The sequence below is a fragment of the Lissotriton vulgaris genome, unplaced genomic scaffold (assembly GCF_964263255.1).
Source record: "Lissotriton vulgaris unplaced genomic scaffold, aLisVul1.2 SCAFFOLD_1510, whole genome shotgun sequence".
Taxonomy (NCBI): domain Eukaryota; kingdom Metazoa; phylum Chordata; class Amphibia; order Caudata; family Salamandridae; genus Lissotriton; species Lissotriton vulgaris.
Genome location: NW_028250550.1, coordinates 9,244 through 297,601, shown reverse-complemented (window position 1 = coordinate 297,601; position 288,358 = coordinate 9,244). Strand labels below are relative to the sequence as shown.

General features: G+C 48.2%; 2 protein-coding genes across 7 annotated transcripts; one reads left to right on the top strand and one right to left on the bottom strand.

The window, feature by feature from the left end:
• Nucleotides 1-93,722: 93,722 nt before the first annotated feature.
• Nucleotides 93,723-251,550, bottom strand: KIF22 (kinesin family member 22). Of its 2 annotated transcripts, none has more exons than XM_086950588.1 (14): nt 251,359-251,550; nt 227,756-227,967; nt 196,972-197,099; nt 162,366-162,523; nt 131,581-131,790; nt 130,951-131,181; nt 130,701-130,854; nt 130,367-130,487; nt 128,795-128,963; nt 125,292-125,463; nt 106,531-106,604; nt 98,363-98,560; nt 95,594-95,653; nt 93,723-95,146 (listed from the first exon to the last, which is right to left on the bottom strand). In XM_086950588.1, exons 2-14 carry the CDS (start codon nt 227,956-227,958, stop codon nt 95,117-95,119), a joined length of 1,908 nt encoding a protein of 635 aa, XP_086806714.1. In that variant the 5' UTR covers nt 227,959-227,967; nt 251,359-251,550; the 3' UTR covers nt 93,723-95,116. The 2 variants fall into 2 exon arrangements, with proteins under 2 accessions (XP_086806714.1, XP_086806715.1); XM_086950589.1 differs by lacking the exon at nt 251,359-251,550 and adding an exon at nt 233,003-233,055.
• On the top strand, nt 236,010-261,649 carry PAGR1 (PAXIP1 associated glutamate rich protein 1). Of its 5 annotated transcripts, none has more exons than XM_086950590.1 (5): nt 236,010-236,153; nt 252,080-252,158; nt 253,872-254,351; nt 259,287-259,372; nt 261,102-261,649. In XM_086950590.1, exons 1-5 carry the CDS (start codon nt 236,060-236,062, stop codon nt 261,299-261,301), a joined length of 939 nt encoding a protein of 312 aa, XP_086806716.1. In that variant the 5' UTR covers nt 236,010-236,059; the 3' UTR covers nt 261,302-261,649. The 5 variants fall into 5 exon arrangements, with proteins under 5 accessions (XP_086806716.1, XP_086806718.1, XP_086806720.1 ...); XM_086950592.1 differs by lacking the exon at nt 236,010-236,153 and adding an exon at nt 246,620-246,674; XM_086950594.1 differs by lacking the exon at nt 236,010-236,153 and adding an exon at nt 251,701-251,734.
• The last annotated feature ends 26,709 nt before the right edge of the window (nt 261,650-288,358 follow it).

Sequence of the window (288,358 nt, the reverse complement as noted above, 5' to 3'; positions counted from 1 at the left end):
ATTAACCCGGCCATTACACGCCCTGATGGAGTGCTTGAATGTTAAAGACGTGATTTTTACCGCCAATGGTGTCCAAGGCCTATGAGGCGAGGACTCCAGAGTGGGTATAGCCCAACAAACATCCTCCTCAAGGAGACCTCCATCTGTGAAAACCTGCCAGCGGCTCGAAGTTGCAGTTCAAGTCGCCTTCAATCACAAACTGGGTGCCACTAGGTATAGAACTTATGAATGAGGACAGTTCCTCCACTGTGTTAGACTCCGCGGTGACACTCACTGGTCTAGAGTATACATTAAGCAGTGCGAGCTTAGAACCATTAGGCAATTCCAGGATCACACATTGCACATCATCGGATGTTGTGTCCAGGTGCTTGGCTGTGCAGCCTAGGTGGGAAGCCGCATTTGTAGGGTTCTGAAAGAACGCTTTTAGGATCACTGGGCCATTAAGATGAAAGTCTGTTGGCACCTTAAGATAAATCGGGAACGCAGGATGACTGCCTTTGTGGAATCATAAAAACGATTCTTTAACTTTGGATATTTGCATCTCTTCGACCCTTCTGATGGAGGTGAGCTCCAAACAAGTAACTTTCTATGGAGGATACTTAGCATTTGTATTTTTGTTGTATTCCTAAGCATGTAGTGTTGCAGTGTGCGTGAGGTTAGACACAAGAAATACGTATTCATTAATTGATTTGCATAGGTCCTGCTGTGGATGAACAAGTTACTTACCTTCGGTAACTCTTTTTCTGGTGGATACAGTATCTGCCTGTGGACTCCTCACCTCTCAAATTACCCTTGTGCCAGCATTCCACAGAAACTTTTTTCATAGCTCTCCCACGTCGACGAGGACGTCGCAATAACACAGCTCCGCTCAGAACTCTGTATGACATCATCAGGGCCACAAGAAGACCTAATTGGCGTGCTGACGTCAGTTCCGCCTATTTTTTCCGTGCCTTCAAGGCGAACGGGTGAAACAACAACATTTCACAAATGTATACAATATATGCACCAATATACACAATATATTATTCAAAGGAGAAAAGACACTGGAAATACTAGACATTTCCTAGCAACAAGCTACATATTTCAAAAGTCAATGAAATATCAGTAATATATTAAAAATTGTTTTCGGTATAGGAAGGCAGACAAAGGGGAGGCAGGTGGGTCAGTGAGGAATCCACAGGCAGATACTGTATCCACCAAAAAAAGCGGTACCAAAGGTAAGTAACTTGTTCTTCTGATGGATACATCTGCCTGTGGATTCCTCACCTTTCGAATTGAATCCCTAAGCAGTCCTGCGTTCCCGGAGGAGGGTGTTCGCCTACCTATACCAAGAGATCCTGCAGCACAGAATGTGCTAAATGGTCATCCCTCCTCACCTCAGAATCCAAGCTGTAATGCTTCGGAAAGGTGTGGAGGGAGGCCCAAGTTGCCACCTTGCAGATGTCTACCACAGGGGCACCTCTAGCTAAAGCAGAAGAAGATGATTTAGGTCTAATAGAATGAGCTCTAATACCTTCAGGCAGCTCCTTCTTGCCCAAGGCGTAGCAGATCTTAATGCACAAGATGATCCACCTGGAAAGCGTTTGCTTGTGGACCACTTTGCCCTTCAGTTTTCCCACATAACCAAATAAGAGCTGGTCTTCGAGCCTGAAGTCCCTGGTTCTGTCTAAGTAGAAGCGGACCGCCCTCTTAGGGTCCAGTCGGTGAAGTCTCTCCTCCTCCTTGGAACGGTGGGGGGAGGATAGAAAGTAGGTAAAGTGATTGACTGCCCTAGATGAAAAGGAGTAACCACCTTAGGAAGGAAAGCAGCCCTGGTCCTGAGAACCAACTTATCTGCATAAATGGATGTAAAAGGAGGTGTAGATCTAAGAGACTGAAGCTCACTTACCCTCCTGGCAGAGTTAATAGCAAGCAGAAAAACTGCGTTGAAAGTAAGAAGCCTCAACTGACAACTATGCAGAGGCTCAAAAAATGACCCCATCAGGAAAGTAAGAACCAAATTTAAATCCCACTGAGGCCTAATAATAGATGTGGGAGGAAATCTATTAATGAGGCCCTTAATGAACTTTATGACTTCGGGAGACTTAAACAACAATGGTTGGTCTGGCAAACAACGGAAGGCTGAAAAGTATCCCTTAACTGTCGTCACATCACAATCCTTCGGGGCCAAGGAAAGGGAAAAACTAAGAACATCAGACAAATGAGCCTTCAAAAAATCAATAGAACTCTCTCCACACCACTTAAACCTGCCCATCTACATGAATAGACAGATTTGGTGGAGTGTCTTCTGACTGGTAAAATAGCATTCACCACATCTGATGGGAGAGAGAAAGATCTCAGGTTGCCCAGTTCAATCTCCAGACATGAAGGTGCAGGCTCTGGCAGTGGGGGTGTAGAACTTGCTCCTGCCACTGCGAGAGGAGGTCTGCCTTGAGAGGGAGATGGAGCGGAGGGTGTGATGAGAGGTGAAGGAGGTCTGATTACCACACCCTTCTTGGCCAATCCGGAGCGATCAATAGGACTTGGGTCCGGTCTTGGCAAATCCTCCTCAGAACTCGAGGAATCAAGGGTATGGGAGGAAACATGTAGGAATTGCAAACCCCAGTCCAACTGAAACACTTCCGCCAACTCTCCCCGCTTTGAATACTGAAGACTGCAGAACGATGGGCAATGCACGTTCTCATGAGTTGCAAAAAGGTCCAAACGAGGAAAATCCCACATCCTGAAGATGTGATGGACCACCTCCGGATGAAGCCGCCACTCATGATCGGCCGCAAATTGCCGACAGACTGTCCACACGTACATTCAGCACTCCAGACAGATGATTTGCAATCACACTAATCTGATGGTCCTGCGCCCAGGACCAGAGCCGCAGAGCCTCTCCACAGAGATGAAACGACTCTACTCCTCCCTATTTATGTACCACATTGCGGTATTGTTGTCCATCGGGACCGGAACCGACTGACCACGAAGGGAGGAAAGAAAAGCTGTGAAAGCCAAGCTTACCGCCCGCAATTTCAGAAGATTGGAGGAGAGATTGCGGATCTCCAGATGAGCACCCCACCCTAGAGTGGAGACATCCGTTATCACTTTGACCACTGGAGAAGGAGGTTGAAAGGGCTTCCCTTGAGACAGGTTGCCTGAAACACTCCACCTTAACAGGTCCACTACAGTGTCTCTGGAGATTCTGACCACCTCCCTGAGATCACCATTGTCTTGAAACCACTGCCTGCGGTGGCACCACTGGAGCGCCCTCATATGCTAGCGTGCATGGTTGGCCGACAGAATACAGGAAGCAAACAGACCGAGTAGGCGCAAGACCTTCAGGACTGGAACAGCCGCTCCATCTTGAAAAATTGGGATCATATTCTGGATGTCTAAACTCCTCTGAAGAGGCAGGAAAGCATGACTCACAGTAGTATCCAAGACCATCACTTTGAACCGGTTATGCCGAGAGGCCACCAGGTGAGATTCGGGTACATTTATTGAAAAACCCAAGTCGAGCAACAGCCGAGCTGTTATTTGCAAATGATGCAGCACCATCTCTGGCGACTTTGCTTTGAGTAGCCAGTCGTCCAGATACAGGAATACAGGAATCCCTGAACTTCGGAGAGGAGCTGCAACCACCGCCATCACCTTTGTGAAGACCCGAGGTGCAGAAGTAAGGCCGAATGGGAGGACCGGAAACTGGTAATGCTGAGACCCTACCGTAAAACTGACATCCTTCTGATGCAATTTCAGGATGGGAATGTGAAAGTACGCAACCTGTAAATCGATTGACACCATCCAGTCTTACTGCTGCAGTGCCAGAAGAACCTGAGTTAGGGTCAACAATCCAAATTTCTCCTCTTTGAGGTAAAAATTCAAGATACTGAGGTCTAGGATCCAACCGACCGTTCTTTTTGGAAATCAGGAAATACCGCATCCCTGACTCCTTTCCTGCTCTGGAACTACCTCTATCGCACCTTTCTGTAACAAGAACAAGACCTCTTGCTGCAGAAGCAACAGATGATCCTCCGAACACAAGCCCTGGTTAGGAGGGTAAGGAGGGGGAAACTCCTGAAAAGGAAGGGCGTACCCATTTTCCACAAGACTTAAAACCCAAAGATCTGATGTAACAGATTTCCAATATTGTAAAACATGGTACATCAACCTCCTACGGGTCCAACATGTTCCAAGATGGGGGATCCAGAGCTGCTACCCTGCATATCCACGGGGGGAGTAGGAGGAAGAGAGCAAGCAGTTGGTGAGCAGCCCCTCGCAGGTTTCTTCCCTTTCCTCTGTACGACTTATACTTATATAGGAGGTTCTGCTGCTGTGGCTGTTGCGGACTGCCTCGAAATGGAGCAGTCTTCCCAAATCCTCGAAATCTCCAGTAACCAAAAACCCCTAGGCTGAGACTGTACGCATTATGGATCTAGCAGTTGCTTTGCTATCCTTAAAATGTTGCAGAGCTGATCCTGCCTTTGCCCCCAGAGAGCCTGGAGCCATCAAAGGGAAAATCCAGAAGTGTCATTTGAACGTCCGGTGAAAATCCAGAACCACTTAACCAGGCGTGTCTCCTAGTCACCACTGAAAAGCCCATCAACTTGGCGACTGAGTCCGCTGTATCTAGACTTGACTGGATCACCTGATGAGCCGCTGCTTGTATTATCAGTCAACACCTCCATAAAGTGACCTTGACCATCCTAAGGTAGCTTAGGAACCACCTCCTTGGCTGTGTCCATCAAGGCATGGATATATTTTCCTAACAGGCATGTGGCGTTAGTAGATTTTAATGCCATGCTAGCTGATGAGAACACCTTAGCCGACAGTTCCAGCTTTTTAAAATCCCTATACACCGGGGTAGAGGGGAAGGAACCTGCTGACGGTTTGGAAAAACATGAAGCTTCAACCACCAAGCTTTCTGGGGAAGGATGAGAGGTTAAAAAAATGGATCTCCAGGTGCAGCCTTATAATGTCTTGCTAATGCCCTGGAGACCTCCAAAATCAGCTCCGTCAGAGCTTCATTAAATGGGAGCAAAGGCTCTACCACTGAAGGAGAGTGCAAAAGCTCAGTCAGAATGGTAGACCTGACCTCAGCAGTGTGTCACTGCAGATCCAGAAGGTCAGCAGACTTCCTAATAACCATGTGATATGGAGCCATGTCTTGAGGAGGTAGAGGTTTGGGAGAAGAGAGCTCCCACTCTGGAGAAGTGTCCAATCCACTGGCCTTCTGAAGACCATCAAAGTCACCCACAGACTCAAGAATTTCTCTTTCCTCAGCCTGCTCCTGCAAGTCCTCCTCTTCCAGAAGGCTTTTTGCCTGCCTCCTTGACCGCATCTTTGAAATCGGCGTCCGCCGCGCCAGGGACATTAGAGCCGGCGTTGAAGGAGGTCCCTCAGTAGCTGTCAGCGATGCTGCACGAACTCGGGAAGGCGACGGCCCAGAGCCCGACATCACAGGAGAAACCTGCAGGATCAGCGACGAGAACCTCGGCGTCGGGAGAGGCCATGACGGAGGAATTGGCATGAAAGGTGCATGGGCATAACGCTGGGGAATGCCCAAATTAAAGGAAAGCTTTCCCACTGGTTTATCCCGCGTGCTGGATTGGTTAGCCGCATTGGCAAACATTGCATTTAGAAAATGCGAACGATCCGCACTTGGACCTGGGTAAGGTGGGTATGGATTCGGAGCAGCCTGGTCTCGTTCAGTCCGAGCCCATGAAGCAGGTTCTGGCTGTGCCGCCGGAGACTCCAGAGTTGGAATAGGTGAAGCCGCAGATACAAGAGACGCCACCCACGGTGCCGGCAAATCCCTCTGCACCGGAGAATGTACTGGAGTCGCCTGCTGAGAGGGAGAAGATGAGATGTCATCTTTTTTTTACGCCGCTGGACTGGGGAAGCTGACCTCAAAAGGCTTGCCTTTAGAAGAACGACGCCTGGACCCATGGCGCCACTTCTTTTTTGTACGACCTTAAGGTGTGTGAGAGGTCAGCAACTTAGGCTTTGTCCTCTTGCGGCCTCTTTCTTCCTTCTTCGCCCGGGCCATAAATAGCTTTGCCTCCCTTTCCTTAAAGGCATTCGGATTCATTCTTCAAAAAGACGAACATCCTTCAGCGTCATGATCCGACGACAGACACCAAACACAATCTTCGTGGGGGTCCGTGATGGACATATGTGTTGGACTTGGCCCTTCTGGCAGGTTCACCCCTGAACTTTTTGCTTTTGGTATATGGCCTGGTGATAGTGATTTTTAGATTCTGTGCACTTTCCCTGTGTCCCAGTGGAAAGTGCGTGCGCCCTCTGCGTGCATGTGGTGAGATTGGCCTGCCCTCCCACAGGAATGCATGGGGAATATCTGTGTCCCTGGTAGTTCCTGATGCGTGAGGTGTGCAGGCTCGAGTTTGGTATGTGCGGACTCGTGTGATTAAATGCTGCGCAATGATGTATGGGGCATGATTGTGTCTAGTGTGGAAGTGTCACTTCTAGACATTGCTGTGCGTTTGCAGTAAGGGTGCTGGTGTGTGATTGGCTGGAGCTGGCTGGTGAGCCTGGCTCCATTAGTCTGGATGGGTCTGCCCCGGTGGTGAGTGGAGAGATTAGCATGCTGATGTGAGGGAGTGGTGCACCTGGGACCTGAATAGGGCTGGGCTTTCCCCCACACAACGCTGGCTCTGCCCCCTGTGGTGCGACTGATGTCCCTAGCCAGTGAATAGTGAGAAGGGCTGAGGACATAAAGAGTGCTCCAAAACCAGCTGCGACTGGTTTTCCCCCCACCCTGCACCTAAAGACAAAGGTTTTTTCTAGTATAAGAAGGGGCTGTGTCCCCTTACAAAATGTTCTCTTCCTGGATCCTTTTCCTGAGGGGGGGCTGCTGCTGCTGGGCGCCAGGAGGACCGCCACTGGGGATTGCCTCCCTGCCTAGGAGGACCCTGTGAGCTGGCTCTGGGCCCGGCCCAGCCTTGCCCCTCCCCCACCACCTGAAGGACTTTGTTGCTGACTTTTGGGCCACTAGCGCCTTGGAGCGCTTTATTTGGCCCCTAGCGCTTGAGAGCGCTTTATTTTTCCACTAGCGCTTGGGAGCGCTTCCTGTTTGCCGCCGGTTCCCACCCGGCATTTCCCTCGCTTAATTGCCAAGTTAAGCCCCCTGGCAGGTGCCCACCCCGCCAGGGACCTTGCCGCTATTTTTATCTACACCGGGAGCCTACCCCGGATTGCCCCGAGTAAATCACCGCCGCCGCCCGGCATCTCCAGGAAGTCAGGCAGGCCGGGGGCGGGACAAGCGGGACGACCGGAAGCAGTGCAAAACCAGAAGCGGACGGGAGCCCACCCCGCGCTCCAGTGAGGGAAGGAAAGAGAAGAAGCCCGTAGCCGGCGCCTTCCACGGGGCTCCCAGGAGTGAGGGCGAGCCCTGTGGTGACCGGCATAAAGGAGCCTGAGGCCTGGTTACCCGGAGAAAGGGGCGCGAGGCACATTGCCGTGCCTGCCCCCGCCTCCACACAGAGGAGCGCCGCAGAGACAGAGCCCCGAAGCCGAAGACCGGAGCAGAGCCAGAGGAACCCTGCAAGCCGGTGAGTGGGGCCCGGTGTTGTTTAGGGTAGAGGCAGCGTCCGGCACATAGCCGGTATACCGGTCCCCTCCCACCCTCCAGTCCGAGTTCACAAGAAAGGGGGCAGGGTATTTGTGAATAGAGCGGCCCCGGTTGACAGTGGGCCGCTCCCACGGACTTTGGGGGCATTTATTGTTTTCAGAGCACACGAGGCTCTTCCAGCATCACAGGGGCATTTTTCTTCGAGCCCATGAGGCTCCAACAATCCCCGGTATTCCTGGTGGTAGAGCGGCCCCAGCTGGCAGCGGGCCGCTCCCCCAGTGGTGGCAGCATTGATCAGCGCCCACGAGGCTCCCAGGGGCATAGTTGTTGTGGCCACCAAGCCTGCCAGGCTCACAGGTAGTTCTTGGCCCCATTGATTGTTTGCCCCGCAGAGAGCCAGGAGGCACGCTGGTGCCAGGCTCCCTACTACAGCAGCCAGGCACTTAGTGGGCAGGTGCCACGTTTAGGCTTGTTCTTTGGCTGCCTGTGCAGCCTCACCCTGACATTGGGACCCAGGGCGTCCTAGCCCTAGAGAGGCCAGTTGGCCTGGGGACAGTCACAGGTTGTGGCTTATGTGATTTCTGCGCAATTGTTCTTCCTGCACCTCTGAATGTTTATGCATCACGTGTTTTCCTTCCCTGCACCTCTGAATGTGTTTTGATGCGTCATGTGCCTTGTTCTTACACCGCTGAATGTATATTTATGCATCATGTGTTTTCCTTCCCTACACCTCTGAATGTTGTGATGCATCATGTGTAATGTGTTCTTGCCTATACCCCTAAATGTATGGTGATACTTAGGTGGTTGTTCTTTCTAGTACAGGTGTGCTAGTGAAGCCCAGGTTCCCTGCGTAATATTCTCCTAAGGTGGTTAGGGTTGCGCAGGCGGTACTTACCTGTTCCCAGTGATTACTGGTTGTGTGCTAAAGTGATTATTATTGTATGATCTACAACATGCTATTTCTAAAAGTATTTCTAGTTTTAAAAGTGCTTATTTCTGACAGTGGTCCAGGTGGCCCTGTCTTGTACATATCCCCTGTAAATTCTGCCCGTGCCTGTTGGCACATTGTAAAGTGTGTGTTTTTATCTAATGTGTTTTGGTATAATACAAAGGCTATTTTTATATATAACCTTGTGTGGAGTTTCCTTTGTGGTGGGCCTTGGGTGTTGTTGCTGGGTGCGCGCGCAAACGCTTAACTTACATAGCCTCCACGTTTAGCCTTCCTGCTTGTGTCACGTTACCAAGGGGGTGAGCAGGGGTTATCTTGGCGTGTAACTCCCTTGCCCTGACTTAGAGTGGTGGTCTCTGACTGACTTTGGCGCGAGCCTTGGCCAGCTAGAGATCCCATTTCTAACAATATGACCCCGACATTCCCTACATGATTTGAACCCTGACTTTTTCTGTGTAGCCATCACACTGCTACAACCACAGATAGACTGTAACAATCTTAATCCTACAAAGAAATGGAGAGTCTTAGAAAAACAGCTACGTGTCAACAGTGCGGATCAAAGGGAACTGACGTCAGCACCCCGATGAGGTCTTCTTATGGCTCTGATGACATCCTCGTTGACGTGGGAAAGCTATGAAAAAAGTTTCAGTGGAATGCTGGCGCAAGGGTAATTTGAAAGGTGAGGAATCCACAGGCAGATGTATCCATCAGAAGATCTGGTTATATAGTCTTGGAAAGATCGTTTTTTTTGTTTAATGGTTTCTGGAACCGGAGATGGTAGTCAGTTCTTCATATTGAGCAAACATGGCGTGCAAAAGTTTGTCAGACTATACAGAGAGTGATTTAATCTGCTCATGTCTTTTGGAATGAAGACACAAGGGAGCTTGGAGCTCAACCTAAACGGATGATGGCTATGAAGCTTTTGTGGAAAGAAAAGTGATTCAGTTCTATGCATCGCTCGTGAGATACGACTTTTGCTTTATATGTGATTCATCTGAACAGTGGGACTCAGTGTGAAAGGACTGAAATGGTGTGACCTATCCTCATTAGAAAGTTGAGTAGCTGTCCGTTTTGAATTGTCTGTAGATTTGGCAGTAGAAGTAATTCAGGATATAATCCAGTGCTGGTCAAGCTAGAGTATAATGCGGATAGGGGCTTGGATCTTCCTTGGAAAACATCAAGTGGGACAATTTGATGACAGCCTCTCAACATGTGGAATTGTTTTGCAACTTGATTTACTTGTAGTCCATTATGACAACTTGGTAGTGAACTTGATATAGCAATATGGTGGTGGTCTAATGTCATGCGGTTGAGGGGTGAGGATTTGTCACAGGTCAGAATCTCCATTTCTGAAGAGTTGAGCTCGAGGTGTTTGGCAGACATCCAGCGATGATCTGTTTGTGTGCATTTTCTAATGTCACAGGAGTCAAAATCAGATGAACCTTCAAACTTTACAATTATTTCCTTATCATTAGATTTGTTATATCAGCTGGGATTATAAGATTAAACAATGGCTGATTCATATGGAGCAAAGTAATTCATTTCCATCTGGGACCTCTTTGTCAAAGTTGGGAAGTCTTTGTAGTAATGGTATTACAGGGATTCTGCTCTGGAACAGAACTATGCTTGGGACCATAGAACATCGGCATGTGGGGACTGAGTCACCATACTACCTTAGTATCTATGAGCCAGAGTCAGACTAGCTAGGTTTCCTCACTTGCCGTCCTAACCATTCTAGAGAAACAAGTGAATTGGCACCCCGGTACACAACACCCCATATCCTCTAAGGGATAAAAGATCTTTGAGATTAGTATTGGACCCCATACCTTAGCATACACAGATGGACACTCTAAATCTCAGTAGACACAGTAATACGGTCTCAGAACTCTTGTTCATTTGTTTGTTTGGCTCCTGTGCTCATCCATATGATAAGAAGTGTGTGCACATAAACAGCTGCATTTTGGTGCTATGTCTAGGTGCTAACGTCTGACCAAAAAGAATAACAAGAGACATTGTTGGTTGACATGGTCTATGATGTTCATACCAAATTCCAGGAAAAGAACAGTACACAAAAACATCTGCAGATTCCGTGTGAAAGTACAATTTAGCACAAAAGCCAGCGTGTTTATATAGTAACATGTGTTGGACGTGGCCTTTTTTGGCTAAAGTTCCCTAAACTTTTTGCGTTCCCCATAGACCTTTTTCTGACATGGTGTTGCCAACTTAGATGCTTTGTGCACTTTGCCACTGCTGATCATTGTCAAAGTGCAAGTGCTCCCTGTATAAAGTATAATGGTAATTGGTTGTCCATGATTGGTATATTTGCCTTACTAGTAAAGTCCCTAATAAAATGCACTGTGTGTGCCAGGGCTCGTAATGCAAATGCTACTAGTGGGCCTGCAGCACTACTTGTGCCACCCACACCAGTAGCCTTAAAGAGGGAACTCAGGCCTGCCATTGCAGTGCCTGCAAGCAGTTTGTTAAACTGCCATGTTGTTCTGACAAGTGCACCACCTTGCCAGACCTTACCCTTCCCTTTCTATGCACATCGGACACCCCTATGGTAGGTCCAAGGTACCCCCTGGGTAGGGTGCAGTGCATGTGAAAGGTAGGACATGTACTACGGTGGGCACCATGTCCTGACAGTGAAATAATCTCTATTTCATTTTTCACTGGAATGGGGAGGCTGTGTAATATGTTTCCAGCCTATCTTCCCGAATGCTTAAGATGGAGAGGAAGTTTAATATGCCTGAACTTACAATGTAATACCACATCTTTATATGAAGGTGGTTTTTGCATTATGTGTTTATAAGCCACTCTTTTAGAAGTGGCTGGGTTTTTGTGCTCTAACATTTCTGTGCGTCTCTGCCTGGTTGTGGTTTGACTGTCTGGAGTTGAAAGCGATAGGATTTGGGGAATGTCTTGAGTGTAGGGGGAGGAGTAGCCCCTTGAGGTAAAGAGGCCTGGGTTGCTGCCATAAAACAATTGTCCCATCTCCTACTGAGTGATTGAGAATCCAGACCCCCACCAATCAAAGGAAGATGGTGTCATTGGAAGGGAGGCACCAAGAACTGGTTTGAACAGGGGTCAGTGCCCCCCTGAACATGAAGACTTCAAAGCCATTGAGGGATATAACTATGGGAGCTGAAGCCTCTGAACTTTGGAGAAAGGCTTGATAAAGATTTAACAAGACTGAAGCTACTTTGTGGTCAAGAGGAACCTTTGCCAAGGCAGAAACAACTGAAGAGACTGAAGGAAAGGATTGACCCTTGCTGTCTGTTCTGGTGCTGGCCTGCAGTTTGCTGTTTTAACCAAGGAAAGGCTAAAGGGACTTTGCTGTGTGCTGTGTCCTCCTGCTTGAAAGGACTTTGCTGTGCCCTGAAGTAACTTATCCCCAAGGGCCCGAGGTGAGCTGTCTCCCTGTTGCGGAAACTCAGGAACACAAAAGATTCCAGGAGAGTCTCAGCGACGCTGTGTGCGTGTGCTTTTTCCAGCCTGAGACCCTGTAGCTCCGCTAGTCCGGATCTTGCTTAATTCACATTGCGAATTTTGCACCGACCAGATATTTTGCACATTAAATTTTTTTTTTAAACTTTTAACTTTTTTAATGTTGCTTACTTCGCTTTGAATATTGTGCACAGTTTACTCACTTCCTGCTCCCCCGTGCTGCCACCGAGACCCGCCATCATTAGGCAGTGCGCTCTCTAGCTCTGTGGATGCTGGGGCTATTTCAATGCGCACTGGGCGGACGCGGGCTCCTTAAGGAGTTTTCTGCCTGTTGCTCCACTAGTCCTGATCTTGCTTATTTCACATTGCCAATTTTGCACAGACCTGTGATTTTGAACATTAAATTAAAAAAATAAATTTTTAACTTTTTAAATGTTGCTCACTTCGCTTTGAATATTGTGTACTGTTTGTTGAATCTGATTGCTGCAGTTGAATCACTTCCTGCTCCCCCGTCTGCCACAGAGAGCCGCAATCTTTAGGCAGTGCGCTCTAGCTCAGTGTCTGCCGGGGCTATTTAAATGCACGCTGCGCTGATGCAGGTGCCTTAAGGGGGTTTCTGCCTGTTGCTCCGCTAGTCCTGATCTCGCTTATTACACATTGCCAATTTTGCACAGACCTGTGAATTTGCACATTATACAAAAAAAAAATCTTTTAACTTTTTAAATGTTGCTCACTTCGCTTTGAATATTGTGTACTGTTTGTTGAATCTGATTGCTGCAGTTGACTCACTTCCTGCTCCCCTGTGCTGCCACAAGAGGCGCAATATGTAGGAAGTGCGCTCTCTAGCTCTGTGGCTGCCTGGGCTATTTTAAATGCACGCTGCGTGGACGCGCCAATGGCGCGCCGAGGATGCGCCTAAGGCTAGCCTGTCTGCAGGCGAGCGTGAGCCATGCTACCCGCCGGGTTCCTGGACCAGAGGGCAGATTGTGCTATACCAGGGATGTTCCACGGGCCCTTGATCCCCACACTTGCCTCCACCAAGGTAACTGGGATGTACTTTTTGGCAGTAACAATGTATGCTCGACCTGTGGCTTCAAGCTGGGATTGGGTCTAGCCACTTCCGCCCAAGCCAGCTCCTCTTCTTGCCGGCCAATGAGGGCCCCTCCCATTGTGGCCACCATGATTAATGTTCGCCCCCTTAGGAAACACCACTTGGATGTTTTCGATCTCCTCGATGACAAATCTCTTGATCTTATGTTCATTACTGAGACTTGGCTCGATACTACGTCCGATCCCGTTGTTACCCTTGCCGCACCTGAGGGCTATAAGATCTCTAGAGCTGACCGCCAGGAGGGTGGGTGACTGTGTGGCCATCATCTATAAGAACAAGTGGAACCTTTTCAGGGGGGATGTTACCTCATGGGGAGGCTGTGAGGCCCTTGATTTTAGTAACCGCTTCTCGGCCCACTTCACTCTGGGAGGCTCCCTACTTCACAGGCCTCCTGGCCCGGTGGGTCCTTTTCTTCAGGCCTTCGGTGATGCTGTAATTCCCAGGGCTGTAAGATTCTCCCACTTAATTGTCCTAGGTGATCTTAATATCCATTTCGATCAGGCGGATATCAAGGACTCGTGCAATTTCCTGGATATCTTACATCAGGCCCAACTTGATAAGTGGGTTAGCCGTCCCACACATCAGGCTGGTCATATACTGGACCCAATCTGCACCAACTTTCCCATCTTGTTTAGAAATCTGTACCTAGTTTCATGGTCCGACCACTTTTGAACATATTTCTTGTGGGAAGTGTCTAACGCTGAGCCTTTAACGCAATCATGCTGCAAACCAGCTTTTGGTAAAATTGCCCCACTTGGGTTCAATCAGCCCTGGAAGCTTCTAAGACCTATCCTCTCGGGTGATCTTGAGGACCGACTTGTTGGATTTACCAGCTGGATCACTAATGCAGTAGACACACTAGTCCCATGCCGCTCACCTAGGCTGTCTAGGGAATCTCCCTCTAAACCTTGGTTCAGTCCTGACCTAAAAGCACTCAAACCTGAATGCAAGATTTTTTTTTTTGTTTTAATATTTTATTGAAAAGGAAACAAGAGAAACAGCAGAGTCATCATCTAGTAAGCAGGAAATGCAATACAGAATCAAATACAATGGGCATATACAGAAATAAATCAATTTAAAGATTGTCTCGATCCAGCCTTATCTAATGCCATTTCCACATCGGGGGAGGTACATATCTCGCCTCTATACACATTCCAGTGACCCCACTTTTTATCCCACTTCTTGGGGCATCCTCTGACCTTGAATACAGATTTTTCAGCCAGCATGCATCTGTCCATTTCTGCCACCCAACCCACCAGGAGAGGCCTCTGGGGGGCACCCCATCGCATTGCCACTGCACGCTTCACTAACAGGAAACCCAGGGCCACCCACTGAAGCTCTAGCTCTGTGAGGTCTGTAGCACCCCATTTCTTAAGAATTCCTTCTTTGGGGGAAAGAGGGATGGGCTTTCCCACCGCGTCCGTCATTTTATGAACTGCCCTGTCCCAGAACTGTTGGATAACTGGACATTCCCACAGGACATGGTAAAAGGTGCCAGGGAGGCCACAGCCGCGGAGACACATCTCATCTGGGCGTCTTCCCAATTTGGCCAGGAGGGGGGCAGACATGTATGTTCTATGTAGTATTTTTAATTGGATCAGTCTGAAGCGGTGATTTATCGCCGTTTCCCTAGGGAACATCAGCGCCGCTCTCTAGTCCTCGTCATCTATGTCTCCCACATCCCCCTGCCACTTATCTTGCAGGGCCTGGAAGGAGTCGGGCATATTGTTGCATAATTTACGATAGGTGCACGAGAGGAGCCTATCTTCTAGGGGAGAGGCCTCCGGAAGGGAGGAGAGGTCTGGCACATTGGTGGTGATAGCATGTGTAATTTGAAGGTACCGGAATGCTTCGGATTGGGCAAGATTGTGCTTCTGTTGAAGTTCGGCAAAGGTCAAGAGTTTCCCCCTGTGGAGCAGGACACCTATAGTGGAGATGCCGATCATGTCCCATCTGTCAAATCCCTTAAGGTGACAAAGGGAGCCTAGCTTTTGCGACGCCCAGAGCGGGGTAGCTTGAGTAAAACCCCAGCCCAACCCAGCCTCTTAGTAGCCCGGTGCCAAATGGCAATAGTTTGTGTCATGGGTCCTACATATCGATTTCGGGGGAAATTGCCATATGAGGCGCCCAGGTATCTCTCCCGTCCTGTCTGATAGCGTTCTAAATGAAAGGCCGGGTTAGTAGGTGACCCGTGGATCCAGGAGTTGGTGGCCACCAATTGGGAAGCCCAATAATAGAGGCGCATGTTTGGCAAGGTGATACCCCCATCATACCAACCCTGGGTCAGTTTACTCAAAGCAATTCGAGGCGCTTTACCGTCCCAAAGGAGGAGCCGCAAATCACTGTCCAATGTACAGAAGAAGGAGTCAGCAATTGGGTATGGACAGTTTTGAAGGACATACAAAAAGCGCGGGAGTGGCAACATTTTGAATAGATCTGCTCTGCCAAGGAGGGAGAGGGGCAGGGTACGCCAGTGGGAAATGTCACTGTGGAGCCTCTGAAGTGGGCCCATTAGATTGTGCTCGTAGAAGAGTTTGGGATCTGGAGTAGCAAAAATTCCCAGCTACTTGAAGCCGTCTGTGGCCACCGTAATGGAAAAACCTCTTGAAAGAATGAGAGGAGGGCCATGGAGACAGAACAGGGCGGACTTGGACCAGTTAATTGAAAAGCCAGAATAGTTCCCGAAATTCCGAATGACATGAAAGAGACTGTTAATGGAGGATCTAGGAGAGGAGACATACACAAGAATGTAATCCGCGTATAGGGATATTTTATCAATCGTGTCTTCGTTCCACCGCAACCCCTTAATGGAGGCATCTGTACGGATCCAGTGGGCTAGGGGTTCCAATGTGAGAGCAAATAAGAGGGGGGAGAGGGGGCATCCCTGCCTGGTTCCTCTATGCAATTGGAATTGTCTGGAAGTAGGGGCGTTGACTCGTACCTGGCCTAACAGGTGGGTGTAAAGCAATCGGACCCACTGGATGAAAACCGGGCCGAATCCAAAACGTTTCAAGACCTCAAAGAGGTAGGACCATTCTATGGAATCAAATGCCAGGGTGGCATCGAGGGACAGAATTGCGGCATCCTCCTGTATGAATGGTTGCCTGCCCAGTACGTTATGGAGTCTGCGGAGGTTTAAAGCTGTGTTTCGGCCCGGAAGGAATCCCGACTGATCGTCATGTACTAGGGAGGGGAGGACTGTAAGGAGTCTGGTGGCCAGGAGTTTGGCAGGATCTTGACCTCAGCATTAATGAGAGAAATCGTCATTGTGCCAAAGCCCGCGGTGTACTGCGCGTGAGTCTACCTGCACGCTGCCTGAGGTCCCGACCTGCTTCAGCCTTGCCTGGGGTCCCGACCTGCTTCAGCCTTGCCTGGGGTCCCGAGTGACTTCAGCCGTGCCGACCGGAGTTGCTGCCTGTTTCCAACTGCACCTTCTGTCTCCTCCCCCCGCCGTAGCCCTCGAACACCGGGACTGCCGCAGAGCGGGGGAGTAGAGACTACAGCCCCCAGAAGCCTCCGCGACTGGGCCGGAAGTCGCGTTGAGGCTTAGCGCCCGGAGGCACCGTTAAAGGGGCTGGCCTTGCGGCGGAGCGGGTGTCATTGTGCCAAAGCCCGCGGTGTACTGCGCTTGAGTCTACCTGCACGCTGCCTGGGGTCCCGACCTGCTTCAGCCTTGCCTGGGGTCCCGACCTGCTTCAGCCTTGCCTGGGGTGAAAGTCGCGTTGAGGCTTAGCGCCCGGAGGCACCGTTAAAGGGGCTGGCCTTCCCGCGTCGCGGGACCGTGCTCGGGGCTAAGCCCAGGCAAAGGGCGGGCCCTCTGTGGCCCTCAGAGGCCTGAGGAGTCTGGGCTGGGCCACAAATCCTGGTCGATTCAACTGCGTGCCAAAAGGTAATTACACAACCAACCGAATACAGCTCTCTGTCAATAGCGGATATGGAGCCCAAGCCCCACGCTAAGACTATGGTTAAAAAAACGCCGATTCATACACGTTCGGTTACAAGGAACATTGTTACAGCAAAAACTCCACTACCATCTCTAACTGCAATCGACCGCATGCTACAACAGACAATCGTGGTAGTAGCTAACGCCATTGAAAACACCGAGAGACGTTTATCTTTACCACCCAGTGCTTGCTTAATCTTACAGTCATCACAAACTGAAGAACTCATAGTAAATAACACAAATAACATAAATGTGACATCCTTCTCAAATGATTCCATACTAATGCAATCTTATACAGGTCTCCCTGGGGCTGAGTTAATTCAAGTGGAAGACCATCCCACAGACCCTGCTGTGTTTAAAGATAGGGAAAGTCGACTGTCCTTAACTCCCAACTTGTTAACTAATGATACACCGGTTGGGGCTTTGGGGTCGAGTAATGTGCTTAATGCCAGCGCGGTCTTGATTACCTGCGACATCGAAGATCCCATCCCTATAGCCGACCCACCCAATAACAGATGTGCAGACAGCACGACCGACCATGGCTCTGCCCACCGTAGACCTAGACACACACGCAACAGGAAATTATTGGCCCCAAGTAGGGTGTATGTGAAACAAAGGGGCAGGAGAAAGAAGGCAACATCACCGTTATTAGACCAGGCGAACGGTGGAGAGCCGTCACCACCGCAGCCCAGCTTAATTGCAGGACTAAGGGATAACTCTAACCCTATTATACTTAATGGGGAGTCTCTAATGTGTCACCTTATGGATATCATGAAGCTTCTTATTGCCCCTCTAACTGATAAACTGGAGTTGATCTGCAAAAAAGTGGAAAACTTGGAGAAATTGGGCCTCGCCAAGTTAGAAATCCTCGAACACCTGGGTACACAAGTTATACCAAGTTCTTTGCACGCACCCCACAGGAATGAGGATAATTCGACCGTTAGCAACACAATAAAAATACCGGGTATACCCGCCAGAAATGCGGCCCCTGTGGCAGCCACTCGCAAGCTCGGTAACTTAAATACCAATAGCCCAGATATTGCTACAAGCGGGCCTAACGGGGTCAGAGGAAGTGAGGCAACGGGTCATGCGTCAGTAAACGGGAACCCCCCAGTACGCAGCTATTATAACAATACTATACCCGCTGTGATCAATCTCCCGCCAGAAAGCAGACCATATGTGGCAATTCTTGCCAATGTCCCGAAACTGAAACCCTCTCAATTTGAAAATAACGAGACACTAAAAAACAAAATTCTGTACTGGCTTGCCCACAACTGCGGATTCCCCCTAAGAGGGGCAAGTCAAATCCTCTCAACCCAAAGGGTAGGGTGGGTGGGACCTAGTAAAAAGGAAATAAGTGGGGACTGTGTAATCATAAATTATAAAACCACTGAATGGGCAAGGGACTCTATCTTGAATGCACCGATCCCATCAGATAATGATTATAATACCACCTTGTTCCCCCTGGACTACTTTTACAGGAACCAGGTGGGATTTAAAATTCCTGTGCAGAACTTTAAACACCCCAGAGCAATATATATGTCTCACCCGCCTGTACAGCAGGCACCAGTACAACTAACTGAGCACCCAAGGATTGCTTATGACTATGGCACCCATTATGTACCACAGCAACTACCGAACCTAATTAGAACACCAAACCCCAATTATTTTAATAACCCCAATGTACCTGGGTTAGGAATTAGCGTCTACGACCAATATGCAGTTCCAACAGCTAATAGGTTCGAGATATTTAACTCCCTAGATGAGAATGATTGACTAGGGGGTACTCACGCTGCTAAGTCACCCGATATTGAGGCCCCAGAGTTGATGGACATTGCCTTAGCAAACTCAAACGGCTCAACCCTGACAGATGTAATTATATGCACTGGCGATAACCAATTGGAAACCCCGTTAACACCTTTAACCACAACTATCACTGACCCACCACATGTAACTTTAGAAGAGAACCTAAGGGCCATTACTTGGAACATAGCAGGGATAGCTTCTAAGTTAACTACCCCCATCTGGGATGATTTCATTAAACAGGGCTTCGACATAATCTGTCTGCAAGAAACCTGGCACAGGGATGAAATACATGTTGAAGGATAAACTTCTTTTAGTGTGAAGGCGGTGGCATCCCAGGCTGGCAGAGCCAAGGGAGGACTAGTGACCTTGGTATCCACCGCACTGACAGAGTTTAGTGTTAGCCATCATGTAGTACTTGGAGAGCATGCTTCCGTTTTGGGCATGGCCCATAGTAGATGTAGAGATTTAATAGTAGTAAACTTCTACAATAACATTGTGGGGCCCAAACGGGGAATGATTATTTCTGACATAGAGAGGGCCATTGATGTGACTTTATCAAGAACATCTAAATCAGCCGCAATCCTATGGGTAGGAGATTTTAATATTAAAACATGTAACTATGCTCTTAAGGGGGCCTGTGGCCATAGGGAGGAGTACTCAGGAAGGGACACTAGTGTATATAACCATTTCCCACACAATAACTATGACAGCGCATTAAATAACCTATTAGCCAAATATGACCTGGATCTTTTAGAATGTAATAAGAACAAAAACAATGTTAGGTGTCCAACATTCCATGGGAGAAACAGCCAATCATTTATTGATCACATTATGATATTCTGTTGCGTAGTTTACTCCAATGTGTGGGTAATTGAACAATCAGTAAGCGATCATAATAGTGTAACCATTGAACTATTGGGATGGGGAGCCAAAAGGAATGTTTATAGTCAACCAATCCATGACATCGCGGCTGAAAGACCAAACGGGATGAGGGTGAAATGGATAAAAGTTGACCCAACTCATTTTGTAGCCAATGTGATCTTAAAATGTAGCAGTGAGGTTGAGTATTGTCTGTCTTCTAATACATGCCCGCGAACCTTGTTATCCAACTTTCTAAACATTACAAAAATGATTGAGAAATCCTTGACATACAGAAATCGGAAATCAAGGAAGGTCAAGGCTGTGTGGTTCGATGAACATTGTGCCCAGTCACTAAAAAAGCTAAAAACATCACTAGATGCTATACCAAGAGATGCCAGTAAAATCAGGGAAGAGTGGCACAACTACAAAACTGCACTTTTAACCAGGAAGAAGGAATTGCAGGATGAAGCATGGGTAAAAATAGACTTGGCTGCAGATACAAAAGATCACAAACTTTTTTGGGAGACTGTAAACAGCCCGTTTCTGAAGAACGATAACATTCCAGAACTAACTTCGCACGTCAGTTGCCGGGCCTGGATAGCACATTTTACTGGGATTTTTAACTCTGATTTTACTCCTGATTTTAACTCCGATGTTTTAACCATAAATACTGACGTTGCCACCTGTTTTAAATGGGAGAAAATATTGTTTACTGTGACACTAAGCGAGGTGATTGAGGCAATTGAGAACAGCAAGGGGGGAAAAGCCCCTGGGCCCGATGGGGTCCCCGTGGATCTTTATAAATTTGAGATCACCCTATGGGCCCCCATTTTGAACTGTTATTTTAATGCTGCAATTGAAGACAAGTTACCGACCTCATGGGGACAATCAATCATAGTGCCACTATTTAAAAAGGGTTCCAGGGCAGAAGCACAAAACTATTGCCCAATTTCACTCTTGGACTCGTTGTTAAAGATTTTGAGTCGCGTTCTCCTGGTGAGACTAGAAACCTGGGTAGAAGACAACAACATCCTCTCACCTATCCAGTATGGGTTTCAAAGGGACTTGGCACTATGGAGCAGTGTGTGAACCTGGAACTTATTATCGGCAAGTACACGAAAGCCAAGGAAGGGAATTTGTTTATGTGCTTTGCCGATTTAAGTTCCGCATTTGATCTGGTGGAACACGCGCTGCTCTGGCCAACACTTCTTGCCATGGGTGCACCACCAGAAATCTTTCACCTCCTGGCCAGAATGTATAGTAAACAAAACAAGTGATGGACAGAATGTGGATCAATGTCACACATTCACCCCAGTCCAAAGATCTGGGCCCAAATCCATCGTTTTTTTGCACTCCACACCACCCTGGGTTAGACAATGGCGATATGCAAATCAGCTCTGACCCTGTTGCCCCATGGGAACAGTCCAGTCCGAACTACAAAAGCCATGTCCTTCCCAGAACGGAATCAAGCATCCGAGGACCGGATTCGAGGTAACACCTCTCATCAGCCCGGCTAGCTTGACTCCAGTTGTTTGGAATGCCTGGGACCCACGTCTGAGCATCCCCAGCGCACTTAAAAAAAAAAAAAACGATGGATTTGGGCCCAGATCTTTGGACTGGGTTGAATGTGTGACATTGATCCACATTCTGTCCATCACCTGTTTTGTTTGCAATTGCCGCCATAAGTGCGCTGGGGATGCTCAGACGTGGGTCCCAGGCACTCCACACCACTGGAGTCAAGCTAGCCGGCAAGCAGCTGATGAGGTGTTATCCATCTACAATTCAAGGTGTATGGCCTCTGCCCTGTACGGAGCTGGGATATGGGGTTATAATCCCCAAATTGCCCTGTCCATCCAGCGGGAGGAAAATAAGTACTTAAAACGATTATTATGCCTCCCTGCTGCGGCCTCTAGCGAGATTACACAAAGAGACTTTGGCCTAAACTACGTTACAGATTTGATTGCATTGCGTCCCTTGTCCCTATGGCGATCTATATGGGCCAAGGAAGAAACCAGGTTCACACAGGAAGTAATTGTGGATTGTATTAAACTTGATCGTCACTCTAATATCCCCTGGCTTAAACATATACAATTTTGGTACAAGACCCTCTTTGGTCAGGATATTTTTAAAGATACCTTAACAGAGTCAATTTTAACAAAGCGGGACCTCAAATCCACTTACCTGGACCATGCAAAAGGGATTAGAATGAACAAGTATGCAATGCAAAGTACCTTTAACTTATATATGGAATACAACCTTAGCACAGGTCTATCTTCTTATCTTACATTTGTTAGTATTAATTCCCATCGCTTTGTCCTTGCGCGTCTGAGGCTGGGAATAGTTCACCACCTAGTGGCTTTCCCCACTGCAAAAAAACCTGGGATATGTCCGTGTCCATGTGATGGAAAATCCAAACACAGCGTCTGCCACTTTTTACTATTTTGCAATTTTTATACTGGTTTTAGAAAGTTTTATCTGAAGCAATTGTTTCTAAACTATAATATGTGCAATACAAGAGCCGCGATGCAACTGATGTTTAATTTAGCTTCCCCAGACGTGTGTTATGTGGCCACCTACATTTTAAAATGTATGTCACTAAGGAAATCAATCATAATATGATTTTTATAATATGAATGTACTATTTTGTGTGTAATTTACCGCTTGAGTCAAACTGTTTACATATGTATTTATTTGCTATGCACTTTATATTGCATATTTGCACCTGTCGAAAGTACCATATGTATACGATAGGATTGGTATTTTGCGCTTTACACTAGCGTTTTGCTCAAACTTTTCTTACTATAATAGTTGCTGCTACAATGTTTATAGTGACTGAATAGCCTTTTTGCACTCAAATGAGACATGCTTTGTATAATAATATAACGAAAAATGGGTTTGGTGTATAGATATTGATTTAATTTAAACTGTTTTATCATTTAAAACCTACATAAATGTGAATTTGAAATTGTATTTATGTATGTTGCTATATGGTTGTACTTGTACAAACCGAATAAAGCATTTTGAATTGAAATTGAAATTGAGAGAAATCGGCCTATAAGAGCCACAGTCAGTGGAAGACTTGTTAGGCTTATGGATGACTGCTATCGAGGCCAGGCGCTGGTCTAGTGGGAGACTGCCACGTTCAAGACTTTCCTCAAACATAGCCTTCAGGTGAGGAACCACCTCTCGGGCCATCCCCTTGAGAAACTCAATGGGGACACCATTAGGCCCCATAGCCTTGCCCGAGTTAATAGCAAAGAGGGCGCTCGTAAGCTCCTCAGTTGTAAGGGCAGCGTCCAATTCTTCCCTGTCCGAGTCAGAGATAATGGGTAACCGCATTTCCTCCAGAAGGAGTCGGGATTCGTCAGCTGAGTAGTATGCTCTAGAGGAGTAGACTTCCTCTAGGTGGTCTGCAAATGCTTCCGCTATGTCCAGAGGGTCCGTGATGCGAGAGGCATCAGGGCGAATCAGCAGCAGAACCCATCCAGAGCCTTGTTCGCGGCGTTCGAGCCAGGCCAGCATTCTACCTTCCCTGTCCCCCAGCTCATAGACCCGGTGGCGGGTTTGTAACAATTTCGCTTGAGCCTTTTCAAGGGCCAACATTCTATATTCAGATTGCTTTAGCTGAAGACAGGCAGAGGTCTCCTCGGATGGGGTGGTGTTAAGGCCAGTTTCTAGGCGGAGCAACTCTTACTCAGTCTGGAGCAGTAGCTCGGCCTGTTTGAGTTGATTACCAGATTTAAGGGCTAGCGCCTTCCCTTTAATGACGGCTTTGTACGCTTCCCAGATCGTAACGGCCGACTGGACCGAACCAAGGTTCTCAGCAAAGTAATATTCAGTGTGTTCGAGCAGGCTGTCTCTAATGTCAGGAATTTTCATGAGCCATGGGTTGATAACTATGAGCCCCCTGGTCACCTGTCGATGGTAGGTGAGTTCGGCAGTAAGAGGAGAGTGGTCTGAGATACCTCTGGGAAGACCCTTCGGATTGCGAAAGAGGCCAATGTCCCCCGTGTGGCAAAAAATATAGTCAATGCGGGACATACAATGGTGGGCGTTGGAGTAGTGCGTGAAATATGAGGTGTCGGGTGCAATGTCCGCCAGAGGTCCTCCAAACCCATCGCCTGTGCAAAGTCCAGAAGGTCTGAGCTCTGTTTATGGGAGCCACGTTGGGGGTGTCTATCTATAGTGTCGTCCATAGTCAAGTTGAAGTCTCCACCAATAACCAGCGTACCCTGGGGAAGGTCTAACAACAGCCGCTCTAGAGTCGTCAGGGCGTCTTTACTCCGTGCCGGAGGGATGTAGGCCGAAACAATGTTTAGGTGTCGCCCCTCCCATGTGGTCTCGGCCACCGCGAAGCAGCCCAGAGGATCAGCCCACGTCTTAGTACATGTGAGTGGAAGGGTATTTTTGACAAGGATACCGGTGCCTCGGGAACCAGAGGTGAAACCGGCGTGAACCAACAGTTTGTACCCTCCACGATGGAGCGCTCGACATGTGTTGCCCATCAGGTGTGTCTCTTGGAGGAGCACCAGATCCGGAGCGTGACGTTTGAGGTATTGCAGCGTCACCCCCCCTCTTTATCTTGCTACCAAGGCCATTGATATTCCACGTCATGAGGGTAAGCGCCCTAGTATGGGATTGCGTCATGGTGGATTATATAGTAAAGGACGTGGGGGTAGGATTGTAGCCGGAGGCTGAGCCAGTTGGGAACAAGAAAAAACATCCATAGAGGATAGGGTGGCACTCAAGGCCGGAAAGCAGTGTCGATCCTGCGCATATTCAAGGAGGATTCTGAAAAGTCTATAAACCACAAAAGAAAGCAAAAAAGACCATCGGAGATGGAAAGAAACCAAACCAGAACACCCTAGAACCCCCCTCCCTTCCAAACCAACCTCCCTGCCCCACTGCCCGCGGACTTGAAACTATCCACTCCCCAACTAGGCAGAGTGCCTGTCGCCCTCCCAAACATTAATGGGGTGTGTGGAGAGCCATGGGTACCCTTGCTTAAGGTTAATAGGAGTGTATAGCCTAGTACACCTAGAAACATAATACATCAGCAATAACTTTCACATGGTACAAGAGAGAATGAAACAATCTGGACGAAGCATAGTGATCAGATCAGAAAAAGGATACGTTGAGCCCATGGGCGGGCAATCACCAGTGAACCTCAGGCCGGCCGGGACTAGAGGGTCTCATCACCAGACTGGGCCCGGGATAGTGCCCTGGATTAACAGCAGAAAAAAGGGGAACAGGCAGTTGCAAAAGTCACGTCTATAGTCTACAAGAGGAAGGAGTCTTATGCAACTTAAGTCAATGAGAGTAACAGTGACACTTACATAGCACAACAATACAAAAGGGGTTGAACGGATTCCCGTATTAGAATCACAAAAGAAGTTGCACGGGGAACAGGAATAGGTACAAACCAGTCACAACACGGCTGGATCAGGGTAAATGAGGCCGAGGTAGGCAGCATATAGTAGAGTAATCAGAACCCCCCCGAACCAGGACCAGGCTCCACCACGTTCAGGTTCTTCGCAGGCAGTCGGTCCCCACAAAGTACCAAAATACCTCTTGCGGCACCAGGAGCAAGTCAGTAGGGCAAGGAGGAATTTACTCAGGCAGCATTGCTAGCTGCGACTAGTGCAGGCAGGTACGGGCACCCCTAGGTAAGTTAGAAACGGTCCCCGGCAGCAGGCCCAAAGCCGGGGACTCGCGCAGAGATAGCCTCGAGGGCCAAGGAGGGCTCCGCGATGGGCGCTGCGGTCGTAGATCATGGGGCCCAGTAGAACCGGGCCAGCAGGTAATGGTGAGCGTCCGCCCCTTTAAGCTCCGCTGGGGCCGGGTAGGAGTGTCCACTGGAGCCTGGCTTCACAGCGGCCTCGGAGTGCAACAACGTTAGCAAGCCACAGAAGTTGGGGTGAGCCCAGGCACCCTGCGTCAGTCCGTGGATGTGGAGGGGTGAGCGCCGCCCCTCGTGTCGCAGAACCGGCTCCAGTTCGCTCTGGTTCTGTACAAGCAAGGCGGCCTTACAAAGGGTCCAATTGACAGCTGTAGCACCAGTAGCGGGTCTGGGTGGCAAGATGCAGTCCTCCCGGTCGGCACAATAGGCCACAGTTAGAGCAGGTAGGTCTGGGCGTCTCGGTCATTCCAGAGGCGGTTCCCGAGAGCAGGCCCCAAGCCGGGGGCTCGCGTAGATAGAGCCCCGTGCGCCAGGGGGGGGCTCACTGTCGGTCTCTGCAGCCGTTGTTCGGGGGGCCCAGCAGGACGGGAACAGCCGGAGCCAGCGGGCGCCCGCCCCTTTAAACTACGTTTTGGCCGGAGATGTTTATCCGAGGCAGCTAGGTGGCCACAGCGATCCCGGAGTAAGCCGCGCATCGGCCGATGGTCGCGGCCGCCATGTTGAGGCCGAAGGTGAGTGGGGCCTCAGGAACGAGCAGCGGTGAATGGGGGTCCGGCAGCCAGTGGGGAGCGGACGAGGCCGTCCAGGAGGTCAGTAGAGCATCACCCCCAAACCCAGGGGGAAAAGAGGGCACAGGCACAGGATCATTAGCGGAATTAGCAGCGAGGGCAGAGGAGCCGCCATTCCACTCGGCTGCAAACCACGCCCCCGAATGCAAGATTCTTGAACATGCATGGTGGCGTAGCGAATATTGCCCTGCAGCTAAGTGGAAGCTCAGACTTTAGCAAAAACTCTGGCCAAAAGGCAATTTTATGCAGCCCGTATTGACTCTGCTAAAACAATGTTAAAGAAATTTACACAATTGTTCAGAGCTTTAAGTCTCCATAGGCGCAAGCTACCATGTCTCCATCCTCAGTCTCCTGGTGCGATTCTCTTTCGAACTTCTTAATGGATAAGATCCACACTATTCAGGTGGCTTTTACTTTCTGTGACAATCGGACTGGGGCAATCTGTGTTTCCACCTTCTGCCCCGACCATTCCTTGCATGCGTTTAGGCCTGTGGACCTGCCAAATTCCCTTAAAATTCTTAAGGGTGTAAAGTCTGGCTCGCCCTCGGACCCTTGCCCTGCTAGACTGCTGAATGCAGCAGCAGCAGAGAGTATTAACGCAGAAGTGAACGGCATTATCAACATGTCCCTTCAGGATGCCGGTGTCCCTGAGGCCTGGAAGCAGGCCAACATTTTGGCTCTTTAAAAAAAAGCCATCGCTAGAGCTCCTCAGTCCAAGGAACTACCGTCCCATTTCCCTCTTACCTGGTCAGGCCAAGGTGTGTGAGAAGGTGGTGAATATACAACTCACTGAGTTTGTTGGGAGTGAGGGCCTTCTGCATCCGGCCCAGTCAGGGTTTCGGGATTCCCATAGTACTGAATTAGCCCTGGTTGAGGTCTCGGAGGCCATCCGGGAGTGTTTGGATGCCAGCAGGGGGGCAGCATTCATTTTGCTTGACCTTTCGGCAGCGTTCGACACTGTCCCGCACTCACTGCTCCTTGCGCGACTTGCCAGGATTGGTGTGTCGGGCACAGCCTGTGGCTGGCTCAGGTCCTTCTTGGAAGGACGGGTCCAGCAGATATGGCTTCCACTGTCCTCTCCCTCTCCCCAGTCAGTGACAACAGGAGTCCCCCAGGGGTCCTCCTTAGTCCCCTCTCTAACATTTATGTCACACCTTTGGTATACCTGCCCGAGGGCCTGGGGGCCGAGTTGATGGCTTACGCCGATGACATCCAGCTGCCCTTCACCTGGGACAAAAGAACAAGTTACTTACCTTTGGTAACAATATATCTGTAAGAAACATTAGTTAGCGATAGATTCCTTACCTTAGAATTATCCTCAGGTGTCATACTGGATCCGGAAAGTTTTTTTTTGTCAGCAGTACCCCTGCGCGTCGGTAGGCGTCGTAGTGCGGCTCCGCGTACGCCGTTGGTGTCGTAGTTGCCAAGATGACGTCGCTGGAGCTACTTAGACGCGACCACGCGCACTGTCGTCAGTTCTGTACACGACGTTCCAGGCCAAGTAACACAGAGGCATGAACGATACTGACCACTAGTGCATTGAAACCAGGGCCCTGAAAGGGATGACCTTAACCCTAGAAATCAGTTCGCAGAACGGGGAGGATGGGTGGGGCGGTAAGGAATCTATCACTAACTAATGTCTCGTACAGATATATCGTTATACAAGTAAGTAACTTATGCATCTGAAAGACACGTTAGTGATAGATTCTTTACCTTAGAATAGATACCCCAGCAATACCAACCCCAGTTGTAGATCTGCAAACAAAGATCACACCAGAAAGTCCCGGGTAGCAGAATAACCAAAGAAGCCGTCTCTGCGGAATTGACTGTCAAGGCAATAATGCTTGGTGAAAGTATGCAGCGATGCCCACGTAGCTGCCTGACAGATGTCTTGCAGAGGGACACCACGTTCCAATGCAGTAGTAGCTGCTGTAGCCCTGGTAGAACGGGCGTGAAACCCTACCGGAGGTTCCTTTTTAGCCAGAGAATAACAGGCTTTGATACACAAGACTACCAGAGCTGGTCATCCATCTGGAACGGTTGTGTGCAATTCAGATAGAAAAAGCGCACGTTTTAGGTCCAGACGGTGGAGCCTCTCCCTCTCCTAAAGGGTGCGGAGGCAGAAAGAAAGGTGGCATGGTGATAGTTTGCCCAATGTGGAAGGTAATGACAACCTTTGGCAAGAAGTAAGGACGAGTGCGAAGCACAACCTTGTCCGGATGAACTGACAGAAAAGGAGGCTTACAGGAAAGAGCCAGGAGCTCACTCACGTGCCTAGCAGAGGTGATGGCAACCAGGAAAGCAGCCTTCAAAGTTAACCAACAAAGAGGACAGTTGTGAAGCGGCTCAAAGGGAGCGCACATCAGAAAAATAAGAACCAGATTCAAGTACCACTGCGGCATCACAAACATAATAGGAGGGAAAAGGAGAGTAACACCTTTAAGAAATCTATTCACAGGGGACTTGAAAAGAGAGGACTGATCAGGGAGCCTGAGAAAAGCAGAGATTGCAGAAAGGTAGCCCTTGATAGTGAAAGTCAAAGGGAATTTCCCTGGACTAACTATATGGAGAATAGTTATATATTCTAAATGACACTTTATTATGACACAAACATATTATGCAAAAATAATTTTTTGCCAACAACTAAAATGTAACGTTTATACGTTCTTTATTAAAAAATCTTTCTCCTCATTTGAGAGGGTATTATCCTTAACATAAGGAACCCAAAGACAGATTAAAGAATTTTCAGAAAAAACAGTCTTTTTCTGAAAAACACAGAATATACACCTTTCTCAATACAATAAAAGTTCATTAAACATTTCATCAATATAAAAAATGTATTACAATGTACATAAACAACAGATGTCACAAAATAAAAACACATTACTTGATTAAACAACAGACAAAAAAACCCTCTTTTCAGTGGAACAATAGATATTAGTCCCAAATGATCAGATCCAATAGCCTTATTCTGATATGTATGAGTATTCCAATGTCCAAGATTGGCGTATTTATGGAAACCACTCGGCTTTACTTGGATTCTATGTGCAAAGTTTGTCGACACGTTTCGGTGTTTTAGCCTTGGATGTGGTTACACCTTCCTCAGGACAATAATGTTTGGGGTCATCATCACCACATTTGGTGGAGTCCTTCTCTATAATAGAGCTTGGTTTGGCAGAATCCTTAATCAGGAGAAATATCCTATTGGATCCCAGTTGGGGCTCATCAATCGGTCCTCTCCCCAGTTTTAAAAGTATTTCCTTTATATCCTCCTAGACACTTTTGTAATCTATTTGATCGTTTTATTTAAAATTCTCATAAGGTCACGCTGCTTCCCTCAACGGTTCGTTGTATTGGTGTATATTTTAACACCGGATTCCGTGATCACTGTGTCCGGTGTTTTCACCACGGTGTTACCGTGGGTATACGATTTCAGATTAGTCAACAAGGTTCCTTTGAGCTGGATGTGTTCTTTGAATGTTGCGCCTCAGACAGTCAGATCGGGGGATCCACGCTCATACGGAGTAGCTCGGGATACCAAACTCTTTGAGCTCAGTCTGGAGCCACAAGAATTACTTTGGCCCGGTCGTGCCTGATCTTCTACAGTCTTTGGGTAGAAGTGGTATAGGCGGAAAGTGGTACGATAGACTGCAGCTCAACTTGCGATATAAAGCGTAGCCGAGCAAGTGCCGCCTTGGAAATTTCAATGCGCAGAACAGCTGACATTGCGCGCTCCTTTCAGTGGCGAATAGATCTAACCAAGGCTCTCCCCATTGTCGAATGAGACCTTGCACCACTTCCGAGTGAAGACGCCATTCGTGATTCATCATGTACCGGTGGCTGAGCTAGTCTGCCCTGGCGTTCAAAGAACCTGCCAGGTGTTGAACCATCAAAGAAATGCCTTGACGTTCCAGCCATGTTCAGAGGTGCAGAGCCTCCTGACACAGGGTCCACGACCCCACCCCGTCCTGTTTGTTGCAATACCACATGGCGGTGGTGTTGTCTGTGAACACCTGCACCACCTTCCCCTTGACAGAGGGAAGGAATGCCTTCAGTGCAAAAAGGATCACCCGATGCTCCAGAAGGTTGATATGGAGCCGGGACTCGGCCGGAGTGGATGGTCTCTTGGCTTCTTTGAGAATGTTCATGCAGTCTACTGGGAGGTCTAGGTGTCCATGCTGTATGACCTCAGGAGCCATGCCATTAAGCGAAGTGAAGGAAGGTTGGAATGAAACACCTTCCCCTGGTCCTTGGTCAACAAGTCTGGACGGCAAGGAAGTCGCCGGTGCGGGACTTCCGACAGCTGGAGGAGATCCGGGTACCACCACTGGCGTGGCCACTCCGGCGCTATCAGGATCATCCTGGTGTTGGTCCTGTAGAATTTCTGAATCACTGCCGGTATCAGAGGCAGGGGAGGAAAGGCGTACAGCAATGTCTGCGACCAGCTGATCAAAAGTGCGTTCCCCTGGGGGGCCCTGGATGCGAAGATGGGGCATTTTGTATTTGCGGCGTCTGCGAACAAGTCTATGTCCGGTACGCCCCATAGATGAAAGACCTCCTGTGCGACTTCTTAGTTGAGCACCCAATCGTGAGCTTCTACGAAGTCTCTGCTTAGGCAGTCTGCTTGGACATTTTGGAAACCTGGTAGATGAACTGCCAAGATGGATAGACCTCTTGCCAAGAGCCAGTGCCAGATGGCTTGCGATTTCAGGGATAGTACTCTTGATCTGGTGCCTCCCTGCTTGTTCAGATAGAACATAGTTGTCGTGTTGTCCGTCTGAACTTGGATGTAGTTGGTGCGCAGAGACGGGTAAAGACATTTGAGCGCCAGATGAACGGCTCGAAGCTCGAGGAAGTTGATGTGGTAGCCTCGCTCTACTTCGGACCAGAGGCCTTGAAAATTAAGCTGGTCCATATGAGCACCCCAGCCTTGAAGAGGGGCATTAGTGATCACTGACTGCGATGGAGGAGGGCAATGGAATGGAACTCCCCGGAGAAGGTTGGAGCGTTTCATCCACCGTCTGATTGAGTCTCTGGCACCTTGTGGAAGAGAGACACGGTCCTCCCAGTGACCTGACCTCCGAGACCATTGGTCCTCGAGAGCCTGCTGCAGGGCCTCATGTGAAGGCGTGCATTGGGCACGATGTAGATGCACAAAGCCATCGATCACAGGAGAGAGGACACTTGCCTGGCTGTATGACTGATCGTCCAGTAGAAGATGACACCTCAGGAGCATGGATGACAATCTCTCCTCCGAAGGACACACGCTTGCTTGCACGGAGTCCAGGGAAGCGCCCAGATAATGAATCCGTTGGGAAGGATGGAGTACTGATTTCTTGAATTTGACCTGCAACCCCAATGAGTTCATCAGGTTGAGACAGAACAAACGATGGTCTTGAAGCAGAGCGAGAGTGGAGCTTTTCAGCAGCCAATCGTCTAGATAAGGATAGACTAAGATCTTCCGCCTGCGGAGAAAAGCAGCCACCACCGCCATGCACTTTGAGAATGTCTGTGGCGCGGATTTGAGGCCAAACGGAAGCACTCGATACTGGTAGTGCTGGCGTCCGATCTGAAACCTGAGAAACTTTCGGTGCCTCACTGAGACAGGTATGTGAAAGTAAGCGTCCTGCAGGTCAATGGCACACATCCAGTCCCCCTGATGGAGATGGGGTAAAATCTGATGCAGGGCTACAATGCAGAATTTTTCTTTCCGGATGAATCGGTTTAGTAGTCGTAGGTCTAGAATGGGCCTGTATTCTTTGACTACTACTCTTTTACGGACAAGAAAGTAGCGGGAGTTCACTCCTTGATTCCTCTGCACGGAAGGAACCTCCTCTATAGCCTTCTTCTTGAGGAGGACAGAGGCTTCTTCCAGCAGCAGCTGACTGTGGAAACGGGGAAGGAGGTTTACTTGAGGAGAGATTTGCGGAGGGGGGGGGACTTGAACCTCAGCAAGTAACCGTGCTGGCCAATATTCAGCACCCATATGTCCTTTGTTATGGATCTCCACTCTTCCAGATGATGAGAAACACTCCCTCCCACCGGAGTGGCGAACAGTTGCGGAGGAAGCAACAGCTCAGGGCTTCGGAGGCTGTTTGGAGGCAGACTGCTGCTTGTTATTGTTGCCTCTGCTTCTGCCAGGACACATCTGCTGAAATTGGGGTTTCTGCTGAGTTTGGGAAGACCATTGAGGGGTTTGAACCCTCTGCTGGTAAGGTCGCTTATCCCTCTGACGAAAGCGCTTTTTAAATTCCTTACGCTTCTCCAAACCCACAGCCTTCACAGTGTCCATTTCGCATTTTATTTTGGTCATCTCATCGTCAGCGTGTGAACCAAAGAGAGAAGAACCATTAAAGGGGAGGTTCAAGATTTTCTTTTGAGCATCCGGTTTGAGGCCCGTGAGGCGGAGCCACGCCGAAAGTCGAGAACAGATTCCATGGGAGTAGCCACTGGGCGCGAGGTCAGAGGCGTCTGCTGCTGCACTAATGACCTGGTTGGCTACGAGTCCTCCATCCTGTAGGATCTCAACAGAATCCTGTCGGTCTTCTTTCGGAAGCTTCTCTGTGAAGCGAGTAAGGGAGTCCTAGAGGAACCTATCGTACCTCCCAGGAAGAGTAGAAGCACTGGCCACCTTCATATATGAAGCAGAAGTGCTGCATGCCTTCCTGCCAAAAGAATCCATGAGTTTGCTTTCCTTCTCTGGGGGTACCGAAGATGAGGTAGAGGCCGAATGAGACTTCATGGCAGCCGCCTCGATAACTGAGTCAGCCGGTGGATCCGAGCTGAAGAACAAGGGGTCCTATGCGGGAGCCTTGTACTTCTTGGCAAGTCTTGATGGAACAGAACCTACCACTGCAGGCGTGGGGAAGGTAGCCATCGCCGGTTCAATGAAGCCAGGCACCAGAGGCAGCAGAGGTCTAGGCGCTGTCCGGTGATGAAGAGTATCAAAAATTATAGAGGTAGGGACCACAGGAGTATGCAGAGAGAGGTTCAGCTTCTTTGCTCCCCTGCCCTGCACATCTGTGAAGGTTGCAATGTCATCATTAGGTGAGACTCTTGAAGGCGGAGTAGAGGAGACGGTCGGAGAATAGTCCCGGACTGGAGACCTCGTGGAAGAGGACCAAGTTGGAGATCTAGTGCATCTACTGTGATGCGACCTGTCGCATTTATGGCTTTGCCGACCCCTGGATCTAGACCGATGTCTAGGCGGAGATCTTGGTCTGGGGGAAGGTCTTGGCTTGGCAGGTGTTCTTGGCCATGCAGGAGAGCGTGATCTGGCAGGAGATCTTGGTCTGGGTGAGGGTCGTGGCCTCCGAGGAGGAGACTTAGCTAGTCTGACTGGAGTGCTTGCCCTCGGAGCAGACGGAGAGAAGGTGCGGGAGTAATCCGAGCCCAGACTACTGCGACCGCCCAAAACAGCTCCCTGAGGGCGGTGAGATGACACTGCCTGATCTGTCCGCAGATCTGGGGGACGCTTCTGGAGAGATCTCCGCGATGTTCAACTCAGGAGATGAAGATCTGTCCCCTGATGACCTGGACCCAGGGGACTCCACAATCACCGTGACCTGTTCCCTCGACGGCGAAAGCTTCGACGTCGAAGACGTTTGTGTGACCAATGGCCTCGAACAAGGCCTTGATGTTCTCAACGTCGATCGTCCATGCCTTGGTGATCTCGACTGCGATCTTCGGCGTCAAGTCGGTGACCTCAACGTCTATCTTCCTCGACGTCGAGTAGAAGGCGAACCTCCATGGCGTCCTGTCGACAACGACCTTTTTTGGCATAGTGTCGACAGCACTCCTATTGACGTTGCCTAGGTGTCTACCTCCTCGACGTTGAATGATGTGATCTCGACGACCCTCTCGACGGCGGCACGCCAGCTGGTGGCAATCTGGAAGCCGTCATAACTCTCGACGCTGACCCCCTCGATGGCGTCGGAGAGAATCTCGACGTCGAAGGAAGCCTCGATGCCGACGGAGACTTCGACACGTCAGCAGCCACAGTCGTCGAGCCCGAAGTGTGGCGTCTCGACGTCGACCGGCTTGGCTGCGTGTCCTCTTTGACGTTGGCTTCGACGGAGATCTTCTTCCTTCCTTCCTCTGTCTGGAGGCAGGAGATGCGGAACGACGGCGTTTATGAGCATGCTTGCTTGAAGAAGACTTATTTCAAGGAACAAGGGTCCTAAGGATTTCAATATAGCAATAGAATAATAATATAGACTTCAATCAGTACTATATGTTTTCAGCGCCCAGCCGGGCGTGAGTTTATTTTAAGGAATGATATAAAATCTTGTTGATCCAAGAAGGACCAAAATCAGCAGTGAGATAGGGTACAGTCCTGTACCTATCCCAAAAGGTTAGAAAGAACAGAACAAGGTATAGGATAGAAGAAGGAAGGAGGTTTTTCAGGCAGGAAACAATTTTTGAGCCAGGGGGTGACTTGCAAATACAATAGAAAGTTTTCTCAACAAATTCACCCTACAGTGTAAACAATTACAAGTATACATATTATATCATATGTTACACTGCATAGCGCGTCGACGTTTCGACCCCTAAAGGCTCATGATAAACTGGGACCATCATCAGGACAGTTTTACAATTAATACCTGCATTAAAAATGCAGAAGCCTGTAAAAAAGAGAGGGGGGAAAAAATAGAAACAGGTTTTGAGGCATATGCCTAGAACATGGAATCAAACACACGAGTGAGTATTTCGCCAAGGCAACAGTGAAGGTTATAAAACAGGCCACTCTCACATTTTGACTCGCTGATCTATTGCTAGTGCGGTGGTGATATTTATAAGAATTTTAACAATAGGTAGAAGTGAGACTAACGGCGCAGTGGAATCCAAAAAATTGTGACATTCATGACCGTGTTGCTCAAGTCTAAGTGAAAATAACGGCGCTGTGACTTGAACAAAAATTGCAGACAATAGTGATTTAAGGTGGCGCTGTGTTCGAAAGGATCTGGAAAATTGATTTCACGGTGCGTGTTTTGTGGTGATTGTGCAGTGAGATGGTGAAAATTGTGAGGGGGTTCCGGGGCAAGAAGGTCAGGTATTACCTTTCTAGAATATTTTCGAACCCAGAGTATTCGGGAATTGGCTTGCGACTTTTTAACAGCTATACGTGCCTTGATGCTGTTTGGTAAGGAAGGAGTTGGCGTTAATAAACCAGCCATCAGTGGGAATTGGGGCTTTGTGGGGTGTGGTTAAGTGAGCTTACCTTGCGTTGCTGCATGGGGTCGGGGGTGTTTCTACCGGTCGAGAGAATTCACAGCCGGTGCCAGACACAGGGTGCTACAGGATGAGTAATTCATACTGTAAGCATAACACTCGGTGGTGGGTGTCTAGCAAGTATTAGGGGTGGGGGTGAAGGCTTACCTAGCGTTACTGGAATGTAGACGCATTCATTTCGAGGAGTGTTGATTTCACAAGATGGGAAAAGGTTTCTGCCGGTTCAGTAATCCGGTTGCTGTATGGTAAAAACAATAATTACCATTAGCGCGTCTTATGGGGCGGGGGGGCTGTCGCAATTGGCGGGAATGGCGAGGCTTACCTGGCTACGTGCGAAGTAGCCGTGCAGGAGGGGATTTTTGGTACAGAATACGCCGTGTGGAGGGAGAGGGTGGCTCCCACGAGGGTCCTGGGGAATCATAAATTAAACGGGGGTTAGGGGGAGGCTCCCTTTTAGTCGGGATCCTCTATGGGGCTATCTGACCACAATTTGCTTACCTGGTAGCTGAACCGGACCAACGGCGGGGTGGGGTGAAGCGCAATGGACTTCTACCCCTTTCCTTGCAGCGCGAGTCCGCTGTAATGCAATGACTCGTGGGCTGTGCTTAAGTGCCAGTGGGGGTGGAAATGGAAGATGGACCAATTCCCAGTGGGGCGTATTTCGGCAGACTTCTTGGAGGGGTAAAAGTGCTGAGGTAGACATAGGTGGAAGACGGAATAGTTACAAGTGGCGCGTGTTATGGCAGATGTCTCAGAAGGGTAAAATGGCCGAGGTACTCATTGGTGGTGTAGACTTAGAAGTTGGACAGCGGACACCATCTTTGGTTGTTGCTGGTAGCAGGGTTTGATCATTGCTTAATTTGAGGGCTTATTAAGCGAAAGCGTCGCAATTATTATAAACGAGCCCTATTGATTTAGGTAATTATTGCCAACATTGTGGGTCATCAAATGTTGTGGGTCATCAAATTTAAACAAGATTCATATTGCCAAATTAATAACCGTGAAGGGTTAGTGGTGCCTGGGGTGAGTTATCGTTGTGCGCATGCAGCGAGTGGGAAGTGGCCAGACATGCCCTCCATTCAAACACATTTGGCCTAACAGTATTATAAAAACATTGGTTGGTTCACTGCTTCACATTATTATGGTACGGACATTGTGATGATTGAAAAGCAAACATTCTCGAGTACTGGGATGGTTGGAGCCACATCCGTACAGTCAGAGTAGTGAGGTCCAATCCTCCGTGCGGTTCAATCCATTACGGATAGAGTCTAGCAGTATTATGCATTTGAGCTCCTCCCTATTCAATAGATTGGACATACTTCCTCCTCTTGGTGGGAGTTTCAGTGACTTCAGTACAGTCCAAAGCATATCATCCTCACTGTGATTCAGTGCCTGGAAGTGTTCCACCAGTGGAGCGTTCGGCGTCCGGCATCTGATGCGGCTCCTATGTTGGCATATCCTGGTCTTGATCTTCTGCGATGTCTGTCCAACATAGTTTTTCTTGCAGGGGCATTGAATCAAGTAAATTACGTTGGTTGTATTGCAGTTCGTGAGCGAGTTGCATTTAAAGGTGACATTATTAAATACAAAGCTTTTTCCATCAATTGTCAAATTACACACTGTACATCCACCGCATTTCACGTGTCCGACTACGGGGGACAGACCCCAGGCTGATTCAAGAGTGGAAGAGTTGGTGGGGCTTGGGAGAGCTGCCCGAACCAAATGGTCCTTCAGATTTTTAGTCTTTTTGAATGCAAATAATGGGCGTTCTAGGTTCAGTATCCCTGCATTAATTATTGGCCAGTGTTTTAGAATCATTTTTCTCACGCTGTTAGAGATAGGAGAGAATGTAGTCACGCAGGCTATTTTGTACATTTTTTTCTTTTGGTTAGGGACGAGTAGAGTCTCATGAGGGCGGTACCACGCCCTTTTAAGTGCATTTTTGACAATTTTACGGGGGTAACCCCTATTTTTAAGCTTGTTTGACAGAATGGTACTCTCACGAAAGTAGTCTACCTTTCAAGGCCTTTACTATCAACAAATCAAGGGGACATCCATGGGGGCTATTTTTGCCGCAAATCTGGCCATACTGTTCATGGACGAAATTGAAAGACAGACAATTCTCTTGCCCTCCAACCCCTTCTTCTCCAGTGTTATCATGTGGCGGCGGTACATCGATGACATCTTCATGATATGGAGATTAGGCACCGATGTACTGTCCCACTTCTTACATTGGATGAACAATAACTGTATGGGACTCCAGTTCACCCTCACCTTTGACAAAAATTCCATAAATTTCCTGGATCTGACAATACTTCACCAGGAGGGTGAGTTGTTTACAAAACTTTACAGAAAACCCACAGAGAGAAATACCCTGCTAGAATACTCAAGCAATCACCCAAGGGCCTTGAGGGACTCCCTACCTTTCTCCCAATTCTTGCGAATTAGGCGAAACTGCTCACATAAGGAAGACTACTTTCGTGAGAGTACCATTCTGTCAAACAAGCTTAAAAATAGGGGTTACCCCCGTAAAATTGTCAAAAATGCACTTAAAAGGGCGTGGTAACGCCCTCGTGAGACTCTACTCGTCCCTAACCAAAAGAAAAAAATTGACAAAATAGCCTGCGTGACTACATTCTCTCCTATCTCTACAAGCGTGAGAAAAATGATTCTAAAACACTGGCCAATAATTAATGCAGGGATACTGAACCTAGAACGCCCATTATTTGCATTCAAAAAGACTAAAAATCTGAAGGACCATTTGGTTCGGGCAGCTCTCCCAAGCCCCACCAACTCTTCCACTCTTGAATCAGCTTGGGGTCTGTCCCCCGTAGTCGGACACGTGAAATGCGGTGGATGTACAGTGTGTAATTTGACAATTGATGGAAAAAGCTTTGTATTTAATAATGTCACCTTTAAATGCAACTCGCTCACGAACTGCAATACAACCAACGTAATTTACTTGATTCAATGCCCCTGCAAGAAAAATTATGTTGGACAGACATCGCAGAAGATCAAGACCAGGATATGCCAACATAGGAGCCGCATCAGATGCCGGACGCCGAACGCTCCACTGGTGGAACACTTCCAGGCACTGAATCACAGTGAGGATGATATGCTTTGGACTGTACTGAAGTCACTGAAACTCCCACCAAGAGGAGGAAGTATGTCCAATCTATTGAATAGGGAGGAGCTCAAATGCATAATACTGCTAGACTCTATCCGTAATGGATTGAACCGCACGGAGGATTGGACCTCACTACTCTGACTGTACGGATGTGGCTCCAACCATCCCAGTACTCGAGAATGTTTGCTTTTCAATCATCACAATGTCCGTACCATAATAATGTGAAGCAGTGAACCAACCAATGTTTTTATAACACTGTCAATCCAATGAATGTTTTAATAATACTGTTAGGCCAAATGTGTTTGAATGGAGGGCATGTCTGGCCACTTCCCACTCGCTGCATGCGCACAACGATAACTCACCCCAGGCACCACTAACCCTTCACGGTTATTAATTTGGCAATATGAATCTTGTTTAAATTTGATGACCCACAACATTTGATGACCCACAATGTTGGCAATAATTACCTAAATCAATAGGGCTCGTTTATAATAATTGCGACGCTTTCGCTTAATAAGCCCTCAAATTAAGCAATGATCAAACCCTGCTACCAGCAACAACCAAAGATGGTGTCCGCTGTCCAACTTCTAAGTCTACACCACCAATGAGTACCTCGGCCATTTTACCCTTCTGAGACATCTGCCATAACACGCGCCACTTGTAACTATTCCGTCTTCCACCTATGTCTACCTCGGCACTTTTACCCCTCCAAGATGTCTGCCGAAATACGCCCCACTGGGAATTGGTCCATCTTCCATTTCCACCCCCACTGGCACTTAAGCACAGCCCACGAGTCATTGCATTACAGCGGACTCGCGCTGCAAGGAAAGGGGTAGAAGTCCATTGCGCTTCACCCCACCCCGCCGTTGGTCCGGTTCAGCTACCAGGTAAGCAAATTGTGGTCAGATAGCCCCATGGAGGATCCCGACTAAAAGGGAGCCTCCCCCTAAACCCCGTTTAATTTATGATTCCCCAGGACCCTCGTGGGAGCCACCCTCTCCCTCCACACGGCGTATTCTGTACCAAAAATCCCCTCCTGCACGGCTACTTCGCACGTAGCCAGGTAAGCCTCGCCATTCCCGCCAATTGCGACAGCCCCCCCGCCCCATAAGACGCGCTAATGGTAATTATTGTTTTTACCATACAGCAACCGGATTACTGAACCGGCAGAAACCTTTTCCCATCTTGTGAAATCAACACTCCTCGAAATGAATGCGTCTACATTCCAGTAACGCTAGGTAAGCCTTCACCCCCACCCCTAATACTTGCTAGACACCCACCACCGAGTGTTATGCTTACAGTATGAATTACTCATCCTGTAGCACCCTGTGTCTGGCACCGGCTGTGAATTCTCTCGACCGGTAGAAACACCCCCGACCCCATGCAGCAACGCAAGGTAAGCTCACTTAACCACACCCCACAAAGCCCCAATTCCCACTGATGGCTGGTTTATTAACGCCAACTCCTTCCTTACCAAACAGCATCAAGGCACGCATAGCTGTTAAAAAGTCGCAAGCCAATTCCCGAATACTCTGGGTTCGAAAATATTCTAGAAAGGTAATACCTGACCTTCTTGCCCCGGAACCCCCTCACAATTTTCACCATCTCACTGCACAATCACCACAAAACACGCACCGTGAAATCAATTTTCCAGATCCTTTCGAACACAGCGCCACCTTAAATCACTATTGTCTGCAATTTTTGTTCAAGTCACAGCGCCGTTATTTTCACTTAGACTTGAGCAACACGGTCATGAATGTCACAATTTTTTGGATTCCACTGCGCTGTTAGTCTCACTTCTACCTATTGTTAAAATTCTTATAAATATCACCACCGCACTAGCAATAGATCAGCGAGTCAAAATGTGAGAGTGGCCTGTTTTATAACCTGCACTGTTGCCTTGGCGAAATACTCACTCGTGTGTTTGATTCCATGTTCTAGGCATATGCCTCAAAACCTGTTTCTATTTTTTCCCCCCTCTCTTTTTTACAGGCTTCCGCATTTGTAATGCAGGTATTAATTGTAAAACTGTCCTGATGATGGTCCCAGTTTATCATGAGCCTTTAGGGATCGAAACGTCGACGCGCTATGCAGTGTAACATATGATATAATATGTATACTTGTAATTGTTTACACTGTAGGGTGAATTTGTTGAGAAAACTTTCTATTGTATTTGCAAGTCACCCCCGGCTCAAAAATTGTTTCCTGCCTGAAAAACCTCCTTCCTTCTTCTATCGAACAAGTTACTTACCTTCGGTAACGATATATCTGTAAGAAACATTAGTTAGTGTTAGATTCCTTACCTTAGAATATCCCCAGGCGTCAGTCTGGATCCGGAAACTTTTGCGTAGCAGTACCCCTGCGCGTCGGTAGGCGTCGTCTGCAGGCGTCCCCTGCGGCTCCGCGTCCGTCGTCGGCGTCGTGCGCCGTGATGACGTCGCTGGAGCATATAGACGCCGCCTCCGCGCGCTGACGTCAGTTCTTTGTACACAGCTTTTCCGCGCCAGGAGACGCAGAGCCATGAGAGAACCAACACTGGTGCCATGTAAAAACTAGGGCCCTGAAAGGGATGTCCTTAACCCTAGGTAGCAGTTCGCAGACCGGGGAGGATGGGTGGGTTCGGTAAGGAATCTAACACTAACTAATGTTTCTTACAGATATATCGTTACCGAAGGTAAGTAACTTGTTCATCTGAAAGAAACACGTTAGTGTTAGATTCCTTACCTTAGAATACATACCCCAGCAATACCAACCCCGGTGGTGGGTCTGCGAACCAATACAATACTACACCAGAAAGTCCTGGAGGACAGAACGGCCAAAGAAGCCATCCCTCCGGACTTGACCGTCCAGGCAGTAGTGCCTCGCAAATGTGTGCAGCGAGGCCCACGTAGCCGCTTGGCAAATGTCCTGCAAGGGGACTCCCCGGCCCAGGGCAGTGGTAGCCGCCGTGGCCCAAGTGGAGTGGGCCCTCAGCCCAACAGGAGGCTCCTTCCGAGCCAAAGAGTAGCACGCTTTGATGCAGAGAACGACCCATCGAGAGATGGTCCGTTTACAGACCGCCCGTCCCTTCTTCGCACCCACGTAGCCAACAAACAGTTGGTCATCCACCCGGAACTGGCGTGTGCGATCCATGTAAAATGAAAGCGCACGTTTTGGGTCCAGACGATGGAGCCGCTCTTCATCCTTTGAAGGATGCGGAGGCGGGAAGAAGGAAGGGAGGGTGATGGACTGCCCGATGTGAAAGGCCGAAACAACCTTGGGCAGGAAAGAAGGTCTAGTCCTCAGAACCACCTTGTCAGGATGAATGGACAGGAAAGGAGGTTGGACAGAAAGAGCCTGGAGCTCACTCACTCTCCTGGCAGAGGTGATGGCAACCAGGAAAGCCGTCTTTAAAGTCAGGAGACGGAGAGGGCAAGAATGAAGGGGCTCAAAGGGAGCACACATCAGAAAAGTTAGAACCAGGTTCAAATCCCACTGAGGCATCACAAACGGAACAGGAGGAAACATGTGAGTGATGCCTTTCAAGAATCGAGTTACAATCGGGGATTTGAACAAAGAAGGCTGATCAGGAAGCCTCAAAAAGGCTGAAAGGGCAGAAAGGTAGCCCTTGATAGTGCCCAGAGCAGAGCCCTGCTGGGCAAGAGAAAGAAGAAACAGAAGAACCTCCGAAAGAGGGGCAGAAAGAGGATCCACAGCCTTTGCTGTGCACCATGCCACAAATCTGTTCCACCGACAGGCGTATACCGACTTAGTGGAGGGACGCCTGGCTGCCAGAATAACATCACAGACTTCAGGAGGCAAGTCAAATGGCCTCAACTGCCGCCGCTCAATCTCCAAGCATGGAGGTGGAGACTGGACAGGTTCGGGTGGAGGACCTGCTGCTGCGACAGAAGGTCCTCCTGAAGGGGCAGGCGGATCGGGGGACCGACTGACATGCTGAGTAGCTCGGGATACCAGTATCTTCGAGCCCAGTCCGGAGCCACAAGGATAACTTGGGCCCGGTCGCGCCTGATCTTCTTCAGCACTCTGGGCAGAAGTGGTATAGGCGGAAAGGCATATAACAGACCGCAACTCCACTCGCGCCGAAAGGCGTCGCCGTGCGAGTGCCGTCTTGGAAACTCCAACGCGCAGAACTGATGACATTGCGCGTTCTCTTCGGTGGCGAATAGATCTAACCAAGGCTCTCCCCATTGCAGAAAGATGCCTTGCGCCACGTCCGAGTTCAGACGCCATTCGTGATCCATCGAGCACCGACGGCTGAGTTCGTCCGCCCTGGCGTTCAGAGAACCTGCCAGGTGTTGAACCGTCAGAGTCACGCCCTGACGTTCCAGCCATTGCCAGAGGCGCAGATCCTCCTGGCAAAGGGTCCACGACCCCACACCGCCCTGTTTGTTGCAGTACCACATGGCGGTGGTGTTGTCGGTGAACACCTGCACTACACTCCCGTTGACAAAGGGGAGGAATGCCTTCAGTGCCAGACGAATCGCCCGCAGCTCCAACAGGTTGATATGGAGCCGGGACTCCGCCGGAGACCAGATGCCTCTGATCTCTGCCTCTCCCAAGTGGCCACCCCAGCCCTGGAGGGACGCGTCCGTCACGACAACGTGCTCCGGTTGGGGAAGGGAGAGGGACTTGCCCTTGACCCAATCGCGGTCCGTAAGCCACCACTGCAGTTGTCTCGCAGTGCCCTCCGAGATCAAGACGTGGTCGGACAAGTTGCCCTGATGCTGGGCCCACTGAAACTTCAGGTCCCACTGCAGAGCCCGCATCCGCCACCGGGCGTGATGCACCAGAAGGATGCAGGAAGCCATCAGTCCCAGCAGCCGCAACGTCAACCTGACCGAAACCCGGGATAGCGGCTGAAAGATGGGAATCAAAGCCTGAATATCCCGAACCCGCCGTTCCGGAGGATAAACCCGGAACTGCGCCGAGTCCAGAACCGCTCCGATGAAAAGGAGCTTTTGAGAGGGACACAGGTGTGATTTCGGCACATTGATGGAGAACCCCAGGTCGTGCAAGAGGTCTGCCGTCATCTGAAGGTGGTGGACGACTGTCTGGGGCGAGCCCGCCTTCAACAACCAGTCGTCTAGGTAGGGGAAGACTGAAACCCCCAACCTGCGCAGATGGGCTGCGACCACCGCCATCACCTTTGTGAACACCCGTGGGGCGCTGGTAAGGCCGAAGGGAAGCACGATAAACTGAAAATGCTCCTGGCCTACCGTGAACCGCAGGTAACGCAGGTGGGCCGGCAGGACGGGGATGTGAAAATAGGCGTCCTGCAAGTCCAACGCTACCATCCAGTCTTGAGGGTCTAGAGCAGCCAAGACCTGAGCTAACGTCAACATCTTGAACTTCTCCTTCCGGAGGAAGCCGTTGACGTTCCTTAGATCCAAGATAGGACATAGGCCCCCCTTGTCCTTCTTGGGCACCAGAAAGTAGTGGGAACAACAACCACGCCCTACTTCTGGCCCAGGAACGCGCTCGATGGCCCCCTTGGCCAAGAGGGCCGTAACTTCCTCCTGCAGAAGTGTCAAGTGGTCCCCCGACACACGGTGGTTCTGCGGTGGCATGGCTGGAGGAGAGGTCTCGAAGGGGAGGGAGTAGCCCCTTCGGACGATTTGCAGCACCCACCTGTCCGAAGTGATCGTGCGCCAGTGAGCGTGGTGATGGCGAACCCTGCCACCCACTGGCGTCACATGGGGCCGAAAGCACGGACTAGGAGAATTTTGGGGTAGATGCTGCGGGGGAAGGTGTGGTCTGACCCCGCCGTTGTCCCCGACCGCCACCACAGCGGTTTCCACGGCCGCCACCGCGTTGAAAGGATTGTTGCGGCGCGTGGCTGGCAGCACGTGTGGGGGCGCCCCTTCCTTGGCCACGAAAGGGACGAAACGAACCCGTTTGCTGACGCTGGGTCGAGAGACCCAAGGACTTGGCCGTGACCCTGGAGTCCTTGAAGCGTTCCAGCGCGTGGTCCGCCTTGTCACCGAAGAGGTGACAGCCATCGAACGGCATGTCCATCAAGGTATTCTGGACATCTGCCGAAAAATTGGCGGATCTCAGCCAGGCGTGGCGACGAATCGCCACCGTCGTTGACATAGCTCTGCCCAGCGAGTCGGTCGTATCAAGACCACACCGTATCGAATATTTCGCTGCATCTCGGCCCTCAGCCACAGCCTGACCGAGTTTTGCCCGCACCTCCATGGGGCATTCTGGCAGCAGTTCCGCGACCGTATCCCACACAGAGTGGGTGTAGCGGCCCAAGAGGCAAGCGGTGTTGCAAGACCGCAGGCCCAAACTAATGGACGAGAAGACCTTCTTGCCAAATTGGTCATACCTCTTGGATTCCCGGTCGGGCGGGGCCGACGGGAATGCGGACTGGGAGGTCGAGGCCTGGATCACCAGACTCTCAGGAGTGGGGTGGGTAGACAGGAACTTGGGGTCGTCCGGACAAGGACGGTGGCGCTTGGCCACGTTCCGATCAACAGGCGGACCTGAAGCAGGCCTGGACCAAGTGCCCAACAGAACGTCTGACAAGGCTTCATTAAACGGCAGCAGTGGCTCCTGTGGGCATGACTGCGGTTTGAAGACCTCGGTGAGGATGTTAGGCCTCACGGCCGCGACGGGGAGCTCAAGGTGTAAGGCCTTGGCAGCCCTCAACAGCACCACAGAATATGCAGCTCCCTCCACCGATGCCACGGAAGGAGGAGAGATCAAACCAGGGTTAGGAGAGTCGTCCAGACCACTGGCATCCCCCAAGTCACCTGTCCAGTCCGGGTCATACTGGCACTCGCGTGACAGAGGGTCCTCGGACCCCTCCCAACCTTCACCGAACTCTTCATCTTCTCCGTACTCGGAGTCAACGATGTAGACCGGCTCCTCGGGGTTCAAGGGCCCCATCGGCGCCAGAACCGGCGTCGAGCGACGCCCGTCCGGCTCCGCGTCGGTGAAGGTAAGGGGGCGGCGCCGCCCGGAGCCGGAACCCCGCTGCCGGCCGGAGCCGGCACCGGAGAACCGGCGCCGCGCGGGGACGGCGCCGAGGGTAACCCCGAAGGTAACGGCGCCGGAGAGGCCGGAAGGCCAGCCGGCGTCGAACCCGAAGGCCCTAGCGGCGCCGGGGTCGGAGCCGTCGGTGGCGCCGGGGCCGGAGCCGTCGGCGGCGCCGAGGCAGGGACACCCGAACCGCCAGGGCCCCCAGACGGTAGCACTGGGCCCGAAGGCACCGTAGGCCCCGTCTGAGAACCGAGCACCCTCATGGCCATGAGGAACGCCTCGATCTCCTCAGGCGTCGCGCCGTGCCCAGGGACCGGAGGGTATGAGGCAGGCCGCGCCGGCGACTCTCGCGGAGCCGCGGGGTTGGGGTCACCCGAGCCCCCAGCCGCATCGCGCAAGCGTCGGGGGGAGTCGGGGGTACGATGACGACGCCCCGACTTCTTGTGCTTCCTACCTGACGAGCCTGACGAGTGGTGTCGACTTCCGGAACGCTCGGCACGGCTCCGCGACCGCTCCCTCGAACGCTCTCTCGACCTCCGGCCGGACCGGGACCGCTCCCGACGTGGGGCCGACACCCGGAGCTCCAGTAGCTTGCGGGACCGCTCCCGCCTAGCCCTGTTGGTGAGGGCCCGGCAGTCGACGCAGGAGTCCACGTCGTGGTCGGGGCCCAGACACCGGAGACAGAGGCGGTGATGGTCTGTGACCGACATCGTGCGCTCACAGTCATCACAGTGCTTGAACCCAGGCATCCTATCAGGCACAAAAAGAGAAATAACTATCGAAAAACTTGGTCAAAAGACCGGAGTACTGCTCTTCAGATCTGCGTCCACTGGCGCGGAAAAAAGAAGAACTGACGTCAGCGCGCGGAGGCGGCGTCTATATGCTCCAGCGACGTCATCACGGCGCACGACGCCGACGACGGACGCGGAGCCGCAGGGGACGCCTGCAGACGACGCCTACCGACGCGCAGGGGTACTGCTACGCAAAAGATTCCGGATCCAGACTGACGCCTGGGGATATTCTAAGGTAAGGAATCTAACACTAACGTGTTTCTTTCAGATCTATACCTTGTTCTGTTCATTCTAACCTTTTGGGATAGGTACAGGACTGTACCCTATCTCACTGCTGATTTTGGTCCTTCTTGGATCAACAAGATTTTATATCATTCCTTAAAATAAACTCACGCCCGGCTGGGCGCTGAAAACATATAGTACTGATTGAAGTCTATATTATTATTCTATTGCTATATTGAAATCCTTAGGACCCTTGTTCCTTGAAATAAGTTACGTAACCCACGGTCCGAAGGCCTTTATTGGGTTCCCTTGTCTTCAAAAATGCTTGAAGAAGACGTCCTGGGGCCTCCATGGCCACCCACCTGATGACTTTAGTCTTTCTCCAACATGGCATGAAGTCTAATGCGTTCTCTGTCGCGAAGAGTCTGCCTAGAGAACTTCTGACAGTGATGGCACTGGTCAGGGTCGTGTGCAGATGGAAGGCACACGATGCACACCGTGTGGGTCAGCCAGAGCCATCTTCTTGTCACAAGAAGGACACTTCCAGAATAAAGCAGGCATTGACGGAACATTTTTTGTGGAACACAACAAAAAACAAAGCAGAAGCCTTAAAATCCCAGAAGATGTCGAATTTTCTGAGAAAATTCACTCAAAAGAACAATTTCAGTCAAAAACTGAAAAGCTCAAGCTCCAGGATCCTCACAGAAGGTGCCGGAAAAAAGAACTGACCCAACTGCCACCTGTGGTGCATCATGGGAGCAGGGGGTCGCCTCCAGGTCTTAAAGGCACGGTACCCCATCTCTAATGCCTTAAAGGCAAGGTGTCTGTTTTCTTTGTTTCTTTATACTCTACTGCAGCCTACTGGCAAATGCCTGCAATTACAGGTTTTTCCTATGGCAATAAAGCAATGTTGTATGCAAATGTTTACTGTTCTTTCTCTCTTCCTCAGGGGTTGGGAGAGTGCTATTGTGTGTATGCTAATTCATGTAATTTTGCGGCAGATTTGCCAGTTGGGAAATGTGTTGGGATGCAAATATATGTTTTCACATATATATAACATATTTATATGTATTTTCTATATGCTCCGGGATCCTGCACACGGGCGGGGATTATTCATAGATTAGGACTATTGATGAGTATCCCCGGGATGAAAAACTGGCTAGCCAGAATGGCAGCTCTAACCATAATCCGCCAGCAGCATGAATGACATTGAAGCGTCCGAGCTCAGCACAACAGCAGGAAGGAGAGGAATGGCCGGATCTACCATTACAAGGGCTGCGCACACAACCCCCAGAAGCAATAGCAACATACAAAAACGCCATGGAAAACAAGCACTCCCCAGCAGAGCATATCTATATAACAGCTACCACTACCCCACATAGGATACGGTAAGTCCCAAACACGGGAATCCCCTTTGGAAGAACCTCTGAGGAGAAAGCAAAAGCACCACGGGAAAAAAACAACCCAGTGGAAGGCTTGACATCAGCCCAAGAAAACAGAAGGCCTAATCCCAGGGCCAAGTCTGTGTAACAAGTCCAGCAAACACACACACACAGGCAACATGGGCCATCCAGCAGCCAACAATGCCAAAGTCCCAGCAAGGAGGACTCAATGGCCAGCAAGTACCACCTACAGCAAGGGCATCCAAAAGGCCCAAACCCAGCTCAGTTCAGCAGTCACTGAGGAGGGGAAGGAGGATGAGAATAAGGCAGAGGAGGAGAATAAGGCAGAGGAGGAGAATAAGGCGGAGGAGGAGAATAAGGTGCAGGAGGAGGAGGAGGCAGAGGCAGAGGCGGAGGAGGAGGAGGAGGAGGAGAATAAGGAGGAGGAGGAGGAGGAGGAGGAGAATAAGGAGGAGGAGGAGGAGGAGAAGAAGGTGGAGGAGGAGAAGAAGGTGGAGGAGGAGGACAGAGTCCCCCCAAGAACCTCTGGATGGCAGAGTCAGCCTAGGCATGGAACAACAGGCTGCCATCAAACGGAAGATCAATGAGTCGCTCTCGAATATTCTCAGGGAACACGCCGTCCCGAAGCCAAGCATTGCGACGGAGGGCGACTGAGGAAGCCATAGTCCGGCCCAACACCTCCGAAATGTCTGGAGCGGAGAATAAACGCCGCTAGTTCCCAGACATCCAAAGCATGATGCCGTAAACCCGCCTGAACCCAGAGACTCAGCCAAGTCCCACAGACAAGAGGAGGCCCACGCCAAAACACAAGGTGTTAAGGGCCTGGTCGAGGCGAACATGTTGCGCCCCCAAGAGTCCAGCCAGTGGGCCTCCCGGGTCAGTTGAGTCAACCGTGGAGGCAGGGAGGGAAAACCAGTCCTCAAGAGTGGACTGGCAGCAGAGGGATGGAAGGAGAGGCACGCCGGGTTACGTGGCGCCGGAAGGTGACAGTGCAGAAGGTGTTGAGGCACCGGATCTTCCGAGGCAGGACGCTTCGAAGCTCCCTCCAGAGAAGAAAGGAGTGAGCCCTCAAAGGGGAGTAAGATCTCCCTCCCACCAGAGCCCTGGTGGAGAACCTCCAAGAGATGGTCTGCCAGAAAATGAGTGATCGGGTCTCCCATGTACAAAATGCCCACAGCTGTGGACACCGCGTGCGCGAAGGCCGCACACGCCTCTGTAGGGCCCTGCGGAGAAGAAATCAGCTCCTTCGTGGGTGACGGCTGTGGTATAAGACGGCCGCCCCCGAAGCCAAGCGGGACGGTCAAGAGCCAGACCTGAAAGCCAGAAGGTACCGAAGAATGGGGTACCTGCCGCTACTCCGACGAGCACCTCAGAAAGGGCAGGGAGCCACCCTTCGACGCAGGTGAAAAAGACACCACGGGCGGCCAGTCTCCGGGGACAAGGACACCAAAATGCAGCCAGCCTCTGGAGAAGAGAGAGTGTCCGAAGACGAATCCGCTGCACAACCTCTGTGTGGAGCCCGCACCCTGAGATAGGACGCCAGCACCATCTGGCGCCGAAGGAGAGACCGGATAGGGCTTCTCCAAGTCACACCGCATCAGGGACCGGAGTGGGGCTGGAGGCGAAGTGGCCAAAGGGCAGCCGCCTGCGTGGAGGGTCGAAAGGGGTCAGTGGAGTGACCCGAAGTCCTCTGCCAGACTCGGCCCAGAATGTAGCAGAGGCGGTCCGGCAACCCATGTGGAGGTGCCAAAGACGACTCAACCTCCCACTCGCCCTTCGACGATGCAGCCGCCTGTAGGGAAGAACAAGAAAGTTCCAGAGGGAACGAGGAGTCCCCACCCCACCTTGGCGCAGGACGAGGAGAGGCCACCGGCCCTTGTGGCGCTGCCCGAAGCAGACACCGGTGCCTGGACGGCGTCAGCTCAGCCTTGGACGAGGCCTTCGCCTTCCCAGAGGGCCGAGCAGGGCTTGGGGATGCGACCGATCCCCGGCGACCTCCCGTGACACCACAGGGACTCCCGCTGGAGTTTGCGGCGAGGCAGAGGTGCGAAGGAGGAACCCCCAGAGGGGCCGCATCCCAACAGCACCACATCCTCCAAACCTGGATCCGAACCAGTCGGCGGCGCCGCAGAGGGCCCGTGCGAATTGAGGGATCCGGTGCCCCATGAAGGGGAAGGAGGAGGAGACACCAGCGAGGCCCGCAAAGCCGTCGCGTATGTCTCCATCTGGACTCTCAATGCCCCCTCACTGGGAAACGGTGGATAGGAGGAAGACGCGCAGAGCCACATCACCCATGGAGCGCCCACGCCCCCGGAAGGCCGAAGACCAGCCCCTGGGGATAAACTGCAACACTTATCCACCAGGGAGCAACGCTCTTGCAACATAGGATAAGGACAAGGACGACGACCACAGCCGTATCTGAAGCAGTCTGCCGAAGCTGATCAAGGGGAAGAGGTCAACCTGGAGAGACGTGCCGATAGAAATTTCATGCGGCGCTCCCGCCACGACTTCAACTGTTAACACGTCTCACAATCAGTGGTGCCGGGATCCTCCCCCAAACACCACATACAAATGAGAGGAGGGTCCGTCGCCAACATAAGACGCCCACACGACGTGCAAGTTTTGAAGACCAAGGCATTCGCACACTGTTCCACCAGGGGGCCCCAAACAGCCCCGCAGTAAGACCCGATCCGCTTTGCACGTGGAAAAGGCAAAAACTGACGTGGGCACGACGGGGCAGAGCTTATGTGACGTCACATGCGTGGCCGATGCCTGGGCGAAGTCACGTGATGTCGCCCCGGTGCGCAGGGATGCTGTGGCAAAAAGTTTCCGGATCCAGTCTCACGCCTGGGGATAATTGTACATGAAGGAATCTGCGGCTAGTAATCTCTATCAGATCCACCTCTATCGCACCTTTTTGCAACAGGGTAACAACCTCCTTCTGAAGGCGAAGCAAATGATCCTTCGTGCAAAACCCCTGACAAGTGGGTAAGGAGGACGGAATTCCCTGAAGGGAAGGGCATTCCCATTTTCTACAAGATCGAGAACCCAAAGGTCTGAGGACATGTGACCTGAAACAAAGTAGCAGTAGACAGATAAAGTCCCAGAAAATCTGTTAGCTTTGCAGTGTGGAAAAAAATGTACTGACGCCATCACGCCGACTTGGTCTTCTTATGGCCCCGGTGACGTCAATCGGAGTTGCGTGCGGAGGCATGACGCTGTGGCGACCTAGTCAGCGCAGAGAGCTACGAAAAATTTCCGGAATGCTGGCGCGGGGGGATGTTCATAAAGGTGAGGAATCCACAACCAGATGTATCCATCAGAAATGCTCCTGCCCTACCATGAATCGCAGATAAAGCCGGTGGGCCGGCGATATGAAAATAGGCGATCTGCAGGTCCAACGTTACCAACCAGTCTTGGGTCGAGAGTAGACAAGACATGACCAAGTGCAAGCATCTTGAACTTCTTACGGAGGAAGCCATTGACATTCCGAAGGTCCAAGATAGGACGCAGGCCTCTGTTCTTCTTTTGAACCAAGAAGTAGTGGGAGTTACAACCACGACCTACTTCTGGTGTCGGAATACGCTTGATGGCCCCTTTGGCCAAGAGGGCCGTAACTTCTTGCTGGAGAAGTGTCAAGAGATTCCCCTGCCATGCAGTGGTACTGTGGTGGCATGGCTGGAAGGGTAGATTCTAAGGCAAGGGGGTAGCCACTGCGGACCAGTTGCAGACCCACCTGTCCTATGTGATAAGGGCCAGTGGTGGAGGTGATGGTGAATTCTGCCACCAACTGGCGTCTGGTGGGCCTGAAACAGGACTAGGAAGGTTTGGAGGCACCGGCTGCAGGGGGGGTGGTGTACTGACCCGCACACTGGCCCCATGACCCCCCTCTGCAGGTCCCACATCCACGCTGAGACTGGTGCTGCACAGGCCTGTGGCTTTGAAACGAACGTGCTTGGGCACCCCTTACTTAGCCACGAAAGGAGCAAAAATCAGAAGCGGAAGGAGTGCATGTGACCGAAAGGCCCAAGGACCTGGACCTAGCCCGCGAGTCCTTAAAACATTCCAACACGCAGTCTGCCGAACAGGCGAGTGCCATCAAAGGGCATGTCCATCAATGTGTTCTGGACATCTCCAGAAAAGCCAGTCCTCAGCCAGGCGTGACAGCATAACGCCATGGTCGTTGAAATCGCCCTGCCCAGCGGGTCAGCAGTGTCAAGACCACAACGAATGGTGAACTTGGCTGCGTCTCTACCCTCAGCAATAGCTTGGGAAAGAATTGTCCGAGCCTCCACCGGACACTGAGGCAGCACTTGCGCAACTGTATCCCACACAGAATGGGAGTAACAGCCCAAGAGACATGCAGTGTTCACAGACCGCAGGCCTGAACTGGCGGAAGAGAAAATCTTCCCAAATTGCTCCAGTTTCTTGGATTCCCTGTCCGGAGGTGCGGAAGGGAATGGGCTTGGGGACGCAGAGGCTTGGACAACCAAGCTCTTGGGGGTGGAGTGTTGGGAGATGAAAGCGGGGTCACCCGGGCGATGGCATCGGGCCACGTTCTTGTCTACAGGAGCCACCGGTGTTGGGCCTGGACCAGGTGTCCAAAAGAACATCAAAGTGCGTCGCTAAAGAGCAGCAGCCGCTCCATAGTAGCAGAAGCTGGCCGAAGCACCTCTGTCAGGAGATTAGTCCTGACGGCCACAGTAGGGCGTTTGAGGTGGAGAGCCTCGGCTGCCCTACGCAACACCATAGAATATGATCCGCCCTCCTCCGTAGCCACGGTAGAAGGAGATAGTGCGCCAGGTTCTGGAGCATAGTCCTCGTCACCCGCATCCTCATCCCAGTCCTGGTCTAACTCGCATTGGACTGCTCCCAGTCCTCCCCGTCCTCCATAGCCTGTGGAACATACGGAGGTGGGTGGACCAAGGGAAAGAAATTCCCAAACTGCGTTGGTCGACACTCTTCCGGCACCTGTCCCGCATCAGGGAGGGAGCCAGGGACGGTGTAGGCCGGGTTTGCGGTCGACGTCGGCGACGTCTATACCGGTGGAGGTCGCACAGGGCCAACCAGCATGGACGGGGATCCAGGCCTGGATCCACAGGGTCCCTCGGTGTCGACGCCGGAGTAATCTACGACGACTGGGTCGGCGATGTTGAAGAACGAGGACCCCCAGACGGGCCCGAAGTCGCACCGACAGGCCAGAGAATCCAAAGACAGTGCCATGGCTGACATGAACACCTGCAGCTGGGCCGGAGTCGCCGTTGGACCCGGAAAGGGCGGGTAGGCTATCAGCAACTACGTAGGCTCCACCGGAGCCGCAGGGGCGGCGCCACCTGCCCCCTTAGCCGCGACGCTTCAACTTTTTACCCTTCGCCTTAGCCGACTCAGAGTGCGAAGATTTCGAGTGATGGGGATGCCTCCGCGCCCGGTCGCCCGACCTCCCTCTGGATAGAGACCGTGAACGGCACGGAACCGACTTTCGGGCCTCCAGCCACTTTCTTGACCACTCCCGCAAAGTTTTCAGAGCCATGGCACGGCAGTGGGGGCACGACTCGAGTCGTGGTCACGCCCCAGGCAGTAGAGACACTCATGGTGCAGGTCAGTCACCGACATTGTGTGGGGGCAGGCCGCGCAACACTGAAAACCGGTCATCCCATTGCACCTGTAGATTGATATATTACTTGAAAACAGACAAAAGTCCCAAAAAAAACCCCGCAAAAAATGACTGGGGGTCCCACTCTCTCTGGATCTGTGCTTGCTGGCTTGGAAAAAGAAAGAACGGACATCAGCGCGCGTGGGCGTGTCTAAGTAGCTCCAGCGATGTCATCTCAGTGACTACTACGCCAGTGACGTACGCGGATCCGTACGACAATGCCTACCGACGCGCAGGGGTACTGCGGACGAAAAACCTTTCCGGAACCAGTCTGACTAGGGAAAGTCTAAGATAAGGACTCTATAACGAACGTGTAACTTTCAGATGCGTCCATCACAACTGTGTGCTCCGGATGGGGAAGGGCGAGGGATCTGCCATTGACCCAATCGCAATTCGTGAGCCACCACTGCAATGGTCGTGCAGTGCCCTCTGAGATCTGGGCGTGATCAGACAGGATGCCCTGATGCTGTGCCCACCAGAAATTCAGATCCCACTGCAGAGCCCGCTTATGCAATCTGGCATGATCCACTAGAAGGATGCAGGAGGCCATCAGCCCTAGGAGCCTGAGGGTCATCCTGACCAAAACCCGGGATTGAGGCTGAAAGATCAGAATCATAGCCTGAATATCACGGACCCGCTGCTCGGGAGGATAAACCCGAAACCGCGCCGAGTCCAGAACTGCTCCGATGAAGAGAAGATTGCGGCTTCGGCACATTGATGGAGAACCCCAGCAAATGCAGGAGGTCGGCCATAATCTGGAGGTGAGAGCCCACCTTCAACAACCAGTCGAGATAGGGAGAAGACTGGAACCCCTAATCTGCGCAGATGAACTGCGACCACCGCCATCACCTTCGTGAACATCAGAGGGGCGCTGGTAAGGCCGAAGGGGAGCACAGTAAACTGTAAGTGCTCATGGCCTACCGTGAACTGCAGTTAACGCCGGTGGGCCGGCACGGCGGGGATGTGGAAATATGCATCCTGCAAGTCCAATGCTACCATTCAGTCTCCAGGGTCGAGGGCAGACAAGACCTGAGCTATCGTCAACATCTTGAACTTCTCCTTCCGGAGGAAGCCGTTGACGTTCCGCAGGTCCAAGATAGGGCCTAGGCCCCCTTTGCCCTTCTTGCGTACCAGTAAGTAGTGGGAGTAGCAACCACGTCCTACTTCTGGCCCAGGAACGCGCTCGATGGCCCCCTTTACCAAGAGGGCTGTAACTTCCTCCTACAGAAGCCGCAAATGATCCCCCGATACGCGGTGGTGTTGCGGTGGCATGGCTTGAGGAGTCGTCTCGAAGGGGAGGGAGTAGCCCCTTCGGACAATATGCAGCACCCACCCGTCCGAAGTGACAGTGCACCAGTGAGAGTGGTGATGGCGAACCCGGCCCCCCCACTGGCATCACATGGGCCGAAAAGCACAGACTAGGAGGGTTTAGAGGCGGATGCTGCGGGGGAGGGTGTGGACTGGCCTCACCGTTGTCCCCGACCGCCTCCACAGCGATTTCCATGGCCGCCACCGCCCTGGATGTTAGTCTGCGGCGTGTGGCTGGCGGCACGTGTGGGGGCGCCCCTTCCTTGGCCACGAAAGGAGCGAAAGGCACATTGCTGGCTCAGGGCCGAGAGGCCCAAGGACTTGGCCGTAGCCCCGGAGTCCTTAAAGCGCTCAAGCGTGTGGTCTGCCTTGCCGCCAAAAATGCGACGGCCATCAAACGGCATGTCCATCAGTGTGTTTTGGAAAACGGCCGAAATGTTGGCGGACCTCAACCAGGCGTGGCGTCTAATTGCCACCATTGTTGCCATTGCTCTACCTAGTGAGTCGGTGGTATCCAGCCCACACCGGATAGAATATTTGGCTGCATCCCGGCCCTCCACAAGGGCTTGGCCGAGTTTGGCCCCTACCTCCAACGGACACTCTGGCAGCACTTCCGTGACCGTATCCCACAGAGAGTGGGTGTAGCGGCCCAAGAGGCATGCGGTGTTGGAAGACGGCAGTCCCAGACTAAGGGAGGAGAAGACCTTTTTACCGTACTGCTCGTATCTCTTGGATTCCCTGTCCGGCGGAGCCGACGGGAATGCGGTCTGGGAAGTGGATGCCTGGATGACCAGGCTCTCGGGGGTGGGGTGGGTGGACAGGAAAACTGGGTCGCCCGGGGTCGGGCGGTGGCGTCTGGCCATGTTCCTATCTACGGGCGAACCCGTAGCGGGCCTGGACCAAGTGCCCAAAAGAACGTCGGTCAAGGCCTCATTAAACGGCAGCAGTGGCTCTGTGGGGCATGACTGCGGTTTAAGGACCTCAGTGATGAGGTTAGTCCTCACGGCCGTGAAGGGGAGTCAAGGCCTTGGCAGCCATCATCAACACCACACTGTAGGTTGCCCCCTCCTCCGAAGTCAGAGGTGTCCAGACCACTGGCATCCCCAAGTCCACCTGTCCAGTCCTCTTTGAGACTGACACTCCCTGGTCAGAGGGTCCTCAGACCGCTCCCAATGCTCCTCGTCACCCATCCCCTGATAGTCAGGGTCATCAAACGATGAGGCTGGTTCATAGAAGGTAAACCACCCAAGCGGCGCCCAGCAGCGCCGTTCCGACGCCGGAACCGGAGCGAGGGAGGCATCGGGGACGGCGCCGCCTGAGGACGGCGCCGGAGGGGACACCTGACAGACCGACGCCGGGGGGGGGGGTCGTAAGGTCCACCGGTGACGACCCGGATCCCGAAGCGGGTCCAGTGGAGTCCCGCGGCGTCGTGTGGCGGTTTTCCGCCGTTCCAGGCGCCACAACACACATACGGGAATACTCACTTCCGGCCGGAAGTGGTGTCCCGGTCTAGTCCTCCTGCCAATGCTTTCACTTCCGGGGACTACGCATAAAGGAGTGAAGCACCTCCGGCTCGGTGCTTCTGATTCCAGATTTGTGCACTGAGCCCAGCAGACGGCATCGGATTGTTCTGCCCTTCTTGATTCCTGGATGTTCCACGGCACGACGAGTCACTGTAACGCTTTCCCCAAGCCTGCAAGCATTGCGTGACTTTTTTTCTGGCCGCTTGTTTCTCAACAGCGTGTGTTGCGCTGGCCTGTGCTTCCCCGAGCCCCCAGAGCTCAGACTACCTTGCGGGGTTTTCATTGCCGCTTGCACCGGTTGCTGAGCGCTAAGAGCGCTGTGTTCTGTTTTCCATTGGGACCAGGATTAACCCTTTCCCTGGCAGTCGCGCAGAAGCGCTGCTGTTTCTCTTTCCTTGAGTTGCCCTTTATATGGCACTGGTGCAGGAGCACTGCTGCATTCTCTGTTAGTAAGCGCAGGAGCGCTGTGACAGTCATTGCGTGTTTTTTCCCTTGCTTTTGGCAGTTGCGCAGGAGCGCTATTACAAGTGACCTGACGCGAGAAGCGTAGGAACACTGCTGAACTATTGCATGTGCCGCAGGAGCATTGCTCATACATGTACTGAGCCGCGCTATAGCGCTTACCCTGGAGTCTTAGTATTGGTCACTTACGCGCAGGAGCGCCTTCTTTTGTTTATTTGTACTTGGTGGTTCTTGCGCAGGAGCGCTTTCTTTCATTTCTACTCAAAGGCACCTGGACGCTACGTGCTGACCGTATCCTTGGTTCGGCACGAGTGTGTCTTAGTAAGTACCGGAGCCAGGGGCTCCTTCCTGCATGTGTGTTGTGGGGTGTTCTGCTGCAGGAATAGTACCACGTCCTAACCTGGTCTTCTCTTATTTTCTCAGCTGTGCCAAGTCCCTATCCTACGTCCCATCCACCAAGGCCACTCCTTTTGCTTAATTGGCCCCCATCCCTGGATCCATCAAATCCGTGACGGGTGTTATTCCCCGCGGAGGTTGTTTGGGAACAGGGGCGGGGGTCCCGGTCGTCTCTGCAGAATCGCTTCACAAGCCCAGGTGAGTCTTGTGGGGCGCCTGACATGTCGGGACCGTGGAGCTCTGCGGCGCCGGGCCCGAAGCTCTCTTCGGCATTGGGGCCGAAGCTCTCTACGGCGTCGGGGCCGAAGCCCCCGACCCGCTAGGGGCCCCAGACGGGTCCGAAGGCGCCGTGGAACCTGTCGGGGGAAGAGCGGTTCCTCATGGCCATGAGGAAGCGCTCGATCTCCCCCGGCATCGCGTCCTGCCCAGGGACCGGAGGGTGTGGAGCAGGCCCGACGCCCGCGACTCCGGAGGAGCCGCGTGGGCGTTGTCACCCGAACCCCCCCGCCGCGTTGCGCGAGCATCCGGGGGAGTCAGAAGAGCGATGACGCCTCTTCGACTTCTTGTGTTTCTTACCTGACGACGAATTCCGGTGAGGATCCGTGACCGACATTGTGCGGTCGCAATCCTCGCAGTGCTTAAACCCAGGCATCCCTATGGCACCGATCGGAGTTGTTCGACTTCGAAAAGAAGATCAAAAAGACCCAAAAAGTTAGTCAAAAAGTGACTAGAAGTACTGCTTTTTCCAGATCTGCGCTTGCTGGCGCGGAAAAAAGAAGAACTGACGTCAGCACGCGGAGGCAGCGTCTAAGTACTCCGACGACGTCATCACGGCGCCCACGACGGACGCTGAGCCACAGACGCCTACCGACGCACAAGGGTACTGCAACGCAAAAATTTCCGGATCCAGTCTGACGCCTGGGGATATTCTAAGGTAAGGAATCTATCACCAACGTGTCTCTTTCAGATATAAATCTATGCAAGATCCATTTTTGAAAAAGGCTGAAATTTTAACAACTTTTGCTGTGGGAATGATTTGTTCGAGCATTAACCAGGGTACCCAAAATGCCACTCAGTCACTGGAACATCTGGCAGGTCTTTGTCAACATCAGAGTGTCCAATGGAGGTAATGTTGCTACTGCAGGTGTGGGCTGAGGTGTAGGCCATGGGGCACTTCAGCAGGTCCTTTGGGAGGAAATGTATATTTAAATCCTGTGTCCCAATAGCATCAGGACCCTGTTGAACTTATTACTTTCAGTAAAACTCTTTCTGGTGGATATTCTAACTGCAGATTTCCAACCTTTGAATGTATTTGCAGTGTCACTAGAGACTTGAACCTGACAATCTCCACCTCTTTCTGATGGTCTCTAGCTGGTCATCTCCTGATGGGAAACGGAGAAGAGTCTGCCACTATTCAGGTTGCAGTGGGGCAGGACTTGTGTAGTCGTCTCTAATGCAAGGGTGACATCTGCCCCTTGATGCTAGACCCACTGAGACTTGAGATCCCACTGCAGAGCAGGCAGACAACACTTGGCAAAGTGGATGAGCATGATGCAAGAGGCCAACAAGTCTCATAGCGGAGTTCTCAGAGATCCAGGACAGAGGCTGAAACATCGGAATCGTAGCCCAAATGTCCTGGGCTCGCTGTGGCGGAAAAGCCCTTAACTGCAGTGTCCAACTATGTTCCCTCTGAGCAGTCGCAAAGCTCCTCACATTACAGCGGTTAAAATCCCGGAGCGCGCATACATTTCTAATATAATTATGCCTTTACATTACAGAGTAAATGTTGGTTTTCCTTTTTAAGGGTGGGTTAAATCAATCCCACCTCCCCTTAAACACTAGGGCAGGGCTAAAGAGAAGGAATCAGTAACACGCATTGAAAATGGCGATTCTAATCATCCACTTTAGACCACATTTGGATTTAAAACCATGCTTTTCTCATTTCCTGTGATAAACAAGAATGCGTTACTTACCTGTAACTGCAGTTATCCAGTATTGGTGTCTTTCATGGATTCACATGCCTGAATCATTCCCAGTCGTCGGAATGGGAGTCCCAGGTATATAAACAAAGTCATGTCCTATAGACATATAGAGAAATAGGCTTATAGGCCTCACATTAGTAACATATCCCTGTCCTGTTGTAAAAAGGACCAAACTCTAGAAAAGAGCCAATCAGCAGCCACCTCCCTCTAGAACCCTCCTGGAAGGAGCCTCAGTCCCTCAGATTTTTGTACGCACAAAGCTAAGTAGGCGTATCACAGAGAGTTAGGTGAGCCCTTCCAGGGGAGGCAGGAGGGTTGCATGTGAATGTATGAAAAACACCAATACTGGATAACTGCAGTTACAGGTACGTAATGCATTTCTTATCCAGTATTATGGGTGTCTTTCGTAGATTCACATGCCTGAATCAGAGTAGCCAGCAATGCATAAAGCACATTTCAAATGGTACAGTATATGCAAATCATTAGATATAAACATATCAAGCGACTAACAGGAGCATATAATTGTAAACAATAAATACCATCACATTACACAACAGAAATGTGCGTACATGAAAAGGATGGAGGGATGAAAGAAGGCTCACCTCTAGTGAAATAGATGACAAAGCACTGCTTGTCCCACCGCAGCATCCTTCATAAGCTCTGTGTCCAGGTAGTAATGCCTAGTGAAGGTATGTGGCGACTTCCATGTTGCCGCTCTGCCAATGTCAATGACAGGCACACCTGCGAAAAGTGCCATGGATGTGGACATCGCCCTAGTAGAATGAGCTTGTACTTTAGAGTGCAGAGGATGTCCTGCTTGTTCATGACAAAAAGAAATAGCTGCCGAGATCCAGCGGGAAATGCGCTGTTTAGTGAGCAGAAGACCTTTTCTGGGCGTGCTGTAAGCGACAAATAGCTGATTTGACTTTCTGAAAGCCTTTGTCCTGTCGATATAGAATTTTAAGCACCGCTTGAGATCCAATGAATGCAACGACCTTTCCGCTGCAGTAATGGGATTTTGGAAAGAAGGAACGCAAAACCACAGGCTCATTTAGATGGAAATCCGATGGGACTTTCGGAATAAACTTCGGATTTGTCCGTAAAATCACTGTCTTGTTTAAATTGCAGAAAAGGATCTTGAACCGAGAAAGCTTGCAGCTCACTCACCCGCCTCGCAGATGTGAGCGCAAGTAGGAGAGCTGTCTTCCAAGATAGATATTTCAGGTCAGTCCTGTGCACTGGTTCAAAGGGATGCTTCATGAGCTGATTAAGGACTGTATTAAGGTGCCAGGCAGGATGCAACATTTTCACCGGAGGGAAAGTCCTGTATAATCCTTTTAAAAATTGCTTGATCAGTCTGTGAGACCAGAGAGAAGGACCCGCTGAAGATCTCTTGTAATAGGATATTGCAGCCAAGTGGACTCTGATGGAGGAGTGAGCAAGACCGGACGTTGCCAAGTGGAGAAGATAAGGTAAAACTTGCTCCTGATATGAAGAGAAAGGGTGTATTCCTCGATTTTTACACCAGACGCAAAACCTCTTCCATTTCAAAGAGTATATTTTATTGGTGCTATCTGCTCGTGCTAGGATGGCTCTACAATCAGGTGGAATATTCAAATTCTGAAGCTCTCTGAACTCAGGAGCCAGGCGGCTAACCTGAGAGATGCCAGATTCGGATGTTGGACTGGTTTGTTGTTCATTGTGAGCAGAGATGGACACTGTTTCAGGTGGATCGGTGGCTCCAGAGATAAGCGGTGGAGTTCCGTGAACCAATGTTGCCGTGGCCAAGTCGGGGCTATTAAAATGAGTACAGGACTCCGCTTTCAGTTTCCTGAGGACTCTGGGAAGCATCGGGAATGGCAGAAAGGCGTACGCAAAGACGTTGCACCATGCAATCGAAAATGCATTCCCTAGAGACCCTGACTGGGGATGCCAACTTGCAAAGTGTGGGCATTTGGCGTTGGATCTTGTGGCGAACAGGTCGATCTGTGGAGACCCATCGCGAGAAGATTTGGTTGAGGATCTCCTGATCCAGTTCCCACTCGCGCAATGTTGTCGTTTGTCTGCTCAATGAGTCTGCGAGTACATTGTCCATGCCTGGGACGTACTCCGTCTGAAGAGATATCTTGTTTGTGATTAGCCAGTTCCAGATTCTCTGCGACTCGCGAGAGAGCGTTAGTGAACGTGTCCCTCCCTCTTTGTTGAGGTAGTGCATCGTCATGGTGTTGCCTGTCCGGACAAGCACAAGGGAATTCTTGATTCTTGGAAGAAAAGCCTGAAGGGCCAGGAAGACTGCCCGCAGTTCGAGGAGATTGATATGAAGTCCTCTCTCCAAGGGAGACCACTTTCCGCTTATCCGCAGTTCTTGCAGAAAAGCTCCCCAACTGTCCAAGGAGGCATCTGTTGTGATAATATGAGGAGTATCAGGAAGTAGGAATGTCAAGCCTTGAGAAAGGCTTCGAGATGACATCCACCATTGCAGGGCTTTGACCATCTGGGGAGTTACTTTTAGGTTGTCGTCGAAAGACCCTGTGCATTGGATCCACTGCTTTGAGAGTGCTTCCTGTAGAGGTCACATCCGAAGACAACAGTGAGGATGCAGGAGGATACACGATGACATCATCCCCAGGAGGGACTTGAAAAGGCAGACCGTCAAGGCCTTCTTTGATGCCACTAGAACACCTAGTGCCATAAGCTTTTTCTTCCTGGGATAGGAAAGTTTTCTTTGAACGCGTGTCCAGGGTTGCACCTAAGAAATTGATGCACTGAGAAGGTTGCAGTACTGATTTTTCTTGATTGAGTGTGAGACCCAAACAGTTGAAGAGCCTTAAACAGGCGTTGAAACCTGGACGCGTCTTCTGAGGATGGAGCCTTGATCAGCCAGTCATCCAGATATGGAAAATCTTGGTGATGGAGCTGCCTGAGGTATGCCGCCACTGGGGGAAAGACATTTCGTGAAGATGCGAGGTGCAGACTTGAGCCCGAAGGGCAGGACGCGAAATTGAAAGTGTCTGCCTGCTACTGCAAGTCTTAAGAATTTTTTGTGATTCTTGTGAATCGGGATATGGAAGTAAGCGTCCTGAAGGTCTAGGGACGTCATAAATTCTTCCTCTTCCAGTAACTGTAGGACTTCCTGGATCGTCACCATGCAAAACGACTGCTTCTTCAGGAATTTGTTGAGGGCCCAGAGGTCTAAAATTGGTCTCCACTTCTTCTCTTTTTTCTTTTGAAAACAGATTTTATTTGATAGATTGCACACATAGCACAGCACCCCGCATTCCGGAGTAGGCTGCCAATCTTAAAGCATCAATGAAGTAGCAATCATTGCATCATTTTGTGTCAAGCAATAATATCAAACTTAATGTCAACTTCCACCCCCCTCCCTCACCCCCCCAGATCTCCCCCCGGTCACACGCCGTCTCCCCTACTTTACATATCAGTGCTTGGTACAGAATTTACATGCACCGTCCATCGTGGCTCTTTATACAATCTCCATAGTAGCCTCTCACTCCACCGGAGGCTCCAGCCACAGGCCCCTATAAGCGGCCCACCTCTTCCATATCCTATAGTGCTTACGCGGGCAGCCCCGGGCCACAAAGATCGGCTGCTCCAGCCCCATACAAAAATCTAACCCCTTGTTCCATAATTCTCTTTTTTCTGAATTAAAAAGAAGCGGGAATAAAATCCCTTTCCCCATTGAGATGGGGGTACCTTCTCTATTGCTCCTTTCTGGAGCATAATAGAGATTTCTTGCAGAAGCAGCCGTAGATTTTTGTAACGCATTGGGCGGGGAGGAGTTTGGGGAGGGATTTGCATGTATTCCATAGAATGGCCGAATTGCACTAATTGAAGGACCAAACGGTCCTTGGTAATCTTTTTCCAATTTTTCAGGAAGTGGGTAATCTTTCCTCCAATTTTTAATGAGTGAAATGAAGTCTGGACTGGCTGAATAAACATGTCATTGTCTAAGTCCGTTGTTTTTTCGTTGTCCTTTACCCTGAAAGGACGACTTGGCATAAGAAGATTGCGGATTCTGTTGTTGGCGCTGTTGATATTGGGGTCGACTCTGGCCTGACGAGAATGAGGACCTGTATTGGCAATGTCCTCTATAGGAAGACTGTCCTCTTCCTCTATTTCCACGAAAGGACTGGTTCTTGTACTGGAGAAGGCCCAAAGCTCTCGCAGAGTGTGTCTTAATATTCTGTAATGCTTCAACAATTTTGGATCCGAATAGTAACTGGCCATCATACGGCATGTCGTATATCTTCGTTTGTACCTCAGGGCGGAACGAAGATGCTTTCAGCCACCCCTGGCGTCTCAAGACTGCTGCTCCCGCCAACTGGCGGAACCCTGTCGTAGCGATATCCATCGCACAGTCTATAATTTTTGATGCTGATGTTTCACCCTCTAGCAGAATCTTCTTCACCTCTCCTTGGATGTATCTGGTAACTGACAGATAAGGGGCTATATCTGCCCATAATTGCCTATTATAGCGTCCCAAGAGCGCTAAAGCATTTGCAGCCTTCACTGTCAACGCAGACATTGAGGAAAACCTTTTCCCAATGTTGTCTAATCTTCTTTCCTCCTTATCAGGAGGAGCCGATAAAGGGGCGTAAAGGATTCCTGGAGTTTTTCTGGGCCGCCTGTGTTACCACCGAATCCGGTTTGGGAAGTCCCGTCAAACAGGCCGGTGCAGTATCAGGTGCTCTATAGTTCTTGTCCAACCGAGGAATCACTGGAGATACAGAGGCGGGGTTTTGCATGATCTTAACCCCCTGGGTCCATAGATAATCGATCATAGGTATTGAACTAACTGCTTTTTTGATAGGTTCTTTGAAGTCACACAAGAAGCAGTCTTGTTCTTGAGAGACCATCGCGATCTTAAAACGTTAAGCAGTCCTCTCAACCACATTATGGAACCCTCCAATGTCGCCTGGTGGTGAATCTGCGGGCGCAGGCACTGGAGATGCGGGAAAGGGAATGACGTAGTCATCGTGCACAGATTGAATATCCTGCAGTTCACCCTCTTCTTGCTGGTCTTCCTCTTCTCCTTCATCAGAAGTTGGAGGATGTGGTACATCAACTCTCTCTGGTTGAATATTTAAGGGCAGAGGCCGTGGTCTTGGAGACTGAGTTACTGTGGCAGGCGGAGGAGCCGGAGACTCTGGAAACCTCTGTTTATAATCCTGAATGAGGTATCGCAAATCCGTAACTAAGGATGCTGGAAGACAAACCATAGGAGTAGGTGGCTGATATACCTCCTGATCGTCGTCCTCATCTGAACTCTGACACTTCACGTTGAGCTCCGAAGGACTTGTCGCCATTTGGAACATGTCACCCTCGTCTGAGTCTTCCTCCTGGAGGAGACATGCTGGAGGAATTGGTTGGACCCAGCTCGGTGATGTCTGGTGTCAGCTCCCTTTTTGTGATTTTAAGGCGTATGCATGTTGCCTGTAGGCCAGAATCCATCAGTCGACGAGTCAGTAGACGGTATGATAGTCGACGGTGGAGCGTCAACAGTTGACATAGCCGGCGGAGTCATCGTCATCAACGGCAAAGATATTCCTGTCATCGAATAGGTCTTTGTCGACGGTTCCTTCGTCGACGATGCTTTCGTTGACGATATTGGCTTTGTCGTCAAAGTTGTCGCCGATGCAGTAGTCGGCGAGGTCAGCGTCGACGGGGTCTTGGACATAGCCATCAAGAAGACACAGTCTATCGTCGACGACAAAGCTTTACCTGCCGTCAACGATGGGGTAGTAGTCGTCGACGATGATAATAATGACGACAATGACGTCGACGTAGAAACTGTCGTCGGCGTAGAAACATAAGCTGCTGCAGACAGTTTTCTTTGACGAAGATGTCGTCGTCGAAACCGGCTTCTTGAAGGTGTGAACTTCCTTCACAGAAGTTGTCTTAGCCAGAACCTCTGAAGACTTTTTTGAGGTCTTCTTTTGAGGAGGAGCCATAGGGCTAGGGGAAGCCACCTTTGGTCTATTAGGAGATAATTTTGAAGAGACTGAAGAACCTTCTCTCTCCTCAGAGGAATCAAGGTGGTCTCTGTCCTTCAGCCTCTGGAGCCAAATTAAGAGGCGCCCTTCACGGTCCTTGAGGGTTTTAGTGGAAAAGGTACGATATACCTTGCAGTCCTTAGCAAAATGATCCGGATACATGCAATACAGGCAGTCTTTATGCTGGTCATCAATATGTAGCCTTTTCTTTCCACAAGAAGCACAGGATCTAAAAAGACCCTTTTTTGGTGTGTCAGCCATACTCTCAAGTAGTCACTGAAGAAACAGGAAAAAAATATCCCAAAACACTGGAAAGCAGTTGTCAAGAAACAAACCTGAGCAGAGCTCAAAGGAGACTCCCTTAGCACAACATGCGGTAGAAAATCCGAGGGACTGAAGCTCCTTCCAGGAGTGCTCTAGAGGACGGTGGCAGCTGATTGGCTCTTTTCTAGAGTTTGGTCCTTTTTACAAAAGGACCGGGATATGTTACTAATGTGAGGCCTATAGGCTTATTTCTCTATAGGTCTATAGGACATTAATTTGTTTATATACCGTGGACTCCCATTCCGGCGACGGGGAATGATTCAGTCATGTGAATCTATGAAAGACACCCATAATACTGGATAAAGTGCTCATTCCAGGGCTCTTAAAAACTCAAAGTAAAAATATATTTGCGGTTATTGGGAGGTGTAATGCAGGGGAAATGATTTTCTTCTTTTTAGCACTAGTATTTTTTAGGAGGCAGATAGAGCATGATTGCAAGTATGTAAGTTAGTGTGTCTGGGGGAGAGCCTTAATTAGCAATAAACTTTTCCATTCCAGTCACAGCACCTGTCTACTGCGACTCAGAGCCAGCCCTTGCTCGGGGACCGCCTTAGACAAAAACAAATTTGGCACACTCACTGCTGGTAAATAAAATTAGACAAATGCGAGAGCAGGGAGTCTGCTTTTGTGTTAGTATGTAAAGGAGAGTGCTGCTGTTTGCATAATCTTACCGCAGCTGCTCCATCCCCTCTCTGAAGATTGGCGCCATGCCCACCTAGACGATGCCAAAAGCCAGCCCTGGCGGGGTTGCCCTGCTTTGGTTGTGTGCAGCAACGCTGCAGGACCCAACTAGAACAGGGAGAATTCTAAATTACGCCTATGTAGATTTGGGAACTTTGGGTTACATGAAGTTCCTACAATTACACCACAAGGCGTAATTACCAGACAGCATAAAATATACAGTTTTACAGTGAAAGGGTAGCGTAAAATGAAAGATTTGTATCTCACGTAAGTATGCGTAATTTTGCTGACGTCACATTATTATGCAAAAGCAAATCATGGGAATTTCACGCACCACTAGACCCAGCCACCCCAGAGGTCAAGTATGTTGCATAAGTGAGCTACAAAGTCAGTGAAGATGCAGAATTGACGCACTGAAGGAGAGGAATTTAAGAATATGGGGTTGTGCACAGAGGAAGAGCAGGAAGGGCCTGAAGGAGGTGAGGTGCAGTAAGGACAGAAGGGCAAAAAACATGCATTTTGCTAGGTTTACGCTGGGTGTAGTAATTCCTCTGCACTTCTGGGCCTTTTTTGGATAAGTAAAATATATTGGTTGCCTCTCTGGGATAGTTTAATGTACCAAAAAAATAACGCCCCCTTACACTTTCCTTACAGACCTCTGGAACTGGTGTTCAGCCTAGAAACAAAACAGGCTGCAGGCTGAAGTATAAATACATAAGCGCCCCTACTGTCTTTCGTGTCACTAATATTGTTGAGAGTATTGTTCCTTTATAAAGGAAACATTTCTTAAAGGCAATACGAGCATCAAACATTTGGTACGTACATGCTACATACAATGCTTTTGAAAAACCATAAGCGTGGTATGTAGTGCTAAATATTTTTTTTTTAATGTACTGTAGGAACCCGTGATATGTTGAATAACGTGGAGATGGTGAAAGAATGGAGGGGAGGAGAAAAGAGGCCAGCACTGCTTCTCTTTTCCTTTGAACCAAAGAATTATTCAGTCCTTACTAAATCAGACCTCTTGCTATTCTCTGCCTAGGACATTGCTTTTAGTTTTGATTCATTCTTTTTCTCTGTCCCTCCCTAGGGATGGTCTTCAATATGCTCTCTTTATATAGGGGCTGGAATGGCATTTGTGAGTCACGCACAAGTTACTACTTGTGTAACGATAGATCTGTAAGAGACATTAGTTAGTGATAGATTCCTTACCTTAGAATATCCCCAGGCGTCAGACTGGATCCGGAAATTTTTGCGTAGCAATACCCCTGCGCGTCAGTAGGCGTCGTCCGCGGCTCCGCGTCAGTCGTCGGCGTCGTTAGCGCCGGAATTACGTCATAGGAGTACTGAGACGCCGCCCATGCGCGCTAACGCCAGTTCTGATACACAGCTTTTCCGTGCCAGATACGCAGAGCCATGATAGAACCAACACTGGTGCCATAGATATTGGTTCGCAGAACGGGGAGGATGGGTGGGTCGGTAAGGAATCTCACTAACTAATGTCTCTTACAGATATATCGTTACACAAGTAATAACTTGTGCATCTGAAAGAGACACGTTAGTGATAGATTCCTTACCTTAGAATAGATACCCCAGCAATTCCAACCCCGGTGGTGGGTCTGCGAACCAATAATCACACCAGAAAGTCCTGGAGGACGGAACGGCCAAAGAAGCCATTCCTCAGGACTAGGCTGTCCAGACAGTAGTGTCTTGCAAACGTGTGCAGCGAGGCCCACGTAGCTGCCTGGCAAATGTCCTGCAAGGGCACTCCTCTGCCCAGGGCAGTTGTAGTCGCCGTGGCCCGAGTAGAATGAGCCCGCAATACAGCAGGGGGCTCCTTTTTGGCCATGGAGTAACATGCCTGGATACACAAGATGATCCACAGCAAGATGGTCCTCTTGTGCACCGCCTTTCCCTTCTTAGAGCCCACATAACCAACAAAGAGTTGGTCATCCACCCGGAACTGGCGTGTGTGATCCAGATAGTAAGAGCGCACGTTTTGGGTCCAGATGGTGGAGCCTCTTCCTCTTTCGAGGGATGCGGAGGCGGAAAGAAGGTGGGCAAGGTAATGGACTGCCCGATGTGGAAGGCCGTGACAACCTTGGGCAGGAAAGAGGGTCTCGTCCGCAACACAACCTTGTCCAGATGGACAGAGAGGAAAGGAGGTGTAGAAGAAAGAGCCTGGAGCTCACTCACCCTCCTGGCAGAGGTGATGGCCACCAGTAAAGCAGTCTTCAAAGTAAGAAGACGGAGTGGACAGTTATGGAGCGGCTCAAAGGGAGCACACATTAGGTAAGTACAAGATTCAAGTCCCACTGGGGCATCACGAAGGGAACAGGAGGGAACATGTGTGTGATGCCCTTCAAAAACCTATTCACAATGGGGGACTTGAATAAGGAAGGCTGATCAGGTAGCTGTAAGAAGGCGGAAAGGTACCCCTAGAGAGTGCCCAGAGCAGAGCCACTCGCGACGAAAAGCGTCTCCGAGCGAGTGCCGCCTTGGAAATTCCAACTTGCAGAACTGATGACATTGCGAGTTCTCTTCTGTGGCGAATAGATCTAACCAAGGCTCTCCTCATTGCTGAAGAGGCCTTGCGCCACGTCCGAGTTCAGACGCCATTCGCGATCCATCATGCACCGACGGCTGAGTTCGTCCGCCCTGGCATTCAGAGAGCCTGCCAGGTGTTGAACCACCAGGGTCATGCCCTGATGTTCCAGCCACTGCCAGAGGCGCAGAGCCTCCTGGCATAGGGTCCACGACCCCACCCCGCCCGGTTTGTTGCAGTACTACATGGCGGTGGTCTTGTCCGTGAACACCTGCACTACACTCCCCCGGACAGAGGGGAGGAATGCCTTCATTGCTAGACTGATCGCCCGCAGCTCCAAAAGGTTGATATGGAGCCGGGACTCCGCCGGAGACCAGAGGCCTCTGATCTCCACCTCTCCCATGTGGCCTCCCCAGCCCTGGAGGGAAGAGTCCGTCACAACCACGTGCTCCAGGTGGGGTAGGGAGAGGGATCTGCCACTGACCCAATCGCGGTCGGTGAGCCACCACTGCAGCTGTCTTGCAGTGCCCTCCGAGATCAAGACATTGTCGGACAAGTTGCCCTGATGCTGGGCCCACTGAAACTTCAGGTCCCACTGCAGAGCCCGCATCCACCACCGGGCGTGATGCACCAGAAGGATGCAGGAGGCCATCAGCCCCAGAAACCGCAGCGCCAACCTGACCGAGACCCGGGATAAAGGCTGAAAGATCGGAATCAGAGCCTGAATATCCCAAACCCGCTGTTCGGGTGGATAAACCCAAAACTGCGCCGAGTCTAGAACCGCTCCGATGAAGAGGAGCTTCTGAGAGGGACACAGGTGCGACTTCGGCACATTAATGGAGAACCCCAGCAAGTGCAGGAGGTCGGCCGTAGTCTGGAGGTGGCTGACGTCTGTCTGGGGCGAGCCCGCCTTCAACAACCAGTCGTCGAGGTAGGAGAAGACTAACACCCCTAACCTGCGCAGATGAGCTGCGACCACCGCCATCACCTTCGTAACACCCGTGGGACGCTGTTAAGGCCAAATGGGAGCACAGTAAACAGAGTGCTCGTGGCCTACTGTGAACCGCAGGTAACGCCGGTGGGCCGGCAGGACGGGGATGTGAAAATAAGCATCCTGCAAGTCCAACGCTACCAGCCAGTCTCCAGGGCAGCTAGGACCTGAGCCAAAGTCAGCATCTTGAACTTTTCCTTTCGGAGGAAGCCGTTGACGTTCCGTAGGTCCAAGATAGGGCGTAGGCCCCCTTTGTCCTTCGTGGGTACCAGAAAGTAGTGGGAGTAACAACCACACCCTACTTCTGGCCCAGGAACGCGCTCCATGGCCCCCTTGGCCAAGAGGGCATTGACCTCTTGCAGAAGTTGCAAGTGATCCCCCGACATGCGGTGGAATTGCAGTGGTATGGCTGGATGGGTCGCCTCGAAGAGGATGGAGTAGCCCCTTCGGACGATCTGCAGCACCCACCTGTCCGACGTGACAGTGCGCAGGTGGGGGAGGTGATGGCGAACCCTGCCTCCCACTGGCGTCACTTGGGCCTGAAAACTCGGACTAGGAAGGTTTTGAGGCAGGTGCTGCGGAGGCCGCCACCGCGCTGTTGAACATTCTGCGGTGCGTGGCTGGCAGCACGTGTGGGGGCGCCCCTTCCTTGGGCACGAAAGAAGTGAAAGGCACCCGATTGCTGGCGTGTGGCCGAGAGGCCCAAGGACTTGGCCGTAGCCCTGGAGTCCTTAAAACACTCAAGCGCATGGTCTGCCTTGTCGCCAAAGAGGCGACGGCCATCGAACGGCATGTCCAGAAGTGTGGCCTGGACATCGGCCGAAAAGTTGGCGGACCTCAACCAGGCGTGGCGTCGAACCGCCACTGTCGTTGCCATCGCCCTGCCCAGTGAGTCCGTGGTATCCAACCCACACCGGGTTGAATATCGCGCTGCGTCTCGGCCCTCCACCAGGGTTTGGGCGAGTTTAGCCCGCACCTCCTCCGGACATTGTGGCAGCACGTCCGCGACCGCGTCCCACAGGGTGTGGGTGCAGCGGCCCAAGAGACAGGCAGTATTGACAGACCGCTGCCCTAAGCTCAGGGACGAGAACATTTTCTTCCCGACCTGTTCATATCTCTTGGATTCCCTATCGGGCGGAGCCGACGGGAATGCGGTCTGGGAAGTGGAGGCCTGGATAACCAGGCTCTCGGGGGTGGGATGGGTGGACAAAAAGCAAGGGTCGCCCTGGGCCGGGCGGTAGCGTCTGGCCACGTTCCTATCCACAGGCGGACCTGTGGCGGGCTTGGACCAAGTGCCCACAAGAACGTCACACAAGGCCTCATTGAACGGCAGCAGAGGCTCGCTGGAGCTTGACTGCGGTTTGAGGACCTCAGTGAGGAGGTTAGTCCTCACGGCCGCGACGGGGAGCTCAAAGTTTAAGGCCTTGGCTGCCCTTCGTCAACACTACACTGTAAGTAGACCCCTCCTCCGAAGCCACGGTCGGAGGGGAGACAAATCCAGTGTCTGGCGAAGTGTCAATACCACTGGCCTCCCCAAGCTCATATGTCCAGTCCTGTTGAGACCGGCACTCCAGTGCCAGAGGGTCCTCAGACCCCTCCCAATCTCCCTCGTCACCCATCTCCTGTAAAACAGGATTAACAGACGGGGCCTCCTCATGGAAATAAAAATCTCCAAAGGCCGTCGGAAGAGGCGCCCAGCGGCGCCGTTCCGGCGCCAGAGTCGGACCGAAGGGAACAATGGGGACGGCGTTCACAGTGGGCACCGGGGGCGACACCCATGGGGCTGAAGAGGTCGACCGGCGATGACCCAGATCCGGAAGCGGATCTGGTGAGGTCCAGCGGCGCCGGGACCGAAGTCGCCGGCGGCGTCTGGGCCGAAGCACCCGATGGCGTCTGGGCCGAAGCACCCGACCCGCTAGGGCCTCCAGCCGGGACCGGAGGCGCCACGGAACCAGACTGAGGAGGGAGGGACCTCATGGCCATGAGGTATTGCTCGATCTCCTCCGGCGTCACGCCGTGCCCAGGGACCCGAAGGTGTGGGGCATGCGGCGACGCTTGCGACTCCCTCGGAGCCGCGTGGGCGGTGTCGCCCGAACACCCGGCCGCATCGTGCGAGCGTCGGGGTGGGTCGGAGGAACGTTGACGTTCTCCCGACCTCTCATGCCTCTTACCTGAGGACTTGGATCCTGACGACCGATGCCCACTCCCGGATCTGCGATGACTCCGACCCCGCGACTGGTCCCTCGACCTCCTGTGGGACCGGGATCAGGACCTTGAACGGCGCGGGGCAGACTGCCGTAGCTCGAGTCGCTTGTGGGATAGCTCCCGCCTAGCTTTAGACGTCAGAGCCCGGGAGTCGGAGCAGTTGCGGTCGTCGTGGTCGAGGCCTAAACACTTCAGGCACCGGCGATGGGGGTCCGTAACCGACATTAGTCGGTCACACTTCGAACAGGGTTTGAACCCGGGCATCCCTACTGGCACCGATAGAGTCGAAGACGTGAGGAAAGAAATGACCAAAAAGATCAAAAAGTTCAGTTAAAAAATGACTACGGGTAGAGCTTCTCCGGATCTGCGCTAGCTGGTGCGGAAAAAAGAACCGACGTCAGCGCGCATGGGCGGCGTCTAAGTACTACAACAACGTCATTCCGGCGCTAACAACGGACGCGGAGCTGCAGACGCCTACCGACGCGCAGGGGTATTGCTACGCAAAAATTTCCAGATCCAGTCTGACGCCTGGGGATATTCTAAGGTAAGGAATCTATCACCAACGTGTCTCGTTCAGATAAGTTTATTTTATCATTGGGAATGCCCTTTATAGTGGATAAGCAATCTTGCCATAGACTACTCTCCTTTTAAGGACTGGCCAGAATAGATCTGAAAGCCTTTGCAGCAGTTGTCCTGCAACTAGGCAGGAGGCACCGTGCAGCACTGCACCATCCCAGAAGTGGTAGCTGAGCTGCATAAGAGCTCCACACCTGGGTGGCTGGTGTCAGTTTTGCTTTCCCTTTTCTTGACTTCAGGTACACAGCATAGATCAATTCTTGGCAATAGTGTACTACTCCATGACATGGGGCCTTTTTAGATATTAAGGAGCCATTAGGCAGAACGAGGAAGTAGAAAGACAGTGAGGACTCTGCAGATAAAGTATCGACCAGAAAGCACTACCAGAGGGAAGCAACTTGTTCTTCTAATGGATACATTTAACAAATAGTTTCTTACCTGTCGGTGCAGTTTTGCAGCTTGAAGATCTTTCTGGATTCACTATGCTGTGCATTATTCCGCTGTCTAGTGGTTGGGTCCGGAATCGTAGTCTTTTCTTTTTTTTTCCGTAGCACAGGTGGGCATAGACGTCCCACCTTTTGGTGTACTTCCTGTGACGTCAGCACGCTTCCTGCGGAAGCTCCCACCTTTGGGCACCATCTTCGGATTATTTTTTTCTTGTTTTTGTGTTCTGTTTGAGAATCCTTTGGCAATGTTTTCTATTTCTTCCTCCAGTAAGTGATTTTTCCGCTTTGTCCTTTTAAGGTGTCTCTTTCGATATTGACCTTGTATTACCACCTTGTTCTCCTGCCTCTTCTCTCTGGCGGAGGTGGGTGGGTTCGCTAGTGAATCCAGAAAGATCTTCAAGCTGCAAAACTACACCAACAGAAAACTATTCGTTTTGCAGCGTGAATCTTTCTGGATTCACTATGCTGTGCATAGACTTTGTAGCGGTTTGTTTGGTTTGTGGCGGCTGGGTGGAAGATGAGCGTTGGTTGTTGAATATATGTTGAAGCACCTTCTGTCCTACTTGTGCTTCCTTGTTCATTTGTATATCCACACAGTAGTGCTTAGTGAACATGTGCACAGAAGCCCATGTTGCCGCCAGCCATATGTCTTGAATGGGTGTGTTAGCCAGAAAGGTATTGTTGCCCCTTTCTTCCTGGTAGAGTGGGCTTGTGCCCCTTCTGCTAGTTCTTGGCCTGCCTGTTTGTGGCAGAATTGTATAGTTTGTGCGATCCATCGTGCAATCGTTCCCTTTGTTACTGGTCTACCCAGGAAACTGCTTGTGAAGGACACAAAGAACTGCTTGGTTTTCCTGTGCTCTTTAGTTCTATGTAGTGCATTACTGCTCTCCTAGCGTCCAGGGTGTGCAGTGCCCTCTCTGCGCTTGTGGAGGGTTTCGAAAGAAGCTTGGTATTTGTACTGTTTGGTTCATGTGGAACCTTGACCCCACCTTTGGCATAAAGTGTGGTTCTGTTCTCATTACCACCCTGTCATTGTGTATTTGAATGTAGGGTTCCTGTAGTGTTAGTTCTTGTAGTTCACTTACCCTAAGTGAGGTGATTGCCACCAGAAAGGCGGTCTTCATTGTCAGCATTTGTAGGGAGGCCTTATAGATGGGTTCAAAGAGCGCTTTCATGAGTTCTGTTAGGACTAAATTTAGGTTCCATGCCAGTAGCGGCATCCTCTTAGGTGGTGCAATCCTTTTTGCCCCTTCCAGGAATCTCTTTACTATCTATGTGTAAAGAAGCTCTTTCCTGTCTCCTCTTGTGTAGGCTACTGTCGCTGCTAGGTGTACTCTTACCGAGGATGAATTTAGTTTTGCTTTCCGCAGGTGCGTGAGATCTCAGCACCGTTGATTCCCTTGTCATCTTCTTGTGTAGCTTCTTCTTGCTGCACCATTGTGTGAACCTCTTCCATTTTGCCACATAGCACCTTTGTGTGCTAGGTCTCCTTGCCTCCCGTAGCACCCGCAGGGTGCTCTCGGGTAACCTTAGGTGTGCAAACTGTCTTCAGGAGCCATGCCGCTAGGCTAAGGCTCTCTGGCTCTGGGTGTAGTACTTCCCCGTTTTGCATGGAGACTAAGTCTTTCCTTTTCCCGAACCTGTGGGGTGGTCCCTGTGCCATTTCCATTATGTAAATGTAAATGTTTTTGGATTTGTAATGCGCCTATCACCCAGGGGTCTCTAAGCGCTGAACGAATACCGCTGTGGAACCCTTCCTGGCCTGTTCCTGTGAAGTGTCCACTCCTGGGCACCCCCAAGGTGAAGCCAGGCATCCTAGCGTTGTTAGGGCCGGTGTGGAGATTAAGCAAGCTATTGCCCAGAGATGCAGAGTGGGACCCATGATTAGAGTAGGCACCTAAGTGAGAATTATCCGGTCCGAGGACATTGAGCCCAAGACCCTGCTGTGACGGGGATTGAACCCTGGTCCGGACCAGCCCTCTGCCTCAGGGTCTGCCGCTCTAATCGGTGAGCCACACTTCTCCACTCCACTGTCTGTGAGTACCGGGTCTGCCTGGCCCACTAGGGTGCCACCAGGATCAGTGTCATGTTGCTGGTTCTGCACTTGTTGAATACTCTGTATCAGCGGTATTGGGGGAAAAGCACATGCAAAGGTCTTCGACCAGCTTATCTATAGGGCATTCCCCTGTGATCGCTACTCTGGTTGCCTGGATGTGAAGTGTTGGCATTTTGCATTCTGGTGTGTTGCAAATAGGTCTATTGTCGGTGTTCCTCACCTCCCGAATAGCCTTTGCGTTTCTTGTGCATTGAGCTCCCACTCGTGGGATGCTGACGTCTGTCTGCTCAGCCAGTCTGCTTAGACATTGTCCTTCCCTGGTAGGTGTATGGATAGCAGGTCTATTTTGAGTGGGATGGCCCATCTCCATATTTCCTGCGCTAGGTTGGACAGTGCAACTGATTGTGTTCCTCCCTGTTTGTTGATGTAGAACATAGTTTTTGTGTTGTCTGTTTGTATCACTCTTTGGTTGTACAGTGGTTTCTGGAAAGACTTCAGGGCAAGGAAAACGGTCTTCAGTTCCAGGTAGTTGATGTGTCTGACCGCAGCTGCTGGAGTCCGCAGACCCCTCACTTTGAGTTTGTTCATGTGTGCTCTCCCATCCCTTCAGGGATGAGTCTGTGGTGATGGTCACTGTTGGGTTTGGTGGTGTTAAGGGCTTCCCCCTCGTTATGTTCTCCCTGTTCCACCACGTAATCTCTTCTTGCACTGCGTGCATTACAATCACTAGATCTTCCCAATTTCCTGTATCCTGTGACCATTGATGTTGAAGCCATTCCTGGAATGGTCTCATGTGGAGCCGTATATTGGGACCAGGTGTATGCAGGACGCCATCATCCCCATGATCTTGCTCGCTGTCCTCACTGTCAGAGCTCGCCCCTTCTGGTAGCGGTGGGTCTCCTTCAGCAGGGCCAGGTTTCTCTGGTCGCTGGGGAAAACCTTGCACTGTATGGTGTTGATCAGTGCCCCCAGGAAGATCTTCACTTGCTCTGCTTCCATTGAGGATTTTCCCCAGTGTATGGAGAATCCCAGGTCTGTGTGTCTGACCCGCTGTGCGTGTTCCTTGCATGTCCTGTGTGAACTTGCTTTTATTAGCCAGTCGTCAAGGTAAGGGTATACACTAATCCCTTCCCTGCGCAGGTACACTGCCACCGCTGCGAGACATTTGGTGAATACCCTTGGTGCAGACTTTAGTCCGAAGGCTAGGGCTGTGAACTGGTAGTGTTCTTTGTTGATGGTGAACCTTAGTAGGTGTTTGTGCTGCCTGTCCATGGGAATGTGCAGGTAGGCATCTTTGAGGTCTATGGTGGACATGAAGTCCCAGTCCCTTATCTGAGAAATGACCTCTTGGAAGGATGTCATTTTGAACTTGTCTTTATGTATTTGTTTAGGAACCTTAGATCCAGGATGGGTCTTAGCGTTTCGGCCACCTTTGGAACTAGGAAATAGTTAGAGTACACTCCCTTGTTCCTTTCTCTGAATGGAACTGGTTCGATGGCCTCCTTTCGGAGTTCTTGTGATTACTCTAGGAGTAGCGCTAGTTCTTTTCCTGAATACGCCTTCCTTTTTGGTTTTCTGTTTGGTGGTTTCTTTTCCAGTTCTATGCAGTATCCGAACTGTATGATGTGGAGTATCCATTTGTCTTTAGTTATCTTCTTCCACTCCTGGAAGAAGTGTCTTAGCCTGCCTCCTACTGGTGTTACATGTTCATCGATGTTTGGTCCGTGTAACTCCTGGTCGTGTGGGTGGGCACACTTGGCGTGATGGAGTCACTTTGAGGTGGGTTGTTGGCCCCCTCTTGTCTGCCCTCGTCCATTCGCCCTCCTGCAAAAGGACTGGCCCAGAGGCTGGTACTGCCAGGTTTGCTTTTGCTGCCCTTGCTGGGATTGGTTGTCGCTCTGGTGCGCCTGCTGGAATGTCTGGTGTGACATTCCTGGCTGATTTCCTCCCCTTCCGTTTGGTCTCCGTGTCGGGGTACCCCTTCTCATCCCTCTGAATTGTAAGGCCCCCATGGACCTTGCAGTTTCATTTTCTTTCTTGAGCTGGGTGAGTTTCTCATCCACTGGTGCCCCGAACAGTGTCTCTCCATTGAAGGGAGTGCTTAGAATGTTGTTCTGCACTTCCAGCTTGAAGCCTGAGATCCTAAGCCAGGCCTGCCTTCTTTCTGCGATTCCTATCATCATAAGCCTGCTGGATGTGTTCGTCCCATCCAAGGCAGTTTTCAGGCAAGCATTTGCTACATTTTTCCCCTCTTTCACCAGGTGTGATGCACTTTGCTCAAGCACCTCCCAGAGGAATACCAGCAGTTGCCCCATCTCGTCCCAATGTTGGTACTGGTGTCTGTTCAGTAGGGCGTTGGAGTTCGCCATGCGCCAGTGTACTGCTGCATTTCTCTCCATCTTTCTCCCAGTCAGGTCCATTCTCCTACTTTCTTTGTCTGGTGGTGGGCCCGATGTTGGCCCTCTTTCTGGTTGTTGCCGCAATAATGGAGTCCGCCGTGACGAATCCCTGGATGTAGGGAGGATCCTGAGAGGAGTGTTTGTATTTTTTCTCCGTCCCAGGTGTGACAGACCTGCAGGTTGCTGGATCTTTGAACGCCTCCCTCCCTTGGTCCATGACACTCTGAAGCATGGGGAGGAACTGACTGAGTGGGGAGCAGGGTCTCTAAAAGGAAACATGCCTTCGGTGTTTCCTCCTCCAATTTGACTCCATAGGCCGCTGCAGTGTTCATGATGACCATGTAATAGGCCCCTATGTCATCTGGTGGCGAAGTCCTCGAAGGATAAGTCTCCACTGGCTCTTCCGGAGTCGATGTCCTGCCATTCCAGGTCTTGTGTCAGAGGATGCCGAGCTGAAAGTCGTTCGCTGGTCATAGTCTCCTTCCTCATAGTATAGGCCCTCTTCCTCGAGGTGTTCCCGGGGCTCAGGAGTTTCCGGCGGCCCTTCGGCGTCAAACGCCTCTCCTATTTCGACGATAGTCTTCGGCGTTTGACGGAATCGTGAACCTTTTCATTTTCTCGTCGAAGTCTATCTTCCTTTGCAGGATGTTCTCCATTTCGGCATCGAGCCTTCTTTGTCCTCTCCATCTCGGCGGCATGCTCGGCGTTGAGCGTTTCGGCCTATCTAGTAGACGTCGATGCGACCTTCGGGTCCTTCTTCGAAGTCGAGCAGTCCTTTTCGGGGACGTGCTTAGACGACCTTGGCTTTTCGCCAGCCTTCGCCGCCTGAGAGTCGTTTTCGAAGGATCCGCTGGGCTGTCTGTTCCTGGGTGCAGCTGCGGCCGTCGAGGTTTTCGGCGCCAGTGTTAACCTCTGTTTTTCAAGAGTCCTGATCGGGCTTGCAAGAGTCTGTTGGGGGTTTTGGGGTTGACGTCTCTCCTACCTCTTTAGAGGTCTTCTTATCGGTCTCTACGACCATGTAGTCATCTGGTCCCTCAGCGATGTTGTCCTCTTAGTCGATGGAGGCCCAGGTCCCGAAGCGACAGAGGTTGGCCCTTGCCTTGCATAGTGTAGTTGGCTCTCCTCTGTCTCTCTCTAACCCAGAGTGTCTTCGGGGTGAAGGCGGAGCAGGTGTTGCAATCCTTGCTCTCGTGGTCGAACGGTAAGCAGAGGTTGCAGACCGGGTGCTGGTCCTTCTGCACGTATTTGTGATGGCAGTCACAGCAGAATTTAAAGGGTGTTTTGTCCATTCCTGCGCTCAGGGGGCCTCCTGTGGGCCCATTCTCAGTTGGACGTCGAAGATCGCGAAGTTATCCTCCTTTGTCGTCGTCGTCCCGGCTTGGTGATCTTGCTCCTTGGTATCCTTGCCAATCTTTTCTGTGAAAATGTCGCCCTTTTCTTCTTCTTTCCTCCAAAAACTCTGGAGCCTCTCGGTGACGATCCAGACCCAACGGCGGAAAAAAGAATCTGAAGATGGCGCCCAAAGGTGGGAGCTTCCGCAGGAAGCGTGCCGACGTCAGAGGAAGTATACCAAAAGGTGAGAGACGCCCACCTGGGCTACAAAAAAATAAATAAAAATAAAACAGACTACGATTCCGGACCCAACCACTAGACCGCGGAATAATGCACAGCATAGTGAATCCAGAAAGATTCATGCTGCAAAACTGCAGACTCAAACATTTTTGAATGGATACCCAGTTGATTAGAAACGACATCCAGATGTTAGCCACCTTTTGGAGCAGGTGCAAAATTGACTGGTGAGCCTGCTTCCAGCAGCAAGTAGAGCTACCCGACCTTTGAAAACAGACAGTAACTGCCACAATCACTTGTGAACACCTCAGGGGACAGCACTAAACTCGAAGGGAGTACAGCCAACTGAAAGCGTTGTTCTCCCAACTTGAACCACAGGTAACGCCGGAGGAAGTGCAGGACAGGTATATAAAAAGACACGTCCTTAAAGTCCAAGGACAAAAATCTGATTTACAGCAGACAAACTTGGAGCCAGAGTGAGAATCTTAAATTTGTCCTTCAGTAGCAATGCATTTACCAGGAGAATGTCCAGAAGGGGCAGAGGCCCCTCTCTCATCCTTTTGTTTTAGGACAAGGCAATTGTAATATTACTTTCATAGTCTGGTAACTGCAGAAAGGCACGTTTGGAGAGTATGTGATCCTCTACGGTTTGCTCGGGCGTGGGAGGTAGAGCAAACCTTTAAACTATCTGAAAGACCCATTTGTCTGATGTAATGATCTTGACCGAGGGAGGAAATGTTGGATCTTTCCCCCTACCTGCCTGGCAAATAAAGGAGAAACTAAAATAACTTTGTAGTTGCTGCAGCAAGGGGGGAGGGGTAGGAGAACTGTAGTCCTGGCTCCCTGCAAGTTATTTGCCAGTTCGGTGACCCCAGCAAATCCAGTTGCTGCACCACTAGTTGGCAATGTGTGCCACTGTCTACAGGCCAGCACCTTTGGGTAACTTCTGAAAGTACAAAACTAGTGGAGAAAATGTTTTTGCTGGTGTTCATTCATAAGGATCGTGTAATTGATTGATTGTCTTTAAATCTCTAGAGCAGAGTGCTTTCCGCCCCCCAAAAAGGGTCTGGACCCTTCAAATGGCATGTTCGTTAAGGACATCTGTACATTAACAGAAAATCCAAAAGACAATCATCAATGCGTGCCTCAAGACCATGCTGGTATGAGCAGCCATGCCTATATAATCTGTGTTAGCTAGGCCTGCACAAACCTTTGTTTGCTCCATCCCTTCCTTTGTGCCAAAGATACTATGATCTTCTGGACCGCTAGCAAGATCTAGCTAGCCATGTCCCAGAGAGCATGTGTGTATTTGCCCATCAAGAAGAACCGTGGGGCCAAATTCTCATGTGACAACATTCTTTTACTGAATGAGTCCAATTTATATTCCCCGTCTGGAGGATTGGTCAGAAAAGTTAACCTCAACTTTGATAGTAAAAGCCTTTACAGCAAAACGGGGTCACTGTCCGAAAAGTCAAACTGGAGGGCACGATTAGGGTATTGGCCATGTAGCCACTTAAGTGTCAGTAGGATGCTGATTCAAATATCATGGATTAGAAGCCTTAGTAGACCCTGGCTGTAGAATCAGAGGACATTTATCTTAGTTTGGGGAGGGGAAATGGAACCTTTGGACTACCTCACACCTTCGCTTTACAACTAGAGGGGGAGGGGGGTGACCGTAAGCTCATTACAAGGCGGCTGTAGCACCCACTCATTTTAATTGATTGGTAGCGCTTCACAATGGTTTTTAACTACTTACTCTTAATTGAGGGGGGGAGATTGCTTTTGGGGGACTTTTTCTTTTTGTTTGACTTCTGCTGCTTGTGGCATAGCGTAGCCGGTCCCCCACGATCTCCTAGTGACTGATTGTGTGAAGGGACGCGGCTCCTCCCCCTGCCTCCGTCATTTCCGCTGACGGCACAGCATTTAAATCAAGATAGATGCCCGGCCACTCAGCGGACGAGCCAACAGCAAGCCCATCTGCACCAGTCAGCGCCCCGGAGGCGGCAGGGAACTCTGCCGGCTTGAACCCACCTTCAAATAAGGTACTTGCATACGATAGGGAGACTCTTTGAGATGGGCTCCTTTTCCCAGTGTAAAAAAAGCTAACAGAGACTAGCTTTTTCTTAACGGGGTGCAAACACTGTAGCTGGGGTGACAGACACCCTAAACACAATGCCCGTGCACAATATACAAAGAGAGGAAGTGCCTTGCGGGAGTCCTCTTGTATAGACCCTCAGGTCAGGCAGGGGTGTTTTTTAAGTCCATTTGCGATGCAATTTTTCCTGTGGCCTCCAGATTTAAACACTTCCTCGTCTTAGGGGACTTTAACATACATGGATCAACAGGACACCTTGGAGACGTTGTCTGTGCTGGAATCCCTGGGTGCGCTCAGTATCATCCCATGCGCGCTTGTCCCCACGCAGGAGAAAGGTCATACCTTTGATCGGGTATTTGCAAATTGCTTAATTCAGACAGAGCCTCCTCTACCCCTACTCAGTCAGATCACTATCTGATCAGTTTTAGGCTATCTAAACTGACCAAGCACTCATTGGCTCAGGTTAAGCAGCCATCTTCCACCTCCAAACCTTTTTATGAGATCACCCCGGATGCTCTTAAATACGAAGTAGACCTACATCCGCCTATTCTCACTGGTGACACAGCTGGATGCTGAGGCTCTTGTAAAGTGGATTGCAGAAGGCACTTTGACCCTTGCTCCTCTTACCCCGTGCCCCACTAGAATAATTTGACATTCAGGTTCCTGGTTTAACAATACCTTACATCAGTGCAGAAAGGACTGCAAATGCCAGGAAAAAGCTTGGAAGGATTTTAAGGCGGAAAATAAAAGGAACTATAAAGAGGCTTTAAGAGACTATCACAAAAAGATACAGGTAGCTAAGAGTAGCTTATTCGATCCAAAAATGTATTCTGCGGGAAACAAAAGCAAAGAAATTTTTGACATTGTCAAAAGCTGCTCTTCACCTAGGGCTGCGACCAGGCTCTCCCCCCAGTACAGAGACAGCATTACTGGAGGTATCTAAATCCATCGGAGACACTTTGGACGCAGGCGACAAAGCGGTCCTGGTCCTCTTAGACGTTTCTGCGGCTTTTGACACCGTGCCCCACGGCCCCCTTCTTCAGAGGTTGAGTCAGTGTGGGTTTGAGGGCACAGTGTTGAAGTGGTTTGCCTACTTGTTAGAGGGTAAAAATCAGGAATCTGGTCACCTTTTTTGGCCAGTATGCTACCTTTGAGCGTGGGTGTGCCACAGGGCTCTATCCTGAGCCCTGTACTTTTCAATCTGTACATGGGGCCCCCCTAGCTACCATGGCGGAAGAGAATGAGGTTACAATAATATCGTATGCCGATGACTCAAATGCTGTTCACCTGCAGGAAGGGAGTAGTTCAACGGGGAGAAGAACAAGTGCCTGAAAGAAACTTTTGCCTGGTTCAAACAGAACCATCTGAAATGTAACAGACAAGTCTGAAATCATTTTCTTCAGCTCCCCCCATTGGACTCATGGAAACAATGGTGGCCCAAAGACATGTCTCCTCCCAAGTCTGCAGTCAGGACTGTAAATAACCTGGGAGTAAAAATGGATTATGCTCTTTCTATAGTATCTCAGGTTCAGTCGGCAGCCGGTACCTGTTTCTGTCTCCCGAAGATGCTCTGGAGGTTTTTATCTCTACTACAGACAGCGCATAGAAAAATGGTTATTAAGGCCCTTATCTCTAGATTGGACTATGCCAACGTCTTCAACCTGGGCCTCCCGGAGTTCTTACTCAATAGATTGCAGGTAGTGCAGAACACGGCAGCTAGGGCTGTTCTGAGTCTTGGGCCCAGAGATCGGACCTCCCGTCATCTTAAGAATTTGCACTTGTTACCGGTCCGCAGCAGAATTCGCTTCAAAGCTCTGGACCTGGCTTTCAAGGACCTGCATGGTATGGGAGCAAAGTTTGCAATTGAAACCAAAGAACCAACTTCAATAACAACAACATTCGTTCCCAAACTCTAACCAATTGCAAAACCACCAATGTGGTGTATCTCCTACTTTGCCCATGCAACAAGGGTTACGTGGGTGAAACAGCAAGGATGATGTCCACACGTCTATCAGAGCATAGATCAGCTATCCGCACAGGTAAAGAACTAGCCCCCCTAGTTAAACATTACCAGGAGGCCAAACACAATCCCAATGATATTCGTTGGTTCATCCTAGAAAAAAATCCATAAAACGTCTGGTACACTCAGCACACAGGTGCGTAAATGTCGCGAAGTGTATTGGATTTTTACCTTGGACACGTATACAAAAGGCATGAACAACGAAATACCGTGGGACCAAGTACTGAAATACAACCATGGTTAAAAATAGGCTCCTACATTTCTCTAGTCCGGACACTCTCTTGACTTTCAACCCCACCCAGACACTTTGTGCCACTGTTTATCATTGTCTAATACAAAATCTCTCTCCATCCCGCACTAATTTGGACAATCTGATGAGAACTACATTAGTCATTGAGCAACGACGAGTCCATCTCTCCCTTCCAATATGTCTGCCAACTTTCAGTTTTGGTACAGAACAGTATCGTGCATAGTCCATCTTCGACTATCATGCCAAAGTAAGCGCGCAAGCGCATGGCCACACACAGTGACCCTCTCGGTTTAAATACACCCGGCGCCACTTAGCCCTTCTTTATCCCGGGCTCCATTGATACTTATATCAAATGAACCATCGAACCACGAAGGATTCATTTCACCCTTCCAATATGTCCGCCAGTTTTCAGCACTGTTGCAGGACGTTACCATGCATAGTTAGTTTTCCACCTCTATGCCAAATCAAATGCACACACGCATTGGCTCCTCACAGTGACCCCTCTAGTTCAAATACATCCGGCGCCATTTATCCCATTCCATCTCTGGCTTGACTTATACAGACGCCGGCAGGACCCCCACATTGGAAGGTGATCGAGAGACAACCATCAGGTAAGCATCTATCCGCATAGAACGACGCTCCATTTATCAGCGTCCATGCACGCCTCTTAAGACACAGCCTAACAATAACCTTTGGCTTTGTGTCTCCCCTCTAGCCATTTAGAGTGTCTCCGAACCGCTATTTAAATGACGGCACCCGTCGGCTAACGCCCAGAAGCCTACAGACCCCCATTGTATATACAATGGACGTAAACTAAAGGTAACGAGTTGTAAATGAATACCCGTCTTCTAGCAGCAAAACATAATGACATGCTGGAACAACCTCTCTAAAATCTAACTTTGTTTATGCCCCCTTCGACGCTTAGACTATTAGTGCGACTAAAACCGTCCAAAGATCCCCGCCTAGAGAACTATTGAATTTAATTAGCAGGTATTTATTTGGCTCTTAATATCATGACTATTGGCAGCTGCATCAGACCACCATCACTAACCGCTTACCATGAATGTCCTCTGATATACAGGTTATCTGCACATCATCTCCTGGACACCAGCAGTACGTAGCCTCTTAACCATATAGGAGTAACCCTACAGGTAATAATCCTGCCTTGTTCCACCAATTAGTTCCCATGACACTAGTAATACCTATATAATCTCTGCGTTTGTCACTCCCATTTCACAGCTTAATATTCGAAGCTCACTCCTAAATAACAGGACACCTGGAAATAGAAAAACAGAAACAAACTAGTAAAATACATTAAAGGTACCCATCCACTTTGTAACCTGCTTGTTTACTCTCTGAATCTTTACATCTTGGGCTACCCATATTTACGCACTCAATATTTTGTCATCATTCAGCGCCCACATCTCCAAGACAGACAACCCTCCATCTTAGATTACTCCTTTTCCCTTCCTGTGAGAATCAACACCATCTATACGTCCAGGTACAACTATGGCTTCCCACATGCCCCCGAACTCATCTGTTCTTTTCCCCCCTGCACCCCATTTCTAACTTTTTTCTTATATCCTTTATCATCCTTGACACCCCTTCATAGCTTTATTCCCCCCTTTTACCTTATTTCTAACTCTTCTCCTATATTCTATATCATCTCTTATACCTCTTCAATCCTTCACGAGCCCTTCCCCTCTTATTTTAACCTGTACGACATCAGTACCTTCTGTCTTCATGCAGTCAGCATTTATATCTCAGAGTGTTGTATAGACTATTACCCTATATGCCCTTCCCCATTCCTCTTCCCTTACCCTCCACCATGCTGCGTAGCAAATGTTACATGTAAAGTAAAGTTTTTTTGCAATCCATCAAATGTATTAGCCTAAAATGGGTAACAAACTGTATATAACTGTAAATATTAGGACAGGTTCAAGCACCTTTAGGACACTAATGTCATGTTTTGTACCACTGTATAAATGTATCACAACAATCCTCTCTGTTTTTTAACATGTATATATTTAGGACATTTCACGGACATTGACAAGCACTGCTATTGTTTATATCTTTCTATATGCATAGGTCCACTTGGATACCCACATGGCTCCCTGATGAAGGCCCTCAGCCGAAACGCGCGTAGATGACATACTTAGCCATGTTTCTATGTACAAATGTGCTAAAACAAGCTTCCGCACAGATCAAGTCAAAATCATTTATCTTGAAATATGTATAGGATACAATAATATGTGTATATATATGTAGATAAAAAGTCACATGTATAACGGAGGCATGCACAAAATAATTATTTGTAATTAAGTAACAATGCTTTTTATCATAATGAAGATTGAATAAAATAAAAGCCATAATTTTGTACCATGCATTTTGTTCACTCATAGTTTTTGCTGTCACTAGTCCGTCTTTGTCCTCTGTCTAAATACTAGTTCCTAATTACTTTTCTTCCAAATATTATACCCATCCCGAATTAGGAACTCTAGTCGGGGATACCCCTTCCTCCTTACATATATGGGAGCAAAGTACATCTGCAGAAGAGTCTTTTTACGTACCTGGCAGGTCTTAGATCTGCCGATCAACATCTTATGGTCACCCCTAAGTATCTCAGAGCCCACAAAGGAGGTCGCTCCTTTCAAGTGCAAGTGGCTGGACTTTGGAATAAGCTGCCTCTTCCTCTTATGGAAGGTCACTAACCTGCTCGCCTTCAGGAAACTGAAAACCTGGTTGTTCCAACAAACAATATAACCGTCTTTGGTTTTTTCTTCTCTTTTTTCTCCCTCTGCATTGTTTTTTTTGTCTTAGCACCGGGATACTCTTGAGTAGCTGTTTGCTCTCTAAATCTATTTTCACACAACATAAGAGTCTGACTTGGTCTTTTTAGGTTTGTATCTGTACTTTAACTTCCTGTAACCTCTCTAGAGTACTGAGATTCAAAACTTAGCCTCCGAGTGCATAAGGGAGGGCATACTTACCGCACGAGTTCGAATTGCAGCTGAAACCTAGGCACCATAGAAAAACCACCTTCAAGTCAGTGACTAACCCCCGTTTCCTTCAGTCAAGAGACAGTTTGAATCCTGTAGTTTTGGAAATTACATTTCCCTAGCAAACTGAAGAAATGTTTAAGGGCCATCGGAAGCCCTACGACAGTTGGTAGTGGATATCTAGAAAAAAAAAGAGAAAAAAAAAAGAATAAAAAAACCAACACACCAGCAGTTATAGGTGGTTGCTGCTCCGCCCTACTCAATTCTGGGGCAGTGAGAAGCCTTACAACACCATCTGCTGGTGCCTGGAGATATTCAAAAGAGGAGTCTGGAGTTAAAACTATCCATCATAATTTTGCGATATATCACAGACTAAATATTAAAGTTTTGCTGGGATAACCTTCGAGGAGATTCACAGCATTTCATTATAGTGAACTTTGCACACCCCTTGGATATCAGAGTTCTGGGACTCTGTTCAGAATTATTCTGGCTATTATGACTAACCAAGCGGACGATGCAGAAAATAGAAGCAGCAGCAAATTAGAAAGAGGTCGTAAGTTGAGGACACAGGAGAAACAAACGGCAATAGCAGTAAAAAGGAGCAATAAATTGAACACAAAACAGTTTCCCTGTAAAGGGACAAAGCACAAATGTTCTAATAATTGAAATAAAATGAGCACTACTCTCCCAAATAGGACTGCACTACCAGAGCACAAACAATTCAGACCTGCTTGCTGGTTCCAAAATTAGGGGTAGACATTTCTCATGGGGGCCACCAACCATGCAAACAGCACTCGAGGCAAAGAGTCCATGACACCGGGATAACATATTACAAAACAGTGGGCCTGCTTCACAAAGGTAAACACTTATGAAAGTTTAGGTTTGTTTTAGAGTTCACAAACTCAGATTTAATAGTAAGTTTACAACTGTGGGGCCTCCGCATTCGGAGTGGAGAACTGCGCACATACAAAGGTAGGACATGCCCATTTTTTGTTTGCTGCGTTCTCTGCCCTGAATGCAGTCTCAAGAGACCTAAACTTACCATTAAATCAGAGTTTGTCGATTTCACAAAAGTAAACTGACTTTTTTTTGCATGTTCCCCTATTTTGAATCAGGCCCAACACCCGATATTTTGATTTTAAGACTAGTTATAAAGACTACGTCGCAATCTCCTATTGTTCAGCTGTATGATTATGCGGTAGGAGTATGACCTGCTAAATTCAACTTTGAGTCTCTAATTAGAGAAAGAATTAGGCTATGTTGTGTGCGCTACTGATGGAATCAATGGTCTTCCAGTTTGGATTAGGATTTGAAAAGTTTAAAATTCAACAAAACTGGAGGAGGAGCTACGAGAGCATCCGGGATGGTCGCGTGAGTACAGGGCTCCCGGGACCCCCGCCGCTCTTCGCAAAATATCCTGACGCTACCCCGATTTTTCCGATGGATTACTGCAGATGAACCCTAGCTGATACCTTTGCTCTTCCAAGAATTTGATTTGGACTTTGGGAACCGCATTTACGTTTATTTGAACTTTTGAGGCCCACCTAGCGGTGAAGCCGGGGGCTTGGCAAGCTGGCACGCCGGGAACAAGTTGAACAACAAAGGCTAAGGGGTCTTCCCCCAGTAGCCCTGCATCAACTTTCAGTTTTGCTTTTGGGTCCTGGCACTATCAGAACGCAAGACTGTTCCGTGTTGTCGGAGGCCCTCTGCCTCATCAACGTGTGCCTTCGGAGCTCAACGCTTCTGTATCGAACTGCGTGGTCACCTTGGCCATGCGAGCCTACTTTTGTAGACTTGGTGACTTGCCTGCGAGCGGCCATTTTCACCAGGTCTCACGGGCCCCTCCGGGGCGCATCTTCCGGTATGGCCATCAGTGTCGACAATGAGAAGTGGCAAACCAAAGTGCCTATTCGCAGGGGACCGGTTCAAACCAATATCATGGATCGTTATACCCAATCTAAAGGATCCCCCGGTGGCGCCAGCCGCACTCCGGATGATGCCAATGAAGACCCGGCTATGCCTACTAAACTGTCTCTTCAAGACGTCATGAGCGCCATTGCCAATATGAAGGCTACCATCGGCCAGCAATATGAACCTCTGGCTCATAAAATCGACACGGTTGCCATCGATGTCACCTTGATTAGAGCCGATCTTTCCAAAACAAGAAAGTGAAATTGTTGAATTTGAAGACTTCTAGCCTTACGGCCGATGTGTTGGAACTACAATCGGAACTCTGCAACCTCAAATCATCCAACGACCTCATGTCGCATCGACTGGAGGATTTTGAAAATAGGGCAAGACGCAACATCCGCGTCATTGGTGTCCCTGAAAATCCTTAGACGGATCTCCTGGTGGAAGACCTCATTTTAAATCACCTTGCTCCTACAGGACTGAGCAAATTCTTTGCCGTGGAACGTGCCCACCGTTTGCCTGGTGGAAAGCTGCGGCAGAGTGCCCCTCCGAGGCCTATCATTGCCAAGCTCTTCCATTTCAGAGACCGGGATGCTATCCTGCAGGCCTCGAGGGTGAGCAGCCCGGAAAAATTTGAAAACACTACAGTAAGCTGCTGCTTAGAGTTAGAAAGACCCGTCCTGACTTTGCTGTTTGTGGATTTTTGGTGGAATTTCTGGTTGAAGTACTGGACAGTGTAGCCTGTTTATAGGCTGCATTATCGGTCTTTAAATTCTCTCTAGTGTCTGTGCAGTTCTGCATTTTTTCGACACCTTGAGATTATTTTTGATTGCTCCGGGGTCCACGCACATGGGCGGGACTAGTCACTAGATTTTGACTATACACAGAGATCCCCGAATACTTGACTTTTCACAGCTGGGTTCGATTATTCTAACTTTGTTGTATTTCATTGTAGTATACCAGAGGGTGGTGGGGGAAGCAATTCTCTTTCCTCCTCCTGGGTTCTTTTTGTAGATTAGTGTACAGGTAGAGCGACAGGCACACTGCAAGTTGGGGTGGCTTTTTAGTCGTATGCAGGGGTGCAGGGTGGGGGGGGGGGGGGGGGGGGGAGTGTTTGGGAGTTTGTTATTTTTTCTCAAGGCAACGTATTGTTCTTTAGTATGACCAGACTATTGTGCTCCTTGTGGGGTGGGTTCCACATTTCTTGCTGGGATGGGGTAGTGGGTTGAGGCTAATATCTTGGAATGTCAACGGGTTGGGTGATGGCATAAAACTGGGAGTGGTGCTACAATTCTTGCGTCGCCTGTCCCCCGATGTCATTCTTCTACAGGAAACACATCTGGTGGGGAATGCGTGTCACGCGATGAACAGGTGGGGGTACTGTCTCGTTGCACATTCCGGGTTCACCACTGGTTCTAGGGGTGTTGGCATTCTTGTTCGGTCCTCTCTCCCCTTTGAGATAGATGACGTAATACTAGACGACAGAGGGCGCTACGCCGCCCTCACTGGTAGATGGGAGGGTAGGACTGTTTCGTTGCTCACTATATGTTCCAACGGGTCTACAGACCTCCACTTTCTCGGATATTGGGCGAGTGGTGCTGGGACTCCCTGATGATACCCAGATTATGGGTGGGGACTTTAACTGTTGTTTCTGGCAATGTAGATCGCCACCACCCCAGAGACCTTGCCAAGTCTCAATCATGGCTGAGTGGGTTTTTGGAGACTTTTGGTCTAGTGGACTGCTGGAGATTGATGCATCCAGAGCAGATACAATACACTTTCCATTCTGGGGCCCATGGAAGTCTTTCCAGACTTGATTACATTCTTATGCCGGCGGCGCAGTCCCCTTCTGTTCGGGAGATCAGACATCTTGTCCGGGGCATTTCAGACCATTCCCCATTGTGGCTCTGTATGGATACGAGTGTGGTGCGGGACAAATCGCCCCCATAAACCCCTGGTATTTACGTAACCCTAAGACCCGTGCTGGTTTGGTGAAATCCCTGGATCAATACTTTCTTGAAAACGAGGGGTCGGTGTCCTCATCTGTGTCACTATGGGAGGCCTTCAAGACGGTCATACGTGGGCAGGCTATATCTTTAATTGCCGATGACAAAAAAAAAACAAGAATCAAGATATTGTTCGTCTTGAGACAGAAATAGTCGAGCTTGAGAGTGACTTGGAATCAGGCGTTACTCTGCTAAGCTTCACGCCCTTTGTCTGAAACAACTGGACTACAAATCCCTGGTTACAGATGCTGCCAAAATAATGCACAGGGAGCAGCAGGGCAGGTTGTATGATGTTGGGGACAAAGCGGGTAAATTGATTGCGTGGCTTGAGAAGAAAGAAAGGGCGAATCGTGTGGTCCCCGTGATTCAGAAACTGGATGGAGTGTGTGTGTGTGACAGAGTGAGATTGTGGAGTGTTTTGTGGACTATTTTCGTACAGTGTATTCTCCGGTCTCTGATAGAGAGGAGGAAGACTCATTTGTTGCTACGAGATATTGCACTGCCGAGCCTATCACAGGCTGACCGAGATCTAATGGATGCTCCACTGTCGGCTGATGAGATTGCAATCGCCATTCGCTCAGTGCGCTCTGGCAAGGCCATGGGCCCCAATTGTCTGCCCATCGAATTATACAAATTGCACCCTGATAAAGTCGCACCGTATCTCCGAGATATGTTCCTGGAGTCGCAGGACCTTGGCTCCCTCCCTTGTCATCAGCGATTAGCTAAGATTGTGGTTATTCCTAAGGAGGGGAAGCCTCGGGATCACTGCGCTTCATACAGGCCCATCTCACTGTTGGACGCCGAACCTAAAATCCTAGCTAAAGTGTTGGCTAACCGGCTGATCACTGATTGGTGACCTGATCCATCCAGATCAATCTGGTTTTATCCCGCATCGTAACACCGCACTCAATTTGTGGCGTTTGCATGTCGTCCTCGCGAGGGAGGAGTCTATTCATGAGCCAGCCATTTTGGCTTCCTTGGACGCCACGATGGCCTTTGATACTAAAGAATGGCCGTATCTCTGGACCGCCCTCGTGAAATTTGGTTTCAGTTCAGAGTTTATCGGGTGGGTGAAACTTCTGTACGAGGAACCGCTAGCTCAGGTGGTCGTTAATGGCCGAGTGTCTGATTCTATTACTCTTGGGAGGGGTACGAGACAGGGCTGCCCGTTGTCCCCCCTACTTTTTGCGCTGGCCTTGGAGCCTCTGCCTGCTTGGCTCCGATGGGAGCCTTCGATAAAGGGCATCCAGTGGACCCCAGGGTTTGAAGATCGGATCTCGCTCTACGCTGACGATATCCTGTGATACCTTACCTCTCCCCGGAAATCGCTTAATGTTTTGTTCAATGTTCTCACTTCTTTTGGCAAGAACTCAGGTCTAGTCATTAACTGGACTAAATCCTGTGTCTATGTAATCTCTGGTGGTCTCACCCCTTTGCCTCGTAGATTTCCCATTCAGGTCTCGCAGACAGGATTCAAATATTTGGGGATCTTTATATCATTAGACCCCGCCGTTCGATATGAACGCAATTTGCTTCCCCCTCTCCAGAGGCTGAAACTCTAAGTCGTTCGTTGGCGATTAGCATTGTCGCCGCTTGGTCGCGCTGCACTTTTTAAAATAGATGTCCCTGCCACGTTTTTTGTACGCGCTCCAGAAGTCATTCGACATTATCCCTGCAGACTATTTCCGGGAGGTGGAGAGCTTGTAGAGGCGGCTTGTTTGGGACGGGCGTGCGAGAATTGCCCTCGCTAAGCTAACCCTCCTCTGGTATGACGGGGGCATGGCGCTCCCAGACATCAGGGGGTATTACTGGGCATCTCAATTGAGCGCGATTAACCACGCAACGTATGCACCTAGTCCAAATCCTGCAATTGAGATGGATAAGCATCAGTTGCCAGTTGGGAATTATAACAGGGCACTCTACTCTAAGGTGGCAGGGAGAAATGTAACAGGTCCCACTAAGATTGCTGTACGAGTTTGGTGTGATGCGAATGCAGCCCTGGGTTGGAAGGATCGATTGACACGCGCGACTCCTTTGTATGCGACTAGGATGCCTCTGGACAACGAAAGGTTTTGAGAAATGGGATATGATTGGTATTAGCAGGGTGGGCGACCTCTGGGCCAAGGGTGAAGTTAAGACTTTTGAAATGTTGCAGAAGGAGTAGGATTGGAGTGATAGGGAGTTTTTTTTTGTTGGTACGCACAGGTTCGTCATGCCTTGACCTCGGTCTTCAATGCCGGTGTCAATATCCCAGAGTCCTCCCCGCTTGAAGATAGTGTGCTTGATGGCACGATTTCATTAATATACAAGAAATTGATCAATAATCGGGAAGACCTTCTTGTACGCCTCAGAGAAGTCTGGACTGGGGATGGGCTGGAACTGGATGATTAAGACTGGCAGTCTGCATTATCTTCACCTAAGGAGGTGGCTATTCCCGCCCGTCTCCGCCTCGTATAACTTAAAATTCTCCTTCGTGTGTATGTCAACGGTCCTCGTTTGGTTTCTATGGGCTACTCTGCCGATGGGCTATGTAAGCGTGGTTGTGGAGTGATTGGTACCTTCCTCCATATAATTTGGGAGTGCCCGGAGGTGGCTGCATTTTGGAATCGTGTGCATGCAGTGATGGAGTGCGTCACCGGAGTCGCGCTGTTGCCCGAGGCCCGGCGATGTCTGTTGAATGTGTGGGAACCGAATGATTATAGTGTTGCTCAGACCCGGTGGGCAACCCTTGGGAACATGATTGCCAAGAGAGACATTGCACAGTTGTGGGGTTCCCGGCGGCCGCCCACTGTCGGTATGGAAGGAAAATATGGATTGGTGCATGTTTAGAGAAAAGACTATTTGGCTAGGGGCAGACCTGGGGCGTGGACTAAAGTTTGGAGCCAATGGAACACCTATCGAGGAAACATATGTACACCCCCCTTTGATGACAATCTGGACATCTCCCTCTCCCCCTGATCCGACATTCCATGTCTCGTTTAAATTTTGTTTCGATCCCTGGCTTCCCCGCTGGCCCCCCTTCATTAACTAGTAGCTCACACAAATTTGTATTTGGAGGTCCCTCCCGTACGAGCACAATTCCGTATACAATGTCTTCATGCCTTGAGACTTGTTCTTTTTTTATTTCATTTCTTTTGTAAAAAAAAAAAATAATATTCTACCACGACTATTCTGTGTTGCTACGGATCTCATAGTGAATCGCTGCCGGGCCTCAGGGATGTCGGCGAAAGGGCTGTGGTATATAATGATTTCATCTACTTTGACTAGCGGCCGGCCCCTGTGGTTGTAGGCCCTTGTGTGTAACTTTATTTCAATGCACAATAAAGTTTTAAAAAAAATAATAATTTCAATAAAACTAGCGATTTTCAGCAAATAAAACCAATTACTAGAGCTGGGTAAAAAATGTGGTTTATTAAATAGCAAAGAGCAACCACAAATACACATTGCTGTAAAAGATTACACAAAAACTGTACACCACTCATACAATAAATGTAAAATCTGAGAATACCTAGACCCCCCCCCAACAATAACTACAAATGTCACAAACTGTCAGGGTGATTATTCTCAGTTGCTCCAATTTCTAAGAAGTGCACTCAATACTAAGGGCCAAAGAGTTAGAACATCTGGAAGGATCAACATAAAAAATTAAATGAACTGAGCATGTTCAAGCATGCGCAGGGGATTTCATAATCGAAGACAACCCTGTCTGAAATTTTCAACAACTTGGGTTCCGATCAGCATAGATAGTTCAGTGGAAATGTACGGATGATCCATGACACCCAAGAAATGTAATCAACGCTCAACAGCCTGAGCGTTATAAAATACTATACAGAAGATATTTACAAAAACAGATATAACCATGTCATGCTGTGTCAAACATTGTCTGGGAAAACGGTAGTACATTCTTATGGTCCAGGGCTAGCTTTGGATGGAAGAAATTTGATGACCATCTGGGTGGGTTAAATAAAATATGGGCAACAATATATTGGTCAAGGCGGCACCTTGATTTTCTAAAGTTAATTTTAGGAGTATTCCAGAACTGCTTTGAACAGCGAAGATCACGGTTTCCTACTTGCAACTGTCTAGTGATATACTGAAAAAGACCAACATTAAAACAAACAAATAAAAATTGAGCATACACATGCAAATTTCATTTGGGATGTAACTTATGGGAGCCTGCATTTGCATAATGTGTATATGTCCGAAATTTAAAACGATTGAAAATTAACTAAGAAACAACTAAAACGAATTAAAACAACGATCTGGTACACAAATACTAATATGTATCCAGCTCTCCTGCCTACACAAAACTTGACTTGGCTGTGCAAGCTAAGATTTTAGTGAATATTAGCAGTGGCTTGTAGAAATTCCAGGGCTACAGACATGAGTCAAAGTAACAGGGAGATGGCACAGACCGCCAGTTAGGCTTTGTGCATCTGAAGAAATAAAACGAGGGCTAGTGCAAATTGGTTAAAAAAGACAAAACACAAACTGACAACCCAAGTTCGCCTGCGAATGCCTGTCGTTGCTATGCTGCACACAGATGCGACTGCTAAAAGCGGACTGTCCCAAAACGGAGCTAGTTGGGCTGAGTGCACACTTCACCAGGCTTCTCGTTTCCACATCCTGCAGAAAATGCTAAGAGCAGTTGTAGCACAGGTTGAAGTCAGCCAAGGGAAGTGAAGAGGAACACTCCTTCCTGACAAACAGCAGTCAACACGTTTTGGAAACTGTACAAAATGGTGTTGCAAACGACTTCATGTATTTACAGGGGCAGCAGCGGCGGTCAGCATTCAAGGCTGCTGAGAACGTTAGCCTGCCAAAAGAAAGAAAAAATATTACATTAAAAAAAAAGCTCACAGTTCACGATTAAAAAAAAAAGCATTTACTGTTTGAATCTATTAATAACAGATTACAAAGGAATGTTGGCGGGTGAGAAGCTTAGTAATATACTGACCTAAAACCAGATTCCGGCACAAACTACATATAAGGCGTTCCTACAATCAAGCAAAATGGGCTTCACGTGACGTGTCTGCACAAGTTTGAGTGAGGCGTGGGAATGCCACTCCTCATAAACCACGGCATCTACTGCACAAACACAGAGGCCTTGTGTAATGGACAGGCCAGGACATCTTTAGGTCTAACTGCAGACAGCTTTAGCATTCTACTAGAGCTAGTGTTCTAATACGAAAAAAAAAATACAAAAGGGGATCTTTGAATCAGCCCCCCAGCAGTTTTGTTTTGAGCACGCAGTACACTTCACCTTCAAGAAAGACGACACCATCTTGGCGGATATTCCTTCAACTTTCTGGAGGTCGTCCACCTATAAAAGAAAAGCAAGTATGCGGCTGTAGTACATGGGAGTCATCACAAACGCCAAACCTCAAGATAAAACTGCAGCAAAATAAAAACGAACCGCAGGAGCAGCCAAGTAAATAAATGGTTCTTGTAACTATGCTAATAATTACTTGTTTTGCCTCACTTTCGCCCCCCCCCCCCCCCAGAATACATCAAACCAGCTGTGCAGCAGGCCATTATTTTATTTTCACCTGTAGCCCACCCAGCCGGAACGTACCTTTTCCATTGCTGAACACAAAGCCAAAAATAATGCAATCGAAATGGACTGAGGTTTAGCTTTGAGTTTAATGTCAAGTGAACACAAAAAAACAGGAAGTATTTTTCCCATAGAGAAACGCCCGCACATTAACTAAACTGAACTGCAGTATAGCACTTATTCAGCGTGCTAAATATGGATATCCACTGTGCAACCATATACGGGTGCTATATTCGCCCCCCAACACCTACTACCTCAAGGTGTTAAATTAAATTCAGAAAATTAGGGCTCTCTAGTCTAATGGATAATTGAAACAACTCAAACCCACCGCGTGCTGGGAGTTTTTTTTTTTACATCTTTCTATATACAAATAGAGGATTGTTGAACAACAAGATGGACCTATCTGGATCTTTGTTCTCGGATTAGTGTTATTGAGTTGTTTCAATTATCCATTAGAGGGTTACCTATACCCTGAGAAGTGAGGATTATAATGAAGACTGAATAGGGACTAAATGGTGTGCTCCAAAAAGCCCCAATTTTCTGTAATCAATGTCAAGTGAACAATATAATCACTGCTGTATCAGGCCAGAGTGATCCAGTCAAATTGCGTATGGCTTCGAGAAGCGATCTCACTGCCTGCAGAATGCCCGTGGGGCAGGTAGCCCACACTGCGGCTCTTCATGTGTCAGGACACGCATGTGCCGGGCCACTGACTGGGAGAGTCTGCACTATGCAGGGCGGCAGACGAGGCGGGGTTCAACTTCTTCAGATCGGCCAGAATCCATGCCTGTAAGAGGTCATTAGGAGGTCACCTTCAGAAGAGTCGTGGTTCTTTACTAGCACTGGACACCAGAAAACCAACTCTGCTGTGGTGTGTGGACACAAACAACAAGCATTTGCAATGCAATAGGTCTAGCATTAGGAAAGTTTGAGCTATTGGTATTGTAAGTGACATATTTTTTTATATGTGTTGGTTTTGAAAATTACAAAATAAATAGCTTTGTCATTTACAATTCCAAAAGTTATAACTTTCGCAAATGTGACACCTATAGCATTTGTAATGCAATATGTGTTGCATTTACGTGACTTAGATGTATTGATATTACAAACAATGGCTTTTATTTTATTTTAAATAATTAATACTTAAATAAAAGTTATTGTAATTTATAATGGCAATAGCTTAAACTTTTGTAAATAACTTTCGTGAAGATTATTTTCAGTGTATTTTATTGTGACGAAAATCCAAGAACAGAAGTGAATTAACATCTTTTTGTGACATTTGTAATAAAGCTTGAAACATTGAGATAATATATTTAAACCAGTTGATGCCGTGTGGGCGCCCCCGAGGGGCGATATATAGTGCAACTATGTGGCACTGAGTGGTATTTGGAGTGTATGTTGAGTGCAGTGTAAAGATGTAGCATATAATTATGTGGCACTGTGTGGTATTTGGAGTGTATGTTGCATTGAGTGCAGTGTAATTGTGTGGCGTGTAATTATGTGGCACTGAGTGGTATTGTGTGGAGTGTGTTGCATTGGGTGCAGTGCAATTATGTGGCGTGTAATTATGTGGCACTGAGTGGTATTTGGAGTGGTGGTGGTGGAAATCCTGCAGGAGTCTGCCAGCAGGCTGTGCAAAAATCAGCAGCGCCTCTAGGCATTTGTTGCAATGCACGGACTTCACACAGAATTTGGCATCACGGTATAGTACACAATAAAACATTTCTTAGCACATAAATAAGGAGCTCAAAAGAGCTCTTTCAGCATCTCTGGCAAGTGTGAATGAACACCACTATATACCTCTAAGAAACGAGACCAGAACGGGTAGGAATGCGTACAGTGTAGTTTCTGTAAGACTTTCTGAAAGTGACCCTAATCAGGACATAACTAAACCTTTCATGTCTATTTTACAACATCTAGATATCAAAAGACTGATCCAATGATGAAAGCGGAGGTGACACCAAAGTAGCAGGAAGGAACAATACAATTTATGGGCGCATTACCTCTGCTGATTAATCGGGTGTGATCTTGGGCATGACAGCCCTCAGCGAGCAAAGCTAGAAATGTCATTCGAATACTAAACTTCAGGGGCAGCTCATCTTGTGCCGATAAAACACATTCAGACATTACTGACCCCCTGAAATACTAGTTCTAAACAATGGAAATCTGAGGTAGTATTTCATGAGAGGCGATGCCACACCAGTGATAGATCACACATTACATAAATGACATCATTCTGGGCGGAATAGCTGCATACGCTCAGAACCAGCGATTAGACAATGGGGGAAATTGGTAATCAGGCCTGTTGGAAGTAACAGAATGTATTATTCTCCCAACACTAAAATCGGTAAATGACATCCAAGGGTGTTAAGGAGAACAGAAAAGAGGCAGCTGGAAGGAAGAAGACGATTACACTAGCTCAGACATGCACACGTTTGCTGTAGAGGATTTCCTACTGAGAGATCCCTTTGCTGTTACCTTCAAGAAAGGCCCGTTGATCTGTCTCCAGCCAATGATGAGCTTGGCCTTCTTGTCACCAATCTTCTGCAAAGATTTCAGTTCTTTCAGGTTACCACCGTTCAGCACGTTCAGAATGTTCTTGCGGGCCTGCTCCATGGTGTCCTCATTGACATTCAGTCCCCAGTCAGCTTCATTCTCCACCCCTTCGCAGGCCACCTTCAACAATAAATAATACAACCTTTCGGCAAACTAATTCCTATCGACACCTTTGCTAGCAAACCACCACAAGGGCAACAAAAGATCCACAAATGCCCACTCAATAGAAAATACCACATTTATACATTTCGGGGCTTCACAGCAACACTGGTAGAGTCCAGATGTAAACAAAAAGGTGGAGTTGGGCAGTTCATAAACAAGGGCCCATTTAAGTGGGGTACTTAATCAGGGATCCCGAGAAAAACCCACCCACTAGCGCCCGATCTATTTTTATTCAAATATGCCTTATAATAATATGCAGGCTGGAGCACCGCGGCACAGTATAGATCAGTCTCTAGGCAGTATACAGCCTGGGTTCGTTCCATAGCCGCCCCAAACACATCACCCACCTGCCACTCAAATAAGATACTTCAAACTTCTATTCTACAGCATGGTTATCCTTCCTAGATGCACATGTGGTTAAAGTTTGCGCTAGAGTACTTCTTCACAAAAAGTAAGCTTTAAATCATTGTTTTGGTAAGCTTTGACAAGTTAGTAGGAATACCTAGCCATAGTACATTTGCCCCCTGTTCATGAAAGTCAGTCCGCACCTTTTTTATTTTTTGTCCAAGACAGGGAGGATTATAGTGGGACTCTGAACTTCTCGTGTAGCATCAATACAACCAAAGGAGCTTGAAAGGACAATGGCAGGAGTGAGAAGCCTTCCATCTGCCAGTTCACCAGCTTCCACAGAAGAGGTGAGGTACATGGCCTCACAAGCAAAGAAAGCACAACAGAGGCATAAGTGAAGCTGCAGTTGCAAGGATTATAGGCAGGCATCCGTATACTCCGGAGTTTCAGAAGATGGATAAACCGCATTAACCCCTTAAGTGCTGCGTCAGGGCGTTGGCCGACGGCAGCACTACCTCCCCAGTGCTGCGCACGACCATTGGACGTCCATTCAGCACTAGTTCCAATGGACAGCGCAGCACTGGGGAGGGATGTTTACGAGCATCTATGAGGTTAAGAGCCGAACCTACAGATAGGGTACCGGAACTGGTCAGCAAAAGGACCAAATTATCTAGCACAGTTGACTAAATTATGAGCCATGGAAAGACGTTGCCTCATTAGGTGTCAATTCTCTACTGTAGGTCTTCAACACACTCATTCAAAATAACCCAGCTATAAAACGTTTACTAGACATGCTTGAAAATATTTCACCAATAAATACGAATTGTACATTGAATTGAACCTCAGAAACACAATTTCCTGATCATCCCTTTAAACATTGAATAGAATCGTGACCCACACTACTAGTGGGACCGTTTTTATTATAGGATAGCCCATGCTTAAGGCAGAAAGTGGACCAAAAGCACAGAACAGTCTTAGCAAGATTAAAACGTATAGTTTACCAGTCTGTGTATTCTTGGAGCTTGAAGACTTTCCGGATTCACTATGCTGTGCATTATCAAGCCATCTAGTGGTTGGGTCCTTAATCTTAGTATATATTTTTTTCGTGGCCCAGGTGAGCGTCGACATCCCACCATTTGGTGTCCGTGACGTAGACGCACTTATGGCGGAAGCTCCCACCTTTGGTCGCCATCTTCAGATTTTTTTCCTAGTCTTGGGTTATCTTCCTTTGTTGATCCATTTAGTTATGATTGCAATTTAATCCTCCTTTCCTCCGGTGTCATCTTTCTGGCGGAGTAGGGTAGGATCGCTAGTGAATCCAGAAAGTCATCAAGCTGCAAAACAACACTGACAGGTAAGAAACTAAGTTTTGCAGTGTGAATCTTTCTGGATGCACTAGGCTGTGCATAGACTTAGTAGCGGTTTGTCCTTATTGAGGTGGTTGGGTGGAAGAGGAGCACTGGTTACTGAAAATGTGTTCTAAGACCTGCTGTCCCACTTGCGCTTACTTATTCATCTGAATATCCACACAGTAGTGCTTAGTGAATGTGTGCACTGAAGACCATGTTGCATCTTGGCAAATGTCTTGAATAGGTGTGTTTGCTAGAAACACAATTGTTGCTCTTTTCTTCCTAGTAGAGTGAGCCTGAGCTGCTTCTTGTAACTCTTGTACTGCCCGCTTGTGGCAGAGTTGAATTGCTTGTGCAATCCACCGTGCAATGGTGTTTTTGGTGACTGGCCGTCCCAAAAAAACTGCTGGCAAAGGATACAAAGAACTGTTGTTTTCCTGCACTCTTTTGTCCTTTCTATAAAGTGCATGATAGCCCTTCTGGCGTCCAGTGTGTGCAGCGCCCTTTGTGCTTGTAGTCGGTTTTTGGAAAAAGCTGGGCTTTGGTTAGTGTGGAATCGAGACACCACCTTTGGCATGAAGTGTGGGTCCGTTCTCATTACATTCCGGTCGCTGTGTATTTGTAGGTAGGGTTCTTGGAGTTAGCGCTGCAAATCACTTACTCTTCGTACCGAAGTGGCAGCCACTAAGAAGGCGGTCTTAAGTGTGGGCATGTGCAGTGTTGCCTTGTGAATAGGTTCAAACGGCGCCTTCATCAATTGAGTCCGCACCACATTGAGGTTCCATGTTGGTGCTGGCATCCTTTTTGGGGTGTGATTCTTTTAGCTCCTTCCAGAAATCTCTTCACAACTTGGGAGGTGAAGACACTCTTCCCGGTTTCTCCCCTCAGTTAAGCAACTATTGCCGCTAAGTGCACCCATAGGGATGTGTAGCTTAGTTTGCTTTGTAGCAGGTACGTTAAGTATTTTAGTACTGTGGATTCCCTTGTGATCTTCCGTTGTAGTTTCTCCTTGATGCAACATTGGGAGAATCATATCCCTTTTGCTAAGTAGCACATCCTTGTTGTCGTTCTCCTTGCTTCTGAGACCTGCCATGGTACTTGCTGGTAGTTTGAGGTGTGCAAATGCTAGGTCTTCGGGAGCCATGCTGCTAGGCTGAGGCTCTCTGGCTCTGGGTGCAGAACCTTTCCGTTCTGCATTGTTAACAGGTCTTTTTGGGAACCTGTATGCTGGTTCCTGTGCCATTTCTACTATCTGTGAGAAACAGGACTGCCTGGCCCACTGAGGTGCTATCAGAATTAGTGTCATGCTGCTGATCCTGCATTTGTTGAGTACCCTGTGCATCAGTGGTATCGGGGAAAAGCATATGCAAAGTCTTTGACCAACTCATCCATAGTTCATTCACTTGTGACTGGTGGTCTGGTTGTCTGGTTGCGAAGTGTTGGCATTTTGCATTCTGGTGTGTTGCAAATATGTCTATTTGAAGTGTCCCCCACCTTTGGAATATTTTCTCTATTTCCGGTTGGTTGATTTCCCATTTGTGGGATGTGGACGTCTGTCTGCCGAGTCGGTCTGCTTCCACATTGTCCTTTCCTGATCGGTGTATTGCTAGTAGGTCTATACGCAGTAGAATGGCCCATGTCCAGATCTCCTGTGCTAGTGCTACTGAGTGTTTCCCCTTGCATGTTGATGTAGAACATGGTTGTGGTGTTGTCTGTTTGGATCAACACCCTGTTCCCGTACAGCTTCTTCTGAAATGCTTTCAAGGCTAGGAACACTGTCTTTAGCTCTAGGTAGTTGGTGTGTTTTACAGAGTGTGTCCATAACCCCCTCACTTTGAGTTGGTTCATGTGAGCTCCCCACCACAGGTGGGAGGCATCTGTTGTGATGGTCACCGTTGGGAGTTGGTGGTGTGAATGCTTCCCCTGTGCTAGGTTCTCTTTGTTTCACCACACTATTTCCTGCTGCACTGCGTGTGACTAGATCTTCCCAACTCCCAGTTTGTGACCATTGGTGTTGGAGCCATTCTTGGATTGGTCTCATGGAGGCGAATATTTGGAACTAGGTGAATGCATGACACCATCATTCCCATGAGTTTGCTCACAGTCCTCACTGTCAGAACTTGCCCCTTGTGGTAGCGAAGTGTCTCCTTCAGTAGTGCCTGTGTTCTCCTTGTGCTGGGGAACACCTTTTCCTGTAAGGTGTTGATCTCTGCCCAATGGAATATCTTCACTTGTTCTGGTTCGGTCGAGGATTTACTCCAATGTATTGAAAACCCTAGTTGCATTAGTGTAAGAGTAACCTGCTGAATGTGTTTGGCTGGTAAAGGTAAACTCATACAGCAAATGCAGTCGTCTATGTACGGGTATACGTGTACCCCCTGCCTCCGTAGGTGTGCTGCTACTGCTGCTATGCATTTTGTGAAAACCCTTGGTGCGGACTTTAGGCCGAATGCTAGGGCTGAACTGGTAGTGTGTTTCCTGGATTACAAATCTTAGTTCGCATTTGTGTCGCGTTCATGGGGATGTGTAGGTAAGAGTCCTTTAGGTCTATAGTTGCTATGTAATCCCCTTCCTTTATATGGGGTGTTACTTCTTGCAGAGATGTCATCTTGAACTTTGGAGTCTTCACGAATTTGTTTAAGAACCGTAGGTCCAGAATAGGTCTTAACATTTAGTTTACCTTTGGTAGGAGGAAGTAGTTTGAGTAGACCCCCTTTCTTTCTTCGTTTTATAGCTCCGTCTCGATTGCCTCCTTTAGGAGCTCCTGTGCCTCTAGCAGCAAGAGCGATAGTTCTGCTGGAGTGTGCCTTGTAGTATGGGTTCCTGTTTGGAGGTGGCTTTTCCTGTTCTATGCAGTAGTCTTGTTGTATGAGGTTTAGTATCCATTTGTCGGTTGTGACCTTCCACTCCTGAAAGAAGTGTCAGATTCTGCCTCCTGCAGGTTATGTGCTCGTGGAACTCTGTGTTGTGGTACTAATAGTTTGTCCTTTTCCTTGTATTGCTGCCTCCTTAGAGGTGTAGTGTGGGTAGGCGTTCTTACAGCGGAGTCACTTGGAGGTGGGTTGCTGACCTCTTGTCTGACCTCGTCCATTCGAGCGCCCTCGAAGGGTTTGGCCCCCAGTGGCTGGTACTGCCAGTTTTGCTGTTGCTGTCCCAGTTGCTTTGTCTGGTTGCTTCCTTGGTAACCCTGTTGGAAGGCTTAATGCGATGTTCCCGGTTGGCTATTTACTCTGCCTGTTGGTCTCCTTGAAGATGCCCCTTCTCATTCCCCTGAACTGCAGCGCTCCCATGGACCTTGCTGCTTCATTGTCCATTTTTAGCTGTGCAAGTTTGTCAACTGGAGTGCCGAACAGTTCTCCGTTGAAGGGCGTGTTCAGGATGTTATTTTTGACTTCTGGCTTGAACCCAGAGATACTTAGCCAGGCATGCCTTCGCTCCGTAATCCCAATCATCATCTGCCTACTGGATGTTTCCGCTGCGTCCAGGGCCGATTTCAGGCATGTGTTGGCCATGCTCCTGCCTTCTTCCACGAGGTGTGCCCTCTGTTGGTACTGCTCCGGGAGGTGTTTGAGCAGTTGGCCGACTTCCTCCCAATGCTGGTAGGCATGTCTGTTAATCAAGGCATTTGAGATGGTGATGCGCCATTGAATCGCCGTACTCTTCTCCATCTTCCTTCCTGTGAGGTCCGTCCTCCTGTTCTTGTCTGGAGGTGGTCCGGAGTTAGTGGGCACGTTGGCCCTCTTCCTATCTGTTGATGCAATTATAGAGTCAGCAGGTACTGATCCCTGAATATATGCTGGGTCTTGCGAGGAATGTTTATATTTCTTCTCTGTCCTTGGTGTCACTGACTTACATATAGCTGGCTCCCTGAAGGCCTCCCTTCCCTGGTCCAGCACACTTATGAGCATGGCTAGAAATTGGCTCTTGGTCTATGTAGGCAGTAGATTTTCCAGGAGAAAAACTTTAGGCTTTTCCTCCAGTTTCACTCCATATGTGGCTGCAGAGTTCTTTAGGACCATATTGTATATGCCAAGGTCGTACGGCGGCAAAGGCCTCAACGGATAGGACTACACCCTCTTCCGGGTTTTCGGCGTTGAGAACCTGCCACTCAAGGTCTTGCACCTCCAAGGATGTTGAGTTCTGGTAGGTCTGTTGATCCCCTCCGTCTTCTGCCACGAAGTAATCTGGGACCTCTTCCTCCTGTTCTTCGGCAGGTTCTGGCGTACACTGAATCCCCTATCCCCTCTTCGAAATCTGCTTCAGCTGCAGGCCTTGAAGGAATGGTGTACTGGCTCATCCAGTCGTCTAAATCCTTCTGTCGCTGGAGGATTTTTGCCGTTTCGGCCTTGAGCCTGCTCTTTCTCCAGCTCGCCCGTATGTTCAGCGTCGAGCGCTCGGACGCTTCACTGTCTGCCTCAAAGTCACCTTTAACTCTTTCCCTTTGCGTCTAGCGGTCCTTTTCTAGACTCCGCTTAGACGACCTAGGTGTCTTCAGAGTTTGCCGGCTTAGAGTCCCTATCGAAGGATCCGCTGGACTGTTTGTCCATGGGTGCAGCTGCAGGCGTGGAGTTGACATGGCAGCACCCCTTTCGAGGACTTTGTATCACTCTTTGAAGCGTCAGTCAAGGTTCTTTCCACCTTCACCGACTTCTTATCGGTCTCAACGACCGCGCAGTCTTCTGGTCCCTGTGCAATGTTGTCCTCTTCCCCCATTGGAGAGGCCCAAGTCTCGGAGCGATGGGGGTGATCCTTGCCCCTGCAGCATGTAGTTCGCCATTCGCTGTCTCACCTGAAATCTGACGGAGGGTCTTTAGCGTGAACGCTGTGCAGGCGTTGCAGTCTTCGCATCGCTGGTCGAGCGGCAAGCAGAGGTTGCAAACTAGGTGCTGGTCCTTCTGTGCATACTTGTGGTGGTAATTGTTGCGGAATTTGAATGGAGTCTTGTCCACGTCTGTGCTCAGGGAGCCCCCTCTGTGCGCATCTCAGTTGGACGCCGAAGTTCTTGGTTTTTTTCTCTGTTCTTAATCGTCCTTGTTGTCTGGCCTGCAGTCGTGCTGAATTCTCCAATTTTCGCTGGTTTTCGTTGATTACTTCTTCAAAAGTTTCTGGAACTCTTCCGTGACGATCCATACCCAACGGCGAAAAAAAAAAAAAAAACAGATTCTGAAGATGGTGACCAAAGGTGGGAGCTTCTGCCAGAAGCACGTCGACGTCACGAAGGACACCAAATTGTGGGATGTCGACACCCACCTGGGCCACGAAAAAAATAACTAAGACCCAACCACTAAATGCTGGAATAATGCACAGGATAGTGAATGCAGAAAGATTCACGCTGCAAAACCTGCTGTTTATTACAGGTAATACTTGAACTGCAAAAACCACAGTTGATGGACAGAATGCAGAACAATGTTATACATTCAGCTCAGTACAGAGATCTGGGCCTAAACCCATCGGTTCTTTGCACTCCACACCACCCCAGTTCAGACATGGCCATATGCAAATCAGTCTGACCCTGTGCCTCATGGTAACAGTCCAGCCCGAACTGCCAAGCCATGCCTTATCCTGGACCAGAAACAAGCTTCCGTCCAGGGAAGGCATGGCTTGGCAGTTCGGGCTGGACAGTTCCCATGAGGCACAGGGTCAGACTGATTTGCATATGGCCATGTCTGAACTGGGGTGGTGTGGAGTGCAGAAAAAACGATGGATTTAGGCCCAGATCTCTGTACTGGGGTGAATGTATGACATTGTTCTACATTCTGTCCATCACCTGTGGTTTTTGCATTTGTCATCCCGAGTGGGATGGGTATGCTCAGACGTGAGTCCCATGCACTCCACACCCCTGGATTTAAGCAAGCCGGGCTGAAGACGGCTGGAATGCCAGAAACCGGTCCCCAGAAGCTTGTTTCCGGTCCAGGTTAAGGCATGGCTTGGCAGTTCGGGCTGGACTGTTCCCATGAGGCACAGGGTCAGATGGATTTGCATATGGCCATGTCTGAACTGGGGTGGTGTGGTGTGCAAAAAACCCGATGGATTTAGGCCCTGATCTCTGTACTGGGGCGAATGTATGACATTATTCTGCATTCTGTCCATCTACTGTGGTTTTTGCAATACTTGAACTGCAACAAAGCTACCAACCAGAAACACTACTCACTGAAAACTAGAAGTTACATGATTGAGATGTATTGGATCCATATAAGGCTCACCGAATGCATTCACTATATAACTACCTACCGTTCTTTTCGGCCGCTCCTTTTTAATGATAGCAAATTCACTCAGGGGGCTTTCCAATGTGTTTTGGTTTTGAACTGAAAATAAAAAGATCAACTTAAGTAATCAGCTGAGTGACAAAGGAAACAGGAGAGTGGACTAAACGTGATCAATTGTTTCACTGCACAAGCCTACAATTGGTTTGACAACCCCATTTGGTCACCCCTTACTAGAAAAAAAAACCTCTGTAATCTCGATAAGAAAATGTTTTAACTTAAGAAAAAAGTTGTTTATAAAAGGTACTCTTAAAAGCTAATGTATGCACTAGGGTTTCAGCCGGCATACTAGGATGCTGTTAGAATAAGGGCAAGGGTATTTGGCTAACAGAACCTTCAGAACAAGCATTGGAATTCTTCTGAACTGCTCCTCCCCCTAAAAAAAAAAAAGACTGAATCGAAAGCCTGACAAACAATGGACTCAAAGTTTCATTTCAGGACCAGGTAAAGTTAAATATGCATAGTCAATTAAAACCAGTGCAAAACATGTTACAAAGGATCTTAAAATATCATACTTTAATAATGTTAAAAATAAACATGCGATTAAAAAGGTACAGTGTGGCTGACCAAGCACCTTTTTTCAAAGATGGAACAGTGGGTTCCCTTGCTTCCTTCTGTCAGTCTGCCTTGTTAGCCTGTGTCTGTTGATCCCTGGTTTAGGCGGCCTTGAAATGCTTTGCTCGACCATCGCGAGAAATTTGACATATCAGCAGTTCAATTAAGTATTTGCAGGAATCAGGCAGGCGAGCACCGCTTGCCTTCTGGTACTAATCCTTTTTGCTTAAACTGATCCTTAAGGAGCAGTTGGCGGGCTTGCTGTAGTTCATCACATAGACCGGTGACATGGAGAATGTCGCCCTTCTTCGAGTTGCAGAGCGGGCAGGCCTTGTTGCCCTCTGTCATGAGCCATGGTGGGAGGTGCTCTGTACTTGGCAGAATCCCTAATCTATATTTCAGGAACCTCATTTTTGTGGCTTTTGGGTAACCCTGACTAAAGTATGTTTGTGGTGTCAAAGATTTGTACGAGTTGAGGGTCATCCATGCATGAGATCTTTTGGAGAAAACAGCCTTGTCCTCTAGTAAGGAAAGTAATTTGACAATTTTCCAAACTAGTTTAAAAAGTATTATGCCCAAGTTGCATGTCCCAAAGCGCAGAGTTCAGTTGTGCTCAGCGCTGCCTGCAAGTAAATTCTTGCCCGAGATGCGTCCCTGCCTTGTATGTCCTGCCATAGCAAAGAGTTTAATGTGTCTGTAGTGGCGGTTCTTAGTTTGTGGCAGCAAATGTATGCTCCGTGCCTGGCTAGATTTTTTTTGCAGGCCGAACTCCAGTCTTATTTGAGCCGGCGAAGTGTGGAGTGGGAGCGAAAACGTTCTGTAAGTTTTGACCTGTATGTTGTCCAGGCATTTAGAGTCTCTTACCCGCAAGGCCTTGCTGCCATAGGTGATCTAGGGGAGTAGCTTTGCCTGAATTACTTTCCGATAGTGGGTCAGGGTCAGTCCCATCAGCTGGGTGGCTAAGTTTTTCAACGTCACTGCTATCAGTGCTCCTCTCCTTGTTTCCTGCTTCTGCTGCACAAAAGAGCCTTCTCTGTCAAAAGTAACTCCCAAGTATTTATACTCGCAAGCTGGCTCAATTTTTAAACCACCAAGAAACCAAGTCTTCTGTTTTTTGTTGTGGTTGATTGACATCGTACGAGTCTTGCTCAGGTTTATTTTTAAGGTGTTTTCCGTTGCATAATTGAGCATTTCCGTCAGAAGCTGCTGGAGTCCAATATAGGTGTGGCCGAGTAGTACAACATTATCAGCGTACAGAAGGTTACTCAGTTTTCTCTCCCATCCTCGGGAAGTGGGAATTGCAGGTATCAAGTAGTCTTGGTAAATCCGCCATAAAGAGAATGAACAATATTGGAGCAAGCACGCACCCTTGTTTAAGTCCTTTGGTGGGATGAACTTTTGAGGACAGATGGGTGCTGCTTCCTAGTTTCACCTGTAGCCAGGTGTCAGTGTGAAGAAGCTTCAACATGTTTAGAGTCGACTGATATGCCCCATTGCGCCAATTTCCCCCATAGTCTGCCTTTCTCGATGTTATCGAATGCAGCGGGATTTTTTTGTTTTTTGCTGCATCAATAATTAATGAAATGGCGAGGATATTAGTTGCTGTACCAGTTTTTTTCCGAAAGCCGGTCTGGTTCAGTGGTGTGATCAGATTTGATTCAGCCTAAAGTGCGATCTCCTCTAAGATGGTGCAAGCGAAGTATTTCGACTCGTTGTCAAGGAGGGCTACTAAGCGATAGTTGTTTGGGTCCATCTGGTCTCCTTTTTTGTAAATAGGGACGATCGTCGACCCCATCCAGGATTCTGGAATTCTGTTTAAAAGCCTAACTTCCGTGAATAGAGTTTGCATGATGTTCGCCCACTCTGTTTTTTACTTTAAAAAGGGCTGGTGGGATACAGTTTGGTCCTGGAGCACCTTCTTTCCCTGCCTTTGGTTATCTGCTTTTTGATTAAGGCTATCTGCTGAGTTCTAGAGTGGTCTTGGTTGTTGGTGAATGAGCCTTGATTGACCTGACCCGATATCGCAGACATGTACGTTACACAATCTGACTGTGCTCTTGTTGATCCGGTTTTCCTTTCCTGCGTGCTATAAATGGTCATTGAAGTGACTGGAGAGGTAATTAATCCAAGTCTCTTCCATGATGCGAGATCCACTTTGTGCTGTGGGCGCATGATCCTATTCACTGATTGTCAGAAGCGGGCACTGTTAATTTTGGTGTCGTATAGTAAATTTTCCCAAACCTAGTTTAAAGTCTTTTTTAATATTCCATTTTGTTCGATTGAGCACAGCCCTTTGGCGTTTCAGCTCTGCTCGTAGGTAGATGTTATGAGGGGCTAATCTCAGCTTCAGTAATGTCAGGTTTACGGATCTTTAGTGTCTTTAGTTGTGCTCGCGGTTCGTTCTTTAGGATGTTTTTGCTGCTCTCTTTAGGAGGATTGACTTTTGGGGCAACCTTGGTTGCCAGTTTTTAGCAGTATTCCCGTGTAGTGCTCCCAGTAGATAGTTTACCCGACAGCAGTTGATTTTTGGATGTTGTATAGTTGAAGTGCAGCTTCAGCCAGAATGGTCGCATTAGCTGGTGTGCATTTGATCCTTTTTTGGTTCATGGAGTAAGTCGATCCAAGCGTTGTATCTGGCCTGAACGCGTTTGAGTCTTTGATATTATGTGGCATTCCTGGAAGCGATTATCACTTTCACCCTTGTGCCCCATTCTAAACCCCAAGATGTATGGGAATAACGCAAGACTAGCAAAAGTATAGTCCGAATAAAGCTTGCTGTGGTCGAATAGAAAGTTTCTACTGGAGGAGAGTCAAATCTTCCGTTAACTGCCCGAAGGTTTTGGTGTTCTAGGTCGTACAGAAAACGGTTGTTTTGGTGTTTTCTCCTGTTTGGTGGGGCACTTTGCGTTGGTATAGTATAGATTCCGTTTAGAGCCAGTGCCTCTTCTCCTGCTGACGAGCCAAGTAGATCTTGATTTAGGTCCCTTGTCAGAAGGAAGAGTGGCTTTTCCAACTGGGTGACAAACAGCCAAATGATTGGAGATTTTAGAGGAGTCTTGCTTTGATTTTGGGATGGACGTATGCGTTAATTATGCATACTGCTTCTTTATTCCCAAGGGCTAATTTTATCTTTACTGCTAATGTTGTGGATGAAGATTAATCCATAAGGATTGCAGAATATCTTGATGTAGTTGAAACGTAGGTAGCCAGGCCTCCTGAGTGGTGGCCAAATGTGCTTGTCCTTGCTGCTGCTGTGGCAAAGCAAGTATAGCCCGTGATATGCTGTGGAGGTATAAGCCAGGTTTCTTGCAGCGTTATTATGTCAGAGTAATATAATGCTGGAAGTCTGGATCGTCCATTTTTAAGTTTAGGCCATTAATGTTCCAGGAGCAGATGCCTATAGTTGATGCACTGCCCCTGCTGCCTTCTGTTTTGTTGATAGCGTCAGGCCTCTTCAGGGCGTATAAAGATGGTTCGTGACAGTATTTCCCTTGTAGGAGCTTTGTTTTGCTCCGATACCGCCATTGAGCTTGCTTCAGACCGGCCCCGGAGGCTGCATATGCTTCCTTTTGGTGAGCTTCCTCGTGTGGTCCCAATTATACTGAAAGTGCGAGTCTGATGTTTCTTTAGCACTGGGCTCAAGCTGCTCGTGGATGGTGCTAAGTGAGGGCCTGCTGCCACCGTTGGACGTGCTGCTAGTCGCTGCCAGGGGCTACTCTTGCTTCTTTTAGGTGAGCTTCCCAGTGCGTCCCTAAGGACGCTAAAGGTGTGGACCTGGTGTATCTCTGGCGCCAGACTTGTCCTGCTCAAAAATGGCGAAGGATAGGCTGGGTCTTTGTAGGGGGACCAGCTTGATTCCCCAGTTTTTAAATAGCTCTACTTCCACTAAAATCAAATCTGCGACATTGCTAGAGGTCCAAGTTGTCTTGGTTGCCTCCGGGCTTTGTGAGTTAGCAGCGGGTAAGAAATCTACAGAGACTAGGTCCTTTGTGTGCATTCCATTAGTCTGAGAACATTGCTGCGATTTAGCAGGTCCTGCTGCCCTTTTGACATATTCAGGGTAGAAAACCAGGATCTCTGTCGGCTGTTTAATGCTTCCTTCTCTCTGCGGTTTGGTTGGTGAGTGGTATGCTTTAGCTGTTGGTCCATAGTCTAGTTGTACATCATGCGTTACCAGGTAATTACTTTCCCCAGATGTTGTGGCGGGATGCGTTATTGATTTGGTTGAAGAAATTTGCTTTAGTTTTGCAACCGTGTAGAGTGGCCATTTTACCTGTGAGTGCACTGTTTGGTTCGGAATGGAATGAGCAGTCTTAATTGCTGTGACCCTGGTTGGATCTTCGTGGTTTGAGCTTAGCATTGGACCAGTAATTCTTTTTCGGTCCCCTTCATGGGGGTTTGTCGTGGATGATTGCTTACTTTCAACTGGTGTTAGTGCCTCTTGGTTGATCATCTCGTCAGGTGCTTGCACTAGGGAAGTAGACTCCTTGATTGAGGGTGCTGGTTTTCCCGCTTGTCCTAGAGTGTCGCACTCTTGTTTGATCTTGTTGCTACTGATTTGTATAGGCTGTTGGATCTTCATGGCCTCTTTTTTGTGTGCATCATTTTGTTTTGTTTGGTCTCTTGTTGGAGAGTCTTGGGTCTCTTTCCCATCTTGATCCAGCGAACTGCTGTTTAGTATTTGCTGTTGATTAAAACTGTTTGAAGCATGGTTTGCCCGATCTGTTGGGCATGCATTGGTTATGTTAACCGAACGTTTTTCCTTTGTACCAGTGAAAATAAAGTATTTTGTTGTGCGTTTGTGGTTTTTGATTGCGCCCTTTCCTTTTTTGTCGTCTACGTTTTGCATAGAGTTTTTGTGGGATCCCCAGTCCAGTCTGATCTCCCCATTTTCAGAAGCAAGGTGGTCGTTTGGCCTTATACCGGATGTTTCCCTCCTAGATGCTCCCTCTTTGATTTTGTTGGAGCCCAGATCTTTTATTGCGTTGTGTGTAAGTTCCTTATGTCGCCTATGAGGCCAGTTAGCATTGAGGGCAATGTAGCTAGTTTGTCCACTACCTGGCTGCAATTGCAGCTAAGGTAGGCATTTGTTTGTGCTCTCGTTATCAAATTGTTCAAGTTGCCCAGCTTATCATCAATACAGGTTGTGAAAACTGCCAGTGTGTTAAGGAGGGTTAGTTGTAACTCAATTTTTTCCGATTGATATTGTAAGGCTTTGACAGCTAGCTGGATTGTATTTAGCAATGAATTCCAGGTACGGGTGTTTTGTTCTTTCCCGAGCTCTCTCGTTTAAACTGTTAATATTGTTAGCGTTGTTGGCTGCCAGGGGTGGGCAAAGGTGGAGGTGCTCTTTGTGATCTGGATTATAACTTGCAAGAATATCTTCCCATTCAAGTGTGTTAAGATAAGACACTGTTGCCATGCCATCAGCTTTCCGACTAGGGTCCTGAGAACCTGCTCCCAGCCTTCCAGAGTTGGTCAGTACGTCAGCTAGGCCATAGAAGTCCAGATCTGTGAGTGGTTGAGCATTTCCAGACGTTGGGTTTACAGACTTGATCGTGTGCTGTGGCTGTGGCTCGTGGATTGTATACTCTGCATGGGACTGAAGTGATTCCTTAGAAAATACTGCAGCTTCTGTGTTTGGATCGGCCCCAGGTGCCCTTTCAATTTGCCAATTACCTTGTTGGACGCCTGAATATGATGCTAAAAAAGTTCTCATTGTCTGAAAGTTCGGCCTGTGAAAACCTCTGTATGTTACTCAGACTACATGTATCCTGTCCTACCAGGTGGGCAGGAGGTGATTGCGGATTAGAGATAGAATCATGGGGCTTTCCACTTACAGATGGGGTCCTCTGAATTGGTTTTAATGTTCCTGTGCTTCTAGATCCCGCCTTGATGCAGTTGTGCCATGGGTTTTTCTGGGGAAGAAGGGCTTGTGGTCATTGTTAACATTGGTGGTGGCGAGTCTGATGGTCGCAGTGACAACGGTAACAGTGGTGTTTGCAAGCCATGCAGGTGTTCGTTGCTCGAGAAGATGGCTGAACCCACGTCCTTTAAAAAGTTGAACTTTGTGTATATCTTTGGTGGATGATGCTTGTTCGTAGCTTGCGGTTTTATTGCTGCAGTCTCATGAGCAGAGGCCGGTTCCTGTTGTGATTATGTTCGGCTCTGTGCCGGGGGGTGCGCTTGGGTTTGTTTTTGTTTTATTTCCCTTTTTATTTCCCGTTGTTGCCTTCAATTTCGGCTCCAAAGACCCTCTGGTCCTGCCTGACCTCATGAGTTTGCTCTAAATCGCTGCCTAAGGATGCTTCCGGATATACTCCTTTCTAGGACAGGACTCCGGGTTCAAGAGCTCAGGGGTTCAAGAGCTCAGGGGTTCAAGAGCTCAGGGGTTCAAGAGCACAGCTCTGTGATTCGCTGTTAGTTCTGTTCTGCCGCCTGTAAACCTGTAGACCAGTAAACCAGCAACAAGCAGAAAGCTTATGAACCAGCAGGCGGAAAAGCTGGTTTCCCTCTTCCTCCCGCTGGTAGTGCTCAACGGTTCAGTTCAGGAATCTTTATTCGAATTCCATGAATTCATAAAAGTACATACAAAAGCAATAATATATTACATAATACATGCATACAAATTTATCAGATAAAACATTTCCAATTATTAAATGGAATGGTCAAGGTTTGTCCATTTTTCGAGCACGCACCGAAGTCCTCAGGAAAGTGCTAGTGCGACAAATGATTTCCTCATTGTCCAGGGAGAGCAATAATTGATAAGATTGCCCCATGGTGATTGGTCTGTATTTTTTAAAAAAAGAATTAAAACCATTTTATATATTTTAAATAATATTTACAAATAAAAAGAAAGTGCAGATCAGTTTGTGCACTTACTCCATCACAAGGGCATTTTATGTTATCACCCATTGACAGATAACCTAGAGGAACATTCAACAAAAATCTTCAAGACCAAGACCTCAATCGAAACAATAGACTTTGTTCCCAGTTTGTCATTGGCAGCATGAGGTATAACAGCAGTATGTGACTGAGTGTTTTCCTGCCCATATAAATAAGGACCGTGGTTTTCTTGGATTCTTCCCTGGCCCTGTCCATATCATAAAGTGAGTAGAGTGCTTTCTTCAAGTCACTCGTGTGCAGATCTGGATGTACTCTGATACAGAAAAATATCACCTTTGTCGATACTGCACAAACTTTTATACACCCCCCGAAAGCCATGGTATGTCCATCCCTCTTTCACATCCAAGACAGTCTTTTATAATTTTTTGGGTCAGGGTGGCTGAATCATTCCTCCAGACTGAGTGCCAAAATAGCGCAGGGCGAGCCCTGATAAGATCACAAATAAAAGGCTAACAAAGTTCTGTGGGAAATCTATTTGTAGGCAGAGATCGGTGTTCCCAGCAGCTTTCTGCAAAACCGGTTTTCCTCCTGCTGGATACACCTGGTCTCTGCCGCACCCCATATTTCTGCCCCATAAATAGCGACGGAACACAGTGCAATTTAAAAATCCTTAAAATAGCTTCAGTGGCACCTATTTTCCTTGGTCGGGGGAGGCTCAAAATAGAGTTAAGGACCTTTGAGGATTTGCTCGTGGAGTGGGCAACATGCCCAGTCCACGAGCCAGTCGCAGCAAAGATCATCCCCAAGTACGGGAAATTCTGGGTGGAGAGAAGTCGGTTACTCCCTACGTGTATAGAATTAAGATGGCGTTTCCCAGGGCCACAAGACAAATGATTTTATGTAACTTACACATAGGTCCAACTCATCCATATAGTCCATGGGCTTGGATGCCACTAAATTAAAGCAATGGAAGCCTTCAACATTTAAATCATGTGTTGCCCATGTTCCCTGCAACATAATTATATCCCGAGAGGATATTATACGCAGCCAATCAGTATCACCTAGTCTAGATTCTAAACCAGCAACATTCCAGCTCAGGATTCTCAGGTCTGGATTACTTTTGCATCTAACCTTATTGTAGGATGATTGTACTCTGATAATTCTATCTATTTCTACAGAAGGATTTAATGCCTGTATCCCTTGGCCAATAGGGACACACATTCTAAGATTAGTTGTACAAGCTATTCCCTGTTCCTGTGCTTGGCCACAAAAGTTCTTCTTTATTTAATATATCCTCAGCTATATTTGTGGATCTCATGCTCCCTCACGATCTTGTCAATCCCTTTTAAAGGTCAATCAACCCCCTCCATTCCACAGAGTGAAGAGAAGCGGTTAGAGGTGGCAATGTTAAATATGGGAACCGCCACACTCCGGGTATTTGGATATTCTGATCGCATGGGATTTCCTACTAGGGCCTTTGGATAAAAATAACAGATATCTGTGGATATACCTCCCTCATAGCCCTCAGGGTACCAATCTCTAATATGGTTAGTCACCCTATGATCCCTGAAGTTTATGATGACAATATCCCCATGTACATCCTTTGGCCTTCGGCCCACCCAGCCTAACCTTCTAACATGTAAGATTTCGCCATCCAAGTTTGGGGGTAATGGCCTGTTCACTCTTAGCCAATGCATAACCTTATTTTTGAGGGTTTGATGACTCAAATTTCCTCATTAACAACTCTGGTACCCCAGTAAGAAGGACGACGTAAGGTTCTGCCTCTGGTGGGAGATCTATGTGCTGAGCAGGTCCGTTAAGCTTTGCGTCCGTGTGGGAGCTCCTCTCAATGTTAGTGTTCTTGGCCTATCTTTTTTACTTGCGCACTGCCTCTTACTTTCCTAGGCTTATTAAATTCAGGAATGGTTTTTGAAATGTGTGTGGCCATAATATTATCAAGGTCAGAAGGTAACAGCTTTGTACTATTTACCGGGTTAGTTGGTTTAGATTCCGTCACCGGAACAGAAGGGATCAGGGGATGCCTATTTGTTGACAGCTCTTTAAGTAAGTTTGTATTGGCTGTCCCAGTATCTTGAATAGACCAGAGTTGCTCCGCCATTCTCTTTACCCTCCCCTCTCAACAAGAGGCAATAGAGATTTAATTAGTTGCTCTATATTCTTCATTAGATCTTGATAAAAGGGTATAGTCGAGTATTCATGGACGGTTTTACATTCAGCTGGGCCTTTAAGATTAGTGGGGCTCGTGGCAACTTTAGAGGTTTTTGGTCGGCTTCCCTTTTGCTTATTTCCACCCAGCTTTCTTTTTATGGAAGTACCTGGTCCCTATGATTTTGTTGCATTAATCCTCTTGTTAGTAGGCTTACTAGGTGTCACTAATGGTTGTTCCTCAGAGGAAGACTCAGTAATTCAATGCTGATATCTGTGACATCGGGTTTCCCCAGGTCTCACTGCTCATTCAGGTAGGTCTTGTAGCTGTGGGGGGTGGTGGTGGTGGGGGGGGGAATACCTTTATTACTTGTTTGTTCTATGCTAATACCATCATGCAATGGGGTAGTTACTAACTGGATAGCCCCCAGAGAAGAGCGTTTGTTTTGCCATTCAGAGGATATACGCCGCTCAGTGTATACAATTTCACTTTCTAACACTGAGGCGGCCCTCGTGATGACATTATCCAATGTGCCTCTGACAGAACCTCCCACCAGCGATTTCCGGCCTAAACTTCTAGTACTCAGTTTCTACAACATAAATGAAGCTGCAACTAAATAAACAAGTGAAATCAGCAAGTCAAACTTTATAATAATGCATATAGCATAGTTCTTACATGTGTCCAGGATAGTTCGAGCCAAGGGAGGTGGCCCGGCCCAGCCTTGGCCAGCCCCGGACAGTCACAGACGGCCCGCCTTTTGCCAGGGCTTAGCCCGGCGCAGTCCCGCGCGCTCCCGCGACGCGGGGATTGCACCATGATTTATGTGCCTCCTGGCAAGCTTCCCCCGTAGGCAGCTTCCACCCGCAAAGGCAGCTGGAGATGGTAGTTTTCTGTGCCCTGCGTTCTCCCCCACACAGCGGCCGCACCGATGGTGTGGAAATGCGGCAGAGGGGGGTGCGCGGGACCAGCGGCACAGGACAGCGGGACCGGCTACAACAACGGGCCCAATAACAGAGCGGCCCCAGGAAAGCAGGTGAGGATCTCAATATTCGCAAAGGTTTGCACAGTAGGAAGGTGGAATCTGACTATATGGTTACCCCACCTTTTTCCCTGGTGTTTTGCGGCTTAGTTGGCCTGGGACCCTGCTATTCAGGGCCCCAGACTATCTGCTCTCTCTATAAAATGGACTCCATGTACTTTAGGTACATATCAAATTGGTTACTGGGTCACCCGTGAGCCCCTGTATAGTGTACCATAGCTACCCAGGGCATAGGTGTAACCTCAGCCTACCAGGGGCTGCAGCATGTATTGTGCCACCCCTGGTTTAGCTTCCAAACCGACACCACAGGTCTGTTCACGCAGCCTGGGTAAGGTGGTGTAATCACCCCTTACTTAGATATAGTATACCTATATCTGCCTTTACATATAGACACATATAAACCTATAAGCCACTCCTATGGTAGGCCTCGACAATCCTGGAGGCAGAGTGCTTGGTTTTATGTGAGAGGGTGCCCTAGCATGAGCTGAGCCCCTCTGCAGCTTTCGGAACCATCTCCTTATAGCTGTTGTATGATATAGCCATACCATATACTCTTAAGCGCATTATAATCCTCACGGTTAATGCTAACTTTGGTTTGGCTTAATCAAAACATGTTGTGTAAGGTGTTAAACACTTTGGAATACTACCCCCCCGCCAATTCTGGCGGCGGGGGTAGCATTCCACCCTTCTAGAGGGAAAAGACATGTAGCTTACTGCTTTACCCGGGTAAAGTTAAATAGCCTCAGCATCACAAAATGGATGCTACTGCCACAGACACGAGTCTGACCTATTGCTGGGGGAAACTCCAGCAAGGGCGGCCTGGACAAAGTTTCCAGTCCACGGAGGTGACAACACCTCCCCAGACAGGGGTTGTGTGTATTGGGGCAGGAAGGGCTGTATTCAGTGAATGCATTTAGACACTGCCTCAGGCACACAAGGTGCTCCATGCATAGCCCGGTTCAAACCAGTTGCTGGGGCACTCCAGCCCTGGCACGAAACTGGACAAAGGGAAAGGGGTGTATCCACCCCCTTCTCAGGTCCACCCATAGGAGGGACCTAGTCGGGTAATCCAGCCCCCATCCTTGGTATAAGTATAGGAGCTGTGTCCCCAGGACTTCAGATTATCCTAGAACGAAACTTTGATACAGAACTCTTGGACCTTCGACATTTTATTCTGACTAGAAGACTGAAGACATCTCCCTTGTGGTCAAGGAGTGACCACCCTGTGCAAACAGGCACCACCAGCAACTTTGCTGGTCTGCATTTTCAAGGCTCCCGCCTGATCCCGAAGAATCTGCGACACAGGAACTGGACTTTGACTTCTGACTCCGACCCACATCCACAGCAAAGCTGAGACTCGTGAAGGACACGACAGACGTGGGACCGGACACCCTGGACATCCTGCAATTTGCGAACTGCTCGACTCCAAAGGTTCCCTCGCAGTTGTGCATTGGGGTACGAGAAGCCCCAGCCCCGAGCACCATTTGCACCAAAGCTCAGCCCTCCACGAGTGCTGCCAGCTCTTGCATTTCAGCTAGACGTGTCTTCCCGGTTCCTTGCCCGTTGGCTAGTGAGCCCCCTGAATACCTTTTCTTGAAGGTGTGTTGCTCTCTGTTGGTATTGCTCAGGGAGGTGTTTGAGCAGTTGCCCCATCTTGTCCCAATGTTGGTAGTGGTGTCTGTTCAGTAGGGCGTTTGAGTTCGCCATGCGCCAGTGTACTGCTGCATTTCTCTCTATCTTCCTTCCAGTGAGGTCTATCCTCTTACTCTGTCAGGTGGTGGGCCTGAGTTTGTGGGAACATTGGCCCTTTTTCTGCAATGATTGAGTCAGCTGTGATGGATCCCTGGATGTAGGAAGGATCCTTAGAGGAGTGTTTGTATTTTTTCTCTGTCCTGGGTGTGACAGACCTGCAGCTTGCTGGTTCTTTAAATGGCTCTCTCCCCTGGTCCAGGACACTTGGTAGCATGGGGAGGAATGGGCTCCTGGTTTGAGTGGGGAGCAGGGTCTCTAGGAGGAAGCAGACTGGTTTTTCTTCCTCCAGTTTCACTCCATAAGCTGTTGCCGCGTTCCTAATGACCAGGTTGCAGATCCCAATGTCATCTGGCGGCAAAGGCCTCAAAGGTTACGTCTCCACGGCCTCTTCCGGCGTAGAGGTCCTACCAATCCAGACCCTGCGCCACCGAGGATGCAGAGCCCATACTTGTGCGCTGGTCTTTTCCTTCCTAGAAATAGTATAGGCCCTCTTCCTCTTGGTGTTCCTGGGTCTCGGGAGTTTGGCAGCTCTTCGGCATCGAACTCCTCCTCGTCCTAGACGATAGTCGTTGTCGGCTTAGACGGGATGGTAAACTTCTTCATCCGCTCGTCGAATTCTCTTTTCCTTTGCAGGATGTTATCCATTTCAGCCTCGAGCCTTCGCTTTTTCCTTTCCATCTCGGTGGCCTGTTCGGCGGAGTGTTTCGGACGATCTCTTCAACATAGATTTAGGAGAAGCCTTCGGGTCCTTTTCCTTCAGCGTCGTGTGCTCCTTTTCAGGGGCGTGCTTAGACGACCTAGGTTTTTCGTGTGTTTTCACTGCTTGGAAGTCCTTTTCGAAGGATCTACTGGGCTGTTTGTCCCTGGATGCAGCTGCGGCCGTCAACATTTTTGGCGCCAGTGCTCCTTTAATTGACTTAGACTGTTTTTCTAGAGTCTGACTCATGCTTTCGAGAGTCTGTCGGGGCTTTAGGTCTCAACGTCTCTCCTACCTCTTTTGTAGTTTTCTTATCGGCCTCTACGACCGCGAAGTCATCTGGTCCTTCGGCGATTTTGTCCTCTTAGTCACTGAAGAGGCCGAAGCGACGGAGGCTGGCCTTTTCCTTGCATGCTGTGGTTGGCTATCCTCTGCCTCTCTCCAATCCAGAGACTTCGGTGTGAAAACAGAGCAGGCGTTGCAATCCTTGCTTTCGTGGTCGGTCGGCAGGCAGAGGTTGCAAACCGGGTGCTGGTCCTTTTGCGCGTACTTGTGGGGGCAATTGCTGCAGAATTTGAACGGGGTCTTGTCCATTCCGGCGCTCAGGAGGCCTCCTGTGTGCGCATTCTCCGTTGGACGTTGAAGTATTCGAAGTTCTCCTCCTTTGTCATCCCGGCGGTCTTGTTCCTGTATGTATTCTTCAAACTATCAGTAGATTTCAGCTTTTCTTTTTCTCCAAAAACTCTGGAACCTCACGGTCATGATCCAGACCCCAGGGCGGAAAAAAAAATCTAAATAGTGAGCCCAAAGGTTGGAGCTTACGCAGGAAGCGTACCAACGGCACAGGAAGTACACCAGAAGGTGGGATGTCAACACCCACCTGGGCTACCAAAAAAAAAAATCAAAGACTGCGATTCCGGACCCAACCACTAGACCACGTAATAATGACCAGCATAGTGAATCCAGAAAGTTTCACGCTGCAAAAATAGGCTCGTTAGTCCTTCCTTGTCTTAATTTGTAACCTCCCATGGAGACTGTCCCTTTTACTTTGGTTGTTACACAGTACGTGTTATTTAGTCTGTAAACACTATTTTCTTTATTGACTTTCAAGACGTGCTTTGCTTACATTCAGTGCGCCATGCAATCTCTTTTCAAGCAGCTGGAACAATGGTGGGCACCTTTCCAATGCCATAGGTCTTGCATTAAAGTGTGAGACCGTATTGCATTGCAAATATTTTTATGTTGCTTATGCAAAACCCTTTTTTGGTGCCTTGTGTCACTGCTTCGACCCAAATCTAACTTCTGAGCTTCTTCCCAGCGCCCTTATGTATTAAGGTCTTACACCAGCTCTGAGCATTATGAATGGGTATGCTACAGGAAATTACATTTTACTCTCCAGCAGGAAGGTGCCCTAGTTTGTAGGACTGCCTTCAGGCAATTTTGCGATGCGCTGCTCGTAAAACTGGGGACTTACCTATGAACTGGGCCCCAGCATCTTTGTCCCTATTTAGGACATTACACTGTTGGTTTGATGTAAGGGGGGCCCTCTTCATCGGCCGCCCTTACCAAACACATGCAAGTCCCGACATCCACCCTTGTGAAAGTTCCTCTCCGAGTGCCTGCAGTAAAAACGTGTTGTATTTCAGCGGTGACAGATGCAGTGGCTGCCATGCTGGGGTTAAATTTGCGCTCTGTCATCACGTCCCTGAATGTCTACAGATATTCTAGAAAGATTTGGGCTTCTATTTCTGGTGACAGGAGAGCTCCTGCAGTGTCTAATTGGTCCACTTCAAAGCCCAGAAACTTTTCCTGAAACATGCCTTCAAAAGAAGAACGCTTCTTCAATCCTGCTCAGAGAGCGCTCAAAAGATCGAGATTTGTCTGAACCACATCACTTTATCAAATATGGGTTTAAAAACAAGAGCCTAAATATCTCCTTCTCAATCATGGTTTCCAGCTGTGACTCCCAAAGGGACCACATGCATCAGCATGTGTTGTGGCCCATGTGCTCTCAGTTATCGGTTTGTTATATGTGCATGAGCAATGCTTTTAGGTCGCTCCTGGGCACCGCATGCGCTACGAGACACTATTGAGGTACAGCATAGAAGCTCTCCCCATTTCACTGCCATCTTTTCAATTAGCTCCTGTTACTGTCCTTGCAAAATCGTTGCTTTTCATTTGAATAGCTTAATAGTTCCTCCTTGTCTTTATTTGTAACCTCCCATAACGACTGGACGTTTTACTGTTACATGGTGTGCTTTAGAAGCTGGTGAGCACTATTTTCTTTAATTATCTTCCTGTACTCCACCCACGACATCACAGCACACTTTAAGCTATCTGTTTATTTAAATTACAGAGCGGTTCGCTTTATCTATGGTGGGCGAGCTGAATATAATTTACGGCGTGGTCCTCTTTCACTTTAGCGGCCACGCCAATTAAATGATTTACAACACGTGCCATTTTTACATTAGCAACCACACTTAGCAGCGCGGGTCGCTTTCACTTTAGTGGCCGTGCTATAGATACTTTCCAAAATAACGACTTTTCTATACATGTTGGGTGAAAGCGCCTCACACGCGCTTTCACTCGTGTTGGCCGCGCCCCTTTTAGATGCTGCTCACTGTAACTGGACTACAGGAGCAGCGTCTGGGGGAAGGGGGTTCGGCCACCATTAAAGTGTTCACATTTGTGGGAGGTTGTGCTATTGGCATTGGGAGTGACAATGCCTTTTATTATAGGTGTTGCTCTTAAAAACGCAAATAGGGGACATTGGTGTTTGCAATGCCGGTAGCTTAAACACTCGCAAATGCAAGACCCATTGCATTGAAACCCTGTTTCTCATCCTGTACCTCTATCAATCGCTTAAATCTACATATGCTTCCCTCCTTTATGCATCTATATACTTTATGTACTTGTGGATCTATAGATCTCACTACCCTATTTCTCAGCCTATACTTCCCTCAATATATCTTCTAGCCCAACTTTGACTCATCTCAAACTTTGCTACTACTCTTTCTAATGCACTAACTACACATTCTCTCACCCAATACATCTATCAATATATCCTCTACATCCACTCACTTATCACAAACCCCATACCACTACTATCTCCAAAATAACACTTGAGACTCGCTCCTACTCTACCCCTCCTTGCATCTGACACCTTTTACTACACAGATTCCCCCCAAAACAAACCTTTCTAAACTCTTCCTGCTGACTTCCCCTGCAAAAACCTTTACTCATCCAAAAGCCGCCTCCTACTGCGAGGACCTGAAAAAAAAAAATCCTTCACCCCATCCCTCCACTATACTTTTCAATCAAAATAACAGACCAACATGTTCACTTCTCAATTTCCATATGCCACTATACTAGTTCCCCACCAATCCTTTAAGGTTCCAGAGTAGCGTGCTACTCGCTAATAAAGAGTCTCAACACCCCATCAAGGTTACAAGCGCTATATAAATGCAAACATTTTTCTACCCCAACCTTTCTCAATCTAAATAACTGACTAACATATCCACCACTCAAATTAATTTCATGTTTCACCATACTAATTCAACACTAATCCTTATGGGTTCCAGACTAGCGTCCTACTCGCCAAAAAAGCACTTCAAACCCCCATATGGGGTAGCATGCGCTATATAAATACAATCCTTTCACTATCCTGCCACCTACCCATCTCTATCCAAATAACAGAACATATCCACCACTCAAATTACTTCATACTTCAATATATACATTTTCAACACTAATCCCATCAGGGGTAACAGATGTTATATGAATGCAAACCTTTCTTCCCCTTCCTAACACTCTGCTATCCTACTCACTCCAAATAACTGACTAATATCCACCACTCAAATTACTTACATATTTCACCATACTAATTTACCACTAATCCTTTATGGGTTTCCAGAGTAGCGTGCTTCAACACCTCATCAGGGGTAACAAGTGTTATATAAACCTTTTTCCCCCTTCATCTATCCTTCTGAATCCAAATAACAAATCTATGGGTCCTGGAGTAGAGTGCTACTCGCGGAAAAAGCGAGTTGACGCCTCGTATGGGGTTGTAAGCGCTATACAAATGCAATTACAATCTCAGGCCCTATAACTGCAACCTTCTTAATGTCATGATTAATGATTCATGTGAAGGAGTCTGCAACAGGACCCTATAGAGCAACACATCCAACTTTGTAGAAAACCCGGTCATCTAGGGTGAGCCATGACTTGCACCACACATTTGTTAAGGATTTGTCCTAACATCAGCGCTTTAAGTTTGTTTTAATTTATAGCAAAGAGCATAAAGAGGTGCGGCTCCAAGACTAGAAGCATAAGCACTCTGCAGTGTCCCCAGGCAAAAGGCCTACTTCATAGCGGTTCCAAAAGGGCTCCTATCACCCTTGTGGCATCATCTGCGCCAAGTACTCTGCTACTGCTGCACCAAAAAGTTGGCACAGTTCAGCTGAAGGCTTCTTTTTTTGGTTTCTAATCTTAACAGTATTTTGAAGTGGAGTCTGAATATTTGCTTAAAGTGGTATCTTTGGTTTGAGACTCTGGAGGCATCATCGGACTAATTCGGACTGCATTTGTCCAGCATTATCTTTTTTGAATTTGATGGAGTTTGCGTCCGCTCTGAATGGGTGCAACCCTGAGGCATTCTAGGCAGATTTGTTTGAAGGTGAAATGGTCTAGTTAACCATCTTTTACTTTTAAACAGTCTTTAGCATCAAATCTGTGATTTTTTTGCTGAAGTCATCTTTAGTTTGATGGATAATATCCAAGTCTGCGAGGGAAAGCACCCTAGGTTTCAAGAAGGCATCTTGTGAATGCATCGTGGCTTAGTATGCCTTGCATCGCTTCTTCTGTACTTTACGTCTTCATGTGAAACCTTTTACAAACTCCAGAGTCTTCAGAGTCTTCAGATTTAAAATCCTTTGGAAGGATTACATTACACACCCTGCATCTGTCTTTCTGCTCAATTTATGTTGGCAGCGGCAACCCCTGAAAGGGTCTTTTATATTACTTTTCAGTCACTCAGGAAGGGACCCAGGAATTACAAAAATCCTCCAACTATTCAGTCTTGTTCCTTGGACTTAGATGGTTTCCGAGATATTCAAACAAAATTCAGCCCAAGATTTAGTTATAGTGAAGAGAGATTAGGTAGGGGCGACAGTGGAGGTGGCAATGAACAGTCGCACAAGCACAACCATATAAAGAGAACAGGATCATTCTAGAAACTTCCAATCTGCAAAACCAAAGAGCTAAAGAATACTGAATACTTGTACCCCTCTCCTCACAGAATTAAAAAGGGTCCGTTCAGACAAGCTACCACACTCAAAATCACAATACTTGGGCAGCCACTTAATCGCTTTGCACACAAGCTGTTTAAGGGCAAAACAATATTAAAGTATTAAATGTGTTAGAAAGTTGAGCAGGTTCTGTTGTAGGAAATACAATAAACACTTCAATACTTTGGATACAACAGTCTAGGAGATGGTCAAGCATAAAATGGGTACATAAACTAGAAGCCATTTGTTCCAGAAACAAAAAGAAAAAAGCAGCAAACTCCAAGACAAAATCTCACAACCCACCAAGGGATAGATTACTCGGTCAGCAGAGTCAAACTAGCTAGGCATCAGGATCCAACTAGAGTGCAACGGAGAATCAATTTCTCACCTTGTAAGGGCTGAACAATTGCCTGTTTCCGCTGCTGTAAGACAGCCTTGCGCTGAAGTGGCCTAAGTTTCGACTGAAAAATGTTTTCAAAGTTTTCTGAATCTTCGGACTTGTTTAAACTGCTTTCTGTAGCAAAGGCAGCCTCTAATTTCTTCTTTTGTTCTTTAAGTTCCTGAAGATTGAAAAGAGGGTATGGAAAAGGATAAAAAATAGAGATTAGAAGACAGTCGTGAATCATGCATTCATGAAGCAATAAAGTCATTAAGCATCTCTTTGAAAGTCATTTAAAACGGATTTTAAATTATACTGGGCGAATGCCACTCCTACACGGCTATCACTATTAAGTCAGACACTAACCCATCAGTAGTCGAGGTACACCAGTTATCAAAGCTCTCACAAATCTGCCCATATCACTCAAAGTGAAGCAGTTGCTAAACCTTCCCAGTAGGAGAAAATAGTTGCCGGTACTCTACTGTAAATGGCACCTTGCCAACCCTATCCCTCAGACAATGGGAAGACCAAAAATTCAGGCTGTAGAGGTTTAAGTAAAGAACTTTGAGCTTTGGTACCATGTTGTACATGTACAGCGCACACACAATCCCTGCACAGATGCTCTTCCCCACAACCCCTTCAAATTGAAATAAATAGCCCAAATCAGTGGGAAATACATCAACCTGATAATAGGAAATGAACCCAAAACAAAGAATAATCATAAAGGTAACTATCCTGCTTTTACCTATTCTAAACCTCAGTTCAAATTTCACAGCTGTTAAGGGGTAGGAACAAGAAGGCGGCGCCCTTAGCGAAAATCTAGTCATAGCCGTTTTGCACAATACCCTGGCCCAAAATAATTCAACAAAGCCACTAGGGCATTTTTTATTAACCCATGGTCCCTGGAGGTCCACGATACCTAATCAGGGGGTCCACGGTTTAGAAAATTAAACATTACGTGTGAATAAACCAAGAAGAAAATTTAAAAAATTCGAAAAATGTCCTATAAATGGGAAGAAATTTAAAATAAAAAAAAAACGTTGGTATAATCAGATTAGTTTGTGGGAGAAGTACAAGTGCACCAAACAGATTATGTAGCATGGATGGTGGGCAGCCAAAGTTTAATTTAAAAAAGCTTCCATCTTCCCAATGAAAAGTTGAGTTTGTGCGTTTTTCCCCAAAATGTGAATTGAATTAAATAGATCATATGCATTTGGCACATGATTGTGTTTTGTGCATGGATTGTAGTTCAATTTATCAAAGTTTCTTTGGCCACATGACTGCTACAGAGTAGCACCATCTGAAATTGCGTGCCAATCCAGCTCCTCTCATTTAATATATCACTGAGAAAAAACAAAGTTTACAAGGACGTCATAGTAAACAAATCGAATAAAAAAAACCACAACTTTGAAATTCACTTAAAAAAGCAAAGTTTACAGGGACGTTATAGATAGGGTCAGATTACTCCTACAAAATCACACATTCAGCAGTTATAGTTACCCATGTTGACTATAACTCACCCCTGCAATGCACAGACGACAATGCGACATAATCCAGTGACTTTAAAAAGTTTATGAGTGTTAAATATATATACTAAGGTGTATTGGTGACTCAGTGGGTGCATGAGTCTGTATGGATGACTCAGTGGGTGCATAACTGACTCTAAGAGTGATTAGGTCTCAGTGAATGTATAGGTGAGTGACTGATTGTGTAAATGAGCATCTGTGTCAGTCAATGTCTAAGTGGGTGTACGAGTTGTGTTAGTGGGTACATGAATGGCTAAATGGATGATTGGTTGTCTGACTAACTAGATTTCCTGGGTGTATGTGTGTGACTGCTTGTATGGAGGAGTGAGGGGCGAGTTTGTGGCTGTATGGGGTACGGAGTGCATCTCTCAGAAGCTGTATGGGTGAGTGTCTCTATGGGTGTGTGCGTGTGTATGGCTGTCGGTGATTGAGTGCATGTCAGTATGGGTGAGTAACTGGGTATGTGAAAGGCAACCGACGAGAGACTGGGTATATGAGTGACTGTGTGAATGAAAATGAGTGGCTATGGATGAGTGTGCCTATGTCACTAACTGTATAGGTGAGTATGTGTTATTATTTGTATGAGTAAGTGGGTGTCAGTGTGTGGAACCATTTAGGTGAGTAATTGGCTGTGTGATTGACGGTATGGGTGAGTGTCTAGATGTGTGACTAGTTCTATGCGGACTGTGCGAGTGCCTGTATGGGTGTACGATTGGATATCTCAAAGGCTGGGTGGGTGTACGAGTGGCAGAATGGGTGAGTAATTGGGTTTGTACATCTAGGAATCAGCGAGTAGGTGTGTAAGTGCTGGTATGGCTCGGTGAAGGAGTTTGTGAATGATTGTGTGGGAGTGTCAGTGGGTGTATAAAAGATTCCTTCGGGGTCTGAGTGGGTCAAAGATGCTGTGGATGTCACTGACTAGGTCATGAGGTCATAAGACATGCATTGCAGGGACACAAGTTAGTTAACTCTAGTATATATTACGCCTGAATTACTATGATTTTGTAGGACTAAAATCTGACCAACTATAATGTCCCTATAACCTTTGTTTTTTTGTGTGAATGTTTAAGGTTTAACTAGCAGTCATGTTTGCAGAGTGGTTGAGAATTGGGGCTGGGCCTCTGACCAGCTCTCAGGAATTCCACTGCTTGGACTTACAGGTAGCCCTAGGAGGGCTTCTTTGCCCCCAAGGTCTCTAGAGGGACTTTATACCCCAACTAGTAGTGCGCTGGGAGGACTCCCCAGGGCCTGGTGAGGACTTTCTTTTAAAAGAAAGTGTGGGCGACGTGGCCTCAATCCCGGGTCATTTTTTGCCCTGGGGACCTAATGCCCCAGGGCTTGGCCTCTCGTTGGGGAAGGCCCCACGGTTCCAGCTGGCTACCCAGGGAGCTACTGACATGCATACAAATATGGCCCCAGGACCAACATGGAGAGAAAGCATTTTGGGACCCCCTTTCTCAGCCCCCACTGGACGGATCACCCTGAAATGTAAGACAAACTGAAGTGAGCGTCAAATTAGTTTCGTAAATTGTGACGATTGTTATTGGCTAATCAAAAACAGCGTTTTAATAGAAATCAGGTCCTAAATATAACTACCTACTGGCGACCACCAGGGTTTGAAGGTGAGCTGGATTGGGGAGGATCGTTTGTGCATTGTTATGCAACGAAATAGATATTTACCCAGTGCCTGTTGCCACTGGGTAGTAAGGGAGTTTTTCTGCAGTGTGGTAAGAATTTACTTGAATTTGGCGACTTGAAGGGAAAAAAATTGCCTATATAAAAACGTATACAACTCTAGTTTCTAGCGATTCAATATTACCATTAAAAACAATCTATAAGATCATTACACTAGGATGGAACAGGCTTCACTGAACAACCTGCTTATAAAGAATTTCCAACTGTAAAATGGCCTCCAAATACCACCAGCAGAGTCATGCTATCGTTTCCTGTAAAGATCTACGTAGTAGATAAAATAGCATCCATTACCTGTATTTCAAGCTGGCTCTCCTCTACTTTCTTCATAAGATCTAGGCGCTCCTGTTTTGGGGTGCTAGGAAGTGGGATGCCCTTCAGCCCTTTCTTCATAAGCATCTTTTCCAGGTTCAGCAGCCTCTCCACCACAGCAGAGTCCAGACCTTCAGTCTTCAAATAAGTGCTGGAAGGAAAAATGTTAAGATTAGCTTCAATAATGAAATCAACTAAATAACTATAGGGTAAATTTAAATACTAGCAGCCAGGAGGTGGAGAAGACCATGCTCCCCTCACCAGGAGACTCCTTTGTATCCTAGTAAGGGGGAATCAAAGACTGCTGGTGTAAAAGTCCCAACGATAGCGCACTTCTTTTGAATACAGTCACTGGAAGAACTGGGACATCCACTGAATGATCCCTAGTATACGCACCAATACTTTGATTTTACGTGCATCAGAAATTTAAAAAACATGGCAGACCGGGGAAGAATAGAATATCTATTTTGTGAACTGATAGAGGGGAGCATGAATGTGTTTTATATATGGTGGTCCTGCTGATGTGGAGTGCTAGTGTGACTCTTGGGGATGAGGCGACCAATGCAGTGGTAGGTAATTAAGGCAGATTGTGGTTCTGTGTTCACAACAGCAGTAACAAGAACTTACCATACTACTACACATCTCAGGTGCCTGCCCCCCAGCCCCCACACACATCCCCCAACCTTGACTGATATGACACACATCCCCCCAACCTTGACTGATATGACACACAAATACAAACACATGCAATTTTAACGGAACAGTAAGTTTCCTAGCAGACGGGTGCTTCGAAGAAGGAAAACCTTTAGTTTTAAACACATCACAGTAATATTTTTTACCAGACCGTCCTAAAATATCCATTGACCTCTTAAACACACAGGCTCTATTAGAGGGAGCAATCCTTTTGCTGACCGGTGCATTTTTTTTAATTCAATACAGGCGTTTGTAGCCTCCGATACACTTACCCTCCGCCTTACCCACCCAAAACTTCGATGGTGTCACCAAATAATAATTACATCTTTAGGTAACCTGGGCAAAATCCATGCTCGGGCCAAAATACCGTTCCAGTCGTGTGCATTTGTTTAAATGCATACTTTCAGGGATGTATAGTGCAATACTTAAACTGGAGTAACACCTGAAAACAAAGATCGCCAAGTCTGGGACTACAGCAAGTGGCCACTGGTGACTGGGCACATTAAGTACCTATAACATACAGATGTAAATATTACTAGAGTTTGGTCCAAACCTAAAAACAAGACTGCTCACAAAGCACTAGCAATTTCACGAACAGCAATTTTTAAGAAGAATAAGAGTTAGCATAGTTAATACGGCAGCTTGAAACTCTAGAAGCCTAGCCAATAGGTAATCATTTAAAAACAGCCTTACTCTGCATTCAAAGGGCCAAGATTATAGGTGCTCCTCACAAATAAGGATTTAAATCTTAAAATCATGGGAAACAGTTTGCTTTTCCCCTCACAGAAACTGACAAAATTAAGTACACACATTTTGTAACGTCTGCTCCCAGATGACAGATTTTAATGGCAAGAAGCTGACCTGAGGGACGATTCAGCTGGCTTGGGGGACTCCTCACTGCTTTCCTTCTTCAGTTTCTTCTGCTGCACGCCTGCAGAGCCAGCCTCATGCTCCTCCCGGTGTCTCTTCATGGGTGCTAGAGCTGGTAAGCAAAAGGTCAAAAAGGTATTCGTAATAAAGAAAGAAATGGGCAGGAGTTTGCCTGATGCACTGCACTTTTCCCCATCCATCACTAGGAACTTCAAGTCTTCTCCCTGCCCACCCGCACACACCCTCTCCCTCATTACTCTTTGTGCAACAAGCATGAACGTAACCATCGGTCATCTACAGAGACTGTGTACTTCAGAGTGCTCACCTGACGACTGAGTAGTTTCCTGGGTGAAAGGCTTATTAATTATCTGCTTGGACTTGGCAGCAAAGTTCAGGGCTGTGAGTGTATCAAAGTAGTACTTCTGTCCAGGAGCAATGTTCGTGATCATGACACTGTGGGCAGAGCCTCCAAGAGAGTCCTGAAGCAATTCAAATAAGGTAGTGCTCAAGTATCAACAAATAGGTTATTAGTCACAAATGAAAGACGTTAAGGGAAGGATAGGCTCAGTACTCACCTGCAGAAGCCTGGTTAGCTTGCTGTCCCTGTATGGAATTCTGGGTAAACCCTGATTCAGGGCATCAACAACTTTACTGAGAACAAAGAGGGATGAGTTGATCGCACCGCTCTCCTTGAGACGGATACCCTGGTTTCCTGTGCGCCGGTTATCCTCAGAACCAGCAAGGTCAATCATGTACAGCTTTCCAGTTAACTGCCGGAAGGGTGAGAAACATTCACTCTTCTGAACCTGTGGGGAAAAGATCCAGGAACATGACCAACAAACTCATACAAGGACATGAAGCACAATAAGCACGAGCCAATTGAGGATTGCATTCAACCAGTATGGTTTTAATTGTTCCTCTGAAAACAAGTCAAATAGTTAAGTACCACATTAAATAATAGAGTGATGAGCCATCTTAACAGATAGCTCCTTTCCAATGAATAAAGGACACAGAAAACAACCTACAAGTTAAGGTAGCTAGTCTTGGTGCAAGATTACCTAGCAGCAGTGTCTACTACCAGCAAAGTGAAATAGAACCCACAAAAATTAAATGGACTACACTAAAATGCAGACAGCATCTGGATTGTCGAGACGGGTTAATGAAGCTGGCATGCCATGTGGGGGACATTACGCAGCTACCCTCACCTTGATGAGCAATACCGCGTGGCTGCGGCTTGAGCGGTTGTTCAGCTTTGTACAAGCCACTGTGCGGTTCTGGCTGGCAGGGATGAAGAAGCTCTCAAAGTCTGAGAAACTGGTTATAATCTTCTGTGTCAGGTTCGGGATGAAGATGTTTTTGTCCTTGTCCTCACGGATGGGGAGATCTTGATGTTTAGGCTCCAATAAATCCAAAACCTGTACAAAAACAAGACGGTTCAATACGACTGGAGGATGGAATTTAGTACTAAAGAGAAGTCACCATTTTGATTTTCATTTATGTGAAGCCTTTCTTGAACTCACAAGTCACCAATTGCAAATAAGCAAATTATTTATTTTGATAAGATGGTTTAAGTATAGTACAGCTACAGAACAACTTGCATTTAAAATCGGTCACTATAATTCTCGTCCATTGGCACTACCCAAATAGTTTTCTTTATTTTGGTTAGCAAAGCCATAAAAGATGGCCACACGGATCATAAAACATTCTAAACAAAACCAGCACTGGCGTTGCCAATACGTCTCGCAGTAGGAAAGTTGGAGCTATTACAATTGCAAACAACAATGCCTTTTATTTTTGTTTTCTTTTTAAAAAATTAAAGGGCTTTGTCATTTACAAAACCAATAGCTCCAACTTTCCTACTGCGAGACCTATTGGCAACGCCAGTGCTTGTTCGAAGACGCTGCAGTAGCATCTCTTTCCCAACAGTCATGTACCAGGCAGCCTCACGAATGAGGTAATCGGCTGATGGGGAAGCTTCTGCTCTTTCGGAAACACGAGGCACACATTTTAAAAGCAAACATTGAAACAGAGTTCAAAATGAGATATGGTTAAGTCTACACATCAATGTATGTCCTATTCTAGAAGAATACAGCACGGTGCCAAGAGCAGCCTGTGGCTCAAGTTATACGTATGTCAGAATGGGGAGCAAAGACTTAACACATCAGTGAAGTCACGCATAAATACCACAAAATGTTGGCACTTTGAAACAAATTTCAAAAAACCTTGGGAGTACAGATGAGCCATTTTGCAAACATATTGCAAGACTTTAACTAAGCGAGTTAACTGGCAATGTACCTTATTGATAAATGTGAGTTCTCGCCTTTTAGACAAGGGGTTGGAGATGCAGAAGGTGATAAACAGAATTCCATGTTTATCCCATTTGTTGCCCTCTTGCACAACTGATAGTTCATTTCCGTGGTCATCCACCCATCCCAGTTTGCCAGATAAAAAAAGTGCTGTGTGCTGGAGGGTATACACCTGTTACAACGCATTTGTTACAACGCACTACCATTACAACGCGACTTTTACAACGCATACCATTACAACGCATTGCGCTGGGGGGCGCTCTAGGATAGGGAATAAGTATAATTTACTATCCAACACCTTCCCTAGGGTCCACGGGGACTGGAGTTAGAATAGTAAATTATACTTACCACTATCCAGCACCTCAAAGCGCTATGCGTTGTAATGGTATGCGTTGTAATGGTCGCGTTGTAATGGTAGGTAGTTGTAACGGTATGCGTTGTAACATGGTACATCCGTGCTGGAGGTATGAGGGGGCGAGTGGGGATTGGGGTATGGTGCGCACACACACTAAAACAGGAGACCCGGGGAGTGCAGGAGGAAGGCATATTGGGTCACAGGTCGACAATCCAGCCGCCCTCTGGGTTTCTATGGCTACATGGCCTATTCTTAGTGAGCGTGGAGGCCTCTTCACATCCACTCATGCACAATTGAGCCATTACTGACAGCTTTGGAGAGCTGTACTTTTTTTTGTTTAGGTTGTTTTTCCCTTTTTGCAAGCCGTCTTAGAAGGGATTTAATGAAGTAAGCTCGAAGAGAAGAATAAACTTTTCTAAATAAAACACCGGTTTGGAACATTGTTCACACTCAATATGTGTGCAGGAGGCGCTCTGCAAAATGTTGCAACTTTTATAGAAATAATGTCCAGGCCTAGGTCGGCAGCATACTACGACTTTACAATATGTCAGACAACAAATGCTATGACGTGCGAAATGTTAAAACTTCTGGAGTAATGAATGGAAAAACTATGCTGTGCAGAATTAAGCGATTTAATAGTCAAATACAGTGGACATAGCATGCAGACGACAACGTTTTTTACAATTTACAGAAATAGTGGAACTGCCACACACCTTTCAGAAAGTTGCAACTTAGGAGAAATAATGCAATGGATGCCACCTGCATAACTATATAACTTTACAGAAATAACGCAGTGGACCAAGCCGGCATAATGATATAACCTTAAAGAAATAATGCAGTGGTCACTTGACAAATAGCACAGATGCTGTTTTTTGCAGTGCTATAACTTAACGGAAGTAATGGACTAGGACACAGAAAGCCCCGATTTGTGTGTAGCGAAGGATCAAGAAAAACCTTCAAATGTCTCCGAAAAGAGGCACAGAATGAAGGGAGAGAACACTGTAGGAAGGTACCTCTGACTATGGTTGCCCCCAACTTTTTGCCCTGTGTTTTAGCTGGTTTTTGACATAGTCGACCTGGGATCCTGCCAATCAGGACCCCAGGCCTACTGCTCTCTGTAAAATGGATTCCATGTACCTTAGGTACATTTCCAATTGGTACTGGGCCACCTTTTCAGACCCTGTAACTCAGGGCATAGGTGTATCCAGGGCCTACCAGGGGCTGAAGCATGTATTATGCCACCCCTGGCTGGCCTCCTAAATTGGACACAACTGGCTGCATAACAGCTGGGGCAAAGTCCTGTAAGCACCCTTTCCTGTAGATATAGTATACCTATATCTAACCCTAAAAATGGACACAGATTCCTATCAGTCACTCCTATGGCAGGCCTTGACAATCCTGAAGGCAGAGTGCTTGGAATCGTGTGAGATGGTGCTCTGGCATGAGCTGAGCCCGTCTGCAGCTTGCGGAACCAAGTCCTAATAGCTGTTCTATGATAACGCGTACCATATACTCTTAAGTGCATTATAATCCTCGCGGTGATTTGCTATCTTTGGTATCGCTTTATCAAAACATGTCGAGTAAGGTGTCATACGAATTGGAATACTAACCCCTCGCCAATTCTGGCGACGGGGTTAGCATTCCACCCTTCTAGAGGGACACGACATGTATGTAACTGAACCCCGGTTAAAGTTAAACGAAGCCTCAGCTCCACAAAATGGATGCTGCCCCCACAGACACGAGTCTGACCCCCTGCAGCTGGGAGTCCTTCCAGCGAGGGGAGCCTGGACAAAGGGTTTCCTGTCGAGGGCGGTGCTAGCACCGTCCCAGACAGGGTTTTGTGTATCCTGGGTAGGCAGGGCTTTACAGGAAGGTGACTGCTGAGTGGCACCCCGGTGCTCACTACGCATAGGCCGGTCAGAACCAGTTCCAGGGGCACACCAGCCCCTGGCCTGGGGAAAGTCCGGCATGGGAGAGGGGTGTAACCACCCCCCTCCTAGTCCCACCCATAGGCAGGACCTAGTCACCGGGTCAGCCCCTTTTCTTAATATAAAGATAGGAGCGGGCCCCCTGTTAAAATTAGATCTTTGGAATCAAGACACGACTTTCTGCGAAAGGACATCAAGATTTCTTCTTCAAGATTCTCCCTTGTGGCTAAGGAGTAGTCACCCTGCATCCGCAGGCACCATCCTAAGAACACTGCGGTCTGCTGCAAGTCCTTCCTCCGGAATCCGACTGCCCAGCTCGACGAGACCCGGCTTCCCTGGCACCTCTGACCTCTACTCACCTCTACAGCCCAGCTGAGAACCGTGAGTGCGACGAGACCGAGGGACAGACGATTGCCAAGACTGCAAGACTTCTTTGCAACAAGCCCACCGTGTGCTCCACTGGTGAGTGCTTTGGGGTCCGAGAAGCCCCAACCCTGAGCAGCTCCAGCACCGAAGATCAGCCCTCCAGCATCTCCACGATCTGCGTGGGGCCCTTCTGCTTTTGCCTGCTCACCGCGCTGTGTGGCTACTAGCCGGCTGGCTTGTGGCCTTCTTCACGACGCCCGACGACATCACTGCTGCTGGTCTGGTTGCTCCAGACTTGCCCTAGCTTCCTTGTAACAGAAGCACCCCGGACCCTCCTGGTCCACTCCAGACGCCATTTTGAGTCCACCGCGTGGGCTTGAATTTGCCAAGGCTTTGTTGCCCAATCCTGGGTCCAGCGACGCCAACAGCTTCATCCATCGTGGGAAAGCTCGCTCCTCCATCCTGGTCGCCGACAACGCCTCCTGGTCCGTGAGATCTGCAGAGCACAGCGTCACCCACTCACCTAGTCAAGGTGACTACCATCCGGTGCCCTCCTGGTGCCCCCTGACTACTGGCTAGTAGTCTCGAACTTGGTCCCCTCTGCTTTCAGGTGTCATCTCTCTTCAAGATCCAGGCTTGGATCACTTCGAACTCTCTTCACTGGTCGCCTGCCAGCATCTTTCTTCCAGGCTCCTGGTCCGTCTACGAGGATTCCCGACGTCTTTTTGAGACATATGCAGCTGCAGCCCCTGGGCTAGGTAACTTCGGCATTTCGGTGCCCCAGCATAGCCTCACTATCCAAGGGTCAGAATCCACTTTCGTTTTCCTCCTACCAGGTCGGGTTCGCCCGAGAACACTAACTGTGAAATCTAGCTACCATAGACTTTGTCCCGCATCACGCGTGAGAGTGCACACTCTGCACCCGAGTCCCCTAGGCCTCCTGTAAGTAATCTGAAGGTTCTATAGTCAAGCCCTAGCGATTCCAAAGCCTATTAGTACTGTACTTACCTGCTAGTAATTTCACATTCCACTTTCAGAGTATATGGTTTTCCGTGCCCCTCGGGCATTTGTATATACTGTGGTAACTTAAGTATTTTCGTACCAGTTTTGTTTTGTGCTTAGTACCCTGTCCTCATAAAGATTACAGGGCTGCTGTGATTTTAATAAATACACTGTTTATTTTCATAACACTTGTGTGGTGTCCTTTCACTTGGTATTCAAGGGGTATATGTGTGGTCTAACAGCTGGCTTAACATGCCCTCTCCAGTCTTTAGCCTTAGACTGCTCGTATCCACGCTACTAGGATAGCTGGTCTATAAGGTTGACTTACAACCAATCAATAAGGGTTGTTGGACTGATACATAGTGATCACTAGAATAGTGAGCACTGCATATCAGGCCACCTTCTCACAAACACCACGAGTGGTGGGGAAAAACCACGAGGGAGACGCACGCACGGAGACAAAGTGAAATAATGCGTCACCAACACGTACCTGATAATGCAGAGCGGCCGGGAAACTGAAAGTACAGCCAGCCAAGATTAATTGGGGGAGGAGAAGCCGCAGAGCGCACGCTGGGCGAAGCCCTTTGATTTTGAGGACATGAATTCTCGCTCCGCTCAATGCGCTTGCGCGCATTGATAGGTCGCGAGACCTAAAAATTACTGTAAAGGCAATCTAGAGTTTCGGAGATACATTATAGGTTTAGTTTACACAGTGGGGCAGCAAAGGAAGCTTAATTTACAGATTCTTAATTTGGGCACTACTAAGCTAATTCTGTCCATTCAGACAGGTTAATAAAAATCACAAGGCTAAAGTGCTATTGCATTAAATGGTAATATAATTATATCATCTCACGATTAATATAAAATACAGCCTACATTAACTACAAACTTAGTTACTGCTTGGCCCTTAATAAAGCCATTGATCCAAATGGACAGCAACAATAAATAAATAAAATTGGAACTAGTGGATACTTCCAAAGTAAGTGTGCGTCAAATAATATACCTCTCACAATGACAAATGATAACGTTCCGTGATGCAAAGATAGGTGTATTCTCCCACGGTCAATGTGAGCCTCCTGGGCTGTTGACTTCTCATAGTAATTTCTATTAGCAGATGTTCTACGTGTACTACTGGAGCCAACTACACAACTATGTAGCAGGTCCGATAGATCCTGCCAAGCAAGCTCTTGCGCCGATGATAAAAATATGGAAAATTCTATTAGCGGAGGTCCTGTGTATTGCACTGGAGCCAACCAAGTATCCGCAGGTATGAAAAATCTGGCAAAACAAAGTCTGAGTGCCAGCGAGTGAATCTCCCTCTCCGTGCAACAACGTCTCATTCTTTCAGACTCTAATCCCAACTCTGCTCCAGGACTACTTTTGGAGGTAACGTTTTTCACCCAAATAATTACATAAAAGAAATGAAACACTACACTGGAATCTGTGAAAATGAACCGGCGACCGAGATCCAAACCAGTAGGCCTGTGCCAAAGAACAGGGCATATAAACTCTGCGTCAAAAGATACGTACAATACACTCCAGGTAACGAATTGCAAATGCTACTTACCAGTATGCATCTGTTCTTGGCATGTAGGGCTGCTGACATTCATATCTGTGCATAGATCGCTGCCTATGGTTGGGTCCGGATGATTGCACATTGTTGTCCTGGAAGAGTCTTCGAAGTATCACGAGATAGGTGGCTCCTCCCCTGGACTACAGTGCGCATGGGCATCGCCTCCATCCCCAGATTGTTTTTAGCCATTGGCAGAGATGGAGTGAAGTATGTGAATGATGCCTATGCTGCGAGCAGATATATGTATGAAGACTGCAGCTGCTACAGGCGCCGGGGAGGAGGGTGGGCGATATGAATGTCAGCAGCCCTACATGCCAAGAACAGATGCATACTGGTAAGTAGCATTTGCAGTTCGAGGCATGTGGGCTGCTGAATTCATATCTGTGCATAGAATACATAGCAGTCCCTCCATTAGCGGCGGCCGCCCGTGCCAGCTGCAGCAGTCTGAAAAAGTGTTTTGAGAACAGCCTGACCAACAGCTGCCTGCTGTTTGGAGTGCACGTCTACACAGTAATGCTTAGTGAAAGTATGTGTGGTAGACCATGTGGCTGCCCTACAAATATCTTCTAAGGGAATGTTACCTAGGAAAGCCATAGAGGCCCCCAACTTCCTGGTGGAGTGGGCTCTTGGTGGGATAGTGAGAGTGCGTTTAGCTTTAACGTAACAGATTTGAATGCATTTCACGATCCACCTAGCGATCCCAGCTTTGGAGATAGCATTTCCCTTGTGGTGTGAGGCAAAAGCAACGAAAAGCTGCTTGGTTTTGCGAAAATCTTTTGTCCTGTCCACGTAGTACATCAAGGCTCTCTTAACGTCAAGGGTGTGGAGCATCCGCTCCGCCAGCGTCTCTGGGTTTTGGAAAAACACTGGCAACTCAATTGTCTGGTTCATATGGAATTGAGATACAACCTTGGGTAAGAATTTAGGGTTAGTGCGGAGCACAACCCTGTTAGCATGTACCTGGAAGAAAGGTTCTTGGATGGTGAGCGCCTGCAACTCGCTAACCCTCCGTAGCGATGTAATTGCTACTAAGAAAGCAACCTTCCAAGTCAGAAACTGAAGCTCACAAGAGTGCAGTGGCTCGAAGGGAGGACCCATCAGTCTTGTAAGAACCACATTGAGGTTCCATTCTGGAGCTGGTGGGGTCCTAGGTGGAATGACTCGAGTCCTTCCAGAAAAGCCTTGATAGCAGGGACCTTAAAAAGCGACAGGTGCTGCCTATTCTGGAGGTATGCCGCCATAGCAGACCGGTGAATGCGGATGGAAGAGTACGCCAAATTGCATTGATACAGGTGGAACAGGGAACAAATTATGTTTTGAATGGAAGCATCTAGCGGGTCAATACCGTGGTTTACACAGTAGACGACAAACCTCTTCCATTTAGCCGCATAACAAGCTCTAGTAGTGGGCTTCCTTGCCTCCCGAATGATGTCCATGCAATCGGGGGGAAGATTGAGGTAGCCGAACTCTAGGACTTGGAGCCAGATCGCCAGGTTGAGCTGTTGCGGATCTGGGTGCTGAATGTCGCCATGGCTCTGCGTCAGAAGGCTGGGAGTGAGATGAAGCCTTTGATGCGGTACCACGGAGAGTTCCAGAAACGTGGTGTACCATGGTTGGCGAGCCCACGTTGGAGCAACCAGGATGAGAGTCATTGAGTGCTGCCTGAGCTTGCGTGCCACCAGCGGTATCAGAGGTGCTGGGGGAAAAGCGTACGCAAATCTGCCTGACCAGTTCATCCACATCGCATTGCCCTGTGATTGCGGGTGTGGGAACCTGGCGGCGAAGCTTTGGCATTTTGCGTTCTCCTTTGTGGCGAACAGGTCTATCTCTGAATGACCCCACCTTTGGAAGTACGGCTGGAGTACTGATGGATGTATCTCCCACTCGTGCATTTGATGGCTGTGCCTGCTGAGCAGGTCCGCCATCTGGTTGTCCTTGCCCGGGAGATGCTCTGCCATGAGGAAGATGTTCCTCTGAATGGCCCACTTCCACATGCTCTGAGCCAGATGAGACAGCTGCGGAGAGTGTGTGCCTCCCTGCTTCTGAATGTAGTACATGGCTGTCATGTTGTCCGTCCGGATCAACACGACCTTGTTGCACAGATGTACTTTGAACGCCTTCAAGGCCATGAAGATTGGCATCAGTTCCAACACATTGATGTGCATCTTCCTTTGCTGTAGAGTCCATAGTCCCTGCACTGTGTAGTGGAGTACATGCGCTCCCCATCCCTGGAGAGAAGCGTCCGTCGTCAGGATAATCTGTGGCACAGGCTCTTGGAATGGTCGGCCCTTGCAAAGGTTTTGTGGATTCCACCAATGCAGAGAGTTGTATGCCCGACCGCTCACCAACACTAGGTCTGTCAGTTGCCCATGAGCCTGAGTCCACTGACGTGCTAGGCACTCCTGAAGCGGACGCATATGTAGTCTCGCGTGCGGGACAATGGAGATGCAGGAGGCCATCATGCCTATCAACTGCATGAACACTCGTGCTGGAAGCGAGTGTTGAGGTCTGAATCGTTGGATCAGCGTTTGGATACTGGCGATTCTCACTGAATTTGGCTGCGCAGTGGCTGCCAGAGTGTTTATCGTCGCGCCCAGATACTGTCGTACATGGGCGGGCTGGAGATGGGATTTTGGGTAGTTCAGAGAGAATCCCAGATCGTGCAGGAGATGAATGGTGCGGGACACGTGGTCGGCGCACTGCTGTTCTGTTTTTGCCTGAATGAGCCAGTCGTCCAGGTAAGGGTAGACGTGGACGTTCTGGTGTCGTAGATGCGCCGCCACAGTCGCCAGGCACTTCGTAAAGACCCTTGGCGCTGTGGTGACCCCGAACGGCAGAACCCTGAACTGGTAGTGCTGGTCTTGAATCGTGAATCTGAGATACTTCCTGTGGGAAGGATGCAGGGGGATATGAAAGTATGCATCTTTTAGATCCAACGTAGCCAGGAAGTCCCCCTGTTGAAGCAGAGGGAGTACCTGCTGTAACGTGAGCATATGGAAATGCTCCGAGAGAATGTATCAATTGAGGGGCCTGAGGTCCAGGATGGGCCTGAGGGATCCGTCCTTTTTGGGGATTTGAAAATACAGAGAGTAAACCCCTGTTCCCCTTTCTTGCAGTGGTACGAGCTCTATTGCCCCTTTTTGCAGCATGACCTGAACTTCCTGCTGCAACAAGTGCAAGTGCTCGCCGGACATAGGACGGCTTCTTGGAGGTATGTTTGGTGGAGTGGAAGTAAGTTCCAGACAGTAACCGTACTGGATAAGAGACTTGACCCACCTGTCCGTGATGATTGATTTCCATGCGGGCAGGAACTGCTGGAGTCTCCCCCCGACCGGTGTTGCGTGGTCGGGGGGCAGTGACAAGACATCACTGCTTGTTGGCGGTGGTGGACCTGGAGCTGTTTCCACGTCCCCTGCCTTTGATGTTGTTGCCTCTGTAGCCACCTCTACCCTTGTTGGTGTATGAGGTTTGGGTATTACTTTTATAATACTGTGTGGACTGCGATGCCTGACCCCTTGAGGTGCCTCTGGTATTGGAGCGGCGAAAGGAACCACCCCGAAACTGCTGAGACTGGAGGGCCCCCATAGACTTAGCAGTGTCTGTGTCTTTCTTCATTTTTTCCAGTGTCGCATCCACCTCAGGGCCGAACAGGTGGTCAGGATTAACTGTTTGGTTCAGGATGGTTGTTTGTATATCCGGTTTGAAACCTGATATCCTAAGCCATGCATGTCTTCTCAGCAACACACTAGTGTTGATTGCCCTGGAGGCTGTATCAGCCACGTCCAGCGCACATTTGATGGAAGCGTTTGTGATGAGCTTTCCTTCCTGAATTAACATTTCCCCTGCCTCCTTGTACTGGTCAGGCAAGTGTTGCAGCAGTGTTTCTAGGGTGTCATAATGAGCCCTATCGTAGCGTGCAAGTAGGGCCTGCGTGTTTGAGATTCGCCAAATATTAGCTGCCTGTGCAGCAATCCGTTTCCCTGAGGCCTCAAATATTTTAGACTCTTTGTCTGGGGGAGGAGCGTCACCAGTGGTCTGCGAGTTCGCCCTCTTGCGTGCGTTGGATACCACCAACGAGTCCAGTGGCAAGTGTCCCCTGATGTATGTTGGATCCGAGGGCGCTGCCTTATATTTTTTGTCAATGCGAGGATTGATGACATGCGTCCGGGTGGGCTCTTTGAAGACCTCAGTCGCGTGCTTTAGCACTCCCTTGAGCATTTGCAATGTCTTGACTGACTTTTCAGCCACTGAGAAAGTGTCAAACAAAAAGTCCACATCCACAGGATCTGAGTGCAGCTCGACATCATGGTTAGCTGCAGCTCGCTCAAAGCGTTGAAGGCTGCCGAGTCCTCCGTCGGTGAGGTCTTTGCAGCAAAGAGCTGCGGTTCCTGACCCGATTGCGGGTCGTCCGGGTCGCCTCCGGCAGACCAAGGCTCATGTTCCTCCTCCGGATCCGAGTACGCCGGATAGTTGTACTCGACCTACTCATCGTCACCATCCCCCGCGTTGGAACGCGTTGGCGAATGTTCTAAAGCTTGTGGAGAGGCCGGCTCGATCGGGGCCGAAGTACCCGCAGAATCCTTATTTTTGAGAGGAATACGAAAATGTTCCAACACCGGCTCCGTGGTGATTTTCCTTTTGAGGAGAGACAGTTTTCCGGTATTGGCGTCGATGATTACCTCTCGACGCTCTTCCTCCGCAAGCGGCTGAAGCCGAAGCTTCCACACCACCAGTGCCGCTTCGGGCGTCGACACCTGCTTCGAGGGCACACCCGCCCCATGCTTCGGAGCGAAAGCCTTCGGTGTCGACTTCGGCGGCAGGGTAAAGCGGATAGGCGTTTGCGCCTTTGTTGTGTGCTTCGGCACCACATCCCCTGGTTCGGGAACCACAGCGTCCTTCCGAATCCGTTGCAGGGACTCCGCGACAAGGCAGTGGAGGGCTTGACCGGCTCGAGCGATCTCCCCGAGTCGGGAGTCGGGTCGGCGAGAGGCATCGTCTTCGGAGCCGACACTTCACGGTCCTTGTCCCCGACGGGCGGAGCCGTGGAATCGCCTTGACGCTTCTTCGAAGCTTTCTTCGGGTCATCGACCTCGACCATCTTCGGCGCCGACGCGGCCGCGTCGGTCGACTTAGTCTTCGGCGTCGACCCCGAGGCCCTCGGGTCGGCCATCTTGGCACGGCTCTTCAGGTCGGCCATTTTGAATTTTTGGGAAGTCGACGCCTCCAGAGCCTTCTGCACCAGTGCAGCTTTCACTTTCGGTTTCGAAACCGGAGGAGTGGATCCCAATGGCTTCACTTTCGTTTTTGTTAACGGGAGTGGCGCCTTAGAAATGTCCGTGACCGGGCCCGGAGGCGGGGCTGCTGGACTAGTAACGAGGTCTTGGGTAAGGCCCGAAGGCGATCCCTCGACCTGGGCCGCATGAAGGGGGTTGACCCGAGTCAGTCTGGGGACGCTCTTCCTCCGAGCTGTCCCCCACGGTGGCAATTGCCCCATCGTCGTCCCCTACCTCGTCGCCGGCTTCGTCAAAGTCCTCGTCTCCCGCGTCATAGACATCCCCCTCAGACGCGGGGCTAGAGTCCGAAACCCGCATGACATCGTCGTCTTCAACAGATTCTTCGAAGATGTCGTCCGGCGGGGGCGCCGAGGTTGCCGATAACTGGGCCTGGAGTCTAGCGGCCCAACGAATCGAGAGTCTTCTTGCACTGGAACTTAGAGCAGGCCATACACCTGGCCTCATCATGGTCCGGTGACAAACATTTGTTGCACACAGGGTGCACATCGAGGTGTGAATACTTGGAGGTGCACACCGGGCACCTTTTGAACGGAGTCCGTTCCATGTCTGGAGCGTCGAGTAGGCCCGTCCGCGCCGAGAGCACGCGGATGGGTAGCAAGAGTTCGGAGCTGAGAACAGACAAAAACCTGAACGAAACGATACAGACGCCCAGCCTAAAGACCTTTTGGTCTCGAGTTAGAAAAGTTTTACAACTATCGATTCCGACAGAGGGAACCGAAACACATCCGAACCCAATGGCGGAAAAAAACAATCTGGGGATGGAGGCGCTGCCCATGCGCACTGTAGTCCAGGGGAGGAGCCACCTATCTCGTGATACTTAGAAGACTCTTCCAGGACAACAATGTGCAATCATCCCGACCCAACACTAGGCGGCGATCTATGCACAGATATGAATTCAGCAGCCCACATGCCTCGAACATGCTACTTACCAGTATGCATCTGTTCTTGGCATGTAGGGCTGCTGACATTCATATCTGTGCATAGATCGCCGCCTAGTGTTGGGTCCGGATGATTGCGCATTGTTGTCCTGGAAGAGTCTTCGAAGTATCACAAGATAGGTGGCTCCTCCCCTGGACTACAGTGCGCATGGGCATCCTCTCCTTCCTCAGATTGTTTTTCACCATTGTGGCAGAGATGGAGTGTAGTACAGTAAGTGATGACCATGCTAAGAGTAATTGAGTGCTGCAGCCGCTACAGGCGCCGGGGAGGAGGGCGGGCGATATAAATATCAGCAGCCCTACATGCCAAGAACAGATGCATACTGGTAAGTAGCATATTCCGTCGAGGCATGTGGGCTGCTGAATTCATATCTGTGCATAGAATATATAGCAGACCCTCCATTAGCGGCGGCTGCCCGTGCCAGCTGCAGCAGTCTGAAAAAGTGTTTAGAACAGCCTGCCCTACAGCTGCCTGCTGTTTGGAGTGCACATCTACGCAGTAGTGTTTTGTAAATGTGTGTATGGTAGACCATGTGGCTGCTCTACAGATTTCCTCTAAAGGAATGTTTCCAAGGAAAGCCATGGATGCCCCCAACTTTCGTGTTGAGTGGGCTCTTGGGGGAACCGTTAATGTGCGCTTAGTCTTTTGATAGCAAATCTGTATGCACTTAAAGATCCACCTGGCTATACCTGCTTTTGAAAGGGGGTTGCCTTTGTGTTGTGGTGAAAAGGCAACAAACAGTTGTTTTGTCTTTCTAAAATCTTTTGTCCTATCTATGTAGTACATTATAGCTCTCTTGACGTGTAGTGTGTGGAGCATTCTCTGCCACGGATTCTGGAAGAACACTGGTAGTTCTATAAACCACTTTAGGCAGAAACTTGGGGTTAGTGCGTAGTACCACCCTGGAGTGAATCTGTATGAATGGCTCCTGGATAGTTAGTGCCTGAAGTTCACTAACTCGTCGTAGCGATGTGATTGCTATTAGGAAAGCCACTTTCCACGTCAAGAATTGTATCTCGCATGAGTGTAGAGGCTCAAAGGTGGTCCCATCAGTCTGGTAAGGACCACATTCAGGTTCCATACAGGTATTGGTGGGTGTCTGGAAGGAATAACTCGTTTGAGTCCCTCCAGAAAAGCTTTGATGGAAGGCACTCTGAAAAGTGAGAGATGCTGCCTGTTTTGGAGATAAGCTGCTATTGCGGGTAAATGTATACGAATGGAAGCATAGGCCAGATTGCATTGGTATAGATGTAACAGATAACAGATGATTTTGTGAGTAGATGCATCTAGCGGATGAATGTCGTTGTTGGCACAATAAATGACAAACCGCTTCCATTTCGCCGCATAACATGCTCTAGTGGTGGGCTTTCTTGCCTCCCTTATGATATCCATACAGTCAGGAGGCAGGTTGAGGTAACCAAATTCTAAGACCTCAGGAGCCAGATCGCCAGGTTGAGCTGTTGCGGATCTGGATGCTGAATGTCGCCATGGCTCTGCGTCAAAAGCCTGGGCGTGAGGTGCAGCCTTTGATGCGGTACCACGGAGAGTTCTAGAAACGTGGTGTACCATGGTTGGCGTGCCCACGTCGGAGCAACCAGGATGAGAGTCATCGAGTGTTGCTTCAGTTTGCGTGCCATTAGCGGTGCTGGGGGAAAAGCGTACGCAAATATGCCTGACCAGTTCATCCATATCACATTTCCCTGCGACTGTGGGAATCTAGCGGCAAAGCTTTGGCATTTTGCGTTTCCCCTTGTGGCGAACAGGTCTATCTCTGGATGACCCCACTGCTGGAAGTACGGTTGGAGTACTGATGGATGTATCTCCCACTCGTGCATCTGGTGGCTGTGCCTGCTGAGCAGGTCCGCCGTCTGATTGTCCTTGCCTGGGAGGTGTTCTGCCATGAGGAAGATGTTTCTCTGAATGGCCCACTTCCACATGCTCTGAGCCAGATTAGACAACTGTGGCAAGTGTGTACCTCCGTGCTTCTGTATGTAGTACATGGCCGTCATGTTCTGTCCAGAACACCACTACCTTTTTGCACAAATGTACTTTGAATGCTTTCATTGCCATGAAGATAGCCATCAGTTCCAGATATGTAATGCATCTTCTGCTGTGCTGTCCATAGTCACTGCACTGTGTAGTGTAGTACATGAGCTCCCCATCCCTGGAGAGATGCGTCCGTCGTCAGTATAATCTGTGGCACAGGCTCTTGGAACGGTCGGCCCCTGCAAAGGTTTTGTGGGTTCCACCAATGCAGAGAGTTGTATGCGCGACAGGTCACCAACACAAGGTCTTTCAATTGTCCGTGAGCCTGCTTCCACTGACGTGCCAAGCACTCCTGAAGCGGACGCATGTGTAGTCTTGCGTGCGGGACTATGAAGATGCAGGAGGCCATCATGCTTATCAACTGCATGAACACTCGTGCTGGAAGAGAGTGTTGTGGTTTGAATTTCCGATCAGCAATTGCATGCTGTTGATCCGCACTGAATTTGGCTGTGCTTTGGCTGCCAGAGTGTCTATTGTCGCGCCCAAGTACTGCTGTACGTGGGCGGGCTGAAGGTGGGACTTTGGATAATTCAGTGAAAACCCCAAATTGTGAAGGTGAATTGTGTGGGACATGGGGGTGGCACATTGCTGGGCCGACTTTGCTTGGATAAGCCAGTCGTCCAGATAAGGGTAGACGTGAACGTTCCGTCTCCGTAGGTGTCCAGCCACTGTCGCCAGGCACTTACTTGGTAAACACCCTGGGTGCTGTCGTCACTCCGAAAGGGAGGACCTTGAACTGATGATGCTAAATGGTAAATCCGAGATATTTTCTGTGTGACGGGTGTAGTGGTATATGGAAATATGCATCCTTCAGATCTAGTGTTGCGAGGAAATCTCCCTGACTGAGTAACGATAGAACCTGCTGTAATGGGAGCATGTGAAAGTGTTCTGATAGGATGTACTGGTTTAGGGGCCTGAGGTCCAGTAGGGGTCTGAGGGACCCGTCCTTTTTTGGGATCAAGAAGTACAGCGAGTACACCCCTGTACCTCTTTGTTCGACAGGCACGAGCTCTATGGCTCCTTTTTGCAGCATGCTGACTACCTCCTGCTGCAATAACTGTAAATGCTCTGCGGACATAGGTCAGTGCCTTGGGGGTATGTTGGGTGGAGCGGATGTTAACTCCAAACAATAACTGTACTGGATTAGCTGCCTCACCCACCTGTCTGTAGTGATGGATTTCCAGACCGGCAGGAACTGTTGTAGTCTCCCCCCGACCGGTGTGATCTGGTCGGGGGCAGTGACAAGACGTCACGGTTGGTTAGTGGCGGAGGATCGAGAGTTGTGGTTTCCACGACCTCTGCCATTGGTGCCGTTTCCACGATAGCCACCCTATTTCTTGTAGGTGGTCTGCGTGCCTCCTTTACTGTATTGTGTCTGCTGGGACACCTGGCCTCTGGAAGCTCCTCTATTATTGGAGCGACGAAAAACAACCACCTTTGAACTGCTGCGACTGTAGAGCCCCCATAGACTTTGCAGTCTGTGTCCTTCTTAATTTTTTCTAAGGTGGTGTCCACTTCTGGGCCAAATAAGTAATCAGGGTTAACCGGCTGATGGAGTATGGTGGTTTGTATCTCAGGCTTGAAGCCAGAGAGTCTCAGCCAGGCGTGTCCTCGTAACATAACACTTGTATTAATCGCCCTGGCTTCAGTGTCTGCTGCATCTAGCGCACACTTAATAGATGCGTTTGATACAAGTTTCCCTTCATGTATTAGCATCTCTGCTGCCTCCTTATACTCTTCTGGCAAGTGTTGCAACAGGGTCTCGAGTGTATCATAATGAGCCCTGTCATATCTGGCTAAGAGTGCCTGTGTGTTGGAGATTCGCCAGACATTGGCCGCTTGAGCTGCCACCCTTTTTCCTGATGCTTCTAGCACTTTAGATTCCTTGTCAGGGGGAGGAGCATCACCAGTTGTTTGCGAGTTCGCTCTTTTACGAGCATTGGAAACAACCAGAGAGTCCAACGGTAACTGTCCCTTGATATACGTAGGGTCCACAGGTGCTGGTTTGTATTTTTTTTCTCAATTCTGGGGTTTACTACCCTCGCGGTCTCCTTAAAGAGGTCTCCAGCGTGTTTCAGGACACCTTTTAGCATGGGTAGAGTCTTGACAGTTCTGAGGTTGAGAAGGTGTCAAACAAAAAGTCCTCTTCAATAGGGTCAGCATGGAGCTGGACATCATGATTTTTTGCTGCCCTCTCAATAAGTGCATTAAACGCAGCCGTGTCTTCTGTAGGTGAGGTTTTAATAGCATAGGCATGACTGTCCGGGGCAGTTTTTGGATCCCCTGGGTCAACAGCGTCCGTCCAGGGTTCAGTGTGATCTTTTGGATCAGTGTCTACAGGATAACTAATCCTCATTGTCACCATCCCCTACATCCACATCTGAATGTGTGGGTGAAATAGGAGCAGGGTCTTGTCCATATGGTTGTAGAGGTTCAAAAAGGTGACGTAGCAGAATCCCTCTTTCTTCAATGGAATTTTATATGACTCCATAGGCTGTTCTGGTGCGATCTTTCGCTTGAAAATGGAAAGTCTACCAGTCTCAGCGTTGATGAATTGCCTCGACTGATCTTCCTGCAGAGTCAGTCAATGCTTGGTGGCCCCTTCCGTAGTTGTAGGCTTTGGCCCCATGGACACCTTTTTGGCCTCTTCGATGCCCGTCTTAGGGGCAAACGCCTTAGGTACCACTGTCGATTTACAAAAGGGGGTGGTGATGAACAGAGTGTCTGAATTGAGCAGACCACTCTTACCCAGTCCAAAGATCAGGGCTTGATCCATCACCGTTATTTATCTCACTGCCCCATCCCAGCTCAGAACCTGGCTATATGCAAATCAGTCTGTCCCTGGCCCAGTGCATCATGGGAACAGGGCAGACTAAACTACCAAGCCAATTCTTTACCAGAAAGGAGACAAGCTACCGGGGACCGGTTTCTGGCATTTCAGCCGTCTTCGGCCCGGCTTGCTTGAATCCTGATGGAGCAGTGAGAAAGGGACTCATGTCTGAGTATACCCTGCCACACCTATAGTGGCCAAAATCGATTTACAAAAGGGGGTGGTGATGAACAGAGTGTCTGAATTGAGCAGACCACTCTTACCCAGTCCAAAGATCAGGGCTTGATCCATCACCGTTATTTATCTCACTGCCCCATCCCAGCTCAGAACCTGGCTATATGCAAATCAGTCTGTCCCTGGCCCAGTGCATCATGGGAACAGGGCAGACTAAACTACCAAGCCAATTCTTTACCAGAAAGGAGACAAGCTACCGGGGACCGGTTTCTGGCATTTCAGCCGTCTTCGGCCCGGCTTGCTTGAATCCTGATGGAGCAGTGAGAAAGGGACTCATGTCTGAGTATACCCTGCCACACCTATAGTGGCCAAAATCGATTTACAAAAGGGGGTGGTGATGAACAGAGTGTCTGAATTGAGCTTAATTCAGAGACTCTGTCCCTCACCACCCCTTGTTGTAAATATTTTTGTCCACCCTAAGCGTGGAAGGGTATTCTCAGATGTGAGACCCTTGCTCATTGCACCATCAGGATTCAAGCAAACCGGGCCGAAGACGGCTGTAATGCCAGAAACCGGTCCCCGGGAGCTTGTTTCCTTCCCAGTGTAAGAATTGGCTTTTGTAGTTTGGTTTGCCCTGTTCCCATCATGCACTGGGACAGGAACAGACTAATTTGCATACAGCCAGGTTCTGAAACTGGGATGGTGCAGTGAGCTAAAAAACGGTGTTGGATCTAGCCCTGATCTCTTGACTGGGTGAGAGCTTTCTGCTTAATTCAGAGACTCTGTCCCTCACCACCCCTTGTTGTAAATATTAGGTACCACTGTCGGCGGCAGTGTGAACTTAATCGGTGTCGATGACTTCGGAGGTTTACTGACTGGCTTCAGGGGTGGAGTGGCCTTCGGTCCGACAGCAATAGCCTTCTCTTTAATGCGTTGCAGCTAGTCCGACACCTGCTTCGTAAAAGAGGCGGATGGCTGTGTTAACTCGACGGGGTCTTCAGAGCCACTGCTAGTCGTGGACTCGAGGTCTTTACTGCCCTAAGCCTTGTCGAGTCGATGTTTAGGATCGAGAACGTTCTGAGTTTCGAGTCCCTTGTTTGTGTCTAAGGCCTTCGGCGTCGACTTCTTCGGGTCGATGTCCTTGACCATTTTCTTCGGTGCCCCGGCCTTCGGCTCGACACCCTTTAGCGACCTCACCGGGTCAATAACTCTTCTGTTAGTCGGTGCCGATGGTTCAGAAGCCTTTGATCCGACCAAAGTAATGCGTACTTTCGTTTTCGATATAGTTTCTGGTGCTTTCGATTTGTAGACACCGATGCTTTTGGTTTCGATTGTTCAACCGATGGCTCGTTGGAAATGTCCGTAGCCGGGCCTTGAGGCGAGGCTGTAGAACTATTTGTTTGATCTCGGGTAAGGCCATGTGGCGATCCCTTGACCTGAGCCTTATAGAGTTTTTTTAGTCTCGGCCCCCGTACCAACGGTTGGGCCTAGCTCCTCGCTAGAGCTATCTTCCACGGCCCCAAAGGCCTCATCGTCGTCTCCTACCTAGTCGACGGCATCTTCATTATCGACCATTTCCACATCTGCGTCGTAACTGGAGTCGATCTCCGATGCAGGGTGAGACAGGTTCTCTTGAACTTCCTGCTAGACTCCCTCATCTTCCTCGGCATCGAAGATATTCACCGGGTCAGGTGCCGTCTGCTGGGCCTCCTTTCGCGCTGCGTGTTGAAGGCGAATCGTCTTCTTGGAGCGGAACCAAGAACAAGCCATACAGCTGACTTCATCGTGATCCGGAGACAGGCACTTGTTGCACACCGGGTGGACATCGATGTGAGGATACTTGCAGTTGCAAACGGGACATCTCTTGAACGGGCTCAGTTCCATAATGGATCGTCGATAAGGCCTCTGGCGTCGACCCGGCCTTTAGTGCTGAAAAGCCATGCAGCGCTTGACGTCCGGCTCGAGGATAGAGCTGGAACAAGTACTGGGCACCGATCGCAATGACAATACAGACGATAACTAAAGGCCTTTTGGCCAAATATAAAGTTTATCGATTCCGAACTGGAGTTAACAAATATACATCCAAACCCAATGGCGGAAAAACAACAATCTGAGGATGGAGAGGATGCCCATGTGCACTGTAGTCCAGGGGAGGAGCCACCTATCTCGTGATACTTCGAAGACTCTTCCAGGACAACAATGTGCAATCATCCGGACCCAACACTAGGCGTCGATCTATGCATAGATATGAATTCAACAGCCCACATGCCTCGAATGTATAAGTTACTTCCTGTCATTAACAAAGCAGATTCCTCACCTTGTAAATATTCCCCAGGCGTCCGGCTGGATCCAGAAACTTTAAAAGCAGTTCTGCTTGCCAGGAGGTGGCAACGTGCAGGTCCTGAAGGACGAGCAGCGTTCCATATAAGCATAGACCATGCATGCTAACATTTCTAGGCTGCTTACGCCTTCTGAACCAGAGTCCATTAGCAGATTGGCCTGGCCAGTGTGCAGATGTCCAATACTGGCACTGATATGAAAAAAAGAGTACAGTTCACAGAAGGTTGTTTAGTAAGGGGTAGATTCTTACCTGACTGTAGTTTTGCAGTTTGAAGAATTTTCTGGATTTACATGCCGTGCATTATTCCATCTAGTGGTTGGGTAGGCCCGGGTGGGTGTGGGGAGCGCGAGAGCGGACCCAGTATATAGATAGAGTCACGCAGCACGACGGCTGGTTGAACTTTGCAATTGTATTGCAACATCATACAAGTTCGGACAGAAGTCAATACGGAGTCTGACATTACAAGTGATCAACAAGGCAGAAGCAGATGTGGGTCATGAAGCAGGATGGAGTTTGTAACACAAGGCAGTGGCTCAGTAACTGGTTCAGCAGGAACAGACATTGCTGGTGAAGGACCTAACAACGTTAACCTGACTGGAGACCCCTTTGGGTCCATAGGGCCCCAAAGGTACACTACAGGGAGATGGAAGCACACTACAGATGTGCAACATGGCTGCTTTTGAAGGCCTCAATCTGGTGAGAGATCAGTGACTGCCTAGGAGATTCAGAGAATATAGATACCAGCTAAGGGATCAATTATGTGGCTGGAGACATTGAAGTGAGATTTACATTGTGGTTCCTCTCATCTGAGTAAGAATGGCATGACTGGGTTGAGTCCCACTTTTTTCCCTTGTGCTTGGACTTTCTGGATGACTGAGCAAGAAGCTCAGTCACGAAGTGGATACAGGAGTTTGCCCAGGAGCAAAAACTATGCGAAGGCTGCGACTACTACTTGTGACCTCTTGTGTGCAGTAACTAACAACTTCATCTCTGTATTTCAGATACCGTATGGGCGCATGAGGGTTCATGGACAGTCGTGTCCTAAGCCCAGACACTAAAGACTGCAATCCACATGGGACAGATTTTTAAGTAAGCCTGGTCACTTGCACATAAAAATAATAATTTACAGACTTGTCTGGTTAAAAAATAACAAATAGTTTACCTGTCGGTGTAGTTTTGCAGCTGGAAGAACTGTTCTGGATTCACTATGCTGTGCATTATTCCGCTATCTAGTGGTTGGGTCCGGAATTGTAGTATTTTTTGGGGGGCTGTTGGTGGGCGTCGACAACGTAGTACCATTTGGTGTCTCAACGTCGACTGACGTCCTCCGGAAGCCCCACCTTTGGTAGCCATCTTCAAATTCTTTGTCTTGTTTCCATGTGTCCTCCTTGCTTTCTTGAATGTGCCCGGGGTGCTTCTTGTAACGTCTGTTCTGTGTGCTTGTGACAGTTGTATAGCTTGTGCTATCCATGTTGCTATTGCGTTTTTGGTTACTGGTCTTCCCACAAAACTTTTTGCAAAGAATACAAATAACTGCTTAGTTTTCCTGTATTTTTTAGTTCTTTCCACGTAATACGGGACTGCTCTTCTTGCATCAAGTGTGTGTAAATACCTTTCTGCTTTGTCCTTTGGATTTTGAAAGTATATTGGTATCTGTATACTTAGATTTATGTGGAATTTTGGCATGAATTGTGGGTCTGTCCTCATGGCGATTCGGTTACCATGTATCTGAAAGTATGGCTCCGGTGGAGTTAGTGCCTGCAGTTCACCAACTCTACGTAGTGAGGTTATTGCCACTAGAAATGCTGTTTTTATTGTAAGCATTTACAGCGTTGCTTTGTGCAGTGCTTAGAAAGGTGCATTCATTAATTGTGCTACAACAATGTTCAGACTTCATGCTGGTGCTGGTACCCTTTTTGGTGGTGCAATTCTCTTTGCCCCTTCCATGAATTGTTTGACCACATGCAAGGTGAAGAAGCTCTTTACTGTTTCCCCTCTTGTGTACGCAACAATTGCTGCCAAGTGTATTTGAGCACAGTTGCTCGTGATCTTTGACAGTCCTTTTGCAACATACCATAGTGCGTATATTTTCCATTTTGCTGTATAATATTTTCTTGTTGGTTTTCTAGATTCTCTTAGATAAGCTATAGTGCTTTCAGGTAGTTTTAGATGTGCCAATTCTAAGTTTTCAGGAGCCATGCCGCTAGGCTTAAGCTCCCTGGTTCTGGGTGAAGTACTCTCCCGTTTTGAATGGGAAGCAAATCTTTTCTTCTTGGACTGTTGTGCCTTGTCCCTTGTGAAACTTCTATTAGTTCCGAGAATCAGGTCTGTCTGGCCCACTGTGGTGCTAGGAGAATCATAGTCATCTTGATGATTCTGCACTTGCTGGCTGATCACCTTGTTCAGCAATGGTATTGGGATAAAGTGTATGCAAATATCGTATAGTTTACCTGTCGGTGTAGTTTCGCAGCTTGAAGACTTTCTGGATTCACTATGCTGTGCATTATTCCGCCATTTAGTGGTCGGGTCTAGAATTGTATTTCCTTTTTTTCCCCCCCATGGCTCAGGTGGGCGTCGACATACCACCATTTGGTGTCTTGTGACGTCGATGCACTTCCTCCTTTGGTTGCCATCTTTAGATTCTTTTTTCCGCCGTTGGGTCTGGATCGACAGTTAAGGAGCACCAAAACTTGAGAAGAATAGACGAAAATCTACAAGATCAAAAGATCACCGGAGAACATACCGGAGTAAGAGTCACGTACAGAGGATGACGAAAGAACATCGAAAACTTCGATGTTTCTTCAGAGAATGTGCACACAGTGGTATCCCTGGGCACGGTGATGGACAGAACTCCCTTTAAATTCTGCGCAAACTGCCACTACAAGTATACGCAGAAGGACCAACACCCAGTTTGCAATCTTATTTATTTTAAAAGTTTTATATAGCGCAGGCTAGACCCGGAGGTATCAGAGCGCTTTACATGAGAATCAGATCTAAGTTACAGGTTACATCGTTACAAAGGTACAAAGGTTAAACAGTTCTAAGAGCATGGCAACATAGTTACTTGTAAGGTCGAGAAAAACAATAAGCACAAAATACGTAAGGGGAAAAGAAGGCAAGGTGAGATTCAGGGGAAGTAGACAGATAAAGAAGGTGGTAAAGGGGAGGGTGAGAGACATACCCTAGGGAGAAGAGGGGAAGGGTGCAGGGACACAAACCGGTAGACGAGTCAAGGCAACGTCCAAAGTCCAGTAAGCTGTGGTCCCAAGGGAAGTGGTATCCCTTCCCTATCTCTATTGCGAGAGGCTCCCTTTACGCAGTGGACTCTTTCAAAAAGCCTCTGAGACTCCAAGGCCTACAAACTGGATCCTTCCCAAACAAGGGGAGAGGGAGTGCTTTGGCAAGGGGTGCCATACCATACCTCAAGTGTGAGTGGCTCCCTTTGCACAGTGGACTCACTCAGCGGGTTCGCTGAGACTCCAGAGTATAAATATTGGATCTTACCCCAACTAGGGGAGAAGGAGTGCTTAGTCAAAAGGGCACAACGGACAGGGAATAGGCAGAGTAGCAGGCAAGGGGAGAGATTCAGGGGAGAGAGGATAGGGGCTAGGGAAGAGACAAATCAGGAGAGACTAAAATAAGTCTGCTTAAAGACAGACTGGGTAGGTGACGACCAAGGAGGGAATCCAAGGCCCATCTCCTCTATAGCTAAACCAAGTAGCTCCATCGGGCATCAGACAAAATAGTTCAGTCTCAAAACATTGAGAGAGGAGGGAGAGAGTGAGGATGCGGTAGAAGACGAAAGGAGAGACAGGAAGTGCAACAATGTGGTTCAACAATATACTTGAAGAAGATCAACAAGAAACATTAAATCAAACCATCCGCAATAAAAATTAGGGGAGGAGTGAAAGGCGAGGGAAAGAGGGGGGGTAGGGAAGGAGAGGGAGTGTGGCTAAGGGAAGAGACAACCATAGAGACTAAAGGGAGTCTTGTCTAAAGTTCACAGAAAAACAGGGTGGGGGCAAGGGCATCAGAGGACAGAAGCTGGAAAGAGTCAGATCAGAGGGGGGGGGGGGGGGGGGGGGGGGGGGGAGGAAGGTTGCATAAGGTTTGAACAGACAGAGGCACGTAACTCCTGCCTGGGGGCTGTATTGTCTTGTTGGAGAATGCGGGCAGTGAGACTGTTCATCTCCGATGGGTGAAAAAGCTGTCCTTTTTGTTTCTAAGCTTGTGGCAATTCCTGTGGCAGTCCTAGGAGGGGGTATTCAGTTCAACAATGAGGCCTCGCCGGACCCCTCAGCCAGGGAAGCGCCGCTGCAGGGGATATATGGGGGGCCTCGGCTCACCTGATGTCCATGGTGTTGTGAGCGCTTCCAGGGGGGCTGCTGTGTGCCTCCTCACTGGAGGCGCTCCACGGGTGCCATCTTGGGGTCAGGCGGGCTGAGTTTGCCGAGTCCCCCAGGAGGATGGTGATGAAACAATGACCGGTGGCAGGCTTCCAGGTCTTGGTCACCGCGATCAGGTGCCCCCTCAGATTATGGTGTCGCTGCGTGGATCGCCGGGGTCGGGACTCTGCCCGGGAAGACGGCAGCTCGGTGCAGTCAAAATGGTGGGACGCGCCTCACCGGGACCTCAGAGTAGTGGAGAAGACGGGACCGACATGGGAGGGCCTCTTTGGAGCGGGCCTCCGCCGGCCCCGTGATTGTCGCGGGGATGACTGCTGGTCAATGTGGGGCTTTTTAGATGTCCAGGGGAGTAACCACAGGTCTGGCTCGGAGAGCTTAATCTCTGTTACAAATGCCTTCATGTAGCTTAACTGGGAGTAGTATCCAGACAGAATCCTGCCGCTAGACTATCGAAGCGAGGACTGCAATGCCTGCGCTGCATTCACACCAACAACCCTCAGAGTAAGAGGCAAAGAATAGCAAACTACAGTATGCAGGGGCCAGGGACACCTTCGCTCTCAGATTTGGTACTCTCCAGTGGAGAGGAAGACATCGGCAGAGGACGCCATAGCCATAGAGGTCGAAAAGAAAATGCCAGAGGTAAGAGTCGAACCCCAATCACTCCACTGATACTTGCAGAAGTGAGTCAAAGTCCTCAAAAGGAGCATTGCCATTGAAACACTATGTTTGCAACTGCATCCAAGGACAAACAGCCAGTCGGATCCTTCGAAAAGGACTCAGACGGCAAAACCCAAGAAGAGGGAAAGGCGTCGAAGAGCAGCCACGAAAGGGAGGCTTCAACGTCAAAAAATGAAGGCCTGAAAGTGGCTACGGCTTTGACAAATGCGAAAACTAAACCAAAACCCCTATGGGGAAAAGCGTACGCAAATATCCCTGACTAGTATATCCATAGCGCATTCCCTAGTGGCCAACTGCAGGGTTGACTGGATGTGAAGTGTTGACATTTTGCATTCTTGGATGCTGCAAATAGGTCTACCTGTGGGGTCCCTCACTTTTTGAAAAACTTCTGGACTTCGGTTTGGTTCAGTTCCCACTCGTGGGATGCTTCCGTTTGCCTGATCAGCCTGTCCGCTTCTAGATTGTCCTTCCCTGGTAGGTGTATTGCTAACAGATCTATTCCGTTTGGGATCGCCCATCTCCACATCTTCTGTGCTAGATTTGAGAGCGACCGAGTGCGTCCCTCCTTGCTGGTTGATGTAGAATCTAGTTGTGGTGTTGTCTGTCTCAACACCTTTTTCCCGTATAGCTCTTTTTGAAAGGCTTTCAAGGCTACCACCACTGTTTTTAGTTCCAAAATATGCCCCTTCTAGTATAGACGAGTCTCCTTTATTAGAGCGGTTATCTTTTTGTCGTTGGGGAATGCTTTCCCCAACGCAGTGTTTATATCTGCGCCCAAACAACTTCTTTCATCTTGGTTCTACGGATGATTTTTCCTCTAGTATGGAAAATCCCAGCTGGACTAGCTTCTTCATCACTTGTTGAATATACTGTTTGCATAGGTTGTATGAGTTTACTCTTACCAGCTAGTCGTCTAAGTAGGGGTAAACATGAATTCCTTGTCTTCTCTGATGTGCTGTGACTGCTGCCAGGCACTTTGTGAACACTCTTGGCACTGATTTTAGCCCGAAAGCTAGCACTTTGAACTGCCAGTGTTCTTCATTTAAGAGTTTGACAAACCTTAGGAAACGCTTGAGTTTTCAGTTTAGCGGGATGTGTAAATCCCACGCATTTTATAAGTCGTATAGTTTACCTGTCTGCGTAGTTTCACAGCTTGAAGACTTTCTGGATTCAATATGCTGTGCATTATTCCGCCATCTGGTGGTTGGGTCCGGAAAGGTTTTTTTTTTCTGGCCCAGGTGGGCATAGACACCCCACCATTTGGTGTCCTTCGTGACGTCGACGAGGTTCCGGTGGAAGATTCCACCTGTGGTAGCCATCTTCAGATTCGTTTTTCCGCCGTTGGGTCTGGATAGTTACCTAGGAGTTCCAGAGTTTTGGAAAGGAATTCGAGCAAAATCGAAGATATTCGATGGAGTCAAGTTAACTGCACCGGACTACAGGTTAAGTACCTGGAGCGACTCTGGAGAAGTTATTTTACACACAAACAGACGCTTGACAGAGAATGCACTTTAAGGGGGTTCCCAAAGCACGGATATGGACAAAACACTGTTCCAAGTTTTGCACCAATTGACACCACAAGTATGCACAGAAGGACCAGTATCTAGTCTGCAACCTCTGCTTGCCGCTCGACCACATAAGCGAAGACTGCAACGCCTGCCCAGCGTTTACACCCAAGACCCTCAGAATAAGAAAGACAGAGGATCGAACCATAACATGCAGGGGCAGGGGCCACCTCTATTGCTACGAGACCTGGGCCTCTCCAGTGGAGAAGAAGACATCGCCGAAGGGCCCAAGGACTGCATGGTCGTCGAGGTCCATAAGAAGACGTTGAATGAGGTATGGGAGTAGTCAACCCCTAAAAATCCAAGCGACGCTTTAAAGTGAAGCAAAGGCCCTGAGCGACACTTGCAAGGGTGAAGCTAAGTCCTCGAAAGGAGCTCTGCCATCGAAACACTCGACGAAAGCAACAGCCTCCAGAGACAGTCAGCCGAGCGGATCCTTCGAAAAGGACTCATTCGGCAAAAAGCCCCGAAAAGAAGTTAAAGGTTGCCCTCGAGAAGGACACCTCGGCATCGAGGAAGCAGGAAGCGACATTGCCGTCCTCGAAGAGAAGTGCTCCACCCCACGACGCCAAACATGCCGCCGAGATGGAGAGAAAGAAGAGAAGGCTCGAGGCCAAAATGGCGAGCATCCTACAGCTTAAGAACTTAGACGACAAGATGAGTGTATAAACCACCCCACTGAAACCCGTGGTCGAATTCGAAAGGTAAGACGAAGACGCAGAACCACCAAAAACAGCAGAACCAGTCTAGGAACTGGGGGGAAGAGGACTACTATTTCGAGGGAGAGGGCGACTAAGATCTGCAATCCTACCGGGACTCGACGTCCTCGGAGGTACAAGACGTGAAATGGCAAGATCTCAACACCGAATCGCCGGAAGGCGGCGTAGACACTTACCCTTTAAGGCCTTCAGCGCCAGACGACTTGGGGGATCTACAACATGGTAGTGCAGAAAGCTGCACTGACTTATGGAGTGAAAATGGAGGAGGAGAAGCCGCCCAAGGCATGTTTCCTCCTGGAAACTCTGCCTCAGCAAACCAGAAGCCCATTTCTGCCCATGCTCACCAGTGTGCTGGACCAAGGGAGAGAGGCCTTTAAGAAGCCAGCAGTTTGCAAAGCTGTGACAAAGAACAGAGAAAAAATACAAACATTGCTCACAGGACCCTGCATACATCCAGGGGTCAGTGCCAGCAGATTCCATAATTACAGCAGCGGCTAGGAAAAGGGCCAATGTTCCCACAAATACTGGACCACCTCCAGACAAGGAGTAGGAGGATGGATCTCACAGGTAGAAAGGTTGAGAGGAATGCAGCAATACAGTGGTGCATTGTGAACTCCAACGCCCTGCTCAACAGGCACACATACCAACACTGGGATTAAGTGGGCCAGCTTCTAAAGCACCTACCGGATCAGTACCAACAAAGAGCTGCTCACCTGGTAGAGGAAGGAAAGAACTTGGCAAACGCATGCCTGAAATCAACACTGGATGCTGCAGAAACATCTAGCAGGCTAATGATGATGATAGGGGTGACAGAGAAGACACATGGCTGAGAATTGCAGGATTCAAGCCGGCGGTACAAAGCAACATCCTAAACACACCCTTCAATGGAGAGCAACTATTTGGTACACTAGCGGATGACAATATGAGACAGCACAAGAAGGACAACGAAACAGCAAGGTCCATGGGAGAACTGCAGTTCAGGAGGATGAGAAGAGGCACAGGTAATCTCCCCTCTGCAACTGAGGTAACACTTCTTGTAGTGTAGTCATTTTGAATCTGTGCTTTGGCCAACTTGTTTAGAAATCTTAAGTGTAATATTGGCCGTAATGATCCGTCCACAAATTGAATTAGGAAGTATGTTTAATATATTCCGCTGACCTTTTCCCTGTGCGGTATGCGCTCTATTGAATGTTTTCTCTGAAATTCCGTCACCTCTTTGACCAGGTAAGATGGCTCTTTTGAATGTCCTTTGCCTTGGCCGTTTGAGCGGCGGCTGTCTTGTTAGCTCTATACAGTATTCATACTGTATTATGTTCAGAATCCACTTGTCTGTAGTAATTTCTTTCCATTTTTGTTGAAAATGTGTTAGTCTGCTTCCTACTGGAGTGGTATGTTGGAGGAATTAAGTTGGTCTTTGTTTGTTTGTACTGACACTGCTGGTTTGAGAGAGTACCTCTGTGTGTGCAGTCACTTGCTAGAGGTTTGTGGTCCACCCCTTTGTGGCGGACCTCTGCCACGGGACGCCCTAGAAAGGACCCTCTTCCTTGAAATTGCCAGCCTTGTTCAAGTCCCTGCTGTGCTCTGGTTCCCGGCATGGTATGTTTGCTGGTAACCTTGGTGTGAGGTAGTAGGTTGTTGTGTACCTCTCCCCGCTGGTGGTCTTAATGGTGTGCCTCTACGCATACATCTGAACTGCAGGGCTCCCATGGACATTGCGGTTTCGTAGTCCTTTTTTTAGTCGATTTAGTTTGTAATCAACCATCGTTGCAAATAATTGTTCGCCAGTCAATGGAGAATTAATTGTGTTGCTCTGCACTTCTGGCTTAAAGCCTGATATTCCAAGCCATGTGCTTCTTTCTGTTATGCCAATCATTTGCCTGCTTGATGTTTCGGCCGCATCAAGGGCTGACTTCTAACATGTGTTTTGCAATATTTTTGCCCTCTTCCACCAGGTGGCTTCCCCTTTTCTGGAAGTGTTCTGGTAGGTTTTATAACAGTTCCCTACCTCCTCCCAGTGTTGTACGCATGCCTGTTGAGCAGAGCATTCGAGTTTGCAAGGCACAATTGATTTGCTGCAGCTCTCTATTTTCCTTCCTACGAGGTCCATCCTTTTACTCTTGGTCTGGAGGTGCCCCCAGTGTGGTGGGCAAATTGGCCTTTTTCTTGCTGTTGAAGCAATGATAGAGTCCGCTGGTACTGATCCCCCAATGTATAATCTTTATATTTTTTCTCAGCTCTTGCGTTATGGCCTTGCAAACAGCAGGATCCTTGAATGATTCTTTCCCCTGGTCTAAGACACTAGGTAGCAATTGGTTCCTAGATTGTGTAGGCATCAGTGTTTAAAAAAAAAACAGGCATGAGGTTACTCTTCCTCTAGCTGAGCCCCAAACGTTTCTGCAGCCTTCTTTATTACCCAATTGTACATGCCAATGTCATCAGGGGGTGAAGGCCTCAAAGGATAGGCCTACTGACTGACTACTCTGCGTCAAGGTCTTGCCATTGGAGCTCTTGAGTCAGAGTTGGACAATTCTGCATAGGCTTGTCTGTCCTGTTCAGCATCTTATCCCGAAGTAGGAATCTTCCTAGATTATTTTGGGGGTTCTAAGTGGTATGGGATCTTTGGCAACCCTTTGTGTTGTTTCGGTTTCAGTTGATATTAGTGCAATCTTGCATTGCTTCAAGCTTTTGTCGAAATCTTTTTTTGTGCTGGAGGATATTCACCAATTAGACTTCGAGCCTTCTCAATATGGGCCTCGTGTGTTTCGGCGTAGAGATTGTCTGCTTTTTGTTTCTAGACTGATGACACAGGGGCGGTCGTTGAGATTTGCCTCGGTCTATCTTTTTTCAACGCAGAAGCGTCCTTTTTCAGACTGTCCTTTGACATCTTGTTTTTTTCAAGAACCTTTGCCGCTCTGAAGTCCTTATCGAAGGATCCTACGTCTGCTTTTGCTTGGATGCAGCTACGGTCGCCGAATGGTGCGACGCCTAGGATCCCTTTTGTGGTGTAGAGTGATTGAGACTCCGAGACTCTTATAGTCGAGTAATAATTTTTGCCCCAGTGCCAGTATCACAAGATTTGAAGACACTTTCGGGAGGCAGGAGAGGGCTATTTGGAATTAAGAGCATAATAAAGTACACAATATTTTATATTCCAGCATATTTGTGTAGTCCGATTAACTCACCACCCCCTCAGAAAGTTAAAAGTAGAATAACTTGTTACTGCAGGTGGGACACTGCATACCAAACCTTCATCCTTGTAGCATGCTCTAGGATTACAAAGATTATATAACTGCACACAAGGGCAGTAAAGATACCAGATAGGGACCCACTTTGTTCAGAGATTTAAAAACAAAAAAACCCAAAAAACCTTCAAATGCTTCTTTTGCTTTTGTTACATTTTCATCTTATACAACCAACGCACCTCCAGGCCATGTGGTACCTCAGGCCACTGTTCAAAAGATTACTCACCTTCTCTTGGTAGATTTCCAGATAAGACATGGTGACTTTGAAATTCCATGGGGCGCCAGAGGAACTGTTCTCTGAACGAGTCATCTGAAACAAGTCCTTCACTGCACGGGGGATGATGCCAGGCTGCTCTGGACTTCCGAGCATGGTGTGAGTTTTACCTGTGAGGAAACCACAATACACAGTAAGGACATGTCATCACAGACCTTGACATACAACAAGGTAAAGCATGGATGTTCAATTTCAGACTAAAGCAGTCTTGCTGCAGGGGAAATTGGACTGCTTACTGTGGTGAGAAACTTTCAGAGAACTTTTTATTCAGGTTTTAAAAAAAATTAATCCAAGAGGTAACGGCGCTATAGGCAGCACCTAATGAGGACTAACAGTACTGCAGATATTACAACGTTCAAATATTTGGCAGTATATAACTAGTCTAAGACATTGGCACGCTAGATAACTTTGTACCACAACGTAGCTGCTCCCAGTTTAGTGTCGCTAGTGCAGTTTTAGTTTGAGAGTGCAGGCCTCTTACAAAAAGTGAAGGACTGGTCTCACACACCACCTAGTGTCATGCTTCATCATAGACTAGTCCTCGCCCTCTAAAAACTTGGTTTGATAGAGGGCGGGCATACACCTGACAACAGGGATGCACTTCTAAGAGACAATAATATCCCCATTACACCGATCACCTTATTTTAAACAACCATATAGATTCCAGCACTATTCAATTTAAGCGGACACCTTTAATGGCCTTTTAACTCCTTATTTTCTCCCATGGGCCCCCACTTAGTTTAGAAGTGCATCCCTGTCGTCAGGTGTATGCCCGCCCTCTATCAAACCAAGTTTTTAGAGGGAGAGGACTGGTCTATGATGAAGCAGGACACCAGGTGGGGTGGGAGGCCAGTCCTTCACTTTTTGCGAGATGCCTGCACTCAAAAACTAACTACACTAGCGAAACTACACTGGGAGCGGCGACATTGTGGTACATAGTTTATGTTGGAGGCTGCAGAGTCCCAGCACCCCGTGCCTCTGGTTCCCTCACCCCAGATTTAGTGGTTTCACAAGCTAGATAATTTAACTAGGCAGGACTGTTCGATTAAGAGGTCGGAAACCTGCCCGGAGACATTGTTCCAGACCAAAACGGGAATGAGATTTAAAGGACAGCAAGACTTGATTGTTGACTGTGGCACTCTTGAAATACAAGTATCATCAGCAAGTTAGTCAGAAAAGGCATCTTAATTTTTAGGGCAAAAGCTAAAGTATTTCACCCTGTGATCACGCAGTTGGAGCACAATGCTGCCTTTAACATTACAGGAGGAGGAGACTGGTTAAGTCTCTTGCAAACTGAGGTTTCTGTGGTCTATCAAAGCAGTATGCAAGTATTAGTTAGGACAGCAGGTCACAAGTTAAGGAGTGGGAGGCAGAGTGTAACTTTAAATAAGAGATTAGTACCTTGCTGTATGGTACTTTCTGCTCAATGAGTACTTACGGTACAAAGCACACAGATATTTCCATGATTTGGAGCAGCTTGTTACAGAAGGGTGGTTAGAAAGCAAAGCATGGTGTGTGCCAGGATTGAGGGGAGCATTGGTATTGCAGTGGTGGAGAAAACAATTGCTATGTAAGAGCAAGGTTTAAAGTAGTTGTCAAGGAGTTTTGAACCTCCTTTTGTTGAGGGTTACTTCCAGTAAATAGTCATTGATCTTACCAACAGGATAGCAGCAGAACTGAGTAACTTTTCTCAAGAGCTAAAGACTTATTGGGTGTAAGCAGGATTTCTAGGAGTAGAAAACTGTACAAAGGTGGTCACACTGCTCAAATTGTTGATTGTTTGTAAACAGGTGGTCCGTGGGAAATGACAATAAGTAAGGGACATCAGCTTACTAACTGTCCACCAGGCTGCCCTCAGAAAGCTTAACAGCAGGTACCCTAAAAAGCTTTATTTCTAATATCTTTCCAAAGCTGTTTGGGATGCCACAATCCCAAGATACTCAGATTGGAGAGAACAAGGTTTATTTTTTTGTCCATAATGTCAGCTTTAGGAAATGAAGCATTCAATGAAGCCACAAGGTTCCGGTTCAGTCAAGAAAGAGTAAGAAATAAGTTACTTACATATAACTGCAGTTATCCAGTATTGGTATCTTTCATAGATTCACATGCCTGAATAATTCCCCACCGTAGTGGGTGTAGGAAGGTGGATACCAGACTATGGTTACCCCAGATTTTTTGCCTAGTGTTTAGCTGGTTTTCGACTTAGTTGGCCTGGGATCCTGCTAATCAGGGCCCCAGGCTATCTGCTCTCACTGTAAAATGGACTCCATGTACGTTAGGTACATCTCAAATTGGATATTGGGTCACCTCATGAGCCCCTGTATAGTGTACCATAGGTACCCAGGGCATAGGTGCATCCAAGGCCTACAGCATGTATTATGCCACCCCTGGCTGGCCATTCACATTGACACAACTGGCTGATCACTCAGCTGGGGTAAGGTCGTGTATTCACTCCTTGCTTAGGTATAGTATCCCTATACCTACCATTATATATAGACACATATATACCTCTAAGTCACTCCTATGGCAGGCCTTAATAATCCTGGAGGCAGAGTGCTTGGTTTTATGTGAGATGAGGCTCTAGCATGAGCTGAGCCGTCTGCAGCTTTCAGAACCATGTCCTTATAGCTGTTCAATGATCTAGCCTTAACATACGTGCATTATCCTCGCGGTTGAATGCCAACTTTGGTTTGGCTTTATCAAAACATGTCGTGTAAGGTTTCATACACTTTGGAATACTACCCCCTCGCCAGTTCAGGCGACAGGGGTAGCATTCCACCCTTCTAGAGGGAGAAGACATGTTGTTCCTGTTAATCCCGGTTAAAGTTAACCAGAGCCTCAGCATCACAAAATGGATGCTGCTGCCACAGATACAAGTCTGACCTCCTGCTACTGGGAGTCCTTCCAGCGAGGGAGGCTTGGACAATAGGTTTCCCGTCTTGGGAGGTGCTAGCACCACCCCAGACAGGCTATCGTGTATTGGGGCAGGGAGGGCTGAAAGGAATGAGACACTGCCTGGGGCACACAAGGTGTCCCATGCATAGTCCACTTCAAACCGGTGCTGAGGCCCTCCAGCCCCAGCTCTGGCGTGAAACTGGACAAAGGGGTGTAACCACCATCTTCCCTGGTCCCACCCATCGGAGGGACCTAGCAGGTAAACCAGCCCCTAGATTTGGTATGTAGACTTTAGATTTATCCTGACTGAAAACTTGAAACGAAACTCTGGACCTTCGACATTCTACCTGAAGATAGAAAACTGAAGAATCTCCCTTGTGGTCAAGGAGTGACCACTCTGCACAAGCAGGCACCATCCAGCGATCAACAGCTTGCTTTGTCAACTCTCCCGCTGCTGGAATGCAATTCAGACAATGCGACTGATGACCAGCTCTTATGCTTAATATTGCACATCTCTCCTGAGCATCTAAAGGAGATGGACCACGGAATTTGGGCTATACACATCCAAGACACGAAGAATGAATATACAGTCTGTACACTTTCCAGTCAAAGACGACACACGCTTACCCAGGATACCTCAATATAATAGATCACAGGAGGGTTTGAGGAAATTGCAGTGGAAGTAAGGATTTTGTAAAAGGACATAGTGAAAGAAATATCAGGGAGTTCGTGACAGCACCATACTCCCGGTCTTGGGGGACAGTAATAAGGAGATTCTTGGATGTTTGTAGTCGACCTGTGGGATTAACAAGATAGTGGTTGCAGGTAGGGCGCCGGGTATAGACTGTCCCAGCAGATATTTTCTTGCACGATAAAGAATCATGGGGAAGGTATATTTTGCTACTAGTAAATGCAGTAGCAAAAGTAGCACCTATCCCAGAATCAAGGAACGGTGCGGAAATTATACTTGTTTTTAACACGCATTTGCAATGCAATCGGTCTCACCTTTGGGGGCCTTATATGTATTTAGCTATGCAGCACATTAGCCTGCGTGCTGAAACCTCTACTGTTCTTTAACATGAAGAGAAAGTAAGCACCAAACTGCCTGACACGCCAGGTATGGGAACATATGGAGAGAAATATTGCCCAACGGGGTTGGTGCGAGTTCCGGGTGTAGGGACCCGGTCCAATTAGGTTTGAAAAATCCTTCAGGCACGTAAACAGGAAAGAAACACTCGCACACCAGGGTCCGTGATAACAAAGTGTTGTTATTGGCCAATAACACTGTTATCATCACGGACCCTGGTGTGAGAGTGTTTTTTTCCTGTGGTCTACGTTCCTGAAGGAATGAATATATCTATATCTGAAAGGGTTTCTCAGTGGACACACACATCTACACACACACACATATATATATATATATATATATATATATATACACACACACATACATATTATATACATACATACACACATATATACATACTGCATGGAAAAGTACTTATAAGGTCTCAAAGGCGCGACCTATTGGCTATAAAAAAAGCTTGTTCTAGATTTTCTGCATATTTCCCTATACATTTTACTTTATTTTTCTGCATATTTCTTAAATTTTCCCTTCAGATTACAGCTTTTTCTTGCATTAGTGAGAAATTAGTTGTACTTGTTTTCACAAATTTATTCGCAGATCTACACTGCTCTAAACGAATATCCCAGGAGCGACGGATCTTTTCCACTGCTCACTTCCTCTTCAACTGCCGGCTCTACCAGGAAGTGTTTACGTCATTAATTATGTATGAACTGGGGGAGGAGCTACGCTAGCAAACAAGATGGCTGCTTAGGCTCCCAGCTCCGCCGACCTCCGTATCCTGCCAGATGATCCTGTCGATAATCCTGTTTTTACGCCCGACCTCCGTGTAGATGAACCGATGCACACTCAGATGGTGCAATCCCGAAAACTTAATTGGCTTGATTGACGGAGTTGTGTCGAGTTTAAGTTTGCGGCCTAGTCCAGCAGGAGAGCCGGGGCCTCGAGTTTTGACCCAGTCGGGTTGCAGTTGGAACAACATCGGCCGTGAAAATCAAGCAGGGTCCGGTCTACCGCAGTGGAGGTCTTTATTGCCCGATTTGGACGGCGGTCATTCTGATTGACTAACAGAGGGAGGAGTGACGTGGCACGACAGTAGCTGTGGGTGGAGGTCCCGGTCCGCCACCGCCGGGGCTCAGTGGGTCGGGGTCTTCGTTCGCGGCAGCGGAGTGCAGATTGCTACCACAGAAACCGATCAGTCACCCTCCGACGCAGTCCGTTCCGCTCCTGCTGTTCCCCCGGAGAAACCAGGCTCTCTGGGGGAAGTGAATATGATCGGTACTGAGCGAGGAGAAATTGACCGGACGGAGCGTGAGCCGTCGCTTAAGACAGTATTGGCAGCCATCGGGGCATTTCATTCACATATGGATGCCCTGATTCACAAAATGATTACTGGCCTATCTGAGAAGGTGTGTGTGTGTGGAACCGGACCCTGCTCTACTGCAGGTACTGCTGCCAGCTACGATTTACAAGACTACCATTTTGATTCTGGACGAGGACCCCTTGCGACAAGAGGCGCAGAAGCCCTCGGTCGCTACTCTGGAGAATCCTGAACCCGGTGTTTCAAACGTATTACTACGCCTACCATCATTGCTGACTTTGGGAGAATCGATTGACGTTCCCTTCCCGGAGACTCATGTTGGTGATTGTTCTTGGACTTCTGTTTCATCCTTTCCCTCTTTGGCGACAGTCCCAATGTTTTCTCCACGATGGTACGATCTGTCCATGAGGGAGCGTTTCTGTACTGATGGAGTTCTTGAAGAATGACGGACTTTGATTTGTTGGACTGATTTTTTTCAGACTCTTTCTGCACTTTGATTCTCCTGTAGAAGTAGGGGTTCGTATGATTGTTCGGAAGGGCCAAGGCTGAGATAGATTGACCGGGGTTGGTACTATAGCCTTAATGGATGTGGGATTCGTAACTGTTGGTCTAACACAGGGGTACTCCTAGTACGGCCCGTGGGCCGCTGGCGGCCCGGCAAGCCTTCCCTGGCAGCCCGCGGACCAACCAAACATCGTACCTGTGTTTTAATGTATATATATTTTTTTAAGAGTGTCAGCAAAAACCCCTGTAGCAGCGCGAATCAAGAGACTAATGCTCTGTGGGTTCCGGGGGCGGGCGATTCCGTGGAGCTGCAGGTGCCTACGAGGTGAACAAAGCCTCATTAACATGGGAATGGTCTTTTAAGACCTGTCATTGCTCGGGTGCGGCTGTGTGTGTGTGGAAGCTCTCAGCCCGGGCACACACAGGCAGGATGAGGTGAAGAGGGTGACAGAGGGAGTGGGAGGGAGGAAGAGGGGAGAGACACAGGCACTGAGCGAATCACATGTATTGCATATGCATTATTGATACAAGCTGTCCACAACTATCGTAATCCTACGGATTACGATGTGCTCATACCGGTTTTTCTTGCCTTTAATTAAAAATCAAATAAATACATATATATGTGAAAACACCTTTCCCTTCTGTCTCAACTTTCAACGCCCTGGAGCATCACTCTCGTCATTCCCACATCCAATGCACTATGTTTCTCCCTTCCCTTCTCCCTCACTTTTCCTCTCTTCAGAGTCCGGTGTCTGCTGTGGTCACCAATGCTGCTGAGCTTTGCTGCTCCCGTCAAAGCTGCTCTGAAAGGCTGGGGCTTAGGACAGATACACATCTCCCTCTGCCAGGGAGAGTGGGTGAGAGTGGGTGAGACAGAGGGAGAGAGGGAGGAAGAGGGAGAGGGAGAGAGAGAGGGAGAGACACAGACTGAGAAAGATAGAGAGGTGTGTGTATGTCGGGTCTGGGGGTTCAGTGGACGAAGGCGTCCGCTGCAGGGACCAGTGATCAACCTCATGGTACCAGTTTTTTTTGTTCATAGAGCCCCTCCCCACTGACCCCGCCCCCACCGGTGCAGCCCTCAGCCACAAAGCACACTGTAAATTTGGCCCCTTGAGAGAAAGTTTGTGAGTACCCATGGTCTAACAGGAGGCTGGGCGGTGTATCACAGCTCCCCCTAATGAACAAGTTACTTACCTTCGGTAACGCTTTTTCTGGTAGATACTATATCTGCCTGTGGATTCCTCACCTTGTGAATATCCCCCTTGCGCCAGCAACATTCGGAAATTCTTTTTCGTAGCCTCGCGCCGACGTGGATAGGACGTCACAGAGACACGGCTCCGCTCGCGACTCCGCTGACGTCACCGACGCCTATAACAGGCCCACGCCGGCGTGATGACATCCGTTCCGCCTTTTTTCCGTGCCATCGAGGCACACGGAAGGACCAATGACAGTAGATATATACAAAGCATACACAGTATACAATAGTCAAGGCAAAACACACAGTGTAAAGCAAATGCAGGAAGCAAATGAAACATTTCCTTGACATCAAAACAAATATACATTACAGTACAATAACTCTGGCATAGAAGAGTGGACAACGGGGAGGCGGGTGGGTCAGTGAGGAATCCACAGGCAGATATAGTATCTACCAGAAAAAGCGTTACCGAAGGTAAGTAACTTGTTCTTCTGATAGATACATCTGCCGTGTGGATTCCTCACCTTGTGAATAGAGTCACACAGCAGTCCCCACTCCCGGAGGAGGGTGTCCACTCTTCTAAACCAGGAAATCCTGAAGGACAGAGCGCGCAAAGTGGCCGTCCCTCCTGACTTCCGTATCCAAGCAGTAATGCTTCGCGAAAGTATGGAGGGAAGACCAGGTTGCCGCCCTACAAATGTCCTCCACAGGAACACCTCTAGCCAAAGCAGAGGTAGATGACTTAGCTCTAGTGGAATGAGCTCTAATACCCTCCGGAGGCTCCTTACCGGCCAAAGAGTAGCAGATCTTTATGCACAGAACGATCCATCTTGATAAAGTCCTTTTATGGACCGCTCTTCCCTTCTTGCAGCCAGCAAAGCCAATGAAGAGTTGATCCTCCAAGCGACAGTCTCTAGTTCTGTCCAAATAAAAAGACACCGCCCTCTTAGGGTCCAGACGGTGCAACCTCTCCTCCTCCTTGGAAGGGTGTGGGGGAGGATAAAAGGTAGGGAGGGTAATGGATTGACCAAGGTGGAAAGGAGTCACCACCTTAGGAAGAAAAGCAGCCCTGGTCCTTAGAACCATCCGATCAGCATGTATGGTCAGGAACGGGGGCTTGGAACTAAGAGCTTGAAGCTCACTCACCCTCCTTGCCGAGGTAATTGCAACTAGGAAAACTGCCTTAAAGGTTAAAAGCCTCATAGGACATTTATGAAGAGGCTCAAAGGGAGCGCCCATAAGAAAAGTCAGAACAAGATTCAAGTCCCACTGAGGTACAATAAAAGGGGTAGGAGGAAACTTATTTACAAGACCCTTCAAAAATCTCAAGACAACAGGTGACTTAGAGAGGGCTGATCAGGCAAACAAATAAAAGCTGACAGTGCCGAAAGATAGCCCTTAACTGTGGCAACTGCCAGCCCCTGTTGAGCCAAAGAGAGAGCAAACCGGAGCACATCTGATAAATGGGCTCTCAACGGGTCAATATCATTCTCACCACACCAAACAACAAACCTAGACCATCTATAAGAATAGACAGTCTTAGTGGAGTCACGTCTAGCAGACAAAATGACATCCACCACATCAGGTGTGAGAGAATAGGAAATCAGGTTGACCCGTTCAATCTCCAGGCATGAAGGTGCAATGTCTGGAGGTGGGGGTGTAGAGCCTGCCCCTCCATCTGAGAGAGGAGGTCTGCCCTGAGAGGGAGACGGAGCGGCGGGTGAGAGGAGAGGTGGAGTAGATCTGTATACCACACCCTTCTTGGCCAATCCGGGGCGACCAATATAACTTGGGCCCGGTCTTGGCGAATTTCTCAGAACCCGAGGAATTAAGGGTGTGGGAGGAAACGCGTAAAGGAGTTGACTTCCCCAACACAACTGAAACGCGTCCCCCAAGGCTCCTTGCATCGGATACTGGAGACTGCAGAATGACGGGCAGTGAGCATTCTCGCGAGTGGCAAACAGGTCCACCCGAGGGGTCCCCCACGTCCGAAAGACGTGACGAACCACCTCTGGATGAAGCCTCCACTCGTGGTCGGCAGAGAACTGCCGGCTGAGACTGTCCGCACGTACGTTCAGAACTCCGGCCAGATGATTTGCCATCAGGCAAATCTGGTGGTCCTGAACCCAGGACCAGAGACGCAGAGCCTCTCTGCAGAGACACTGCGACCCCACTCCTCCCTGCTTGTTGATGTACCACATCGCGGTCGTGTTGTCCGTCAGGACTTGGATCGACTGACCGCGAAGGGAAGGGAGGAATGCCTTGAGCGCCAAACGTATCGCCCGCAACTCTAGAAGGTTGATGTGAAGCAACCTTTCCTCTGGAGACCAAAGACCCTTGACCTCCAGATCCCCCAGATGAGCACCCCACCCTAGAGTGGATGCATCCGTAATCACCGTGGCCACCGATGGAGGTAGATGGAAAGGCTTCCCTTGCGACAGGTTGCCTTCCACGCTCCACCAAGACAGATCCGCTGCAGTTTCTCTGGAGATCTTCACCGACTCCCCGAGATCTCCGTTGTGCTGATACCACTGCCTGCGGAGACACCACTGGAGTGCCCTCATGTGCCAGCGTGCATGGTTGACCAGGAGAATGCAAGAAGCCATCAGACCGAGCAGGCGAAGGACCTTCAGGACTGGAACGACCGCTCCAGGGTAAAACAAAGGAATCATTTCCTGTATGTCGCGAATCCTTTGAGGAGGAGGGAATGCACGACAAACAGTAGTGTCCAGTACGGCACCTATGAACAGGTTGCGCTGGGAGGGCACCAGGTGAGACTTGGGTACATTTATCGAAAAACCCAACCTGAACAACAACTGAGTTGTCTCCTGCAGATGATGGAGCACCTTCTCCGACGACTCCGCTTTGATCAGCCAGTCGTCTAGATACGGAAACACAGGTATCCCCGATCTCCTGAGATGAGCTGCCACCATCGCCATCACCTTGGTGAAGACTCGAGGCGCAGTAGTAAGACCAAACGGAAGGACCGCAAACTGGTAGTGCTGCGACCCAACCGTGAAACGGAGATACTTCCTATGCGACTTCAGGATTGGGATGTGGAAATACGCATCCTGCAAGTCGAGCGACACCATCCAGTCTCCTTCCATCAACGCTTGAAAAACCTGAACAAGGGTGAGCATCTTGAATTTCTCCTGCTTCAGATAGAGATTCAAGATCCTGAGGTCCAGGATAGGACGAAGCCTGCCATCCTTCTTGGGGATCAGGAAATACCGGGAGTAGCATCCCTGACCCCTTTCCTGCTCTGGGACCACCTCTATCGCACCCTTTCGTACCAGAGTTAGAACCTCCTCCTGCAGAAGAGACAGATGTTCCTGGGTGCAAAAACCTTGACAAGGAGGGTAAACAGGGGGGAATTCCCGAAAGGGAAGGGCATACCCATTTTCTACAAGATTGAGAACCCAAAGCTCTGACGTAACCGATTCCCAATCCTGTAGAAAATGGGTAAGCCGACCCCCAACCGGACCCACATGATCCTGAATAGCGGATCTAGGGCTGCTTTTCTGCGGCAGGGGGGTTGGAAGAGGTGGAGGAAGAGGAGGGCTGACGTCCACGAGGACGCGCTCTTTGTTTTCCCCTGTACGATCTGTACATTGAATTTTGCTGCTGCTGCTGTTGGCCTTGCCGGAAATTCCGAAAGGAGCGACCAAAGCCCCTGAACCTTCTGCCGGAAGAAGCGCCCCTGATCTGGAGGCCCAAGGACTTCGCTGTTGCCCTGCAATCCTTGAACCGCTCAAGAGCAGTATCCGCCTTTTTCCCAAAGAGACCTGAGCCATCAAAGGGGAGATCAAGCAGAGTCGCATGAACATCAGCCGAAAAGTCCGATGACTTCAACCAGGCAGATCTCCTTGTCGCAACAGCGGTGCCCATAATTCGAGCCACAGAGTCAGCAGTGTCCAGACCACTTTAAATTACCTGGCGGGCAGCCGCCTGGGTGTCATTAATCACCTCCTCAAAATCCTTTCGGTTTGCGTCAGGAATTTTAGGGGCCAGGATACGTAAGGAGTCAATCAGGGCATGAACATACCTCCCCATTAGGCATGTGGCATTAGTTGACTTTAAGGCCATACTAGCCGATGAAAAGGTCTTTTTTGCCACCTGGTCCTGTTTCTTTGCCTCCTTCTCACAAGGAACCTGCGGAAAGGCACTAAGACTCTTCTTTGACCAGGCTCTCCGGCGAAGGATGTGAAGAGAGAAAAGCCGGGTCCTCAGGAGCGGCCCTGTACCTCCTTGCAACACTCTTTGATACCGCAGGAGCAGACATATTTCTTCCAGACTTCCATAATAGGATCAGTCAAGGCATCATTGAATGGAAGTAAAGGCTCAACCACCGAATTTGGAGAATGCAAGACTTCTGTGAGGAGGTTAGACTTGAACTCCACTGTAGGCAGAGTCAATTGAAGAAGCTCAGCAGCTTTTCTCATAACTAGATGGTAAGGCTGGATATCCTTAGATGGAGCGCCTGAGTGCAACTCCCACTCTGGAGAGAAATCAAGGGTCCCAGAATCCGCCAATTCCTCAAAACAGCTCTCCTCTAGTTCACCTTCTTCAACGTCAGACTGAGAGCCCATATAACTGCTCCTCCAGAAGGCGTTGTGCTTCTCTTCTGGATCTCTCCTTAACACGCCTCGCAGCCGGATCCACCAGCGGCTTCGACGGATTCGGGGCCAGCCCGGTATCGAATCCGACGGCACAGAAGAATGCCCTCAAGGATGATCAGGAGCAGGCGACGCCGGAATCGGCGGCGACGACTTCGGCGGAGCCGGGAAATGCCAATGCGACGTCGGAGCCGGCATGTAGGGCATAAACGGAGCCGGAGGATAGGAGTGAGGAACTCCCAGGCTGAATGCCAATGGACCCGTGGGACCCGAAGGCGCACCAGAGGGGTACCATGCCCTTGAGAAGACACCATACATTGCGTTAAGAAACGCAGAAGGGTCCCGGGAGCCCATACGGAAATGCCCTCCCCCATGTTCTCTTTTCTATTTTTAGAACCTAGTTAGTTTGGGCGCCAGGCACACTGCTAGTTGGGGTTAGGCGATAGCCATATGCAGGGGTGCAGGGTGAGGGGATGGGTTTATTGTTTTATTTCTGTTCTCGATCTTATGGTTTTCTTTTCTTCAATCTTCTCTTTAGTCTCTCCCTTAGTAGTAGTATTGGCAAAATATCCTGATTTTGTTTAAATTCCTGTGTCTGGTTGCCATGCTTTTTCTACTATTCATATTTTATGGGTGGGCTCTGAGGGCCTGCGCTTAAATGGTTTGTCGATTGTAATGCTACCAATCCTGCTTCGTACCTACTAGCGCAGACGGTCTCAGCAATTCTTCTGTTGCTTCACGTCTATCCTGTCATTGTACCTGTCCGCCCTATTATTATGTATGAATGTATGGCACCAGATAGGTCTACTCATTTTTTTCTTGTTTTAAAATAATGAAAAGATTTATAAAAAAAAATTATGTATGAACTTTATGATTACACAGCCAAGCATAAATGTATTATGCAATATCTACACCGTAAAGCTGAAGCCTTCCGAGAAAAATATAAGAAACATTTTTAAATTCTCAAATTAAAATAGTCACCACAATGGCAAGCAGTTTGCCAGTGGCCTATTACTTTCCCACTCCCCATCCCTTTATGACCCACAGAAACGGATTGAAAAACAGGATTTGTGTTTTCTTCCCAATTATTGCAAACTTAAGGAGAGGATTCACTGTGTCCCTTGTGCAGCGGTAAGAAGCACAGTCTTCATGCCCTCAGCCTTTCATCCTTCTAAGGCCCGTAAGACCAGTTGCAGTTACGGGTCAGCCGTGGTACCCATTGGCGCCCGAGAGGCGGAGCACGGTCGGGGTAGGGCGGAAAGGGTGTTATGGCGGGAGAAGTGCGGGGAGGGCCAAGGGTTGTTTGTGCGGGTGGCACAGAGCAGTGGTCACCTTCCAAGGAAGCAGGGTATGACACCTGGGTGGGGGGGGGGGGGGGGGGGGGGGGTGGGGAGGGGGACAGTTGGGGCAGAGAGCAGATGCAGTTCCTCTGAGATGTGGGGGAGGTTGTTGGTTTAAGGTGTGGGTGCCGTGAAACATTTGAGGGGTGGCTGAGATGCGTGCTGCCGCGTGGTCATGCAGGGGGTTTGCGGCTGGGCCGTCAGGATTGACGGGCGCGTAGAGATGTGATTTGGAGTGTTGGAGGGTAAAGAGCGGTATACAAGTGCAGGGGACGGTGGGGTGTGGCAACACCCAATGTTTGGCCCGGGTGCCATCTTACAGGCCCAGCAGTAGCGCGCATGCGGGACGGCATTGCCCCCAGCTTGAGGTTTGTCCGGCAGTGGGAGTGAAGCAAGGTGTGGGTTAATGGTGGGGCTGGTGTGTTGGTGCTGGCCTGGTGGAGGTTTGAAATTCGTGGTGGGCATGCTGGGCACGGAGGGAGACAGGACTGCATGAGATGTGTGGGCAGGTGCACATCCTGGGGTTGGAGGACTGTTGTGGTGCTGGTCACGGGCTTGGGCATGGAAGGGGATAGGTCTGGCATGGTTGGGTCCAGTGGGTAGGTGCAAGCTGGATGCAGTGAAGTGGGGAGAGGGGGCGCTGCTGCGGGAGCCTCGGCTTGGTAGTAGTGTATTTGGTGATTGGATGCAGGAGCGGAGTGGCCCTGGGTTCAGAACTGCCGCCGTTGGAGCGGGGGAATAAGGTTTAGATCTCGGCGTGGCTCAACAACATGTATGGGTGCCACCGGACAGACCTTTTAGCGGCACTGCAAGGAGGGGGCGGGGGCTGCACAGGTTCAAATTTGGGTGGATAAGGGGGTGGGGGTGGGGGGGGGGGGAGGGGGGAAGGGGACAATGGGGACGAGGATCGCATGGCCAGAGGAGGCGCAAGGAGGATGGGTACAGGGGGAGGCCTTTAAGGGGGGATTTTTTTCCCAGACTGCCGGAGTCTCAATGGAGGTGAAGGAATTGGGGGGGTGGGGGGGGGGGGGGGGGGGGGGGGGGGGGGGGGGGGGGGGTTTCGGAGCATGATGCCGTGGAGGCAAGGAAGGAGGGTCGGGTTTCAGGGCGATGGGATTAGCATAGTGGGCAAGGCTGGGTAATCCTAAAGTAAGCACATACAAGTTGAACAGGGTTGGACAAGCAGCACGCCGGGGGGCACCAAGTTAGGTAGCGACGGGTCTTTTTGCAGGATAGAGGAGGGCGGTGACCGGGTTGGGGAGGAGGCCGAGCAGGTTTCAGTATGGATTTTCCCTTAGACAGCTGGAAGCAGCTGCTGCAGCTGGGATGGAGCGCAGACAAAACAAAGCAGATTCAAGCTGCAGTTTTGCATCCCTGGCGCTCTGCGAAGAAACTGCAGTTTTGTTGTTGCTGTCCCTGGGTTAAGGAAACGTGTTACCTGGCGGGACAGCGTGTCTGGAGAACCGCGAGTGCCAACGTGCAGTGCATTACTGCTTCGGTTGGGCCGCATACACGCACTAGGCCAAGGAGAGCGGCTAGTCGAGCCGTCAAGGCGCTGGTTACAAGAGTGGGTCAGCCCAACGCACACAAGATGCACTCAGCCCCGGCATAGGATGAGACTTATCCCTGGACCCGAGCAGCGGGAAGGAGGGGAAGGGGGGGGGGGGGGGGGGGGGGGTTTGGGGGTGTCGAGGGAGCCGATGTACAGTGATTCAGTACGGGCCCCTGTGGGAATGCACGTACTGTAAAATGTAAAATGACAGCCTGCTTCATGGCTTCTCTCTACTGTTAAACAGTTTTTGTTCCCCATCTTTGTGTTCAAAGAGGCGGCAGTTTAAGACTTAACCTATTTATTTCTCAACTGTAATCCATTCTCTCTATGAAGTGTTTGCGCGAGCCCCTCGTGCTGGGAAGCATCAGAACTATAACCGGTTTCGACTGAACCCATCTCTCCCTCACCAAGCCCATGTCTCACCACGCAGCTGACAGACCGCCTGCGTTTAGCCTACAAAGTAGCTAACGCCTGCGTTTAGCCTACAAAGTAGTTACAACGCTCGGTCTCTCACCTTCCCAAGTAACTTACCCTCGTCACCCTCCGGCAGATGACTTCAAACCCCTGTGATTCAGAAAAAAAAACAAAAACACTTGACTGATTGATCATCAGTCGCTCCCCCACCTCACCCCAGGTATGACCTCTCACCTATGAGGTCATAAGTTTCTCACCTTGCAGGAGTCGCAGCACCTCCTCCGGAATGTCGTGAGCCTGCATGACTGAAGCCTATCGGACACACACAGGACAGTCTAAGACTCTGGTAGGCGCTCGAGGGGCGTAACTCCAAGACGCCCGGGCTAGTGGGGGGGGGGGGGGGGGGGGGGGGGGGGTTTGGGCTCAGTGGGGTTAAAGGGGCGGGGGCAGTGCAAGCTAGGAAAGGACGCGAGCCGTTTGGTTGAGCTGTTCTCGCTCAGGGCAGCTTTTCAAAGTGTTTGACCGAGGGGCGGTGCATTAAGTCTAATCTTTTGGCGGAAGCGTGACTGAAAACAGATCTGTATAACCCACACGCAGCGTTTCCTGCTGTAGGTTAACTTCTCATGCATGCTTTCATCCACCAACATAGTGCATGCTGGTACTTGTGTTTACTTTATGCGCCGCAGTTTCCTAATTCGAATGAGCTAGCTTCGAGAACTGCTGTATGTTTAGCGTTCATCACATCTTCCCCTAGGAGCGTGCGTGTGTCTCGTGCAACTGCTGTACAAAAAGGGATGCAGCCATGAAGATATACAGAAGCGCAGTAAACGCTGTTTAGTGATTACAGAACATTCAACACACATTGAGCTCCCTCCCGAATAGTGTACTGCCATATGCAGCCCTCTGGTGCAGTGGACAGTTAGGTCTCGCTTGAGACAACTGTTGCTTTTGTTTACAGGGGTTAGATTCCGCCCTTTGTTTACCATTAGTTGGCTTATCACTCTTGCTCCTCGTTAGTCAGCGTGTGCCTGCTTCACTTCCGCTTCGTGCGTTTTTCCTCCCCATAGAGAGTTATCGAAGTACTTCTACCTTGCAGCACACAGTGTCCTTCTACTGTTAGTGTACTCAGAGGTACTTTTTCAGTTGATTGACTAAAGGCGGTAGAGGAATTCCAATATCCACCACCCCAACCCAGAAATGTTCTTCAAACTAGGGGGGAGTAAAAATAACATTCAAATAGTTTATAAAATGGGTCAATGGCACAGCTAGAATCTGTTGGCAAAGCAAATGCTTTAGAAGTAGGCCTGGAGCTCGCCTTGGAAGAGACGCAGGAGGGGAGGAGCTTGATGCCGTGAGCATGCACGTTCCCTGCTTCTCGCTCGTTCACAGACCGGTGTCTGCTCGTGCACTGGTCTATCACTTGGGGAGGCAACAAGACAACAATAAGGTTCGCTAGTGGCAGCTCTTCGCGCTGCAACGCTAGGCGAGCCCTAAAAAGGGGGACAAGACACTCCCCGGTAATTACCGCCCGATCAGTCGGATAGACAATGCAAAAGATCCTAGGCAGACTGATCCTAAACAAAATACAGGAATGGGAGCAAGAGCAGAACATCCTATCGCATCTCCAGGCAGGGTTCAGGGCTTGTATTAGTACTGTCGACCAAGTATTACATTTTGCAATGCTTCATTGAAAGACAGTACAACTAGATGGGGTAGTTTATACGCTGCCTTTATTGATGTAAGGGCAGCCTTTGACCTTGTTCCACCCTGTGGTCAGTTCTACATGATTTGGGCATGCCCTGCACCCTTCTTTCATTAATTATGAGGCTTCATGAGCACAATTTTGCACAGATTAGATGGTTCTCCTGGAAACGTTCCCAGCCAGTTTCCAGGAGACAGGGGTACGACCGGGCTGCGTTTTAGCTCCCACCCAGTTTTCTTTATATATCAATGACGTAGCCAAACTAATGTTAACAGCCAACATTGACGCCCCAATTTTAGCTGGGGCGAAAGTCCCCATTTTAATGTTTGTAGATGACAGTTTAATTATTTTAAAGACCCCAAGTGGATTGCAGAAAGCACTAGCCATATTTGAAGATTTCTGCACCACCCGAGGCCTTGAAGTAAATGTTTTAAAATCTAAATTCATGACTTTTAATCAGCACAAATCCTTTAAGGGTAAACTTTTTATGAATAATTTACCACTGGAACATGTTAGGGCACTTAGTTACCTGGGTGTTAATATCCAACATGATTTCCGTTGGAACCAGCACGCTTAAACATCGCCAACTGGCTGGAGCATTGAGCTCGGAGCATGCTAAATCACTAACTAAGTCAATTGCTCCTGCTCTTCAAGTCTATGACGCAAAGGTGGTCAGCTCAGCCCTCTATGGCGTAGAGATCTGGGGATTTGAGAACTTCGCTAAAATGACTATATCCGAAAACAAGTTCCTACGCAATCTTATTAATTTACCCCAGAGTACTCCCATGTGTCCCTTTTTCTATGATCTAGGAATGAGGCCAATTAAATAGATTACTGATTTGCGTCTGGTATTCTACTGGAGGCGCCTGTGGACAACTCCTGAATTAAGAATATTTGCCACAGGCCTTATGTATATTATTAAATGTGAGTCTTTCCATAAATCAAATGGCTATCTGGCATTATGGGGAATTCTTGGAAAATTAGGAATGCAAGTGTTATGGAAGAATCCCCTTAGTGCTAGGTTTCCATCTAAAACAAAGGTCCTCAAGGGCAAATACTGGGAGATGAAAACGTCAAATTTTTTTAGGACAAGTGCACCACTTTCGCTCACAGGGATCTTTCTTGATTTTAAAGGCGTGACCACCCTGGAAGCATACTGGGATAATATAACCAGGCCACTTCACTGCAGCCAGAGGTGGTGCTCTGCTGCACGGCCAGGGGCAGCCGTGTAGAATATCAAAATAAGCAAATGCGCTCCTGCGCTTCCAGCAGTCACTCTCAATGCCTCTTGCCATCCAGCTATTTGTGCCTCAGCGTTACACAGCGCGGAGGGGCCATGGCGCTGCACTGTGCTTCGTCACATTGGTTCAACGTTTCTGGGACAACGTCCGCATGGAACCCTGCAGTTTATCCCCCTACTCAAGGGCAGTATAATAATGGTGAAATCTTCAAATCAACAAGGCAACCTACTCAAGGTATAATTCACACTCTCATAATGGACTACCACGACCATCATGCTTGATGGCAAAGACTATGAAGCCACGCCCACAGAGGGTGTTTTCCCTTAATGAAATAAAGTTGGAAACAAAAACTGAGAGTGCTGCCTGTTTGAAAGCCCCATGAAGAAGAGGCGGCAATCCTTGAAGCACGTCAGGCACATGAATGTTTTAGGATTAACGAGGGTTCCAGGCTGTGAGAGGCACAAATATCTGGATGGCAGGAGGCGTTGAGTGACTGCTGGAAGCGAAGGAGCGCATTTGCTAATTTTGAGAATCATATCTATATCTATATCTAATGGAGTAACCACCTTAGGCAGAAAAGCAGCCCTGGTCCTAAGAACCATTCGTTCAGCATGAATGGTCAAGAATGGGGGCTTGAAGCTCACTTACTCTCCTTGCCGAGGTAATTGCGACAAGAAAAACAGTCTTAAATGACAAAAGTCTAAGGACACCTGTGTAAAGGTTCAAATGGAGAACCCATTACATATGTAAGAACTAGGTTCAAGTCCCATTGAGACAATAAAGGGAGTAGGAGGAAACTTATTTGTTAAACCCTTTAAAAATCTCAATACAACAGGAGATTTTAACAAAGATGGTTGATATGATAAACAGATAAAAGCTGATAAAGCTGATAGATAACCTTTTACCGTAGCAACAGCAAAACCTTGCTGCGCCAATGAAAGAGCAAATTGAAGTATGTCTGACAATCGAGCTCTCAAAGGATCAACAGAATTCTCCCCACACCAGGATACAAATCTAGACCACCTATAAGAATAGATGTACTTGGTGGAGTCACGCCTGGCAGATATTATGACATCCACCACATCAGGTGGGAGAGAAAAGGAATTCGGGTTGCCCCGTTCAATCCCCAGGCATGAAGGTGTAAGGTCTGGAGGTGGGAGTGTAGAACTTGCCCCTCCATCTGACAGTTGTCTGCCCTTAGAGGGAGACAGAGCGGAGGAGACGAGGAGAGGTGGAGAAGATCTGTGTACCACACCCTTCTTGGCCAATCCGGGGCGATCAATATAACTTGGGCCCAGTCTTGACGTATCTTCCTCAGAACCCGAGGAATCAATAGTATGGGAGGAAGTGCGTAAAGGAGTCGTGAGCCCCAACTCACCTGAAACGCATCCCCCAACACTCCTTGCATCGGAAACTGGAGACTGCAGAATGACGGGCAGTGAGCGTTCGTGAGTGGCAAACCAGGTCCACCTGAGGAGCTCCCCATGTCCGAAAGACATGACGAACTCTCTCTGGATGAAGCCTTCACTCGTGATCGGCTGAAAACTGCCGACAGACTGTCTGCACAAACGTTCAGTACTCCGGCCAGATGATTTGCCACTAGACAAATCTGATGTTCCTGAACCCAGGACCAGAGACGCAGAGCCTCTCTGCAGATACACTGCGACCCACTCCTCCCTGTTTGTTGATATACCACATCGCGGTGGTGTTGTCCGTCAGGACTTGAACCGACCGCAAAGGGAGGGGAGGAAGGCCTTGAGTGCCAGACATATTGCCCGCAATTCCAAAAGGTTGATGTGAAGAAACCTTTCCTCTGGAGACCAAAGACCCTTGACCTCCAGATCCCCCAGATGAGCACCCCACCCTAGAGTGGATGCATCCGTTATCACTGTGGCTACCGATGGAGGAGTTTGAAAAGGCTTTCCTCGAGACAGATTGCCTTAAACTCCCCACCAATCTGGATATCCTCACTGACTCCGAGATCCCCTTGGTGTTGATACCACTGGCTGCGGAGGCACCACTGGAGTGCCCTCATGTGCCAGCGTGCATGGTTGACCAACAGAATGCAAGAAGCCATCAGACCGAGCAGACTAAGGACCTTCAGGACTGGAACCACTCCATTGTAAAATAAAGGAATCATTTCCTGTATGTCGTGAATCCTTTGAGGTGGAGGGAATGCACGGCACACAGTTGTGTCCAGTACCGCACCTATGAACAGGTTGCGCTGGGAGGGCACCAGGTGAGATTTGGGTACATTAATCGAAAAACCCAACCTGTGCAACAACTGAGTTGTCTCTTGCAGATGATGGAGCACTATCTCTAGAGATTCTGCTTTGATCAGCCAACCGTCTAGATAAGGGAATACTGGAAACCCTGACCTTCTGAGATGTACAGCCATCAGCTTGGTGAAGACTCGAGGTGCAATAGTAATAACAAATGGTAGAACCACAAACTGGTAGTGCTGCAATCACACCGTGAAGCGGAGATACTTTGTGTGACTTCAGAATGGGTATATAGAAATAAGCATCCTGTAAGTCGATCGACACCATCCAGTCTTCTTCCATCAGCGCTTGAAGAACCTGCGCAAGAGTGATCTTGAACTTCTCCTGCTTTAGGTAAAAGTTCAAGATCCTGAGATCCAGGATTGGACGAAGTCTGCCATCCTTCTTGGGAATCAGGAAATAAAGGAGTAGCACCCCTGACCCCTTTCCTGCTCCAGAACCACCTCTATTGCACCCTTTTTGAACAGTGCTTTTACTTCTTCCTGAAGGAAGAACAGGTGGTCCTCCGAGCAAAAACCTTGGCAAGGAGGGTAATTTGGGAGAAATTCTGGAAAAGGAAGAGCATACCCATTCTCTATGAGATTGAGAACCCAAAGATCTGATGTAACAGATTCCCAATCCGGTAGAAAATAAGTAAGCCGACCCCCCACAGGACCCGCATGATCCAGAATGGCGGATCTAGGGCTGCTTTGCTGTTGTAGGTGGGTAGAAGGAGGAAGTGGAGGCGGAGGCTTGATGTCCACGAGAACGACCCCTTTGTCTGCCTCTAGAACCTGTACAAAGGATTCTGTTGCTGCTGTGTCTGCTTAAAGGTACGAAAAGTAGACCTTCCAAAACCCTTGTACCTTTTGGAGACAGAGCCTTCTAGTCTGCAAACAAAGATCTTGCCGTTGCTCTGCTATCCTTAAACCTTTCCAAAGCAGCATCAGCTTTCTTTCCGAAAAGGCCTGTGCCATCAAAAGGCAAATCCATCAGAGCAGCCTGAACATCCGCAGAAAACTCTGAAGTCTTTAGCTAAGCAGCTCTTCTGGTGGCGATCGAAGACCCATGATCCTAGCCACTGAATCTGCTGTGTCCATACCACTTTGTATGACCTGCCGATCTGCACCTTGCGTGTCAGATATCACTTAAAGTTCTTTCTATCCTCCTCAGGAAGCTTAGGAGATCGCCGTTTCACTGTATCCATCAAAGCATGGACATATGTGCCTAGCAAACAAGTAGCATTAGTAGACTTTAGGGCCATACTGCCTGAACACTTTCTTTGCATTTTGATCTTGCTTAGAGTGTTTATCTCCAGAAACCTGGGGAAAAGCACCTGCAGATCTTTGAGCAAGCAGCCTGAACCACCAAACTCTGGCAAAGGATGAGTGGACAAGAATTCAGGATCTCCAGCCGCCACTCTATAGCGCCTTGTAACTGTCTTTGACACTGCAGGAGCGGTAAGTGGTCTATTCCATACCTCCAATATGGGATCAGTAAATGGAAGAGTTGGCTCAATGACAGAGGATGGAGAACTTCAGTAAGGACGTTCGACTTGTACTCCACAGATGGCAAAGTCAATTTCAAGAGCTCCGCAGCCTTCTTAATTACCACATGGTAAGGCGCCACACCCTTAGAAGGGATACAAAAGGGGATGATGGACGGAGCGTTTGAGCAAATCAAACACTCACCCACAGTCAACTGATCTGGGTTTAATCCATCACTATTCTTTAGCTCACTCAGCCACCCCAGTTCAGACCTGGCCATATGCAAAACAGTCTGACCCTGTGCCTCATGGAACAGTCCAGCCCGAACTGCCAAGCCATTTCTTCCCTGGACTGGAAACAAGCATCCTGGGACCGGTTTCGGATTCATAATCATCAGCCAGGCTATCTTGAATCCAGTGTCCAAGTGAGCAAGGGACTCATGTCTGAGCAAACCCTGCCAACTTCGGGCGAACAAAGCGATACAAAAGGGGATGATGGCGGGTATGCTCAGACGCGAGTCCCTTGCTCACTTTGCCACTGGATTCAAGATAGCCTGGCTGATTAGGATTATGAATCCAAAACCGGTCACAGGATGCTAGTTTCCGGTCCAGGGAAGACCTGGTTTGGCAGTGCGGGCTGGACTGTTCCCACGAGGCACAGGGTCAGACTGATTTGCATATGGCCATGTCTGAACTGGGGTGGTGGAGTGAGCTAATTAATGGTGATGGATTAAACCCAGATCAGTTGACTGGGGGTGAGTGTTTGATTTGCTCAAACGCTCCGTCCATCATCCCCTTTTGTATTGCTACCTCCTTAGACGGAGCATCAGAAACCGTGGGCAACTCCCATTCTGGTGAAAGTTCCAGACCACTTGCATCATGCAACTCTTCAAAATAATGCTCCTGAAGCTAGCCTTCTTCAATCTCAGCTTCTCCAAAATTTCTTTCCTCCAAAAGGCGCTGCGCTCTACGCCTCAACCACTATATTCGAACAGATTTGGTCGGATCCGGTAACTACTCCGATGGATCAGGCGTCGAATGAGGAGCTGGAGCCGCCTTCGAATGAGAAGCTGGAGCCGGTGTCTAACTTACATTTGGATCTCGAGGTCTCCCCGGAGCCGGTAAAGCTGTGTACGGAGTCGATGACATCGGTGGCGCCGAGAGATGACATGGTGGAGTCGGCATCGGCATAAACGGCAGGAAAGGAGCCGGAGCATATGCTTGTGGCACACCTAGATTATAAGCCAATGGACCCATGGGACCAGCAGGTGCACCAGAGGGGAACATTGCTCTCGCATAAACGCCACACATGACGTTTAGAAAATGCGATGGGTCCTGACCAGGACGAGGAAATTGAGGGTACAAACCTACCAGCTGCCCCCGAGGAGGCTGCACCGGATTAGACTCCTGTTCCTTGGGACAATGTACCAGAGTCGTCGAGCCCTGAGGAACTTCACCTTCATCATGCATCGAAGACTGATATGGATCCGGAGACTGATTAGTTACTGGAGTCGGTGTAGCTTCCCAAGACTGTAAAGGCGTGGCCTCACCTTCAGGATTACGTACTGGAGTGGGAGATATCATGTTCTTACGATGTCTTCGAGAGGATGACTTCTTGGAGTCAGACTCCCTGCTGAATAGTGTCTTGAACTGTTCTCTTATGTTTCTTGTTAGATGAACCAGAAGCATGACCCGAAGCAGACTTCAAAGCCGACCTCGATCGAGACCTAGAGCGTCTCGATCTGGACCTAGAACTTCACTTGGTATCCTTACCCTTTATTTTGGCAACAAGATGTTTTGCCTCCCGTTTCTGAAGAGCCTTAGAATTCATTTTTAAACAGGATCTACAACCCTTGACGTAGTGATCCGAAACCAGACACCATAAGGATCGGCAATGGACATCATCCTCCCACATGAATCGCATGGTTTAAATCCTGTCTTCCTCGATGACATCTCGACGGAAGATAGCAACACCAAACAGATACAGAAACAGAAGTCCACAATAGTAACAAAGTTACTATCCGTACAACAGAAGATCCCAAGAAACCGTTAGCGTCGATGTCGCAGAAAAAAGACAACTGATGTCATCACACCAACGTAGGCCTAATAAGGAGTCAGTGACGTCAGTCGGAATCACATGCGATGCCGTGCTCCTGTGACGTCCACGCCGGCGTGCTACAAAAGAATTTTCCGAACGTTGCTGACGCAGGGGAATATTCACAAGATGAGTAATCCACTGGCAGATGTATCCATCAGCATAGTTTTGCATGGTCTGCTCTCAGCCAACAGCAGGTTGATCACAAGCACCAATGTCGCTATTATTCTGCAACACTTTAACTGCAGCTCAGGCCCTTTCCCTGTGTCTAAGGGCAGTCAGTGAATAAGCTGAGAATTTGGTTATGGGACGTACCGTGTATATATAACTCATTGATTTATTTTTAACCTATTCCCCCAGTCCCCCCCCCCCCCCCCCCCCGATGCTGAGTCCTAATTAAAACCGGTGTGGTCATGACGGAACGGTTCCGTCATAAGCACAGCTCGACTGATGCTCATGACGGAACCGTTCGGTCATGAGCATGGAAGGGGGTAAATAGGACTAAGATGCAACAACTCATCAATCCTCGAATGACTCATTATGATGTCTTTATCCCACATGTAACTCCACATCGATGAAAGACTGTTAATCCTGCTAGTTGGTTGCCTGTAGTGTGAAATGTTTAGTGTGATGGAATGGATGAGGTGCCTGACTGTTACAGACAGACCAGAATAAACAGATGTTTCGTTGGCAGATAAGGATGGAGATCTCTGGGTGGACAAGTCCAGTTTTAAATTGCTGAATGGCGGTTCTATGGCAGCATATGCTATTACTATGCTCAATATAGTATTAGACGTATGCAAGATACTGGAGACATCCGCCCAGGCAACAGAGCCGATTGCACTAGCCTGTGAACTGGCTTTGGAGAAAGGCTGAACATTTATACGGATAGTTAATATGCCTTAGGGGTCTCCCAACATTGATTAAAGGCTGTGAGATGGTTTATTACTTCACAAGTCGCTAAAACACAACATGAGGTGGTGGTAACAAGATTACTGAACGCACTGTCCTCACCTGCCGAAGCGTAGAGCATAAATTGTAGCACTCATAAGAAAATAACTGATTATGTGGGTAGGACACATGATTTCGCAGCTAAAACAGCCAAGAGGATGGCCTACTCCCCCACTGCCTTGAGGTATGTCCACACTGGACCCAACATGGCAAAGGGGTCTCAAGACTTAAGCATTGGAGGATTAGCTGAAATGCAAATATAAGTTACTAAGGATGAATTAAAGAATTGTGAAAAAACGGTACACAGGTTTAGCGATTTCAGATGAATACAGACGGAAAAAGATCTCATGCCCGATGCCCTGTTATATGAAATGACAGATGATTCACATCCCCACTCTTGGGTCGGGATGGATTGACCAACAGTATGTTGCCATTTTGGGCAAACGGCTAGATCTGGAGTGGCTGAGCAGATATGCAAACGCTGTATGAGGTATGCTCAGTACAATGCTGGCAATGGAACAAAGGTTTATGCCCTTCTAGGAGCTCTAAATGGATTACATTAAAATGGCTCCTATTAAAATTTTGGGGTATATTCTGGTGGTGGTTTATGCTTTTTTTTTAATGGGTGAAGGGATATCTAGTAAAAAAACAATGCATTATCGACAGCCAAATTTCTGTTCAGACTGGATACTCCGATTCGGGTTGCCCCGGAGGATATGGGAGTGTCAATTGAAGTCACTTGATGTATGCAGTTATGGACAATGTGTGCAAGGCGCACAAGTTACTACTTGTGTAACAATATATCTGTAAGAGACATTAGTTAAAGATAGATTCCTTACCTTACAATATCCCCAGGCGTCAGACTGGATCCGGAAATTTTTGTGTAGCAATACCCCTGCGCGTCGGTAGGCGTCGTCCGCGTCAGTCGGCAGCGCCGGAATGACGTCGGAGTACTTAGACGACGCCCATGCGCGCTGACGTCAGTTCTGATACACAGCTTTTCCGCGCCAGATACGCAGAGCCATGATAGAACCAACACTGGTGCCATGAAACTAGGGCCCTGAAAGGGGATGACCTTAACACTAGATATCGGTTCGCGGAACGGAGAGGATGGGTGGGTCGGTAAGGAATCTATCACTAACTAATGTCTCTTACAGATATACTGGTGCACAAGTAGTAACTTGTGCATCTGAAAGAGACCAGTTAGTGATAGATTCCTTACCTTAGAAAAGATACCCCAGCAATACCAACCCCGGTGGTGGGTCTGCGAATCAATAATCACACCAGAAAGTCCTGGAGGACGGAACGGCCAAAGAAGCCATCCCTCCGGACATGGCTGTCCAGGCAATAGTGTCTTGCAAACGTGTGCAGTGAGGCCCACATAGCTGCCTGGCAAACGCCCTGCAAGGGCACTCCTCGGCCCAGGGTAGCTGTAGTCGCCGTGGCCTGGGTAGAATGAGCCCGCAATCCAACAGGGGGCTCCTTTTTGGCCATGGAGTAACATGCCTGAATACACAAGATGATCCACCGCGAGATGGTCCGCTTGTGCACCGCCTTTCCCTTCTTAGCGCCCACGTAACCAACAAAGAGTTGGTCATCCACCCGAACTGGCGTGTGCGATCCAGATAAGAGCGCACGTTTTGGGTCCAGACTGTGGAGCCTCTCTTCCTCTTTCGAGGGATGCAGAGGCGGAAAGAAGGTGGGCAAGGTATGGACTGCCCGATGTGGAAGGTCGTGACAACCTTGGTCAGGAACAAATGTTTCGTCCGCAACACAACCTTGTCCGGTTGAACAGAGGAAAGGAGGTGAATAAGAAAGAGCCTGGAGCTCACTCACTCTCCTGGCAGAGGTGATGGCAACCAGGAAAGCAGTCTTCAAGGTAAGAAGACGCAGAGGACAGTTATGGAGCGGCTCAAAGGGAGCACACATCAGGTAGGTAAGTACAAGATTAAAGTCGCACTGGGGCATCACGAAAGGAACAGGAGGGAACATACGAGTGATGCCCTTCAGAAACCTATTTACAATGGGGAACTTTAACATGGAGGGCTGATCAGGTAGCTGTAAGAAGGCGGAAAGGGCAGAAAGGTACCCGTTGAGAGTGCCCAGAGCAGAGCCCTGCTGGGCAAGAGAAAGAAGAAAGAGGAGAACCTCAGAAAGGGGTGCAGAGTGGGTCCACAGCCTTTGCTGTGCACCATGCCACAAATTTGTTCCACCTGCAGGCGTATACCGACTGTGGAGGGCTGCCAGAGTGATATCAGACTTCGGGAGGCAAGTCAAATGGCCTCAACTGCCGCCGCTCAATCTCCAAGCTTGTAGGTGGAGACTGGACAGGTTCGTGTGCAGAACCGTCCCCAGCTGCTGCGACAGAAGGTCCTCCCGAAGAGGCAGACGAATCGGGGAGATCGACTGACATGCTGAGTAGCTCGGGATACCAGTATCTTCGTACCCAGTCCGGAGCCACAAGGATAACCTGGGCCCGGTCGCGCCTGATCAGCACTCTGGGCAGAAGTGGTATAGGCGGAAACAATAGACCGCAACTCCACTCACGACGAAAAGAGTCTCCGAGCGAGTGCCGCCTTGGAAATTCCAACGCGCAGAACTGATGACATTGCGCGTTCTTTTCTGTGGCAATAGATCTAACCAAGGCTCTCTCCATTGCTGAAAGAGGCCTTGCGTCACGTGAGAGTTCAGACGCCATTCGTGATCCATCATGCACCGACAGCTGAGTTAGTCCGCCCTGGCATTCAGAGAACCTGCCAGGTGATGAACCACCAGGGTCACGCCCTGATGTATCAGCCACTGCCAGAGGCACAGAGCCTCCTGGCATAGGGTCCACGACCCCACCCTGCCCTGTTTGTTGCAGTACCACATGGCAGTGGTGTTGTCCGTGAAAACCTGCACTACACTCCCCCGGACAGAGGGGAGGAATGCCTTCAGTGCTAGTCGGATCGCCCACAGCTCCAAAAGGTTGATATGGAGCCGGGACTCAGTCGGAGACCAGAGTCCTCTGATCTCCACCTCTCCCATGTGGCCTCCCCAGCCCTGGAGGGACGAGTCAGTCACAACCACGTGCTCCGGGTGGGGTAGGGAGAGGGATCTGCCACTGACCCAATCGAGGTCCGTGAGCCACCACTGCAGCTGTTTTGCAGTGCCCTCCGAGATCAAGACATGATCGGACAAGTTGCCCTGATGCTGGGCCCACTGAAACATCAGGTCCAACTGCAGAGCCCGCATCCGCCACCGGGCGTGATGCACCAGAAGGATGCAGGAGGCCATCAGCCCCAGAAGCCACAGCGTCAAACTGACCGAGACTCTGGATAAAGGCTGAAAGATCGGAATCAGAGCCTGAATATCCCGAACCCGCTGTTCGGGAGGGTAAACCCGAAACTGCGTCTAGAACCGCTCCGATTAAGAGGAGCTTCTGAGAGGGACGGCTGTAGTCTGGAGGTGGCTGATGACTGTCTGGGGCGAGCCTGCCTTCAACAACCAGTCGATGTAGGGGAAGACTGACACCCCTAACCTGAGCAGATGAGCTGCGACCACCATCACCTTTTTGAACACCCGTGGGGCGCTGGTAAGGCCGAAGGGGAGCACGGTAAACTGAAAGTGCTCGTGGCCTACCGTGAACCGCAGGGAACGCTGGTGGGCCGGCAGGACGGGGATGTGAAAATAAGCGTCCTGCAAGTCCAACACTACCAGCCAGTCTCCAGGGCAGCTAAGACCTGAGCCAAAGACAGAATCTTGAACTTATCCTTCCGCAGGAAGCCGTTGACGTTCCGTAGGGCCAAGATATGGCGTAGGCCCCCTTTGCCCTTCTTGGGTACCAAAAAGTAGTGAGTGCAACATCTACACCCTACTTCTGGCCCAGGAACGCGCTCGATGGCCCCCCTTGGCAAAGAGGGCTGCGACTTCCTCTTGCAGAAGTCGCAAGTGATCCCCCCCCCCCCCCCCGACACTCGGTGGAATTGCGGTGGCAATGCTGGAAGGGTCGCCTCGAAGGAGAGGGAGTACCCCCTTCGGACGATCGGCAGCACCCACCTGTCCGACGTGACAGTGCGCCAGTGGGAGAGGCGATGGTGAACTCTGCCTCCCAATGGCGTCACATGGGCCTGAAAACTCGGAAGGTCGAGGCAGGTGCTGCGGAGGGAGGTGTGGACTGGCCTCGCCGTTGTCCCCGACCGCTGCCACGGAGGTTTCCACGGCCGCCACTGCGCTGTTGAACATTCTGCGGTGCGTGGCTGGCAGCGTGTGGGGCCCCTTCTTTGGCCACGAAAGGAGCGAAAGGCACCAGATTGCTGGCGCGTGGCTGAGAGGCCCAAGGACTAGGCCGTAGCCCTTGAGTCCTTAAAACGCTCAAGCGCATGGTCTGCCTTGTCGCCGAAGAGGCGATGGCCATCGAACGGCATGTCCAGAAGTGTGGTCTGGACATCGGCCGAAAAGTTGGCGGACCTCAACCAGGCGTGGCGTCGAACCGCCACTGTCGTTGCCATCGCCCTGCCCAGTGAGTCAGTGGTATCCAGCCCACACCGGATGGAATATCGCGCTGCATCTTGGCCCTCCACAAGGGTTTGGGGGAGTTTAACCCGGAACTCCTCCGGACATTATGGCAGCACGTCCGCGACCGCGTCCCACAGAGTGTGGGTGTAGCAGCCCAAGAGACAGGCGGTATTGACCGACCGCAGCCCTAAGCTTAGGGACGAGAACACTTTTTTCCTGAACTTTTCAATCTCTTGGATTCCCGATTGGGCGGAGCCGACGGGAATGCGGTCTGGGAAGTGGAGGCCCGGATAACCAGGCTCTCGGGGGTCGGGTGGGTGGACAAAAAGGGTCGCCCGGGGCCGGGCGGTAGCGTCTGGCCACGTTCCTATCCACAGGCGGACCTGTGGTGGGCTTGGACCAAGTGCCCACAAGAACGTCATACAAGGCCTCATGGAACAGCAGCAGAGGCTCGCTGGAGCTTGTCTGCGGTTTGAAGACCTCAGTGAGGCGGTTAGTCCACACGGCCACGACAGGGAGCTTAACGTTTAAGGCCTTGGCCGCCCTCGTCAACACTACACTGTAAGTAGACCCCTCCTCCGAAGCCACGGTCGGAGGGGAGACAAATCCAGTGTCTGGCGAAGTGTCAATACCACTGGCCTCCCCAAGCTCATATGTCCAGTCCTGTTGAGACTGGCACTCCAGTGCCAGAGGGTCCTCAGACCCCTCCCAATCTCCCTAGTCACTAGTCTCCCGTAAAATAGGATTAACAGACGGGGCCTCCTCATGGAAATAAAAATCTCCAAAGGCCGTCGGAAGCGGCGCCAGAGTTGGACCGAAGGGAACATTGGGGACGGCGGGCGCCGGGGACGACACCTATGGGTCCGGCAAGGTTGACTGGCGACGACCCGGATCCGGAGAGGTCCTGCGGCGCCGGGACCGAAGCACCCGACTGAGTCAGGGCCGAAGCACCTGACCCGCTAGGGCCTCCAGCCGGGACCGTTGGGCCCAGAGGCGCCACGGAACCCGACTGAGGAGGGAGGGAGCTCATGGCCATGAGGTGCCGCTCTATCTCCGGCGTCGCGCCGTTCCCAGGGACCCGAAGGTGTGGGGCAGGCGGCGACGCTTGCGACTGAGCTGCGTGGGCGGCGTCGCCTGAACACCCACCCGCATCGTGCGAGCGTCTGGGTGGGTCGGAGGAACGATGACGTCTCTCAGACCTCTCATGCCTCTTACCTGAGGACTTGGATCCCGACGACTGATGTCCACTCCTGGAGCTGCGATGACTCCGACCCCGTGACTGGTCCCTCAACCTCCTGTGGGACCATTGACGGCGCAGGCCGACTGCTGGAGCTCGAGTCGCTTGCAGGACCGCTCCCGCCTAGCTTTGGACGTCAGGGCCCAGCAGTCGGAGCAGGTGCAGTCGTCGTGGCCGAGGCCTAAACACTTCAGGCACCGGCGATAGGGATCCGTAACCGACATCAGTCGGTCGCACTTCGAACAGGGTTTGAACCCGGGCATCCCTACCGGCACTGATAGAGTCGAAGACGTGAGAAAAGAAATGATCAAAAAGTTTAGTCAAAAAATTACTAGGGGTAGAGCTTCTCCGGATCTGCGCTAGCTGGCGCGGAAAAAAGAAGAACTGACGTGAGCGCGCATGGGCGGCGTCTAAGTAGTCTGACGACGTCATTCCGGCGCTAACAACGCGGAGCCACAGACTACGCCTACCGACGTGCAGGGGTATTTCTACGCAAAAATTTCCGGATCCAGTCTGACGCCTGGGGATATTCTAAGGTAAGGAATCTATCATTAACGTATCTTTCAGATCCTGGGTTTACAGCAAATATTCCACCCTGTTTCTCCTCTCCACCAATCATGCTGCTTCGGGATGATAAAGAACAAAGCATAAAAGATAGTTACAGCCTCCTCCTTTACATGGCTTGATGCTCTTCCGCTGGCACGGAGGATGCGCCACACCCCAGACAGTAAGACTAAGTTGAGCATACATGAAATATTCCCTTGTCGGGCAGCAACTTGTTGGGTAGTTCCTTCAATGAGAACTGACATCTGTTGTGTCGGATGAGCTGTTGCACCAGTATTGTCGAGAACACTGTTGCTTCCATCAATAAACCGATAAAGGACGCCTTGACAGAACCATGGCAGAGGTCAGTTCACCCACGACTGGGTCTTGGTGAAAAGTTGTGAGCACATCACTAGTTTGCAGCCAGGCTGGAAGGGGCTGGTTTATGTACGCCCGACCACACAGACAGCTGTCAAGTGCCTGGCTACAAAAACTGAATACATAGCTCCCACGTGAAAAGCACACCAAAGGGCCTGGACTCAGTAAGGCTGAGTCAACATAACTAAAGAACGAAACAAATGGCTCGGCGTTTTGCAAATGTCTTCTATTACCAATAAAGTTTTCGTAGGTTGTTATGACAACGATAAAACTATGATTCCCATTCATCCCGGGGCAGCTACATCAACAACTGCTTCCGGCAATCTGAGAATGCCGAATTCGGCTTGTTATTAAAAAACTGTAATGTTAACATGCTTAGGCCCAATTTAAGTTTACTCGCCTGCGCGGCTTAGTGGCTCAGATTCACCAATAAAGTTTCCTTTTAGCATTCACAGGTTGTTATGGCAACGAAAAACTACAATACCCATTTCCCCTGGGGCAGCCATGTCGTTAGCTGCTTCCGGTAAATAGAGAATGCCTTTTTTGGCCCTATCATTAAGAACCGTAAGGTTTATTAGGTACATGGGTGGGCAAACGTTAAGGGTGTCTTTCGGAGCCTAAATAAATTTCAGGTAAAGATATAAACTTTTGCCCTTTGATACAGCATGACTTGGAACGAGTAAACCACAGTCCCCAGAATGCCGACCACCTGACTGCCATGATCGAGCACGTATTGGTCAAGATTTAAAGAATGGGAGTTTCCATGCAACTCCCGAGCTATTGCGGAAGAAAAGCCGGTAGCCGAACATACATGCTAGTCTAACTTCAAGGTAAGCCCTGAACTCCTGCGTGTCCTGCTAGAGCGCAGTTAGTTAATAAGCCATCTACACCAAGGGCATTCATGTCTTGTTCTTGCCAGTCTTTACTTTTAGGATTTGAGCGCTTAGACGAATGTTAACAGCGTTGCTGCCGACTTGTGCGGCGGCCGTGGTTTTAACGGTAAGCCTTCTCTGCTTCCCCTCCGCCTTCTCCCTGCTTTTCCACCAAACTGGATGCCGCATGTCTATTTCTTCTGACAAATGATTACCTTTTGCATTTGTAGGACATTGTGCTGCCAACAGAAGATTGCTGTAAGCAGCCTAGGGTAAGCCCCAGCTACCAAATACTTGTCTGTAGACTTTGAAATAGGATGACAGCAGTTTTTCCACTAGTTTGTTCTTTTTGTTTTTCTTCTTCTTTTTGTGTGAGTTTTTAGATTACTGACACATGAACACACGAAAGAGGGTTTTATTCCCTGAATATCTAAAGGTAGGCAGTCTAGCACCGGTGGTTGCTGGATAGTGTTGGTAATCTGGCAGAGCAGTCAGTCTAAATTTGTGTATTTAATTTTCTTTGTAGAGTCATGTGGTCCTGAGGAGAACCCCATAATCTACTGGTTTCAAAACGAGTCGACTTGGTTCTGGTCCCATGTCAAATATAATTTGCCCTATAATTGTGACTAGTTGAAGATCTTTTAGACTTCTGATCATGAAAAACATTTGATCAGGGGAACATATGTTATTTAGCATTTTTTGTTGACATTGGGATTGTTGTGGTCCATGTTGTTGGTCACGCAACAGTGAGCCTGATCCACACTTGGCTTTTTGGATGGTGTGTGTGATTTTTTTGCCTTGGCGAAATTTATGAAAGATGTTCTATGTTGGTATGTACCTAGTGGTATGGTCTGAATTAATTGTATTTATTGTACGTAGTCCGTTTGTATTTCATGAATTCATATGCACAAAAAACTACTCTTTGCAAAATTAATGAATGTAAAGTGGAATAAACCATTTATTGGTGCAATTCAAAAAGCGGATCGTTAGGTTTTATTCATAAGGTCTAGTTATAAGGTTTTGGTAACTAGTTCAGTACTGGCATTTTTTTCTTTAGTCCCATGTGAAAAGAGCAGCACCTCAGCTAGAGTCTACATCTAGCACCCTTACACTGGACAGAGGTATACCCACACTCAAACCCTTGATACCCCAGAGATCACCGTACTATTTCCACGGCTGAAAGACTTGGCTGACCAATTCATCAGCATCTTCCTTCCCCTCCATCAGTGCTACTAAATAAAATGCCAAGTTCATCTTTTGAACTCAATCAACGGTACACTTTATATTTAGTTCATAGCCATGAAGTACTAGTGACCTCTTGCACCCAAGTTATGGCAAAAAACAACAAACGGAGGGGAGGAGCAAAGAAAGCCAACAACCTGGATGGATAAAGACCATGTTAAGAGAAAGTTCTGCATTCCACTTGCCCTAATTCTAGTAGCTGTAACAGCCATTATTGACATCTGTATGTACAATGTGTATTATTTCGCAGCGCAGGGTTCCGATAGTAATATGACGGAAACTAATTTGCATGCCCATCACTCTAAAGAATATCATGAGAATGATACAAACAATGAACATCTATAACAATTAAATGTCTCAGATTGATGGATTTGTCTAAAATTTTTCTTTCAGTCACAAAGTATGGGATACTCTGTAGCCGTTGAGTTTTGGCACTTAATGATATTCTATTTAAAAGCAGCAATCACTTGGTAATCTCCCGCAACAAAGCTAGGTGACGTTGCTGGTTTCATGATGGGATGCAGCAGGGCAAGATGTGGTGGAGTTAATGGTGTAAGTTGATCAGAGGGTGATCAGCGAGACCAAATGGACCACAGAAAAGTTTCCTAGTGATCAGACAAAAGTTACTTATGGGGACCGTTAAAGTTGTTAAGTCCTACCATTGAATATTTACTAGACCGCACTCTGCACTCCTACACCCATACCTCATTAACTAGACGTTCATGCAAGTTGCTATTGTGAGACACCCAAACTCTGCTCCATTGTCAATAGGGCACCCAAAAGGGAGATCAACTTGGTCTGAATGGCACTGTGCCTGAAGACTGATTGAAAAGCAGACATTTGAGGGGAGCAAATTTAGAGTGTCACTGGTGTGGAGTGTGGTCTATACTGGAGCGGCTTTCCACCTTAAGATGAGAACTACCAAGAGTTCTGCTTTTTTTGCATAAGTTATGCGTTACTCAATGCCTGAAAGGGTATTGTTTTGAGATTATATATACACATACAAGTTGGATTGCATTATGAACAGAAACTCAGTGGGAGGGGTGCAGGGGGATTGAGGTGCACTGCAGTATTCAAAAGCCTGGCACATTTTCCTGTTTACATGAAAATTCCAGCAGTCAGTAATACAGACCTGCTCCAGTGGGTCCATAAGCAAACACGCTAGCATTCTGGCCATCAAGGAGGTGAGAGAGGATCGGTTCAACAGACCGAGCATAAACCTCTTGCTGGGTGCTGTCCTCACCGTAGAACGCATCAAACCTGGAAACAGAAGAAAACAAGCATTTGCAATGCAATAGGTCTCGCAGCATTCAAGTTTGAGTTATTGGCATTGTATATGACAATGTGTTGCATGAATTCTTTTGCAAACTCTGTATTGGCTGGTGGTGTTTGTGCCCGGTGAAAGCGTGCACTGACGGATGGTGGTGTTTGTGCCCGGTGAAAGCGTGCACGAACAACTTATGGTGTCTGTGCCTGGTGAAAGTGTGCACTGACGGCTGGTGGTGTTTGTGCCTGGTGAAAGGGTGCACTGGTGGCTGGTGGTGTTTGTGCCCGGTGAAAGCGTGCACTGACTGCTGTTGGTGTTTGTGCCTGGTGAAAGGGTGCACTGGCGGCTGGTGGTGTTTGTGCCCGGTGAAAGCGTGCACTGACGGCTGGTGGTGTTTGTGCCTGGTGAAAGCGTGCACTGATGACTTATGGTGTCTGTGCCTGTTGAAAGTGTGTACCGACGGCCGGTGGTGTGTGTGTGCCTATTGAAAGTGTGCACTGATGGCTGATGGTGTGTGTGCATGGTGGAAAAGCGTGCACTGACATGTTTAGAAGTAAAGTGCGCCATACTGCGATTGCTACAATAGTTAATTGTGGATGTGCTAACCATTGATGCGTGCACTGATGGCTGGTGGTGCGTGTGTGCTTGTAGAAAATGTGCACTGATGGCTAATGGTGTGTGTGCCTGGTGGAAGTGTGCACTGCCAGCTAGTGGCGTGTGTGCCCGGTGAAAGCGTGCATTGACGGCTGATGGGGTGTGCCTGGTGAAAGTGTGCACTGACGGTTGGTGGTGTGTGTGTGCGCCTGGTGAAAGCGTGCACCGACGTCTGGTTCTGTGTGCGTGTGGTGGAAGCGTGCATTGATCGCTGGTGTTGTTTAAATAGCAACATACTTGGGTCCAGCATAAAGAGCACTCTTTTTAAACAGGCATTAAGAGTGAGACAGCACACAATGATCCAATGGTAATTACTAGTTGAAGGCAAATCGCATATAGAACATTAGGAACACTACAATTCTTTACATTCATTCAGACGGTCCTTGCTGCATTCAGGACATTATCAAAAATCAGTCTGTTTCGTGAGAAGTAATACCTTACATCTTAAGCAGCTGTTTTAACAGAATGTTCCCGACTTTAAAAAGAGAGATGCCTAAAACATTGGCAGGGAGGCAGCATCCTGAATTTAGGTTGTATGAATGTCACTTTATTGTTTAACTGAAAGAAAAAAGCTCAACTATAATAGACTCTTAGCCAACGCTGCAACACCATTCTGCCAGCTAAGCAAGCCGAGTAAGAAGGGATGTGCGGACTTTACCCGAAGGTGTCAGAGCGAATTCACAATAGAAACAGAACTGATACATGAGAACATTACTAGTTAACAAAATACAAAAGCAAACGTTACATTACATGAGGCAAAAGTGACAATGATAACAAAACGTGCCTTACACAGTGTGTAAGGCACTTTTTGTTATCTTAGTCTAAGCCCGCCTGATTCTATGAAATGGCGGCGGGCCGCGGGACAGGCCTTTATCCTTTCACTTTCCGTTCCGCACTTCCGCCGCCGCGTATGCGCGTGCCGCGTGCGTGGGGGGCGTGGGCAGCAGGGCTGGCTGCTGCTGAGTGGTGGTGAGCAATGCCAGGCAGCCCCAGGGCACGCACAACATCATGCGGGCCAATAAGCGGTAAGCCCCTGTGCGTGGCATATGGGGCGCGGCAGGCGGCGCGCATAGCCAAAGAAGACAAGAGAAGAACAACGAAAACTGCGAACTTAACTGCCTTCCAAGTCCAAGACAAAGCAGCAAGGCGGCCAGGCCCGCCCACGCTGAGCTGCCCTGTCCGATTTCCGAATCCGAGTCCGAAAGACCAAAGTAAGTCACTCAGAGTCTGTCACTCCGTCTCCGTCACCGACCGGCGGGGCAAGGCTGCTGCTGGCTGCCTGCCTCCAGGCCTGCTGCGTGCACTAGTTAGTTGCTTTCCGGTCGCGCATTTGCCTGCTTCTTATTTATGTCCCCACTTGTCACTCGTGTTTGTCCCTCCTATAGAACATGCTTTCTCGCTTCTGTACTTCTTTGCTCCCGGGGCCGCACTCAGTGTTGCTCTCTGTTCTTGCCTGTGTGCCGCTTCCCTCCATATTGGGTTCGCCCTTGCACTCAACCAGCCCACCCAACCCCTGTTGCTTCCTCGCCTGCTCCATTTGCCCTCGGCTGCTGCTGAAGCAAGCAAGCAGGCAAGCCTATATTATAATAGTTACAGTGAGCAACGCACGCCAGGGACGGATGGTAACGGGCCCCGGCCTATAAACATTAATTATGGTGCCGTGGTGCGCACGCCCTACCGGCCTGAGCCTTTTTAAAATTAATTAAATAGTTGGTAGTGGTACGCACTGGAGGCGGGCCGGGTCTTCATAATTAAAATGGTGCACGGGAGTGGCGGCGCGCAGAGTAGTGCTATTTTTATTTTGTATAGTGGTCATTTTCCTGCAGTTTTGCTCTTTTAGACTACTGTAAATAAAATGCGCTTTTATCAGCCAACGTAACGGTGTTCAATGCATTGGTCTTGTTAAGATGAATAGCTAAAATACTAGATTGTTATACCATCATGTTTTTAAATGTTCAGCATCACATGCTTGTTTCGTGAGCTTTCTATGTACTTATGACATATGCATCATCGTTATAGTTGCTTCAGTCAAGGAAAAAATGCGTGTCTCTGCATCAGATGTTTGGTGATTAGCAGCTGTCCTAAGCAGGTGTTACAAAAGGAACCTTACATTATTAATCTAGTATGTTTGCACTCCGGAATTTTTCAAGCTAGCTCAGTTGGTTGATGCACCTGTTACAATGATGCAACTGCAACCTAATGGCCACTAGTTTGGAATCAAAGCAAGTTCGGCTCAGCATTTCATCCTTCTCATGCTGAGAAGATGAGCACCATGCCTCGAAATTGTTTGAACACCTTCTGGGGCCTAATCCATTTTTAAAATAAAACGTGTTCTAGCATCACTTCGTAATGGACATACACAGGTGATATTCACGTGGCTCCTTGCTCGTAGTGGGGAGTAGAATCAGGCCAAGCCCCTCTCCTGTGATAACAAAAACACTCGCAGGCAACAAAATACACATAAATGAGAGAGCTGGACCAAAAGCAGCAGAGTGCGGATCATCCTTCTCTTGCTCTGTCAGGGTAAGCTTCGTCTGCTGAGCTACAAATGGGATCACATCTGAAAAGAACCCACCCGAGAGAGGAAGTGTAAACAAACACAGCGCGGTGTAATTTAGATTGATTATTGCAGTGGATTCTCGTGGATCGAAGCGCTCTCTTGTAGTGGGCTCAGGTGCACCAATTATCCCTAGACACCTGCGACTGACCTCTGTCTTTTGGGGTCATGAGACGATGAGAGAGAGGCAATGTGACCTGTCATCACTCAAAGATCTCTAAGCAGTTGCAAGACCTGGCATCCTTGACGTGTTTTCCTCTGTCTTTTTGCCCTACCACCTGTATTTTTGATGTTATGCTGGACTTTTTTGCTGTTTTATGTACTCCGTACACTTTACCACTGCTAATCAGTGCTCAAGTGCAAATACTACCTCTGTCTTTTTTAATTCTGCTGGGTTCTCCATAATTTGCATATTTGATTTACTGGTCCCTAGTAAAGTGCACTGTGTGTGCCCAAGGCCTGTAAATCAAATGCATCTAGTGCGCCTGCAGAAGTGATTGTGCCAACCATATAAGCACCCCCTGTAAACGTGTCTCCAGCCTACCATTGCAGTGCCTTTGAGTACAGTTTTAAACTGCCAAGTCGACCTGGCAAGTGCAGTCTCTTGCCAGGCCCTAAGCCTCCCTTTTACTACATGTTGGACACCCCTAAGGTAGGCCCAAGACACTCCCAGGGGCAGGGTGCAGTGTATGTTAAAGGTGGGACATGTGTAGGTATGTATTACATGTCATGATAGTGAAATACTGCTAATTTCGTTCTTCACTATTGCCAGGACTAGCTCGCCAATGGGATATTATTGGAGCTGCCTTGTATGTTTGCTGACTGGGAACACATTTTAAACCTAGATTGAGGACAGATTCCTCATCCCTTGTCAATACTTTCGTGGATAAATTGACTACTGTCGATGGTGGGATTTCTATGATTTGTAAAAGTTTCTGCGCGCGGGGCGCTGTAGAGTGCGGGGCGCTGTAGAGCGCGGGGCGCTGTAGAGCGCATGGCGCTGCGGGGTGCTGTAGAGTGCTGTAGAGTGCGTTGCGCTGTAGAGTGCGGGGCGCTGTAGAGTATGGGGCGCTGCCGTGCGCTGTAGAGTGCGGGGCGCTGTGGAGTGCGGGGCGCTGTGGAGTGCGGGGCGCTGCGGGGCGCTGTAGAGTGCGGGGCGCTGTAGAGTGCGGGGCGCTGCGGGGCGCTGTAGAGTGTGGGGCGCTGCGGGGCGCTGTATAGTGCGGGGCGCTGTTGAGCCCGGGGCGCTGTTGAGTGCAGGGCGCTGCGGGGCGCTGTAGAGTGCGGGGCGCTGTAGGGCGCGGTGCGCTGCGGGGCGCTGTAGAGTGCGGGGCGCTGCGGGGCGCTGTAGAGTGTTGCGCTGTAGAGTGTGTTGCGCTGTAGAGTGCGGGGCGCTATAGAGTGCAGGGCGCTGTAGAGTGCGGGGCGCTGTAGGGCGCGGTGCGCTGCGGGGCGCTGTAGAGTGCGGGGCGCTGCGGGGCGCTATAGAGTGCAGGGCGATGTAGAGTGCGGGGCGCTGTAGAGTGCTGTAGAGTGCGTTGCGCTGTAGAGTGCGTTGCGCTGTAGAGTGCGTTGCGCTGTAGAGTGCGTTGCGCTGTAGAGTGCGTTGCGCTGTAGAGTGCGTTGCGCTGTAGAGTGCGTTGCGCTGTAGAGTGTTGCGCTGTAGAGTGTTGCGCTGTAGAGTGTTGCGCTGTAGAGTGTTGCGCTGTAGAGTGTGTTGCGCTGTAGAGTGCGGGGCGCTATAGAGTGCAGGGCGATGTAGAGTGCAGGGCGATGTAGAGTGCAGGGCGCTGTAGAGCGCGGTGTAGAGTGCGGAGCGCTGTAGAGTGCGGTGCGCTGTAGAGTGCGCTGTAGAGTGCGGTGCGCTGTAGAGTGTGTTGCGCTGTAGAGTGTGTTGCGCTGTAGAGTGTGTTGCGCTGTAGAGCGCGGGGCGCTGTAGAGTGCGGGGCGCTGTAGAGTGCGGGGCGCTGTAGAGCGCTGTAGAGCGCGGTGCGCTGTAGAGCCCGGGGCGCTGTAGAGCCCGGGGCGCTGTAGAGCCCGGGGCGCTGTAGAGCCCGGGGCGCTGTAGAGTGCGGTGCGCTGCGGGGCGCTGTAGAGTGCGGGGCGCTGTAGAGTGCAGGGCGCTGCGGAGCGCTGTGGAGTGCGTGGCGCTGTGGAGTGCGTGGCGCTGTAGAGTGCGTGGCGCTGTAGAGTGCGTGGCGCTGTAGAGTGCGTGGCGCTGTAGAGTGCGTGGCGCTGTAGAGTGCGTGGCGCTGTAGAGTGCGTGGCGCTGTAGAGTGCGTGGCGCTGTAGAGTGCGTGGCGCTGTAGAGTGCGTGGCGCTGTAGAGTGCGTGGCGCTGTAGAGTGCGTGGCGCTGTAGAGTGCGTGGCGCTGTAGAGTGCGTGGCGCTGTAGAGTGCGTGGCGCTGTAGAGTGCGTGGCGCTGTAGAGTGCGTGGCGCTGTAGAGTGCGTGGTGCTGTAGAGTGCGTGGCGCTGTAGAGTGCGGGGCGCTGTAGAGTGCGTGGCGCTGTAGAGTGCGTGGCGCTGTAGAGTGCGTGGCGCTGTAGAGTGCGTGGCGCTGTAGAGTGCGGGGCGCTGTAGAGTGCGGGGCGCTGTAGAGTGCGGGGCGCTGTAGAGTGCGGGGCGCTGTAGAGTGCGGGGCGCTGTAGAGTGCGGGGCGCTGTAGAGTGCGGGGCGCTGTAGAGTGCGGGGCGCTGTAGAGTGCGGGGCGCTGTAGAGTGCGGGGCGCTGTAGAGTGCGGTGCCCTGTAGAGTGCGGTGCCCTGTAGAGTGCGGTGCCCTGTAGAGTGCGGTGCCCTGTAGAGTGCGGTGCCCTGTAGAGTGCGGTGCCCTGTAGAGTGCGGTGCCCTGTAGAGTGCGGTGCGCTGTAGAGTGCGGGGCGCTGTAGAGTGCGGGGCGCTGTAGAGTGCGGGGCGCTGTAGAGTGCGGGGCGCTGTAGAGTGCGGGGCGCTGTAGAGCGCTGTAGAGTGCAGGGCACCGCGGGGCGCTGTAGAGTGCAGGGCGCTGCAGAGCGCGTTGCGCTGTAGAGTGCGGGGCGCTGTAGAGTATGGGGCGCTGCGGTGCGAAATGAAAACGCTATATGTGCCTTTACTGTAAAAGCCTACCAGCGTACTTCATAATGAAAACACACTGCACGCAAAAAGGGATAACATTATTTAAATGAGTTGCGCCAACTGAGTCTAACAAAAGATTACGTTAAATATGCCTTTACTGTACAAGCCTACCACCCTACTCTATAAGAATAACACACACGCAATGCACGCAAACGAGAATAACATTATTTAAATAAATGGCGCCAAAGGAGTATAACAAGAGATTATCCAACTAGCGAGTCGTTAGAACGCAAGGCATTGCACAGAAAGAGGTATGACATTATTTAAAATAGTCACTGCCATGCTCTCAATACAAAACAAAATAAACGCTAAATGTGCCTTTACTGTAAACGATACCCGCCTACTTCCTAATGAAAAACACACACGCAGTGCACGCAGACATGGACAACATTATTTAAATGTAAGCATTGCATTGCCAGCTAACGCTGCCGTCAGGCTTCCAAAAATAGTTACAACGCTAATGGCGCCATGTTAATAAAAAACACAGCTCCAAAAGATTACAGCTTCGTAATGATTGCATTAACGCCTAACGCTGCTGTTAAACTTACGAGAATGGTTAAAACGCTAACAACGCAGCTTAAAAAGATTAATGAAAACACGACTTCATAAAAAGTAGCCTGAGCCATTTGTACTTTAAAAGAGAGCCCAACAAAGAAGTATTTCGAAAGGAGTAAGAGCCAAAAAGATAATCTATGAATATTGACATCAGAATAATCAAACCAGCTGCTTGACCCATTTATTCTCTGTCATGTTTGCAATACGAGATGGAACGCTAAATGTGCCCTTACAAAGAAGTGTTTTGAAACCAATACGAACGTGCATGTTCATTACAAACCAGCTTACACATGTAATTGTAAGAACATGCACTTAATATATTTAACGGGTCATATTTAGAAGAAGATATATTTTAGTGGCTGCCAGTAGTTGTAGTTGCGAGATGTTAGTTTCTACAAAGCAATAATTTGCATGATGCCACACACACGCAGTGCACGCAGACATGGACAACATTATTTAAATGTAAGCATTGCATTGCCAGCTAACGCTGCCGTCAGGCTTCCAAAAATAGTTACAACGCTAACGGAGCCAGATTAATAAAAAGAAATAAACCAGCAGCTTGACCCATTTATTCACTGTGATGCTTCCGATAATTATAAATGTGCCTTTACAAAGAAGTGTTTTAAAAGGAATCCCAGCGTGCATGTTCATTACAAGACGGCTAAAAATAATTAATCATGATGTTCAAAGCAAGCCTGTTCATTCCAAGCCAGCCTCAGCCAGCCTCGGCAAAAACGAAAGTAATAAAAAAGCGAAACTGACACTGCCACTGCAGACAATGCTGCGCGCTCCCGAGGTGAAATCCGACACTGAAAAAGCTCGTAACACTTTGGTGTCCACTCTCCTAAATACTGATCACATTAGTTGTCGAGCTGACAGCATTCATGCTTCGCATGAATGCTAACGTCAGCTCGACCTAAAAAGGGGGGGGAAAGTTGAACAAAAACACCCAATTAGTGAATATACTGGGGTGGGGAAGGGAAGGAAGCATTTTAGTAAACCGTCCCCCTCCCAAAAGTAACACATTCACCACGACTCTTTCCCCTACAGCTTTTGCCAACGCAGAAGTTACCTCACATCCAAAAAAGCTTTTTATGCAAGCTGCAACATAAGCCAATTCAGTAGTAGAGCACACTGACAATCAAACATGAAACTTCAAGAACTATAGCGAAAAGGACAATCTCGCAGATGGAAATTTGCTATGAATCAGTCAACAAGCATGTTGCTTTTTTTATTTGTTTTATTTGTTAAGGTTGCAACACACCGGATCCTTCAGTGTACAATGACCAAAGCCAATTTTAAAGGCAGGTGAATCATCTCATCTTTCCACTAAAAAGGTGCCATTATAAACGTTTTAATACCACAATGCCCTATTTCAGTTCAACTAATCCCCTTAAGATCAAGTCTTAAATATCCATGGTCATAGATCGACAGTCAACATATCCCTTATACACAGACCATTTAGTAAAAAAAGGGGCTCTAGGTTTTAGGGTATTTAATTTGACACGTGTGTCTGTATTCATTTTTTGCTCATTTTATCCTTATTTACTTTGCGCAGTGCAATTAGTTTAGCCATTTACAGTACAATGCAGTCATCTGAAACATTTGCATTGCAGAACTTAAACAGGTTTACTACTGCAATTATTTAAGCTGTATAGGAAAACTATTTTTTTTAATTCCCTCGTCAGTTTGCAGTTATTGACTTGGCATGCATATATACTTAATTGCAGGAAAATATAGTTCAGTCTGTGTTTATCTTTAAGAGTCGGTAAAAACAGATAACTGGGAGCCCCAACTATAAAATAATGTTTCCCCGTTCAAAACCCTACCATTCTCCCTAATTATTCCCACTGCGACACATCATGGACACACCCCACACACCTACACTGCACAGTGGTCTTTTTTGTTAGGTCTTCACATGTTCTTCCTCCAGTGACAGACAATCTTCAAATCCACAGGCAGTGCTCCACATGTTAACAGATGTTCTGTAGCAGAGCTTACGGCCATCAATGGTGAGATGGGAACCTAAGTTCACCACCATTCACAGAAGATGGCTATAGCTTCATACTAAGCTTCCAACCACCCTCAACATTAGGAAAAAACAATACTTCGTGTGGCATTTAGCAGTTGTTTTAGGAGCTAAGGCGCCACAGAGATGGTTCATCTTGCATATCTACAGGAATAGCAGCCTCCTTGCATGCAGTCTTTGACCAGGATAGATTTGGCGTTCTTTGTTCTAGGGCTCCACTTTGATAATGTAGCAATTTGGGACAGTCATTATCATTTTCCTTGAAAATCAATTTTTACTCTGCTCAACTGAATTCATCACTTTTAACTGTTCTAGTACCACAGGGGAACGATTGCAAAAACAGTCACACACACCAAAAAGGTACTATGTGCTATAATTGTTCTCCATTGGTAGCTCTAGTTAGCATCATGTTTGACTCGCAAAAAATACTTTCTAGGTGTTCACACAGTTGTAGTTTAGTTTTTCAGGTTAGAAAATACCCACAGGCCACAGTCACTTTACTCTGACAGCTATTCGTTTTGCAGAAAAAAGTGCATATTTATTTTATGTGATTGAGCCTTTCGCCGTGTGCTTGTGTGTTTTTTCCATTTCAGAAAAATCTTAAATGAGTCAACTGTGTTGACGCGAATAGTAGAAAATTTAAAGTTTGTGTTCAGGGAGATGCAATGCTTGGGGTGTTTTACCGGCTGATGTTCTTTGTAGGTCATTCATTAGCTGATCAAATCACTGTATTGAACAAGCTATTCACCTTCAGTAACTCATTATCTGGTAGACAAAATGTCTAGCTGCAGATTCCTTACCTTTGAATTTCCTAGGCATCAGACAGGATCTGGAAACTTATGTGAACAGTGCCCCAGCACACTGTTGGCTGCCTTCGCGTGACATCGGAGTCTTTTGAGACGTCGAGGTCACCTATATTAGGTGCCACCCAGGTATGCAGCTTCAGATCCTTTTCACTTTTTCCACCCCAGAAGGAGAGCGATGAAGTAAAACTGACTATTGTGTGTCAAAACTAGGCCCCTGTAAAAGGGGGAACAACCCTACCTCTATAAATGCGTCCACAGATCAAAGGTCTGTAAGTAATCTGCAGCTAGATATTTTCTACAAGATACTGCATTACCGAAGACAAGTAACTTGTTCCTCCGATACACTTCTTGCAGCAGATTCCGTACATTTTAATAGATACCCAAGCCATACTTCCGGGCGGTGGGCTGCAGATAGATTCACTAGATCAAAAAGTCCTGTACGACCAAACTGGCAAAATGCCCGTCCCTACGGACCCAACTGTCAAGTAGTAGCGTTTCGCAAACTTGTGCAGTGAATTTCACGTTACAGCCTGGCAGAGGTCCAGGACTGACTAGACAAGCAAATGCTGTGGTCGCAACCTTCCCTCTGGTCGAATGGTCTTGTAAGCCCCTCAGGATGCTGCTTACTAGCCAAGGTGTAGCAGATGTTAATGCAGATGACACCGCGCAATTGCTTTGCTTTTGCACCGCCAGACTGTTTTTAGCTCCCACATAACCCACAAGGAGTTGGCTGTCCACACGGAATCTTGTGCGGCCATGGTAGGACAACACTCTTTTTGGGTCCGGAAGATAAAGCTAGTCTTCCTTAGAGAGATACGGAGGAGCAAATAAGTTGGGCAATGTGACCGAGTGACAGATGAGAAGGGGGCAACACTTTTGGAAGAAATGAGGTACAGATGTGAAACACCACCTTATCCAAGAATGGCATATGGTAGGGAGGCTTAAAAGACAGCCTGCAACTCACTTTCAGGCAGATGTTCTCACCACTAGAAAGGCTGTCTTGATGGTAAGCAGCCGGAGTGGGCAATTGTGTAAAGGCTCAAAGGGAGCAAACAAGATGTGAAAACCAAATCGAGATCCCACTATGGCATGCTAAAGGGCGTAGGTGGAAATACATACAAGCCCTTTTAGAAACCTATTTACAATAGGCGATTTGAACAAGGAGGGTTGGTCCAGCAGCAGCAAGAAAGATCATCAAGGAGAAAGTGAACCCTCAAGAGTACCCAAAGCAGAGCCCTGCTGGGCAAGGGTAAGGATAAAAAGATTAAATAGAGAAGCAGAAAGAGGGTCAATTGACCTTTCTGTACAATCATTGACAAACGTTGGCCAATGGGAGGCATATACAGTATTCGTGGAAAGCTGCTAAGTACACACTTTGGGAGGAAGCTCAAAAGGCAAACTGTTGCAGCACAATCCCCACACAAGGAGTTAACAGGTTAGAGTGGAGGACCCCCACCCCCCACTTGCAATAGAATATCCTACTAGAGGGCCAGCCATCACAGGATTGATGCTCCTCCGATAACGTCTGGATACCAGACCCTTTGTGCCCAGTCCAGAGCCACAAGAATGACTTGGGCCCAGTCGTTCTTGATCCTCGAGAACTCTGGGCAGAAAGACGTACCTGAGGCCTGAGCTCCACTTGCGCAAGCAATAGCACGCTTGGAAACTCCTGCACCCAAAACTGCTGACATTGGTTTGCCTCTGAAGAGAATGCACAATCTAACCCAGGCGCTCCCCACTGCTCAATAAGACCATGTGCGACCTCCCACTGGAGACACCATTTGTGATCAGCTAGGCATCGACAGCGGATTTCACCCACCCTAGCGTTCAGAGAACATGTCAGATCTTGAACCACCAGGGCATGCCCTGCTGTTCCAGCCATTTCCAGAGGCTTAGAGCCTCCTAAAGGGTCCGGGACCCCACCCCACTTGTTGCAGTACGACATGGCAGTAATGGTGTCCGTCAACACCTGAACAAACTTCCACTTGACAGAGTAGAAATGCTAATTGGATCACCGTAAGCTCCAACAAGGTGATGTGGAGGCCTAACACCAGCGGAGACCGGAGTCCCTTGATCTCCACCTCCTCCAGATGGGCACCACATCACAGGAGTGACACATCGGTCATTACTGTGTGATCTGGTTGGAGAAGGGCGAGGGGGTCAGCCTCTGACTTAATCATGTTAAATCAACTACCAAGGCAGGTCTTTTGTAGTTCCCTCCAAGATCTGTACCATGTCAGATGTTCCCCCTTATGCAGCACCCACTGGAACTTCGGGCCCCTCTGCAGAGCCCGCATAGGCCATCTGGTATTATTTACTGATAGGAGGGTATGAGTCCCAGGCAGCCTCAGCCAGTCTCACCGAAATCAAGGGCAGAGGCTTAATCATCAGTATCATAACCTGAATATCCTGGCCTCTGTTCGGTAGGAAAAGCACAAAACTGCACTGTCCAGAACCACTCTGAAAAGGAAGTGTCAAAGAAGAGTCAGGTTAGTCTGAGGGTGGGAAAATACAGCCTGGGGCAAAGGTGCCTACAACAGTCAGTTGTCGAAGTAGGGAGAAGCTGGATATCCCCATACTGCCCAGATTAGCTGCAACCACCACCACCACCACCACCACCTTGGTTAACATCCGAGGGGCAATGGTGGGGCCAAAGGGAAGTACAGTGAACTGAAGTTATCATGGCCTACCTTGAACCACAGTTTGCGCCTGTTGGCTAGCAGGATGTGAAAACACGCATCCTGCAAGTCCAACGCTACCAGCCAGTCCACCTGGTCTAGGGCAGAGAAGACCTGAGCCAACGTGAGCATCTTGAATTCCTCCTTTGAGGAATAGATACAGTCCAGAGGTCCACAATAGGACTTACACGTTTGTACTTTTCAATATTACAAAGTAGCGCATTGCCTACTTCTGAAATCGGAACTTTTTCTAGAGCTCCCTTGGCCAAGAGAGCTGAAACTACCTTTCCGAGTAACAGTGGAAGCCAGAAAATAAAAACAGACTTGAACCGTTTTACAAAGATTATCAATAGATTCTGCTTTTTGAATGGACTGGTTCCCAGAAGACATGCTCATTCCCCCTTGTCCCTGGACGGTGGAATCTGGAAGCGAAGGCGAGGCATTTTTTGTTTGTCTGCTAATAAATCTATTGATGGATGACCCCACTGTTGGAAAAGGTCTGCCACCACCTCGTCGTGCAGAACCCAGTCTGGCTGATCTTCGAAGTGCCGACTGAGTGAGTCTGCTTCGACATTCTGCTCTCCCGGAAGGTGCACTGCCACTATGTAGAGGTTCAGAGCCAGAAGCCAGTGCCAGGTCGCTTGAGCCTCCAGGGAGAGAGGGTGAGAGCGCGTGCCACCCTGTGTTTTTTTTAGATAATACATGGTGGTCGTGTTGTCTGTTTGGATCAGAACAGAGTTGGACATGATCCAAGGCATAACAGCTTTCAGAGCAAGATGGACTGCTCGTAGCTCCAACATGTTTATGTGGTAGGACTGTTCTTTCAAGGACCACCGGCCCTGCATTTGAAGGCACCCCCCATCCTTGTAGAGATGCATCAGTTATCAACGAATGCACTGGAACTGATTGATGGAAAGGGATTCTCTCCCCATCCCCCCCCCCCCCCGCCCCCCAAATTCTGCCGTCAAGTCCACCACTTGGAGGATTTCGCTGCTTGGGAGAGCACAATTAGATTCTTCCAGCGACCCGTTGCCTGGTCCCACTTGTCTTCTAGATCTTGTTGCAATGGACGCATTCTCATCCTGGCGTTGGGGATGAGAAATATGCAGCAGACCATTGACCCCAGCAGAGATGCCACTTGTCGGACTGCTGGGCGATCTGTCTGAAGCAGAGCCATGCACTTCTACTGCATAGAGAAAAGTCTCTCCTCCGAAGGGAACGCTCTTCCTTTGTTTGTATCCAGTCGATCCCTGATAGTGGATCGTGTGGGTGGGCTGCTGTACAGACTTCTCCATGTTGACATGAAGACCCAGTTTGTGTAGTTGCTGTAGACAGACTTGAAATCGCTCCTTACTTGCTGAGGAGATGGCCCTTTGAGGAGCAAATCGTCTAAGTAAGGGTAGACGAATAGACCTTTTCTGTGTAGGGCGGCAGCCGCCACTGCCATGCACTTGGTAAAGACTCACGGGGCAGACTTCAGCCCGAAGGGTAAGACCTTGTATTGATAGTGCTTGTCTCCGACCACAAACCGCAGATACTTGCGATGACATGGAGCAATGGGTATATGGAAGTACGCATCTTGGAGGTCCACCGAACACATCCAATCTCCTACTTGCAGATGTGGACATATTTGATGAAGGGCCAACATGCAAAACTTTTCCTTCACAATGACTGTACAGCAGGCGGAGGACTAAGATAAGTCTGAACTTGTGCTCCTGGTCTCTTTTGGGCACAAGAAAGTACCTGGAGTAGATTCCCTTCCCTCGCTGCGCGGAAGGAACCTCTACGGAATTTCTTTGCAGAAGGGTTGCCACTTCCTGCCAGTGCAACTTTAGTTGGCGAGGACGAGCTCTTTTGGAGGAATGTCCTTTGGAAGCACACGAAAACGCAGTGCATATCCATTGCGCAGTATATTGTGCACCCAACGATCTTTTGTGATGCTGCACCACTCTGCAGATGTGAAGCACTTCCTCCCACTGGAGTGGGCAACGGCGCAAGAGGAAGCACCTGGTCATTGCTTCCCTGCCGATCTGGCCGTGGTAGAGTACTGTTGCTGGTGACCACCTCTACCTCTGTTGGATTTACGACCCTGGTACTGCGACTTGCCTTGGTTTTTTTCCTTGGGACCATTGAGGGGTTTGAACCCTCTGCTGGTATCCCTTGTGTTGGTTGGGCCTGTAACCACGCTTGAACCCCTTCTCCAAGCCAACGGCTTTGAGGGTATCGAGTTCCGCCTTCATCCTTCCCATTTCCTCATCCGTATGGGTGTCGAACAGAGGAGCCGGAAAACTGGAGATTTAGGATTCTCTGCTGCGCATCCAGCTTGAGTGCGGTCAGCCTCAACCAGGAGAATCTCCTGGCGCAAACCCCATGGGCACATGAATGTGCAGATAGTGTAGCGCCGTCTGCTGCCATGCTGTTCACTTGGTTGGCAACCAGTGACCCCTTGGTGATGATCTCTTCAAAGTCCTTTTGATCATCTTTTGGAAGCTTCTCATTGAAGCAGTCCAAGGAGTCCCACAAAGCCCTATCATAGCTACCTAATAAGGCTGCAGCACTGGAGACTTTTAATGATGAAGCTGCTGAGCCGCAAACATAACTTCAATAAGACAGTGTCTGTAGAGGACGGCTTGTATTTTTTCTTAATCCGAGCCGGTGCGGCCTTGATCATAGCTGGAGTCAGGAAAATGTCCATCACCAGTTCCAGAAGCCCAGGAACCAGGGGAAGTAATGGACGAGACGCTGCTCTCTAATGGAGTCTCAAAGGTCACCGTTGTTGCCACCTGAGGGTAGACATCTCAATGTTCAGCTTCTGAGCCCCTCTCTAAAGCACCCCTCTGAAGTACATCATGGTAGGTGTTGATGTCATCTATCGGAGACACTCTCGATAAAGGGCTGTCCAATAGGGGGGGAATAATCACTCTTTGATGATCGGGTGGAAGAAGATGACCACAACTGTGTCCTTCTCCTGCGATGGGAACTATATCTTCGTTACCTTGACCTGCATGTGCGCTCTTCACGTCTTCGAGAGCAAGATCTTGCCACTTCCTGCACCAATCTTTGTAAAGGTGACCTATGGAGAGGGTTGGCATTCTTGCATCCGCTGTGCGGCTCCTGTATCCTTATTCCAGTGATGCAGAGGGAGGAGCCATATTGGAGACAAGTGCAAAGCAGGTGAAGCCTCCCTGTGATTTGATGGAGACCTATGCGTAGGTCTGCTGGAATGCTTTTCTGGAGAGGCAGATCTTGTGGAAGGCTGTCGGGAGGAATGAGAGGAAGAATGGTGTGATGCGGATTCTGTGACCAGAACCACCGATCCTTCTCTAGACCTCACTGAGGTAGGCCTGGACGTCTTTCTCCAGTCTGTTGTTGGATCCGGTCTAGACAACGCTTCTCTACTTGGTCGAATCCCTTGCAGACGACGCCGGAACATCCCTTAGTCTCTACGTCGATGAGCAGACGGCGGAGGGGTTTTGCTCCTAGACGCTGAACGTAGTCGTGCAGGTACAGATGAAGGGGGTTCTGCTCCCAGACGCCGAACGTCGCCTTTAAAGACAGCGGAGGGCTCTTCTTCCTAGACGCCGATCGTAGTACCGATCGTAGTCGAGACAACGGCAGAGGAATTCCTATCTGACACCGATCGATGGCGGAGGACTCCTGCCCCTTGACGTCGATGGACTGACAGACAGAGGGGACGCTGCCCTTGATGCTGTACGTCGTGCTAACTATGGCGGGGGGGCTTCTACTCCGATCGTCACCGAGCTGATGATGGCGGAGGGCTCCTGTTCCTAGACGCCGATCGTCGCCAGGTTGATGACTGTGGAGGATCGCGATTCCATACCTGAATGGCGAGGTCTTCGCCGGCGAACCCGCCTAAGGTCTTTTTTTGGACAAATTACCTACCGGTGGAAGATTTTTTTAGCGCCGAGCCCGGCGCTGAAGTAGAAGGGTGAGGGATCTTGCTTCTGGATGGAGATCTAGCCCTCTTGGAGCCCTTTTTCACCAGTGACCTGCCTCTGGAAGGCTTTTCTGCCAGCCTATAAAGACTGATTCTCTCTCGGTCCTTTAAAGTCCTTCTGAACAGGGTCTGGCAATGAGGACAAGCCTTAGGGTCATGGTCCTTAGGCAAACAGAGAATACAGACCTCATGAGTCTGACCTGGCCTTTTTTCCACAAGAAGGGCAGGGGTCAGAAAGGGATTGCATTTTGAGTGGGAAAATAATGCCCAAAACTGTCAAAAAACGACATTACCTTACTTCAGAAGATGGAAGACGAAGTAAGTCCAAAATTTTCAAAAAAAGTGAAGATTTCGGACTATAAATCAGAAAGCAGTGGCGCTGTGTAACCAGGATCCTTCCTGAAGGAGCCAGAAAGAACTGACCTAACTGTCACCCCTGAGGCAGGATGGGAAGCTGGGGGACAGGACTGCCTTAAAGGCACAGTGCCACTTTATCTCTATATAGCTACGAGTTAGCTTTTCAGTCTTTAGACTGTTCCTGCAATGCAGCCTGGGAGCTGTATATGCTTTCAGTCCTATGTGAGAGTTTCTTCTGACTGCTAAGCATTAAAACAGATTCAAAACATGTTTTGCTGTAATTTTTCCCTGTTTCTAATGTATGCTTTTATGATATAATGGTGAGTCCTTACAGCATTAATCAGCTCTGGTGTGTGTATAAGAGGCTGCAGTATATATGGGGCACATATATGATTGTGTTTCCGGGGTCCCGTGCATGGGTGGGAATATTCTAGTGCTTATGACTATTGATGAGGATCCCCTGGAAGAGAATCAAGATTCCCGGGACCAGTTTCGGGGCATCACCCCATATCAGCCAGGCTAGCTTTACAAGTGGCATGAGAGCATGGGCACCGCGTCTCAGCATACCACTCCTACTAGAGGTAGCAAATGCAAAAGGAGCAATTGATGGACAGAATGCAGAACAAGGTCAAACAATCCCCCGTAAGAGATCTTGGCCTATATTCATCATTTTTTGCTACCAATGCCATTCCAGTTCAGGTCCAGCCATATGAAAATCAGTTTTGACCCTCCTCACAACGGGAACAGTCCAGCCCGAGCTGCAAGACCAAGTCCTTCCGGACCAGAAACAAGCATCCTTAAACTGGTTTCCAGGCATCACCCCCCTCATCAGCAAGGCTAGCTTGAATCCTGTGGCCTCCTGGCATTCCGGGCTGGATTGTTCCTATGGGGAGCAGGGTCAAGACTTATTAGCATAGGATTGGGTTTAAACTGGGTTGGATTGGTAAACCCAAAAAAAAATTTTTTAAAAAGGATTAATCCCAGACCTGTGACTAGGGGTGAATGTTCGACAATGTTCAGCATTCTGTTAATCACCTTTGTAATGCTGTGTTTATTCTAGACTTGAGTGATAAAACATCTCAATTCATTTACTCAACCCACAAACACCACCCACCCAGCATCAATTCTGAATAATCATTCTTTATTGTGGCTATTCCCACTATTACACCTCTCCTCTTGTTCCTGCAAACCTAAACTCATTGCTTTCCTCCCAACCTACTTTCAGCAAACACAACTCCTGAAGATTAGCCACTTCTTGATCTTAAAAATACAGGTTAATTAAACAGCAACTGAACAATTCTAAATGGATTTCTAACTAGCCCCATCCTACTGGTTCTCACCGAAACTTTGCTAAGAAACATGGTCCTAATCCTGCATAAAAGGAACACGCAGGCAACAAAAAAGTCCAGCGTTTACCCCACAAAGTAGAGAGGATTCTCTCGGCCTTCAATAGCCATCATAGAATGTACTTACTAATCCTCCAACACACTCCTCCCTCCCATTCAATTCTGCATCTGCTGACCTACTATACAGTCTTTGAAATCATTTGAAACCATCACAGTGCTCCGCATAGTTGCAAAATCCAATGCCTGTGCTGAAAATCCCAAATTGCCTTCAGGGAAGTGTGCAAGTCCCACAAAGAGACCTATTGGCTTAATTTTTCATTACAATAGATCGAAGCACAACTGCCTGCAAAAAGATATGCAAAACAAACTAAACACCTAAATATCAAAATTTGTAATAGGGTATTCGCTTTGCTTGTTTCAAGCGTTGGTTTATGGGTAGCTGTGCAAGTGCTGAGGAAACTTCTCCAGCCTTCAGGAGACTGCTCTAGAGAGAGTTGATTAGAGAACAGAAGTGTTGCAGGACGCTAGCTAAAATAAAGGTGTTGCAAAAGTGAGTCCAAAGAGAAACCTACGGTTAGAGGAAAATAAATAAAATCCAGTCTTCTGGAGAACTGCATTGATAAATTAGAGTAGGTAACTTGCTACACTATTTCCTCAGCATAACAAAACTTTCAGAGGTAGCAGCTAGTGTTTAGCTTTTAGAGGTGGGAGAAGACAGCCTGCAACCCCTGATCTGTGACCACCGCCATCACTTTTGTGAACACAGAGGGGCACTGGTAAGGCCAAACGGGGAGCACGGGAAACTGAAAATGCTCGTGGCCTACCACGAACTGCAGGTAACGCCAGTGGGCAGGCAGTACGGGGATGTGAAAGTAAGCGTCCTGCAAGTCCAACGCTGCCATCAAGTCTCTAAAGCAGACAGGATCTGAGCTAGCTTTAACATTTTGAACTTCTCCTTCCGGAGGAAGCGGTTGGTGTTCCAGAGATCCAAGGACTCAGCCTTTGCCCTTCTTGGGCATCAGATAGTAGTGGGAATGGAAACCACGACCTACTTCTGGGAAAGGGAACTCGCTTGATGGCTCCCTTGGCCAAGAGTGCCGAAACTTCCTGTTGGAGAAGGGCCAGATGATCCTCTGACATGCAGTTGTACTGAGGTGGCATGGATGGAGGGGTAGTCTGAAAAGGGAGGGATTAGCCCCTTCGGACTATTTGCTAAACCCACCTGTCCGACGTGATGGTGCGCTAGTGGGGGAGGTGATGTCCAATCCTGCCGCCCACTGGCGGCCCTGAAAGGTCAGACTAGGAGGGTTTGGAGGCTACTACAGAGGGGGCTTTGGTGGAATGGCCCACCCACTGTCCCTCAGAACCACAGCAGTGGTTCCCACGTCTCCGACTGCGCAGTGGCTGAACAGCTTGCGCTGGCCTGTGGCTCTGGGCATGACGTGGAAGGGAACTCCTTCCGTAGCCACAAAAGAGGGCTTCAAGCATACTGCGCATGACAGGTGGTGTAGAGGCCCAAGGACCTGGCCGTAGCCAGAGTGTCCTTAACGCATGCACTCCTGTGCGTGGTCTGCACTGTTGCCGAATAGGCGACGGCCATCGTAGGGAATGTCCATAAGAGTAGATTAGGCATACCCTGAAAACCAGTTGATATCAGCCAGGCGTAGCACCAAAGGGCTACCAACGTGGAAATAGTCCTGCCTAGCGAGTCTGCGGTATCCAGCCCACAGCGGATGGTAAACTTTGCTGCGTCTCTACCTTGAGCAACTGAGTCTCTACCTTGAGCAACGGCACGGGAGAGTACGGCCCGGATCTCCTCCGGGCACTTAGACACTTGCACCCACTCAGTGTGGGATATGGTGGCGCAACAGCCTAACAGACATGTGGTGCTAACCGACCACAGTCCCAAGCTGGAAATCTTCCTAAAATGGTCCAGCTTTTTGGATTACCATCATTTTGTGCGTTAGGGAATGCGCCTTCGGAGGTGGAGGCTTGCACCACCAAGCTCTCAGGGGTGGGGTGTTGGGAGAGGAAAGTGGTGTCGCCCGGGGCCAGGCGTTGGCATCTGGCAATCATTCTATCCACAGGATCACGTGTTGGGCCTGAATCAGGTGCCCAAACAAAGGTTCGTGAGGGATTCATTAAAACAGTAGCAGGTGGTAGGTAGTTAGAGGTGTAGGGCCTCGGCCGCCCTATGCAACACCACCGCGTAAGACGCACCGTCCTCCATTGCCATGGTCTGGAGCGGTATCCCCCCCCCCCCCCCCCCCCCCCCCCCGTCCTCTCTCCAGTCCAGTTCGTAACCCAATAGGTCAGTTAAAGGGAGGGTCTCCAGACTCCTCCCATTCCTCCCCACCCTCATCTGGCTACCAATCTGGTCTAAAATAGCCAGGGTAAAACAAGGGCACAAAAGTACCCATCAGCACCGGGTCCGGCATTGACCAGTGTCTACCTCGAGTTGGAGGTTGGGGGTAGACACTGGCTGGGGGACAGAGCCGGTTGCAGACGTGGTTGAATCGGCACCATGGAAGGTGTAATCAGGTTGACCAATACGGATCCAGGCCTGGATCCAAGGAGACTCTACGGTGCCGCAGGCGTACAAGGCCCAGGGCCCCCAGCCAAGTCTGCGGGCCCGAAGGCGCCCCGGTGGAGTTGGGCTGCATAAAGGTGGCATGCATCTTTGTAAAATTGGCGATGCTGGGCAGGGGTCATTACAGGTCCCAGGAAGGGGGTGGAAACTGAGTCAACCCTTCTACTAGAACCGAGGGAGGGGCACCACCTGCATCTCGATGCACCGGCAGACAGACTGGGAGAAGTCGAAGAGTGACTATTCTTCTACTTGGCTGAGGAGTACGAAAAACTTAGAAGACTGGTGGTGGTCCCTCGACCTCCCATGCGACCGGGACATCGAACGGCACGGAGCAGACTGCTGGGCCTCGACAGACTTTCAGGACCACTCTTGCAAAGACTTCGGATTCATGGTCCGGCTGTCGGAGCACGACTTGGGGTCGTGGTCATGCCCAAGGCAAAATGGACACTGTGCGGATCGGCCACCAACATCAGTTGGCCACTGGAGCTGTAAGCCTTGAAACTGGGCATCCCCGATATGCACCAAGACTCCAAGGTTGTGTCGACAAAAGTCGCTTAAAAGTCAGTCAAAAAAGGGACTGGGGGTGCCGCTCTTTCTGGATCTACAGTGGCTGGCGCGGAAAAAGAAAGAGCTGACATCAGCATGCGAGGTCGGCGTCTATGTAGCTACCGCAACGTCAACCCAGGGACATGACGAACACGGAGCAGACTGACGCCACCGTTCGACAAGCAGGGTTACTACAGACGAAAAATTCTCCAGATCCAGTATGACGCCTGGGGGTAATTAGAAGGTAAGGAATCTACTGGTAGAGGATATCTAGCTACAGATTCCATTCCTTTGAATTTGAAAGAACAAGGGGTATGCTGTTCCTAATTAAAACTAAAGCACAAGGAAAACCGGATTTGCATGGTCAAGTAAAATAAAAAGATGGGGAATCATCCCGGCTGGGATTCATCATAGGACTGCTCCTGGTCAGGTAGGTGCTGCAATACCAGACAGGCTCCCCATCACATGACACATTAGCACTTCATCTACACTTTTTAGGTCCCTCACTCCGGCACCTTAACTACTTTTGGAAAAAAATCTCTGCTAAAGAGCCCCTCATAGGGAGCCAGTTGGGTATTGCAGCTATGAGCAGACTAGGAGCAGCCCTATGATGAAGCATGACACCCAGCCGGGTGTGTGACGGCCCTAAATTCCAAAAGGATGAATCTACATCTTTGTATTTTCCTTGACCACGCAAAACCAGTTTTCCTTGTGCTTTAGTTTTAATTGAGAACAGCATACCCTTTGTTCTTTCATGGACTCAGGGCATGTATGCTGGACCTGTCAAAAAAGCCCACTGTCCCTCCTTTGCGAGTTACTTTTTAATCTCCTCAGACGTCAGGCTGGATCCGGAAAACTTTATTGAGCAATACCCCTTGTGCCCAACGTCGGGTAGTTTGATTCGGCTCCCGACAACATAGTCGGCAGCAGTGTCTGCTATGATAATCGCCCTGCCTATCCTTGCGGGGACGTCAGTCGTTTCGTATTTTCCACACCAGAAGCGCAGAGCCACGAAGTAACTGACGTAGTTGTGTGCAAAAACCAGGGCTCTGAAAGGGGAAACAACCCTAGTCCTACTAAAATCAGTCCGCAAAGTGGGGAGGCATGGATGGGGCTGCAAGGAATCTGCAGATAGATAAAGTCTCAAACAGATAATGAGTTACCAAAGGCAAGTAACTTGTTCCTTGGATGGATTCATAGGTAAAGGAATCTGCAGTTTGCAGTCGGACACCCGAGCCATACCATCCCTGCGGTGGGTTGCAGACTGAAGACCTAGACTGAACAGTCTTGAGGACTGAATGGGCAAAGTACCCATCCCTGAGCACTTGACCATCAAGACAATGTTTTGCGAACATGTGCAATGATGCCCACTTTGCTGCCTAACAGATGCCTTGGACTGGGACACCTAGAGCCAAGGCGGTTGTCGCAGCCTTTCCCCTGGTGGAATGGGCCCTTAATCCCTCAGGGGGCTGCTGCTTCAAGTCGAGAGATGGTCCTTTTCTGCACTGCGCTTCCCTTCTTCGCTCCCACATATTTCTCAAAGAGTTAGTCATCCACCAGGAACTCGTGTGGTCGTTTGGGTCCAGACGCTCCTCTTCCTTAGAGGGATGTGGGGGAGCGAAGAGGTGGGCAAAGTAATGGACTGACCCAGATGGAATGGAGTCACAACCTTTGGCAAAGTAATGGACTGACCCAGATGGAATGGAGTCACAACCTTTGGCAAAAAAGATGCCCTGGTGAGAAGTACCATGTACCACCTTGTCCGGAAAGGACATACGATAAGGAGGCGAGCTGGATAATGCCTGCAACTCACTCACCCTCCAGGCCGATTTAATCGCCACCAAGCAGGCTGTTTTGATAGTCAACAGCCGAGGGGACAATTGTGCAAAGGCTCTAAAAAGGAGCACACATCAGGAAAGGGAGGGCCAACTTAACGTCCCACTGTGGCGTAACAAGGGTGTGGGAAAAAACAAGGGAGCCAGCCTTTTTAGAAATCTATTTACAATAGAAGACTTGGAGGGAGCCAGTCTGGCAGCTGCAAAAAAGCAGACAGAGCAGAAAGGTAACCCTTGAGAGTTCCCAAGGCAGAGCCCTTCTGTGCAAGGGTTATTCTGAATAAAAAGGACAGTAGAAAGAAGCATAAAGAGTGTCAATAGACATCTGTACAGTATAAAAAACACATTTCTGCCTACAAGTGTATACAGTTTCAGTGGAGGGACACCTGGTCGCCAGAACAACATTACAGACTTCGGGAGGAAGGTCAAAAGCGATCAACCGTCGCTGCTCAATCTCCATGCATGGAGGCGCAGAGTTGACCGGGTCAGGTGGAGAACCCTCCCCTGCTGCTGCGACAGAAGATCCTCCCGAAAGGGTAGCCTGATTTGAGGATTGACACTCGCGCTCAGGAGCTCTGGATACCAGACTCTCCTCGCCCAGTCAGGTGCCACAAGAATGACTTGGGCCTGGTCGCTCCTGATCATCAGAACCATGGGCAGGAAAGGCGTATAACAGGCCTGAGCTCCACTCGCAACGAAGCACGTTGCTGAGCCATAGCAGCCTTGGAAATTCCAGCACGCAGTAACGCTGACATTGAGCGCCCTCTTCGGAGGCGAACAAATCTAACCAGGGTTCTGCCCACTGTTTTAAAGAGACCTTGCGCCACCTCCGACTGGAGACGCTATTCGTGACCCTGAAGGCACCGCCGGCCGAGATCATCCGCACTGGTGTCCAGAGAACCTGCCTGTGTTGAACCACCAGGGATATGCCCTGCTATTCCAGCCATGTCCAGAGACGCATGGTCTCTTGACAAAGTCAACGACCCCACCCCGCCCTGCTAGTTGCAGTACCACAAGGCAGCGGTGTTATCCGTGAACACCTGCACTAGCTTCCACTTGACAGAGGGAAGAAATGATTTCAATGCCAACCGAATTTCTTGGAGCTCCAACAAATTTATGTGGAGTCCTGCCTCTGCCGAAGACCAGTGACCCCTGATCTCCATCTCTCCCATGTGGCCGGCCCATCCCAGGAGGGACGCATCCACCATGACTGTGAAATCTGGTTGGGGGAAGGGAGAGCAGTCTGCCCCAGACCCAATCGCTGTTCGTTAACTACCACGCAGATCCTTTGCAGTTCCTTCCGAGATCTGAACCAGGTCGGTGCGGTTTCCCCGATGCTGAGCCCATTGAAACTTTAAGTCCAACTGCAGAGCCTGCATACACCACCTTGTGTCTTACCAACAGGCTGCAGGATGTCTTTAGACCCAACAGTCTCAGTCAACCTCACCGAAATCCAGGATAGAGGCTGAAATATCAGAATCCTAACCTGAATATCCTGGACTCGCTTCTCGGGAGGATAAGCCATAAACTGCACTATGTCAGAACAGCTTTGATGAAAGGGATAGTCTGAGAAGGAGTCAGGTGTGACTTCGGCGCGTTAATGGAGAACATCTGTGAATGCAGGAGATTCGCCATAGTCTGAAGGTGGGAGACAACTGCCTTGGGCAAAGACAGGGTCAACAGCAAGTCAAAGTAGGGGAAGACTGACACCCCTAACCTGTGAAGATGAGCTGCAACCACCGCCATCACCTTGGTGAACACCCAAGGGGCACTGGTAAGACTGAAGGGGAGCACGGTAAACTGAAGGTGCTCGCGGCCTACCTTCAACCACAGGGCACGCTGGTGGCTTGGCAGGATGGGAATATGGAAACACGCATCCTGCAGGTCCAATTCTACCATCCAGTCTCCGTGTTCTAAGGCAGACAAGACCCGAGCCAAAGTGAGCATTTTGAATTTCTCCTTTTTGGGGAAGAGATAGACAGTCCATAGATCCAAAATGGGCCGAAGCCCCTGGTTGTTCTTCAGAATCAATAAATACTGGGAAATAAAAGCCAATGCCTACTTCTGAAGCTAGGAACCTTTCTATAAGTCTTTTGGCCAAAAGAGCTGTAAATTCCTCTTGGAGCAGCTTAAAATTATCCTCCACCAGCCATTCCTGCCTTGTCTGTGTAGGAGAAGGAAAGGAAGAGTATAGCCCCGCCTGGACGATCTGTTCGACCCACTTGTCTTATTGATCGCCAGCGGGGGGAGATGACAAATTCTCTAACCCACTGGAGTAGTGTGGTCCTGCAGAATCAGCCTAGGAGTGCTTGGAGGCTGCAACTGCCGGGGGCAGTGTGGTAGACGACTGCTGGCCTCCATTCAGACTACGGAATATTTGGCATCCACACACAGCTTGGGTAGTCGGAGCGTGAAGAGGATAGGATTGGGCTGACGTGGCTGGAAACCCCTTCCGTTGTCACGAAAGGAAGACTGGCCACGTGGAGTGGAGGAGAGGCCCAAGGATCTGGCCGTAGCTGGAGGGTCCTTGAACCTGACCAGGATAGAGTCTTTCCCCTAAAAGAAGACATCCTGGTTCTCAAGAGGGAGGGTCTCCAGAATCCCCCCCCTCCAGCAAGTCCACAAAGTGCTCAGGCAACAACCTAGAACCCCTGGGTTCTGTTGAAATCAGCATCGCTAGACTCCATTCTGGCTCTGTAGTCGAGGAGGTTGGGGCTCGTGCCACCAACGGGCATCGGCGACGCCGTAGGCACAGACTTCAGATTAGACACCAGGGAAGGTCGCATTGGCACGACTGGTATCGTTCCGGAGTCGGATACCAGAGGCCCGGCCGGATCAGTGTGTCGAACCTGAAGGGGCCCAATCCGACCACGCTCAAATACGCAGTGCATGGCCATGTAAAACTCCAATTGAATGGGAGTGCCTCCGGCTCCCGTAAAGGGTGGGAGGCACAAAGTACACTCCGGCTCCAGTTCTGCAGAACGGATGCCAGTTGAGGTGAAGACAAAGTCCACTTGGCCTTCTTGTGCCTCTTCCGAGTGTCCAGAAGACTTTGAAAGGGAGAAAGAACTTTAGGCTCCGTGAGCGGTCCGGTGGCCTCTTCTTTGAACAGGACTGTGACCCTCCTCGGAGTCTCGCTGGACGGTGTCGACTGCCGGGCCACAAGTGACTTCATTGCTCACTCCCTCAATGTCTTCGGGGCCATCGCCCAACGACTTCAAATCATGGTGCGTTTTAGACACCACAGACCTAAGCGGTGGGTGAAATCGGTGACCGGCATCATTTAGGAACAAGTCCCACATGATTTGAAACCAGTCTCTCTCAGACAACCCTCGCACACAAAGTTGATTCCCAAAATTTCGACAAGTAGAGAAAAAGCCTGCCAAAAAGGGGCAGAAGGGTAGCTCTTCCCGGATCGCTGCTTAACTGGCCAGGAAGAAAAAACTGACGCCTTGAGCCACCAGACGTCGCAAGCAAGGGGTATTGCTCAGCAAAAGTTTCCGGATCCAGTTTGAAGCCTGGGAAATTCAAAGGTAAGGAATCTGCAGTCAGATTGATTTAATAGTCTAAACTTTTTCCATATACAATACAAATCTAAACATGTACAGGATACACGACCCCGACTTGCCTCCTAGTTCATTAACAGCATTTTCATCAGGGTGGGGGGGGGGCAGGAATGTTTCTCAAATAATGTGCAAGAACGATCACTTTTAATAAATACACAACTAAAGTATGAAGTGCTACAGTCATTAGTAATCATTAAATTGTACATTGAAATGGCCACAAACGTTCCCATTGACATGCGGCTTTACTGAAAATTATATAGCGTACAAACAAGGTTTTGAAATAGAGTTTCTGCAAAAATGTGCCATTTGTACATCAAGTAAAGTGTTCTGGTTTGTTTTGCTCTTATTTAACTCTTTTTTGCATCACACTTAATTACCAAAAAATGTGCTCTTGTAATTCCAAATATATTTTGAAATATTTGTAATATTAATTTACAGGTTATTTAAATGGTATATACTAAAAAAATACACGACATCTTCAGACAGCTCACTTGACAAAAACCTCCAACTCTAATAAGAGAAAAAGAAACCTAATTTTCCAAGCAGCAATTAGTTAAAAGAAAAACCGACACTTTACCTCGTTCCTTGAACAGACAGCAAATGTGTCCAGATTAAATCTTGTTTTTATAGCATCCTTATTGCTCACTTTCTGAATAAACACAACACCTGTTCCTTTCAAGCCTACCTTTACTCGCCAGATGGGACTAGGAGGTGGTAAATATAGATAGACCGGATACATTTTACTCGCAATTACGAGTGGGCAAGTAGATTTTGAGGGCAGGGTGACATTTCTTTGAAGTATCATTCTAGTGTAATCAGTTTCAACAAGATTCTGGGAAACACGAAAACAAACCAGAATTGGCAAAGCCAACAGGTACTACATTGCTGGTCAGCCTTTTGGTTGCGTCAGTGCAGGCCTTGTTGACCTCCCATGTGGCATTCTATCTTTGGATGCGTCCACAAGACCAGATGGGGTGCAAGCACCCAAAGAAATTGCCATACAAGAGCTCAACAAGACTAAGTAGACATAATGGGTGAGAACTCCAACTGTGATTAACCTACCTTTCTTCCCATAGCTTGACCCATGAGGGACAATTCTTGTTAAAATGTGTTCTAACTTTCTGCCCTACAGAAAAGCTGAACTTTTGCACAACAGAAATGGTCTTGTTTCTATTTATAAGAATACTAAAATACAAAAGTATTTTTTACAGCAAAGTAAAAAGAGCAGCACTAGAGCAGATTCGTCAATTGCCTGGCCGTGTGACACCACTTCTCTCAACCTAAATTTAGATAACCAAGCACCAACTCTTTTAAACCATAATCCACTTGCAACCCCATCACCCCACATAACTCATAGACACCTTTTATGAAGTGGTTATTCGTGATCTTACGAACATCTGGTAGAACTTGTGTGACAACCATGCCTTTAACATCAATAAGGGGCAACATGCTGTTTTAGGAACTCTGAGTGACCACATTGTTATCAAACATTTGGATAAGTGGGGGTAATATGGTCCTATGGGATGTTCAATGAGGCATTTATTTATTTTTATTTTGAAAGTTTTATATAGCGCGAACCAGATCTTTGCAGATATCAGAGCGCTTTACAGTGCATACAAAACAGGCCATTAGATATGGCGAAATTGTAGGTAATAAGTGGGGTGGGGAAGGCATAGGAGTGAGCATAGTAAAACAGTTACATCAATAATGCAAGGGGTACAAATAAGTGAAAGCATAGATCGTCAGGTAAATCAAAAACACAAGTAAAACAAATAATCGAAGGGATCTAACAGATAATACCGACTGGTGCAGCGACTTTGAAAACCGACACCAATAGCTCAGGTGTATTTAGCCATGAGGATAGCTTTTACTTCTTTCTTAAAGAGTGTGATGGATGATATGAGCCTGGTTTCAGGAGGGAGTGAGTTCCAGATCCTGGGTGCCATTCCTGAGAAGGAGCGTTTATAAGTTTTTTCCTTCCGGAATCTTCGGGGTTTTAGCAGAAGATTGTTTGTGCCTCTAGTGTTTCTAGTGCCGCCAGAGATGGTCAGCTTCTGGGTGAGGTATCCGGGTGAGCTTAGGTGTACAGCCTTGTGTGTCATGCAGGCGATTTTCAGATGTATTCTGTCTTCAAAAGGCAGCCAGTTCAGGGATTTCAAGTCAGGGGAGATATGCGAGTGTTTTTTTTGACCCAGTGATGTGCCCCGCTGCAGCGTTGAGAAGCTCTTAGGGGTGCAGTAGAAGTTAGAGGGAGATCGCAGAGAGCGATGCTGCCGTATTGTATTCGGGGAATGACTAGTGCTTGTACTGCAGTTTGGAAGTCTTTGGCAGGGAGGAAGGGTTTAAGTCTCCTCAGGGTATTGATTTGGTAGTTCGCTCCCTTAGTTGCCATGCCGATATGTTGCTGCATGTTGAGATTGGTGTAGTGTTATGCCTAAAGATTTTGCCGAGTCCACGATGGTGGTTTGACATTGAGTGCAGTTAGGTGTTTAAGCCAAAGTTGAGTGGAAGAGATCTTCGCGGGAGGTGAGATCAGAAGGAACTCTGTTTTCAGAGCATTGAGTTTGAGATGATTATCGGCAAGTAAAGATTGTGTGCTTCTGATCGTTGAGTTCAGGAGTACAATGTCTTTGGGGGAATGTACTTTGAGATATAGTTGGGTGTCATCGGCGTACATGTTTGCAATGTCCCTGTGGATATAGGTACGCTGGCAGTACCATCAGCCCTGTGAAGAAGGTGAAGAAGGACCTAGAGCATTACAGGGCAACAAAGAATCTGGATATATCGTACCCTGTTGAGACACACTGGGCCAGAAAACATTACTAGAATGTTGACCTCGTTTTTTGGTATCAAAAGGATTGAGAAGAAGGTCCGAGGAGGAGACAGAACTCCGGCTTTTGGAGTCAGAATACATTATGCTGCTCAGGAGTAGGTGCCATAGTGGCTTTAATGAGGATGAATAGCTTTATATACCCATCAGATGATGTGGTAGTTATTGAAGTGATCTTAAATCATTTATCTGATCTCTCCAGCTTCCTTTCTTTAACTTATAACAGTGTAGCAATGTGGCGGACCTCTTTTCTGCTAGAGTCCACAATAATTAAAAAAAAGTTTGTTTGAAAGATTTGCTTTATTTTATAAGAGTTTCATTTTTCTTTGGTAAAGAAAGGGTGGAAACGAACTACCCAATGGGTTTTGACAAGTTGATATTAATTTGCAGTAATGAGCAACAGCCTCTTTGTTTAGGTTAATACAATACATGCACACAGTGTTGGGGTTCATTGAAGTTTGAATGTGAATAATGAATCTACCGGCTCATTATGACATCAGTTTCTCACCTGTGGAACTATGAACGCATCCACGACACTGAAAGGCAAGACCTTCTCCTTAAGTTACAAAAAAGCAAATGTACTTTAAATTGCAAAATCGAATTTGAAAAACAGCCTTTGACACAGTCTTGTTTCCATTTAATTTAAAATACTGTTTTTCTTCCATTTATGCTGGACAGGAACGAAAATGTACTTTCTATATCCACTGTGGCGTTTTTAACTAAAATGGTAATTGGGCACTTTTAATTTCCATTAGGCCGTGACAAGGACCCGTTGAGGTCGAAACGAGTTGCCGCAATAAACTTGAAGTAATTTGGAACATTGAGTGCGGGCTTTCTTTATGTGAAGAGAATGTTTTGGGGAGAGATATATATATATATATATATATATATATATATATATATATATATATATATATATATATATATATATACACACATATATACACACACACACACACACACACACACACACAAATATACATACACACTTCTCTTGGGAAATGTGGGGAGGTAAATAATTGCAGGAAGGATGTTGAAAAATGATAGCAACTAGAGCATTGCCTGTACAAGTGCTCTGCGATCATGATCAGGACAGATTAGGAAAAGGTTCAAACTGATCATTAATCCCTATGCATTCTCCTACTGTGCAAGATAAATATGCTTTGGTAGGACTGGGGTCTAAGGACCCTTCACGTTACACCTTCCTATAACCTTAAAAGAGAACTTACTGGTATTGCATGGTTTCCAGCTGGTTCCTCCAGTTGACTATCTCCAAAGACTGATCGCTCAGCCCACGCACACATGGCCTCTGCTGTTGGCCCTCTTCCAGGTTCATGTATGGTCGCAGACGGACACCAACCTTCACTCTGGCTGGAGGACTCTTCTTGGGGTGACTTGAAGGCTCCATAACACTAACTCGCTTTGGCATCATGTCGAAAGCCTTTATAAAAAAATAAAATATTCTGATTTAAATACTGAACTTTCCAACATAGGTAAATTGCTTTGGAGGTCTCAAATGATTAACATCTCTACAAAGCAGTCTTACTAAGTCACAACGGAAGTTATGGGCCCAAAATAGGTCAGTGTCTTATAGCATCTTCATTAGACACACACTTAGAAGTGTTATTTTCCAGCTATACTCAGCACTCAGAGCTACCAAACATGCTGTATCTAGAGCTTCACAGGACTACTGAATGAAACAAGCCAATCCAAGTGTAGCATAAAACAAGCACATGCAAGACTAAAGTGTTTGTGTGGTTAGAAAAAGGATAGATTCAGATTCATAAACTTTTATTCGATTATAAAAATTTGCATAATCATAAAAAGTACAGTTTTAAAAACCATCAGTTTTATACTGAAGTTCACATATTACAATTTATAAAACAATACCCTGTCGGGTTTTCATTACTTTTTTTAAAAAGGTCGCTGTCATTTTGGCTTCGTGCGGGTTTACCGGCGACTGGAGATAAGCAAGCGCTGGATATGTGTTTCTATAACCGCTTGAGCGTAGAAGGGGAAGAATCAATTTTTTTCTGGCCACACTGTAGTATTTGCAGAACAATGTGACATGGACCGTTGATTGCTTGGAGGCCCCATCACACGGACAACAAATCATATTCCGTGACCAATTGTTCTGTTCTGGAAATGAGACCAAGCGAAAGAAGAGATCGAACCGGAGTCTAGTCAGTAGAAACTTTTCATAGTTCGAGAGAAAGAACGTAAGGTAAGGCTGTATCAGTTTCTCTGTTTGCAATTGGGAGATTTTTCCGTTTTGCATTTTCACTATCTCCGCCTGATTGCGAAGCTCTCTCAAGTGGCCTATACACAGTTCTTTCAGCTGTTTCTTTGATATATCTTCGATTGAAGGTGGGTCAAGAAAGTATTGCTCACGGTTGAGATCTTGAAAAAATTTAAAAACGCAGTTGAGCCAGGGGATTTTTCTCCAGTGAGCTAGGCTAAGGCAGTCTGTGATGAGGGAGCGTGTTACATGGCTTTCTGGATTGCACCATATGCGGTGCCATAGAATGAGAGGCTGGCAGCGTATGGTGTCTGTCACAAATTCCATCCCTAGCTCTCGATGTGATGCTAAGATCGGGGAGCTTTGGGGAAGGGCCAGAACGTACTTAATGAAGGCGTTCTCCGTTGCCTGTAGTTGTTTGATGCTTCCGTGACCCCAGATGCCTGCTCCGTAACTCGCCACACTGACATTTTGCATAGTATAGAGTTAACAGTTCCGACGGGGCTGGTTTGCCTAGTTTCCTGGAGAAGGCACAAAGTGCTGATGTTGCTCGGCGAAAGTTAAGGTTTCTGGCTTCAATGGCTTTTCGCCAGGTCATTGAATCGTCCACAAGTATACCCAGATATGGGTATACTGACGTTTTTTCCAGCTTGGTGTTTATATATATGGATTTGGATTTTGAATTTCCGGGTTTGGGTCCTATGGACATTGTAAATGTTTTCTTTGTATTTACTTTTAGTCCCAAAGAGTCCATGAACGTCATGTATTTGTTCAGCTGTCGTTGGAGTTGGTTGGTTGTTCGGGCCAGGATGACCGAGTCGTCGGCATAGAGTAGGATAGGTATAGGGCGGCGTGCTATTTGCGGGAGGTCCTGGCTCCCTGCCAACATTGCTTTTTCAATCCCGTTGGTGTATAGATTGAATAGGAAGGGAGCCAGTACGCACCCTTGCCTTACTCCTCGCATGATTTTAAAGGGACGTGATAGGTCGCCGCCGATGCCGTAACGCACTCGGCCTTCTGCGTTGGTGTATAGACCCCTGAGAAAGGCCAATATCGCTGGATCTACTCCAAGGTTCGACATGATTTCCCACAGCTTTGTATGCTGAACGCAGTCGAAAGCCGCGCTCAGATCTACATAGACCAGGTAGATTTTCCCTTCTTTTGCGTGAGCGTATTTTCCGGCCAGGAGGGTCAGATTTAGGGCTTGCTCCTCCGTACCGAGCCCCTTCTGGAAGCCGTATTGCAGGTCTGTAAAGATGTTATTTGCCTGGGCCCAAGTTTGTAATCTGTCCAGGAGTAGTCGACCTGCAATTTTTCCCGTGGAATCCAGAAGGGAGATCGGCCGGTAGCACGCGGGGTCGTTACGGTAGAAAAAGGATAACAAAATGCCTTTCAAGTACAACACATTTATGTGGATGAAAATCAGACTTGCCTGGCAAGCAGCTAACAGAGCTAAAGGCAAGGTATCAATAAATCCATGCTGTGAGGAGCTGCAGAAAAGTCAATGATAACCATTGTAAACGTGGAACCAGGGGTGGCTAGATCAAAAAGGGCTTGGACTTGCTAACAGCAAGCTTTAGTGTTCTGCTAGATGGATCCATGTAGCTCTGGGGTCGCTGGAGCCACCAAACTGTTACTGCCTCAGTCAGAAAGCAGTCCATGGATGACAACTTTGCCAAACAAGGCCTTGGACAAGCTGGAACCCAGATTTTGACTGATATTAAGCATAATCCGGGTTAGTTCTGAGAAAACAAGATTGAATACAGTTCCAAGTTTTGGCGTTGGACAAGGTTCTACTTCCTTTGATGGTCATCTATGTACATATGGGAGTGAAACTACCATTAGAGCTAGGATCTTGGTAAAGACCAGGGAGTGGAACAAAACCCAACAACAATGCCTAGTACCATTACATTTGTTCTTTTTACCCTCAAGCTTTACTCAGCACTGCCAGTCAATCTTGGCAACTACCATCACCAAGTCCTAAGTCAGCGCCTTTTAACCTTAGAAGCGTGAGAACTTGCTCAGATTGTATAGGTCCAAGATGCGGCCAAGAGATAGTCATTTTTTCATCAAAAAGGACAAAAGGATTTAAATACCACTTCCTTCCTAGGTGCAGATTGGGATAGTTCCCTGTAATGAGCTGCCAGCAGAATGTTTTGGATACAGACTAACGCAGTTGTAGAGCACAGCCCTTCTTCAGTGAAAAAAAAAAAAACTGTTATCAAGGTTTCTTTTGGAACCAGTAGTGGTAGCCGTTAATTCTTCTCACCTCACTCCATAGAACTGAGTGAGGGTGCATATAAGGTGTAAAGTAAGCAGTCTTGACCCAATAGAGCAATACAATTGTGTTTATTCTTTCCTCTGAAGCAGCCCCGCTTTCATGGTCTATTCCAATGGATGATGCTCTGGAAAAGTGCCAGGAGTTCTAAGAAAAATATGCTCAAACGCCCAGCACTTTTTTTGGTTAGGTTTAAAAACGCTCTTCACATGCTGACAGATGGGGTCACTCTTTATTTACCATCATTCAGTACATTACTCTGTGGGGTGGGAGTCTGGAAACGTGCCTCCCGAATTATATGGTGCCGGTGATAGAACACCTGCAAGAGGAGCATGCTCTGAGAACTACTGGGTCGGAAGTTCGTTTATCAGTTGGTTGATATATTCACTGATCTCTTACATGTTATCAGATGTCGGCTGGGTACAAAATACCAGTCTGGAGCTCATAGTACGCAATGCAGAGCTTAGATAATCATCTTTATTAGATTTGATGGCCAAACCATAAAAGCATAAATAACAGTCATTAAAATGATCACAGAAATACAGTTTGGCTAAAATATAATGCAGAACTTACATGCACTTGAAAGTTCAGATTTGAACTATAAGCATATCTGTAACAAAGGGATCTTTATCTCCCCTATATAATGAAGTACTGAACAATTCTGATACACATGTGAATGTAGATTATTGTTGTGTCCTACGTTCAGCACGCCATGCCGGCTTTCTCCAGTGTTTTCCTGCCCCACCACCGTTCTGAGATTAAAAGCTCCAATTATTTTTTTCGCTCGCTGCCGCCAGACATTTCCTTTCGTGTTCATTATTTGTTACAATCTGCACCGGCGCGGGTGCCACAATTGCATCAAAAGTAAGAAACAGCAAAGCTGTACTTAGGCGTCAGGTGGACTGGATTGAGGAACAAGTGAGGAGGTGGAAGTCACTACACACTACCCCTTACTCTGGCGGGCCACATTGCTGTAACAAATGATCCTGCCCCAATTACTGTATTTATTAGTTAACATTCCCGTTCCAATTACAGAGCAATTTTTCTAAATGCCTTGGATCACTCATGATAGAGTTGGTATGGAGTGGGGGGAGCTCCGGACTTTGCTCTTTATGCTTACAGGGCCCACGCACAAAAAATCTGTAGTAGGTAACAACCTCGAACCTAAATTTGGCGAGGAAAAAGAGCAAAAAGACTTGTGGGAGGAAGAGAATAAGGCAGTCACAAATAAACCAGTTACGTGCCTGTAACGTAGTGTAGTGCTGGCTCTCACATGTCGGGACGCTCCGTGTGCATCCCATTCAGAGCTTGTGCGTACAAGCAATGTGCTAGAAAAATATGCACATTTTGTCGGATATTAACCCCTTAAGTGCTGCCGTCGGCCAATGGTCGTCGCGAGCACTACCTTGCCAGTGCTGCGCACGACCGTTGGCCGACGGGCCAGCATTCGTTCTTTGAACGTTCAGCACTGGGCGCTGAACGTTCGACGCTCCTATGAGGTTAAGGTGCTGGAATTAGGTAGGCTAACATACTAAAACACAGCCCTTTATGGCTCACACGGGCACACAGACCTATCGTGGTGTGCTTGGTGAAGAACAATCTTATTTAAATCGATCACACACTCCAAAAATATAGGTGTGTGACTCAATTCAACTCACAGACATTAGCGTGAGTTAAAACGATGTGCAAAGTATTAAAAATATGTTTTAACACACAGGTCAAACACTCATAAAAAGACCACAAAAGACAGGGCTTACTCCTAGTCTGGGTCTTAAGGCTTCACGGGGGCAGAGGGAAGGCTAGCCTCAATGGTGGACATATTCTAACGGAGAAAAAGAAAAGTGATTCAGACTCACGGTGTACCAAGCGAGGAAGTGCTCTGATACGATTGGTGGCCGTTCTGGAGGGGGCCGCGTGTCTCTAGAAGAGCTAGAGTACTGGCTTTAGCTGTTTACTTACAGTTAGACCGAGTCATTGTGGCCATTCACCTACACGCCTCTCGATGCCGTCCCCGCTAAGAGACAGTGGTTGCCAGTGAAAAGATAAACTGCGGCCGGCTTCCAGGGTGGGCGGGGCCACGTCCACGCGTGATGACGCAGTGCGGGGTTCCAGCCCAAAACATCAGCACGGTCTGCCAAGGCGGTCAAAAACGGGTCCGTATTTGCGCAAGGACGCGTTGCTAGGCAACATACTGGGACACCGAAGCTGTTCCAGTGCGGGCGGAGACCCGGTCTGAGTGGGATGAAAAACAGCCAAAGTGGCTGCTGATCGCATTTGGATACTGGGAAAATGAGGGGAAGAGACTGAAACAGTTAAAAAGCTAGGCAGAATGGGGATCTGCTCTAGCCCGGACGGGGTCATTAATGGTAAAAAGCATACAAGGGTGTCGGTAGGGATCAGCAGGAAAAATGCTGTTACATGATAGAACAAGCATTTACAATGCAACGGTCTCGCCTTTGCAAAAGTTAGAGCCATTGGCATTGTAAATGACAAATTTGTTATTTATGTGTTGGTTTTGAAAACAGATTAATAAATGGCATTGTCATTTACAATGCCAATAGGTTAATCTCTCGCAAATGCGAGACCTATTGCATTTGCACCCACATATACACACACAGAGCCACACACACACTCACAAATACATGGATGTGGTGGTGGTGGTGGTGAATGTGGTGGATGTGGTGGTGGTGGATGTGGATGTAGTGGTGGTGGTGGTGGATGTGGTGGTGGTGGTGGTGGATGTGGTGGTGGTGGTGGTGGATGTGGTGGTGGTGGATGTGGTGGTGGATGTTGTGGTGGATGTTGTGGTGGATGTTGTGGTGGTGGATGTTTCTCACACATCGCATACTACCCACACACAAATAGCGCACTGTCCTCGCCATTCACAACAGCTCCCACACAGCTGCCAAGTGTCCCCCATGTAATGTGTACTACCTTTAGCTGGTCATGTTTATTAGGTCTAGCTTGAGAGCGCAGTTGTCTGTAGGTCTTATTGTTAGCAATTCTTTAAAACCTACATAGAGTAGCATTTGGCTTCTCTCACATCATGCTAATGGCTCTTTGGTGTATCACCTGGCTTTTTAGTAAGTGTTTCTATTGGAATGTACGAGGGACTATTTTCCAGCCTACGCAGGTCTCGACCTAAAAAGGAAGGACTATGCTGAGGGCTCCCTTGCCACCCAGCCTTCTTTTACTCTAAAAACAAAAAGAGGACAGTGTTGCAGACAAGGGAGCCTTCGGTATAGACTGCCTTTCATTTCTAGGAAATGAAAAAACAAATTCCCGTTTCGACAGCACTTATGAAAAGCCGCCAGGAAAGAAGAGAAGCAGGAGCACAAGGAGTGCTCAGGGAAAAAAGTGGCAGGAGGGAGTTCAGACAGTGTGGTGGGTGAAGGGATTGAGGAACGCACAGGAGATTAACAGAGATGAAGGGGTGAGATATAAGAGTGTCTAGTGGGGTGAACAAGGACCACAGAGGGCGTGGGGGACGACAGAAGAGTAACAGAATGAGACACATGGGTGTAAACCAGTCGGAGTGAACAGAGAGGGCTATAGTTGTAATATAGTGCCACATGCAATTCAATGCAAGCTCTCAGGTGGAAGCGGAAAGACGCTCTGAGACAGCCAATAGCATTAGGTGAGATATAAATACTCCACTTGACTGAACCAAGACATCATTGACAAAATCTCAGGCCGATGGCTGAGAAAGGCTTGTCAAAGAAAGCCAATAGTTAAAGAGTGTGGCCCAAATCCCACTCAATATATATTATAAGCAATATAACAACTTCGCTGTCAAAACCAGACCTAAAAATCACACGCAGTCCCTGCAGGTAAATATATATTTTGTGTAAAGTACACCTCTGAAAGTAATAGTACAGATCACTATGACTAATGAACATTCACAACTAAAAACCTCTGTCACTGAACATGAAAAGAGACTCTGAGCCATGCACTAAAGGCTGGTAGAGTGTTGCTGTACAGTGGATAAAATCAAATGTGTGAATATGTATCTGCTGATGCATATTCTCAAAAGAATGCCTGAGTGTAGACCCCAAGTAGTCCAAAGACTGTACACGCTCTTCAAAATAGCCCAGAGATAAAGAGATTCCTTGGCATGGCAATTACTGTGCTTTGTTTATACCTAATATTTTGACCCTGAAGGAACTACTTTGAGTGCTCACCAAAGCACAGGCAGTGTGTTAATGTTAACCAAACACCTAACGGCATTCCAAAATATCAAAACTGCTTTTCTACACAATGAAACACATTGACCCCCAAAGAAGACTGATCGAGTAGTCGACACCTGCCAGTGGGTCTGGGCGCAGTACTGCTGCATTAACAATTGAAGAAAACATGTGTGGCCATTGGATTATCAAGCAAAGCTCTCGCAAAGACAGAGGCTCACTACTCTAAATTGAAAGATGTGCACTGCCAATTGCCAATTAAGTGGGTTGTGCACACTTTCATCCCTACTTCTATGGTTACAGATTCAAAGTAATTACAGATGAAACCATTGAATCACCTGTTTCTAAAAGTGTCATCCCACCAACCTCACTGCATAGAAAATTGACTATTTGATTGCAAAAATTTGACAGTGGTGTACTCACCTGGAGTCAACAACCCAGATGATCACCTTTTCAGACACCCTACCATGCAGGTTAAGGGGATGATCCAACATGACAGCTGTGTGGAAGAATACATCAACTTTGTGGATCAGTCTGCTCGTCATTCAGCAACATCAATAGAAAAATGTGTACAAGCCACACTTAATGACAAATAGCATGGCACTCCCAGGAACCAAATATAGAAAAAGTTCCTAGCTGGGATTATTGCCTCACACAGACCGCCAGCGACGACCCGGAAGTGGTTGGGAAGCCGGCCAATCACAGCGCGGCCCCAACCGGAAGTCCCGCCCCATCGCGGCGAGAGGGAGAGAGAGCTGCCCGAGGAGCCACGAAGGCTCCGCATTGAGTCCCGGTCCCGAGATGGGGGACTGGGTGAAGAGCGGGCGGGCGCATGGGGAAGGCGGGGCTCTCATGTGGTGAGAGACCCCCGCAAAGCGCTACCGCCGCCCGAGATGCAGATCCGCCGCCGAGCACCGCCAGAACAGGTGAGTGTGTTGAGTGAGAGGAGGGGAGGGGTGAGTGAGAGGAGGGGAGGGGTGAGTGAGAGGAGGGGAGGGGAGGGGTGAGTGGGGGTAGGGTGTACGCGTGTGTGTGTGTCTCTGTTTGAGTGTGTTTGTGCATGCGTCTGTCTGTCTGTGTGCGCGTGTGTATGTTTAAGGGGGGGTGCGTGTGTGTATATGCAGTGTGTGTATGGCTTTCTTTGTGCGCATGCGTGAATGACGACGTGCGCTCGTGTGTGTGTCTCTGGTGAGGTAAGGGGGGGAGCGTGTGTGTATGCAGGGGTGGGTTCTCTGTATGTATGGGTGCGTGCATGGGCGCTTGTGTGTCTGTGTATGCGCATGCGTGATGGGTGCGTGCATGGGCGCTTGTGTGTCTGTGTATGCGCATGCGTGGTGCTGTGCGCGCACTCGAGAAGGAATCTGAGACGGCGACGCTCGTGCTTGAGCTCAGTCTCACATTCCTTCTAAAACGCTGACAAAAGGTCTGAAGCAGACACTCTCAATGCTCACGCATTGAGAGTAAGGTCTGCTCGACCTAAAAAAGTGACAATATTGGCATTGCTAACTAGGAAAGGGAAGCCAAGTGCATAGTTCGCATTGTACTATGCTCTGCATAATGGTGTGTTACTCTACACAGGACAGGGTCATCACTAGCATAATCCGGTGTGGCACAGGGTTAAAAGGCCAGCCATTGTGCTAAAGGACGCTCGCCCAAGGTATATGGTCATTAAGTTCTGTTAAATGAGTGGACAATCTGTAAATCCATTTTGGTTCCTTCTCATGCAAGCGCTTTTGTAGATTAGGTCCTCTGGTGATCTGTTCAATTATTGTCCACATCATATCATTCGGGGTGTGATGTTTTTCAAGAAAATGGTCAGTCTTGTCGCACTTTTTTTGCAGCGAATGGTGCTGTGGTGTTCGCAAATGCGTTGCTTTACCCTTCTAGTTTATCCCTACGTATAGCTTTTTACAGGTGCACTCAATCAGGTAGACCACATTGCAACTATTGCAATTTGTATGGGACTGTTGTCACCAAACCTTGCCTGCCTCAAGGTCAAGTGTTTTTGTGTTCCTTGTTAAATGGCAGACGCTGCAATTGCCACAGCGGTAGTGTCCTGTGATTTCTGGAAGGGCCCCATGCTTTTGTGATTGATTGACGACCATTCTGCCTTTGTTTTTGGCCTGGTGTTAACCAGTGTGTCCTTCAGGCTGTGAGACTTTTTAAAAGATGAGGGTTTTTCCCAATGGAGGTCACCTGCTAACCAATTTAATCACCTGGATCATTACTTGCGACCAGAACTTAAAATTCACCAATTGCTTTGACAAAATAAAGATGGTGTTTATTATCATCACCACCAAAGAGAATAACCACCTGGAAACCAAAACACACTATAAGCCAACTGCAAAAAACAATCTGCTTAGATTGAAAGCTTCCATCCGCGCCCCCTCAGGGAAAACCTCCCATATGGGCAATTTGAGACTACGGCGTAAATGTAGTAAGGTCACGGAATACAGGAAACAAGCTTCTGACCTAACAGAGAAATTGGTGGCAAGAGGCTATCCAACAAAAATTGTCAATAAGTGCCAAAAGAGAGCCAGAAATCAGCCAAGGGAAGTCCTTCTTGAAAATAAAACGCCCACTGAAAGTACCATACCACTAACATGTGTAACTACTTTTAATGCCATTTCTAACCAAGTAACCAGAAATGTGAATAAGCATTGGACAATCCTGAATACTGGTAACTTAGTTAGACTGAGTCATTGTGGCCATTCATACACGCAATGAGCATGCTAGTGTTTTTAAAACAGGAAACAGAGCAAGCTGACAACAATAAAAAATGGCCTGGATGCAATACTCATTCTTTATGGAGGTGTACAGAATTCCTGTAATGTGGCAATTGTGTTCATTTGGCAACTCTTCTTCCCTGGGATGAAGAGTATTTGTTTAACTGTAATAAACATTTATGAAACAGTGTGGCAGCTGCCACAGAGTAGCATGGGTGTGAGTGTCCGAGTTCCACACTGCCACCAAGGAGTAGGATCAGAGGAGGCAGGCCACGAGGGAGCAGGCAGCTGACCAAGCATTGCAGGTAGGACGCACAAGCTCAACACCTGCAGGCACTAGCTGTTCTAACCTCCCTGCTACAGGAAGCAGCCAAAACCCTATCCCAGTGGCAAACAGCAGTTCCCTCTCTGCAGCAGGCAGCTATGGCCCTTCTCTCAGGCATAGCAGTCCCTCCTTCTCCCTCTGTCGTGGCCTATGGGCTGCCTTCCCTGGGCAGTGGAGCCTCTACCCCCGGCACATGTTGGCTGGAACTGGAGTAAGTGAATGTCCGGCAGGAGGTGGAGCAGCTCAAGGAGGTAAGTGCAGTACTAGCATGCATGTTTTGACTTTTTACTGTCACAGCATGCCCGTTTCTTGCTCTGTAGGGTCCCCACGTGTTCGCTCTAGTTTGAGCTCTTTAGAGGTATAGCTTTGTCCAGAGACAAGGGAGCATCCAGTATAAGTCAAGATAATACCCTCAGAACCTATACTAAAGCAAATGGAGGATTGCATGTCCAAGGGATAACAGCCTTCACCTATGGGCTGCTTCCTCTGTTCCATATCCCAGGTTGCCCATTTCAAAGCGGAATACTCTGTTAAAACAGTTTCCACTGATGTAAGGCTGAGAAGGAATGATTATGATAAAAATAAAGTGCAGCAAAAATGCCGCTAAATTTGCTAATCCATGCCGCTATATCCTGGGGGGGGTCTGCTTAGTGAAGGGATAATCTTAGCCTCTGTGTTCAATAAAAGACAGACTTTCCGCCCACCAAGCTGTGAAAAATCTAAATTGTATGGCAGGACACAGAAAATGTTCTAGGATTGTAACAATATGTGATATTTGGCCTCCCTTGGTGCCTCGGATATAAACATTAAACAGCTCCAAGGTACCCCCTCCTCTAGGTCCTTCGATAGTAAGTCTCAAAATGTCTAGACTTTGAGTTGGCTGGACTGCGATTGTGCAGCCAAGAGCTATGCTCACCCAAATGAGCAGGCCGCCTGACGATCGCCCTCTACCTTTAGTAGTTGCCCGGGTACAACAAAAAGCTTAACTGGATTTCTATATTGGAATCAGGCTCCAATTCTCCTGAAATGGACATATATCATGATCCTCGATAAAGTTGTTCTAATGTGGGAGTAGTAACTTGTTTGTTAGCCCGGCCACGTTGCATGATAGAATTTTTAACTGCTGTGGGCGTAGGACCGGGTCAATGTCGGGTGCAGATCAAGGTTAGATTACAAGATAGATATAAAGAATCAGATGTTATTAGGTCTTGCAACACACAAGGAACAATCGCATGTGAGCCCTGAAGGTTATGCTCCGACGCTTCCCCGATTTAGATAGAAAGGACAAAGAGTTCATGTGGGCTATAAGTCGGCTCTCGGTAGCAAGAGAGGAGGTGGTGCACAGGACCACGCCCAAGTCTAAATAAAATTTTAACTTACTACAGCAAAACATTATAATGCTGAGAAGAGTGAGCTGGGTAGGGAATTCAAGGAAAACATGTCAAGGAGACGGTGTGGTAGTGAATTTTCGCAGTAGGGAATGGTTTGGAAATCTGTTAGATTTGTTCAGTAATCATAGTAGAACCCACCGTATATTTAGATGATCATATTACCGCCACTCCTCTTGGATATTTTTATAGGCCAAAAAATGAGCACTGCAACAATGAAATGAACAATTTAGGAATGTCTGAAGTTATGGGAATTACTCCCACACCAAATAGATATATCCCACTAAGTCTCTATAGTTGTATAGATTGACATGTAATGGAAGACAGTGAGTTGCAACCAGAAAGCTAACTTTAAGTATAATAAGATACAGCTCGAAAAAGATAGTAGGATGTCCGCCCAAGATGATTGCGCTAGAAAGCTACCCTTGGACCAGCGGCCACTAGTTTGTGAAAGGGAAGTTATGAGCACCAAACAAGTGGATGGTGCATGCCAAATACTGCAAGAGAATCTAAGTACAATGTCATGGAATGTGGCAGGGGTAAAAGCCCAAATAAATTATGAGGAATGGCTTAAAAAAAAAAAATTGAGAATTGTGCTTTAATCTAGTCCCAAGAAATGTGGCACACAACCTTTTTTTTTTTATAAACGGCTACCAAACTGTATGCACACATGCCCCACCATCTAGAATGGGACATGCAAAAGGTGGCCTAGCAGTCGCAATTTCAGTATCTTCTCCCCTTGTTTAAAAAAATAAATAAACCATACACTATCACAATTTTATCAATTATTTTATTGAGGGGGCAGTCCATTATTGTAATAAATGTATTTAACAATATCTTTGATAATACAAGATCTAAGGTAAGTAACTCTAGAAGAGGATCTTGATGGTTTCCTGTAAGGGATGGGGGTGTGACGATATGCTCATATGGGCTGGCGACTAACATTGAAAAATGTGAAGTCAAAGAAGGGAAACAATGTGGTCATTTAAATGATTACAGACACCAAATCTCACATTTCCCCCATGATATTTATGGAGAAGCTATTAATTATTCCATCAATAAATACAATTTAGTAATTTTGGAATTATATGATGAGGATGAGCAGTCGCCCACCCATACATTCATAGCTGATGCAAACACTGTGACCCAAGGTAACAACAGAGTCTCACTAAAATGGTCAGGAGTAAATCCCTCTTTGTTTATAGAAAATCTTACAGGGGAAAAACAGCATGATATTGATACCCGTTTAGCTAGTTCATCAACTAATTCAGATATTATTGGTGCTTTCTCCAATATCACTAAAATAGCAGAGGATTTAAAAACAAAACAAAAGAATAAAATGTATAATCAAGAACAGAGATGGTTTAACCCCTTCCACACTCATGACGAGCTGGGCTCGTCATGGTGTAGCCTCCTCGTACACTGATGACGAGCCCAGCTCGTCATAAAACAATGAAAAATAGCAATTCCCAGCACAGGAGGGGAATTGCCTTAGCAGCCATGGAGTTAATGCGGAGTGTTCAAGGTTGAATAGGGAATTGAAAATTTTAAAAATTAAAACCTACGAACATCTCTGAAATAAGAAACATAAGGAGAAAGTATAATTTAGCTCTGAATGTCAGGAAAACCGAGATCTGCGAAGATGCCTGGGACTAGTTAATACAAGCGGCAACATCTCGGGATACTACCTTATTTTGGAAAACAATCAATTATCCTTATTTTAGAGATGTTGCAACGGTAAAGATAGAGGTCTTAGTGCCAATAGAGGCTTGGATAACTCATTTTGAAGGTATTTTTAATCCAGGCGGGGAAAATAACCAGCAAAAGGAGAAAATACTTTTAGAACAGTTGAACCCGTAGGGATACCACAGATAACTTTAAAAGAAATTAAAGGGGCACTTAATAAAAGTGCTAGTGGTAAAGTCGCTGGCCCCGATGGTGTCCCAATTGACGTTAAGCATGACATTGAATTCTGGTCACCTATCCTACTGAATTTTTTTTACGCAACTCTTTTGGGAAAATTGCCCACATCTTGGGTTGAAAGCATTATTGTTAAAAAACGGGGACAGAGGAAATGCCAGGTGTTATCGGGCCATATCCCTCCTTGACTACCTCGAAATTGATGGGGAGAGTCTTGCTGGGAAGACTAGAAACCTGGGCCTCAGAATAACATCCTCTCAGAGGCCCAGTAGGGGTTTAGGAGAGGTATTGGGACAATAGAACAATGTGTAAATTTGAGTCTTCGGGTGGGAAAGTATACCTTAGCAATAGGGGGGTCCCTAAATCTTTGTTTTGTGGACCTCACCAGTGCTTTTGACCTGGTAAATCATGATAAATTGTGGCAAACACTGGTTGAGTTAGGTGCCCCCAAAGACACTTGTTTATTTATCCCAGATTTACACTTTGTTATCCAGAGTTTGATTTGGTTTAAAGGGAGACTGCACACCTGACTTCAGGGTAACTTATGGGATAAGACAGGGGTGTGTTTTAGCACCCGTTTTATTCTCACTATACATAAATAACGTTGATTGTGGTCTACAGAATGATAAGGCCGACGCACCGGAAGTAGGACCTCGCCCCACTCCAGTGCTCCTCTATGCAGACGATGCCGTCCTTATTTAAAGGACGCCAAATGGTTTGCAATGCCTGATAGAAAAAAATGTTCATGTGAGATGGGGGGAATGCACACCATTGCTTAAACACTCTTATTTACAACTTGATTTGTATCCATCCTTAAACATGATTGCGTGCAGATTGGTTGAAAAAGCATGCCCTGCTGCCTCCAGTTACGAAAACATTGAGAAGTGAGGGACTGTAGAGCCCCAAAACCAAATGCACAGCCTAGTGCCGCTGTTTAAGCGTGCACCTATTCATCGAGCAACTATTAACCTTTTGTCTTCATTTTCAACCAATCTGCACGCAATCATGTTTAAGGATGGATAAAAATGAAGTTGTAAATAAGAGTGTTTAAGCAATGGTGTGCATTCCCCCCATCTCACATGAACGTCTTAACTAAAGCCCTACCCAGGGATTGCACCCGCCAGAAGAATCGATAAACTCATGTAAAGCAAGAAGAGCGCTTTAAGATTCCAGCATATTCGGAGTAATCACCTAAGTTCATCGCAAAGGGTTTGAAAATATAATATGGACTTTCAGTAACTTAACTCGAGGACACTTAAGAGATTGATGCATTTATTCACTCAAACGTTGATGGTTTTTATCTTGCTGCAAACATGTATTCTGGGAATTGTAGTTCTGTGTTCAAGGCAGGAAGTAACAGGAAGTCTTAGATTCCGGGCCAATGGGAGGGGAGAATGTAGGGGTGAAAGGAGCTTAAAGGAAGGGCGTGACAAGTCTCCATTAACTTGGAGCAATCACTACGAGAGTGGGAGACGATGTTTTTATACAAAGTCAAGCAGGTATGTTGTAATGTCGACAGCTAGAGCGTTAGTATTCCCAGGATAAGCGCTAGAGGGATTGTATACTGAAAAGGTGAAAATGTTTGAATAAAAACGAATGTAGAAATGTACATGCATAAGAACTGACGGACCGGATAATGACAAAGAGGGGATTACTTAAGAAGAACATTTTTACCGTTACGAGCAATGAAGGATAAAAAGTGCAATATTTGGAGGGATGGGAGTAACATCAGAATATACTAATGTAATTAAAAGTGGGTTGGGCAATTTAGTTTACACCCCGAACATGTAGGGACGGAATGGGATACAGACACAAATTAGAGGGAGATTCCGTGAGATGACGTAGCTTTGTGGTAATGTTTTAGTCAGCCAAAGGATTTTTAACGGTGAAATAATGTTACAATGTTGGTTATACAGAGGATAAATTGTCATTAATTGATATTATGATTTATTTGTAGTGACCCCCGACGAAGGGCACATGGCAGCCCGAAATGCATTGGGTATTTTTATGAAATATTAAAGACTGCTTGCGATGGACTTTTTGCGTTAATCGTATTCATTCCTAAAAGGCCTGGATGGGCACAGTTTGAATATCAGAAACCTGTAAACTGGCAATAAAACCCTGAACGTTGGATATCTGGATGAAATGGAGACAATAAAAGTCGGAATCATAAGAGTTTAAGAATATGGAGAAAGTTTGGAAAAATGAAGACAAAAGGTTAATAGTTGCTCGATGAATAGGTGCACGCTAAAACAGCGGCACTAGGCTGTGCATTTGGTTTTGGGGCTATACAGTCCCTCACTTCTCAATGATAGAAAAAAATGCTCATTTTAGGACTGAAAAGAATTTAAAATGGACATAACCAAAACCTTTGCTATGACTTGTGGCAAAAATAGAAGGATTAAAAAGTATTAGGTGGATGGCATTGCGATTGAGAGAGTTGCAAGTTTTGCTTATCTGGGTTTACTGTTTAATAAAGATGGTACATCGGGTTAACATATTAATTCATCAAATTTAAAATGTATATGAAGCATAGAGGGCATTTTTAGATTCGCAGAAAAAATGGGAAATAAAACCATAAGGGAAATGCTCACCCTATATAGAAGTAAAGAAATTGCTACTGCATGCTATAGTGCAGCTTTATGGGAGAGAACCAATACTGTAACTCTGCAAACACAAGGGAATAAGTTCTTAAAACAATTGCTAGCAGTCCCAAGTTCTACATCCAATTGCTTAGTTCATAGAGAATTCTGTCCCCTACATTAGCAATTTTATAAAAACAGCTGGTTTAACATTATGGCATGGGATTTGGACGAGAGAAGAAGCTAGGTTCACTAAGAGCATAATACTGGATTGCTTGGCTCTAGATAATAGTTGGAAAATATTGTGGCTTGAATATATACAAACTTGATTAAAAAGCTGCAAACTAACTCCAGAGCCTAAGGAACCTATGTCTATTCAAGAATATAGTAAGAAAGAACTGAAAACAAGGCTTATTACTGCTATGTACTTAGTAAGAGAGGGTGAATCAAGTACAAAACAAAGTATTATTTCTTACTAGGAGCGCCCATTTTTTAATGGGCATACGACCCTACCTTATTACAGTAAAAAATGTTCAGCATAGGTTCTTTCTGACTAGATTAAGACTTGGTACCTTACATTATTTAGTTGCGTTCCCCAAGATTAGGAGAAGGTACCATGTTTTACCAAATTGTCCATGTGATGGAAAATTCTCAAACCACACTGGATTTTTTTAATTATTTTGGGTTTTTTTTTCAGGGACATTCGTAAATGCGCTTTTAAACCTCTTTTACTAGTAAATAAATACTAATATTACAAACAAGCTTTTAACTTTATATGTAGCCTGGAGGATGAAAAAAATTATGAATGCTGCCTGCAATTTCATTCAAATGTCTATTAAGAAAATAAATACTTATTCTTATTTGAGGCTTTAATCTATGAAAATTATAAAAAAGCGAAGATGGATAACATAATGCACAATATTTATAACATCTGATACTTATAATTGAATGCACTTTATTATGTGACAAAATCTCTTTTAAGATTAATGATGTTAAAATATTTTAATGAACTTATACTAAATTGTTTCCTTGGATCTTGGTCTAAATATGGACTGTATTTGTAAATTAATAGGTACTGTGTAAATAATATATTTTTATAATGCTTTCATGGTCATGCACAATATACTTAATAAAGCTTTTTGAAATTTGAGTAGGTTAACAAGTCAGTTAATCCTATTTGGGAGGAAGGGTAGAATGTCAATGTTTTCCAAGTTAAGAGGCAAAAGGTCCAAGGCCCAAGTTAACCTGCTAAAGAATAGAATCCATAAGCATGGCGAAAGATGAAAACAGTACCTTTGTCTTGGTGCTTAACAACTGTTGTATGGCAGATTGAAGAGGGGAGGCCCAGCCCTGTCGCATCCTGGCAAGGACGGGCCTGCCCTCGGCCAATCAAAGACATTTATAGAGCGCACTACCTACCCGTAGGGTCTCAAGGCGCTTGGGGGGGGGGGGGTGCCGTTACTGCTCGAACAGCCAGGTCTTGAGCTTCTTCCTGAAGGAGAGGTGGTCTTGGGTCAGGCGCAGGTCATCCGGGAGGGAGTTCCAAGTCTTGGCGGCCAGGTAGGAGAAGGACCTTCCTCCTGTTGTCACTCTACGGATGCGTGGGACGGCGGCGAGGGCGTGGCTGATCGGAGGTGGCGTTTGGGAGCATAGAAGTTGATTCGGTTGTTGAGGTAGCTCGGGCCTTGATCATGAAGGGCTTTGTGTGCGTGGGTGAGGAGCCGGAAGGTGATTCTTTTGTGGACGGGGAGCCAGTGCAGGTCTTTCAGGTGTCCGGAGATGTGGCTGTTCCGTGGGATGTCGAGGATGAGTCTGGCTGAGGCGTTCTGGATCCGCTGGAGTCTCTCCTGGAGCTTGGAGGTGGTTCCGGCGTAGAGGGCGTTGCCGTAGTCCAGTCGGCTGGTGACGAGGGCCTGGGTGACGGTCTTCCTGGTCTCCGTGGGGATCCACCAGAAGATCTTCCGAAGCATGCGCAGGATGTTGAAGCACGATGAGGAGACGGCGTTGACTTGCCTGGTCATGGAGAGGGAGGAGTCCAGGATGAAGCCCAGGTTGCGTGCGTGGTTCGTCGGTTTGGGTGCGGTGCCCAGGGCGGGGGGCCACCAGGAGTCGTCCCAGGTGGAGGGCGAGAAGCCCAGGATGAGGACCTCCGTCTTGTCTGAGTTCAGTTTCAGGCGGCTCGTCGTCATCCACTCGGCTACCTCTTTCATCCCTTCGTGCAGGTTGGCTCTGGCGGCGGCGGGTCGTTGGTCAGGGAGAGGATCAGCTGGGTGTCGTCGGCGTAGGAGATTATGTTGAGGTTGTGTTGGCGTGCGATGGCCGCGAGGGGGCTCATGTAGACGTTTAAGAGTGTAGGGCTCAGCAAGGATCCTTGAGGGCCCAGGCGTATCCCACGCCACGGGGGAGAGGCAGTGCTTTATGGCGCGATGGGGGTCGCCTCCCTCTCACCAGTGGCAGGGGTGATGCGGCGAGAAAGCGTGGCGTTGCACCCTGGGACTTAGAGTTGGTGAGAAGATTCCTTCACAGGGAAAGTGAGCAGGCTGATGGCAGCAAAATGTGGCGTTTAAAGCACACTGGACTTAGGCTCCCGCTAGGGTGATAAAAAGCAGGAGTGAAGTTTGGCCGAGTCCCGCAGGCAAAGCATGTCCTTCGCCGCGGGGGGCGGGGCAGCGCTTTATAACGCTATGGGACCACCTCCCCTCACCTGTGGCAGCGGTGACCAGGCGGGAAAGCGTTGCACCCTGAGACTTGAGTCACATTCCTTCCTAAGATCTGATATGGTTATAATTGGTCACGAAGAGCATGGCAGTATTGTTAAAACCAAGCAAAGAAACGAGCAATGGTTCTGGTGGCCGGAATTGATGAGCTTATTGATAGGGTTGTGTGAAATTGCTTGTGGTGTGCCAATTCTGACAAATTTTTAGTCACTCTCAGACCAAAAACGTGTGAAACTATTATTCCTACTAAACCATGGCATACCATTGCCATTGATATTATGGGTCTGGTTGGTATTGAAACTAAATATATCATTGCTCTCTTTGATGTTTTCTCAAGGCGGCCAGTAATTAAGGTAGTCAATAAGGTTACTTCCAATGAGATTCTGAAATTTCTTGACAGACCTTTCATTGAAGGTTTACCTGTTCAGGTCAATTCAGACAATTATGTTCAATTTCAATTTATGTCCAATGTTACTGACTGCTATTTCAACAAGACTGGTATTAAACACAGGACAACTTCCTTGTGTAACTCATTAGGTAATGGTACGACTGAAAGGTTTAACAGGGTTTTTAAAAAAAACTATTCAAAATGGTTCTGATTGGGAGGTTTGAATTTTCAAAACTATGTGGCTCTATAGAACTACTCCTTATGATGCTTTGGAGGTTTCTCGATTTGAGGTCATGAGGGGTTGTGGTAATAGAACTAAGTGTAACCCGGAGTGGATGTTGAAGGCCGCTACCAGCAGGTACCTGTCGATGTAATTGTGTCTAGAATGGTAGAGAAACACGATAAGTATAAAGAGATGTACGACTGAAAACGAAACTCAAAAAGGATGTTTGCATCAGTGTGGGTTGCTGGGTTAAAGTTAAAAACTCTTGGACGGCAAGGAAGGTTGAAAGCCGATTTTCTCAACCCATGAGGTTTATTAAAAAGTTTTAAGGAATGCTATACAACTTTGATTCAGGGATGTGGAATTCCTATAGCCCGACGCCCAGGACATATTGTTTTGGGTCAAGGGCAACAAGTTTTCATGTGTAGTTTGTCCTTGGGACAAGTAGGCCCAACGCCCTGCAGCCCAAACTCTTTGGCTGCCAGTTTGCAGCACCACATTATGGACCAGGGAAGGGCATTGTCAGCAATTGAGGTAATATTTTTGTTCATATGTTAATGCTGTTCAAACTTTTATTTATGGTTCATTATTTGAAAGCATTTACTATTAGGATGCGCTTTCTAAGTAAATGTACGTTCTGACTGCACTATTGGCAGTGGGCTCAGTATAAAAATGTATACACACATTTTCAAAGTTTAGCAATATGAGGCTATGAATAATGCTCCCCAGAATGCTCTCTAATTTGATGCAAATATTATCTGCAGCTTGAAAGCAAGATTGATGATTCTTTGCTTTCAAAATAAAATGTTGATAAAAAAGGAAAGCGTGAAAGAAAACATTTAGCTAAACTACTGTAAAATTGCAGGTACCATTTCTTTGCAGTATCATTTAGTAACCTGTGTTGATGCATGCTAGTATTTCCCAAAAATAGTCATAATAGACTATCAGTGTAACCAGTTTCAATAAGATAGGAAACAAAAATAAACAAGCATTGGCAAAGTCAATAGGTCTGAATTTGGTTGTCAGCCTTTTAGTTTGGTCAATGTGCGACTTGTTTTGGCATGGTTTTTATAAAACCTTACTGATGAGGGAGCTGCAGGGCCCTAATCATTATAACAAACATTTGCAAAAGCAAAAATTGTTTTTGGTCTCCAAAAACACACACTGCCACAGTAGTTACTGGAACTGTACAAAACTACTTTGTGTGCCAATATGCTCCTTGTGAACAAGCAGAATGCTGTCTAGTCACAATGAAGCCAACCAACATGAGACAGAATTTTAAACGCAAAAAGTCATGGTCATCGCCAGACCAAATAAGGGGCCCAATTATTAAAGAAAGTCTCAAAAGTGCACCCATGGTATATGTCCTTGCATTTAAGTGCAGCTATATGGCTTTCATGAATTCCCAAGAATTTACAGAAGTTGGACAAGAAACCGCACTCCTAAAAAATATTTGCTCATGCAAAAATCTGAGTTTGCAAATTCAATTTCCCTCCAACCACTGTTTTCCCCAACTCTGGAAGAAGTTTTTTTTTTGCCATTGTCAGGAGTAAATTTCCAACATCTCAGTTTGGGAAAAGATTAGAGAAGAGTTGTTGAAAACCCTTAAAAACATGCAAGTTAATAGGTTTGCAGACTAAAAGGGCATTCTAACCCTGAAACCATTGCTTAGTTCAGCCCCAGTATGTAGATCTGCGGAAACATAAGTATTCAAACGCTACTATGGTATGAGGCCCGGCATAATCAAAGAGGCTATATCAGAACGCTTATATAAATGAGACTGCTGCCATATTTTGTCACTGCACTAATGGCACCAAAGGGACAAGTGGATTTTGTTACAGGACAAGTAGATTTATGAAGCAACCTGCCCCATGGACAAGTAGATATTTTATTAAATTCCACACCCCTGTTTGATTGCAAGGTATGAAACCTTAAGTGTGATGCTATTTTTTGCAATCATTCCAATTCTTCTAAAAAAAGTATTCTTCTAGTAGGGAGGGTGTTAGAGGAATTATTGGTTCTCCGAGTACTTATTCAGATTTAGATGTTTATCCTGATGGTACGGTTTATGATTATGGGGGGGGGGGGGGGGGGGGGCGCAACATTAGTACTGTTTCGTAAAGGTTTGGAGTCAGTGGTGAAGTAAGAGTACCTGATGCATCAGAGTTGCTCTGCGCCTCATTTATTGAGGATTCTGGTGTTGAGGGTGATGTGGTTGTACCTAAACCGGTTCGCAATAATTGTGTTCCTTTACCGCGCTCTGTGCCCTCTGACAAACAGATGTGTTAAACCTAAACAGCCGACGTATTTTGTTTGTGATGATGGGCATCAATTGTATTGGGGGGGGGGGGGGGGGGGGGGAGATGTGTTGCGTCTTGTATTGTAAGTATTTCTTTTATTGTATGGATGTACTCTCCATTCTATGTCTCGCTCTTGCTGTCCTTGTCAGCTCTGTATTTTAGAGTGCTGGCTGAGGGACATTGGAGCTGGGCAGAAGCGGAGGCAGCTTTAAGTACCGGCGTTTCCTGTTGAAATCTTGTGTCTGGCTCCACTTTACACCTCAGTTTTCCTATTCAATACAACTAACAGACTTGCACATCCACCGCTCAATTTATCTAGCAATTTTTTATACTACTCCACCACTAAGCCTTTTGTGTTCTGGGGCAACATGCTACTCGCCGAGAAGCACTTCGACACCTCGTCTGGGGTAGTAAGCGCAATATAAATACAATTACAGTATAATTAGGGCTCCGGGTTTTATGATTTTTTTACATTTCCGTCGGAATTTAAATATATTTGTTTTTGCCCCATTTTATCTTTATTTATTTTGTGTATAAAAGTTTTAAAACTTAACATTTCCATTTAACTGATGGACACGTACTCCTCCTTTGATCTGTCGCGATTTAGCTATTTAAGCTACTAAATATTACGTAACACTACACCCACTTAATATTAACATTATGCACAAATTAATGTTGACATATGCCATTATTTAGGGAAATGTTCCAATGCGGTCCACCTGCTCAGCTGTTGTGCTACAATTCATTAAAGATAGTGCAGTCACTTAAAAGAAGCACAATTTTCTGTATTTATCCACTTTTAAAAATAAACGCAAACAGAACACACGTGGATTTCGGTCTGTACTTATCTGTAAAAAAGGAAAACAGGGAGCCTTTAGTATAATACAATTTAGTTGAAGGCCTACACATTTGAATTTTGCCTCGATCAGCAAAAACCCTAGGTTAAACGTGGGATGACAGTGTACACGCTCTTTTGCACATTTGATACTGGTATGTTTATTAAGGTTTTTAGAATCGGGTTCCAGTTTGGAATGGTTTTTCAAATTTCTTTGTCTGGCGAAAAAGGTATGTTAGCGTCCTGTCTTGAAACAAGATTGTCTCACGTGAAAAATACATATTCTGTAGTGTGCCGGGAATGTGCGATTCATTAAATATTCTGAGGGTTCCGTATGTGTCAGTTGCTAGAGTAACTGAAGACTTGAACTACCCGTTTGTTATTATTCATAATGTGACTTCGATGTCTGCGTCATCCGCCGCTAAATAGAACTTATAGGCGTACAATTGCGAAGGCACTTCATTACTAAAGTGCAGCCTAAACGTTGCACAAAAAATCCTTCCGGAGATTTTCAAACGTGTTACGCTTATACGAAAACTGCAATGCTCTTCTGGCATATTGAACTCCATTGATTTAATTGGGTTCTACTAAAAGTAGAAGACTTCGCCAGTCTAAGAATACAGAATACAGAAAACAGTTGGGAGCTGCGTTACGGGGGGACAAGTAACGGCTAAAGCACACCCTTAGTTTGTCGTGACCATTCACATTTAATCCTTTTCCTACCCACCTGGTTCTCGATCTCGACTACCGCAGAAAATCCCTCAGAACCGCTCGCTTGTTGTGTAGTCCACTGGCCACCACCAAACTATGTTTATTGGTTTCTTTCTCGAACTCCTTCGCTCCTCTACATAAAGTCAATTTTGAAAATCGTCCTCTGGTATGAGCCAATCAGCACCCTTCATTAAGAACGCGCCATGGTGCAAAAAGATGGGAAAGCTGACCAATCAACGTTGGTCTTGCTAACAAAGCAGACAACAGGATGGTTGAAAGGGAAAAGGGACTAAGGCCCGCAGCATACCATGACCAGGCTACCGTAATGCTAAAAACGTAATACGGTGGCCATTACAGAAAGGGGGAAAATGCGTCGATTCTCATTACAACTGGTAAGAATCGGAGGCGTTATGCGGACCACTAAGCGTTGGAGTACTGAACCGGAACTAAAACCACCAGGCTTCACCTTAACATTTCTTTATGTATATACCTAAAATTTATTTTAAGTAAGTATGTTTAACAGTGTCCGCCTTTTATGACGTTCTACTATGTCGAGCGGAAGTGGGAAGTAAGTAGTCGGAAGCCACTACTAAAATGGCGGCCGATTCAGTTTTCTGACTAATTGCAAGATATTATAAAGTGTTCTCAGTGGTAACATCATGTGAGGGTAAAATAACTTGCATGGGTGTTTTGTTTCACTGTGGTTCTAAATCGCGTTTGTGAATGATTATTTTCAGGAACAAGAAGATGGGTATCTCAACGACCGCCAGCTTCCCGATGTGACAGTTCTGCGCTCAAACAGGAAGACATTGCCAAGTATGGAGTTTTATTAATATTAATGGAATTGTTTTAACCGTAAAGTGCGTGACGAATGTAGCACAAGGTGCTTCACTAAATGACACAATGTGCCTTACTCCTTGGTTTTTGTTTTACAGGTCATCAATATTATGAGATTTAGTACAATTGCTTTAGTGTACGCAAACCAAGATTTAACAAGTCAGGATGAATAAGGTTGTGAAATGAAATCACAGGGTAGTAAACGTCGTATGCTGGTGACATGGAGCAAGGTGGCAACTAGTAATACCGGTCGCATATAAATAACTGGCTGTAAATAAGATTGCCACCTTTGAAAAACAGACACAGTAAGCATTCTTCGTGACGTTGCACAACTAGGTAGTACTACCATTATTTGGTGTATTCCATACCATTTATGACGTTATTTTGCCGAGGTCTACATATATTGCTTTAAGACCTTAAGGAGTTTTTTTTAGCCAAGTGGGTGTTGTAACAATGAAGTTGGTTAATCAAGTCATTGACATTAACTGTTTGCCTAATACGACTTTTGTTCTCATAATAAACACTGTAGCTATATCATGTACAATGATTGTACATGATATAGCTACAGTGTGTTTTATGACACCAAGAATCTTATTAGGCTAACAGTTAATGATGAGCAGACCCATATCTGGGCTTTTCTGTCAACCGCACATCCATCCTGAAACTTTTTGCGGACATGTTTTTATGCGTATGGTACAGCTATAAGACCCAAGGCTGCGAAGTAATTTTGGATAAAAAGGAATAAAAATTGAACGTGTCGCAATAAACACAGGTGTGGTGCATATCCTGACAGTGTTGTAATGCTGGTCCTTTGGCATTCTGTTGACATTCATTCAGTTGGGTGAATATTTCGGAAAATCGTCACAGAAAGGATTACTTAGCTCTAGGTATATGACAGAAATGAAACTCGGATACTCCAAATAGGGTTACCACTTCTCTCCAGGTCATTACTGACATTGTTTACAATTTAGAACGTTTGCGTGAAACCTAATGTATTTTGGGGGTTGTCGTCTTCTTTGGCTTCCATTGCAATTATTAGACTAAAACACCCGAAAACAACAATTTGTAGATGAAAAGGCAAATTTAGAGACCGCATTCATAATAACCTAGGATGATCTCCTCCTGCTATCTCCAAATGACAGTTGGTGTAACATGGACCCGCAAGGTGCTTTGTCCTGGCAACGGGGATTAACTGCCGGCTCTGTGCACCTAATGTTTGTCATATATGTATATTTGCTATTTATAGTTTGTAGTGACTTATTAGGCTAGGGATACTGGCATTGTTGTAATAATGATAGGTGGTACAGTTTCAGGGACAACCAAGGGACAGGTAATCGACTGAAGGCTTGAAGCACACCCCACTCTAAGGCACAAATTAATAGAACCAGGGAAACGGATTCTTTCGAATTTCTTGACATTTTCAGTCTTAGTAAAAAATATGTTGCAGATTACTTGAAGTTGAACCATATATATTTCATATGCACTCGTTCATAGTTTCCTGTGGATGTTCCTACTTTAAATAAGCGTTGACTGTAAAATCTTTCTTAATCACACAAACCCTTTTAAAATACTGTAATGCAACCATAGGAATGCTTTATTTAAATTCAGATAAAAGATAACCCATTCCGTTCTCGGATGAAGAGGCTATGTTTAGGTACTTAGACCACTTCCCTCTTGGTAACTGTTTTTCAGATTTGTGAGTCTCCTTCCCCTCACAATGGAGGCAGCAGAGGAAGAGGGAGAGGTGACGGCTGGCATAGAGTCCCTGGCAGTGGAGGACCAGGATGCAATGGAGGAAGACCAGGAGAAGGAGCCCAAGGAACAGAAAGAAGTAGCGGAAGAGAAGGAGGACATGGCAGCAGTGGCCACGGAGGAAGGTGCAGGATCAGGAAAAGAAGAGGAGGGTGACAGGGAGGTAGAGGAAGGGGAGGAAGAAGAAGAGGAAGAGGATGAGGACTGGTGTGTGCCTTGCAGTGATGAAGAGCTGGAATCACCTGACACTTGGATGCCTACCCCTGAAGAAATCCGACACCTGTACGAGCTTCTGGCCAGTGAGGGTACACTGCCCTTACAGGTAGAGTTTCTTCCGCGCCGTCCGCTGACTCCTGACTATGATCCAGACGATGACAAGTCATATGAAGAGTCTGAGGAAGAGGAAGAAGAGGTGGAAAGGTGAGTACACATATGCACCTAATGGCACCCTCACAGCTTTGACATCAATTACAGGTTGACACTACCCGTGTACCCTTCTGCATTGATAAGAGCATGGTTAAAGGGGAATGGTGCACAGGGAGGTCTTGGCACAAAGGACAAAATTAGGAAAAGGGGTATGTGTTCTGCTAGTACTTAGGCGCAAATGGTAGAAGTGTCCGATATGTTGAGGGTGTTGGCGCCCAGCAGAGGCTGGTAGAACTGAGGAGTTCTGATGAAGTATGCTCATCACAGAGGAGAGGGTGGTAGAATTGAAGACCTTTTTTGGATCTGCCTATCACCTAGGAGAGAGTGTTATTACTCAAATATTTTGCTTGAGTGATTTTGACAGAGCAGAGAGTGGTAGAATGGGACTGTTTTGCCGGTGTGTCTATCACCAATAAGACAGTGGTAAAAGTGGGTGGTCACTTTAGCCGTTTCCTTTAACTTTATCAGAAAGTTGTAGAAATTATGGAATGTACGCCATTAGTGGCAATACTTAAAGTATATTCAATTGATGCCCTTCAAGCAAGTTACTAAAAAGAACCAGGTTCTCTTGGTCAGCAACTTCAGATCTGATTGAGCGATAGGTTTAGAAGATGGTCTGAAGTCTTTAAAGAATGAGTTGGGAGCCCAGTAGCTAATGGCATGAGGGCAGGGAAGCAGAGAATTGATCAAATGGAAACCTGCCTATGGAGAAGGTATGGCCTCTATGGTACCTTCTGACACGCCGCTGTCTCTAGTCTGTCTCCTTACTTAAGAGGTGTGTGGTAGCTAGTTCTGCCCCTTGGTTTACTGGATCTTGCCCTGGTGATTTTAGGAGGAAACAGGGAAATCTAGAATAACATAAAAGAGAGCAAGGGAAGTACAGCAAGTTTAAAGAACTGACCCACCTCAAGACCTTGCAGGCAACTCCTGGATGCTCTCTGAGGCTGGAGATTTATAATGCTGGGTGATCCCAAGATTCACAGATGGCAGGTGCTGTTCAATATAATTCTGTACAATTTTACTATCGGGAATAGGACAGTAGAGCAGAGCATAGGCAGGGTACCGCACCAGGATCTAAAATGTTAAGAGTAGCCAGCCTTCTTTGAACCATCCCAGGCTGCCCCAGAAGCCTACACCACCACAGCTGAGGATATCTGGGGATACTAACAGGATACAGGAGTTGGATACTGAAACATTCACAAAAGCACAGCAGGATGCCACAACCCTCTCTCTTTTGACAAGGTACAGCCGCAGGAATACTTGACAAAAGAGATGACATAATACACAGAAGGATGTAAAACTTCTCCCCTAAAAGGAATCCCGAGATTTGCAGCAAAACCAACTGAAACAAGCTAAAAGGTAACTAAAAAAACAGGATAGCGTATTAAAAACTCCCAACACCCACTGCATATATCTATACCTACAACAATTAAACAAAACGTCAGACTAAAAGAACCCATGCAAAGGCAGTCTCCAAACGTCACATTAAGCACAAAACAACAATCCTTACCGCACATAAGTATAACGTTTTTAGGTTTCGCCTGGGCTGGAGCACTAGCTCCGCCCAGGCGAAATCTTATGTCCCTACAGTGTGGGGCTTAGTCCCGCCTCTGTCTTCCATTGGCTAGCTCCATAAATGGAGGCTAGCTATTGGAAGAGATTGGCTGTCAGTCACTATTTCCCAGTCGGAACGCGATTCAAGAGCGTTTCTGGGTCTTTTTTTTAAGTCCCACCCTCTCCTCTTCCCATTGACTGGAATTTTACCTTCCAGCCAATGGGAAGGGGAGAGCACGAAAAACACGCCCCCGAATCCCTACAGGGCTGGCTGCCGCAGCGGCTCTCTCTCCCTCTCCCACTCTCCGTCCGTCCCTCCCTCCTTGTGCTGTGTGTCCTTAGTAGCATTGTAAATTACTTTCATGTGACTTGGGAAATGTTACATTTTCCATCAAAGGATGGCGCAACTGTTGCCTTGTGTTTCCAAACCTACCTTTGACCCCCACACGCATTGTCCTCTCTCCACCTCTACCATCTGAACATCTTTTACCAGCCCGCTGTGTGGCGGGTGACGTCACGTGGGCGGGGCCTCTGGAGAGCAAGCCAGTGCAGGTAGCGATGGGTCCCGGTGGGAGTGCCTTCGCGACTGATTGACAGAGCCACAGGTTTGTTTTGGGCCTACCGCACCCGTGCATCAGAGGGCGAGACCATACGTCCAAGGGCCGCGTCGGTGTGTCTTTAATTGGACAGTGGCGGAGAAGGCCGACTTGCGACTCAACCAATCAATATGCTTTATTCACTCTCATTTTAATGAGCGTGCATTCCTATTCGTCGTAGAACGGCACTAGGGGCGTGATCGTTGTGATACGTCCAATGACACAAACACTCGGTAACAGTGGGTGAAGCTACTGGAACCGAGATACCAGTCTGGTCAGATGGCGTCAGGAACCGAGTGTGATGGGCAGCCAGGGGAGCGAGAGCCCGGATGGGCCGGGGCCGCGGGTGGCCGTGCGGGAGCCACCTTCGAATGCAATATCTGCCTGGACACGGCCCGGGACGCGGTGATCAGTCTCTGCGGACACCTCTTCTGGTACTGTGGGAGGAAGAGACGGGATAAGAGTGGCTCCCAAGGGATAAACAGGGTTACCGGACCTGAGGCTGGCCATGGATTAGTCTGGAGAGGAGTGGCTGGCTGAGGTGTGATGGCCTGACAGCATTCTCAGGGTGGAGTGACAAGACAGCGGGGCATGAGGAGTAGTGTCATAAGGCGTGGTGTGAGGGATGGACTGGTCAAGTATGGGTTTATGGTAGTGGACATACCTTCGCGTGGCAGTACCTTTAGGTTTCTTCCGGGGGCGGAACAAGGAAAGGCTGGACAGTGAGGGGTTTTGAGGCAGAGGTAGTGGGGCCCGACAGGATGAGAGTGTACAGTTGGGGACCTGGGAGACACTGGACAGGGAGGTGCCTGAGACATATAGACTGGATTAGGAGGAATCCGAGAGGAAGAGAATGGACAGTGAGGTACGAGGAGAGAAAATGAACTGAGATGGATACTAAGGTTAAACAGTGGAGAGTCGTTGGGGGACTGCAGGCAGGAGTCTAGGAGGGAGAGACTGAACAGTAAGCTGTCTGAGAAGGAGAGACTGAACAGTGAGCTAGAAACCGAGCAGTAAGAGGTGTGATAGGGAGAGACTGGACAGTAAGAGGTGTGATAAGGAGAGACTGGCCAGTAGGAGGTCTTGGGGGAGAGACTGGACCGTAGGAGGTCTTGGGGTGAGACTGGACAGTAAGGGGTGTGATGGGGAGAGACTGGACAGTAGGAGGTCTTGGGGGAGAGATTGGACAGTAGTAGGTCTTGGGGAGAGATTAGACAGTAGTAGGTCTTGGGGGAGAGACTGGACAGTAAGAGGTATTGGGGAGAGACTGGACAGTAAGGGGTCTGGGAGGGAGAGGATGGACAGTAAGGGTTGTGGGAGGGAGAGACTGGACAGTAAGAGTTGTGGGAGGGAGAGACTGGACAGTAAGGGGTCTGGGAGGGAGAGACTGGACAGTAAGGGGTCTGGGAGGGAGAGACTGGACAGTAAGAGGTCTGGGGAGAGACTGGACAGTAAGGGGCCTGGGAGGGAGAGGCTGAACAGTAAGGGGTTTGGGAGGGAGAGGCGGCACAGTAAGGTGTTTGGGAGGGCGAGACTGGACAGTAAGGGGACTGGGAGGGCGAGGCTGGACAGTAAGGGGTCTGGAAGGGAGAGGCTGAACCGTAAGGGATCTGGGAGGGAGAGGCTGCACAGTAAGGGGTCTGGGAGGGCGAGGCTGGACAGTAAGGGGTCTGGGAGGGCGAGGCTGGACAGTAAGGGGACTGGGAGGGCGAGGCTGGACAGTAAGGGGTCTGGAAGGGAGAGGCTGGACTGCAAGGGGTCTGGGAGGGAGAGACTGGTCAGTAAGGGGACTTAGAGGGCGAGGCTGGACAGTAAGGGGTCTGGAAGGGAGAGGCTGGACTGTAAGGGGTCTGGGATGGAGGGACTGGACTGTAAGGGGTCTTGGAGGGAGGGACTGGACAGTCTGGTTCTGAGTGGGAGAGGCTGGAATATGAGGATTCGGAAGGACGAAGTACAGTGAGCAACTCTTGACAGTGAGCTCGTGGATCAGAAGGTTTGGGAGGAAGCGGTCTAATGGGGGAGATCCTGTACAGTGTGGGGAGAGGCTGGGTAGTGAAGCGGCTGAGTGAGTGACGCTTGACTCTGGTAGAGTCTAACCATGGTGCCGAAGTGGGGGAAGATAGGATAGATGTTTGAATGGATGAATCTTATATGGAGGGGTCTGTGATGTATAGAATGGCCAGGGTGAGATTCTCTGCTTCTCTTGTTTAATGTATACATAATACAAAATGTTGTTACATAAATAGAAAACTCTTGGTGGTGTCAAGAACTGTTCTTATTATGGGTTTCTTTAAGCGAGCATTGATCGTTTATTTAAGAAGTAGGTTGTGCTCTGTATATAGAAAAGTCCCTTAAAAGTTTGACTAATCACGCTAGTTCCTCAGCTTAAATATCTACTAAACAAATACATTTCTGTTACTGCATGAGTGTTCTTATAACCGCATGATTTGTATTTTTCACGGTCATACTGGCTTTTATAGTGGTATTTCTCTTAGTGCAGACTCTTTTGTACTGCTGAAGAGGAAAACAATAGGTTGTCCTAGTGATAAAGACAATAATAAAGGGACGGTTGGTGGTAGGCCAGCAAGGCCGTTTTCAAAACCAACACATAAATACAAATTTTGTCATTTACAATGCCAATAGCTCTAACTTTTCCAAAGGCGAAACCGTTGCATTGTAAATGCTTGTTTTCTTTTGTCGTGTTTATTATTTGGCTCTGCCTATAACATGCAATCTGCATATTTTAGCATTCTCTACCATTTTAATTTGTTTTATTCAGACCCCATGTGCCGACCCAGTTCGACTTTGATATTGATGATGAGCCAGTGACACCCAAAAATTCTCTCATAGACCGTCCAAGAACAGGTAAGTGTGCATTTCTCACAAAGAGTTTTCGTTAAGGGGTGCGGGAGGAGAGGAAATGGAATTGAGGAGAACACTTTGGTCTGGTTATAAAATTGTTTTGATAGGACTTGAGTTATTAACAAATACGTAGGCAGATACAGCCTGATAATATCTGTATCCAGAAATGCTCTATTAATGCAACAGTCTTTTCCTGTATCAGAATCTGTTACAAAGGTACCAAGCGCATCTTTAATTAGGACAAGGTAATCAAAGTCTGCTACTCTGCGGTACCCCTGCTGTTTCAGTACTATAACCTAAGATAACTGAGACACTGCTTCTTCACGCATCAGTCTGTTAATGTTTCTGACTGCAGTATTCTACTCAAGACTTCAGATAGTTAACTATCTATCTATTTGTCTATTGGGCATCTATCAGTGTACCAAAGTGCTAAGTAACCAGCACATGCTCTGTTCCACTATCAGACCCTACACATAGCTTTGCAGAGACATCTTATTCTGATATGCAAGACAGTGTGCAGTTTGAACACTAGCATCCGCATACATTAAACTTTGCCACTGCTCCTCAGACCTGGCCGCAAACACTCCTTGATAGTCTAGTATGGCAGCCTACACAAGGGTCTATAGAGGCACTTTAGACATGACCTGCTGTAACCATGCTATTCGAGTACTGGGACCACAGCAAGTTGTCGGTGCACCCCAAACTTCACCTTTTGCGCCACTTGCTATTCAAGTAGTAAGACCTCCGTAAACAGCTCTGTAGGTGTACCTCACTGTGACCTTCTTATTCCAGTATTAAGACCCATAAACAGATCTATTATTGCATTTGCACCCTAGTTTTCAGAGCTGCAGCTGTTTCAGAACTAGAAGACCGATGTTTCTTTTTTTTATGCATCTCAATCTAGCGAGGCATTGCTGTCTTAACCTGTATCACTCCTGCTGTTTTGATGCTGGGACCCATACACACAACTCTGCCAATGATCCTTAATGCTTTCGTGCAGCACCTCTGCTGTTCCAGCATTGGGACGAATACACAGCCAAAGTATTAATTTCATAACATACTCTAATACCTAGCACAACAAGCTATGCCAATGCTTCTCAAATTTGTAGAGTACCACATCTGGCTTTTGGGTTTCATGGACCTGCATACAGATCCGTTCATGCACCTCAGATCTGACCTGCAGGTACTCTTGGTGCTTCGATACAGCAACCCACACACAATTGTACAAGTAAACCGTAGCCTTACCTTTCAGTAGCCCCTGCCATTCATGTACTGGAACCACAAAGATGTTTGAAGGGTGGCTTGGTTTCCTGTAATGAAATGTTTGGGGATGTGCACAAGCATAAGAAATCTGCAGAGCTACTACATTCCATGCTAATTCATTACTCGCCAACCAATGGCTTAGCTAATGCACTCCGACTCTACAGTCACCTTCCTGTCTAAGGGAGATTTGGGTTTACAGTCCATTATACTGTATTTTCTGCCGGTTTTTCTCTGACATCGTAAAGTGACTGCCTACATGTCAAACCTCTGTGTAAAATCATAAGTGAAGTTTCACTTATTAAGCATTATTTAGGTTCTAGAACTGTGTCTGGTCCTATCTGGAAGGATTACACACTTAGCACAGCACTGTATTACAGTCTTTTTAGTGCCCTGTAACCTCCTCCTTACTAGACAAAGGATGCTTTTCCATAAACTGACATCAGCACTGACACATCTGTTGTGTTCCCAGGGAGCTCCACCAAGAGCCAGAAGCGTGAGGCCCGGCTGGACAAAGTGCTGTCAGACATGAAGCGACACAAGAAGATCGAGGAGCAGATCATGAAAACTGGCCGCGACCTCTTTGGAATGGATGATGATTTTGAGGGTCGGAAGGAGTTGACTACACCTAAGCGTTACTCTGCCATCTTCCCACGACACCGCAAGTACTGAGCCTTAATGCCAATCCAGGAGCTCAGCTGGGCATCCTTGCACTTGGCTTCAGACTGTGTCTAGAGTGCTGAGCTGGAGATTAATTGCATTCACCACTCCCATGTTCTTGTTAAGAGCACTACTGGCATTTGGGCACTTTTTTCAAATGTATTCTATCCTGTTTTTTTAATGTCGTCTTTTAACCATGTTCACCTTCTTCGGAGCACCGTTCCCTCTGTATGAACTTTGAATAAGGAGTTGTTTTCTGACCTCTCTGATATTAACTGTCCTTTGTGTTTGTTTGTATGTTAACTCCGATACTTTTTTCTTTAATATGCAGATTTTGAAATAAAATATGTGCTATTTTCATTGTTGCTTTGATCCTAAAATATTACTACTGCTTCTGTTTCTTGGAGTGTAGTGATATTTTCATTGACCTCCTAAATTGTGCAACAACCCTCTGCTAAATCAAGTAGATTGTGTGTTCAGTGGATCGTTGTTAGTATGTGGTTGTGCAGCCCACAGAAATGACCAACTAAAATTAAGAGGGGAATTTAAAAATAAAAAATCGATTTTGATGTTGGATTATAAAAAGGGATTTTTTTGTTTTTTTGTTTCTTTTTATTAAAATATGCAAACAAGCAAGGCATGAAACATGTTATACAAAGTGCCAGTTCGATTAAGGGAGGAAAAATAAATTTGAACAGCAATCAATCGAAAGAAAGGGGATGGGGGGGACAAGGGTCAAATATAATAACAATACAGGAGAATGGTCAAAATGTATGGGTCAGGGGGAAGGTGGATCATCAGTGTTATCAACTGCAGGCGGTATACATATGTTTCCACGATAATTATTCCAAGGTCCCCACACCCTGCACCACTTCCGGGGACGGCCCCTGGCTAGGTATACGGTCTTTTCCCTGAACATGCACCAGTCCATGTTTTCCTTCCATAAGTCCACTGTAGGAGGCCTCTGGGACCCCCACAACTGAGCAATATCTCGCTTGGCGATCATGGCCCCCAGGGATGCCCACTGAATCTGAGCTACATTATAATCCGTAGGTTCCCAGACATTCAACAAGCAGCGTCTGGCCTCCGGCAGAAGAGCAACACCAGTCACTTCCTTCATGACCTCATGGACCCCTCTCCAAAAAGCAACAATCTCGCGACATTCCCAAATAATATGAAGAAAGGTAGCAACCTGCCCACATCCTCGCTTACATAATCCCTCCTCGGAAAAGCCCATATGGATCAAACGGGGGCCCGTGACATAAATTCTGCGGAGGATCTTAAACTGTACCAGTCGGAGTCGAGCTGGAATCGTGACCTCCTTGGGAGAGGAGATCGCAGATTGCCAGTCCTCCTCGTCCAATTCCAGGCCGTCACGGGTCCACTGATCCCGGAGATGCAACAGGAGATCAGGCCTATTATTAATTAATTTCTTGTAAACAAGGGAGATGGTGCTGTCTGGGACATAGACATCCAACAGCCTATCCTCAAGTGGGGAAGACTTCGGAATTACCTCACCCAAAGGGAAGACCGACGTTAAAGCATGGTGAACCTGGACGTAGCAAAAGTATTCTGTGTCACCCAGTTCAAACTCCGTCTTTAACACCTCAAATGATTTCACCTTGCCCTTCACCCAGAGGTCGCCCACTTTACTAATACCGATAAGGTCCCATCTATCGAACCCCTTGGTTTTCCATAACTTCCCAAGCCTGTCCGAACTGAAGAGCGGGGTCGCTAAGGTTAAACGATCTTTCCACCCCCCAGGAAGTATTAGCGTCTTGCCACGTACGCACCGCCGTCTTTGTAGGCCCCGACAGTCTTGACCACCGATTTTGAGTAGAGCGCCCTATAATAATTACCCCCGGGCAGCAGCCATCTGTCCATAGCGAAAGCAGGATTTAATACAGGACCATACATACCATGGTGGATGGCACTCAATTGGGCCGCCCAATAATAGCGTTTGATGTCAGGGAGAGCGATTCCCCCATCATACCAGGGGAGCGTCAATTTGGCTAAAGCAATACGAGGTCTACCGTCTCATATCAACTTCCTCTGAAGGTCTCCGACAGCACAAAAGTAGCTAGCGGGGACAATATCAAGATTGTTCTGGAGGGGGAGGAGCCAAGCAGGCATTCGAAATGGCCGCATAGTCGCTCGGCTCCGCGAGCCCTTTCGCCCCACACGTCTATCCTGACGACTATCCTGAGCCACGAAGGCATACTTTGATAGAGGAAAGAAAACGAGCACCTACCGTTTGCTCCCGGAGCTCCTGCGTGCAGCCGATCCTGGGAATTATCCCCGACTGCTCTGCGGCCCACACGATGATGAGACCGGGGCGTTGATTAGGCGGGGCCTCCGGCCACAGCTGCAGCACCAACGGCCGTTGATGGCGGTGGGGAGCCTGCCGGTGGGTGCCGATGATATGAAGGACCGCTGCTAGCGGTGAAGACCCAATCCGCTTGTCGGTGACCCTTGAGGGGCAGTGTGGTGGCACAGGATCGGAGGGGGCGCATGACTCCTGCCCCCTCCCCAAATTTTGTTGCCCGGGCATAGCCAAGGACTGCCCCCGACATAGGCGGGCGACTCCCGGGGCCCGGCGGGACTTTAGCCGTTTGGTGGCTCTCCTTTCTGGACCCTGCCCCACAGTTTGTTTGCCCTGGGTACACATCCCGCGGTGCCCTCACAGTAAGGCCTGGTCCCTGAATATGGTGAAGAGGGACGGGGCCGACTGGATTAAGATGGCGGCTGGTGCCCTTCTCTACGGCCCACATCCATGTCAGACGGCTGTTGCACGGATGGGGCCGAGATGCTCGCAACACACGAAGGAGTTCACATCCTGGGACGTGTTGGCTGCTCTAACAGTTTTGCACGAGACCATTGATTGCCATGTCCGAGACCTGGGTGCAAGGATGGACGCCATTGCTGTTTCGCCATCTATGGCGGCCACGGTCCTATTCCAGGGGGTCTGCCGATGAACTTGCTGCTGAGTCCATGGAGGAGGTTTCGGCTCCTCTGGGGCACCGAGGGCCGCTTGAGGACCGGGCTCCCGTGCCCGCGCGGGCCGACTTGATTGCTCGTGTGGATGTATCCTTGGGACACATGTCCGGCTGGCGGCTGGGGGTGGAGCGCTGTTTTCCTTCTTGGACTGGCCTGGTTGTGTCGCGGCGGTGGCCGGACTGTGTGACTCTCCTCTCCTGGATGGTGTTATTATCTGTCAGCTTTGGGAGGTTCATGGGACCGGCGTTGCTGTTGCCTGATCTTTGCTGTCTATATTTGGATGGATTTGGATTACTATGCTCTTTTATGGCTACGCCCCGTTCGGGCCCATCCATACTGTTTGGACCCTCAGGACTGTGCTTTACATTGATTAACGAGAGGACTTCTGGCGTTACTACTGCCAGACAGGGTCAGGGATGAGGTGGCTTACGATCTATTGGCTTTATTACTGACAGACAGTGCAGTGGGTATATTCGATCGATATTTCATCGTTATTGTGCTCGGGATTTGTTATTCTTCATTATGGTATTATTTCCTTTTTGGGATTTCCGAGGTGTAGGGGTGAAGGGCGGGGCAGGGCGGCACGATGAGGGCCCTCCTCCGCTTATTTTCTCTTCTTTTCTTCTTTCCCCTATCTTTCTATATTTCGGGTTCTATTAGGGCGACAGGCACGCGGCTGGGGGGGTAGGCCATGGCCTTCTGCGGGTGTGCATGGTGGGGGGTTGCGGGATGGGTGTTAGATCAGAATCTGTTTCTATGGCCCTTTAGTCTTTCTTCTCTTTTAGTGTCGTCGTCGCCCATGCTCCTTGCTGTATGTTTGGTGTTGAGGGGCGGGGGTTAGACTTGTTACACGATGGGGTTGTGCCTCCACTTCTCCTGTTTTGTATATTTTATCCCATGATGCTCCCCCGTATTGCTACTGTTCCAGATATCCTGATTAGCACACTATCGCGGGACTGTGTGCGACTGTGCGGCACTTCTCCTTAGTTCATTTATTTGAAAATGAACCTCGTAAATCCTGATTCAAGCTGTTGTGTCCGCTTACAAACTATGTACTGTTATTTTATTATCTTGGGCTCCGAACTGTTACAACTATGCATATTGCTTGCAGTATTTTAGTTTTGTCTAGCAGCCGGCCGGGATGGTTGTAGGCCCATACCTGTAATCACATGTACTACAAATAAAGGTTCACCAAAAAAAAAAAAAAGTGTTCTGGAGAGCGTACAAAAAACGAGGCAAAGACATTATTTTAAATAGGGCCGCACGGCCAAGCGGCGAAAGCGGAAGTTTACGCCAACCCGCGATGTCCTGTTTCAATCTAGCCAGAGGTGGGAGAAGATTCTGTTCATAACGGGCCATCGGATCCAATGAGATAAAGATACCGAGATACTTAAATCCTGTGAGAGTCACCTGAATAGGGCAGGTACGTGGGAGAAGAGGGACATCACCAGAAAGAACGTATAGATAGGATTTCGACCAATTAATAATCAGACCAGAATTCCTACCAAAGGAGACCAAGACATCGCACAGAACCATCAGAGACTTCCGGGGCGAGGTCAGATACAGTAAAATATCATCCGCATAGAGCGAGATGCTATCCTCGAGTTTAGGAGACCATTGAATACCCTTCATCGAGGACTCCAATCGGATCCACGCAGCAAGGGGCTCTAGGGCTAGGGCAAACAATAACGGAGACAAGGGACGGCCCTGACGAGTGGCCCTTCCAAGACTAAACTGAGTAGAAACACGACCATCCACTACAATTTGCGCAAGGTCGTTTTCGTAGAAAAGCCGCACCCAGCCAATAAAACCAGGTCCAAACCCGAACTTAGCCAACACGGCCCATAAGTATGGCCATTCCACGGTATCGAAAGCCATCGTGGCATCTAATGACGCCAAGATGGCCGGCTCACGCAACGTCGCAGCTCTCGCAAGAACGCCGTGTAAACGCCTGAGATTCAGAGCAGTTTTTCTATGCGGAATGAAACCAGACTGATCCGGGTGTATCAATTCACTGATACCGGTGATCAAGCGGTTAGCCAGCAATTTTGCAAGGATCTTAGGTTCAGCGTTCAAAAGAGAAATCGGCCTGTACGATGTGCACCTATCTCTCGGTTTCCCTTCCTTATGGATCACCACAATGGTCGCGAGACGTTGATCGCTGGGTAGAGAGCCGCACTCCCGAGACTCCTAAAACATATCTCTTACATAGGGCGCTATACTGTCAGGCCGCAATTTGTAAAGTTCAATAGGCAGGCCGTTAGGACCCATAGCCTTTCCCAAACGCAAGGAGCGAATCGCAATAGCCACCTTGTCCGCAGTTATTGGAGCATCCATGTGTTTCTTATCCAAATCAGAAAGACACGGTAGAGCAATATCGCGCAACAATAGATGTGAATCTTCCTCCGGCCTATCCGACACAGAGGCATATACTGACTGAAAATGATCTGCGAAACACTGAACGATCTATTCAGGATCGGTATCCTTCTTATCTAGCCACGCTATCAACTTGCCAGCTTTATCTCCTACGTCATAAAGCCGTCCCTGCTGCTCTCTACTCATTGCCTTAGCTGCGTCAGTAACCAGCGCCCTATACTCCAACTGCTTAAGCCGCAGAACATGTGTCTTAGCACGCGTTACCTCCCGTTCCAGGCCGAGCTCAAGATCCGCTATCTCCGCCTCAATCTTAACCACCTCCTCGTCTCTCCGTTTCTTAACACCTGCAAATGACGACAGGGCCTGGCCCCTGAGAACAGTTTTGAAAGCCTCCCAGAGGGACACCGCCGACGAAACCGAACCCTCATTCTCAAGAAAATAGGGATTGAGAGATTTCACCAGATCCGCACGAGTTTTAGGGTTCCGGAGGTACCATGGGTTGATCGGGGCTACCCGACCCTCCGTTCCAGGACTAGATCCCATACAGAGCCATAGTGGAAAGTGATCAGAGATCCCTCGAGCGAGATGCTTGACCTCAGTAACAGAGAGCGCCTGTGCAGCCGGGACCAAAACATAATCAATTCTAGAAAGGCTACCATGTGCTCCAGAGTGAAAGGTAAACTGCTGCTGAACAGGATGCAACAACCTCCAACAATCTACCAAGCCTAGAGTATCAATGAAATCATGAAGCCAGTTTTCCGCCCCCTTAAGATCTCTAGGTGGGTGGCGATCAGCCACACCGGAAGCTACAGCGTTAAAATCACCACCCAGTAGCAATGACCCCTCGGGGAGAGCGAGGATCACCCGCCCAAAGTCCGCGAAAGTAGTAGACTGTAGGCCAGGGGGGACATAAACGGAAAGACGACCCTCCCACCTACCCGTTTGAGCGACATAGCGCCCCCTGTCTTCAAGGACAGTTGCATCGATCTCCAAGGGGAGAGAAGTCTTGATCAGAATACCAACCCCCCTCGAGCCTGAGGAAAACCCAACATGGGCGACCAGACGATACCCCTTCCTATTCATAGCGTGACAAATATTACCTATCAAGTGAGTCTCCTGAAGAAGGATGTCTGGGGAAAGGCGTTTCAGCAATTGTAGCACTACCCCGCGTTTAATCCTATCCCCCAACCCATTCACATTCCAACTCATCAATTTCAGCCCCCTACCCCCCATCCGAATGTGAAAGTTCCAACCCCAACAAGAACCCAGCACTTCGATCAGAAAGTCTAACAAACCCTGCACCCCTGCATAAGACCAAAAAGCCACCCCAACTTGCAGTGTGTCTGTCGCCCCCACATCAACTAAGTTACAAAAAAGTAAGACAGAGGAGGAAAGAGACCCACCAACAGCCCCGTAACCCCCCCGGATGTTACAACCATTTAAAATACAATAGTAGCGAACCACATTTCAAGGCCAACTGGGGGACCCCAGAAACCAGGCAAGGGTGTCTATTCCTGTTCCATCTGTCCGCCCTCTGCCCCTCCGGATTGTTCCTCTGGTGCAGGATGATTCGGTAAAGTGTCAAGCCAGTCAGCCACTGCATCAGGCCGATCAAAGAAATAAGTGAGCTCAGCGTGTCCGATTCTCAACTTGGCCGGGAAAAGCATAGCGTACTTTAGTCCCAAATCACGCAGTCTCCTCTTTACCCCCAGGAAACCAAGTCTCTGCCTTTGAACAGATTGGGTAAAATCCGGGTAGAAGTTGATTGTAGTGTTCTCAAACTTAGTGGGTCCACTCACCCGCGAAGCCTGCAGGATACGGTCTCTGTCGCGAAAGTTGAAGATCCTTGCGATCATAGGCCGCGGCGGGGCACCCACCTTTGGCTTACCGCCCGGCACTCTATGGGCACGCTCGACCATGAAAAATGTACTTAGTCCCTTGGGTGCTAGATGGTTTACAACCAAGTTTTCGACGAAGAGGTCAGCTGCAGAGTCTTCCGCCTGCTCCGGAACACCGATAATGCGTACGTTTTTCCGCCGAGCCCTCCCTTCAAAATCCTCCAGACGACGAACGAAGATATCATTCGAGGCCCTCAAATTGCGGACCTCCGACTGCAGGTCAGTAACATCACTAGTCAAACTGGAGGTCTTAATGTCCAACGACTTGACTTTCTCATTAGTTTTCGTCAGGTCCGTACGGATCAGATTGACCTCGATCGCCACAGTGTCTAGTTTATGGGCGAGGGTCTCCATTTGTTGGCTGAGGGAGGACTTGATCCCATCTATGGGCCCCATGACGTCCTGTAGGGCCGGTTCGGTTGCTGAAGTCGGAACATCTCTAGTGTCCTCTAGCGACCTGCCCGGTCCGCTGGGAGATCCCTTAGTTTGGGCATAACGGTCCATATTGTTGGTCTGGGTATAGCCACCACGCCTGGTTGTCTTGAGCTTCTGCTTTTCACCCTCTGGTTTCCCTGCCATTGCGGAGTACAGACCGACGTGAGGCAGATAGGCCAGATAGGAAGATGGCGGTCCAGGACCTCGGGACCGTGGCCCAGCGTCACTCAGGAGGGCACATACTAGGTATCAAAGCAAGAGTCTCAAAGCCGTGAGGAGGTACACTCGGATGTAGCAGAGAATAGCAGACCTCTGCACGAAGGGGCCGCTTGCTGTCGATTCTCCCTCAGAGAAAGGCCAAATAGAAAGTGAAAGTCAACCAGACCTGTCGCCCCCACCACCTCAGGCCGATGTTGTTCAACTACAGCTCGGGCACTGTGCCAACTCAACAGCCGGGCATCACGAAGGCGTAGGCTGCAATCTTCAAAGCACCACAACTCCGGTCTCCGGGGTCCGATTCGGAATCTGAAAGCAGATCTCGCCTCACCCGTGGTTCATCTTCATAGATATGTCAATGAAGGACAGGATAAACGACAGGATAGATGTGGGAGGCTACGAGGGTCTCGGGAGCCCTGTGCTCACGCGGCCATCTTGGTCGCGCGCGAAGCTCCTATCCCCCCCCCCCCCCCCCCCCCAAGGGATTTTTGGTTTTAACTTAAATATCTGCCTAATACTGCAAAGCTCAAGTCCTGGATCCCACTGCAGAGCATGAATGTAAGAAATAAAGTTATTATTTTCTCCAACATTGGAGACGTGCAGTAAACATTGGAACCATCTTTCTTGGCCTCTAGAGGTAGTAGGAGAGCTTAAGCTTCTACCTCATTGGCTGAAGTTTGGGTTCTTTCTATTGAGGAGGATGTGATACTAAACATACAATGTTGTTTCAGGACAATGGCCATGGTATATATTGTACATTGTATAGGGCTATTTTAATGTACCGGGGATTCCAAGCCTGGCAATGAGGAATGGTTCGAGCATGTGAATAGATAAAAGATCCAATGTTGGAGAACTGGAGTTGTTGGTAAGTAACTAATTTCTTACAGGGCTAAGTACCCACCTCAAGTAATAATTAGAATCCTTGTTGGGATGAACCCTCCAAGTCCATTAACCTGAGCTTAACCCCCAAGTGCCTATGGCAAGGAACAGACAGCTTAATTTATGGATTTTTGGGTGGTGAGGGTTTTTTGGGGCTTAGGGTGGGTATGTGTTTTGGGTGACAAGGGTAATTTTAGGGTGGGTATGGGTTTTTGGACGGCAAGGGTAAAGTTAGGGTTTAGGGTGGGTATGGGTTTTTGGGTGGCAAGGGTAGTTTTAGGGTTTAGGGTGGGTATGGGTTTTTGGGGTGGCAAAGGTATTTTTAGGGTTTAGGGTGTGCATGGGGTTTTGGGTGGGAATGATACTTTTAGGGGGTCGGTGGGCATGGATTTTTAGGAGGCAAGGGTATTTTAGGGTTTGTATTTGGAAGCTGATGTGTAGTGCTTCATCGGGAGACGTGAAGCCTTAACAAAGCAACACCAACATTCCGAGAGCATTGCTGCCTTTTCTTCCCCAGAATGTACTTGGTGCTAGTGAGTTTGAAGCACTCACCCACACACAATGCCCAGGAAGTTGTGCAGATGTCTGTGTCACAGATCAGCACCCTGCAAAAGCCAAACCTTGTTGTACAGGGGTGTCCGGGGCCGGAGAGATGGAGTCAGAGACCTTCAATAGTGATTTTAACTAGGGCTTTATTTTGATATATGATCTGCGTTTTCTGCTGGTTATATGCTCTCGGGCAAACGCTGCCGGGTCTCTTATGGGCTTCAGTAATGGATCCAGGATGTCTCTTTGGATGGGCGGAGGCTCCTCCGTCAGGCACGGCAACCGGGAAAGAGGAGAAAAATAGGAGCGGGTTAGGGACGGGTAATGACTAGGAAGAGATCAGGGCCGGGTGTGAGGAAAACCACGTGCAAAGTGCAAGTAACCCTCGGTCGCTGTGATTTACTAGTGCTCGTGAGGAGGTAGGGGTGAGATCAGAGCTATACACAGGTGAGGGGGGTCTTTACAATATATACACGTTTACTCAAAGGGTCAGGTATGCCGTCCCACCCAGCCTCCTACTTTGCCCCGTACCTGTTGGAGCCACGCCCCTCCCGTGGGAGCGTGGCAGGCGACTCGTGAAATCGGTGGCCTCCTGGCTTCTCCGGGTCTTCCTCAACGCTCTCCTCGTCCTTGGGCTTCTCAGCGTCCTCGCTCGTCCGTCTCAGGTTCCTTCCTCCACACCGTAGCTCTCTGTCCTCCTGGGAAACACCGTCCGTTGCTTCCTGGGTTCCTCCTCTTTTTGATGTGGGTCTGGATGTGACGTTGGGTAGGGGTGGGGTCTCGCCATAGGTGTCCTCCTCCTTAAAAGTATACTGTCCGAAATCCTCGGGATCCCAACGAGTCTTGTCGTCTTCCTCTGGCCAGTCCTCTTGTAGACAGGGATCCGGCGGCTGCGGAGAAGGGACAGAAGTGGGTAAGAGGGGGGCGGCTGTCCACCATTTCGAGTCTGGGGTTTGTCCCTCGGTCGTTCGACTGGCCCCGTCACACACCATCCCCCCTGGATTCTCCCGTTTGGGGAGAGGAAAGATCCTTGACAGACAGTCTGCATTCCCGTTTTCAGTCCCCTTTTTGTGAGTTACTGTGAAGGCGTAGGGCTGGAGGGACAAGAACTAACGGAGTACCCTTGGATTGTGGGCTCTATTTCTGTACATCCACTGCAACGGGCATGGTCTGTATGTAGGATGAATGGCCGGCCCTCAAGGTAGTACTGTAGCTTGTCTATAGCCCACTTTATCGCTAAACACTCCCGCTCTATGGTGGAATACCGGCTCTCACGGGGATAGAGTTTCCGACTAACATACATTACTGGATGTTCCAACTAATCTGCCCCCTCTTGTGATAGTACTGCCCCTATTCCCAAGTTGGAAGCATCCGTGACTAGTATATAGGGTTTACTGAAGTCCGGCGATACTAGAACCGGAGCAGTAGTCAAGGCCTGCTTGAGGTATTCAAATGCCTGGGTTGCTTCCTGCGAGGGGTGTGTCAATTCTCGGGGTTTTCTGTCTTTTTGTAAGAGGTCTGTCAGGGGAGCGGCTACCTCCGCAAATCTCGGAATGAACCGTCGATAGTAGCCGATTAATCCCAAAAAGGCTCTCAGGTCTCTTTTGTTGGGTGGGAACGGGATCCTCTCAATGGCTTTCTCCTTCTCATTTTGTGGGGCTATGGTACCTTCTCCCAGGATGTACCCCAAGTAATTGACACTGGTAAAGGCCGCTCTTGACTTCTTTGCATTTATGTGCAACCCGGCCTGTTGAAGGGCTTTTAGGATAATCTGTAGGTGACCTAGATGTTCCTCCCACGTACGACTGTATATTACTATGTCGTCCAAGTATGCCGAACTAAATGAAGGGTAGGGTTGTAGGACTGTGTTCATAAGACGTTGGAACGTTTCTGGGGCACCATGGAGTCCGAAGGGCAGTACCGTGAACTCATACAGTCCTTCATCGGTAATGAAGGCTGTTTTCTTCCTGTCTTCCTCACCGAGGGGCACCTGCCAATACCCCTTCGTGAGGTCCAGGGTGGTTATGTACACTGCGTCTCCCATCTTCTCGATTAGTTCGTCGACTCTGGGAATCGGATATGCGTCGAATGTTGAAATAGCGTTTAGAGCCCGGAAGTCCATACAAAAACGCTTTGAACCGTCTGGCTTTGGAATCATCACGATGGGGGGAGGACCAATCACTCTTTGAGGGCCGAATCACTCCAAGGGATAGCATATCCCTGACTTCTTTCCTCACTGCCTCCCTTCTGGCTGCTGGGATTCTATACGGTCGTTGCTTTATGATTTTTCCTGCTGGTGTTATACGAGGTTGGTCTTCCCCGGTAGATCCGAGAAGATGTCAGAAAAAGGTTGTAGGATGGTCCGTAGTTCTTTTTCTTTCTGGTTTGATAAATCCCTGTTCACCACGAGGTGTTCCACTGTAGAGTCCTTGGTTGATGTGGTGGGGATGGCCAGATGGGCACCTCTGGGTGCTGGTCCCAACCATTCCTTCAGTAGATTGATGTGATAGCACTGAGTCTTGGCAGGGGAGATCTGCATGTTGTCGAAGCCACCTCTGGGAGGCGTAAGGGAGGGCGTCCATAAATTGTTCCAAATAAACTTTGTTTAGTATTTCTTCCTTTGTACACGCCTCGGGTTTTAGCCACTTGTCGGCGGCCATCTTTAATTGAAAAAATAGGGTTTGGGGGTTTTCTCCCGCGGTCCCTCTTTCCTTTCTAAACCGGACCCGGTAAGCCTCTTGATCTAGTCCAAGGTGGTCCAAAATGACCTCTTTTATCACCAGATAGGGGGTATTCCCCAAGGGGTTGGCTGCCTGGTATGCCGACTGTGCCTCGCCGGTTAGGAGAGGTGCCAGGAAGAAGGGCCACTTCTCCTCCGGCCACCCCAAAGCCCTGGCAGCCCTTTCAAAGTTCAGCATAAAAGCGTCAGGGTCCTCACCGGATACATATTTTTGCAGGGCTATACCTGTAGGGTGAGGAGTATGGCTCCTACCGTCTATTGGAGTCACCACAGTTGGAGGCGGCACATTCTTCAGGCTTTCGAGTTGAGCAGTAATGGTGTTTTGAAACAGGTCCCTGTCAGCCTGTGCTGAAACCAGTTGGCGTTCTACTGCCCACTCGAGCTTTTCCTGTCCTTTGATAATGTGCTGGATTAGGGCTTCCATCTCACTTTCACAGATGGGCTGAGGTGGAATGGATCCCACTTCTGACACCAATTGTACAGGGGTGACGGGGGGCCTGAGAGATGGAGTCAGAGACCTTCAATAGTGATTTTAACGAGGGCTTTATTTTGATATATGATCTGCGTTTTCTGCTGGTTATACGCTCTCGGGCAAACGCTGCCGGGTCTGTTATGGGCTTCCGTAATGGATCCAGGATGTCTCTTTGGATGGGTGGAGGCTCCTCCGTCAGGCACGGCAACCGGGAAAGAAGGAGAGAAATAGGAGCGGGTTAGGGACGGGTAATGACTAGGAAGAGATCAGGGCCGGGTGTGAGGAAAACCACGTGCAAAGTGCAAGTAACCCTCAGTCGCTGTGATTTACTAGTGCTCGTGAGGAGGTAGGGGTGAGATCAGTGCTATACACAGATGAGGGGGGGTCTTTACACTAAATACACGTTTACTCAAAGGGTCGGGTATGCCGTCCCAACCAGCCTGCTACTTTGCCCCGTACCTGTTGGAGCCACGCCCCTCCGTGGGAGCGTGGCGGGGCGACTCGTGAAGTCGGTGGCCTCCTGGCTTCTCCGGGTCTTCCTCAACGCTCTCCTCGTCCTTGGGATTCTCAGCGTCCTCGCTCGTCCATCTCAGGTTCCTTCCTCCACACCGTAGCTCTCTGTCCTCCTGGGAAACACCATCCGTTGCTTCCTGGGTTCCTCCTCTTTTTGACGTGGGTCTGGATGTGATGTTGGGTAGGGGCGGGGTCTCGCCATAGGTGTCCTCCTCCTTAAAGGTATACTGTCCGAAATCCTCGGGATCCCAACGAGTCTTGTCGTCTTCCTCTGGCCAGTCCTCTTGTAGATAGGGATCTCCTCCTTAAAGGTATACTGTCCGAAATCCTCGGGATCCCAACGAGTCTTGTCGTCTTCCTCTGGCCAGTCCTCTTGTAGACAGGGATCCGGCGTCTGCGGAGAAGGGACATAAGTGGGTAAGAGGGGGGCGAATGTCCACCATTTCGGGTCCGGGGTTTGTCCCTCGGTCGTTCGACTGGCCCCGTCACACTTGTCTAAAATGTGAAATGGTTAGTATTTATGATGTAATAAAAAAGGAATACAGTTCCAATGGAAGGAGACAAGATAGACGCTATCCTAGCAAAATTTAATAGAGAGATTAGCAATCTCAGAACCCTTATATTCAGCTTGTCTAAAGGGAACAATGTCAGACTTTGCCGCTTGATGGTAAATTCAGAGACTGCAATAATAACACAGCTGATGGGATTTGCTGCAGAAGAAACAGCTGATCTTAGGCCAGAAGTAAGATGTTGTCCTAGTAAATAAGCACCCTCATTCCTTCAGAGCTCATGCCAGAGGCCAATGGTTTCACATTTGGAAAAGGTGGGGCTGAAGTTAGACCGAATGTGAGGCAAGTCAACTGTAACATTGACCATTGCTATTGTAAAACTCTTGGTAGTTTTCATAAATAGGAGCCATAACCAAAGCATGCTGTAGATCTAGTGGGGCCAACCAGTCCCCTAGCAACAGGGAATCTCCGAGTTGAATTAATATATCCATCTTGAGTTGAAGGTAACCATGAAATAGCAAACTCTTCAAGTGTATAACAGATTGCATTTTTCTTTAGAGCACAGAGAATTGTTTCGAAAACCTGATGCCTGAATGAAAATCAGCATTATTGCCCCTTTTGGACCAATAAATAGATCTACTTGCCACCTTCCCAACAAAGTGTTTTAGTGTAAAAAAAACTGTGATTTTGGATTGAAACGCTGGTAAGCAAAAGTATACATTCTATTCGATATCCCCCAATAGTGCTTAACACTGAACGGTCTGTGGTAATTTGTTCCCATCTTGTTAAAAATCGTGTATCAAAAACATGGGCCTAATATACTATTCTATATCTAATAAATATCCTGCACTCCCTCTTTTAGAAACAAAAGTACTTCAACAGTCTTGTACAAAGTTTTTCTCTATAATCCTGGTGCTGTCCCTACTAATCGACTGGCTCCTGTCGGTCATATCATACTCCACTATCCCAAACAGAACCTGTTTGCTAAGGGACGCACTGTACACTAGCCCCGAAGATGCTAATTCCTAATCATTTTCAAACATGTAATCAAAATAAATTATAACAACATTATCAAACGTATGCAACTGTGTGTCACTGTGGTATAAACAAATTGCTCAATTACAAACAATATGTATCCTAAAACAATATCTTAATGATTCTTCATAATTTCTTCTTTATTCTTCGTTTCTGTTGTATGTAACTCTTTTCTTAATTCATTACATCATGAATTGCATGTGTGTACAACGTGATTCCCAATGCATTTCGGTAATTGTACCTTCTTCAGGGGAATACTACAATAGAATACACAATAAATAATACTCATTCGTTTTTAGGTCTCGCAGAGAGACCTATTGTTGCTAAACCAGAGGCTAAACCAGCGGATTTCCGACAGTTCACGATGCGCGTCAACATCAAAGCTATTAGCCTCCCTCCCACAGGCAACAAGAGGCTAGTTCACGATGCGCGTCCACATCACAGCCATCAGCCTCCTTCCCACGGGCAGCTTGGCCTCAGGCATTCACCCCAGCGCGACTTCTCCTCCCCCCTAAGTACATTACATTCCATTACATCCAAAGCAATCAGCCTCCCTCCTACTGGCTTCTGAAGCTTCCCCCAGCATGCGCTCGCTCGGCCTCAGGCATTTCTCCTCCCTTAATTATTCACTGCCCACGGCCGGCCAGCGGTACAAACATATCAGGTAAAACATGGCACGATGCTTTTCCCTTAGTGTTTCACGTGATTATGTTGGTTATTACCTCTTAAACATAAGTGCCTTATTGACCGACCTATAGCTTGGCTCTTTTCCCTTCCTTCTCTTAATAGTGTGCCTTCGCCACAATTATACTTCTGTGCGACCGTCACTTATCTCCGCATATATTTGAATGCACTCGAGTGACACATATCAGGTAATCAGCCTCCCTCCCACAGGCAGCTCGTGCGTGCGCTCTCACTCTCCAGCTCCGCTTTAGATTTCCTATTTACTTTCGCTTTCCTTGTTTCAGGAGCATCTTCCCATTAACTCTTCAACTTGGTATCCTTAGCTACTCTTGTCTGCACACACCCTCCAGCATTTGTGTGAGCAGTCAACTTTAAATATATGCAGTGTGAACGGTAGAGAGCCTCTTTAAAGTTTGTTCCCTCCCTGAAACAGTTTAGCCTTATTATGCTCTTCCATTTGTCGTCATTCGGCTACTTACTGAGTTCTCTAATCGCCCCAAACTTTCAAGATATTACTTTACCACTGTTGCTCTATACGAGTTTGATACTACTGCGTTCATGTAACATAACCAATGAGATCGAGTTGCTTCAATGAGACAACCAATGAGATCGGGGTCTGCCTTGACCCCAAACGGGAAACTCTGAACAACCATTAAACCTTGTACAGAACAGCAACAAAATATTTTCCCCGACATTGCAGAAGCTGCAGCCGTTGGCCTCCAAAACACTCACCATTTTTGAAGACTATGCACAGACATTTTCTGTAAAACTCCCTGTGCATTAATCTGGCTCCATTTTGCTATGTTGGTGTGAATTATATCCTGTCCCGCCTCTCACCTTACATACAGTCCTAGCCTAGCCCATGCATGTGACACTTAAAGCCTCGATTCCAAGGTCCCTGATAATCCAGAATCTGCCATTAAAGAGGCTTGCTGGCCGAATGGGGATTGCAAGATCTGTGGTAACACCAGGGATCTATGGCGTTTCACGACTATAAGAAGGTAGAGTCTCGGGGTGAAGCACTGGAAAATGAGGAATAACCAGCAGAATCGAGACTGTGCCTCTGCTCCTGCACCACTATTGGTAGCTGCACCCCTTTAGAATTGCACATATTTAAGATATACTCAAAGGGAATACACAAAGGTTCCCTTTCACACAAGTGCAGAACAGGCCTCAACTCTCACACAATCACAAACATGCACGATGCATAAACTTAACCCTGGTACAAGCTTTGTCTCACCCAGAGAAGAGATAACCAACATATGCCGCAGCAAGAGTGGACACTTTACATACACATTGCATTGTGTTAGATGTTACACAAGAAAACCATGATTGAAGTGACACTGCTACCTTCACTTTACTCTTTCGCTGTCTTTCTCAGCAAGTAACAAACATATAGAAGACAGTGATTGCAAATGGCCAGAATAATATGGTATAAAACAGTACTTTCTAAAAAATGGTCGTGCAAGCGACATAGCAGGCCCCCTGAAATAGATTGTAATTTGTATTTAAATTAACGTAATTTACATATCTCTGCCATTCTGTAGAAGTAAAGCAATGAAGTTGTGCTCAATGGATAATCAGGTCTGTGTTGCTTTTCTGAGACAGAAACGGTTGGCATCAATATGTACATTTACATAAATCTGTTCTAACACAGTAAAACGCAATCGTGGTATCGTATGCTTCTTTTCTTGCCAATGCATGGCTAAGTTAGACTTATGGTTAACTGTTTGAATGAGACTGTTGTGTTCAGTCAAACGAATCTTTAATTTTCTTGTATTCAATTCAATTAAGCTTTATTCGATTTTAGTTTAAAAATCATAAAAGCATCAACAATACATGAATAAAAAACCATATCATTTCATGGACATCGTAAAAGATCATTACAAAATTAATAAAGCAAGATTAAATAAGTATAGCGAATCAGCTAATGGATATGCAAGGGTTTCAAGATCAATGAAGCAACTCTAAAACAATATACTTATCAGTTACCTCCTACCCTGTCAGTTTGACTCAAACTTATAAGTGGCCTTTAAATAGTGGGGTCTTAAAAATACATTTTGTAGACAAAAGTTCGAAACCTTTACAGCCTAGGAAATTGGTTCTAAGTAATATGTGGAGAAGTCGGGTAAAAATCGTACAAGTCCCATATGCGAATAGTGCCATGTCTTGCTTTGGGGGGGCAAAAGCGTAAATAGGGGACGACATTTCTGTTTTTGAATTTAATTATTACCAAATCCCCAGAAATGTTTTTGGGCAGCGTGCCTAACCATCCCACCCTCCTGACACTCAGGATACCACCATCTAACTCGGGTGGCAAGGGTCTATTGTTTTGTAGCCAAAAAATGACCTTATTTAGCAGGTCCTGCTGGGATTCATGTGTTCCCTGGGTGAGGGCAGGGACACCAGAGAGGACAGACACATATGGGGCGGCTTCAGGAGGTAGGTTAATACGTGGAGCGGGTCTAACCACTTGATGAGTTTTTAAAACGGGTTTTTAAATTATTTTCGGGCCTGTTGGGGTAGGTGTACAGGGGGTCTGTATTAGAGCTACACCATGACAAATACCCGGTTTATGTTTTTCGGGGACGAAGGGGGGGTTAGGGCAGACGGATGTAGCCGTTTTAATTGATGGAGGAGGGTGCTTTCTGATTACTTCCTCGATGCATGTCAGCCTTCCCCCCAAGTCATTGATTTTTTTTTTTTTAACCAAGGGAGAGATGACAGTTACCAACAGTTGCTCAATTTGGGCCAATAAAGTCAATTGGGGAGACAAGACAGGGTCATCTGATTTGTCCACAGCAGGGTCCTCCATTAATGCTGTTTGGTTAGGGGGAGATAAAGTTGTGATGGTACACACATTTTGTGTACTTACGAAGTTCCCATTGTCTATTCCACTGTCGTGCTTCCCTGTAAAGTTTGGTCCCCGGGTCGAAGTGTTTACTTGGCTATGGTCGTTATTAGCGGGAGGAGCAAGATCCCGTGGGGAGCTATTTGGCGTAACACAATAAGTACCCACAGTAGGGGAGATTGTTAAGTCAGGGACGTACTTTGTGCCACACAGGGCATTGAGCTCTTCCCAAATGGACATTATGTTTTGTGGTAAGGAATTCGCCAGACAGTCGATAGAAAAGGAGCATCACATTACCTCCTCCCGAGCTAGAAGCAAATGGGGTGGCCCGTCCCGGCCTCCTCGTGCCTCTGAGGGCCTCAGAGGGCCCGCCCTTTGCCCGGGCTTAGCCCCGGGCGCCGACCCGCGCGCGATCCCGCGACGCGGGGGCTCGCGCTGTCCTTAAGCGCACCTCCGGGGGCGGGACAGGAAACACGCCTTCCTAGGCGCTAGGAGTGCTGGGGGATGTAGTCCCCGATGTGCCGCCTCGCCGCGATATTCGGAAGCGGCAGGCAGCAGGGAGCCTGGTGTGTGTTGCTGCAAAGCAGCGCTGAGGCTGCGGTGGTGGTGGTCAGGAGCCAAGAAGGACGACCTCCCAGGTCAGTGTAGCCCAAAAGTCCCCCGCTCCCCCGGGGCTCGCGCTGTCCTTAAGCGCACCTCCGGGGGCGGGACAGGAAACACGCCTTCCCAGGCGCTAGGAGTGCTGGAGGATGTAGTCCCCGATGTGCCGCCTCGCCGCGATTTTCGGAAGCGGCAGGGAGCCTGGTGTGTGTTGCTGCAAAGCAGCGCTGAGGCTGCGGTGGTGGTGGTCAGGAGCCAAGAAGAAGGACGACCTCCCAGGTCAGTGTAGCCCAAAAGTAATTTTCTTGTAGTTCTGCCTACATAAACAAGCCCACACGGGCATTTAATTGCATACACAACCATTTCTGAATTGCAATCCGCCGTGTGTCTAAGTTTGATGGATTTACCTGTGTGCGGATTGTCTCCTACAATGACATTACCACAGTGACTACAGTTATAACACTTCCTCATTCCTTTGAAGTTGATGTCTCTGCGCTTGTCTTGACCCCTTTTAAAGATTTCTTTCAAATTGTTAGACCTAGTGTATGCAAACATTGGTTTGGCCTGAAAGACCTGCAGAAAATCAGTTTCCTGTTCTATAATTTCCCATCTGCGTAAAACGCTTTTTTGAATAAACCTAGCTGCTGTCGAATATTTCAATACAAATATTTCTCTCTTTGTTGGCACCTTGGTAGTTTTGGTCAACAATTCTGTTCTAGGTATTTGACGAGCCTTTTCTTTAGCTTGACAAATGCTTTAGAGACAGAAGTGTCTCTATTTAAGTTCATGAGGAAGCTCAGATTAAGAAAGTTTTTTCACACTGTAGGAGACAATGTTGAAACTCCAGAGGAAGGAGAGAGAGCTCAGCAAATTTTTAGGCCTAAGAGTGTATTTTTAGCTCCATTTTCACATAAGTCATTAGACCTGTTTCAGACATTAGTGAAGAAAGACCTAGCTAGCATTAAGAAAGATGGCAAACCTAGGACAAATTTGACCAAACAAGAGAAAATTACATTGAAACAACTGGCGACTAATGAGTTGATTAAGATAGTCCCAGCGGAAAAAGGTGGAGCCCTAGTGGTTCTTAACAAACAGCATTATGAGACCAAGGTTGACCAATAGACACCAATACATACATAGCGTTGGATTCAGATCCTACAAACCAAGTTCAAATGATTTTAGCACAGATCTTGCAAAAGGCGAAAGACATGGGATGGATCAATGAACAAACTGCCAAATATTTGACAGTTCAATACCCTAAAAGACCATATATATAACACAAGCCTAAGGAATGCCGGCGATTTATGTGTTTCGGGATGAGAAAGGGAGCAGAGCGAGGCTCACTGCCTTGTTAAGCAGGTCCTGGACTCCGCGCTGATTTTTAAATTGTGTGGCAAGAGCGTGCTTTGGATGTGCTCCAGTTCTTTACCCCCGCAGTGCCATACTCACCTGGTTACCTTGAAACTCTGAGACAGTCAACAACTAACATCATGAAGATTGCACGACAAAGACGCTGTCTCACGAATTGCATCTTGGGAGTTGGAGTGTGGCCAACAACGGGGGGTGTGATCACGCACTATACTGGGACATTGCACACAAGAGGACACACCTTTGAGAAAGGCAATATGCTGAAACGCGTCAGGTGTCTCTGACACGTGATTACCTGCGCCAATTGAAATAAAGCATCTTTGTCCAGGAACCGGGTTGAGGCGGGGAGGAGCGGTGATGAGGAGCGAGGAGTGGCAGTGAAGTCCGGAGCGCGGGGAAGTGCGGCGGCTCACGTAAGGCAAAGGCGAGGCGGGAGGCGGTCTGGGCAATGTCGGGCGGGCGGGGAAAGGCAAAGGCGAGGCGGGAGGCGGTCTGGGCAATGTCGGGGCGGACGGGGGCCGTGGCGGGAATGCACCCAAGCAAGAAATGTTGCCCCCAGCCCCCTTCTGCCCCGGGCAACGTTGACGCAATCCGGAAATGCTGCCCCCAGCCCCCTTCTGCCCCAGGCAACGCTGGGGCGGGCTGTATATATGTGTATATATATATAATATAGTGGCAGGCTGTGGTTCGCTTCATGAACCGCTGGTAAATTCCTAGATCACTACCTCCAACCGTTGGTGCAACAGTGGTCCACTTACATTCAGGATACGACAAACTGTCTGAAGAAACTAAATAGTGTTGAGTTGCAGCCAAATGAGGAGACATGGCTATGCACGGTAGACATATCTGCATTATATACCTCCATCCCTCATGAGGAAGGGATCGAGGCGGTGGAGTGGATGTTATTGAGGCATGACTATGATGAGGGCATTAATATCTTTTTGTTAGAACTGTTACATTTTTTTATACCATGGATACTTCAGTTGGAAGGAGAAATTCTATTTGCAAAGGACGGGGACCTCCATGGGTTTTACGGGGGCGCCAACTTTTGCAAATATCTTTATGGCGAGATTTGAGGATTAGAATGTTTTGCAGAAACCAGAATGGAGGGATCATTTGAAACTGTATGTCAGATATATTGACGATATAGTCATAGTATGGAAAGGGACACAGGCACAATTGTTGAGTGAACTGCATAAACTAAATTGTTGTCATGAGCAAATTAAGATCACATATCAGTATGACTTACATGCAATGAACTATTTAGACATAATGATAGAAAAGCGAGACAATGTGTTAACAACACAAGTATATAATAAACCTACTGACAGGAAAAATGCGTTGCATTATCAGAGTTTTCACACATTTTCTTTAAAGAAACGCTTAACCGTACTCACAGTTTTTGAGAGTGCGGAGGATATGCTCCAAAGAGGACTAGGGTTTAAAGGAAATGGAGACTTTAGCACAGCAATATGAAGATAGAGGGTACCCTACAGAGATAATAAGTCAAGCTAAAGAAAAGGCTCGTCAAATACCTAGAACAGAATTGTTGACCAAAACTACCAAGGTGCCAACAAAGAGAGAAATATTTGTATTGAAATATTCGACAGCAGCTAGGTTTATTCAAAAAAGCGTTTTACGCAGATGGGAAATTATAGAACAGGAATCTGATTTTCTGCAGGTCTTTCAGGCCAAACCAATGTTTGCATACACTAGGTCTAACAATTTGAAAGAAATCTTTAAAAGGGGTCAAGACAAGCGCAGAGACATCAACTTCAAAGGAATGAGGAAGTGTTATAACTGTAGCCACTGTGGTAATGTCATTGTAGGAGACTGTTTTATGCATCCGCACACAGGTAAATCCATCAAACTTAGACACACGGCGGATTGCAATTCAGAAATGGTGGTGTATGCAATTAAATGCCTGTGTGGGCTTGTTTATGGAGGCAGAACTACAAGAAAAGTAAAGTTTAGTTTTACTGAACACAAGAGTCTCATTCGAACAGTTAACCATAAGTCTAACTTAGCCATGCATTGGCAAGAAAAGAAACATACAATACCACAATTGCGTTTTACTGTGTTAGAACAGATTGATGTAAATGTACATGTTGATGCCAACCGTTTTCTGTCTCAGAGGGAGACATTTTGGATAAAATATTTGAATACATTAGAGCAGGGGTCGCCAACCGGTCGATCGCGAGCTACCGGTAGCTCTCCGGCCCCCTGGGAGTAGCTCGCGCTGGTATTTAATAATTATGGCCTCACCCTGAGCTCCGGCGTCTATTATCCTTTCCTTCTCTTTGTAGGCCTTTGATGATTGTTTGCCTGCCCTCACCCAAACCAGCAGCTCATATTGGCTGAAACAGAGCTTAGCTGGAGTGGGGCGGGCAAAGGAACATGACGTTCTTCCTGAACTCCCGAACAAGCAGGAATCACGTGACCTGCCATTTCCAGGCTGGTACCGCACTGTATATCCTGCAAGACATGGGCGCAGATAATCATGACGGAACCCCGGACAGCTGTAATGCAGGTGGCGCAAGCACTATTGATCTACTCTGCCCCTTCCGAGAATCGCAGCAGCTGCCTTACTATCCTGCGCGGAGCGGACCACAGCAGCAGATTGGTAAGCGAACTCCAGTAGCTCCATAGTATGTTAATGCAGCTCAGTGCATTTAAGACCCTTTCTTTTGAACGTGCGTAGCTATACAAGCAACACTTCCCCCGACAAAATAAAAAGTTGGAGTGAAACGCTGCTTGGTTTGAATGATTCTACAATACCTAATTAAGATACTAATAATAGCAAGACCAAACATGAGCCGCGGGGAGCACTATCCTCTTTGTGCAGCTGAAAAACATGCACCAATAACTTTAATCCAGGGCTTTAATCATAACATTTCAGCAAATGTTAAGTTTTATGTTTAATAACTCTGCTGCCCAATTCAGCAAAGGGCCAACTTCCAATTGCTGCGGATTCAAAGATGTTGTATTTTTAATTCAAGAAACAAGCACGTCGGAAAAAGCACTATGATTGTTAGTCAAAATGCTCTTACGGATAGCTGTTCCCCTTGCTGTCCTCTAGCTGAAATACAATTGATTAGTGGTCTTGTGACTCTTTATTTATGGGAATTTATTAGGCATAATCAGATAATAAATAAAATAATGCATTTAATGTTCCCGTTTCTGGTTACTAAGGGCCTTGTCAGACAACAGGCGGCCCCAGCCACAGAGAGGCCAGCCCCAGCGACGAGCAGTTGAGTGCATGAGAGGCAGAAGTGAAGAAATGCATTCTCAGAGATGTCATTTAATTTGCTTTCTTTGTCAGTAAATAGATGATTAATGAAAAGATGATCAGCCCGTACACAGAGAGATAGGCATAGAGGAGGCAGAAAGTGGGTGTAATCACAAACAGAAAATTAATTAGCAGTGCTTTCAGAGAAGGACAATCAAATCTTGGGACCAGGCCTACAGCCACTGTTTGTAACCTTGAAATGCGTCATCCGATAACGCAGATTAGAACAACTGGAAAAGTCTCAAGACACTGTTCCCGACAGCCGCAGCAGGTGCTCTGCCCCATGAGCAAACTTAGTAAGACTGACCTGAGCGCTCTTCTCAGGATTGAAGTTTCTGTCCTGCAGGATGCCTCACAGATCTCGATTGTGAGGTAATTAATGGAGACTGGGACCTGCAGCGCTTCGTAACCGGTGCTTTAATCCCCTGATCTATCTTACTTTCATTGGAACTATTGAGCAATAGGTTAACGTAGATTAGTGAAAGAGGTGCATTGATCTCTAATGTATACTCTAGGAAACTGATCTGCAGGTAGGGAGATGCCCTGCGTTACACTATTAAACTATCATACTGCAACAAGTACTGGTACCCTGCGAGTTACATCTGGAGCTCTGCAGCAAGCGCACTAACCTCTTCTTGATCTTTCAAACTGGGTTTGAACCTGCGACCTGAAGTTTGCATGCCTACCTCTGCAGCAGGCTCATTAACACATATGCACATTTTTGCAGCAGGTACATTAATTCACCGAGTACGCTGCTATGGAACCATTACATGACCAGCATGCATGCATTGCCATTTAAAAATAAATGAAACTAGGCTTCTAACCTTTCAAAAAACAGACATTTATGGTTTTAATAGTTTAATAGTCTGCAACGTCCCAGACATGAAGGAAAATCATATGTATTCATTTGCAGCATAGCTTTTCTCACCTTATTTATTTGATAACGAAACAAAGAGGGGAATTTTGTTGCAGCATTTTCATAGTGCTTACTAACCCATTGTATGTCACTGAAGTAATTACCTACATGGAGAGCAAGCTATGGCATTGTAGTGTGGGTGGTTGCAAGTGTTTTCTTAGGTTTCTGATCATGTATGGGAAGTGTTTCCATGTCTTGACTGATAAACACCAAGATGCAGTTATCATGTTATGGGACACGGTGCAGTGGATGATGAGGTGTGACACAGCCTTAAAGTCAATGACGCTGGGCGTGGGGAGGGTCTCTCGCAAAAAATTGCCAGTTGTTTAACCTTTAGTAGCTCACTACGATTTTCACTGATCAGAAGTAGCTCTCACTACAGAAAAGGTTGGAGACGCCTGCATTAGAGCCTTGTGGTCTGAAAGACAAAATCAAGATGATTTGTTTTCTGTAAACCAAATCGAAAGGACTTGCTTTTTGTAAATAGATTTTTGGAGATTGTATTTGTATAAACAACGAGTGGCATATCAGGCATGTATATGGTGATACAAGGGTTCAAGAATGAGAATATTTTTATTCTAGGGTGCAAATCTGGACATGTGATCCTAATAGTAAATATGCATCCACATTCAGTCACATTATTTATTTTTTACTTATTTTTTTTATCTAGTCATTTTGTCACATACGTATAGTGTGTCAGTATACCATTGGCTGGCGTACGTTAGTTAAAAGACAGTAACAATAGATTTGAGGATTTTTTTGGTAGTATATTTTATTGATTTTGTAATAAGAACATAGTGAGGGAAGTTAGAAGCGAGTGAGCCGATAAGAGGGTTGAAGCAAGGTAGGGAACGTTTTTGGCAACACAGAATACAGTCATGTTGAGCAGCAAAATGGAGGTTACATATGGTGTTTATTTTCGCAGTTTACAAACACCGGACAAGAGCGACATTGACACCAGCTTTCAGCTTTGAGCAACGCTTTAAAAGTGGAAGGTCTGTGCAGGGAGCAACAGATGGAGGTGAGATGGTAGACTATTTACTGCCATGAGTCTGATGACGTATTGATTTTTTTGTAGATTTCACAACAGGTCAGTGAGGCATGTTGGTTGCTGATTAGTTGATATATTATAAGGGTGATGGCAGGCAAAGATTAACTCACACTTTTATAATTTTTTCCACGATTTTTTTGGGATGGCTCTGCAGGTTCACTATTGGATTCACGAGTTTAGTATAAGCTTATATACTAACCCAATGATACATATACATGGAGTTGTCACTGGTTTGTCTTGAGATGAATATAAGGTAGATTTATAAAAAAACGAATGAGTATTATTTATTGTGTATTCTATTGTAGTATTCCCCTGAAGAAGGTACAATTACAGAAATGCATTGGGAATCACGTTGTACACACATGCAATTCATGATGTAATGAATTAAGAAAAGTTACATGCAAAAGAAACGAAGAATAAAGAAGAAATTATGAAGAATCATTAAGATATTGTTTTTGGATACATATTGTTTGTAATTGAGCAATTTGTTTATACCACAGTGACACACAGTTGCATACGTTTGATAATGTTGTTATAATTTATTTTGATTACATGTTTGAAAATGATTAGGAATTAGCACCTTCGGGGCTAGTGTACAGTCAATTAATCAATCAATCAATCATAACACTTGTATAGCGCGCTACTCACCCGGCAGGGTCTCAAGGCCCTTGTGGGAAGGGGACTGCTATTGCTCGAACAGCCAGGTCTTGAGTTGTCTCCTGAAGGCGAAATGGTCCTGGGTCAGCCGAAGATGGATGGGGAGAGAGTTCCATGTCTTGGCCGCCAGGTAGGAGAAGGATCTGCCACCAGCGGTGGCTCTTCGGATGCGTGGTACGGCGGTGAGGGCGAGGCTTGTTGATCGTAGCTGGCGGTTGGGCGTGTAGAAGGACAGGCGGTCGTTGAGCTACTTGGGGCCCAGGTCGTGGAGAGATTTGTGTGCGTGGGTGAGGAGCCTGAACGTGATCCTCTTGCTGACGGGGAGCCAGTGCAGGTCCTTCAGGTGGCCAGAGATGTGGCTGCGTCGGGGGATGTTCAGGATGAATCGGGCGGAGGCGTTCTGGATGAGTTTAAGTCTTTTCTGTAGTTTGGCTGTGGTTCCGGCGTAGAGGGCGTTACCGTAATCCAGTCGGCTGGTGACGAGTGCTTGGGTGACCGTCTTCCTGGTTTCGGTCGGGATCCATCGGAAGATCTTGTGGAGCATGCGTAGGGTGTTGAAGCATGATGAGGAGACGGCGTTGACTTGTCTGGTCATCGAGAGGGAGGAGTCCAGGATGAAGCCCAGGTTGCGTGCGTGGTCTGTTGGCTTGGGGGTGGCGCCCAGGGCGGGGGGCCACCAGGAGTCGTCCCAGGCGGAGGGCGAAGGTCCCAGGACGAGGACTTGCGTCTTGTCTGAGTTCAGTTTCAGGCGGCTGTTCTTCATCCATACGGTGACGTCCTTCATCCCTTCGTGTAGGTTCGTTCTGGCGGTGGCGGGGTCTCTGGTGAGGGAGAGGATCAGTTAGGTGTCGTCGGCGTAGGAGATGATTTTGAGGTTGTGCTGGCGTGTGATTGCTGCAAGAGGTCTCATGTAGATGTTGAAGAGGGTGGGGCTGAGTGATGATCCTTGTGGGACGCCGCAGACGACTTCGGTGGCCTCGGATCGATCCGGAGGGAGGCGGACTCTCTGTGTTCTTCCGGTGAGGAATGAGGTGATC

Bases quoted from the DNA above. Each gene is read 5' to 3' on its own strand.
- KIF22 (XM_086950588.1), bottom strand. From the start codon at position 227,958: ATGATGCCAAAGCGAGTTAGTGTTATGGAGCCTTCAAGTCACCCCAAG. The intron at 128,964-130,366 runs GTCAGCTTCTTG...TTTTCCTTCCAG, and splicing joins CCAGCTGAATCGTCCCTCAG to CACTTATTTGAAGACTGAAG. The intron at 125,464-128,794 runs GTAATGGATGCT...TTCAATCTTCAG, and splicing joins AGAGCCAGCTTGAAATACAG to GAACTTAAAGAACAAAAGAA.
- PAGR1 (XM_086950590.1), top strand. From the start codon at position 236,060: ATGGGGAAGGCGGGGCTCTCATGTGGTGAGAGACCCCCGCAAAGCGCT. The intron at 252,159-253,871 runs GTATGGAGTTTT...ACTGTTTTTCAG, and splicing joins AAACAGGAAGACATTGCCAA to ATTTGTGAGTCTCCTTCCCC. The intron at 254,352-259,286 runs GTGAGTACACAT...TGTTTTATTCAG, and splicing joins GAGGAAGAAGAGGTGGAAAG to ACCCCATGTGCCGACCCAGT.